This window comes from Lissotriton helveticus, chromosome 5_1 (assembly GCF_964261635.1).
Source record: "Lissotriton helveticus chromosome 5_1, aLisHel1.1, whole genome shotgun sequence".
Lineage (NCBI taxonomy): Eukaryota > Metazoa > Chordata > Amphibia > Caudata > Salamandridae > Lissotriton > Lissotriton helveticus.
Window position 1 is genome coordinate 1,484,591,616 of NC_136065.1, and position 288,358 is coordinate 1,484,879,973.

General features: G+C 45.2%; 1 protein-coding gene across 1 annotated transcript; it reads right to left on the reverse strand.

The window, feature by feature from the left end:
- Window positions 1-7,572: 7,572 nt before the first annotated feature.
- GUCA1B (guanylate cyclase activator 1B) lies at window positions 7,573-238,397 on the reverse strand. The gene is made up of 4 exons (XM_078644485.1): window positions 238,049-238,397; window positions 67,468-67,617; window positions 16,235-16,349; window positions 7,573-8,593 (listed from the first exon to the last, which is right to left on the reverse strand). Exons 1-4 carry the CDS (start codon window positions 238,247-238,249, stop codon window positions 8,466-8,468), a joined length of 594 nt encoding a protein of 197 aa, XP_078500611.1. The 5' UTR covers window positions 238,250-238,397; the 3' UTR covers window positions 7,573-8,465.
- Window positions 238,398-288,358: the final 49,961 nt, after the last annotated feature.

Consider the following 288,358-nt stretch of genomic DNA (forward strand, 5'->3'; position numbering starts at 1 on the left):
GATTCAGATGCTCCGTCCATCACCACCCCCTTTTGTACTGCTTTTGGCCACCATAAGTGTGGCAGGGTATGCTCAGACGTGAGTCCCTTGCTCGCTTTGCCACTGGATTCGGGTGAGCCGGGCTGGGGACGGCTGGAATGCCAGAAACTGGTCCTCAGAAGCTTGTTTCCGGTCCAGGGAAGACATGGCTTGGCAGTTCGGGCTGGATTGTTCCCATGGGGCACAGGGTCGGACTGATTTGCGTGTGGCCGTGTCTGAACTGGGGTGGCAGAGTGGGCTAAAGAACGGTGATGGATTAAACCCAGATCTTTTGACTGGGTGTGAGTGTTTGATTGATTCAGATGCTCCGTCCATCACCACCCCCTTTTGTACTGCTTTTGGCCACCATAAGTGTGGCAGGGTATGCTCAGACGTGAGTCCCTTGCTCGCTTTGCCATTGGATTTGGGCGAGCTGGGCTGGGGACGGCTGGAATGCCAGAAACCGGTCCTCGGAAGCTTGTTTCCGGTCCAGGGAAGACATGGTTTGGCAGTTCGGGCTGGATTGTTCCCATGGGGCACAGGGTCAGACTGATTTGCGTGTGGCCGTGTCTGAACTGGGGTGGCAGAGTGGGCTAAAGAACGGTGATGGATTAAACCCAGATCTTTTGACTGGGTGTGAGTGTTTGATTGATGAGATGCTCCGTCCATCACCACCCCCTTTTGTAATGAAACCATTGACCAGCGCCCCCTCCGGCCATGACAGATGCTGAATCAGCCGGTATTGTCCTGGTTCCTTCTTTGGCACCACTCCGATAAGGGAGATGATCAGGTCCTGAATAGGTTTATCCTGAAAGGGTCCCGCCATCTGCCCTTCCCAGACTTCTTTGCCCAACTTGTCCCTCACCACCACCCCGTGTGTCATGGCAGATTTCAAAATTTCAGCCCACCTGGCGGCCCTTGGACCCTCGTACCCCAGCCGGAAACCCTCCCGAAAGCGTTACCATAGCAGTCCAGCGTCTTCAGTCCGTGGATAAAATGCCAAGAAAGTTTCCAGCTGGTCCTGCTTAATTGGAGTATGAGCTTTGCCCAGATATGCCCCTGTGCCCCCCTGCCCCCTCCACCCCTGGCTGCTGCCCCGCCGGCTCAGACTGCTGACCCTGACCGCCATTTCCCGTCCCCCAGCATTGCACCACTGGGTGTCGCCCGAGCATTTGTGTCGGAACCTGCAATATTGCTGCGCTCAAGTGCCCTTGTTGAAATCCCAGCATGCTCCCACTATGCCTCCGGTGGTGTTCCCGCCTTGCCCCACCCCTCCGCGGGTGGGTGGGTCAGAAAGGGGCGAGGCGCAAGCGGTAGCCCGCTGGCCATGTATATCGTTTTCCCGAACTTGGCCCCTCCCATGGTTTGCTGGTATAAGTCAAGAGTCGATTTCCCCCATTTCGCCTCCGGGTCCCAGGCCAGTAGCGCACGAAACTCCTCATCATAGTGCGACCAAGCATACCCCCATATGTGACCTGCGCCCACCTGATCCCGTCCAGGTATTTAAACAGTGCAACGGACCTGTCAGGGTACTTTTCACAGTACATGCTGGCAAAAAATCAAAAATCCTGTCAACCAATTCTCAATGTTCAGGGGCACTCTCGGCCTCTTGGCCAGTTCTAGCTCCTCTTCCTTGGAGCCCTCTTTTGCTGTCTGTTCTCGATAGAGGAGCTTTAAGATATCCACGTAATCGCCCTTCCATATTTTCTCTTTGGTGGCCAACGACAAGTGGCCCCCAAGGGTTTCGTGATGCCCATATATGGCAACTTTCGCACAGGGATGTCATGGCTCTCCTTACCCTCCTTGGGCACCCCCACGTCTTCCTTCCCTCCCTCTGCAGCCTCGCTCTTGTTCTCCCCTGTACTCGCCTCCTCCGGCCCCACCCCTGTGTCCTTCACGTATGTGCCCTTACTCAAACGCCCTTCCTCGCATCAGTACCAGCCGAGACCCTGGCTGGCAGGGCACCGCCTGCCGGCCCTTCCACCCCGTTCCGTGCCTTACCTGGCATCAAGGTCGGCATCCGCTCTAGATCCCGCCGCCTAACCTGTCGTGCAGGTGGGGCCATCACTCTATTGGCTTTGCTCCATGCGGTCGCACTTCCCTGTAAAAGACTAGGCACAGCATTACTCCAAGCCCCCCCTTCCTGACTTTCTTCCCCCCGCCCCCCACTCCACTATTTCACCTTCTTCCATTCTCTCCTCATCGTAATCCAAAAGTAATGGGCCGTCCCCTTCGGACTCCAGCCCCTTCAGCCCTGTGCATTCTCCCACCGCCCGGCTTGGCCACAGTCTGCCTTCTGTGGGCTCCAGCCTGCTCAAGCTTGCCCGCTCCCTGCAAGTGCGTAACAAGTCTCTCAAGTCCACACTCCCTCTCCGCTGCCCTGCGCGTTGTTCCTCCGGGTCCCGCTCCATGCTATTGGACCTCTGACCCCGTCCCCCTGCAGCCGCATCGACCCATCGGGGTGAAGCCACCGGGGATCTATCGCCCCGCTTCCTGTATGCTGCCACTGTCAGATCCCTCGTGGAGGCGCGGCCGCCCGCATGAGGCAGAGCCAGCCCATCCTCTTGGTGGTTTGGAGCCACATGCCACTCTCCCGAGCACCTTGCCATACTTTCCTGTCAAAAAGAAGTGAAGTCCGACATGCCAGGGTTAATCCTGCCCCCCAAGCCGCCACACCCCCAAACCTCCCCCTGGGGCCCGCATCCCCGTCCCGCCCCCGACGCACCGGAGGAATGGCCCCCGCCACGATGGGGTAAACCGCCAGGCCCCTGGACCCACCTCCCCGTACAGGGTGGCCCCCCATGCCACCCCCTTTTCCCCCCTTCCCATCGCTCCATTCCAACAACTCCAGCTCAAGCCGGACCGCGCTGCCATCCCGGGACCTTCCCTTGGCCCCCGCGCACCCCCAGTACCCGCCGACTCTGCCGGCTTCCCCCAATCCCCTGCAGATGACCACCAATTTTGCAGGCCTTCTGGCACCCTCTCTATCCATCCCCCGGTATCCTGTGATGGCATGGGCCCCCAGCGATCCCTATCTCCCTCCCACCCGTGCCATCCCCCGCCTCCCTCCCCTTTCCTCCCCCCTGTACCTGTTGTTCGAGCCCCATGCCCCCCTACCTGCACCTGCCCCACCCTCCCCCAACCCTACCCTGGGACCCCCTGGTCCCCTCAGCCATACCCCAGGCCTCCCTCATCTGCCTTTCTTACTCCCCCTGTCCACCCCCAGACGTCCTGCTCCCTGCTCTTCATCCCCACTCTCAATTAAGAGCGGGGGGACCAACTGCTGTTCCTCAGCGCCATCACTCTGCTCCTGACACTGTGCCTCCGCATCTACGGCCTTCATGCGGCCCTGTCTCCTCCTCTGGGACTCCACCCCTACGGCCCTCTTCCTTCCCTGTGTCTTCTGCACTCCTTTGGTGCGCTCTGCCCCCCCCAAGCCCCCTTCTGGAACGTCAACGGAGGCCGTGGAGACACGCCTCGCCTCCCGCCCAGCGGGCGTTTTGAAGGAGCGGCCGCATTAGCTGTGCAGCCATGCTCCCCGCCTCCGCCGTCACATGTTTTTGAGCTCGCAGTGGCTAGCATGCCATAACCGCCGCCGCGACTCCACTCTCTGCCCGCCTGGGGGGCCTTACCTTGACATCGAGCCGGAGCATGTCCATGTGGCCCGCGCCCTCCAAGAGGCGGATCGCCTCCAAAACCTGGGGATCCTGTTCATGCACTATTTAAACCGGTCGCAACGCTCGTCAGACAAACAAAAGCTACCACCACAAAACCTTCCCCGCCGGCTGTTGTGTCACAAACCACAAAATGGTGGCCAGTGACCTAAGATGGCCAACTATATACTATCCCAGCCCAAAGAAAAAACCCAGCCCCAGCCCAACAAGCCCAAAAGTAATTCAGGGCAGCCCAACAAGCCCACTGGGCTCTGGCTGCCCCCCGGCCCAAAAACCCGCAGGAGGGGCAGGCCTCCCTATGGTTGGCTGCCTGTGGTGATCTGGCTGCACTGCATCATCACTCATGTCATGAGAATCTAGAATGTATTATGCAATGCCTGACTGAGGCATTCTTAGTCAGACAGTTACCTGGGATCTGCAACAGCTGTGACCAATAAATCTACATCTAGAAGTATCTCTTTTTCCTGACTATTACTTCTTTACAAATTGGCGACGAGGATGGGATCACTACAAAAGACCATACTCCAAGGATTGCACGTTTCAGTTCAAAATTATTACACTGCCCCCACCAAAGCCCTATTCTGTGACTTCAGGAGCTGAGACTCGATGCTTCGTAGCTCCCTTTCCCCAGAACTCGTCCATCAGCACTTGACATGGCGAGGGATGGTATATACGCAGATCTAAAGTTTCCTGGGGGGTCTCCATGCACCATTGGGCGGAGAGCAGCAGGTGGGCGATGTAAGTAGATATTTATTTGTAATTTTCATTAGGCGCTGCAAAGGTACATGGTACTGTGGGTTTACCTCCTAACCGCAATGTATGACGTCCTGTGCTACCCGAGATATTACTACTTAACTGGACGATTCCTCTGGCATAGTGTACATTTCTTGGTGACTGGTGATCTACAATACATGTACCGACATTTAAACTGATTTAACTAGATGTAGGTGCACTCCTAAGTTAGTTACCACAGTGATAGAGTTGGGACATCTGATATGGGGGTGTTTTGCTGCTACTGATGTCTTTGCAAGTGTGGACACATGGTGCAGAATCTGACACTACCTCTTGGCAAACAGAACTTTTTTTGGTTTGATAAAAAACACTCACGAAGCTGCATTTCAATCCGCCAATGATAATGCATGCTCCCTCGAGCCCAAATGACGCAATTTACTAATGATGTACCTCCAAGCCCTTGTACTAATGATGCTAAGCCCCAAGAATTGATTGTCAAATCTTGCCTAAAAATAAATTACACAACTATTTTTACATTTGGCAATTTGCAGGTGAGTCTGTCCTTGAATGCATTGGAATAATTTTGCGGGTGAATATGTGAGAGCCAGGTCACTTCAGACTACTTCAGTGAAGGGCAGTAACAATGCCATCTCTGGAGGCGCTCTAGCCAAGTGAGGGAATTAAGGGGCATGTGGTCAAGCCTATTATCGCCGCTTTAGCAGGAGTTTTCCTGCCACTAATGCGGCGATCTCTAGGTATCGCTTAAATGACTATCGCCATTACGAAATAGTTTTCGGGGCTTTCACCGCTGTTCCCTGGAACTATCGCCTGTTATCGATGTGTTGGTAATACGTCGTTAACAAGACGATAAATTGCAGGTATAGGTGTCAATAACAAAACTCCCGCTAACTGGCGTTGGCGATAGTTAGCGTCACACATTGATGATGTGCCCCATAGATTCCAAAACAAAGGTAAGTGCCATCTTGTCTCAACAGTGTGCAGGATGCCATAGAGTCTTATGAGTGTATATGTCATGTCCACGTCATTTGTCCTAATTGACAGATTCTCAGACTTCACAGCTCTATGTAAAATCTTTGCTGCTTGGCTTTCTGATAACAGACATGATTCTGCCCGCCTCGTTGGCCCTACAGAAAGACCTAGCATTCTAGCTGGCAACCCATGTACATGCCTCTTGCTTACAATCACAATATTGTTATATGTGTGGAACTTGACTGGAGAGAGGCAGCAGAGTTAAAATATACCCCTTCGATCCATTTGATTTTTTTTTCACGTGAGTCAATGAAATGCCCGATCATTATGCTTATAAAATGCACACTGGCTTGTTCTGAATTATACACAAATTAGTAAATGTTTATTACCAAATTACTGCACACTTAACTGTTTGACATGTGATTACCAAAGTGCAGCACATTTAACTGTTTGACACGTTAAAAGTTGTTCAATTAAAAAACACAACTTTTGGTGCAGTTTTACCGTGTCATTGATGTGGTAGAGCGAGGCACACATACTTTTTCAAATCCCATTATAGTAAAATAAGCATAGGGAGTTACTCGTGTTACGGATATATGTATATATATTAATCTGTACATTTAAATGTGTGCAGACTTAAAATGGAAAAGTTGTTAGATAGATAGGCATTACATTCTTTCCTATGAGCCACATACAGATATGTTCAAATGTTATCAGAACATGGAAACAAAGTGCTGCTTATTTCACAATTGACCAACTTAATTAATTTTGCTGGGTTCCAAGTTAACTCTAATATTGGAATAAGACAGGAAATGTGTATAAAAATGTGTCATCATTGAGTGGAATAGGGACACTTTAAAAGCTTACAAAATTAAAAGTCACATTTCTTAAAAGAAATGTGACTTTCAGCTTTCTTCACATCACTCTCCATCCACTTCCTTAGTAATTGTAGATTTGAATGTTCACTTTAACTCCATTTCCACACTCAGGCCTCTTGCCCCAAATCACAAGATAGTGTATTAATGCCGATATTACACTCTTCACTTCCGGGGCCATGTAGCTAAGTAGCAAAAATAAACTGATGCCCTCAATATCATATTTTACTTCCTGGTTTTGTTTACACAGAAAAAGTGCAAGAGTTCACGAATGAAGCCCTGAGCACCCTGCTGTAATCTGCACACATTTTTTTCAGACTACAAACAGTCTATTGTTTGTAAAGGCAGCAACCTCCTGTAGAACAAGCAAAAGCAGCATGTCCTGACGGCTCACTGAATAGACATAAGACAATCCCGCCAATACACACCTTTCGCCAGATCGCCGCCTGCCACACCGCACTTAGCAGTTCCTCTGATGCAGTCACAGATTTGGAGTTCAAAAAATAGGATTCAACAGTCTTGGAATGGGTTCATATTTAACAAAAAAAATGTGATCCCAAGGTGTGAGACTTAACTTACATCCACCGGGTCTTTGGGACAGGCTGAAAGTCAGACTGTGCCGCTGGACTAATACTAACATGTAATGAGTGAGACTGAAAGAGCCTTGCCTCTGACTCTCTCTCCCTTCCATCCAAAATATCCCGGGTTCCCTTTGCGTTGCTCGCATTTCCCTGCTTTGTGATGGCGGGGATAGATCTGTTTTTTGGAGGTAGGGGCGATAGCTAAGTAGCTTCCAAGAAAGACTATCTTAAATTGAGCAGAAGAAATATGGTTAACCGAGTTGTACTTTAAGTAATACATTAATCCTGTTACTGCCTCGAGGGCAGCTTACCACGAAGCTCAAAACTATGCCGAACCTGAACAGAAGAAGTGAAAAAGAAGACATAATGTCAAAGAGACATCTTTCTCCATTGTGCATGTTGAAGAGGTTATTACTGTGTAACCTATTATGTTGAAAAGTGTTCTGCTGGTTGACTTGTGACTTCTGCAGTTGATTACGGGTAAAGGTGCTCAGCAGAGGAAATCGAGCCCTAAATACAATATAGAGATTTGGAGGTTTGACCGGAGAACCCAAAGAAGGGCAGAACGTAAGGTGTGTGGGAAGAGGGATCCTAGGATGTTCGTGGGGGAGAGAATGATGCAACAAATGTAACTTCTGCCTCTAAAAGCCTGATGAGTTATTCCTAGTGCAATAAGTCACACAGGTTACTCTTGAGACCACTTAAACTATTTACTGTACAAAATATCAAACACAAAGCTCATGTTTCCAATTCTGAAAGGAACAGGTACAAGAAGCCCATATACTCGAGCTATTTATAACACATGTTGAGACATGCTGTCGCTTGACAATCAAAGACTTCAGACACTGCTGATTGCCAGACATCTGATGTAACCAGAGTCCTGGAGTAGAAGCATCAAGAATTTAATGTTGTCAGAATGTAAGAACACTGGAGCATGTTGAGTGCACCCATTAATGACCAGCATTGGCTGATGGCATAAACTGACCAACGAATCACGTGTCAGTCATCGTGTGCCATCTTATAAAGATGCAGCCTAGCAGAACGTGGTAAGCATGGTTGAAGCTGTGAAAGTAATGGCGAGCACATGTGGGATTTGATTTGATATGGTTTGATTTGGCATTACAAGGCAAAGGGCCAGGTCTTCATGACCTTAGTTCCTACATCGATACAAGGTGCTTGACCAAACTGCTTGACTTTCTGTTTTCACTTCAATTGTTAAATATATATACTGTACATATTTACATAAAACAGCCTTTTGACATCTTGTCGGCATTGACATTTAGTAGCATTTCTTGACCCCCCCCCTGTCTTATGTAGTATCTAGCTGCTCTAGCTCCGCCCTTTGGTGTGTCACGAGATAGCCTTCCTTGCCCTGTGGCAACAAGGGCCAGCAGCAGAAAAGCACTACATGGAACAGCAGGGAAGGGGATGAACATGGGTTTGTGGAGCTCCCCCAGCATTATTTAGTTGGGGGTCCCATGAATGCGCCCTCTCTCCAAAGATGCAAGGGTATGGATGATCCTGGAAAACCATTAGCCGGAGAAGAAAAGACCCCCACAAAATGTTCTGAAGTCCAAAGTCCCCCTTCGTTGGGGTTAAAACATAGCACTCTTTCGCCTCTGCTCGTTGATCCACCCTCCTGGGTTAACGTTCATGTGTAGCATCTTCATCACCCACTTGTCCTTCCGTGCTCCATCGACGAACTCATCTAAGGACAACTGGCCTGTCGGTGAAAAAGCAAAAACAGAGTGATTTAATATAATTTAAATTATCTGGAGGACATTGATTGTAGGGGGGACTTACAGAAGCAAATTTGTTTTTAAACTAAGTGTAGCAATGACTCAGAGACCTCTCAGACCTGTCTAGTAGCAGACGTGACTGAAGCTATGCAGATACTGACTTCTGAATGACATATGTTGAATACCTGCTTCAGATGAGCCTTCCGCTGTCGAACAAATATGATTTGGAGAAGAGGAGGGCTACTAGCATTCTATGGAAAGGCCGCCCACTTTGGCCTTTCCTAGGCAGGCTCAGCAGAGGCTGGGTTACACAAGGATACCATTGGGGGTGTTACAGACTATTAAGATGGCGACACCTAAGAGAATTTATAAACTTTATCACAATGTTTTTGAAAGTGAAAATAAATTAGTTCAAATTTCTCACTCATAATATTGAAAACAAATCGAGTTTGAGTGCCTGTTTACTTTTCCTGAATTTCACTAGTATATAGGAGGAAGCTGTGAAGCTCAAACTGGTGGACAGTGTGAGCAGTGGCGGCTCGCCTAGAGCGTGCTGTGGGGCGGTAGGGTGGGGCGGGGGAGGGGCAGGGTGGGGGGTAGTAAACTCGGACATACGACTGAACGGAGGAATGTAATAATTACGTTCCTCCGTTCCGTCATATGTCCGATTTTACTACCCCCACCCTACCCCCTCCCCTGCCCCGCCTCACCGCCCCGCAACACGCCCTAGGCAAGCCGCCATTGAGTTTGAGGAGTTAGTACTTGTAGGTTGTGTGAGGCACTGGAACCAGTGGACGGTGTGAGACAGTACCATTATTTACAGTAAGTGTACCTGTCACTAGAGGGCAATGTGAAAAGCAAGGACTGGTGAGCAAGATTAGAACCAAACCCTAGGGGAGCTGCGACTGGTGGCTACTTCTGGTTAGCTTGCAGTAGTAAAGAGTACGTGAAAGAGCGTAGGCATAAGTGGGCATTGTAATGAGGTGGTGCATTGCATAAAAGGTTAACACTGGAATGCAGTATGCGAAGGACACGTTGGAGGTGACATGATATAATACAGGTTGAGAGCTTGCGGTATCAACACCAAAGAGCAGTAACAGTACAAGGATGAGGCACTTGCAGTAATGTGAAGAGCTGGAACTGATGGAACAATGAAGACTCCGCTCAAGGGGGCAGTGTAAGGAATTGCAACTGACAGGATGCGTGGAGATCTGGGACTAGAGAGCAATGGGAGATCTGGCACTTTAGAGCAGCATGGGGAGCTGACGTAGATGGTTCAAATGCAGAGTCGACACTGGTGTGCACCGTGCACTGCTGGTATTGGTGCTAAGTATGAGCAAATGGTCTGGGTGGTAAGCATGAGGAATAGGGTCTAGTGTGCAGTGTAAGAGCACAGAATTGGTGAGCCTGTGAAGAACTAGAACTTTGTAGGCACTGTATGAGTTGCCGCTATTTGGCAGAGCGACAAGTGGATAACTAGTGGCTAATGTGAGGAGTGGGTATGGAAAGAGATTGGGAAGAGAGCCCCTGCTGCACTGTGTGAGGAGGTGACCTTGGAAGGCAGTGTGGATCTGGCACTGGTAGGCAGTATTAGGAAGCAGGCTTGGGATAGCCATGGAGAGCGGATTCTGCAGGCAGTGTGAAAAACTGGCAGTGGGCGGTGGTGTGAGGAGCTGTCACTGGCAGGCTGTGTGAGAGTTTGGCTGCGATTGATTTCACAGCCCTGCACTATCGAACAGGCTCCGTTGGCGTGCACCAATTAAACTGGTGGTCACGCATATAATATCTTGCACAATGCAGAAAGCCTGGGAGTGATCAAAAAGTGTGAATAGAATACTCAACACGCTTGATAGAAGATACAGAAAGCAAGGGCCATGGCCAGTCTTCGCCTTATGTTAGTGTGAATTAGTAAGCACTGTGGAGGAGGAGCACTTTAGGGTGGCAACTGGGAAGTGAAAAACTCTGGCACCAATGAGCATTGTCAGGAGCTGGTACTGGTACACAGAGAAGCTGAAACTGATTGGCAGTGTGTGGAGATAACTCTGGTGGGCAGTGCAAGAACTAAAGCACCGAAGGGCAATATGGGCATCTGTCACTGTTTGGAAAACTAAGAAGTCTAAGAGGAGCTGGCACTGGAGACAGTATAATCACAGTGCAGCAGTTAACAGTGGGCAGCGCCAGAAGATCACATTGGTAGAGATCAAACTGCGTGAACCTATGTCCAATGGTGCAATGTGTTCTCTTGAAAATGTGCTAAACGTTTGTCAGATAGGTGAAGAAGTCATAGCAGACTACCAGCATCTTTTTGAGGGAACTTGAAGTTACTTCTGTGCTTCGTAGAGTTTAAACTTCTGGTAGCTATTGCAATAGGTGGCTTCCCCCTCCAGTTTCCTGCTGATTATTTCTCCTTAATGGCCTAACTCCTTAAAAGTCCCCTTTTTTTTGTTTTGCGAGCTTTTTCTAAAAATAAAGAGCTCTGCTTTTATACTTTTGCCTGTATGTGTAGAAAAATAGGCATATGCAACATATCCTTTCCTAAAATATATTAGAGCTTCATGAATGACAGAAGACCCTCTTTTAAGTCTGGCATTAGCTAAGACATGATTTTTAGGTCTCTCCTGTGAAAGCGCAAGCGTTGAACAATTGCTTTCTTTATGTGATTGGATTTTTTGGGAAAATGTCATTTTTATTATATTTTCGTCCATGGGGAGATTAACTGGTTTGCTCAGAAGCACAGGGGTGTTGTGTCAAGACCAAACAAGCATTGGCACAGGCAACAGGCCTCACTTGTTTAGACATTTGGCTCTGCCACTGCCTTTTGTTCATGATGTACAGCATGGGCATTGCCGACTTTGCTATTGATTTGTATCTAAGCTGTATAGCAGCATGACTGCTGAGTAGCATGGCTAAAAATAATAATAAAAAGGACTATGATGCATCTAGCGCTAATGCACTTTCAAAAAACAAAGAACACTTTAGTCCTGGATGTATCATAGCATATTTTTAAATTAGTTTTAGCCACACTGCAAAGCATTAGCGCTTCTGTACAGCCTGGCTGCAAATCATTGGCAAAGCCAATAGCTCTCATAAGCAAGACCTATTGGCCTTACTAAAGCTTGTTAGATCTGGCGTTAGCCGAGACCTTTTGATTTTACTATAACTATATGAATAATCTACCTTCTGATAGGGGCTTCCAACCAGCCCTTTTCATCCATTGATCTGTTGATGTTTAAATCATATTTTTCGTCCATCCACTACATCATACTGCATGAGGCAATGGGTCAACTCACTTCAGGACCTGGTTAACTTCAGTGTGAGTGACATCATTCTGCCCTTTTACAAGGCTCACACACACAATGCAGCTGTCAGCAGTGCTGGTGTATATTTTATTACTTTAGTGTTTGCCTTTTCATCCTGTGATAGATTGTGAAGGGTACTTTCCACCAGGTATTATATCTTTTCCTTGTTTTTGATGTAAACAGCTGTAAATGTCTTTTTATAGCAGCCTTGTTTATTTGACTGCTGCTATTTGACAGGATGCCAGATTGTCCATTTAAAACGGAAGTTGTTGTCTTTTTAGAATGTACCATGGACGTCATTCAGTGGTAGCAGCTAGGAACCCTGGCTTGCCCCTTGCGATCCCTTACATTGCTTTTGGAACCACTGACCTCCAGGGTGGAAAACTCAGTGCCAGAAACACATGGATGGAACGCATTATAAGTGTCAGACTCCAACCTCCTTGTTTTTTGCTTATTTGTATTACATTAACAATTAATAATAGTCATTCACTGTTAGTGTAATAAAAAGTGGAGAAGCCGGAACTGGATCAGGACATTTACTAGCATCTTAAGTAAGTAAAATAAAATGCGTTTACATTTATATTGTGTGTATGCATGTGAGTGAGGTAGAGTTTGGGTGAGAGAGTGTATGTTTGTGTGAGCATGCATGTTTGTATTTGGAAATGTGGGCGTGTATGTGTGTGTGTGAATATGTAAAAGAGAGATAGTGAGTAAGAAAATATATGTGTAAAAATAAGGGTGTTACATGACTAGTATGAAAGACTGAGCCAGAGTAAGAGTGAGTGCAAGTGAGTGAACACAAATAAATGAGTGAGCAAAGTAAGTGTGAGTGTCAGTAAGTGAGAATAAGTGAGCATGTGTTATTATGCTTGCAAGTCTGCTGTGGGACCTGGCATGCCTCTTGGTTTCTAAAGACAACTATTGTAAAATGCCAGCACAGGCATATTGGAAGTAAACCTTGGCATGGGTCAACTGTGGAAAGAAATGCTGGCGCTGGCATTCTAAAAATAGTACTTGTACATTGGGATACCCAAGGCTAAAAGCTAGTGTTGTCACACTGGAGGTAAATGTTAGCATGTGGCACCAGGGGAAAAAATGCTAGCGGCATACTGGAGGAAAGTATTGGCCTCGGTGGCACCTGTGGCAAAATGCTGGTGTTGACTCATTGGATGAAATTCTTGGCATAAGGGAGGACAACAGTGGCATTTGTCAGAGAGGCATCCATAGCAAAATGTGGTCCCCAACATACTAGATGTAATATTTGACATAAGGGTCACCCATAGTACACGGATGCAGTATTGACAACGTTTTAACACTGGCATATTTTATGCTACATTTGGAAAAAGGGGCATCCATGACAAAAGTCTGGCCCTTGCAATGAAGGTAATGTTTGATCAATAGGGTCACTTATTTCATATTTTAAAAAGAAAATGGAGCCAACTCATGGGGCTATCAGGTTTCATTAGGTTGGCACACCATAAAAGGGCTTGAGTTTTTAATGAGTGTCTTTCCAGGCCCTATGGCTTTTTAGCGCGTCTATGTGAAAATGGTTCTTTTAAATGCCCTTTGTTTCCCAATTTTTCTCAGGGGGAGAACCCCTTCACTAACCTGTATCCCTAGAAGATGTCAGACTAACTCACTTTGCTCGCTTATTACAAAGTAGGTAAATCTCCCATTGACATAACATGTTGGCACCTTAATATAGATCAGATGTCTTCAATCAGTGGATCCAGGGCTACTAGCAGCTTGCAGAAACGTTCAGAGTAGCTCTCAGCCTTGAGTTCATTTTTAACTAAGAACTGTAATAAACAAGGGTTGTGTTTTCCTTTTAAAGTTAAGGAAAGACTTTGTTTATTTTACAATATTAGCAGGCTGCAGAGAGCAGAGTCTGATAATGATTTATGGCACATGTGGGCTCAGAACTGAAGCATTAAATAAAAGTGGTTCTTAACTTGATATTGGAGCATGAGAACAAAACTATTTTTCTGAATACTTTTAAATAAGAGAAAATTAAAATGAAGAGTTAAATTACTCTTTAAGTTAACTCTTCACCTTAATTTTCTCCCATATCAAAGTGTCACATTTGCAAACTGCAGGCAATTTGCTCCCAGTGGCTTGAAGACACAGTGTCATATTTTTAACTAAAAATACAATCATTTTCTTTTAAATAGGAGAAATTTGAAGTGAAGAAAAGCGTCTCTATTAAACATTGTCAAAGTTTTTCTCTACTTTAAATTAAGCCAATTAAGTCCTATTGTTTTATGAAGCATGTTTCTTCACTTTAAATTTCCCAGATTTAAAGAAATTGCTGCATTTTTTAATATGCCTGATGTTTGTAAAGACACAGGAGAAAATTAAAAGATAAGTTTTATGTAATGCATATAAACATAAAGTTAACTCTTCAGTTACATTTTCTCCCATTTCAAAGGGTTGCATCTACACATTGCTGGCATCTTGCTCCTAGTGTCTGGTATAAATGCTGCCATATTTATAACTGAAAAATATATGCATTGTTTTTAAATGGAAGAAATGTGAAGTGAGGAACAATGTTTCATCAAGTGCAGAAAAATGTTGCTAATTATGAACACTTTTGCACAACCTTTTTCTGCACTTTACATTTCTCCCATTTAAAAAAAATTGTTTTGTATGTTTGTGTTATACAGGTTATGGTGCCACATTCGGTGAAAGGTATGACCTGTGCCACATGTACGTACGACTCCCATTCATTCACACACATTTTCATACATCACCACAGACCATGCACTCACTGATGCACATTGTAGCCCTATCATAATAGCCCTATTCACATTGAGTATTTGTGCTCCTTGACAATTTGGTTGAAAGTCAATGAAGCTGGGCGATTTGTGTCTGGTAACACAACAATTTTCATTGATCAAAAGTAGTTCTCTTTACAGAAAAGGTTGGAGACCACTGATATGAATATCTAAAATAGACATTTTTCTGTGCTGTTAGATTAATCATGCAGTTATTATGTAACTTTATCAATCCTAATATTTGTGATATCCCCAAAGTTAAGGTCATATGATATCACGTCCTGTAATATCAATAAGGTCATAGGGTGTTTGTTGTCACTTCCGCTAACCCTGGCATTTTGGGGAATTGCCAGACCATGGAATGCACACAAATAAGAGCATTTATAATTGCTATTACACATGCCATTCTGGGATATATTTTAATTAAGAAATACAGTTGAGCTTATAAACTAATATAGTGTGGTGTCAGAGCTTCTGTTTGCCCTGCCTGTATGTCTTTCTAGTTGTCTTTCAGTGATCTTGTTTTTCATGGTTATTTAGACGTTTATCTATGCTGAGTCATTAATTTCAAATTCCCTTTGTTTGTGCTGGCTGAAGCACGAAAGAGTGAATTTATTTTCATTTGCTTGTTTAGGTGTGACTGAAATGATTTTCTTTTCTGCAGTAGCTATGATATTGATTGTATATTGTGCTTGAAAATTCCTCTGCACTCATCGAACACTGTGGCCTGTCTCTCTTTGTGCCACATGAAAAGTGAGGATAGAGAGATAGCCAATGCAGACACTGCTTCTTCTGTTACAGCAGCGCCTGGGTGGCTGTGGAAGAAAACCTCACTACTCCTTACTGAGATCGGGGGCTGTGGCTTTGAGTCACCCCGACTCCAGTATGCGCAAATGCAGAAACTCTGAGCAGCCTCTAGTGCGTATGTTGGCCGGAGAGTCCAACCCGACATGCACACTTGGGCCCCAGGTGCTGGCTACACTACTAACTCTGATGTTGTCTTGTCTGTCAATAACATTGCTAAGCCTCACTCCCTCAGGCCCTCATTGGCTGCTCCAGGACCCGCCTCAAGCCTCTCTATACTGAAACCGGTCAGCTGCAGAAGAATGACCACTTAAAATGTTTTACATTACTTACATTCGATTGTGGGGGGTGGCAAAATATGAGTGGGGCAACACCCAAACACCCTAAGGGAGGCACCGCTCCTGTAACTAACGCCAGCTCTAAATACAGGCTACTTCAGACATATTTAGGGAATTACATTCTACAATATCCTGTAACATATTGGGATGGTGGGGCCATGAGCTATTGAGCAGATCCTGGGGGAAACAACAATAGATTTGAGCATATTAGAGGCCTTTTGAAGCTCATCTCCAAATACAAATCAGTGAGTTAGTACAGTGATGTCTTTCTATCTTTTATCCGGGGTGCTGATCCCACCTGTATCATTCACTCATAAATAAATACTTTTGGGTCTTGAAACAAGATGCAACAGTTAGGATCTATTCAGCTGGTGGAAATATTTACAATAACAAGTAAAATTCAGTCTTACCGTCTCCATTCTCATCGACAAGTTGAAATATGCGTTCTACCACCTCCTCTGGGGTAAGCAACGGGGTACGGTCATCCTTTTCTTCACGACAGATTTTCTTCAAATTATAGATTGACTGAAATGAATAGCAAATTCTTTTTTTTTTAAATTACACCAATAATGACACGAGATGGTCCAGAACAGCAAGAAGATTGCAAAAAGCAACATGAACAAAGGAGTCAGGGGGAAATTTGAGGGGTGTTGAGGATCTGGGGTGTTCAGTGTATAGATAGGAAATAGGTAGACGCATAGCTAGCAGTTTTGCTCAATAACCAAAAATTAAGATCCTAGTCCTATCCTTGGTGGAATTTCCAGTGGAAATTCCAGTTCAATAACTAGTAATGGGTTTCACTGAATTTGTTTGCTTTTATATGGGGTTTACTTGTCCACATAGAGAAAAAATCAGTTGAATTGAGTTGCATCTTGGAACAGCTTTTTGGTGTCTAATGGTCTCTTTTGCTTTAATGTCTTTAATGTAGCTAGTTGTCTTCTATTTTTGTTGCTGAGCAAATATATCCTAGTGTCTAAAACCATATGTCCCAAACAAACCTGTAAGAAATCACTTGTAACCTCCTAAATGAAAATTCCAACTAGGAGTCAAATTGTACCAACTCTTTCTATCATAGCTGTCAGTGAATTTCAGAATCTGGCAGGTGAGGTAAAACAAAACATTTCAGATTTTAGTTGAAGCTTGCCTTGGCTTCTCCAATCAGGTTGGTTTCAGTTGAGATGTAATCTGCTCATGCCACATCCTTCTGTTCACACTTTAGTCCATATGAAAAGAGCGTTATGTCAGTTTCTCTTCACAAAATCCCCACAGGACTATTAATAGCCTAATGAGCCCAGAAGCATGTGAAGCATTTAGAATGTCCTTCGAAGATTTGATGCCTCTCCCCAAGTTTCCCCTTCCCTGCCAGCCTTTCTTTCTTCTGGATGCCTGCCTTTCCCTAAGAGTTCGCAGTATTGAACTCACAAGGATGTGAGTGCAGGCCACAGACCATGATAGTGCCTCCCTTCCTAAAAGACGCTGTCTCTGTTGTAGAGCTCTTGGTTTATTTGAATTCCTCTCGTAGAATTTAACTGCCATAGGGTTTGGATGAAGAAGATATGATTTTTGAGAACAGGGTTTTGCAAACCATACGAGAAATGCAGGATGAATGTTCATGGACTGGGGCAACGTTAGGCATACACTAATAAGATTCATAATTAGTTCAGTGGAAAATGGAACACTGTACTTTGGTATGACTTATAAAAAGACAATTTTAATTCACATTCTTAGTGTTTAAGCACAAGTTCTCTGCTGTTTTGATGAGCTTATAGCTTACCATTCATGTTTTATAATGCATTCTGTGATGGTCTTTGAATTTTCTTTTGCGCAGTTAAATATGTTTAAATGAAATTAAAAGGCATTTGTAGAGTGCGCGCCTAGTCCGAGGAGTGTTCCGGCGCTGCAGAGAGGTTTTCTGTATACTCGAGGATAGATGATTATATCACTTGCTGAAACAGCTTCGTTTTCAGCTTCCTCCTAAAAACTGAAAGTTCAGGGACAGCACGAAGTGCCAGTGAAAGTTGGTTCCAGGCCGTAGTCCCAAAGATAGGAAAAGGATCTTCCACCAATTCTGGCCCAGTGTAATTTAGAGTTAATGGCTAGATGGCCAAAAGTTAACCATATTGTCCTGTGAGGGGCATACGTAGAAAACCTCCACCTAAGGTACACTGCACCTTTTTTTGCAGGATTATTATCAGACCCTAAAATGAGCCAGTCAGCATCTTAAACACATTTTAATGAGTAGCCAGTGGAGTGGTTTTAGATGTGGGGACATATGGGTTCTAGAAGCGAGATTGAGGACTATTCTGGCCGCTGCATTCTGAACCACTTGCAACCAGGTCAAAAGATAATCAGGCAGATCTAAATACAGTATATTTCCATAGTGGTGCCTGGACATTATCAGGGCCTAACTCACTATTTTCCTAGTTTGGCTGACAAAAGAGGAAAAACAAAATCAAAGTGTGTAGCAGCCCAAAGCAGGTCCCCAGTAGAGCCTGAATTTGGGGTTGCAGGGACAGAGCACTTTCAATTTTGATTCCCAGATTTTTTACTGAGCTCTGACGAGTGGCAGGTGAGGGACATCCTGAGGCCACCAAGATCTCCAGACCTCCAATGAAGCGGTACCTAAAAAGACAATCTCCGTTTTGTGGGGATTAGATTTTAGTTGGTTAATGGACAACCAGCCGAATACCTTAATAAGGCAGGATGTAATCATTTCTCCCTCAAATGTTGCCCCTTTTCAGAAGTAAAGAGAAGCTGAGTATCATCAGCATATGACATTACTTTAGCTCCGAATGCTTCCGCAAGAGTGGCTAGAGGAGTAAGATAGGCATTGAATAGCATAGGGCTCAATGCCAAGCCCTGAGGAACTTCCACTTTTAAGTTGCAAAATGCCTCTAAACCCAATGGAATGTAGTTGAGCCAATCAAAGGCTGACGATAGAGCCAACAAAATCAAAACGCCTTGGCCCTGTTATCAAGCTTCTCTTTAATGTATTCTGTAACCTCTAACAGAGCTGTTTCAGTACAGCAATTTGCTCCAAAGCCTGGTTGACTAGAATGCAGAAAATTTCAACTTTCAAGGTAACCTGAAATGAGGGAATCCACATGTTTTTCTAACTCTTTTGAAAAATCCAGAAGAAGAGAGATTGGTCCATAGTTGGCAAGGACCTTGGGTCGGCCAATAGCTTTTTGAGTAGTGGTAGGATTTTAGCATGTTTCCATTTGGAAGGCACCCTAGTCTTAGTGATGCATTTAAGACTAGAGATTAAAGAAACTGATGTGGACATATCCATGAATAAGGGTCTGATTCACAAATTTAACCATACACTTTCGCATAAGATTACAATTGTTTGTTATTCAAAAGCTACCTTACGAGTAGTCTAGTAATCAATGAAGAGAGACAGAGACTAGAATAGCTAGATCGTTTCCCCTGGAGTATAATGAATAAACAAAGAGAACTAGCTAATGGGATAGTGTTTCCGTACTATGTGTCTGCATGGGAAACCATTTGTTTTTTTATGAAGGCCCTCACCCACCAACCTAGTTGGTGGCATTCTTCATCATCGTGCCCCACCCGAAGCACCGAGTGCGCCGCCAGGCTACTGCGGAGCCGAGTTTTTTGAAGCATGAGTGTGCTGTGCTGGTGTGTTGCGTGAGGTTTAAAATACTGTCCTTGGGGTCCCAAAAGGTTACTTTATTGGTGGGCCCCAGGCAGGGAATGAAAACAAAGGCTTAGGACGTGCAGGGGTAGACTTATGGTCTCCCACATCCAGTGTGGTCGACTAGTTTCAGCCGGGCCTTCTTATTATACTGGCTTTCATCAGGACCTTTTATGTGTGGGAGTATTACAGGGATATACGTGTTTGTCAGTGCCCTGTATGTGTAGCACGCACTAAGGTGCTTGTATGTATGAGAGGTGTTTCCTCTCAGGTTGTACCTGTAGGGAAATAAAATAAAGACAAGACAGGACAAACAAAAAGACACATAATGTTTAAAAACACGCAATATGTCAACCACATGGGTTCGTGGATCTGCGCCTGGTGCCTAAACGTGTGGACCGATAAGGCGGTAGTGTTAGGCACTCATAGCGAAACGTGGCATATGCCGGTTTTGTGATTTATGCGGTATAGGTGCTAGTACCTAATTGCGGTAATTCATTGCTGTGAAATTGCGGCGAGAAATATGCACATTATATACAATTGTGGTGCTTACTCCTATTTACAGAGGACAAATTCCAAAGATCTCCGCAGGAGAGGGGGAACTCTTGTGCACTCTAAGGATGTGGGGAGAAAAAGGTAAGGAAGTATCTAAGTAGGTGAGGCTAAACACTACCAGCGGTAAAAAGATGCACGCTCAGTTATGGCCAAAGGCAGCATGACTGGCGGCTGTACCGCGAGCGGGGGCCGGCCTCCACATTTACTTGGCAGGGTCTCCAGACCCATTGGAACACCTGTAATCCGGCCGCGAGCTCCGTAGGAACTGAAAGCTCGGAGCCGGCGTGTTTAAACACCTTCTCGTTGCCGCAGGTATTGCTCGTTGAGGACTAGCGGGCCTTCTGTGAGTAGTGTTTGCGTGTAGCGTTCAGCTTCAGTTGGTGCTACTCTCAGCAGGCGTGTCTTTCTCTGAGCAGCATCAGTAGGAATAGACAGAGAAGAAATACATACGCTCGAGTCCTGTGGACTTCCAATTGGTATCCATTAGAAGTGTGTGCACCAAGGGATCGTGTTAATTACTTACCAAGCTAGCGGGGAATAATATGGATATTATATAAATACACATGATCATGTCTTAAGAAAAGTGAGAGGGCGCAGTCTCGTACCTGCTAACTGTGGCAGGGACAAAACGTGTCTTATGATCATGATTACTGCCAAGTAGGTGCTATTCTTAGCGGGCGTGTCTTTATCTGAGCAGCGTCTGTAGGGATGGACAGAGATGAAGTACATACGCTCGAGTCCTGTGGACTTTCTACTGGTATCCATTAGCAGTGTGTGCACCAAGAGATCGTGTAATAATATGGATATTATGTAAATGCACATGGTCTTGTCTTGAGAGAAGTGAGCGGGGCGCTGTCTCGAACCTGCTAACTGTGGCAGAAACAGAATGTGTCACATGATCATGATTACTGCCAAGTGAGCCCCTACATGGTGGGTCGGTAGGCACTAAGTCGTATTTCACTAATGGGGTGTCTGAGCGTGGGTAGAGCCAGAGTGCAGGGGACAGTGTATGTACTAAGTCGGTGTGGTACTTAGGGGCCGATTAGGATGGCGGACGGACTTGCGTCCGTCCGCCATCCCAGAGGTGGAGGGACCGTCCGCATGGGCTGCGGCGGTCCCTCTGTGCAAATTAGGATGTGACCGCCACCCTGGCGGTCACATCCTGGATATTTAACATTGCGGCGGGTGCTGCTTCAAGCAGCACCCGCCGCAATGTTAAAAGGGCATGTTTTACATTTACATGCACAAAGCGGCAGGCACCGTGCGGTGCCTGCCGCTTTGTGCATGTAAATACTGGGGGGTACCATAGGTACCCCCCATGTGCACCCCCCACCCGCCTACACCCTGGGGGCCCGCAACGGGCCCCCAAAATCAAAAGTACACATGCTTTTCCACGGCGGAAAAACCGCAGCGGAAAAGCATGTTTACTAATGCATCCTAATTTGGCTGGCGGTGTCTGATAGACACTGCCAGCCAAATGAGAGCTTTTCCGCCGCGGTTGTAATCCGACCGCGGCGGAAAAGCAGCGGACAGAAACCAAGACCCACCAGCCATCGTAATGCGGCGGTGGGTCTTTGGTGACTCCGCAGAGGATTTTCCGCCTCCTCCGGACCGGCGGTGGCTTCCGCCGGCCCGGAGGAGGCGGAAAATCCTCCATCCTAATCGGCCCCTATGTGTGGCAATGTGCCAGAGGGACTCATACAATTGTCTTGTATCAATGTCAGGGACATCCGGTTATTTTCTAAGGCTATTCCACGGAATATTGTCATTGAGGCCCTGGATGTGGGTGGACAGTCTATAAATCCAGTGCTGTTCTTTCATTTGGAACTCATACACATTTTGTCACCTACCAACCCATTCAAAGACTCGATGGTTTTCTGGCGTCGCTACATCGACGACATCCTCATGATATGGACTGGCACTGAGGAGACACGAAACCACTTCCTAATCTGGCTCAACACACGAGACCCATTTCTGCACTTCACCAGCACAAGCAGCAGTAACCAATTACCATTCCTTGACCTAATGACCAATGCGAAAGGCGGCAAACTCGCTACTTTGACATATTACAAACCGACTGCAAGGAACTCATTACTCTAATTTGGAAGCTTTCACCCACACCCCTCAGGGAAAATCTGCCCTTTGGGCACTTTTTGCGCATCAGGCGCAATTGCAGCACCAAAGAGGACTACAACAAACAGGCAGCTGATCTGGCCCAGAAATTACATCAATGTGGTTACCCGAAAAGAATAATTGACAACATAAAGAAACACGCAAGGAACCAAAACCAAGAAGCCCTCCTAGAGGTTCCGGAACTAACTGAGGGCAGCCCGCCCTCACTTGTGTCACAACTTACAACTGTATTTCGAACCAAGTTGCCAAAAGCATGAAGAAACACTGGAGGATCCTGAACTTAGGTAACCGCGAATGGGCACAACCTTTATTCGCCTACAAGAAATCCAGCAGCCTAAAGGACCAACTAGTGTCGACGAGACCCAGGCAAGCACTACACTACACACTGTGTGGGGCCTACCTAGAGTTACGAGACACTACCCCTGTTGAGACTGTAGCATTTGTCACCTCACACAGCACTGCAAGACCTTAGACCTGGAATCAGGGAAAACATGGCATCAATTGAAGCACACTAATTGTAACTCCACGAACTTAATATGTCTGATTGAATGCCCATGCAAACTCAGATACGTGGGGATGACCACAAGAAAAGGGTGCACGCGGATCACAGAACACCGAAAGTACGATCCAATACAAAATAACCAATAGCAGACTCATGGATCATTTTCTCCAATCAGGATGCACCACTAATGACATGCGGTGGAAAGTAATCGAACAAATCCCTGTCCACCCCACTGACAATGAGAAAACTCTCTTAATGAAAGAACAGCGCAGGATTTATGGACTGTCCACCCACATCCAGGGCCTCAATGACAATATTCCGTGGAATAGCCTTAGAAAATAACGTATGTCCCTGACATTGATACATGACAACTGTATGAGTCCCTCTGGCATAGTGCCACACTAAGTACCACACCGACTTAGTACATACGCTGTCCCCTGCACTCTGGCTCTACCCACGCTCAGACACCCCATTAGTGAAATACAACTTAGTGCCTCCCGACTCACCATGTAGGGGCCCACTTGGCAGTAATCATGATCATATGACACATTCTGTCCCTGCCACAGTTAGCAGGTTCGGGAGAGCGCCCCGCTCACTTCTCTCAAGACAAGACCATGTGCATTTACATAATATCCATATTATTACACGATCTCTTGGTGCACACACTGCTAATGAATACCAATAGAAAGTCCATAGGACTCGAGCGTATGTACTTCTTCTCTGTCTATCCTACAGACGCTGCTCAGAAAAAGACACTCCCGCTGAGAGTAGCACCTACTTGGCAGTAATCATGATCATAAGACACATTTTGTCCCTGCCACAGTTAGTGGGTTCAAGACAGCACCCCGCTCACTGTTCTTAAGACATGATCATGTGTATTTATATAATATCCATATTATTCCCCGCTAGCTTGGTAACTAATTAACACGATCCCTTGGTGCACACACTGCTAATGGATACCAATAGGAAGTCCACAGGACCCGAGCGTATGTATTTCTTCTCTGTCTGCTCCTACAGATGCTGCTCAGAGAAAGACACGCCTGCTGAGAGTAGAACCAACTGAAGCTGAACGCTACACGCGAACGCTACTCACAGAAGCCCCGCCTGCCCTCCACGAGCAACACCTACAGCAATGAGAGGGTATTTAAACACGCCGGCTACAAGCTTTAAGTTCCTAAGGAGCTCCTGACCAAATTACAGGTGTTCCAATGGGTCTAGAGACCCTGCCAAGTAAGTGTGGAGGCTAGCCCCTACTCGCGGTACAGTCGCCAGTCATGCTGCATTTGGGCATAACTGAGCGTGCATCTTTTTACCGCTGGTAGCGTTTAGCCTCACCTACTTAGATACTTCCTTACCTTTTTCTCCCCACATCCTTAGAGTGCACAAGAGTCACGACCCTCCAGCGGAGATCCTTGGAATTGTTCTTCTGTAGATAGGAGTAACCACCTCAATTGTATATAATGTGCTTATTTCTCGCCGCAATTTCACAGCAATTAATTACCACAATTAGGTACTAGCACCTATGCCGCATAAATCACAAAACCGGCATATGCCAAGTTTCACCAAGCCGGCCTAACACTACCACCTTATCCGTCCACACGTTTAGGCACCAGGCGCAGACCCACGAACCTATGTGTTTGACATATTGCGTGTTTTTAAACATTATGTGTCTTTTTGTTTGTCCTGTCTTGTCTTTCTTTTATTTTCCTACAGGTACAACCTGAGAGGAAATACCTCTCACACATAAAAGCACCTTAGCGCGTGCTACACATACAGGGCACTGACAAACACGTATATCTCTGTAACACTCCCACACATAAAAAGTCCTGATGAAAGCCAGTATAAAAAGAAGGCCTGGCTGAAACTAGTCTAAGGGGAAAGAATTACCACGAGATATCGCAGACATGAAATAACATATTGGGTGGATGTCACTCGTGGATGACCCAAAGGGCATAATGCAGGAATTAGGCGTAGTTTGTGCGATACAGAACTAGTGGCAGTTGCGGAGCAATCAGGAGGTCAGGATATCCGATTGTTTGGAACGGAGGAGTTTCAAACGGCCTGGAATTTCACGGCGGTCCCCGGAGCTTCCGGCGGATTGCAGGCACCGGAGCAGATTACACGAGAGGGAGGCATCGGCCGGCAGCCGCAGAGAAGGGACCTGTTTCTCTGACTCGGCAGGGGATAGAAAGCCAGGGTGGCCGGTGCTTCTCTGTCATCCGCCCGGGTTAGCGAGAGCGCAATTCCACCAGAGAAGGGCTCACACAGACTGGCACGCACGGCGGGGGACGATGCCTGGGTGAGAGTCCGTGTGTGAGAAAGCCGCTGACGTGAAAGACTGCCCCGGGAAGTCAGCGAGCCTTGAGACAGCAGCAGGAGAGTTGCGGATCCCTAATTTTACAGGCTGGAGCAGATGGGCTGAATCTGCTAACATTAAGGATTCCTACCTAAGAGGAACAGGGCTGCTTTAAAGTGTTATCCTGCTGGAAATGTGAACGCTATTTCCCACCAAGACCTAGAGATTTATATTTGCATCGATCTACGTGGTGTATTACTGGAGCAGTAAATTCTGGATATTGTCAATAGGTGAACCGCGATATCTCCCGCAAAATGGCCGAACAATGAAAATAGAGACAGGACTACTCGTTCATCATTTACTTACAATTCTACTTAAAACATTCTCTGTGATTTGTGAATAGAAATAGACAGAGGGCTACACAACAGAGAAGCATGGGACAGTGAAAGAGGTATAGGACTACGCAACAAAGAAACATGGGACAGTGAAAGAGGTATAGGACTACTCCACAGTTTGGAGCTTCATGGCAGCCATCTTAGTTGGGGCAATGTTTTTCAAACACCCACATATGTTTCTGTATACACTGTAACTAGCCATCTAAATAACCTCAGAAGCAATTTAGCGCCTAGTTTCCTGTTTTAGCCTGATTTTCATAGATTCCTGTTTTAGCCAGGTTTACTACTACAAGATTCCCTGGCGGTGGGTAGTGATCTCACCTATGCCACCTAAAATAGCCGTAACCATGGTATCAACTACTTCACACCGGTGGAGAAAAAAAAACACAAAAAAAAACTGGTGGACGACTAGGATAGTGTTAATGCACAACCGAATATGGGGATCAGCTAAGTGCACTCGGCGAACTCCGAATAACAAACTCACTACCCAATCACTCAGCAGACAATGCAAGAAATAAGTGAGCCTGAGCCTCTCCCTCAAATTAAATATTTTACACGAACTCCTAAGTGCTAATAGACTGTTCAACAAGGTCGATGTCTGGTGGAGCTGCCTAGACAGTTATAGAGGAAATCGACTCTGGGTCACCCCCTCGGCCGTCACCTATCCAGCCGGACCTTGGACATTTTCTATTTGCTATTTGCTGTTTTTCCTTTGTGTATACTTCACTATGTTCCAGTAACTGTTTCTAACCATGCAACTCTTACTGAGTTCCTACCCCCTACCCCTCCCCACTCTACTCCTCTCCATTCTCTGGCTACTGATTTCTCCCCTTACCTGTCCTGGCCATACTCCTCACCCTGTTTACCTGTGTATTACCCACGTCTTTTGAGAGCTAGCTATTCTGTCTGATGCCCGATGGAGCTACCTGGTTTAGCTATAGGGGAGACAGGTCGGGATTCCCTCCTTTGACGTCACCTACCCAGTCGGTCTTTAGCCAAACTTCCTTTCGTCTCTCCTATCGTCTCTTCCCACTTCCTCCCTCTATTTATTATCTCCACTTCTCTCCTCTCTAAATGTATTGAGACTGAACTATTCTGTCTGATGCCCGATGGAGCTACCTAGTTTAGCTATAGGGGAGATTGGCCGTGGACTTCCTCCTTGGTCGTCACCTACCCAGTCGGCCTTTTGACAGATTTCACTTCGTCTCTCCTTGTTGTTTCTTCCCCCATCCTCCCTTTCTCACCTTCCCTGTCCCCTCCCCTCTACGCACCATATATTTTGCCATCCTTGTTCCTTAATGTTTCCTATTGAGACCTGGCTATTTGGCCTAAGCCCGATGGAGCTACATGATAGCTATAGAGGAGACTGGTTATCTCGTCACCTACCCAGTCGGTCTTTGGACAGACCCTCCTTCGTCTTTCTGCCGTATCTCCCTCCCATCCTGTTTTTCTGCGAACCTCTTCCCTTGACACTTGAAACCGAACTATTTTGTCTGATGCCCGATGGAGCTACCTGGTTTAGCTATAGGGGAGATGGACCGTGGATTCCCTCCTTGGTCGTCACCTACCCAGTTGGCCTTTAGACAGACTTCCTCTCGTTTCTACGGTTGTCTCTCCCCTTAACCTCACTTTCTCTCCTCACCTTCCCCCACTTCTCTTCTCTCTCCTTTCTCTCCTCTCCTAATGTTATGCTGACTGTTTGTTGTAAGGTGTAATTGTTGATTTTTTTCTGTTATACTGTTAAATCACATTGCTGCATTTCCTTTCACCCCTCCTGCAGTCTCCTCCCTCATCCTCCCCCTTTGTGTATCTCTCCCTCTCCCCTCTCTCAATGTATTGAGACTGAACTTTTCTGACGGATGCCTGATAGAGCTACCTGGTTTAGCTATAGGTGCGATGGGCCGTGGATTCCCTCCTTGGCCTTCACCTTTCCATGTTGGGCTGTAGACAGACTTCTTTTCATCTCCCCATACTGTCTCTTCCCTTATCCTCCCTTTCTCACCTCCCCTGCCACCTCCACTTCCTCTCTCTCTCCTTTCCCCACTCTCCTAATTGGATTGCCTATTTTTTTGGGGGGGGGGGATTCTTTGTGTAATTTGTTGAACTTTTTCTGTTTCATTGTTGATTCTTATGTACAGCGCTCTGATACCTCCGGGTCTAGCCAGCGCTATATAAAACTCTTTAAATAAAAAAATAAAAAAATAGTCAACTACACTGGACTTGGGAGACCATAAGTCTACCCCTACAAGTCCTAAGCTTTTGTTTTTAATCCCTGCCTGGGGCCCAGCAATAAAATAACCTTTTGGGACCCCAAGGACAGTATTTTAAAACTCATGCAACACACCAACACAGAGAACTCACGCTTCAAAAAAACCTGCTCCGCAGAAGCCTGTTGTCGCAGCACACCTGAGGCGCGCTCTGTGCCTTGGGTGTGGCCCGATGATGAAGCATGCCACCAACTAGCTTGGTGGGTGAGGGCCTTCATAAAAAACCAAATGGTTTCCCATGCAGACACGTAGTACGCAAACACTATCCCAATAGCTACTTCTCTTTGTTTATTCACCTTATGAGTAGTATCTTTACAACTGTGGAATCTCCACACATAAAAAGATAGGAACTTATTCTCTCCTGAAATGATCTATTTATCACAACGCTCTTTGTCAGTGATGGTATAATTTAATATGTTGGAGAAAGTTTTGAGAAAAATAAGTCAATAAGTAAACCTTCCCAAGTATTTTGATTGCTATGGGACAAACCAGCTCCCAAAGCATGCCAGGAAATAACATTTGCAATAAAAAAAATGATGCTCAGCCTTTTTTCGCTACAAAGCATTCCTTCTCAAAGACAAATAGCTGATCTTTCTCTATATAAAAAAACTACCTTTTTTTGTAATCTGTTAATGGGTGTTATTGTTTCTGAAAACTGATGAATTCCATGAAAGTTAACAAAGCCTAAAAATGATGTCTAGCTTTCACTGATGGTGATGTTGGCAACTTTTCAATTGCTGACACTTTCTTCTCATCCATCTTAATCTCTTTAGGTGTAATTATGTAACTCATACATTCTACTATAGTTGTATGAAAGAGACATTTATCCACTCATCCATCTTAGCAGAAAGATGGTGATCACTTAATAGTTCTATGACTGTCTTGATTTTTTGCACGAATGGCTCGAGAAAATATGAATAATTTAGGATATCATTCAGATAAACTATGCAGAATACATTCAAACTTCCTCTCAAACTGTTGTTGTTGAAGTAAAAAAGGCAGATGGAGCAATTACAGGTTCCAAATGACATGACCAGTTACACATACAACCCAAGGTTTGTGGAAAACACAGTTTTCCACTCATCATTCTCTCTGTTTCTTCCACTGTGGTATGCTCCCAAGATAAAGATCTTGGGATGTTTACTTAGATATGGCACATTTCTATGCTCTATCTGTGCTGGTGCACTGAGTGCTATCTTCAGTCAATGCAGGCAACTTGCGCCATGGTGCAAGGGTGCTTGCATTACAGGCAGGATTGTTTTTGTGCAGGAAGGGATATTCCTCTCTGTGTGCTGAGGATTGCAGGACATTTAGAAAGAGGAAATAAAGAGGAGAAATAAGCATGCGTCTCTTCATTATGGTTCTGTTGGGATGGCATACCATTTTGATGCATTCTCAGGTTTACTATTCTAAGTAAATCTGGTACTGCACCAAATTCCATGGGTGCATGCATGGGAATTACCACATTCCACCAATGGATTGCCTTCCAAATTGTGCAGCCATGCTTTACTGTAGAATTACTAAGCCATGCAGAGCCTTGCAAGGTGGATTTGTGTGGCAAAGTAAATTTGATTTATGGTCTTGCATTGCCTTGTGTTGTCTTGCATGATGCATGGCCAATGCAAGCCCTTAGTAAATATGAGCCCAAGTTGTTGAATAGGAGCTTCTGAATTTAATGCATTCCTATATAGCGCTGAGTGCTTAGTAAATACATAAAGCTATCTGTTTAGGAATCATGTGAAGAGAAGAATTCCTTTTTAGTTATGTATGGCATAATATAATTTTAAAAGGCTACACATAGTTAAAGAGAGGTTCTTACCTATGACAATAATCCCCTTACCACATCCGTTTCAAGCTATCCATATTTTCTGGTGTTTTATTGCTGTTGGACTTGGCCCTATGTGCAGGGTCATCCCCAAACAGTTTGCTTTCACCGCCCTGTATTCTGGCCTCCTGATCAGAGCCTCAGGGACCGAACAGGTTCCAATAACCTTGAACCCAGCACCTGGCCTCTGCCTGTTGTGAGTTCTGCCCCCTAAGTGGTGCCCACCTCAGTTTTGACCCCTTGAAGTGGGCCTGAAGGTGCTCTGCTGTGGCCCCCATCGGAAACGATGCAAAGCGACACGAAGTAGCCAGCTTCAACGGACCAACCCAGAGTGACTCAAAGCCCCTCAAAGCCTCACAGCAGAGCTGTCTGCTCCACTGAACCACCAAGTTATGCTGCGCAGCTCTCCAGAACTGACAAAAAGCGGCACAAAGCCCCACAAAAACTCACTGCACAGCTTTATCGAAACCGATATCGGAGGACTCAAAGTCTTGCAAAGCAACAAGGCGCAGACCATGCACCAGAATTTAAGATACTTTGTTCAGCAGACCTAACTGGGTCCCTGTAGCTGGCCCAATCCTTCATCGCAGGTCGCCTAAACATGTGCAAACAGATAACCACAGTTGGTGCTTTGTGCTTTTACGCACTACTTTTGCTTGAATCTTTAAAACTGCATTGTTCCATTTCTACTCATTAGATGTTGATTGTTTTGGTGTCAAATACTTTATTATATTTTACTCTTTTTCATGTTATTACTATTTGAAGTGTTGTACAAATACTTTACACATTGCCTTAAATTTAAGCCTCCCTGCTTTTGTGCCAAGCTAGCAGAGAGTTACGCTCAGGATAATTTCAATTTTGCTTGTACTTTACCCTGACAGAGACCTGATTCCAAACAATTCCTCTTTACATTTATAAACATAACATTTGGATAAACAATTTAGGGGTTATGTCTTTCATATACATGCCTAGGAGTTGTTGCAGGGATTCTGCTCCTACACAGAACTGTGCACAGAGACCCAGGACCTCAGTGAATTGTGGTGGACCAAAAAACTCACCTCAGTACCTAGAAACCCTAACCGACTGGCATCAGTGTCACATTAGCTCTTCGTCCTATAGCAAATGAACCAATGATTAGACAACCCAGAACATGCGACTTAGGTTATACTCAGGAATGGTGGAAAGCAAGAACACTCTTTCATTATGCTCTCATACCAGCCACAACAGGAGTAAAAAAGAGACACGGGAAAGGTTAAAATATTTATTTTAACGACGTGCTCTAAGATGCAATATCTTTGTTAACATAAGCAGACATATGTTTAGAAATAATATGATCAGCATTGTTACGATTCCATAAAACAAAAAAGGAGAAATCATATTACAATGATGGTGAAAACAGGTCTTATAGCGCCTAGTCTATCACCCTCCCTAGCTAGGAACTATGTTTTATAAAATATAGAAGGTCTCTTAGGTTTGTGTGGGGGACCCCATACCTCTAAGATCAGCAGGAGTGAATCACATCAGGATCTGCAAAAGCTCTCTGTCTCTCTGGAAAATGGAATTCTTCCAAGTGCCTCAAATCATGCCTACAGTGCAATATTAAAGGCGCCAGAATCTCCGTTGGCTTGCAGCTGCATGTATGTTACGTCTAAAACCTGAGCTAATCAGCCCGAACAACAGCTACCTTGTTATGATAACCTTGGAGGCTTTAGCACTCACTGTGAAGACTAGGGTTGCGATGTAAGTCTAGGGATGCCGAAAACAAGCCATTCTCATGTGAAGAAATTACACAGCCTAACTTACAACAACAGCTATATGCAGTGTTGTGTGCAAAAAGCAGCGAAAGGTAAAATGGTGTTTAAACTTCTAATAAGCCTATGCTAACATAGCAATGTGCGCAACAAGGCCCAGGCCTCACTACATCCTCTCTTGATGGGAGAACGCACAAGAATTGGTGGCAATTCTTAGAACGCAGAGTTCAAGTTCGAATGAGACAGAACCAAGTTCAAAATTTCGCCAAACTGGATAATTGGGAGTAAATTCTGAATTAGTAACCAAAAAAATTAAAATCCCTACAGGGGTATATTGTGTCAAACACATATAATGCGTTGGAAAAAAGGAAGCAAAAATTCATGAGTCCAGTACGTATCTATGAAGCCGGAAAAAAATCGTCACTTCAGTCCAACAGCGTATAGGCACAGTACGTTGCAACCGCCTCCAATAGGAAGTTGTTGTTATCGTCAGAGAACATTTCAGCCATCCCATTCAGTAATGGAAAAGAACACACATGTTCTTCAACAGCCGGAGCATCTAGCACCATCAGAGAACAACTCAGATGTTCTTCGAGATAACTGCGTGCCAGAAAGTCACGGGCTGCAGTCCATATATTCCAATTGCCTAGGACTCCATGCGCTGCTGCGCAGGCCATAATCCCGACACCAGAACTAAGGGACTCATTAGTAGATTATAATCCGGGTTACTAGACATCGTATTGCAGGGAAACAAATCCAGAGCCCATTCAAAACTGAAATCCAGGCAGTGGAAAACAGGCTGCATGCACGTAAAGTATGCAAATCGGAAAGATAAACCTTACGTCACACTCAAAGTAGCCAGAGGCAGCATCCATAGTATTCAAGCATCTGGTCACGAAGTTGGAGCAGCCGGGGCAGGCTGTCGTGGGGCACAGAATGTGCAACCATTTTGGAGTAAGCAAATTATCAGCAGTACACCGGCAGCCAAGGTGAGAATTAAAGGTAAACCGCCGAAGAGGCTGGAAAAAATAGAATAAAAAAATGCCGGTATAACACCAAATATAGGGGTCAATTAGGATGGTGGACGGATGAAGTCCGTCCGCCATCCTGACGGAGGACGGGACCGTCCGCCACAGGGGCGGAGGTCCCGTGCCTCGAATTAGGATGCACCCGCCACAGTGGCGGGTGCATCCGGCATTTTTAACATTGCGGCGGGCGGTGTTGAAGGCACCGCCCGCCGCAATGCTAAAAATGCATGTTCTGCGTTTCAAAGCACAACATGACAGGCACCGCGCGGTGCCTGCCATGTTGTATTTTGAAACGCAAGGGGGTAACATAGGTACCCCCTATGTGCACACCCCGTCCCCATTCACCATGGGGGCCCGCAACAGGCCCCCAAAGCAAAGACCGTATGCCTTTTCGTGGCGGCATTGTCCACAGCACATCCTAATATGGCTGGCGGTGTCTGATAGACCCCGCCACCATATTAGACCTTTTCCGCCGCGGTCGCCTTGCGACCGTGGCGGAAAAGCTGCGGACGGTCTTCCCGTCCGCCGCGGTCCCCCCGCCATTGTAATGTGGCGGGGGGGAAATAGGTGGCGGACGGGCACAGATGGCGGACGGATCGCCACCGCCTGCATGGCGGTGGCGATCCATCCGCCATCCTAATCGGCCCCATAGTTTGGAATGAAGTCACAAGGCCAGAACTTACACATTAAAAAAGTGCGCCAAGCCTGAGGTTGACGAGGCATTGAACATATTGTGAGACAATGCTCCAAAATGCAGGGTGAGATCCGTATTTAGTATGGCATGTACCTCGGTACGAGTATTAGCCACGTGAAGGGCGAATGTTTCACACGCAGATGTAAGGGCGACTTCTTTTTGAGACAAAAGAGCCCTTATTCGATTCATCTTGTTAAACTCTTTTTTCAAGGTCGGAATGGAAGGCCAGATGGATATATCGAGCATCCCATGCGGAGGAGGAAACAGCACATTCTTACAACAGACTACACATTGGGAGACAGTCACTATGTACGGTATCCCTGCCAGCATCCCACAGCAATCTTCATTATTTAATAATAAATAACTACTGTTTGTTAACAACGTGAAAGTAGGTGTGATAGCCGGGACGGGTGTACCCTTTAAAATACAGGCCAAATTCGGGGCTTCTGATTTACAGTAGCGTGCAATTGTATATTCCTACAGACAACGAGTGATCGGTGTGGAAGTGCAATCTTCACCTTTTAAGTAAACCTCTTTACCCTCCCTCAGGCACCTATAGTTGAACGGAAGAGATCAAACCTCATGGAGATATGCGCTACCTAATGGTTCACATCTGCCTAAGGCATAGTGCTTCATGCATGCTTTGAATTTAAACAGTGGCAAAGGTAGCGTTATTAACCCATGAATAAGCCAAACTGCAGAATTTGTTTCGGCTACAGAAAATGGTAAAGGTTCTAACTTTTCAATATGCAATAGTGAAAATGTAACATCTTTCATTGACATAAATTGTTGTTTAACAGTCAAATTAAAGGGCAGAAATAGCGAAGAAGTGTTCATATAGTCCCAAGGCACTTTCCCAGCCTTCAACGTTTGTAAAGTCCATGCAAACTGCATAATAGAACGCAATTGATTTTGGCCATGGTACAAAACTGAGACTTAATCTTGCACAATATCAACGACAGAAGAAACAATATTATCTAATGTGTAAATTCGGGAAGAAAGTGTGTTATTGCTATTATCTACAACTGAAAGCACTTTTTCTAAATTAGCTTGATAAATAGCCCTTAACCTAGAAGCAGCTTCATTTTGGGACAGTTTCCAAACTTTGTTGTAAACAGCATGAATCCATCTTTTGGATCTGCTTGATGCAGGACCTTTCACAAAGTCATTCAAATCAACATCATCAGTCAATTAAGACAAATGAAGCTTAACTGACGCTAAATTGGAGTGTATGAGCCAGTACTGACATAGCTTGCCTACAGAATAGGTAGTGACAGAATGGCCACTCTCAAAACATGTATGCACCCGAACCTGTGTATAGCCAGGGGCTAAACCCAGAAAACTATGCTGGCATGAATCTGCACTGTTTTGCCATAATAATCTGCCTTGGGGATCCAAACTGGAAATGTTAAAGGACAAATTTTGTAATAGAGTCTGTAAATCACTAAGGGACCTACTGGTGTAATTATTCCAACTGGAGTATTCTACCAAATCAGGAATAGAAGGAGCATTTAATAATTTTTTAGACGTAGCCAATCCAAAGCAGGTGGTTTGTAAAATAGTCAAATTCAGGATGAGACATGCATGATGCAAAGCCTCAGTGCCTTGCACTTGCCAACTTTTAGAACCCCAAACAGATTTAAGATCAATAGTATCTTTACGCAGCTCGTAGCCCCCTATAGCTAATTGGTCGATAAAGGACTTCTAAAACAATAATTTCGTGTGGGTGAGTCTAACTTTGGAAGGGGACTTCACAGTAATCTTAAAATAAAATGCATCAGGATTGGATTGATTAAAATCAGTAAAGTAAGAAAACTTTTTTCAAAAGAGTTTTGGAGCTGCCTTCAACAGGAGCGAGACAATGTTCCCATTGTGTGTAATTAACCACATTCCTAAATGTGTTTGCTTTGTGCAGAAAATGATTGCCATAGTGTTGGTAACAAAACAAGTCAGCATAATTGGCAGAATCTAAATACAAATCTTCAGCATCAAAGGCAGCATATTATTTCAAATCAGAAAACAGAGCCTCTACGGCTTGGAAATCCCAATCATCACAGCGTATATTCTGTTTAACCATATCTCCCAGTGAAACACGAAGTACATTAGAGACATTAATAACCTCTGTTGGTCAGTGGATTTGAAATTATACCATCCCATACAATCCCATCTAAGACAGGCCAAGCAGTGATATTCACGAAAGTCTGGTCCCTCTTCATTCTGTGTGATGAGGAGTGGGGTGCCAAAGTTCCATCAATTAGTCTAATCGTAGTTCTTTCTTTAACATAGTGTCCATTCACAAGACGGAAATAAACACCACAAATCCAATGGACATGAATAACAACATTTTAAAACGCACCAGCCAAATGTAAGTCCAAGGGGGAATTAAAAAATGTTTTTTGAAGCAAACAGCAAAAATCAAAACTTTTGAGGGGGACTTTGATGTAGTAGAGTCGGTATTAACAATATGAGAGAGAGGGAAAAAGGCACCCTCAGCCCCCCGAGCTAACTTTGTAAAACAACAAGAGAGTGTCGAAAAACAATGTAATTTTTAGCACATGATCAGAGATCGATATGGCCCCATCAACTCCACATTGGAAATTGTTAGGGATTTATATGGAAGCCCTCACTCACCACCCTGAGTGGTGACATGCTTCATCATCGGGCCCACCAGAAGAAGCCGAATGCCTCCCTGGTGTGCTGCAACGCCAGATTACTGCGGAGCTGGTTTTGTGACAGTGATGTGAAAAACGTGGTATTTAAAATTGTTAAGAGACTGTACCAGAAAGAAAAATTTATTCAGTGGTCAGTCTGACAAGGTTAAAATATGTGTCGGGAAATCTGCCAATTAATGTATTGGTTATTTCCACTTTTAAAGTGGGGTCGACATGTTTCAGCCCTTATGTGTAAAGTTTACCGGGCTTGCTTCAGGACCATGTAATGTGTACCTCGGCGGTGTGGGCGCGCTAAGGTCCACCCTACCAGAGGACGTGAAAGTTAAAAGCGGTCGTGTAAAAATTAGTGCAGAAAAAACAAACCACCAAGTAGTGGAATATACCTCTAATTTAGAGGGACCTGTGTGGTCTGGAATAAAGGACATACAAACAGAAAAGACAAACAAAAAATTAGAGAAGTCTCATCATTGATGTTGTCTGCAAGATAACTCTCTGAATATTTGTGCTTATGGCTAATCAAGATGGCGTGACCGTTGTGCCATACAAGCTATGTTTATTCAATCACAAGGATGTTTGATGCATGCACATTTGCTGGGGAAGCTGTTAATTGGTATTCGAAATATGTTAACAGGCAGGTTGGTTTATATCATCCCTATGGATGTTTGGAGCGTGCAAACTTGCGAGAGGGATTCTGACCGTGGTCGTGGCACTCGTGAGTAACGATCAATTGGCCAGACGGTAGGGCCAGTGGGAGTGTGTGAACCACAGGTGTATCTATTTATCAAGTAACAACATTTACTGGAAAAGAGAGAATTCTCGCTTGTATAAAAAACGATCCACTCCCCATAGGTCTCGGGAGGTGGGTGGGGCGACAATGGCACACCCTGAAACAGAGATATAGCGAATTTACAAATTATTCAAGAATGGTCCAGGTACTTAGCTCAATGAGGAATGTAGGAGCCGTCCTTACGCCCACAACGCCCTGCACCCGTTTGGCACCTAGCACTCCCTGCAACCGGACCTCGTGGATGGTCTCCGGCCGGCAGGGAGACGCTAAATGAGAGCAGTCGTTCGATGCGTGGGCGCGGTCTGGAAGAAGGGAGCCAATCCCGGTCTAGAGCCACATTGAGGCTTGAATTAAGCTGCCAATCACGCTCGCGCTCAACAAAGTGAGGCTTGGAACGCAAGCACGCTGGTGTGAGTTGGGTGAAGTCTCGAGAATTGCGAGGCTTGAATCTTGAGAACTTTATCAAGATTGACAACATGTATGGGCAAATAGAAACTGTTCTAGATGCAAGTTACGTTGTGCAGGATTTACAAGTAATGAATGGGGAAGTTATTTTTAATTATATTGGGGAGAATAAAAACGAACAAAATATGGGAACTAGATTGAGATCGAAATCGGCGTGTCAACCACTGTTTAATTTAAATTCATAGAGACCAGTAGTGGTCTAATGGCAATCATGTGAGCCACATTGAGAGATGAACATGGGTTGTATTTTGACATGCTCGGTGGTGGTGTACTGGCATGTAGTGTGAGCCACCTTGCAGATGTGACTATGCCCCGATTGTAATTTGACATGCTCATTAATTCTGAGGGAGGTGGAGAGACTAACGTTTCAGTACAGAGGACCATGGAATTTGGTCGTTGAGCCCCGTCAGGTGGGTCCCTAGTCTATATACCCAACGCTGTTCTTTTTCAAAGAGGACACTAGCAGTGTTTTTAATGGTAGTGACTTTTTCTATGACGGTCCAGCGTAGGTCATTTGGTGTGTGGTTTTCTTGTAAAAAGTGCTCGCTCATTTTGGTCACTGTTTTGCGACATCTAATATTGCTACGGTGCTCGCAAATGCGTGTTTTGACCTTGCGAGTTGTCATTCCCACGTATCTTTTGAGGCAAGGACATGTAATCAGATAGACCACATTGTTAGAATTACAGTTACTGTGTGTCCTTTGTACCCATATTTTGCCAGGTTCCAATGACAGTTGTTTGGAATGTGTAGTCAGATGACACACACTGCAATTTGAACATGGGTGATGTCCCGTGACTGGTGGTAGGCCCCAAACCTCTGTGATTGATCTTTCTATAGGTACAGTGGGCATTGTTGCATCTGGCCTCGTATGTACAAGTGAGTCTTTTAAACTCCTGCCTTTTTTGAAGGAGAACAGTGGTTTCTCCCACTTCCTCTTATTGCTGTTGATAATTCTCCAGTTTTTGTTTACTGATTTTTTCATGGCATCAGATAAACTGCTGTAGGTGGTTACACATGTCAGGGGTATATTAGATGGTTCTTTTATGGTTTCTTCCAGGAGTGCTGCCCTTGGTTGATTCCGTGCTCTTTTATTTCCTTTGTTGAGGATGGTAGTAGGATACCCTCTTGATTTTAGTTTCTCAGTGAGCTCGTTCGCTTGGATTTTATAGTCATTAGTGTCACTACAGTTTCGTCGCAACCTCAGGTACTGGCCATAAGGGAGATTTTCTCTGAGGGGCCTTGGGTGGAAACTGGAGAACTCGAGCAAGTTGTTCTTTGCTGTCGGTTTGTGATGCGTTCTGGTTTTGAAATTAGTTCCATTCACCATGATAACTAAATCCAAGAACACTACTTCCTGTTTGTTAAAGCAGTGGGTAAATTTAAGATAGGGATCTAGAGTGTTTACCCAGATGAAGAACTGTTCAAGAGACTGGACATCACCCTTCCAGATCAGGAAAATGTCATCAATGTACCTCATCCATAATCCTATGGAGGAGGAAAAAGGGTTGTTGCTTGACATGATAAATTTGCACTCAAAATCATGGACAATTTTAAATACCACGTTTTTCACATCACTGTCACAAAACCAGCTCCGCAGTAATCTGGCGTTGCAGCACACCAGGGAGGCATTCGGCTTCTCCTGGTGGGCCCGATGATGAAGCATGTCACCACCCAGGGTGGTGAGTGAGGGCTTCCATAAAAATCCCTAACGTAGTAGAGTCGGTGTCAAATGAAAAACGTGATTGGTTAGCCACACAGGTCTCTAAATCGGGCATAGATAAGTCTGTGGAATAAGTATACTCAGTATCATCAAGAGGAACACCACCCGGTGGATTCAATAAAGGATTCGTAACTGTATTCATCTCAATGGCAACATCAGGCCTGGTGGTAGGTGACAGAGCCAAAACAGTTTCTCAGCCTCGCTGGAGAAGAGACCGCAGGTGTCATACTAAGAAGAATCAGCCACTATGTGTAGTTTGACATTGTCAATGGAGATGTACCTGTTTTCCTTTCGACCAGGAAGTTGAGGTAAAATGACTGTTCTTGTACCCTGCATGCCAAGCACAGGAACTGGAGCACGATACGAGGGGACGAATTCCTTCTTGTTCTCGACCTTCTCTCTGACCAGTTCACGAACTCGGGGTAGCCAGCCAACTATCGGAATCTGCAACGCAGCATCAGATGTGGAGGGCAAGTGTTCCTTTGCAAGACTGTCCCAGGACTTTTGTAGATTCTGGAAACAGCACAATGTTCATCTACATCAAAGGAAGTGGCAGACACCACCTGGTCTAGACCCTCAAGGTCCAGAATAAACATTTTGATGCCAAAGAGCATTTTGTATGGGGTCTGCCCACCCAGAGACCTTCTAGGGAGATTATTTAATGCACGCTGAACGCTATTGAGGTGGGCTAGCCAGTTCCGGCCTGTACCTAAAACCCTAGCTGTCAAGGATTGCTTTAAGTCACGGTTCATCCGCTCCACAACACTATTGGCCGGTATGGAGACGAAAATTTGACTTGGACCCCCATTGTACGCATGGCATCCTTGTATGCCTTAGAGGCTAACGCTGGACCCTGGTCCGAGTGGAAGGTACCACATGCAAAAATTCCCACAAAGACACGCAAATCCCTTACGAAAGTTCGAGAAACAGCACTCCTTTGGGGCCAAACCCACACAAAGCTTGTGCAAGAATCAACTGCAACTAAGATGTACTTATAGGCAGTATCAGAGGAGAAAGGACCGCCGTGTTCTAAATAAACATAACCCAGTAGTTTATTAGATTTATACAACTGTGTCTGGGGCAGGCGTGCAGCAGTTGAAGGTTTAATCTGCTGACAAAAATACCGCATTTGTTTGTACAATCCGCACCACCAGTAATGCTGTTGTAAAAGTGATACAGTCGCAGAGATGCCGGCATCCACCAGTAATGCTGTTGTAAAAGTGATACAGTCGCAGAGATGCCGGCATGAGTGGATGCCATACCCTCGTGACCGGCTGTTATCAGTGTGGACCTGCTGTCCGCGTTGGGAATCAATCTGTCCCCAACATCATTAATCCTCACATAAGGAACTTTATCAGGACTTAAGTGATAAGAGTACTTTGAAGGGAAACCTCTAGGGTAATTATTTCCCTTCTCTGTTGCGGCAACAGCTGCCAAGATGTCATTATCAATCTTACTTTTGGAACATGTAACTGCTGCAACTACATATGTCGCTACTGCGGTCTTCGCTGCTTCATCAGTAAGACTATTGCCAACAGAGTGAACTCCGTCACGCTGGTGACCAAGAGTATGAATTACAAACACAAGTGGCAGCCGTTCTTTAAGCTCAGCCACTCGAACCCAGATAATTTTGTGTTTTATTGAGCTACCTTTGGAATCACAATAGTCTTTTTGAGTCCAAAAGAACAAATTGTCATTGTATGACTGAACACAGTAGTAAGAGTCACTTACGATAAGAGTAGACACACTAGGATCAGTGTACTCCAATGCAAGCATTAGAGCACGAAGCTCTGCCGATTGGGCGGTACAGTCCTCTAATATCTGTGTATGCACGACATCGGACTTGAATTCTCCATTCCCCATTGTACCAACCACTATTGCGCAGGCCGAAGAATAAGCGTGCTTTGAACCCGTCTCCGGTTGTGCCGAATCAGTGTAAATGATATAACCGAAAGCCTCCAGCGGGCGCATGGTCAGAGGAGCCGAATGAACAAATTCATACTGCAAATACTCCTGAGTCTGCAAAGAAGAGTCGAAAATGAACGTGACGTCCAGAGACGTCAAGAACGTAGCCCATTGCATCCACCGTGGGTGCAAAGCTTTTAAATTTGGTACACTGGCTTTCGTCACTGCCTCCAAGGCAGGACACGGAGTAACAACCAATATGCGTTTTCCCTGTGACAGTGCACGTTCTTTCAGAATCGTCATTTGCACTGCTGTCAAAACTTTTTCCACAGTGGAAAACCGCAGCTCAGCTGAAGTGTACACGTGTGACTTGTAAGCAATAGGGACTGTGTCACCCTCATTAAAAGTCAGGTATGTGAAATCCACAGCTCCTGGTACGATTCTTATCATCAGGTTGGTGTGGTTATCACAAGTCAATAAGAATTTAGATTCTAGAAGATCAGCCTGCAAAGATTGCAAGATGGCTGAATGAGCAGGCAGCCAGCAAGATTTGGAAAAAGTAGGTTGTACCAAAGCATAAATAGGCTTGATACGCTGGGCATAATCGAGAATGTAAGTATGCCTGAAATTCAAAAAGCCCAGTAAAGACTGTAGTTTCTTCAGAGTTGTAGGAGCGCGCAGCTGTGCGCATTTCTCCAAGAAGTGAGGTGCTAAACTTCGACCTTCATTGTTGAGCTCATAGCCCACGAACAACACTGTGTACTCCGCAATGTGAGATTTTGCAAAGTTGAATTTGTAACCAAAGTCCGCAAAACGACAAATTATGCAGTCAACGCGACACAGATGCGGCCATAATTAGTCGTCTGTGAGATAAATGTCATCCACATATGAACACGCATCTGGGTCGAGTCAGACTATGCGGTCGGCGAAGATGCCTGGACTGTTCTTATAGCCCATAGCCAATCTTCTGAACTGGCGTTGTTTGTCACCGCAAGTAAATGCTGTCCATTGACTACTAATAGAGGACAGGTTATGGCAGAAGAAGCTATTGGATATGTCCGGTGTGGTCTTTAACCGTTAACGCACAAGACTATCCACAAGGGCAGAACTGTGAATGTTTTGCACCGTGCACGTACGACAATGAGAGTTTAAGTGCCGGTCATCCAATACCAAATGGTACGAGCCATCAGGCTTGGTCACAGTAGATATTGGTATTCCAATTGTTCAAGTGTTTCTGCCATGGGAGCTCTCGCTTCACGCCGCATGGGGTATTGAGATTGAGCCTGTGGTATTGACCGCAACGGTATCTCATGTTGGGGGGCAAAATTTGTCCCAACCACATTGAGTACGGTACAAAGCCGGTGCAAGCACCTTAGCCCACTCTTCGCAAAATGCAGAGCCTGCTCCTTCGGCACTGTGTGCGCAAAACTAGGGAGGATTACCTCCTCCCTTTGTGGAGCGGCTAAAACAAAAGATGAGGGCCATTCGACCTCCGCCAACAAAATGTCATAGATAGTAGTTAGATTCTCCCAAAATACCCCTTTTATAGTACGTTGTATGTCACCTACAATTAAAAGGACAATTTCAAAAAGACTTTAAGGGGGAGCCACACTATTGTGAGCTGTCTCAACAACAACGAACGTGTCAGTTGCTGTCACCTTTAGAAGTGGACACAATGCTTCCCGCACTATGGTAATTTCCGCCACACTGTCTAGTAGCGTCAGCGCCCACGTCAGGTTCCGAAGCTGTGTTCTCACTATCCGTGGCATATCTCGCTGTTAAAGCGGCAACCTTCTTTTACTGAAACTGGGGTCTTGGACATGTAGAGTCGTCCTGCTTGCCTTTACCGTCTGCCTTGTGGGGTTGCTCTTGTTTTGCACCCCGTCCTCTGCCGCCGTCTCATCCACCGGTGGGTGAGACCGATGTTTCCTGCAAAGAGCGAGGAGAACATTAATCAGGAACCTGAAAACGATCAGGTGACTTAAGAGTAGCGCAGTCGCACAATTCATGTGTGCGCCCAGTAGACGCAGGCATTGGTAAGTGGGACGGGACCCCTGTTTCTGTTGCTGTTTCCCCTGTTTTTTATTCTTATTCCAATTCCGTTTCTGAACAAAGGGGCGATCATCTTTGTCAGACTTCACCATCTGAGTCTGCTTTTGCGTTACTTTAGCAAAAGGCTTAACACCCAAACTATTCCGGCCAATGGTTTTATAAGCCATAATAATTTTTGGTAACTGACGGGGTTTCTCAGCATCGGGGACATCGCGCAAAGCATTAGACACCTAGAAGCTTACCACATCTCCCTTAACATTGGCAAGGATGAGATCGAAAACTACGTCAAACACTCCTACGAGTCTCATATACAATTCAACCGCCGCCTCCGGTCTGCGCTCATCCTGAACACGCTTAATGACGGAGGGTAGGACAGCCATGGACGGAGTGCCGAAGCACTTAGCATAGACTTCCGCAAAAATCATACCCCATGTAGCACAATCAGTCACTTCTGGCACTAAGACTTTCTGTAAACTATTAGTAAGAATCCTGTGTCGTATTAGGAAATACTGTCAACACACAGCCACGCCATACTAGTCCTTGTTTCCTAACGTTTATCAATATTATCAATATGTTTTAATTATGATGTTCTCGTATTTCTCATTGTTTAAATCAAATTGTTCACCAAACCCTATAAACTAGACAAAGAATGTACCACATTTGGTTTGCAATATATCTTGTATTTTGAATCATTCTTAAAACGCATCCTTCTTTTAACAAAAATATGAATAAAATGAAATGTTGTATGTTTTAAAGAGTTGTTCCTCCTTTACACTGAGTTCAAAACTATTGGTTGAGTCATGATGAAAATATGTTGATGTAAACTGCACCATTTGAACTGCCTAGTAATTTTTTCTGCTATTGTATTAGGAAATACTGCCTCCTGTTGGTCAAATTTCTCGGCAAGCCAAAAAGGCATATCATCCTTATCCTGGGGACGCTTGCCCATAACCGCATTAACCATGACGGGACTAAGCTTCATCCCTCCCGGTCCAAATGGATGCGCCACAACACCAGGTTCCTGCCCTGGATGTGGCAGGATATGTATTGAACCAAGGCCATTATAACCCCTACAGCAGTGGTATACAGTGCCTCAATTCACCAATGGGAACCACCACGGCACAGTGGTGTGGGGTGAATCCAGCCAAAACAGGCCAAGAAGCACCTGGATGGACAAAGGACCCAATCGTACAGTCGTTAAAGAGTGGGGGAGGGCGCTATTAAACCAAACGCGGTGCTGTCAAGCTGAAATCGGAATCTCATGTGTCCTATAAGGAGTGTACTCCAAAGGCACGGCTAAACATGGAATGTATTGCTATTTGCATTCACTGCAAGGAACGTAAATCATGAATAGAAGAGCTCAAACGGGTAAGCCACGTCAGCACTCACCACAAAAACAACTGCCATGCCCTCTAGGGGGGCGACATAGGTCTGCAAAAGCCATCCGGCTATGCTGGTGTATTTCAACATCACCCATAATGACACAGTAGAGAAAAAGACAAACAAAGTATTGTAGCACAACTGGGTAGTAACTCAATAGAAACCGTTTTAAATTATCAAGCTTGAATAGACCTATTTAACTATAGGTAGGTTTATTCGTCACTCTTTTATATACTCTCATAACAGTCCACAACAGGAGTAAAAAAGAGACACGGGAAAGGTTAAAATATTTATTTTAACAACATGCTCTAAGATGCAGTATCTTTGCTAACATAAGCAGACATATGATTAGAAATAATATGATCATCATTGTTACAATTCTATAAAACACAACAGGAGAAATCATATTACAATGATGGTGAAAACAGGTCTTATAGCGCCTAGTCTATCACCCTCCCTAGCTAGGAACTATGTTTTAAAAAATATAGAAGGTCTCTTAGGCTCGTGTGGGGGGGCCCCATACCTCTAAGATCAGCAGGAGTTAATCAAATCAGGATCTGCAAAAGCTCTCTGTCTCTCTGGAAAACAGAATTCTCCCAAGTGCCTCAAATCATGCGTACGGTGCAATATTAAAGGCGCCAGAATCTCCGTTGGCTTCCAGCTGCATATATGTTATGTCTAAAACATGGGCAGATCAGCCCGAACAACAGCTACCATGTTATGATAACCTTTGAGGCATTAGCACTCACTGTGCAGACTAGGGTTGCGATGTAAGTCTAGGGATGCCGAAAACAAGCCATTCTCATGTGAAGAAATTCACACAGCCTAACGTACAAAAACAGCTATATGCAGTGTTGTGTGCAAAAAGCAACAAAAGGTAAAATGGCGTTTAAACTTCTAATAAGCCTATGCTAACATAGCAATGTGTGCAACAAGGCCCAGCCATCACTACAGAGTAAATTCTAAAAATGCCAGGAAGCTATTTTCGAAGAGGTCTCCAATTTAAAAAGAAAAGATTTGTGCTTCAATGGGTATTAAAACCACCAATGAGTTGCTATTTGAATATAGATTTTTTTTAGATCATGACTTAAGCTGTTCGTTCGCAATACCTTTTGTTTTCATTCATCACATATACTTAGGCTCTGATTAGTGGTGGCCCATTACATTCTTACCACTGTGCAAACCCCTGTTTGCACAGGAATTAAAATTATAAGTAGAGGAATCCACCAGGTGAAATAAAGTCTGCATCCTTGATTACACGTTGTCATGTCAAATATGCCAGAATTTAACAAGCATAAGCAAAGCCAATAGGTTTTACTTCAAACCATGTTGCACAGCACAGGCTGCTGTGCAACATGGTTTAAAGTATTAACAAAATGCAGAAGCCATGATGGATAAGAAGCATGGAAACAAGGGTGACGTTGAAGCTAACCAATGGTCGGTAGTAATCAGACCCTAAAACACTTTTCAGCTATTCATTTTCCTCATCCTTCGCAGGCAACAGTGCATGTGTGGTTTCGGGCTAAACCTAAAACGGGGCAAATAACAGGTGTTTACAAAGACATATAGATTTTGGTGCAGTAGACACCAAAATGCACGTTATATCCCAAAAAGTAGAAATAGGTGATAATTATTTCACATAATAAATTCAGAACACCTAAGTCTCTGATTTTAGCCTGTGCAGTAATTATCTCACCCAGCATGGTCCACTCATGATCAGGGCCTTTTGAATGGGCCTGGTGTCTGCCATGGGTCATGTTTGGGTTAATTTTTCTCTATCTAATTTCCCTGCAACTGATTCAATGGCTTTTCTCCCTTTTCATTTCAGTCTCACGGTGTTCTAATGTATTTTTCCCCTGCTGACATCAGGCCCAGCAGAAGCCCATTTAAAATGTTTTCTAACCAATTCAAGGGCGCCTCCATATGCATATGCTGCATTTGTAGCAGCATCTCCCAATGGTTTTGTTTTATTTTATCAAATGCCATTCAGCCAATATTTTCGTGCATTTTGTAATATTTAACATAATATAATTTCAAACTGACCATCATGGATGCACACAGATCCATGGTAGCCATCTTTGAAAGGTATTTGATTAAGAAAAGCATTCAAATGTGACCGCCATAGATGCATGTGCATACAGGGCAGCCACCTATTAGGTTTTTTCCAGTGTTTAACAAAATGTCATTCCAAGATGGCTGCCGTGGATGCATGCACATTTACACCAGCTATCTAGCATAGCAAAAAGCATAAGCAAAGCAAATAGGTTTCACAGCTGATCCCAGAGGCTTTACCAATGCTTGTTCTTTTCACTTCCTTTTGTCACCAGCTGCATCTCCCAGCATGAACATGCACAGGCTTTAAACATATGTTTATGAAATATAAATAAATGATTCAACAAATTTACAAAAATATATATTGGCAATAACTTTTTTTAAATATATTAAAGAGCAATGATCAACTATTTCAGAAACTGTAAAACCTCATAAACTACAAAATTAAATAAAGCACAAAATATTTATAGGCTAGGAGCACTTCAAATACCTAATATATACACAGTAAAACCAATTCGTTGGGCACTCTTTTAGTTCAAGAACTTGAAGCAAAAGAGATAAGCCCTATTTTCATGGAAGTGTTCAGCCTTTTACACAGGGAAGATAATTAATGTAAAGGTATCTGCTGCAGCACTATGTCTCCCAGTGCAGGCACATTCTCTGAGCTAGGGGAACTACTTTAATCACTATTAGAACTCTTTGATCTTCACAAGCAGTTGTTTTGGGAAAGTGGGTGAACTGACATGCTACTTAATACATTTGGCATGATGCTTATCTCAAGTACTAGCTATGAAACTTCTGAATAGCTAATGACCTGCCAGAAACTACTCAAAATGCATGTTTTTGTAGCTTAGAGTTGTCTAATTCACTACACATATTTTGGACTTCTGGAGACCCAGTTAGATATTGGCTTTAGACTCCCAATCACTTGTGTATAGTCTTTTACCTTAATTGTTAGAGCAGAAGAGGATCATTGTAATTTACACCATGCCCCTTCTGATAGGTACTATACAAAAATATATTATAACATGACATTTTATTGAGTATATTTCTTGCATCCTGCTGGGCCCATTACCCTCATATGAGTGACAAGAAAGCACCATCCATGAAACATTGCATAAAATAACATCTATGGCACTACATTCTATGACATCATATGGATTACAATAATATCAGTACAGAAGGAGAAACGAGACCCCACACTCATATATATGACAGCACACAACCTAAATTAATGGTTAACTCTAATTGCCATAAATGCATTCAGTAAACGAGTCTTAAATGCATCCAGTATGCATCCAGTAAATGTGTCTGAAATGAGTCTGAAATGCGGTTGTGATGCCATTATAAAATGGCAATAAATATTTGTATATTTTTATAATTGTATATTTTACATGTTTGTATTGTCTTCCCCTCCCTTTTGCTCCGCCACAGGCATTGGTCTGCACGGATGTGTACTGAAGCAAGCCCAATGATGAAGCATGTCACAGCCTTGTGAGTGAGGGCAGTATTTTTACACTGAGCACTTGCCACAACTCTCTACTCCTCTTTTTGTGTATTAGTCTGTGGTCAGGGGGACCGGAGTAGAGCAGTCAGCCTCTCTCCCCATCTTTATGTGTGAGAAATGTTTCCACAGATTCCCAGTGTGAACAGTACCCCATCCATGTGTGCTTTCACAGAGTCCCAAAGTTTAAAGCACTATATCCAGGCATTCTATCACAGATACCCATATCCATGCATGATTCCACAAAGTCCTAGCTTGAATAGCACCAAATCCATGTATGCTTCCACACACTCTCATGGGATAAAGCACCACAGCCATGCGTGCTTCCAGAGTCCCATTATGTAAAGCACCATAGCCATATATGCTTCCACAGACTAACTTTTGAAAAGCACCATAGTTATGCCTACTCCTGAGTTCCATTATGTAAAGTAACATAACCATGTATACCTCCATAGAGTTCTATATCCATGCGTGCTCCCAGAGTCCCATTGTGTAAAGCACAATAGCCATGTATGCTGCCACAGAATCCCACTGTGTAAAGCACCACATGCATTTATGCTTCTAGAGACTCCCATTGGGTAAAGCGCCACAGCCATGCATGTTCCCAGAGTCCCCTTATGTAAAGAACCATATCCATGCATGCTTCCACAGAGTCCCAATGTGTAAAGCCCCATATCCATGTATGCTTCCTCAAACTCCCATGGGGTACAGCACCATATCCAGGCATTCTTCCAAAGAGTCCCATACCCATGTGTGCTTTTACAGACTCCGATTGGGTAAAGCACTATAGCCAGGTGTGCTCCCATAGTCCCATTGTGTAAAGTCCCATATCTACGTATGCAGCCACAGAGTCCCCTATGCAAAGCACAATACCATGGGCAAAATCTACATTTCCTAAAGCAACATGCCCAGGCCATTATCTAAAATGCATATAATGTATTGTATATTTTTTTCATCTACTATTTGCTTTCCTAGTCAATAGACTGAACATAGCAGACCATTAAACAAGGGAACATTTAACTATCCTTTCCTGATAACCTTTTCGTCCACATTTTCCTGTATCCTTGCTGTCCCAGATATCCCTGTGTGGAAAGCCGATTGTCCAGAATGAGGTTGTAAATCCACTGTTTATCCTTCTCACACATTGATATATCATCTTTATTAGTGCAATGTTATGATGTGAGCATCTTGTCCAGACATGTAAGCCATAAGCTACCCTCTTGCCTAGGTCTGTCCCACGTGTGGCACTTTTGTGTAGAACAGCATTAAAGAACATCAATACGTTGCACTTGATTCTGCAAAGTGCACCTATATTGAAAAACGAAAAAACAGCCTAATGAATGTTCCAACATAGGAAACCAACAAAGCTGGGATACTCGGGGCAGAGACTAAATTGTACATGATGAGTTATTCATAGTATGTTGACATCGTTCGTCTCTACATATTGTGGATAGTTTCAAAATGATAATTTGCAGCCAACTGAGCCAGCTGTACTGAGGCATTTGCCTGACTCATGAGCTCCACATGAAAAAATTTGAATTATGTCTCACTAATTAATGGTTACTTAATTGTCAACAAGAGTAATCATGTTCTGAGCCACATGTTTTAACCAGTACTCACTTGTGACTGGGGACAATGGGAGAGACAAGAAGACTTATTTGGCATTAACGGATCACAGAAGTCCATGCTCTGGTGCCCTACAATTTCCTGGGGGTGAGGAAGTTGTGTTCCAATGTTAATGGGTCCTTATCATTCTCATCAATAGATGGATCTTCATTGGTGAACCAAGATGAAAAGTCGACTCTTGGACCTGATACCCTTGGTTTGGTTTTCTCCAACTATTTGCCTCCAATCCTGTTTTTGCAGACTGCGTTTTTGCTGGCCTTAGGACTCAGCACACGTCACCACTGCTAACCAGGGCTAAAGTGCTTGTGCTCTCTCCTCTAAACTTGTGAAAATGTCTTACACCAAATAGGCACATTTAAGTTACTAGAATGTCCCAAGTACTACACATAGCGGTGCCTGCCATGTTGTGCATGGAACTCCATGTGCACCCCACACCACCCAGAGTCCCTGGGGCCCGTTCAACGGGCGCCCGCAAGCACTTACCACATGCCTTTCCTTGGCGGTAATGCCACCATGGAAAGGCATGTTTCCGCACCCATGATAATACGGCTGGCGGTGTCTGACAGACACCGCCACCATATTAAACTATTTCCTGTCCGCCGCGGTCCCCTCCGCCATAGTAATATAACGGGGAAATGGGTGGGGGGCAGGGATGGATCTTAGGTGGATCGCCACCGCCATGCGGGCGGTGGCGATCCGCCCGAGATCCTGATGGGCCCCCAAGTTTTAAAAAAATTATAATTTTAAACCCTCTGTAAAGGTAACATTATATTTTTAGTCACAATTCTGAAAATGCCACTTGCGGAAAGTTCCCATGTTCTTGTCCCAAACATTTGGTGTCTGCAGCATGTATCCTGGCTCACATGACCAGGTGTAGCTGGCAGTTGGACTTTGTGTATTGCACCCAGACAGTGCGAATCAGTGTTGGCAGGATGGGTCATCTCTGTCAGGATGAGGCCTACGAGCTGTCACCTACCACATCAAAATATTCTGTGCCCCCAGGGGAGCTGGCGCCAGGGCAGAGAGGCTGGAAATTCCAGACACCTCTGTAGGGCGAGGACTCAAAAAGCTTTTCCCACCTCAAAGTGGAGACCAGCTATAAATAGTAGACACTCAGACCCTTCTCCTCAGTACACATCTGAACCAGTGAAAGGCTCAGAAGAAGGTCTATTGTGCTTCAATGCTGCAAGAAATACTGCTACTTGATGCACTGTCGCCCTGCTGCCTGAGTGAAAAGGAAAGGATTTGCATCTTGAACCCAGGACCACCACAGTGACTCCAAGGGCTAGTTGGCTGGCCTCCTGATCTGAGCCCCGGGGACAGAAAAGGCACTACCACCCTGAACCTTGCTCCTGGACTCTGTCTGTTGTAGGTCCTAACCCCCCACTTTCCTACATCGACATTTAGAATATTAAATGATGTTCTACATTTCTGCTTAGGTAAACAAGATTATATGAGAATTTAGTTTTAGTGCATGACAAACAATCTGGAACAACCTAAATCTTCTGCATATAAGATGATCACCTCACTCCATGTCATTATGCACACTGTCTTTCGTCCTGAAATTAGTACCTAAAAACTGTTGATTTCAGGGGTGTTCATCTAATTAGCTCAGTGAAAGCAAAACAAGATTACAACCTCCAGAATGCATTACACCATCACACAGAAGTCCAAGACTGGAAACAGCCCTGGAGGGAGGTGGTCTGCCTTTTACATACCTTATGCACTTGGTTACTATCCGATCCACACTGATGGAAACCATTCACATTAATTCTGTGAGCAAAACACTGCATCAGCGCAAATTCGAGCAGCATGCTTCTTACTGCTCATGTTCACATTGCAAGGTCTGGAATGCTAACTAATCACTGCATACTTCAAGCTAGGCTACAAATTGTGTACAGAAAAACAGGCTGCACAAATTCTTCATTGCACATTAGCACTGAATCCCCACTGGTCACACAAATGTTTACTTGCAGGCTGATTCGCTCACTCGACTCAGCGAATGAGTTACTGACTCATTGATTCACTCACGTACTCACAATCAATCCGTGAGTTACCTCCGTGAACTCTTGCTTCTCTGACAGACTCACTCACTCATGTTTCATCTTTTACAAGGACTAGAGGGTGGTTATTGAATGGGGGCTTATGGATTCATGTAAATAGGGGTTAAACTAGAGGATGCTAAGGCCTGTGCAACTGGGATCTAAGATTCTGAAATATTCACTCTCACAGAAAGGGCTGGGATATGGAAAAAATGTAAGAGATTAAGGCCTTGATTACGAGTGCTCTGTCCTGGTGTGTACATAATCGCACCCGATATATAACTGTACTCTGGGGGTCGTTATTTATTACTTGATAAATAACACCAATTTCAAGCTTCCCCATATAAATGGGGAGAACGTACAGATTTTGCTGCTTAGGTGCTTAATCTGCCTTCTTCACCAGAGAAATTTGGCAGGCCTGACCTGCTGGCATTGATCAAGCGGATAACTCCAACTCTGACTGTTGTAGTTTAACCGCAAACTTTAATTCTGAAACTCTGAGGATTTGCAAAGGGTCGGAATTTAATATGGGAACTCATAATCGACACATACTAGGGTTGGTTCAGAGTTTAAGGAGGGGAGGGATGGGTATGTAATCTCTATTTACTTGAATGTCAACTCAGTTCAGCTGGAGAGACACTAGGGCACACCGGTAATGGCAGAAGTAGCAGTTCCCATCCATGTCCCAAACTAACAAAGATGGGTCCTTATCTCCCTTGTTGCTGGCCAAACCTCTTTGCTCCCTAATTCCAGAGCTGGTTATCATACTATACGAGATCCTGATTTGCAGTTTTTCCATAATCCCAGCATAATATTATACTTCTGACTCTGCAAACGTTTCATCTATTTTCCAGGTGACGCTGGCCTTCAAAAATTATTTCACGCACAGGCAATTAATTGCACAGTGTGATATATATATATATATATATATATATATATTCACTGAAAAAAACATTGGTTTCAGCCACGTTATAGTTAGGAATTAGCATTTAAAAAACCTTAGAAATTCACTGAAAAAACCATAGGTTTTAGGGGCGTTTTGGTTTGCTTGAAATTCCCCCGTTATAGTTAGTTCAGCTAACTATACCTTGCGCGCCCGCAATGCACTGCGGATTACGTCACATGTTACATCACTCATGACATGGTCAGTGACATCACTCATGAACATCACTGATGACATCTCAAATGACATCACTCATGACATCATCCAGTGAATGTGTGTTAAATATGTTTTAAATATGTACATCTCAAGGTCGATGGAAGAATACATGGGTATATAAGTGTCTAAATGGATGATTGTTTTTGTAAAATTGATTGTATAATTGACTAAGTGTATCTTAGTGAATACATGGGTTAGTGAGTAATGTTTAAATATGTAAATATCTGTATCAATGTCTCACTTTATGTATAAGTGGCTGCATGGGTTGGTGAGTAGCTACATGAGTGTCTATATGGGTTATTAGTTGGTTTTTTGAGTATCAGTATGAGTATCTGAGTGTCTGTATGGTTTGGTGGGGGGTATTACTTAGTGCATAGATGCATGAATTAGTGACTCACTGTTTCTATGTGTTGAAGACAGCATGTATGCATGACTGTATGGGTGGATGAGTGTGTGTGTGGGTGTGTTAGTGAATGAATGGATGTCTCAATAGTGTCTTTATGAGGGACTACATATGTTTTAAACTAGTATATGTGCGTATTGGTGTATGCGAGAGTGAGAGACTGGTAGAGTTCCTGGATAAATAAGTATGTGTTTCCATAAGTGATTGTTTAAGAGAGTAAGTATGTGTAAGTTTCCGTAGAAGTAAGTGTGGTGGTGTGTGTATAACTGTATATACAAGTAAATGGATATTTTTTTTTTTTTTTTTTTGAAAACCTTTATTGTACAGAAAGAGCTCACAAATACGGGCCCACAACCCACTGGGCTGGCCACCACATAGCAAAACATCAAAAACAAAGTACTGAGCGTCACAGAATACAAAGGCAATGAAACAGGAGAAACAACAAACATCTTAGAGCAGTCACAGGAGCAAGCAATTAGAAAGGCAGTTTTCTCTTTTTTAAAGAGACGGGACAGGGAGTTACGGAGTTGTATGGGCCACAAAACAAGGTCACAGGGGTGGGGCCGCGGCGGGCAGCAACACAGCGATCATAAAAACAGGAGAGACAAATACAAAAAAAATATACCAATAAGCACCGGTCAAAACAACGGACATGAGGAAAGGTCATTGCTCGCACTGTCCAATGCCCGCTCACCGTAGCCACCACCCGTCCCATCGATAGCAAATAAAAGGACCCAAGTACAAAACAATACGAAACGCACCCCCAATAAAGGAAAACCCCCCACAAAAGGGGGGGAGGGGAAAGAGGAAGAGGGAAAAGGAAAAGGAAGGGACTCTGATCCAAACACTCGCCCCCGGGCGACAAAACAGGAAAACAAAAATCCGGCAGAAAATAGACAATAAAAAGAAGAAAGACATACCAAGCAAATCTCAATCATCGTAATACCGGAAAATACCCCAGAAAGACACCAGGGGGACAGACGACGAGACAGAGCCCCGAAAAAGGGGATACACATGGGCCATAGAACCAAAAAGGGAGAAAAAGTGGAGGAAAAAGACCCCCCGAAAACAACAACAGACCCCCCCACCCACCCCACAAGCCCACCCTGCACCCCTGCAGAAGGCTACGGCCTACCCCCCAGCAGCGTGCCTGTCGCCCTAAATAGAACCCGAAATATAGAAGAAAGGGAACAAGATAGAAACAAAGACAAAAAGGGGAAGGGCAAGAGGAGGGGAAGAACAGCACACACGGGAGAGGGCCAAAGAACAATATTATCTGCATCCATCCCACCACCTGTGAAGAGGGAGAGGTAGAGCCCACGGGAAGTTAACGATATCAGGATAAGTTTCAGGAGCCCCATGAAGTTACTCAACATCATACCAGCACATGTCGGTCACAGATCAAAAACAAGACTACCGCATATAACAAGTCAGTTCAGCCCTGTCCGCTTTTGTCCAAGGTTGTAATCGTCCGAACAAACAAAGACCAAACGGCGATGGACACAGGGCACAGGAGAAGGTCCAGCGGCAGTCCAGAGAAGAAGCGTGGAAGAAAATACAGAGGATCCAGGAAAGTTATGGTAGAACATTCGCACCGCAGGCACAATTCCAAGGACAGTTCCAGCGAGGTAAGCTCAGCCGGGACGGCATAGGCGCCCCGGCCGGGGAGCCAACGTGATGATAAACAGGAAGGATCAGCGAGGCCAGGCCAGGATGCAAGCAGACCGCAGACCAGCGGCCGAGGCAACAAAGCAGGACGATGAAGGGCGTCGGAGAGTCTCCGGTCCATGGATGAGGTCGCCGCCGGGGGCACAGAGTCCAGGATCACTCCAGCCGCACCCTGCGACAGGGAGGCCAAATCCGACGTCAGGGGCCCGTACAGTTCGTGAAGAGGGTCCGCCTTCACAGCGGAGACAGGCACAGCCACGGAAGCCCGCCAGGAGTATAATGCAACCAGGACAGCTTGAAGTGCAGGAAGCCCTTTACAAGATCCAGCATCCGGGCCATGTGGCGGGCCCCCAGTGCTCGCCCAGGCCCGGCAGAGACATCCAGGGTCGGCCGCCATCTTAGGAGCCCAGCAAGCCCTTGGCGGTCGGAAGCCCCGGTCGGGGCGACACCAAGGCAAAAGGAGATCAGCCGATCTGCGGCAGGGCGTCCCAATGCAGGAAGGAGACCCACCAGAAGAAGGAGTGTTGTCGGCCCCCTTGTGCCGCCGGCCCCGTTCTCCGAGCCCGGGCGGAAATTTCAAAATGGCCGGGCCGGGGAACAAAGGGGGGGACCAAGCCGGATAAATGAGTGGGCTCTCCAGCGAGAGGCAGCGCTCGCACCCCAAGGCCCAAGCCCATCGGGTCCGCCCGTGGGCACAGCCGGCCTATACGCACATCAGCCTCCGCAACAAGATCCACCGCGCCAGCAGGCCGACCATCGTGCTCCGTCTCGTCCCGGCGGTGCAGGGAGGTCCAGGCCAGCCCGCCCCGGAGGCTCCGAAGCGAGCGGGATCGCCGCACAGGATCGACAGCACCCAGGATCACCGGAGCAACGGGTAAGTGTCTGCAAAGTGTCCTCAATACCGAAACACAGCAAGGAGGGCTTCCCGGGGCAGGAGAAATACAGGATAAATGAAGAAAACAGGCGATAGAACGGAGCCGAGCTAAAACGCGGCCATCTCGGTCGCGAGCTAGGCTCCTCCCCCCAAGTAAATGGATATTTGATACTTTGTTTGCATGTGTGTGAGTAACTCTATGGATGAGTGTCCGTGTGTAACAGTGTGTGTAGGTGTATGAGTACATATGATGAGTGAGTACATGTATGAGTGACTGTATAGAACTGTTGGATGAATGAGTGGATGTGTGTGTAGATCTTGGAATTACTGAATAGGAGTGTTGTAACTGGTATTGGTTTCTCCATTCTTTTGAAAATGTTAGTTTCTATTTTTGAGTGTGGGTATCAAAGGTTATATAAGGGTGAGAGAAGGCCTGCCACTCTATCATAAGGATGATGTCATCAGTGATGTCATCAGTGATTTCATTTGAGATGTCATCAGTGATGTCATGAGTGGTGTCACTGACCATGTCATGAGTGATGTAATATGTGACGTCATCAGCAGTGCATTGCGGGCAAACGAGTTATAGTTAGCTGAACTAAGTATAACGGGGGAATTTCAATGGTTTTGTATGAGTGAAATGTCCAGCTAACTAGAACGCCCCTGAAACCTATGGTTTTTTCAGTGAATTTCTAAGGTTTTTTAAATGCTCATTCCTAACTATAACGTGCCTGAAACCTATGGTTTTTTCAGTGAATTTCAATGGTTTTTTAAATGATAATTTCTAACTTTAGCGTGACTGAAACCTATGGTTTTTAAGGGAATCTCAAAGGTTTTTTAAATGCTAGTTTCTAACTATGCCTACAGAATTAGGACATGTGAAGAAAGAAGAAAAACGCACAGAAAGAAAAAAAAGAAATGCAGAAAGAAGCAACAGAAGTCCTCAAAGACAAAGAAAAGTGCAGGAAGAAGGAAAACGTGCAGAAAGAACAAACAGAGGAGCAGAAAGAAGCCTGGTTGCAAAATCATCCTGTACCCTCAACTTTTTCAGACGGGTACTGGTGGTAACTGAGTCTGACTAACCAGTCCTAGAGCCAGTGCTATGTTAAAAGACACTTAGAATACAGTGAAAACACCTACATACACTAGGGAACACTATGCGTTGGGATATCCTTGTGATTAGCATGACCTCCTCTGTAAGCCCCTAGTACATAACAGGGAAGGGGGATTAAAACTACCTCTTAAAACACACCAAGGGGTGCGTTTGCATACTGATGAAGGGAGGTGGGGCGGCCTGAGGTGATATGTGTGCAAACACGCCCTGTGGGCGTTTTAAGTTGGGGATAAAGTCCCCTTGAATCCTGAGGGTCCCTGGTGGCCAACTCACCCACCAGGTATGTCCACTAAGTGCCACAGAGTTGCACTTTAGGGAGGTGTACAATGGGGCATGGCCTCGGACCACCTCTTTGCAATGCAGCTCTGTGGCCCTTACTGGAAGTACCCGGTGGGATAGTTGGCTCCCAGGAGCCCTCAGGATTAAAGGGGAATTATTTCCCCAACGTAAAAGGCGCCACAGGGCGTGTTTGCACAGTCATCTCAGGCCCCATCCTCTCCCTTCACCACTGTGTAAACGTGCCCTGTGGCCATTTTAAGTTGGGAGATTAAGTCCTCTTGAATCCAGAGGGTCCCTAGGGTCCAACTAGCCCACTAGGTACCTCCCGTAAGCACCACAGAGCTGCGCTGCAGAGAGTTGTAAAAAGGCTCACAGCCTGGGCCACCTCTCTGCAACGCTGCGCAGTGGCGCTTACTGGAAGCACCTGGTGGCCTAGTTAGCCCCCAGGGGCCCTAAGGATTGAAGGGAAAATATTTCCCCAACTTAAAATGCGCCACAGGGCGTGTTTGCACACATCACCTCAGGCCCCGTCCCCTCCCTTCCCCACTGTGTAAACACGCCCTGCAGCCATTTTAAGTTGGGAGATTAAGTCTCCTTGAATCCTGAGAGTCCCTAGGGTCAAACTAGCCCACTAGGTACCTCCAGTAAGCGCCGTTGCAGAGAGGTGTAAAAAGGGGCACAGCCTATACCATCTCTCTGCAACACAGCGCAGCAGCGCTTACTGGAAGCATCTGGTGGGGTAGTTGGCCCCCAAGGGCCCTCAGGATCCAAGGTACTTATTTCCCCAACTTAAAACACACCACAGGGCGTGTTTCCGCAAGTCACCTGAAGCCCCGTCACCTCCCTTCACCACTGTGTAAACGTGCCCCAGGGCGCGTTTTAAGTTGAGGGATTAACTCCCCTTGAATCCTGAGGGTCCCAGGGGTTCAACTAGCCCACCAGGTACCTCCATTAAGCGCCACAGAGCTGCATTGCAGAGAGGTGTAAAAAGGGGCGTGGCCTCAGAACACCTCTCTGCAACACAGCTCCCTGGTGCATACTAGAGGTTCCTGGTGGGCTAGTTGGCCCCCAGGGACCCCCAGTATTCAAGGAGAATTATTTCCCCCTCTTCAAACACGCCGGGGGGGCGCGTTTGCATAGTGCTGCAGCGAGGGGGCGGGGCATCCGCGCGATGTTGGTCTTTTTTTCCCAAACAAATTTAGGAAGGGGGCTGTGTGACCCCCCTTCTTTTCACATTTTTTGGGCCCTGGGGACCCCATCCCCCAGGGCCTCACCCCGTTTTAATTTTTTTTAATAAAAAAATTTGGAAGGGTGCCGCGTGGCCCCCCTCCCAAGACCATAATTGGCCCCAGGGACCCCATCCCCCGGGGCATGGCCATTTTTTAAATTATTTATTGGAAGGGGGCTGCATAGCCCCCCTCCTCTGGCCATTTATGGCCCCGGGGACCCCATCCCCCAGGGATGGCCTTTCCTTTATGTATTTAAAAAAAAATTATAATTGGGGAGGAGGGCTGCGTGGCCCCCCTCCCGGGCCACTAATAGCCCAAGGGACCCCATCCCCCGGGGCTGGCCCTCTCCGTTGGGGTCCTTGGGAGGGTCCCCAATACCCCCACGGTCCCGCCGGCTCCCCTCCTCCTGCGGGAGCTGGCATTGCTTTTCCACATCGGGAGCTGCTAAGACACAGCTTCCTGTGTGGAAAAGCAATTTGTTTTGGTTTTTTGAAGAGAGAGCAGGTTTCCTGCCCCGGAGAGGTGGCGGTCTCCGGGGCGTGGTTGAGGGTTCGAGCCCCCTCACACAGGTTATTCTATTTTATTTTTACAAACAACCCAAGCCCCGGGGGGTGGCGGTCCCCGGGGCTGCGGGTGGGCGGTGAGCCCCCCTGCATATATTGTCATAAAGCCCCAGGTGGGTGGTGGTCCCCGGGGCTTGGGGGGGCCTTTGAGCCCCCCTCCCATTTATTTACAAATCCCCAGGGGGTGGCGGTCCCCGGGGCGGGGGGGGCTGTGAGGCCCCCTCGCTCATAATTTTATAAAGCCCTGGGGGGTGGCCGTCTGGGGGGCCCCTCTGGGCCCCCATTACATTACTATATTGGCCCCGGTACTTGGCCACCCTTGTGCAGATTTTGCCGATTTAAAAAAAAAATTGGGGGAGCGGGCTGGGGTCCTTTTGGGACCCCATAAGCAGGCCTAGGGGGTCAGGGTGTTTCTACCCTGCCCCCTTTTTGCGTTTTGCGCCTTAGTTTGACTGACTTCTTGTGCCTCGGTTCTACAGAGGCACAAGATGGCTGCCAACACTTCCTGATTTGGAGTATTGACAGCCAATTAGCATAAAGCTTGTGATTGGGAGGGTGCACGCAGGGTGCGCACCGGGTGCGCGGGTCCACCGCGGCCATAGATATCACTATCTTTATTCCTTAATTTCTCAAAAACTACTGAACGGATTTACACCACTTTTAAAAAGGTCGCTTTCTGAGCCAAGCAGTACCTGTTTGCTAAATTTGTTGTAATTCCGTTTAGCAGTTTTTGCTATAACAGTGTCTAAAGTTTCCTATGGGAAAATGATTTTTTCACAACTATTTTTTAAATTTATCAGGAACTACTGAACGGATTTACACCATTTTAAAAAAAAGGGTGCTTTCTGAACAAAGGTTACCTTTTTGCAAAATTTGGTGTAATTCTGTTCAGCAGTTTGGGCTGTAGCCGTGTCTAAAATTTACTATGGAAAATAACATGGGGAAAACGTGTTTTGGGACCCCCCTTTTTTCTCAGTCTCTGCTTGACGAATCACCTCCAAACTTTCAGGATAGGAGCGGACCGGAGCGCCCCACGAGTTTTTAAAATTTCGCAAAGATTCGTCAATTGTGCCGAAGATATTGGGAAAAGAATTTTGCGGATTTCCTATGAAAAATAGGTCCTAACTATATCTACCTACTGGTGACCGCCAGTAGGTAAAATATATATATATATACTCACTGAAAAAATCATAGGTTTCAGGAGTTATATAGTTGGGAATTAGTTTTTAAAAAACCTTTGAAATTCACTCAAAAAACTAAAAGTTTTAGTGGTGTTATAGTTAGCTGGACATTTTACTCATACAAAACCAATGAAATTGCTCCTATATAGTTAGTTGTACTAACTATATTTCGCGCACCCACAATCCACTGCTGATGATGTCACATATTAGATCATTCATGACATGGTCAGTGGCATCACTGATGACATCTCAAATGACATCACTGATGACATCATCCAGTGAATGTGGTTTGCTTCGTTATTTAAATATGCATTATATATATAGCAATTTACATTGAAGAATGAGTGGATATATATAAATAAATATTTGGATGGAGGATTTGGTAGCAGTGTAATTGGCTGTTTACTTGACCAATTTATAATGTCTCACTAAATATAGTGGATAGTGACTAAACTGTGTGAATATCTGTATCACTTTGTCAGTTGTTGTGTAAACTGATTCTACAGTTGGTTACTAGCTATGGGAAAGTCTATATTAGTTATTGATTAGTTAACTGAGTATTTGTATGGGAGTGTGAAAGTGTGTGTGGTTCGGTGGGGGGGGTGTGACTGTCCAAAGATGTGTGAATAGTTGATTCAGTAGATATATGAAGTTAAAACTACATGTTCTAACAGTTTGGGTGAGGGAATCTCTTTATGGTTGTGGTGATGAGCAAATATATTTCTCAAAGGTACAGGTCCAACAAACTAGAAAAATAAAAGGCAGTGTATGTGTCAGTTGTTGTATATAAATACGTATACATAAGACACAATGATTGTGTGAGTGACTGTATGGATAACTGTATACTTGTAATAATGGTTTTATAATTCACTAAGTATGACTTACTATCTAAATGAATAGAAGAAGTGGTGTTTGTATAAGTGTTTTGCTAAGTAAATATGTAAGTATGATCCATTGTTTGCATAAGTGAGTAGGATGACTTCATATGTGAATAGGATGCGTGCTGTTGTTTAATGTCGATATAGATGTATAAGTATTTTTGATAGTGTTCTATTGTTCATTGACAGCATGTATGAGTGAATCCATAGGTAAGTGATTAGATGTGTGTATACATCTATGAATCACTGAGTGGATTTTTAGATACTTGTATTGCTGTGACAATGGATTTAAATATGATACTCTGTATTTTACAAACATTGATGAAAAATTGTAATAGTGTATGAAAAGGTGTATGTGATTGTCACGTGGATGATGTCATCAGTGATGTCATCAGTGATGTCATTTGAGATGTCATCAGTGATGTCACTGACCATGTCATGAATGATCTAATATGTGACATCATCAGCAGTGGATTGCGGGTGCGCGAAATATAGTTAGTACAACTAACTATATAGGAGCAATTTCATTGGTTTTGTACGAGTAAAATGTCCAGCTAACTATAACACCACTAAAACTTATAGTTTTTTGAGTGAATTTCAAAGGTTTTTTAAAAAAGAATTCCTAACGATATAACTCCTGAAACCTATGGTTTTTTCAGTGAATTTCAAAGTTTTTTTAAAATGCTAATTCCTAACTATATAAGGCCTGAAACCTATGGTTTTTTCAGTGAATTTCAAAGGTTTTTTAAATGCTGATTCCTAACTATATAAGGCCTGAAACCTATGGATTTTCAGTGAATTTCAAAGGTTTTTTAAATGCTAATTCCTAACTATATAAGGCCTGAAACCTATGGTTTTTTCAGTGAATTTCAAAGGTTTTTTAAATGCTAATTCCTAACTATATAAGGCCTGAAACCTATGGTTTTTTCAGTGTTTTTAAAAAAAAAATTGATTGGTTAACTGGCTTATTAAGAGTATCTTAGTGAATACATATATTAGCGAGTAATGTTTAAATATTTAAATATATGCTTGAGTGATGTAATATGTGACGTCATCAGCAGTGCATTGCAGACGTGGAAGTTATAGTGAGTCCAACTAACTATAACGTGGGAATTTCAATGGTTTTAGGCGAGTAAAATTTCCAGTTAACTATAACTGGTGTGAAACCTATGGTTTTTTCAATGAATTTCAAAGGTTTTTTTAAATGCTAATTCCTAACTATAACTGGTGTGTAACCTATGGTTTTTTCAGTGAATATATATATATATGAAATTTCTATGGCAAAATGAAACCCCTCATTTTGTTCCTTTTCAAATTAAATGTATTAAGTGTTACCACTGTATTCCAATCAAGATGACTTCAGGTGTGCCATACTTTTGTCATAAGTAAGACTGTTAGCGTTCTAGTTGTTCTTTAGAACACTCTGGGACATTCTGTCATTGGGCTATAGTTGGGCTACATGTGGCTGGTATTTGGGCTACATTTGAGCTCTTTTGTCTCTGGTGGCCATCTTGGGAGACTGCATATCAGAATTTTTTTAATGAAATATAAGACGATTTGAGAAGTCACTCAAAATGTGCCCTAATTTTTCTTTCTTCAGCACTAATCATAATTTCTATGGCAAAATGAACCCCCTCATTTTGTTCCTTTGCAAATGAAATGTTTTAAGTGTTAACACTTTATTCCAATCAAGATGACTTCAGGTGTGCCATACTTTTGTCATAAGTAAGACTGTTAGCGCTCTAGTTGTTCTTTAGAACACTCTGGGACATTCTGTCATTGGGCTATAGTTGGGCTACATCTGGCTGATATTTGGGCTACATTTGTTTTTTTTGTCTCTGGTGGCCATCTTTGGGCTACATTGGGCTACATTGAGCTACATTTGGGCTCTAACATATATATAGCCCAATGTAGCCCAATATATATTTTTTCAAAGTTAATTTTCGTAAAAACCACTGGAGGACATATCTTGAGACATAGCAAAGGCACATCGGGCTACCAGTCCCTACAATTTTGCCAAGTTTGGTGGAAAACCATTCAGCCGTTCGGGCTAAAAGTGAGTCCAACCGCCCTATGGAAATTAACATGGGGAAAACATGTTTTGGGACCCCCCTTTTATCTCGGCCCCCGCTTGACGAATCCCCCCTAAACTTTCAGGGAAGGAGCGGAGCGCCGCGAGGCAAAGTTAAGGAAAATTTCAGGAAGATTCCTCAACCGGCGCCAAAGGTATTCCCAATAGAATGTTGCGATTTCCCTATGGAAAACAATCCTAACTATATATACCTACTGGCTATCGCCAGTAGGTAATAAAATTTCAATGGCAAAATTAAACCCCTCATTTTGTTCCTTTTCAAATTAAATGTATTAAGTGTTACCACTTTATTCCAATCAAGATTACTTCAGGTGTGCCATACTTTTGTCATAAGTAAGACTGTTAGCGTTCTAGTTGTTCTTTAGAACACTCTGGGACATTCTGTCATTGGGCTATAGTTGGGCTACATCTGGTTGATATTTGGGCTACATTTGAGCTCTTTTGTCTCTGGTGGCCATCTTGGGAGACTGCATATCAGAATTTTTTTAATGAAATATAAGACGATTTGAGAAGTCACTCAAAATGTGCCCTAATTTTTCTTTCTTCAGCACTAATCATATTTTCTATGGCAAAATGAACCCCCTCATTTTGTTTCTTTGCAAATGAAATGTTTTAAGTGTTAACACTTTATTCCAATCAAGATGACTTCAGGTGTGCCATACTTTTGTCATAAGTAAGACTGTTAGCGCTCTAGTTGTTCTTTAGAACACTCTGGGACATTCTGTCATTGGGCTATAGTTGGGCTACATCTGGCTGATATTTGGGCTACATTTGTTTTTTTTGTCTCTGGTGGCCATCTTTGGGCTACATTGGGCTACATTGAGCTACATTTGGGCTCTAACATATATATAGCCCAATGTAGCCCAATATATATTTTTTCAAAGTTAATTTTCGTAAAAACCACTGGAGGACATATCTTGAGACATAGCAAAGGCACATCGGGCTACCAGTCCCTACAATTTTGCCAAGTTTGGTGGAAAACCATTCAGCCGTTCGGGCTAAAAGTGAGTCCAACCGCCCTATGGAAATTAACATGGGGAAAACATGTTTTGGGACCCCCCTTTTATCTCGGCCCCCGCTTGACGAATCCCCCCTAAACTTTCAGGGAAGGAGCGGAGCGCCGCGAGGCAAAGTTAAGGAAAATTTCAGGAAGATTCCTCAACCGGCGCCAAAGGTATTCCCAATAGAATGTTGCGATTTCCCTATGGAAAACAATCCTAACTATATATACCGACTGGCTATCGCCAGTAGGTAATAAAATTTCAATGGCAAAATGAAACCCCTCATTTTGTTCCTTTTCAAATTAAATGTATTAAGTGTTACCACTTTATTCCAATCAAGATGACTTCAGGTGTGCCATACTTTTGTCATAAGTAAGACTGTTTTTTTTTTTTTTTTTTTTTTTTTTAAAACCTTTATTGTACAGAAAGAGCTCACAAATACGGGCCCACAACCCACCGGGCTGGCCACCACATAGCAAAACATCAAAAACAAAGTACTGAGCGTCACAGAATACAAAGGCAATGAAACAGGAGAAACAACAAACATCTTAGAGCAGTCACAGGAGCAAGCAATTAGAAAGGCAGTTTTCTCTTTTTTAAAGAGACGGGACAGGGAGTTACGGAGTAGTATGGGCCGCAAAACAAGGTCACAGGGGTGGGGCCGCGGCGGGCAGCAACACAGCGATCATAAAAACAGGAGAGACAAATACAAAAAAAATATACCAATAAGCACCGGTCAAAACAACGGACATGAGGAAAGGTCATTGCGCGCACTGTCCAATGCCCGCTCACCGTAGCCACCACCCGTCCCATCGATAGCAAATAAAAGGACCCAAGTACAAAACAATACGAAACGCACCCCCAATAAAGGAAAAACCCCCACAAAAGGGGGGGGAGGGGAAAGAGGAAGAGGGAAAAGGAAAAGGAAGGGACTCTGATCCAAACACTCGCCCCCGGGCGACAAAACAGGAAAACAAAAATCCGGCAGAAAATAGACAATAAAAAGAAGAAAGACATACCAAGCAAATCTCAATCATCGTAATACCGGAAAATACCCCAGAAAGACACCAGGGGGACAGACGACGAGACAGAGCCCCGAAAAAGGGGATACACAAGGGCCATAGAACCAAAAAGGGAGAAAAAGTGGAGGAAAAAGACCCCCCGAAAACAACAACAGACCCCCCCACCCACCCCACAAGCCCACCCTGCACCCCTGCAGAAGGCTACGGCCTACCCCCCAGCAGCGTGCCTGTCGCCCTAAATAGAACCCGAAATATAGAAGAAAGGGAACAAGATAGAAACAAAGACAAAAAGGGGAAGGGCAAGAGGAGGGGAAGAACAGCACACACGGGAGAGGGCCAAAGAACAATATTATCTGCATCCATCCCACCACCTGTGAAGAGGGAGAGGTAGAGCCCACGGGAAGTTAACGATATCAGGATAAGTTTCAGGAGCCCCATGAAGTTACTCAACATCATACCAGCACATGTCGGTCACAGATCAAAAACAAGACTACCGCATATAACAAGTCAGTTCAGCCCTGTCCGCTTTTGTCCAAGGTTGTAATCGTCCGAACAAACAAAGACCAAACGGCGATGGACACAGGGCACAGGAGAAGGTCCAGCGGCAGTCCAGAGAAGAAGCGTGGAAGAAAATACAGAGGATCCAGGAAAGTTATGGTAGAACATTCGCACCGCAGGCACAATTCCAAGGACAGTTCCAGCGAGGTAAGCTCAGCTGGGACGGCATAGGCGCCCCGGCCGGGGAGCCAACGTGATGATAAACAGGAAGGATCAGCGAGGCCAGGCCAGGATGCAAGCAGACCGCAGACCAGCGGCCGAGGCAACAAAGCAGGACGATGAAGGGCGTCGGAGAGTCTCCGGTCCATGGATGAGGTCGCCGCCGGGGGCACAGAGTCCAGGATCACTCCAGCCGCACCCTGCGACAGGGAGGCCAAATCCGACGTCGGGGGCCCGTACAGTTCGTGAAGAGGGTCCGCCTTCACAGCGGAGACAGGCACAGCCACGGAAGCCCGCCAGGAGTATAATGCAACCAGGACAGCTTGAAGTGCAGGAAGCCCTTTACAAGATCCAGCATCCGGGCCATGTGGCGGGCCCCCAGTGCTCGCCCAGGCCCGGCAGAGACATCCAGGGTCGGCCGCCATCTTAGGAGCCCAGCAAGCCCTTGGCCGTCGGAAGCCCCGGTCGGGGCGACACCAAGGCAAAAGGAGATCAGCCGATCTGCGGCAGGGCGTCCCAATGCAGGAAGGAGACCCACCAGAAGAAGGAGTGTTGTCGGCCCCCTTGTGCCGCCGGCCCCGTTCTCCGAGCCCGGGCGGAAATTTCAAAATGGCCGGGCCGGGGAACAAAGGGGGGGACCAAGCCGGATAAATGAGTGGGCTCTCCAGCGAGAGGCAGCGCTCGCACCCCAAGGCCCAAGCCCATCGGGTCCGCCCGTGGGCCCAGCCGGCCTATACGCACATCAGCCTCCGCAACAAGATCCACCGCGCCAGCAGGCCGACCATCGTGCTCCGTCTCGTCCCGGCGGTGCAGGGAGGTCCAGGCCAGCCCGCCCCGGAGGCTCCGAAGCGAGCGGGATCGCCGCACAGGATCGACAGCACCCAGGATCACCGGAGCAACGGGTAAGTGTCTGCAAAGTGTCCTCAATACCGAAACACAGCAAGGAGGGCTTCCCGGGGCAGGAGAAATACAGGATAAATGAAGAAAACAGGCGATAGAACGGAGCCGAGCTAAAACGCGGCCATCTCGGTCGCGAGCTAGGCTCCTCCCCCCATAAGTAAGACTGTTAGCGTTCTAGTTGTTCTTTAGAACACTCTGGGACATTCTGTCATTGGGCTATAGTTGGGCTACATCTGGTTGATATTTGGGCTACATTTGGGCTCTTTTGTCTCTGGTGGCCATCTTGGGAGACTGCATATCAGAATGTTTTCAATGAAATATAAGAGGATTTGAGAAGTCACTCAAAATGTGCCCTAATTTTTCTTTCTTCAGCACTAATCATAATTTCTATGGCAAAATGAACACGCTCATTTTGTTCCTTTGCAAATGAAATGTTTTAAGTGTTAACACTTTATTCCAATCAAGATAACTTCAGGTGTGCCATACTTTTGTCATAAGTAAGACTGTTAGCGCTCTAGTTGTTCTTTAGAACACTCTGGGACATTCTGTCATTGGGCTATAGTTGGGCTACATCTGGCTGATATTTGGGCTACATTTGTTTTTTTTTGTCTCTGGTGGCCATCTTTGGGCTACATTGGGCTACATTGGGCTACATTTGGGCTCTAACATATATATAGCCCAATGTAGCCCAATATATATTTTTTCAAAGTTAATTTTCGTAAAAACCACTGGAGCACATATCTTGAGACATAGCAAAGGCACATCGGCCTACCAGTCCCTACAATTTTGCCAAGTTTGGTGGAAAACCATTCAGCCGTTCGGGCTAAAAGTGAGTCCAACCGCCCTATGGAAATTAACACGGGGAAAACACGTTTTGGGACCCTCCTTTTATCTCGGCCCCCGCTTGACGAATCCCCCCCAAACTTTCAGGGAAGGAGCGGAGCGGCGCGAGGCAAAGTTAAAGAAAATTTCAGGAAGATTCCTCAACCGGCGCCAAAGTTATTCCCAATAGAATGTTGCGATTTCCCTATGGAAAACAATCCTAATTATATATACCTACTGGCTATTGCCAGTAGGTAATATATATATATATATATATATATATCCCTTTTGGGTTCCGGAGTGTTGTGCTCCTTGCTGAAAAGTGATTCAAAGCCTTTTCAGGGGTAGTAAGCGCTATATAAATACACTTACAATTACAATACATGAAAAGATACTCATTCACTCAATAGTAGAAGAGAAGAGTGACTCACCTCAATTATTTCCAGCAGTTCGGCCTTGTCGATACAGCCGTTCCCGTCTTTGTCGTATACTTTGAACGTCCATTTTAGCTTATGCTCAAGCTTCCCTCTCAAAACGAGATTCAAAGCTGCCACATATTCTAGAAAGTCAATGGTATTATCCTACAGGAAAAAATGAAGAGAGAAAGATAAAAAGGGTGAGGAAAAGAAAAAATAAAGTATGTTATAGGAAGGCACCAGTTAATATTTAAGAGTGTACAATGAAGTTCACACTAGTATTCTGATCCTGTAACTAGGAGTAGATGTTATTTTATGCTGTGTTATGTTATATTATGCTGCATTGTTTTTATAGAATCTAAATGTTTCAGCCTGGATCAGAGACACCTTCAAGGTGTGTTGATGGATACAAATACCAACGTTAAGTCTTTTCCATAGTCTAAAACCTAGAAATCCTGCATCAGGCTCTGCACAAATACACCAACAATGTTAGAAAACACACAAAATCGCTACGAAATATGTTTCATATTTACGAACCAAAATTATGGCTCCCAGCAATCATCACAAGGTTATTTTTTTTTTTAAATGTGTGAACATTTTACCAGTACCCTCCAAATGCCTGTTCTACACATTCGATCCGTCAGAACTTTTGCACAAATATCTTATTCATTTTTGTTGTCAAAATCAACAAAATAACAGCAGGTACTGAGTCAGTCTGAACTACTTTCTCAAGCACTACAACTAGTAGTTACTTTTTTATGCGCAGAACCTTCCATCTTTCCCAAAAGAATATCTCCCAGGATGCTTATCTGTACCAAAGATGAAGTTGAATTGCTATCAAAAAGGGTTAGTCAGGGAGTTAGTCTAGTGTGGATAATATCCAATGTTTAAGAGCATGGGCCACATGTACAAATATTTTTGGGAGGTTGCAAACGGTCTGATTAGCAGAATTCTGCAATTTGAAACCGCAGAAAAGCATTTCGAAATGTAAAAAAGCCACATTACAACTCAGTAAAGTGTTACCAAGTCGCAATTTTTTGTGATTCCGCATTTCGAAGGAGCAAATATCGAATTGCAGTAGTTTGTGAATGTTTTGTGACCAAATTATAGCCAGAAAACATTAATTTTCTACCAACTACTGAAAGGTAGTGTTAATCATTCACAAATGGGAAGAGGTCCAGAGGGGATCCCTTGACCTTTGAGAATGTTAAACAAAATATTTTTTAAGAACAGGCATACTCATCTCTTAAAAAACTGAAATTTCTCAATTTTTGTTTTTCTCTAAGGAAAACTGCCAGTTTTTAACAAAAAAATCTCTTCATTTAAAAGCAATCACATACATGGTGGTCTGCTGACCCCAGCAGGCTACCATTCCTGTGATGGCTATCATTTGTAATGGGTCACAATCTGTGATCCACCTCATTAATATTCATTAGATAGGTAGATTTGCGACCCACTAGGAATCACTCATTAAAAGTGCAATGTTTTCTAACATTAAGAATGGAGATTTCCTAATTGTGATTCAGTAAAACTCGCTATCTGGAAATCCCAAGTCCTAATTATTTTACATCTTGCTCTAAATTTCTCAATCCCAAAGAGGGGGCACATTTATCAGAAATCTCTCTCATCAGAATAATGGACTCACTAGCTCCCATCTCTTAGCTCCAATTTGGAGGGTCCATAGATTCTATCATTGCAAATACAGAAGAAACTCAGTACTCACAGCGTTCTCTGGGTAATCAGTTCTATGCCCTTGGTCATGTAGGGGCTCAAGGCGTCTAAGGTCTAGGAGAGGCTATTTATTCTCTTTCTTGACAGTTGCACAATAATCTCTTCCTGTGTAACTTGCAGCCTGCCTAAAAGTTGGATCTGAGACTACTATGCTTTCCACTCATACACAAAACCAGCTGGAGCCTTGCCAAGGCATCTCCATCCAGGCACAAAACAACCCACTCTGAAGTTGTCAACTAGTGAGAATATCCACTGCTAAAAACGTAACTTTTTTGTAGTTAAAAACGGTGACGTCGTTTCATAACACTACTACTGAAGTGGTGTTTAAATCTTGACTTAGGTATTACCTACCACTGCCACTGAATTTTCAGAAGAATGTTCACTAAAATAAGCTTTGTGAATTTGGCCCTGGGATTTTACCCTTTATTTTATATTAAGTGCATCTAGAAAAGAGTTCCTCCTATTTTTCTTGAGCAACCCTTCACCGTACCTAATTCTTGGGTTGTCTAGCTCCTGCTAAATTGGGGTTCTAACCACTCAAGTTGGAGCAATTCATATACCAGCACATGCTGTATGAAGTTTCTAGGTACAGAGGCACAGGATATACCCCTTGAAAGTTACACAGATATAAATATGAAAAAATACAAATAGTACCATCCATCTGTCTGCTTTCCTGCATCCAGAAGCGCTTATTCTCCTTACTGTGGTGTTTGTTGGTAATGCACCCCTTTCTTCATCTATTAGTAGTAATTAATAGTAACCACCTCATCCCATATTTAATACTTCATTACTTAATAATTCTAATCTAATATAATATAAAAGAACAACATACAAATAGATTTCAACAGTCACAATAGCAGGAGATAACAAGCATTGGCAAAGCCAATAGTCCTTGTCTTGAAGTTGTGAGAGCATTTTTGATAAACAAAAGAATAATGATAATCCTTAATTTAGATCTGTTTAGGTTAGCCTGATTGAGCCCTCAAACATCTTCCATTACCATCAGTACCATCCAAATGCATGTGTACTTTTCCATTTCAGGAAAACAGCAGCAGCCTTGTTCATGGTGTTGTTATTGTATTAGTAAATTGTATTAATGAGCCTTCCTCACAGTGAATGTACATCCAAGATGTTTCTTTACATTGCTATTTTCAGGGTCCTTGAAAATAGCACAAGCACACACCTCTTTATTAATATGCAGCAAAGTATGTGTTTACTGGCTGTATCTTATTTGATGTAGTTTGTGTATTTGAAAAGTGATTGATTTAAATTAATGTATCTTGGTTAATCCGGCACTATTATGCTCACCATACTGAGTGTGTGGCTTTTCTGCCAAAAACCAATAAATATAATATTTCTTGGGATACATGCCAGACGTGTTCCTGCCTATTTAGCAGACTCAATGCTAGTCTGTCATTTCCTTTATACTTAGAACATTTTGTACTTGCTTAGCGAGCAAACTCTGTCAGTCTCTCTATTGTTTAATACTTAAACATTCTTGGTCACTCTCTAGAGATAAACTTTAGAGATAGACTCTGTGTTGTACCTCTTACTTAATGATACCTATGTTCTGGCTGGTACTTACCTTAGAGATTGACCTTATGGTAATTCTCTTGCATTATTTGATTTTAATTCATTATGATTGCTGATTCACCATGATTTAAGTGACAACTTTTTGTCGTCTGTAGTGATTTTAGTTTTGAATAAACTTTTATGGTTTGACTTGAAGTCTTGTCATATGGAGGTTTTATTTAATGGCACAAGGCTTAAACTTATGAACACATAAGCAGCCTTGATGTTATGCCTCAACCCTCTTAATTGTTTTAATTAAAGCATTGAGTGTACAGTGCTTATTTTTGGGGGGGTTTATTGATGAATGTTCCAACATGCTTTTATAAGTGATTTATTTTATATATAAACACCTTGTAGTTGTGCTGTGCATTTTATTATTTTTTGTGAAAGAGATAGGTATATATAACGAGATTACTAAGTACTGAACTTGCAGACAGCTACAATGTTACAATGTCACCTAAACACTTTAAAACCTAAAAAAGAAACCCAGAAATTTAGAGCCTGATTTATAGCATGGTGGTTTTACCTCTTTCTGATAGACAGAGGACCACAATATTTAGAGATCACATCCTTTGCCAATCAGTGATCTCTACATTTCTAAAGAAGCCCACCACTGCGAGCAAGATAAACTTGAAAAAATGTAGCTGCTAAAAACACATCCTCAACAGCATCACTATGAAACTATTTTTCTTTCTTGAATTTTACCAGTGGAAATGAAGCTCACTAATTCTTCTGGGTGTAAGACAGGATGCTGTACATAATAAGGGGTCCACCAGGTCAAATATTCAATGTCGGTGGCCCTGTAGAAGCCTCAAACTTTCCACCAAAACGATTCTAGCAGTAAAAAACAGCCAATCTTGGTTGCCAATGTAACATTTTCTTTCTGAGAATACTGGCACCTTATCCTGTCCACCAGAGGTCAACAAATGACTGACACACTGATTATGAGTGGACCATTGAATTTCAATTTATATACAAATCCCCGTTTGTGCCTGGATATTAATTTAGAGTTCTATCATCTCAACCACTTTCATGCTGTGAATTTTGGCACGTCAAACCTGCCAAAATATACTGGGTGAAAGTATACTTTAAATTCTAACATTTGTAGAATATGATTCAGGATATCCCAAATTCTACATGTAATTCCTCAATAACCCCAATCAAGCCTAGAAATTGGAGATGTTTACTACACCCAACAAATATGCACTTCACAGTGTTGAGTTTAAATGAGTGTGGTAAAACCTCACACCCATTTCATAATCAGGGCCAATGTCCAAATTTTGAAGATGCTTGAAAATGTATTTCTGATCGCAGAAACTACAGGGGTTGGTACCAGATCCAATACACCAATCCGTAGAGGGAGGTGGGCTCAACCACTTTCTACAGCTATGGCTGCAGCAGTTCTCAGTCCCAGATTTTTCATCAAAGATGCCTTTTCAGCCTTATAGCTCTCTGAGGAAAACGTCTGTGTTTCTTCTTTAGCTAAAGGAGGTGGGTGGTCATTGTAGTACATTAATTAACCCTAATGGTAACACCAATCAGGAAGTTTATACAAAACTAAAATGGTTGTCAACCTGTACTAAAGGACACTTAGGCCTGTCATTGAAAAGTGAAGATGGATTGTAACTTGTTGTAAATAGCTTTGTCTGTTTAGTCTGTTTTCCATGTTTCTTGTTTGGAACTTTGTGTGTTCCCAATGTTATGGTTCGATATGTAATTCTAATGGTGTCAGTTGGTGCTTGGCCAGATGGTGATCTGCTCGTTTATTCTGTGCTGCGAATAAACTTCACATCTACAAAGAAGTTCCTGCGTGATTCATCATTACTACTTACTACATTTTGGCGACAAGGACTTAAGTGTGTATCTGGCCAATATCTTGATGATCAGCGGCGCAGCAGCAAATGATTTGAATTATTTACGGAATAGACGGAGCAATCGCTACATGAAGAACTCTGTGTGCAGTTAGACGTTCCTACTTCATTCATTAGAAGGTTTAACGTCGTGTATGAACTTCTGGCAAGGTGAGCGTTTGGATATTTCAGCACAATTTAGGTGCTTTGAATTGAACGCATCACTCTTTTTGCTTGGTTACCGTTTAGTTACTGTCTTCCTACGTAACCAGCATCGTGAACGGTTGTCATAACAACGTGGCTAGCGTCTCGCCCTATTTGTTTTCGAGAGCGTCCACAACAACGTCAAGTACCTCGCATCAAGATCGACTTTTGACCTTTATGACGCTGCTCGTCAGACGTGTTCAGCCATCTTGGATCTTCAGTTTACATCGGAAATTCAACGCGTCCTTCGTGTGTTTCAGCCTGTATTTTGTAACGCTGTTCCTAACATTAAAAAAAGGACTTTGACAGCTGTTGGTGTGGAGAATTACTACTTCTTGTCAATATTTTCAACAAAGAAGATATATAAGTAAGACTTTAAGACTACAATTAGAATATTTTACTATCTTGCCTCTGACATTAACTTATTGTGTTTTAATATTGTAATCTTTTAGTCTTAATTTTTGAAGTTACATAATGTCACAACAAGTTAATGTAGCACTCCCACCTCAGTTCCTCAGTGAACCTGGAAATCCCTTTACTGCCTGGGAAGATTGGATTGTTATGTTTTACAATTATATTGAGGCATTAGATGGGGAGGATTTTTCTCCTAAAAGGAAAAAGGCACTCTTGATGACAACTTTAGGGAAAGAGGGACAGCGTGTTTTTAAGTACTTACCTCAGGTTCTACCTTCTGGCTCACAATCTCCTCTTGATGAATTCAAGGAGGCCATCGCTAGACTTGAGACTAGATTTGTGAAAGAGGAAAATCTTGTTTTACAAAGATTCAAATTTTATAAAAACAAGCAGCGTGAAGATGAATACATCGATGACTTTGTTGCACGTTTGCGGGAACTCTCAGTAAAATGTAATTTTGGTCAGATGACCGATGAACTTATTCGTGATCAACTGATTGTTCAGTGTAACAATCGCAAAATACAGGAACGCCTATGGGCTGCAAAGAACCCTACCTTGAAGGTTGCAATTGAACTTGCGAAGATTGTGGAAGAAAGTGAAAAATGCATGAAAGAATTACAAAAGAGTGGTTTAGAACTTAAAGTTGCTGAAATTTCTCATAAGTTTGTAGTCTCTAGCGATAAAAGTGATAGTGAAAGTGGTGCTGTTTCTCTAGTTAGGAAAAAAGGGTATGTTTTGGAAAAAAAAATATGAGTCAACAATACCGCAAATCACAATCTAAAGTGTGTTCCAGGTGTGGTAGCAATACTCATGCTTCGGATGCGAAATTCTGTTTTGCTTATAATAAGGAGTGCTTAAGATGTGGCAAACAAGGTCACTTTGCTAAAATGTGTAAAAACAGAGGGAATTCTAGAGTGACAGTTGTAAATGAGTATTGTTAGTTGAATCGTGATGTTAACAAATTACTTGTGCTACAGGATTCTGTTTGTGATTGTCCGGACAAAAGGGAAAGAATCCCTAAGGCTGATTTTATTATTGATAACAAGACTATTAGTCGTATGGTCGACACTGGCTCTAAATGGACCATTATTCCCATGTCTTTGGTGAAGCTCCTGTGGGGTCAAAAAACTCTTGTGGATTGTGATATATTTCCCTCTGGTTATCAGGGTGAAAAAATAGATCTTCTTGGGTATTTTGAGAGCAAAATCCTTTTTAAGGATAGATCTACTCAGGGGGGAAAAATGTATATTTCTGTTAATGGCCCAGCTATTTTAAGTCGTTTCCATCAGTATGATCTTCACATTGTTGTAAATCCTAGAGCAGAGGAACCTGTTATGGTTGTCGATGATTTTACCTTGAATTATATTCTTTTGAATTTCAAACGTGTTTTCAGAGAACAATTAGGAGAATTACAAGGCTATGCCTATAAAATTTTGTTGAAGGAAGGCAGTATCCCTGTTCAGCATAAGGCAAGAAGGGTACCATTTGCAGTGAGGAATGAAGTCAAGGCTGTTCTGGAAGAAATGCTTCAGGGCGGGATTATTGAGCCTGTGGAGGCATCCCCGTGGATTTCTCCTGTTGTCATTTCTCAGAAGCCTGATGACCAGATCAGATTCTGTGTGGACCTCAGGTCATTAAATAAGTGTGTGGTTGCAGATGTTTTTCCATTACCAAATATTGGGGAGCTAGTCTCTACTTTAAAGGGGGCTAAGTTCTTTAGTAAGCTTGACCTCAAACATGCCTATCACCAGATTCGACTTCAGGAGGGGTCTAAACATCTGACTGCTTTTATTACTGGCGAAGGGACATTTCAGTTTACTAGATTACCCTTCGGGCTGATTTCAGCCGCTAGTGTTTTTCAGAGGATGGTGTCGGAGGTGTTTAAAGGGATAGAGAAGGTCATCTATTTTCAAGATGATATATTAATTTTTGGTGACTCCATGGAGGAACATAATAATATTCTTCAATGTGTGTTGCGCAGGATTGATGAGGCTGGCCTTATTTTGCGGAAGAAAAAGTGGGCATTTTTGGTTAATGAGATTGAGTATTTGGGTTTTTCTCTCTCAGCTGATGGGGTTAAACCTAAAAGAAATTTATTGGAGGCTATTGAGCTGGCTCCTTGTCCGGTTGATAAGGATCAATTGCGGTCCTTTATGGGCTTAATTGAATTCTACTCCAAATTTGTGAGGGATTTTTCTAGTAAGACTGCTCCCTTGAGGGGTTTACTGAAAAAAGGAGGCACATTTTCATGGACCAGTGAACAAGAATCTTGTTTTAATTTGATTAAAAGTGAACTGTATTCTGCTAATGCTCTCACTCCATTTGATATTAAACGCTCTTCTATTTTAATGGTGGACGCTAGCGGCATCGGCTTGGGTGCTGTTCTTCTTCAGCGGCATGGAAGCGAAGAAAAAAACATTGCTTTTGCTTCTAGACCTTTAACTGTGTCAGAATGTAATTATTCTGTAATTGAGCGAGAAGCTCTTGCCGCTGTGTGGGGTACCTATTATTTCAGGACTTACTTATGGGGTACCAAGTTTTGTTGCGCTCTGACCACAAACCCTTAGTTAATATTTTGGCTCCTGGGGGTACTGGGATGGGTTCACCCAGATTGGCCAGATTGGCATCGCGTGTGCAGGATTTTCAGTTTGATGTGCAGTTTGTTCAGGGTTGGAAAAATATTCAGGCCGATTGCCTGTCCCGTCTTCCCATTCAGTCCATTGTTTGTGGGAATTCATTGGTGGAGTCTCAAGATGATTGTGCGATTGCTTTTACTGAGGATGTTTTGTTTCTTTGTTCTGGTTCGTTTTCATTTGATGAGTGGTCTAAAGGGATGGAGAGTGATGTTGTCTTAAAGCAGGTTGTAGATCTTATCATTAAGGGGTCTAGGAGGGAGAGTACTGTTGAGCCCTCTGTGAGACCTTTTATTACAATTTTGGATGAGTTATCTCTTTCTAATAACAATGTCTTAATGAGGGGCGACAGGTTCATTCCTCCTTGTTCGCTGAGAGGGAAAATACTTGATTTAGCTCATGAGGGACATCTGGGCCAGACTCTCACTCAACGCAGAGTGAAAGAGAATTTCTGGTGGCATTCTATTGATGCTGACGCTGTGGAGTGTGTTGTGCATTGCAGTTTTTGTAAGGAGGGTGAGAAACGTTTGAAGGTGGTTGGGTCTCAGAATGTGGGTAGCATTTCTTTTGAGAATCTACCTTGGCACACTATTTGTCTGGACTTTATTGGGCCGATAAATGAGTTGCCTTTTAATCAGCGTTTTGCGATTGTTATTATTGATTGTTTTTCTAAGTGGCTCACGGTTCGTTTTGTTAAGGAAATCACTACTGATTCTACAATCAGTTTTTTGAAAAGTGTTTTTCTTGATGAGGGGTTTCCTTCTGTTTTGATAACAGATAACGGTACACAATTGACGTCAGGAAAAATGGTTTTGTTTTTGAAGGAGTGTGGAATTGACCATCATCGGACTAGTCTATATAACCCACAGAACAATGGTATGTGTGAGAGGGTTAATAGGTTGGGGAAAGGCATTATTCAGATGTCTGTCGAATTTGGATGTTTTTCTAATGATAAGGTTCAAGAGCTTGTGTGGGCCTACCGTTCAACTCCCCATAAGCATGAGAGTAAATCTCCTTTTGAGTTGATGCATGGTCGTTCTCCTGTGACAAAGTTAACACCTTCTTGGTTGAGAAAACAAGATAAGGTTTCTTCCATGAAATCTTCTTTTGATAGCATTTCTTTACCGATTTCCGTTGGAGATCTTGTCAAAGTAAAGCCTGGCAGGTTATCTAAAGGACTTTCGAAATTTAGAGGTCCTTTTTGTGTGAAGCGAGTATTCCCTTATTTTGTTCTTCTCGATAATGGGGAGAAATGGAATTTCAGAAGGGTGGCACTGTATCGGAGACACTCTGATGTGTCTGTGAACGGTGCATTACCTATCTCTGATTCTTTCAACAATGGTTATATGTTATCTACCCAGTGTGATTCGAGTTCTTGTCTTCAGTCTACTGTAAGGGGGGAGGTGGGTAGTGGTGATGCTTCTACATCTACCTACTCTGGTGATGCTTCTACATCTACTTACTCTGGTGATGCTCCTACCTATAATAATGTTTTCAACAATGGTGTTTCTTCTGGGATCAGTTTGAGAAGTCCTCGATCTCGCCATCCACCAGTCTACTTAGATGATTACATTCATTAATTGTTCTTTTGTTTTCTTTCTCTGTTTTATTGATTTAAGGGAGGGAGATGTGTTGTAAATAGCTTTGTCTGTTTAGTCTGTTTTCCATGTTTCTTGTTTGGAACTTTTGTGTGTTCCCAATGTTATGGTTCGATATGGAATTCTAATGATGTCAGTTGGTGCTTGGCCAGATGGTGATCTGCTTGTTTATTCTGTGCTGCGAATAAACTTCACATCTACAAAGGAGTTCCTGCGTGATTCATCATTACTACTTACTACATAACTCTTACAGTAAAGTAAGCATTGTCATTTTCAATATGTTTGCCATTTAACGCTGTTTGCTATGCATGGATTATGTGATGTCATTTGATATCATACATTATCTAATAAAAAAAGAATTGTAATTTTAGACTTTTTTGTTAGATGTTCATTTGTTAACTCCCCACCAAGTACAATACAGTCTTTTCGGTGTTACAATGGAAATATAAAATTAAAATATTAGGAATGTACTTGGGTTATGTGAAGTAAAATAACATTTAATTAAAAACAATATACTAACAGTCACAAAATCATTAATTAACAAAATTTAAAAAATAGAAAGGTTGCAGGGGAGTTATGATTATGTAATGGGGTTGTGAAAATGGTGAAATCACACACATCTACTTTCATGAGCCACAAAGAATTGCTCATGAGGTTGTGTCCCATGATACAAGGAAATATGTTCATTCAGCGGTTGGGTTGTATGCCTCGGCGGTGGAAAAAGCCATGGTCTTTGACCACTAATCTGAAGGTTAAAACTGCATGTGCATCACACAAACTATAACCCTTTTTCCTCTGTCTTTATCTCTCTTTCTTTCTCTTTCTGGACCTGATTCACAAGGGTAATGTTAGACCAAAAGTCTACGTTTAGACCAAAACTCTAACTTTACTACTTTCGGAATTCACAAAGAGACTTCAATCGTATCTTTATGCCTGTGGAGGTTCCGCATTCGGGGCAAAGGTTCCACACTAGGGCAAAGGTTCTGCACTCGGGGTGAAATCTCCACCCTGAGTGTGGGAACTCCACACTAGGGGCGGAACCTCTGCACTCAGGGGGGTCAATGTAATTTCATACGCCTGCAGACAATTTATGTCACCTGCAACTCACGCACTGCAAACCACAGAACAGCAGCACATATCTAATGCTCTGGTCCACACCCATACTTCACTTGCCTTCTCTGGTCCTTTTCTTGCCATCTACCAATATTAAGCCTGTTAAATGTGAGGAGGGAGAAGAAACACTTCACAAAGATATGTAGATGAGTGTCAGAGTTTTTGTGGGGAACTACAAAAAACTACATGATCTTCCTCCTCAGCAGTGCAACACAAAAGACAGCCCTATGGCAGCATTTGACTAATGCAGTCAATGCATTGGGGGTGGATGTCCGGACCATCAAAGACATCAAAAAGACATGGCAGGAGAAAAGGATGTGGGTGAAGGAGAAGTTCACTGGGTTAGAGGTGGCCGGACCTCTCCCAGATGGACAAACTGGACCTCGTCTCCATCCCACACCACTTGAGAAGGATGTCCTCTCCACCATGCACCCCCACCTGCTGCATTGGCTACCTGTGAATGATGACCTTAATGTGGAGCCAGGTAATATGTGTTGATTAAACAATTTTTAATATTTATTTATTTTTTATGTTTTATATAGAGCGCACAAAACCCTTTTGGGTGACAGAGCGCTTTACAGTAGTGTACAAAAATAACAGATAGAACAGGAAGACATGTGGATGCAATCTAGAAGCTTAGAAAATTAAAATAAATGATATACAAATAATAGAATAGTAATAACAAAGTAATTAACAGAATAGGCAGTGATATGATTGCACAAAAGGGAAACAGAGAATATATATAAGCTATAAACATAGGAGTTTACAGACTGGCATGAGTCCAGGACCAAACATATGCTGGTGTGATAAAAGGCAACAAACAGATATTAGGGGAGATGGAGGAAGGCTCTCAGTGCGAGAGGAATTTGTTGGATAGTAAAATGTTTACTTCCTTCCTAAAGATGGTTGCATCTGATCTCAGTAGGGAGAGAGTTCCATATATTTGGTGCAATTCCGGAGAAGGATCTGTTGTATGTTTTTTTTATTTTTTATTTTTGTGGCTTAAGAAGTAAGGAGGTAGTACTTCTAGAAGGCCTTTTCCACCCAATAGGGGCAGTTTTTGGTCTGGCTGGAGGGGGATATTGTAGTGCATTACTTTTTGGGTCGTACAGCAATTTTTATATGAATTCTAGCCTTGAACCGTAGCCATCTTAGTGATTGAAGGTCGAGGTGATGCGGTCACTCCTTTTAGGCCCAGTGATGAACCTACCTGCTGCATTCAGTGTAGCCTTTAATGGTATAAGTGATGTATATTGGAGGCCCAACATGGGTAGTACTGCCATAATCTAATTTTGGTAGCACAAGGGCTTGAAATACCGTTGTTAGATCAGCTACAGGGAGGAAAGGTTTTAGCTTCCTAAGAATGCGGAACTGCTGGTTAGCTTCTCCAGTGATGGCGCTGATGAGTTTTTGCATGGAACGGTCTTTGTCGAAGTTACTAAGGTAATACCTAGGGATTTGACATAGTCAATGATGTGTGGGGTACAATTCAGGACAGGGAGAAGGGAAAGGCAGTCTTTGATGTTGGGGGTGGTGGTTGTGAATGGTGTGATCAGTAGGAATTCAGGGGCATATTACCAAGGGTGGCGATATTGAATTATCGCCGCTTTAGCGGACGTTTTTGACCGCTAAGTGATGATAACTCCATTGCCCTATTACCAAGCTGTCTCTAACAACAGTTAGCGACAGCTTGTAGGCGATAGCGAGCGGTTTTGGGCCCGTTTTGCATGTCATGAACGCGCAATCGCGTTTTCCAGGACACCGATGTCCATCTGGAAAGCTCTGTGTCACACAGTGCTTTCCAGATGGACATCGGCGTCCTGGAAAACGCACACACGATGTCCCAGCACACAGACATCGTCTTGGCTGAAGGACAGCTCATTGTCGGCACCGTCCGACCCTGATCAATCTCGACTCACCGAGAAGCTTATAACTACAGGCTATCACAGTCTGTTTACCACCACAGTGTACCCGGCTGGGCTCACTGTAAGTTGTTTTATACGTTCTTCTATCACGCATGGGTTGCGATAAGGAAATCTGCACCACCTGAGATGTCTCACAGCGAGAAGTCCTGACGAGACCCCCATCCTGACAGGTCGAAACGCCGTCGACTCCATAGGAAATGAACCGCGCAAAACAGTGCCTATAGATAGCCACTGCATAATCATTGTATATGCAAATGTTCTTGGTCATTTTCCTTTCTTGTAAATATCCCCAGCAGAAACCTGTATATATTCACTCATTGTCACTTAATTACTCCTTGGTGCTCACAAAAAAACATTTGGGACACTCTGCACTTTAAAATACTATGTGAACAACTGTATATTATTGATGAAAACCATTGTTTTGAAATACAAAAACTTTGATGACATAAAACTGGTATCTTGAGCGTTGTTTCTCCCTTTGCCATCCCTTGCCAACCCTCTACAATTTTAAATTGCTATTACGCTATGTGCTGACGTTGCATTGTACAATTATCATACCGCAGGAATCACATATGGGTGTGACATATGGTCAAGCACCACACGCTGGGCAGATGGTAGACGCTGGTAAGGTCACTGACAATAAACAAAATTAACGATCATAATCTATCACATTGGATGACATGTTACAGTATGTGGTGTGTGTCAAATATCCCTATTTTCACCCATCTCTATATGCTCAGATATGGCTCACAAGAGTTTTGTACTTCATAACATTTTGACTAATTAAAGAATCGTATGCTTCCACTGTATCTATATACAGTGCTATCATATAGGCATATTAAACCACTGGCAGAAATGGGGTCATAATTTGGGAGAGGGCATCTCTGCCACCTCAGTAAACCCTCTCTGGTTAGGTCAAAAGAACACAATTCTGAGGAAATCTCTGACCAACCCCTAGGATTTATGGCAAAAGCAGCAGGCAATCCCTATAGAAGTGCATTCTAAGTTCAAGCAGCACCAACAATTCTAAATTAAAGAATGCAACAAAATAACCTTCCTAAACTAGTTTAGCAAAAATATAGAAAACATAAATGAGAAAAAAACACCATCAAACTAGGTTAAGGGGAACCAGAGATATAAATCTTTAAAGTTTTAAGCCAAAAAGCATCTAGAAAAAATTAAGCGCTATGGAACAACAGCAACTCGTGGAGGACTTGGAACTAGGAGCAACTTCAGGTCAACCAGGCTGGAAAGGAGGTCATTGACACTAAGTGGATTGTCCCAGAATAGGGTTTTACCTTCAGATTCAGGGCCATAGTTAGAGTTTGATGGAAGAGACACTCCGTCACAAATGTTGCATGTGTTTCATCTGCCTCACTAGATGTAGGATTAAAGATGCCCTTTGTTCTGCCACCTGTTCCTGTCAACTCCCAGATAGCTAATCCCTTCTATGTGTTAATCAGTTAATACCCATTGGTCTTTCCTAGAGCAAACCGTTGTCCTCAGAGCCATTCGTGAACTCTCCCTCCCAAGTATATATATTCCAGTTCTGAAGGTGTGATGAGCGACAGAAGTGGTTTTGAGCCCGTTCTGGCTCAGGTAGGCTAAAGCCTTTTCTGCTTAAGTTATCAAAATCTGATTTCACCATTAAGTCTGATTTAAAAAAACTAAGCAGGAAATAACTTTGAAGTATTTTTCTAGCTGGCGTGGATGTGGGAAATGAAGAGTTTAAAGCCCATCTAAGCCTATTGAAGAAAAGTCTAGCCAAGCTAGCTTTGACTTTTGTTTTACTATGAGGGCACACTAACCTCAATATATAGTGTGCCCTATATTTATATGATAGCACCCTGACCCCTAGCACGTGTTACCGCCGTGCATTTAAACATTAGCCTATTCAAAGAAGAGTGATGCTCTTGGAATATGTTATTATCAAATATTTGAGAGGTGTAACGGTACATTGCAGCCCCCACATGACATTTAGCTTTCCAAACCATAGGTGCCCTCTATGTGCCATTTACAATGGACATATATGGGAATTAAATATGCCATATAAGGAGTTCCAATGTACAGCATATGCTTTAGAGAGGAAGCACAAGCACTTCATGACTGTTTAGCAGTGGCAAAGTGCCCAGACTCCTGAAAAAGGCAAACAATCTGGAGTGACCATGCAGAAAAAGCGGATTTTCTACACCCACCAAGCATATTTATTGGCACAAGAGCCTGCAACATGCCAGTTGCACACATAATAATGCAACCAACACTCAAATGTATGAGTGATCTCACTAGGATTGAAGTGTGTGACATGCAGTTGTCACATATTCTGTGGCACATAATTAACTCTCTAATATATTTATTAGGACGTTTCATCAAGGATGTTTTATATTGTTGTATAATGTCAGGAAATGTAATGGTTGGGTATATTTAAGGGGTAACATTTTTGCTTACATTTAAATAAATAATTTGGGCTTCCACATCCTTCCCGTCAATCCTCTAGCCTCAAATCACCCTTCTTCATTATCCACAACCCCTTCGTTGCTACAACTTTATTAGATGAGGACATCTCAGCATTTGTCAGGAGAACTCAAACCAACAGCGCAACCCTCTAACTGAGATACACATGAGCATAAAGTACATAGACGATTCCTTTCCCAGAGATGTTGTAGAAAAGTCAGCCCATAACGAACCGGATGCCCAGGCTGCTGGCGCAAGGCGCCTCTTAGTTTCCATCGTAAATAATTACCAAATGAAGAGACGGGCACTGGAAGCAGGAAGACAAGGAAAAAGGTTTATTTCTCATGAGGAGAGCATGTCATTTGGGACACTCGCATAGTGTCTTCGGGAGGTGCTCTAACAAGTTTCTCTGAGGCTTCGTCTTTTATACACAGGTTTGTGGCACACAGGCATCCTTTATTACAATCAAGACATTGTGAAGTACGAAGATATTCCAACACGTGGCTACAGTAGGGGCCCTTATCCTCCATACAATAGGAGGGGGCTGTCATGCAGCTGAGTGTTCTGCTGATTCCTTTGGAATGTGTGCTCCTGATCGAATCTCAGGGGGTGGGGAGGTCATGATCAATAGTGGCTCTTTTTAAGAGAGGCGAGTGCATACAGTAGTGGGCAATAAACTGTATCCTCAGGCTAAGGAGGTGACCAGCGGTCCATGTAGACATTTAGGTTCGGAGGAAGAGGTCATCAAAGGAGGGGTATTCATGGAGGAAAAGGAGGTGTTGGTCAGGTGCGGGGGTGCGATTTTCAGAGACAGAGTCATGCGGGAGGGGAGGGCTCATGACTTGTGCATGTGAGAGCGGGGGCAGTCAGGGTGCATGGGGGAAGCTTGCAGGGTCAGGGAAGGGGCTGATGATCGATCGTGAACAAGGAGACCATGATACCTAAAATGGCTGTCGTGTACGTGTGTGCATGGGTCTATGCTAGCGGGATAACACAGTCAGTGTTTTAGCGATATCCGTTCTGCTTACAACAAGGGGTACTGTGAACACAAATGAACGCCGCTTATGTACATACACATTGCTATTTTCAACAGTCGCCGCTTTTTTACATAAGCGAGTTCAATTTCTACATAGTCGATGCGATAGGCAGAATGCACTACATGTCAGTTTACATTTGTTGGGTTCTTCATACAAGCCTAGAGATCGGCATAATATTTAGTCGGAGTCAAGAAAAGAGGTTCCGAAACATTACAGAATCAAGTTCAGACTTTTTCTCCGATGACATTAATTAAGAGTAATCTGATACCTTCGGGTCTTATCAGTACTTTGGGAAGCTAGATACATGGGTGACCGACGAAACATTTTTATAAGCAATAAAAATTGAGGGAGGAATGCAATTCGATGTAAACAACTAGTCAAGGGGTGGGTAGAAAGTTCAGGAAGGGGGGGGTCTTAGTGAAAAATGTCTTTTTCAACGACGAGCCACCACTGGTAGACTCTGGTAGTCCGTTTTCTTTTCGTTGGCGCTTTTGAGCACCGGCGGTGGAGCTATAAGTCCAGCTCGGAATCATCCTTACGCGTTGCAGGGTGCGATCAGTCCTCTGCTGGTAGATCACAGTCCTGTTTCCTAACTCATTTTCTTAGGGGTGCCTCATGCTGGGCACCTGCGTGTCTTTCTTTTTCCGTGGCAAAATCCCATTCCATAGTCAAAAGTTTATATGAAAGAGTTTGTTGGTTAATCGAGGGAAGAGAGGGCGGAGTGGGGCCAGATCTTCGAACACACCAAGAGACCAAGGGAGCAAAGGACAATGAGCAGGCAGGCCCATCAGTCGGACTAAAAAGGGGACGGGGACTTCAGGCACGAGTGGGTCAGCAAGTCGAGGGCTTCAAGGTAGCCCTTCATTCTTTCATCTGCCGAGTTTGAGAGTTGTGCCTCGTCCCGCGTCTCGTTGCTCTGCGGCTCCACCTTTGGTTGCGGTCACATGTGCTTCATGATCTGTGGCCAGGCTGTGCGTCACGTCCAGCTCCTCTCCTCTGGTTATTATATCTTTAAATGAGTAAAAAAGCAAAGTTTTAGAAAGACTGGCAGGAGAAGACATTTATACATTTCAATACTGTCCCCACTCCTCTGTAGGTGGGGAATAAGTTCATCGGTCACAGTCAGAAGTCGTCACTTATGGAGTCTGTAGAAGGGCGTTGCTTATTGAGTTCATAGACCTGCTTAGCGTTCATTCGCGACATATGATGAGAGAAGTTGGACTTTTATACACAGTGTATTACATCAAATTCAAAATCGAGTCCTTATGTAGAGACTCGTCCTTCCCTTTAACCCAAGTATCGACCATCTTACATCTCCCTTCGGGGTCGGCTAACTCTTGCAAGCAGGGGCGTTATCGTCATGAAGAAGGGGGAGGGGGTGCACGTAAAACATGCTCTTCTTGGGGAGTGAACGTTAATCAAGGTCGTCAATTTCGCTTTCGAGGGTAGATGACATGAAGCTGGGGTTAATCGGGGGAAACGGGGACACTTTGGGCAGGGAGCTGGGGTCGATCGGGAGAAGTGGGGTACTCTGGACATCCACACTTAAGTGCAGAGGAGCGAAGTAATCTGTGCATTGGGAATTGCATTTTTAGTGAACTGAGAAACAGGAGGCCATTGACGTTATAGTCCCCCTATAAAGGCCAGATTAGGGGACGTTAGTCGTCTGACCCGTCCTTTCTTTCATGACCAACTCGGGTTCTATTGTTTTGCAGAAAGGAGAGGTAGTAACATGGCAAGTTACAGTCGTTTTAGTTCCTGTCAATTTTTCCAAACACCTTTGTGTTCGAGGAAACCCAATTAGGTGTTGTGCCGGGAGGGGCACAACGTTACCATTACAAGAAAAAGAGGGAACAGGGGGGTTTTAGAGAGAGAGAGAGAGAGGGAGAGAGAGAGAGAGAGAGAGAGAGAGAGGAGAGAGAGAGAGAGAGAGAGAGAGAGAGAGAGAGAGAGAGAGAGAGAGAGAGAGAGAGAGAGAGAGAGATCGCACTCTAAATGGTCCATTCTGTACACGCATGGCATGGAGCGAGCGAGAGAGAGACGTGTACAATAATGGGCCATCCAGTGCACACAGAACAACAGGGATTAAGTACTCCGGAAATACAGACAGAGGGATGACGTAGATCCATGCATCACGTATACACAAACTCAGGCGGAGAAGACAGTACATGTATTATGTACGAAAATCCAAGACAAAACATAAAACAGTTATTGGCCAAAATTATCCCTTTCTGTATGCTGTGCATTCTTAGCATCCTAAGCTCTTTTTACCTTTTTTCTTCTCTTTTAACCGTCGGCTGCCCTTACTGGTGGCTTTGATTGTACACACTTACGCCTTTGGCAATTGGTCATGAACTAACCTGGTCGGGCTAATGCTTACGGTGGTTTATTCGAGTCATTTTTAGCAAATGCGTTTCCAGGCTGAGACAACGGTTGGTGTCAGTTGGAGAACAATGGGGCAGCTTTGAGTTACATGTCTATGAGGATGCGAAAAAGGAGGTAGTAGGTTTTAAATATTGGCAATATCCCTAGTCCTCTCGGCGGAGGATGCTTGGGTCAACCTTACCTCGAAATACCCTAAACTTTTCCCTACTTAGTTAACCGTAGGAATGTATTTATTATTGTACGTCATTTTTGGTTGCATTATTCGGGGTTTGTCGTGGTTAGGTACCATAATCAAACGCCTTTTTCCCGTCTCTTCGTTCGTTAGATCACCATTTTCCTTTTCGTATCTTTAATCGATGTTCCAAAGTGACCTGCAGAAAGAGGGAAAAAGAAGGGGGCAGGGGCTACATTGATAGACACATTAGCGTGCATAAACCCAGAAAGGCTTTTACTTACTGCATACTCGGCCTATCTCCACGGGATGCAGTCCCTGCCAACTGGGCGTTTTAAGCCCCGGTGGACCGTTAGTGTGACTCTTTTTATACAGGTAGCACATAAAGTATAGGCTAAACACCAGGATTTTTAGCGGTTGCTTTTTGGCTGCACAAAAAGGAAAAACGCACACAACGAAAACTTGGACCCTTCATTTTTGCAATATTTCTACGTACTATACTTTTTAATCCTTAAAACAGTGGTCATTTATTCGAAAATTACCAATTCACACGTGACAACTACGTTTGCTTTTTCCAAAAATCTTTAATAAGAATGTTGGTGCATAAATATGGGCCTACAACCCCGTGGGCCGGCCACGGAGCAGGCTGGAACTGTAGATGTGGGGATACTTTATTAGAAAAAACTTTAGTGGAATCGGTGGTCGTTTATTTCATAATAAAAAGTGCGAAAGCGTAATAAAATCATGTCGAGACTTCAGTGTGAGCGAGTGTCATAAGTGTTGGGCTTCGGACTTTCAATAATCATGATGCGTCAAACTTAACAACAATTCATTGTCCGAATGTTCAATCAGTACCCATCTGATGTCAATTTACTGTCTGAACACATAATCAGTACCCATCCAATATCAATTCATTGTCCGAACATATAACCAGTACCCATCCCATATCAATTCATTTCCCGAACTGACAGTACACATCCTGAATCAATTAATTGTCCGAACATATAATCAGTACACATCCTATATCAATTCCTGTGGTTAAAAAAAACCCTTCATACGTATCTCATGACACCAGGGCTGAACAATCGGGGTACAACAAGGAGTTGAAAGTTTCATTTGCATCGGCGCCATTTTGGGTGCAGTCAGGCAGACCAGGCATAGTCTAAATCTCTACTAACTCGTGGTTGGCCCAGAGCTTCTTTTTGCAGTCCAAAAGTTCCATTAAAGGGTAAAAGAAGGGATCGGTGGTCTGAACCATCAATCAAAAGGGGAGGGAGGCAACAATGTTCCTACCGGGTCATACTGTGCTTTCACCGGAACTGATCCGAACTGTAGTCTGCAGGATTCTAGTCATTCAAACTGAGGCTGGCGACAGCATGGGAGCGCCGACGTCCTGCGGCTACATTTCCATCGTTCCGTGGGCAATCATGGCAGTCATTCCCCATCGGGGGTATCTGCGGGGGTCGGGGACTCCCGCTGCTCCTCTAGAATCTTCAAGGTCGTGGAGAACTATGATGGTGGAGTCAACAAGTGACCGGGCCATTCCTTCATGCTGGGCCCGCTCTTGCCAGGTCGATCGCCATTTTGAGAGTTCGGCAGCTACCGGCGATTGCGGGGTCAAATGAGCGGACGGGCTCCACCCTGCCGGGCGAGGCGTTGCAGCATCGCCACAGTGGAAGAACCCTTTTCCGGGCGCCTGGAGCGCTGAGGGTGCAGCTGGGAAGCCTCCACCTGGGGAGGTGGGAGAGACTTGTTTGCACCGTCTCTCCCTCCCAGTGCACCCCACGCCGTCTCGCTTGACATTTGTTATGGCCGAACCAGGCGATGAGGACGAGGGGGGGGGGTCGGAGGCATGTGCAAGACATCCCCCCCCCAGTGTTGTTGCTGCCATTATGGAAGAAAAAAGAAACGTCCCGTCCGTCTTTGGGACGGGCCTCTGGTTGATGGTGGCCGGACGCTCCTTGCCACGGCCCCAGGAACGGGTCCCTTGGTCCATCCTTGGGACAGACCTTGGCGCGTGGCGCCTCTCCTGGGCCTTTCGGGTAGTGGCCTTTCCACTCCCAGGCCCTCCATGGATGCTGGTCCAGACTGGGAGAGAGAGAGAGAGGTCAAGGACACGGATATTCCCCCCCCCTTGCAACTCTCCAGGGTTGTCGTAGCAGTCCCCTTGGCCGGGTCCCTTCGGCCTCGGCCTCTCCTCCGGCTGCACCCTATGTGATGATCTCCGGCCGACGGTTGGCAGCAGGACCCGCCCTATATGTGTTGCTTCCGGCTGGGCGTAGCCGTAAACCTGTTGCACTTTGGAAGTTTCCAGAATGGGGGCGGATGTCTGTTGCTTTGTATCTTTCTCAGGTTGCCGTTATTGGGCGTGGCAGGCGGTGGGACAGACATGTTTGGGGCAGTGAGGGGCGATGAAGCCTCGTTGCCTTGTGGCCGTTGCAATGCCACGCTTGGTTTCTCTTACTGTTTTCAGGTTTCTTATTACGGGCTTATTTCTAACGTTTCTTGTTTCTAGGACAATAATAGATTTTATCATTAAGTATTGTTATCGTTTCCTTGGTCGTTATTTAATAAAAAGTTCATCAGTGGCCTACTGATTTCGTTCTCCTATTCCTTTCTTTCCAGGTTGTTTCATGCTAAAGTTTCTGTTAACAGGATACAGTGATCACTTCGTTATTATTGTATATGTCCTTTTCACTAGGGGTGCTCTCTGGTCGGGCCAGATGACCTACCTCTAGTAAATGGTCCGGGTGAAACTGGCGTATCAATCAGTGGGGAGTAGATAGGCATGACAGATTACAACGGGGGACAAAGGTCCGCATTACCTACCCTTCACTACTTGCAAAAGATTTTTCCTACGTTATTTGCAAACAGGGAATACCTCCAAGAAAAGAACCAATTTCCAAACAGCCAAATGTTCGGACAAACAATCAATCAATGAGGAACGAAATAGGTACGACGGGTTAAAAGCTTGCGTTACCTACCCTTCACTATCGGCAAAGGGAGAGAGAATATTCCCGTTTGCAGGCAGAGAAGATCCTTAAGAGAACCAACTTCGAACAATTCAATGCTCGATTCAAACAATCAATCAATGGGGAGAAAAATAGGTATGACGGATTACAATGGGGACAAAAGTCTGCATTACCTATCCTTCACTATCTGCAAAGACTAAACAGAGTATGGCGACTCTGTGCTTGTTTGCAAATAGAGAATCTCTCAGAGACAATCAATAAGTAATACTAGTATTTTCAAACAATCAATCAATCAATTTCGCAATTTGTCGTGTGTCACGACCTTACCCGGACCGGACCATGTGGACAGTTCTTCGCCTTCCTTTTTCCAGCGCCCGATCGTTCTCTTTCTCCATGTTTTTACCGCAGCATTCCTGTGGGATTCCAGTCAGGACAACAGGTCATTTGAGAGAGGTCCGTTCGGAATCGGTGAAGTTCATTCAATCGGCAGCCGGACGAGGGCCCTCTCAAGGCAGGTATACTCCAATCATTTAGATGTTCACCTCATCGTCTGGACCTCTCTTACCGGACCTTATGTCGCTGATGGACCCCGCGTTGGGACGCCAATTGTAGAAAAGTCAGCCCATAACGAACCGGATGCCCAGGCTGCTGGCGCAAGGCGCCTCTTAGTTTCCATCGTAAATAATTACCAAATGAAGAGACGGGCACTGGAAGCAGGAAGACAAGGAAAAAGGTTTATTTCTCATGAGGAGAGCATGTCATTTGGGACACTCGCATAGTGTCTTCGGGAGGTGCTCTAACAAGTTTCTCTGAGGCTTCGTCTTTTATACACAGGTTTGTGGCACACAGGCATCCTTTATTACAATCAAGACATTGTGAAGTACGAAGATATTCCAACACGTGGCTACAGTAGGGGCCCTTATCCTCCATACAATAGGAGGGGGCTGTCATGCAGCTGAGTGTTCTGCTGATTCCTTTGGAATGTGTGCTCCTGATCGAATCTCAGGGGGTGGGGAGGTCATGATCAATAGTGGCTCTTTTTAAGAGAGGCGAGTGCATACAGTAGTGGGCAATAAACTGTATCCTCAGGCTAAGGAGGTGACCAGCGGTCCATGTAGACAATTAGGTTCGGAGGAAGAGGTCATCAAAGGAGGGGTATTCATGGAGGAAAAGGAGGTGTTGGTCAGGCGCGGGGGTGCAATTTTCAGAGACAGAGTCATGCGGGAGGGGAGGGCTCATGACTTGTGCATGTGAGAGCGGGGGCAGTCAGGGTGCATGGGGGAAGCTTGCAGGGTCAGGGAAGGGGCTGATGATCGATCGTGAACAAGGAGACCATGATACCTAAAATGGCTGTCGTGTACGTGTGTGCATGGGTCTATGCTAGCGGGATAACACAGTCAGTGTTTTAGCGATATCCGTTCTGCTTACAACAAGGGGTACTGTGAACACAAATGAACGCCGCTTATGTACATACACATTGCTATTTTCAACAATGTAACTGCCAAGGTGGTTGTGGACTAAGCGTAGTAAGAGGAGTTAATTTCATTAGACTAGTTTGTTGTGAAAGAGCACCTTATTGGCAGTAAGATGCTGTGGAGGTAAAGACCTTGATGGTGTAAGTACTAGTAAAAGATATATATGTAGCCTCGCCTGTTTACAGCAGCTAATTTTGCTCAGCATTTGTGTGACTTTACTAGTGAGAGGGCTCCAAGCTAAATCCTTTATTTAATTTTTTAAGTGTGTAAGAAGGTGTCTAGTTGTCCTCTTCAGCCCACTTTCATTTTATCGATTAGGCCAAGGAACAATACAAAGAAAGGTGCTGATTGCTGTGTGAGAGGCACATAAAAATACTTGCCCGCTGAGTACTAAAACGGCCCACTAGCAAACTTCATGTGATTCTGAGAAGAATCTCTTCAGCAAACGTGGCTACCACATGAATGTGATGATGCAGCCACCATCTTAGATGAAATGATTCTCCTCATAGTCCAATGGAGCATAGTGCATTATTATTTTCTTTTAATTTCTTTTTTCAGCCATGTGTATTCCTATTTTGTTCTCTCTCATCATGGCCTTGTGGGGGCCAATATTGCTTGCATTACCATGTTTGGTGCACCAGTTGATAATTCATCTTTAATGGCCACAACTCTTACATTTATATATATTTAAAATGTTCTCTTAAGAATCTGCCCTGTTGCATCACAAGGGCTCTTAGCAGATCATACAACCCCAAACTTTGAGTTCAAAGAAGTACACAAGAAACTAGTTCAAAGTTATTTTTCAAATGACACACTTCAAGATAATTTTCTGTCATCCAAAAGGTCCATAATCTTATCCTTTAGGAGCATGAGATTTCTCCACATAAAAACCAACATTCATGTAGTGTAGCATTCTCCAGCTACAACAACATTATAGCAATTGCCTTCCAAGGACGGCAAGTACTGTGGGGAAGTTGTGCCTGATGATCCAAAACAGTAACTATCTCACTAGACATGCAAGAGTCTGTGACCCACTGGCAAACTTGGTTCACTGACACTGCTCTACCAAGCAGCATATTTCCAATGTGCCTGTAGCCTGAATCCAGTCATTGCCAACTCTCTTTAATGACCACCATTCCTTCCTTCACTGAAAGGAGTTGATGAGCTCAAGGTACTGTGTCTCTTGTTCAAAGCAGGCTTGGCAGTAAGCGACATATCCTGCCCTGCTTCCTTACAATAGTCTAGTGATTGGAGAAACTACGTTTGAGAATGCATGTAAAATATTGTAAATCCTGTAAAACTATCTACTTTGTTTACAATCTTGGAATCTTACCTATTAGGAGTAGCTTTAATCTTAATAGGTATGTATGGGAAGCCTGGACAGTGCACAGTGCAGATGCATTGGCATGCACAGGTTCAATATAGTGATGATCAAGCACTGCTTCTTGACCTCCATGCTATTCTACTCCATGTGACAAACTAAGGGCCTTATTTAGACCAGAGGGTAGTCCGGTGCAAAGGCAGTGGAGTACCCTCTCCACCAAAGTGAAGATCCACTCACCTCATTTAGAGTCAGGTGGAAGATCAGTATGTAGATGGCATAGATTACTCCATCTCCCCTGCTTACATACACCTCTTGGTGACCTGACAAAGGAAGGGCCATCAGAAGAGGGCCATGTGTCCATGTTTGGCCATGTGTCCACTTGCCCTATTTAGAGTGAGTAAACACATGGCCACTTTTAGCTTTGACAAACTGCCATACAAAATATAGGATATTTGGAAGCAAAAATTACTCCCACATCATGAGAGAAAACTCCCATGCTGAGGGAATAATTAATTTTTTTATTATCGAAAACAAAATCCTGCTTTAGAATTTTGTTTTGGAAAATAAAACATGTTAAAAGCTTCATGTACAGTTCCATCATGCTGACGAAGCCGTCCATCAAACTTTCAATGCATTTACAGGAATCGAGATGACGGTGGATCCTGCAAATGCAAAAAAAGTCCACTGGGCCAGTGGACAACTCTAAATGTGGCAAGCTGAGTACCCTTGCCATAGCATAAGTAAGGTACTGCACCATGGATATGGCACGTGCTCTGTCTGCCAAACTCAAAGTCAGGTCCTAAGTCTTTGGTGCATTCATGTGAGTGGTCAAAAGATATTGATAATCCCGCACTGCTCCTCTTCCTAACCAATTTTGCAAATTTTTTATTAATTGTCATTAGACGATATTTTCCATTCATTAAGACATTCATTAAGACTAGAAGGCGTGCTGCAACATTTCAGTTTCTTTCACACTATATTGTTGATGTCCAAGTGTAAATCACTCACTGGGATCAAAACTAAGACACCCATGACTTAGGACTTTATATAAATGGCAACATATCAGTACATCTATAAAACAAAATTGGGATTGTTAGCTAGGGATAAATGCCAACCTCGGTTTGTCTTAAGTGCATGATTGTCCTCAACATATTTGGTATTCCTTTTTCACTTGAGAACTAGGTCTGCAAACTTTTTTTCACTTGTATTATTATGTATTGCCTCAATCATTCATTTAAACATTGATTTTGTATTTATAAACCATTAAGGGCCAGATGTAGGTAGTGAATTTGCGATTGCTAAAACTCCAGGTGAAATGTAGAGGCAGAAACAGCCAATCGCAAAATAAAGAATCGCTAAAACCAATGGAATAAACATAGCGATTCCTTATTTAGCGAATATGCCACACCGACTCACTATTTAGCGAATCGCTAAATAAGGAATCGCTAAATAAAGTCGCAAAACAATGTACATAAAATCGCTAATACCGATTCCATCAAAAATCGCTAAATAAGAGTTGCAAATTACCAATAACTCTAAGCAGGTGGTAACCAGGTGCACAGCATAAAAACAGTCCCAGAATTCATCTACGTGAACACAATGGCGGCTCTCTATGTCATTGCAAGGCGGATACGGATACAAGCTGCAGCTCACGGGATCTGGAGACGACAGGAACGCGTATACAGACCGCGCAATCTCACTATTCCCACTCACAGAGGCAGAAATCCATGAGAGGTACAGGCTTCACCCAACCACGGACCTGGACCCGATAAGTGACCTGCACCCACTCCTGGAGCACCAGACACCAAGGGCGCACGCAATACCTCCATATGTACAGGTCCCCTGTTGCCTGCACCTACTAGCATCCAGCAGTTTCCAGGGGGTAATAGCTGTGGCTGATGGTGTCTCACATAGTTGCCTGTCGCGCTTTTTCAACAAATTCCTGGATGCCATGATGCCAAGGATGCACCATTATATCCGGTTGGTTCCCCAGCACACAGGCAGAACTGCACAAGACAAAGATGGACTTTTATCAGAAGGCCCAGTTCCCATATGTAATAGGGTGCATTGAGGGGACACATATTCCAATCTGCCCCCCCTCTGCTACTGAGTACATCTACCGTAAACGCAATTTAACACATTCCAACATACAGGTCATATGTGATGGGTCTCACATCATTACCGACATCGTTGAGAAATTTCCAGGGAGCACGCATGATTCCTACATCTTCCGGAACAGTGGAATCTATACCCATCTTGTTGGGGGTGAATTTGGAGAATAATATCTGCTAGGTAAATCGGTGTGACACACCCTGATGTATACCTTTGATGTATCTATTGGCGACTGTGAATAATCTTTCTTCCTTTAACACCTAGATGACAGCGCATATGCGGTGCAAGCATTTATCCTGACTCCATACCTCAACCCATCTACCCCAAGTGAAAGGAGATTCAATGCTGCACATAAATCTACGCAGAATGTGGTGGAGCATACATTCAGACTCCTGAAAAGCAGGTTCCGCTGCCTCCACAAAAGTGGAGGTGCAAGGCAGTAGCAGCCTCTGACCTGCTGCAAAGTGATAGCAACATGTGCCATGCTGCGTAACCTGGCTACAAAGAAAGGAACAGCCGCGGAACTCACTGAATCAGAGGATGAGGGAGAGGATTGGCCTCAGCACAGCGCTGCAGGTTCAGCAGCACCAGATGGGAGACACAGATGGGCTGAGATCACACACAACTATTTCAGAGTAAGTATTGAGACAAAGCAAGTAACTGCAATAGTGTAACAGTGTTTTATTGACCTTAAGTCAGGCAATAGGACAGCACACCTCCACACCATGATGGCCTCACAGTGCCTCAACAACCCCAGCATGGCATAGATACTCCCCATGCAATATTCCATATCCCATCATTATGTCAAATGGGTTACTTCACCCATCTCCCAATGTCAGGGGATGCCTGGTTTTATTTTCTGGGCCCAAGTGCAGCACTGCTGCGTTCAGTAGGCACACTGTCCTCTCTAGAGGTCTCTCCTGCGGCTGCTCCATGCCTTCCACTGCGCCCCTGGACTCCTGTAATGGGGGAGTGATACTGCTGCGGCTTGTTGCCTCCTCACTTTCACCCCACCCCCGATCCGGTGGCAGCAATTTGCGTGGTCTGCAGCACCTCCAAGGCACTGGTGACTGTGACCAATCCCCTTGTGACGTCACGGCTGCACTTGGCCATCTCTAAATGCATGGCCACCGAGCGCCTGCTAAGGACATGGGTGGCATTGCATAGCCGGTTCACTGCCTTCGTGTACCCATCCATTCTCTGCCTGTCCCTGCGCCTTGCCCAACATTCGTTCCAACTTGCTGCATAACAGTCTAACAGCCTCTGACATATCCTGCATGCCCTCAGCCACGGTGTTGTTGAGGCAGTATATGGCCTCCTTCGTGTCACGCATGTCTTTTGTTGTTGGCCACCATCTGGCATTGCATTGCCCTAATTGTTTTGCCATGCAGAAGCTGCACCTTCAGCATCTTCCCCTCCACACCACCAAAAAAACTGGACTCCTCTACCTGTGCATCAGGACTGTGTGCCCTCAGTCTGCGTCTTCGGGCACCTGTGTTGCCAAGCTCCATGGGGGACTGTGTTCCTGCTGTGTGTCCATCCTCTTCCTGCAGGGTCTGTCGGGCTAACATGCTCTCTTCCTCTGAGCCCTCCATCTCCTGGAGGCTACCCACCGTATACCTCCTGGCTCTCGGTGGTGGTGATGGTGGTGGTGGTAATGCTGGTGTGACCTCAGCAGGTGACAGGACATTCTCATCCAGTGAGTTGGGCGCCCTGGGTGCCTCTTCTGTCTCCCCTTCTGCAGTCTTGCGCGATGGCCAGCCTGTGGATACAGAATGTCCATTTACTCACTCGTCTAGCAGCATTTGCCTTACAATAAATTTAATGACTGCCAATCTAACTGTCTGTCCCCCGCTTGCTTATTTACTGATGTGTGTGACATGCATTTGGGTTCAGTGGACTGACTGCTATGCTATTAGTTGACTGTGAATACATCTCCCATGATGCATTGCTGATTATTGGCAGACCATGGACTGGAGTGGGATTATTGCCGGGTAATTGGGGATTGGGGCTAGGGAGGGGGGCACAGTATGCTGTGCATAGATCTTACCTTGTCTTTTGGCTCCTGTGGTTGAACTGACCACGTCTCCCATGCCACTCACGCTCTCCGGTTGGAGGCGGGACTCCACCATTTGTGCCAAGGGAGTCAGTGCAGGCGCAGTTGATGTCCCCACCTGTCTTTCTGGCTTGTTTGAGCCTGTCAGCCACCCTCTCCTTGGCACGTTTGCGAAGGTCGCACCAGCGATTCTTAAGATCCTCTATTAAGCGCTGGGTGACGCCAATGGAATTTATTTTCTGTTGGATTACAAGCCATATTTTTCTTTTTTGCGATTCGGGAACGTGCAGTGATTTTTTTCCAAACAGCTGGTCAAGATCCATCACCACCTCCTCAATCAGTACCTCCAGCTCCCTCTCACTGAACTTGTGTTTTCTCTTCCTCTCTCCGCCATCCTTTCCCTTCTCCTGTGTGTCCATGGTATTTGTGGTGTGTCTGCAAGGTGGTTGCTGTGCAGCTCCTGGAGTTTTGCTTCTGCTCCCTGCCTCTCCCACAGCTTCAGGATCAGTGTATCTGCATGGGTGTGGCCACTTCCTGGTGTGAGGTCATCAGGAAGCACAGGATTGGCTGATTAAAAGATTTGCGATTGTCTGAAATACCGGATTCGCTAAATACCAATTTGGTAATGTGTATTGGCTAATGCTGATTCGGTAATAAGGAGTCTGTATTTATTTTAGCGGATATTACCGAATCGCTATCTTTTAGCAATTTTTTTGCTACATCGGGAATTCTGAGTTCTTAATAGCAATTCGGTAAAAATCACTATTAATGAATCACAATTTGGGTTTTACCTACATATGGCCCTATATTGTTTATTCTAACAGAAATTCCTAAAATGAGACATATCATTCAATGTGAAAGATAACTCAGCGGCATTCCTCAAGTAACTTTGATTCTCATTAGGTCGTTTGGTACTGAATTTAGTTACTCCAGAAAAATCTCTAGGCTCATCAATTGTTACTGAAGAACCATTGTTTTCTGTACCTATTTATAGCCAGGTCCGCAAGGTTTTTAAGTTTACCCCTATGTTATCTTACATTAATCTTATCAGGGACCGTAGCTACTCCCATGGGTGAAATGATCCAAAAACTCCCCAGCATGCTTGTTTCTGGTCCAGGGAAGACCTGGCTTGGCAGTTCGGGCTGGACTGTTCCCATGATAAACAGGGTCAAGACTGATTTGCATATGGCTGGGTCTAAACTGGCGTGGTGACGTGAGCTAAAGAACGATGATGGCTTCAACCCAGATCTAATAGTGACTGAGAGTGAGTGTCTAAAAAGATTCAGCGCTCTGTCCATCATCTCCTTGTGTTTCCTTTGTTTGCCCTAAGTTGGCAGGGTATGCCCAGATGTGGGTTGCTTGCTCACTTTGCCACTGGATTCAAGCTAGCCTGGCTGATGAGAGGTGTTACCTGAAACCGGTCCAAGGATGCTTGTTTCCGGTCCGGGGAAGACCTAGCTTGGTAGTTTGGGCTGGACTGTTCCCATGAGGAATAGGGTCACAAGTGATTTCCATATGACTGGGTCTGAACGGGGTGGCGAAGTAAGCTAAAGAACGATGATGGATTCAACCCAGATCTGTGACTGGGGGTGAGTGTCTGAAAAGTTTCAGTGTTCGATCCATCATCTCCTTGTGTTTGCTTTGTTTGCCCTAATTTGGCAGGGTATGCCCAGACATGGGTCCCTTGCTCACTTTGCCATTGGATTAAAGCTAGCCTAGCTGATGAGAAACAGGTACCAGTATGCTTGCTTCCGGTCCAGGAAAGATTTGACTTGGCAGTTCGGGCTGGACTGTTCGCATGAGGAACAGGATCAAGACTGATTTGCATATGTCTGAGTCTGAACTGTGGTGGCGAAGTGTGCTAAAGCACAATGATGGATTCAACCCAGATATAACAGTGGCTGGGGATGAGTATCTGAAATGTTTCAGTGCTCCGTTCATCATCTCATTGTGTTTGCTTTGTTCACCCTAAGTTGGCATGGTATGTCTGGGACATGGGTCCCTTGTTCACTTTGCTTCTGTATTCAAGCTTGCCTGGCTAATGAGGGTGTTACAGTGAAACCAGTCCCTTGATGCTTGTTTCTGGTCCAGGGAAGACCTGGCTTGGCAGCTCGGGCTGGACTGTTCATATGAGCAACACGGTTAAGACTGATTTGAATATGGTTGGGTCTGAACTGGGGTGGAAAAGTGAGCTAAAGAATGATGATAGATTAAGCCCAGATCTAATAGTGACGGGTGGTGAGTGCCTTAAAAGTGTCAGCGCTCCATCCATCATCTCCTTCTGGTTGCTCCATTTTCTAAAAATGGCATTTCCAAAATACTAGAGTACTACTAATACTACTAAAATTAAAGTAAAATCCAACTTTAACCCTAAAGAGGATTTATCATTACCATTCCAAAGATATGAAACATGATTTAGCTACTCCTTTTAAATCAGGAATTACAGCTTTAAAGTGTTTTAAGGAATCCCAATGCTAGCCTGTGGGAGAAGTAGGCCTCCCAGTAGTGAAAAACAAATTCAGCTGTTTGTCACAAACTTAAAAGTACATGTCCTATCTTTTAGTTAAACCGCATCTGGTCCATAGGGCTATCCAGGCCTACCTAGGGCCTACCTTAGGGTGACATTTGTGTAATAACAGGGGAGTTTGATGCTTGACAAGTGCTTTTAAATGGCAAGTCGAAGTGACTGTAAACTGCACACACAAGCCCTGCAATGGCAGGCCTGAGAAAGGTTTGAAAGGCTACTTGGGTGAGTGGCACAATGAGTGCTACATGCCCTCTAGTAGCACAAATATCACAAAAATCCACCATCCATGCACTTCATATTGCTTCATCCTACTCTCACCCACCCCCAGCTCATCTACTGCTTCCTCCAAACTTCACCTTGCTTTTTTAAATGTGCTCTTCCTTTATCCTTTCCAAATGGAGGTAAGCATTTAAAATAAAACCCAAGGAAATAATATCAAAGTAAATAAAAGTATTTAAAATTGATCAAAATATAAATAAATATAAATTAATGTTTAACATATATTAACATAGTACATATGTATAATTAATTATAAAATATTTAATGAGCTACAGGTTATTAAATTATATGATATGAAAATATTACAATTTAATTTCATTGAACATTATTCCCTAATAGTGTTGTTTTATTTTAAGTCCCTACTGCTGTTATTTTCCATGGAAGGGTGTTGTAGTACCAGAGGTTGGCCATGTGCAGTGGTGGCCGTCTGTTTATATCTTGCCTTACAAATTAGGTCACAAGAAATCTTAAAATAGTATGATCATTTTAATCACAATATGAAATAATCATCATGATACCTTGCTTTATCTGTGTTTAATGTTTTGACATGTATGTCTTTCATAGAGTATGATTGGGTGTGATTGTTCCTCCTAACATGCTATGTGGGTATGCCCCTTGTCTTGGTCTTGCTTATGTATGTTTTGAACTTCACAACATCTATCTACATATTTTTAAATAAATATTCTTTTCTAATGTAAAAAACAAATATTTATATTGATGAAAAATAAATCATGAATTGAACTGGTTTGACTTATGGTTCCTTAATGTTCTAAACATATTGTTCTTGTATTGATTAATTGAGAAGTCATTGTTCAGTTTCGCTGTTGGTATCCTTCCCTGGATTCTTCCTCATACGTATTCGATTTTTCAGGGACCCTTTTCTATTTTTGAACAGTGATCAACTTACTACAAAATTGTGAGTTACTACAAAACTGCAGTCAATTATCTCTCATGCTTCTGATACACTGTTCATAAATTCCATCTTAAACAAATCGTGTTCACTCAAGATCTGTTTAAAGACTGTGTATTGTCAATAACCAAGTGGATGCACAAATGCCGTTTTGAATTTAATTCTTCTAACAGTGAGATTTTAGTATTTTGGACAACTGACTCAATCTAGACTCAATCTTGGTGGTGATAGAGTCTGTATGTTATCATTCATCCGATCTCTATGAATTCTCCCTGGAAAAATGATTTGTGACAATAATTTATGGATATGAAAAATGTTTGACGAGTTATTATGCTTTAAGAACATGCACAAAATGAAGTTTGATTTAGGTACTGCATTGTAGAAGCATGCAGAATGTTAGACGTAGATTTCTGATGACACCCAACCACTGATAAAACAAATGAGAAGTTTAGTAAGCTATTGGTATATGCTTTCTTTATGCATAAATGAACATTAACAGGCAAACAATAACATAAATTTCCTTAATGCATTTATGAATAAAGTCATTTTAGGTATCAAGAAATGGACGCTAACATTAGAATGTGTGACGTGAGTACTGATACTAATGTGACAAATAAGTGTTATAATAACTTGTGCTTTGTGAAGTTTGAAGTTTAGCAACACTTCAAGTGTTGTAATAAGCTTACAACATGAAAAGAGTTTTGAAAAACTAGAATCTGACTTGACTATAAAGTGTTATAAATGTTTTGGTAAACAGACAGAATATCAAGCCCTTTATTTCGACTTGCTCGCATATTGAGTGCAGAAAATCGGGATACAGAAATATCGAAAGTCAGAATATCATTGTAAAGAATATCGAGTCTAAGGTAAGTAATATTGTTCTTAAGAATATCGAAGTTATTAATATGGTTTCCAAAAATATAGTTGTTAAAAATATAATTTTTTTAGTTAGTGTTATGTATTTTAGTATGTATTTAAAATGTATATGATCTATTTTTTGTCTTATTATTGCATTTGTTTTTTAATATATGTATTACATTTTTAGAAGTTAATAATTTTATTTTAAGTACATTTTGTGTTTTAGTTCTGAAGAGGGTTGGGGGTTTATAGGGGAATAGGGTGGGAAGTAATTTAATTATAATACATTTATTGATAATTTTTAGAAGTTTTGAATAGGGTGGGAAGTAATGTAAGTATAATTAATAATTAATATAGTTTATTAGTTAACATTTTTGTATTTAATATGCTGTATTATTCATTGTGGTAATTCATTGTTTATTAATTATTTATTAATTGGTTGTTAATTATAATTATTTAATTAGTAAATATGTTTATTGTGTCTTTTTTTAGGAACGGGTTGTAGATTGATAGGGGAGTAGGGTGGGAAGTAATTTAATTTGAATACATTCTTTAATGTTTTTATTATACAATGTAGTTAATGTTTGTTTATATTGTTAATTGTGTGAATTACATTTATTATAATTTTTTTATTTTGCTTGGTAATGTTATGGTTCCGCCCACTCAGCCCGTGCACTGCAGGAACGAAGAGAAGATTGCACCAATCCCCTCTCCCTGCCCAAGTGCCACCTCACAGATAAAACAACTGCGGGCGCGCAAATGGACCTGAAAAGAGGGTGGTATTGTAATGACACCCAGTCTTCCACCCTGTAGTAGGTAAAAGGACACTGCTCCCGTCTCCTCGCCTCTGCACCTATGTACACAAACAAGAGGAAGTATACATCACTGACTGTACAACAGACGAGAGAAACCCAAAACCCCCTCCAATGCCAGTGAACATGCCCTGCCACCACAGTCACCCGGCTTACCTATGTACAATGCAGGCTTTGCCTCGAAGAGCACACTTGGCAGTTGGTGGAATCGAGTTTGTTTAAATCCACAGTGACCCAAGGAAAAGACAGGTTTTGTTGTAAATATGGTGTCACCCTAATAAAAACGAAGACTGGGTCCTTAGGGGAAAAAAGGCAAGAAGTGCTCAAGATTTCATAAGAGCACACCTGAAAAAAACCCTTTCTTAAATGCCAAAACGAAGGCAAGGGACTGGGACAGGCCAAAGAATAGAAAATACAATCAGTTTCCTCAGCACTCGCGGAATGACCCGAAAAACGGGTCACTTCCGCATAACGATGTGGAGTGGTTACAGAACCAGGGGGTGTGTCACAAAGCCGAAGCCCCGCAATGTACCGCGTTTCCTCGCCTCTGTAAAACAAGCCAGACCACGAAAAACAAACGGAGGCAGATAGGAGCCCCTATCTTTTGTAATTAAATAATTAAACAATAGTTATTTAAATATGTTAATTGCGTCATGTGTTTCAACATTGGTGGTGTCATTTATAGGGGATTATGGTGGGAGGTAAATTATGTATATTTAAGTAATTATTTGTTAATTCATGCTAATTAATTAATTAAAATAAATATGCTAATTGTGGAATACTTTTGATGTCTGAGCTGTGGGGTTTATAGTTGTAATTATGGGAAGAAATTTAAAACAAAGTTATGATTTGATGTTGATTGTTATTAATTTATTAATGTAAAATTTGTAATGGAAATTGTGCAAAAACAAATAAGTGTGTGTTTTGGTGTTTATTTTGGTAGAGGGTTTAAATAAATTAAACATTAGTTGATCATTAATATTTATTTATTAATTGATAAATACTGTTGATAATTGTTTTGTTTTATTTTATTTTGGGATTTAGGTTCAATAGCTGTAATGTTTGGTTTTATCACCTCCGCTATCCAACACTTTCACTACTGTTGCATTAATTGGAGTGGGGATGGTAATTTATTCCCCTCTGCTATCCGACACTCTCCCTACTGTTGCACTTGAGGGAGTGGGAATAGTCATTTTTATCCCTCCGCTATCCAACACTTTCCCTACTGTTGCACTTGCTGGAGTGGGATTAGTAAATTATTCCTCTATGCTATTCAACACTTTCCCTACTGTTACACTTAATGTAGTGTAAAATTTAGTTTTAAAAAACGAATACATATTTTAATAATTTAATTTATGATATTTGTTTATTTTTTATTTTCAATGTTACAGGTTTATGTATATATATGTTTTATATTTTTTATCTATTTGCACCATTTTTTATTTATTAAAATAATTAATTATTAATTATTATTAAGTAAATATATATATTACATTTTATATGTGCATGTTTAATCTATTTTTACATTACATTTATTACTTATAACTGTTAACATTTTATAATAATTCTAAATATTTTTTTAAGCTATATGTATTATTTAATTTATTTTACATTCTTTTTTGTACATTAAAAAAAGATATTTTAACTTCAATATTTTTAACAACTATATATTTTTTTCGATATTTTAGTACTTACCATTTTCTATAGGTATTTCATGCTTACATAATGGAGATACAATTATTAATTGACATAATTGAAGAACTAACAGATTATGTTCAATAACGTGAAATTCATATTTTAGCACAACTCAGTGTGCACAAGCTGCAATTCAGACAGGTCTCAAAACTTATTTTCCTTCCTACCATGAACTAATTAACTGAATAGTCTAAATGCTATGAGAACTTTTCGTGAAGTTTCTACTTGTGCTCTAACACTCAATATTTTCTTTCATTCTTATGGCCTTTATTGACCGGACTTGCAATGAATTTGTTACTTCGTAGAGTGAATGCTTGGGAACTGACTGACAAAGGATGACAGCATGGACTCACCTACTTCCTAGATGTCATAATGAATTATTCGGAGGAATAAAAATCAGTGGTTTTATGGAAATGCAAAGTAATGGATTACTTAATCATCCGGATTTGTACCCTTTACCTACTACATCATATCATCCTATTGAAACTGTCCAATGAGACAAAATGGTCTGATCAAACTGGTGATGTCAAGAGGTGTCAACCAGAAATCAATTGAATATAATTGCATAAAGTACAGACAGGGGCAGGCCCTATCTTGCCCAACTTCTCGACCCACCATGTGGTACAGAGACTGATGATATTGGACTTCCAGAAACTAACACGAACTGAGACATATTACTGCGTTTGCTGCTGGCTGGTATGCTTGAATAAGTGGAACCTTTCTGGCTGTGAGGTTTTCGACATCAGCTGTGGCATTTGATACTGCAGTGCGGACAGGGACAGATGAACCTGTTCATGAACTGGAACTGGTTCTTTTGGTGATTACTGAACTTGCATCTATAGGGTTTGTATAAGGGTTATGTGCTTTAAAGTGTCAGGGACTGTCCGGGACTATGTCAGGAACACAGTCAGGGACTTGGGCAATGACTGGGAACTGAGTAGAACACCTACACAGAAAGAGGAGTACAGTGCTGCCGAGGATCATACAAGAAGTTAGAGGAGGAAAAGGGATCCAGAGGGGACGCCTGTACAAGTAAACAAGATGACTAAGAGCCAGAAAGGCCAGGCACTCATGAGGAAATTTAGCATTCAGAAAAACTACACCCAGGACGAATGTGCAAGACATATATATGAAACAACATTAACAATAAAGGGGAGTGTGGGGTAAAGCACTCAGGAGCTCCACATGGTGATAATGAAGCTCAGTAAGTTTCTCACCCACAATTGCTGTTACAGATACTGACTGCAAATACCCGCACATAGGATATGCATACAGAGGAAGGGTCGGTGGAGCTTATACCTATGGTGATGTTATAAATGTAACTCAAAGACAATACTCACATTGAACAAGAAACACCAACTAGGTAGTCAGTTGTGCCCACGGATCCTGGCGATCAAACAGGAACAGGCAAGGCAGTAACAGCAAGGGGGTAGAACTAAAAAAAAGCACAATAGACAAGGAGCTAGCAAGGAGGAGTGCTTAAAAGGAAAGCAAGGAAATCACAGGGCACATTTGGCAGAGGATATTGAACTGAAAAAGACTGGGATAACAAGAAACGTTTAGCCCGCTCTTATCAACTATTTGACAGCAAGAGCAGTAGGATGACCATTAACTGGTGGTAAGTTAGAACTGGTGGTCGGAGCAGACCCGGTATATACAAAGGAGGAGTTTTACTCTGGAATTGAACCAGAGGCTGCTCCTGAGGCAGGGATATTTACAAGGTATGTATAAACAGACCCTCTATACTAGTATGATTTTTTTTGTATATTGAAGTGCAATTGTCGTGTACTGAGCATTTAATATTGTTCCAAACTTCCACATGTAATATAGAAAGTACATTTAGTTCAGCTCACTAAGTCCAAACAGACTTGGGCTGTATTAGCTGTGTACAATCCAGAGCAAGATCATCTACTTTTAGTGTCTTGTGAGTAGGGCCTATGCAACACCTACACAAGCACAGGTAACAGCGGTTAATCCACAGATGATAAATGCAATTATGGTGCATTTTTCAGCTAAATAAAATGACACACAATTTTGTATTGCTAGGAAAACCTGCCACTTGGAAGTAAGGTTTCTTCCATCTACTATACAGGGTAACCACTAGGGGGCACATTAGGATATCGGGCGGATCGCCACTGCCTGTATGGCGGTGGCGATCCTCCTGCCAAAAACCTCCGCCCGCTACCAATTTCCCCCCGCCACATTACCATGGCGGGGGAGACCCCGGCGGACGGGAAGATCGTCCGCCGGATTTCCGCCGGTAGGCAATCTGCCCGATTGCCTACTGGGCGGAAAAGCAGTTTATATGGTGGCAGTGTCTTACTATGAGGGTGGAAGCATGCCTTTCCGTGGCGGCAGGCATGCGGGAATTGCTTGTGGGGGCCCGTTGCGTGCCCCTAGGGACTCTGAGGGGTGGGGGGTGCACATGGGGGATACCTATGGTACCCCCCTGAAGTTCCATGCACCGTGCGGTGCCTGCCATGTTGAGCATGGAACTGCACGACATGCCTTCCTGGTAATATGGCGGGCGGTGCTGAGTGCACCGCCCGCCACAATGTTAGGAATGCAGGATGCGCCCGCCACTGTGGCGGGTGCATCCTAATGGCACCCACGGGACCCCCGCCCTTATGGCGGGCAGTCCCTTTTTAAGACAGGATGGCGGGCGGACTTTGTCCGCCCCCCTCCTAATGTGCCCCCAGATTTCGAACATGTGCCGGCAGATAGGGACTGTATCAACTGTGTCATGGGAAAGCATGTTCACTTTCTTGTGTGTGACTACACATGGCATGCCTTCAAGTGCCGTATTGCCAGAAGTATTGAAACTGATACAGGAAGAACATGAAGTTTCACCTTCAATATATTAAGCCATGAAGCTAATAGATAACATAGATAGAGTAACCAAAATAGTTCTCTGTAATGTTAAACGAGACGCAGAACTATTGGCCATTCACCAGAAATATGCTGCAACTCCAAATGATCAGAAAGAAGCAGAACTACCAAAAGTAGTGTCTCAAGTTCATGACACCATGGGTGTGAGATCTTAGGGGTCAAAATGCAAAAGCCCCAGTTATATACTAGAGAATGGCCGGAACAGCAATGGTTCCAATTGAGCCTTTTGAAGTTCTAGAATGGATTAAAAAGAAACCAATAGTTTTATTGTAAAGATGTAGAGCAGGGAGGATATAGCCCCAGAGATGGGAAGGAAACAAGCACTCTAAAAATATTCTAGTTTTCTGAATTCTTATTCTTCACAGGACCCTGGAGCTAAAACAAAAAATTGGAGTCAAGCAAAAGTGGTCATTGTTACACAGGACCTTTCATGGGACAAACCTATCAGTACGGAAGAGAGGCTACTCATAAATTGGGACCACCAAAGCAACCTTTTTAGAAGGAAAGCATTGCTGTTACAAGAAAACAAGATACCTCCCAGAAAGGGTGTTCTACTGCAGAATGGAGTATGGATAGTGGTTGTACTAGGCTTTGAGATTGTATTAACTATAACCCAACAGAAACTCAAACTCTACCTGATAATGGAAGGACTAATGGCAATGGAACCACCTAATGGCCATCTGGATGAACCAGATTTAGTTTGTTAAGTCTGGATTCAGATTGAAGGGGAAATTGAACTACCAATTTTCAATTATTTTCTAGACTCACTTGACTGATTTCTGGTACATAATTCTTGTGGAAGGAGTTTGTCCCCCTCAGGTAAACTTGAGGGTTCATTAGGGGAGGATGTTATAACAGGAGCATTCACATCATTAGTGCCACAGCCACTTAAGGATCGGTATCCTGCAAAACGGGTATTACAACTGGTTCAAGTGCACAATAGCTAAGTGGGATGGTATAAAGGTGCAACTCACATATGATTCCTTTAAGGGATGCTTTGCAGATGCATATATATTGTGAGTGAATTATATTAATGGGGAATCATCCTCCCCTGCCCATAAACAACGATCAGCCATGTTATCTGGTTACATCTCAAGAAATGTTACTGGACTTTAGAAAATTGGACTTCTATTGCAAAACATATGCAGTACAAAATGTATATATGAAATGAAATGAGGAATTTATAAAGCGCTACAAAACTCAAAGGTGACTAGGCGCTAAATAGACAAGCAATCAGAGGTCGAATTATGGAGGCATGCTAGTAGAGCTAGGTTTTTAAGCACTTCCTGAATTGAAACAAGTTGAATTCATTTTTGTGAGGAGTAGCCTGGTAGTTCCAAAGTTTGGCAGTGGTGTAGGCACAACATTTACCTGCCCATTTTACTCTGTGTATCTTGGGGACGGACAGGATGCCGTTGTCTGATGACCTCAGTGATCTGGCAGGGATATAAGGTTTGAAAAATTGTGACAGTTGCCAAGGACCCTTGACCTGTATAGCACTGAATACAATACATAGTGCTTTGAAATGATTGCGTTTGCTGATGGCCAACTAATGTAGCTCTGTGAGAGCTTTGGAAGCCGAATCATTGCTTGCACTAGTAGAAGGGTGTTGCAATAGTCCAGCGTAGAACCAATTAAAGCTGTGACTACTGTTTTCCTTAGCTCAAATGGAATGAACGGAAGTGCTTTTTTCAGGATTTTAAGAATGAAAAAGCAAGCCGCTGTGGTGTGATTAATCTGGGATTCAAAAGAAAGCTTAGAGTTGAAGAGAACTCCAAGGTTCTTTACCTTGTTAGCTAGATTTGGGAGAGGACCCATGTGATTTGGCCACCAGCTATCTGACCAGATGATTGACGTGTTGCCAAAAAGCATAACCTCCGTTTTTGATGTGTTAAGTTTTAAACAGTTAACCTGCATCCACTTCAGGTAAACTTGAGGGTTCATTAGAGGAGGATGTTATAACAGGAGCATTCACATCATTAGTGCCACAGCCACTTAAGGATCGGTATCCTGCAAAACGGGTATTACAACTGGCTCAAGTGCACTTCCCTGTGTGGCCCATGCAGTCTTTAAATCGAGATGCAGTATCCGCGGACGAGCTGTTGATGGACACAATTATCTGTGTGTCATCCGCATAGGACACTAGTGTAAAACCGAAGCATCTTATCAGCTTGACCAGGGGGAAAACCTACAAGTTAAAAAGGGTTGTGCTCAATGATGAGCCCTGTGGGACTGCACAGGTTACTGAGAAATCCGGGAAAATTAATGCATCATGTGCCACTGATTGTGTCCTTTTAGACAGAAAGGATCTAAGTAGGAGGAGCGCTATATCCCTGATTCCCAGCGAAGCAGGACACTCAACCAACACATCATGGTTGACTGTGTCAAATGCCACTGAGGGGTCTAAAAGGAAAAGGGAAGAGCTCCCCCCCTCTGTCAAGAGCTTGCCTACGTTCTTCCGTGGCCATGATTAGCACAAGTTTAGTACTATGATTGGCTTGTAAGCCATATTCCGAGTGGTCCAAGATGTCACCTTCCACGAGAAAGGCAGACAGTTCTTCATTTAGGAATCTTTCTATGATCTTAGCTGGAAACGGTAGCCTGGAAATAGGTCTGTAGCTGGATGGGTCCGCAGGATCCAAATTTGTTTTCTTCAGGAGTGGCAAAATGGAGGGTTTTTTTCAATCAAGGAAATCATGAGGTTAAAAATGGGCCTAAGGGCGGATGCAACAGTTTCGGGGACCATGTGCAGCGTCAAGAACTGGACTAGTGCTTGGGTTCTTATGGCTGGGTGATAGGTTTGATTGGGGTACGAAAGCATCGAAGACTTGTTTGACTTTTTGTTGAAAAGCATCTGCTAACTTATTGCAGAATTGCTGGCTACTTTTCTGGTCTCGTATTTCTGGAAGCTTAGAGAGTTTATAACCATGGTGAATAACGTTTTACCACAGCCATTGGCTGCTTCTATTTTTCTTTGAAAATGTCTGATTTTCCCTTCAGAATAAGCTTTTTATAGGTTTGAATGGTCAATATGTGGTCTGACTTAGTCTAGGCATCATTTGCTAGCTTCCATTTCCTTTCAAGTCTTCTACAAATTAGTTTTTGTGCCTTCAATGACTCAGTGAGCCATGGTTCAGAGGGAGACTGCCTGACTGAGCTCCGCAAGGTCGGGAGAGCCAACTGCTGGCCAGCAAGGCCAATCCAGGAGTGATAATTCCTCACTGCCTCGTCCAAATCAACTGGGATGGACTGATGAGAACATATGAGTGTCTTGTTTAGCTCTTCTCCATCAACCTTGTGCCAAGGTTAAAAGCTAAGAACTTTCTTAGATACATTAGAGGTCCTGTTCGGTGGCAAGGTCATTTCAAACATTATTGCCTTGTGGTCATACCAAATAAGTGGCAGAATTCTATACCATAATAGATTAGGGTGGTCAGAGAAGATCCCATCCAGACAATGCCCAGCAGAGTGTGTGGCCTCCTTGACCAGCTGATTGAGTCCTGTACTGGCCATATGGTCTAAAAGGGCTTCGGTGTCTATGTCAGTAGTATTTTCGAGGTGAAAGTTGAAATCACCTAAAATAATGAAGTTGGATTGTTTACCTTAAGCTCCAGGAGCTGACCTATAGAATTTAAAAAGTTGGATTTGTGTGCCATTGAAGGTATTCTGACTATCAAGCCTGAATTTTAAAGGTAGCTACTTCGCTCTCTGTGTAATCTGAGATTGGTTTAAACTGTATATTAAAACCATTTCTGGCTATAAGCGCTATGCCTCCTCCCCTTTTCCCAACTCTGTCTTTGCTGTAAATTTTAAAGGCCTCATTTTGAGCCCCGAGGAAGTCTGGTTCGGAGGAGGAGTCCGCCCAGGTTTCGGTGACACTTTGCTTGGGGTTCTAGCGTCTAGCTGGAAATAGGGGAAGACAGTAAACCACAGTGGTACAGTAGGGGCAGTGTGTTTTTCCTGAGATTGAGTGAGGATCAAGGGGAGCGCCCGGGCAAAGGTTGCCTGTAGGTCTGAGACGCAATAAGGCTTCCCGAAAATACTGTTTTGAAAAGCTATTAGAGTTATCGGGGTTAAAACTGGCATATTGGCTGGTGCAGTGCTGTAACGCGGGCGGGAGGAATGGGCAAGAGGCGAGTTTTGGTAAGGGAAGGCTTTATTGAGGCGTACAGGTAGTCCGTGCAGGTTTTCCTATGGTGAAGAGTTCGCCTGGGAGATCGGCTACGGCAGGACCGCTTTGTCTTCCCTGGGGTGGACGCGCTCCTCCTTGAACCCCAGGGCTCCTCCTTGGCCTGGCGTCTTCGTCCTCCGTGGTGCCTCTCGACGGGTACCGAAAAGCAAGGAAACAGAATATCAGGGAAGGGTCCCGCAATATTCGACGCAATGGGGAAAGGGAGTGAGGAGTTCAACCCGTGATACACACAATTCTCGTAAGTGAGGGGGTCGTGCACAGGGTGGGGAAACAGCACCAGGTAAAGGGAAGGGGAAACTCAGGTTACGCGGAGGCACCTTACTTCCCAACCAACCCGCAACTCTCCCACGTACCTGGGAAAGCCACACACCTCCCCCGGGTGTGTGGCAGGGCGACTCGTGGGTACGTTGGTCTCCGGGCTTCTTCTCCTCTTCGGACATAGCTCGCCTCCGCTCCTCCTCCGCTCTCTTTCTCCACTGCTACGCTCCTCTCCACCTTCGATCTTCCTCTCCGGTCTCCTCCTACTCTTTGGGTGAACAAGCACACCCGGCTGTTCCCGGCTTCCGCATTTGACGTTGAGGCCTCATCATCAGGCTCCGCCCATTCGTCCAAGTGCAGTGAATTAAAGGGCCAGTGGATCACCTCACCATCGTAGGGGCGTGCATTAAATGTAAATTGTAAATTGATACTTGTATAGCACACTACTCACCCGCAAGGGTCTCAAGGCGCTTGTACGAATACTGCTGTGGAACCCATCCTGGCTTTCCCTGTGAGGTGTCCACTCCTGGGCACCCCCAAGGTGGAGGCCAGGCATCCTTATCGTTGTGGGGACCGTTGTGGAAATTAAGCAAGCTATTGCCCAGAGTTGCAGAGTGGGACTCCATGATTGGAATAGGCACCGAGGCGAGAATGATCAGGTCCGTGGAATTTTGAGCCCAAGACCCGCCGAGGCGTGGAATTGAACCCTGGTCCCGGGCTAGACCTCTGCATCAGGGTCTGCCGCTCTAACCATTGAGCCACACTTCACACTAAAGGGCCAGTGGATCACCTCACCATCGTAGGGGCGTGCACTGTAGTCCATCAAGGGTAGTTCTTGCAAACAAGAGGGGAGGGGTCTTGTAAGTACTCCGGGGGAGCAGCCGCTCCGTTACAAGTGCATTGCTAATCCAAGCTGGATTAGCGATGCAACTAACAAATGAAAAATATAGGATGACATAAAATATATCAGATCGAGTGCCACACAAAATATAGTGCCAAAATTATATTATATAATATCCTTCTGTTTAGGCAGAAACCAATTCAATTTACATGATACCCCTGCGAATTCTCAGCAAGAATACCTTAAGAGGTACAGTGTTATTTGAGTGTAGTTTCATAAACTTGATGACATATCCATAACAGATGTTGATCTAAATGAACATTTATAACATAGCTGGAAGGCAGGGTCTTAATGCAAGAGTCCAAACCCATTTAAGTAGGAGTAAGTTATTTATTTCATGTTAGACCCTTAGGCTGCAGTGATAGCAGCTAGCTCCATCCTCTCTCCAACTGTCTCTATCTCCTAGATTACACTCGACTTCAACATTCTATTACACCATTCATTTTCAGCCTTCCAGCGACCATCTCAGACATACAAAAATAGGAACACAAAGGATACTACACATCGCTCTTCCTTACAACCAAACAATGAACAGCCATCCCCTAGCATATAATGTAAAAGGGCAATCTTTCACAATCATTCAATCTCCAACATGTCTAGCATACACATTCACCCAACAGCAACCTGTTAAACTCTCCAATACTCATGCAGACACACAAAGGCAACAAATACCCCACACTTTGTTAAATAGGAAAATCAACTAAGTTGTGAATAACACTGCACACTGGTCCATGACCTGCATGTCTTGTGACTTTTTCACATATCAGGCCCTACTATCCCATGTCTCCACTCTCACAATAACACTAAACTACATTCATGCCCGTAGAGCGTGTAGTCACAAAAGCTCAGTCACACGACAGCTAGGGTAAGGGTCAAGATCTCACTCCTTGGAGACGTCTGGGGGGGAGACCACGTCAGGGCCTTCCCCGATCTGTAACAGCATCATTCCCTTCACACTACCCAATTTTACACGTATTTACAACTCCGCCACGCCCTTAATATGCATATCCCACCAGGCACTTTGCTTCCTGAGTTCAGCCCGCTAGAAGCCCAGGTCATGATGGGAAACTTAGGCAGAGTTGGGGTGTCACGGATATACTGCTCCCTCGTGAACAATTGCCCTATCACACTCGCTGCAAACCCGCTGGGAGGGATGGCTGGGTCCCCTAGAAGAGGCAGACTGGCGCAATACCCCTATGGCTCCCAAAACCTTGACGACTTCCTCCAAATTGCGCCTCATCCAACTCTACTACCTTCACATGGCTTATCTCAGCCCTGCGCGCCTACACAGGGCAGGACTGTGCCTCTCCCCAGAATGCACATGATGATGCAAAGCTCCGGCCAATTTCTATCACTTGGTCTGGTTATGCCCTAGTCTTGCTCCATTTTGGTTGGGTGTGGAGTCTGAACTTTCACAAACCTTGAAGTGGCAGGTCCCTCGTGATCCTCTACGCCTTCTTTTGGGAGTATTTGACGGGCTGGACGGCTCTAGAGCTGACAAACTCTTTTTGGGCACAACGGTGGTGGTGGCCAAGCGAGCTATCGCAGCGGTCTGGGCTCAGGCCAAACCTCCTACCATACGAAAGGGCAGCCGGGGGATGGATTGATGTGTGGCCCAGGAGGAACCCCTCTTAAAGGACCATGATGTCCTAGGAAATTTCAAAAGGTATGGGGCAAATGGCTCTTGGGAAGTGTGCTTGTTTTTCCTTCTCCCTTGTTACACTGCTTTTCCGGTGGGTTGGCTTTCTCGAAGGCACTAAATTATTGCAGGGATTTGTATTGTCTGTCAACAGTAGATTTTGCTTTACTATGCAATCACAAGCTGTCCTTTCTATGTTTAGTTTTTTCAAATGCAAATAAATTTGATTATCAAAAAAATACTACGCATTCAGCACACCACAACCATTATTATAAAATGCAGCTATCAAACAGCAGAAGTTACTTATAAGATGTAAAGGCATGTTTGCTCACGCTGCTGGAGGTGCAAGAGGCTATTCGCTCTTTAGCTACGGACAAAGTGCCGGGCCCTGATGGGTATCCAGCCAAATATTATAAGGCTTACCAGCAGACCCTGGCACCATGGCTACTTGGCATGTATCAGCACGCGCAGGAAGCAGGTGCCCTCCCGGACACGCTCTGTGAGTCCCTTTTGATGTCCCTACCGAAGCCCAACAGGGATACAGAACTGATAGGTTCCTATCGTCCGCTAGCGCACCTTAATTCTGACTATAAAGTATTGGCAAAACTCCTAGCAAATCAATTAGCCCCGTTAGTGCCACTCCTGGTGCACGCGGACCAAAATGTGTTTGTGCCTGCATGCAGCACGTCCATCAATCTGAGACTTTTTTTCGGGTGGCTCACTACTCCAGGACCGCTTGGGCACATGCTGGATGCCTTGTCCTGGACCTGGAGAAAGCGCTTGACACCCTGGAGTGGGGGGTTTTAATTGCTGTGTTGCGCCGGTATGGGTTGGGAGACGTGTTTTTGGGCCTTGTTAAGTTATTATACATATGCCCCGTGGCCAGGGTCAGGACAAGCCTATATTTATCAGAGCGCTTACCTATTGAACGCGGTACGAGACAGGGCTGCCCACTCTCCCTGTTGGTATTCGCCTTAGCCATCGAGCTTCTAGCCGTGGCACTTCCCAAGATGACTCGGGAATCCCACTAGGAGATGGTACACATGCGGTCTCATTCTACGCGGATGACTTGCTGATCTATCTCAGGGATGTTGTGCAGTCTTGTACGGCAATTGAGGAAACGCTGCTTGGATTTGCCTTGGTGTCTGGGCTAAGGGTGAATTGGGACAAGTTGTACCTGTACCCCTTTGCAGAGACTACTCCGAACCCATGCTTATTCATCAATGGTACCTCGGTGCAATGGCAATTAACAGCGCTCCCCTACCTTGGGATTCTTATCTACAGGGACTCACCTGACCTTCTTGAGGTCAACCTGGAGCGTGCTGTAACGGCAGTGAGAGCACAACTGACCTTCTGGAACACCTTGCCGTTTGCGGTTATGAGCAGGATAGCGCTGTTGAAAATGGTGGTCCTGCCACATCGTCTTTATTATATTACCAACTTGCCCCTGCACGTTAGACCGCCGTTTTTCAAAAGCCTGGAGTCCAATATGCGCCAGTTTATATGGAACGCAATGAGCAGTACAGTGTCCCTGACCAAAATGTATCCATCAACCGTCCGGGGGCGGCCTCTTGCTGCCCAATATGGAGCACTACTACTTGGCGGCTCAGCTTCAATGGGTGGCGCGATGGTTGGGTGCGCGCCAATTAGACGACACAGCAACACAATCGTGCGGGCTCACACAAGCCCAGATTGTGATGCTGTTCCATCCTCACAGGACTGGTAGCATGCCCACGCAATTATTGGTGGAGGTGGCATATCGCTGTTACAAGCGGAGTCTTCGCATTACGCACCTGGTGGCGCCTTATGCCCCATCTGTTCCAATACAAGGCACGCCCAGGAGGTATCGGGCAGTACTCACCAGCTGGGAGGAAGTGGGCGTACTCCCACTTGGTGAATTGTATAGTGATGGGCAGCTCATGCCATTTGAGGAGCTGGCTGACAGCAAGGGACTACCACAAGGTCAGTTCCTGGTGCACGCTGCAGTGATACGTACCCTGAGCTCACTGTGGGGCAATATGGCAAAGGAACCTGCCACTCATCTAACTATTCAGTACTTGTACGAATTGGGCTCGGGCCGTCATCTGACCAAGTGTTTTGCAGACTCCCTCAGAACCCACATGGCACCGAACCTGCATTCACTCGGTGCTCATTGGGATGCGGATTTGCAGAAACCCACTATGGAGCGTGAGTGGGAATATATACTTGGGTACCCATGAAAATACCCCAGAATGTTTGTTTTCGTCTCATTCAATAGTACATAGCACATAGGGCCGATCTGAGGCCGGAACATATAAAAAAAAGATTTTGATCGGGCGGATGCCAATGTCATGCCTCAAGCCCCCTCCCAGTGCGCTGTCCCTTTAATTGTGCACTATTTAGGTTTCCTTGACCCAGGGAGCGACGCTTCACGTTCTTGCGTCTAGCTCCGTTGGGTTCGTTTGCTGCCTGACTTCCTGTGCCTGACTTCCGTTTCCTACGTCCTGGCATTCTTCCGGATCGAGACTGTCCTCGGCTCCGTTGGTTCGTTTGTGAGCCTCCGCAGCCCGTCTCTCTTGTTTGCCAAGTGCATTACCACCGCACTTGTGTATTTTGACACGTTCCGTGTCGTTTCCCGATTTCACTGCCTTTCCAGTGTTCTGGTGTCCCGCCCGGCGGCCGGGTTTATCTCCGCCATCCGGCGGGATTCCTCTCCCTACCATTGGCCTCAGTACTGCTCCGTTTGTCAGCCGGGCTTGTGCTCCGCTGACGAGCCGGGCATCCTCTCTCTGCTGTTGGCCTCATTTCCGCTCCGCTTGTCAGCCGGGTTTGTCTCCGCTGACAGGCCGGGCAAACCTTCACCCCTCCTTTTTTCTCCTACACCGGGGTGCTCCGCTGCCAGCCGGGTTCTTCTCCGCTGGCGGCCGGGTTGTTACCAGTGCTCTTACCTTAGTCAGTTAGGGCCTTTCTTTACCCCTGCCCATCCCTTCTGACACCATTTCCTTGGGGTCATTCAGCTCTTGTGATATATTTCACCTATTTGGACTTGGTATCTTGCGTGGACCAGTGAGGATTGGGCTACAGCTACATGTTCCAGAATCACGGTAACAGCGCATTAATGCGCTGCACATTGTAATTGGTATCAGAAAGACTGTATTGAAGTGTTTGATTCCCTGTTTTGTTTATTGTAGATGTTGTTCCCACTATCAAGGATATTGGCAACCGAGTTCTGGTATTCAAACAAACCTTTGGGGTGTGCTTCGTGGCAGTTAAGACAGAAGATCAGAGTGAGCAGGATATATTGTTAGTTGCTCATAACACAAGTATACATAGAGTCATTAGACTTATGAGGGTTTTGTCTTCTTCACTGCAGCTCCAGTTATATCCATTTCCAGAGGTTCTCCCATATCCATTCAGGGACATTACCCTACAACCAGCTAGGTATGCAAGGTTATGTTGTGTAATTGGGAATGTGATTGTCCTCTTCAGATTTAAGAATATAACTCTTTGCATTACAGTCTCTCTTGATTGCCAAGCCCACAAGAAGGTTGAGACGACCAGTCTGAAGACCCTCAACACCCAATTGTTACCCCAACCTTTCCTTGTTTTGTCTCCCTGTTTTCCCCTGGCTTGCCTCCTGTGCTCTAGTGCTTGATAGAGTCGGAAGGCTGCAGGGGAGGGCTGTGGATTATACTTCGGATTCCTGACGCTCCTGCAGAATCGTCGTGTATCCTTTACAGCCAAGTGTGCATGGTGCAGCGAAGCAGGTGCATACCTACTTCATATGCTGTGGTTATGCACAACTCTGCGCACATACTGGGGCACGGTCACTAGCTGCTTGGCACAGAGCACAGAGCGCAACGTAGATTGGTCTTGGGAATTATGCATATTGGGATTATACCACAGTAACGTCCAGATATATTGACTTAGGTCTCATAGTGGCCAAGCACCCACTTACTCGCACCTGGACGTCCCTTGCCCTGCCTGCAGCGAAAGCCTGGTACCACTCCCTGTTGTGCTGGGTGTAGGCAGAAAGTGTAGCACTCTGCCGTGAGGATGCGATAGGTTTGCGCAAGCAACCAATATCAATCAATCAATCAAGCCACTTATAGAGTGCACTACATACCCATGAAGCTCTCAAGGCGCTTGGGGGATGGGGAGGGGTGCTGCTACTGATCGAAGAGCCAGGTCTTGAGGAGTCTTCTGAAGGCCAGTAGGTCTTGGGTCTGCCATAGGTTGGTGGGGAGGGTGTTCAAGGTCTTGGCGGGGAGGTGGGAGAAGGATCTGCCGACTTCGGTCGTTCTTGAGCGGCTTGGGATGCAATTCTGTTACATTCCCGCACAGCCTGGCAGAAGCGCTCAGAGACATCAGAAGACGCGTCTGAGAGAGGGGAGGGGTAGGTATGGATGGTGCATTGGGTGCAAGGACAAGGAAAGATGTCTCACCTCTAAATAACATCTTATTGTAACCTGTGGGCGCAATATTTACACTCACGTCCACGTGTAATCCCCAAAATCCCAGGAATGGGCCAGTGAAATATAAATTATGAACACTGACAGGCACGTAGGCCTGAATTTATATCTTGTGAAAGTAGGGTGGGCGGCTGGGCAATGTGGGAGTCTAAATTTATCCATAATTAGGTTGCCACCTTCTTTGAATCCGTTACTCACTGGTCCAGATATATTGGTGACATCTTTTTATCTGGACTGATGGGACAGATACAATATCTGATGTTGTACAATGGTTAAACATCGCAGACCCTAATCTGAAGTTTACCGCCAATAGCAGTACAACCCAGGTCGAGTTCCTAAATATCATCATTTTAAACCGTTTAGGACAACTAGAAGTGGACCTGCATATAAAACCTACTGCCATGAACACATTGTTACATTTCAATAGTTTTCATCCACACAGCCAAAACCAAAGCATTCCATTCTCACAATTTTTGCGAGATAGAAGGAACTGCTCTACTCAATTGAACTTTGACAGACAAACTGCTGTTATGAAAACTAAATTCCTAGAAAGAGGTTACCCCCATGGATTAATAAGAGAATCCTATAAAAGAGCCAGTTTTTACGATAGAGATTGTTTGCTAAGAACAGAGAAGCAAAAAGAACAAAAAACGCTAGTATGTGTCACGAGACACTCTACATTGAATGCTACAGTGAAACATGTCATCAACATAAACTTTAAATTAGAAACAATGGTCCTTAAAAGCCATTTATAACAAAGATGATAAATATAGACCAAGAATTAGTGCTATATTTTAGGATGTCCAGCCGGACACACAATTTAATAAATCAAAGGAATGTTTAACATATTCAAGAACAAGCAACAATAGAGTGGGACACAGTCCTGCATCCTACACATGAAAACAAAAGACAATTATATTCGAACATTTAGGGTTTTCTGGCAAAAAACGGCGGAGGATTGAAGTCAGTAACAATAAATGACAAGCTTTCCAAAACAATATTCACACTGGTTTTAACACAATGGTTTGATGTGTGAATATGTTACATAGGTTGACGACTTTTCGATCCCTTTCAGAAGGATAATGGGATCATCATCAGGACGGTATGATGACATGCCTGAGTGTGACAAACTGCTTGTGAGAGGAGGGGAAAACAAAAATAAGGAGGCAGTACAAAAATAAGGCGGCAGAGATAATTTTTACAAGAAAGGAGTAAGCCCAAAATCAGGGGGCTGTACTAGGCTTAAGACTACTGGAAGTAGTAGCACCATGCAAAGAAGTGCTGGTGGGGCTGTTGCAGAAGGTTTTATGCTGTGAACCATGCATGGTGGCATGGAGGGGTGAAGTAGCACTATGCCTGGAGGTGTGGAAGCTTCAGTGAGGAATAAAACGCTGATTTCCTTTATGTTAGTGATATGAGTCGTAGATACATATTGTGTTAGCATGATGTATCTATATATTCCTAGTATAGAGGTATGCATAGTGCTTAATCTATAACTTCTTTTGCTAGTTAGTAAGGGTATAGGCTGTTTGTGTGTTCTGCTTGCATCGAGTAGGCCGAAAACTGTACAGACGCCATCTTCTCTTGTCTGCGTCAGACACGAACAGTGATCACGTGTTACCTTACAATGGTTGTCAGGCCTTAGCTTAGTTGATTTGCTAGAGACAGCTGAATAAACGCTATTCTCTCCCTGTGCTCGAACTCAGATTTCGCATCTGGCTTTGAGTGTGATAAGCGCATTCCTGAAGGCACCGTGCTTGCACTCCTAGGCACCAAGACGAAAGGGACCTCCTGACCTTCCCAATAATAACTAAAGCAGAGCTTTGTACTAATCATGTGTGCCATATATGGTCCTTTCCGATGGCCAAGAGCCAAGTAGTGTTTTTCCATGTACGGTGACTCCGTGTACCAGCCTAAAGTATATATGTATCATTTTGAGTGTAAGCCAGCAGTCTTCTCCACGCACCGTGAGGGGTGAGGATGGGAGAGGGTCCTCTATAGAGTATTTTGTATAATAAACGATTGAACTTTCTACACTGCTAACTGACTGGTTATTTGGTAATTGGTATTGGGCTATTGGTAAGTATAGCCTTTATGTTATTTTATGGTATGTCAGTTGGCGACTCTGGTGGGACTCCGCGTTGGGGTCGTCCTCCCGTAACCGGGTAGAAAAGGACAAAGAAAAGGGGAGCTCTGGTCGAGTGGGTGGACTGACCAGTGATTCTGACTTACTCTGCTCTCGCGATCAGGGAGCCCCAGCTGCTAGTGACCCCTGGCCGGAGTCCTACGGGCTTAACCCAGGAACTAACCGTGTTGGTCTTCAGGAGTTGGCAGTGGTGAATACGCAATCATACCTGCGTGCACCAGGTGAGTGAATTGTTTTTGGTGTCTTTTGGAACGTGCTGGTGAGCAGTGCCTTTGGAAACAGTTAACTGTATTTGATTTGGTGGTTGGTGAACCCCGGGGAACTTTGGGGGTCTGACGGGGCAGTGTTGTGGCTGCATGGGTAGACGCTCCACGGACTTGTTCGGTGAAATAATAGAGATACCGATCTGATGCCTTGATTTGACAAGCGTGGTGTGCACCCGGCCGGACTGCTCTCGGAAAAGCCTGTGGTTGTACCTGGGTAGCCATCGGGACATATCTGGAGCGACGTTAAGGCAACGGGTTAACCAGAATAGTCCCGAGGGTGAAGCAGGAAGATTGCAGGATGTTCCGTAGGTCGGTCTGTGGTTAATCCCTGTCTAACGGTCTCTTGGTAGTCTTCGGACTGCCTGACTTTGGTACCTGTTGGTCTGAAATCTATGCTGATTGGTTCTTCATGAACGGGAGTCGACGGGCTCTGTTCTTTTGGTACTGAAAAGACATGTCACTTTTGAAAAATTTTCTTTTTGAATATGTTTTTGTTTGTATTGTCTTGTTTGAGGTTTTTGATTGGTGAATAGGATGTGAGAATATACGAACATGGCCATGTTTGAAAGACTGTTTCTTTGAATGAGATTGGATTATTAGTGAATAAGTATGTCGTGTTTTAGTAAACTGTGTTTTGGATGTTGTTGTCGCCGAAAGGGCGCACGATTGGATCAAAGTCAACCTACCCCGCCTGACGGTAGCCCAAGTTATGATATGTGTGTTAAACATGGTCTTTCGCCTATTTTGTTTAATACATTATGGCACAAGTATACTAAAGATAATGTAGAATTACAGTGGCCTTTGACCGGGTCTTTTGATGAGAAAAAAATAAATTACCTGCAGGATCGATTATTTTCAAAACGTAGTCGACAAATGATGTTCGACTCTTTGAATATGTGGCAGAAGGAAGCAAAACAAAGACGTATTAGGGAGGAGAAGTTAGGCAAAATAAAAGCAGGTCAAACGATTACCCAAAAAGCTATAGCGTATGATAAAGAACAGACTGAGAAAAAATTGAGTGTGTAGATAGACAACACAGGTTGCAGGGGGATAAAAGTTATGTAACTAGGATCGAACTAGAGGATGAGATAGAGGATTTGTTAGATGCACGTCCACCTCCCCCTTATGCCCCACAAAGCATATATCCTGCAGTTCCTTTAACTCCAGCTTCGGCTCCAGTGTCCTCGGTTTCAGTTGTGGCTCCTGTCTCTGCCCCTCTAGGAATTCTTCCGTTCTGTCCCCTCCGAGATTAGGACCAACTACTCTATTACCAAACACCTTGTCCCCTTCCCCCGTGCCTGCGGTAGTTTTGGCTTCCCCTTCTCCAATTTGGACTTCTCAGTCTTCGAGCATGACCCCCACCCTAGCTGATCAGACACCCTGTCGTGGGTCTGGGGGTGTAGATGTGCGGCGATTGTATACGCGATCAGCGGTAGCATTAGAAGAGAAACAGATGATTGCTAATCAAGCATCCCAATGGATGTGGAACCCTATGTATACTATTACCGATATATGGAGCACTCTTCGAGGGGGGGCGTGGCTAGCCAGCCAAGATGGTGGACGTAGCCCAATAGAGCTCCGTCCTATCCCGGGGGGGATTATCCTGAGATCGCGACCCCCGCGGTGTTCTACACATTGCCAAGGCTGGGTTGGGCAGCTGATACCCTTGTGCCCTCCGCGGTGTAAACGCAGGATCCCTGAGGACTGTCTGGTGCCGGCAAGGAGAGACGCGGCCTGCCAGCTGGGAGGTACAGGCCAAGGCCGGGAGCTGTGGTGCTGGAGGAGGCGGTGCTGCGAAGGGCCGCCCGTTGGAGGACGGCCGCGAGACCCCTTCTGGGCGAAAGCAGCAGCCCTGAGACGAGTGTTACCGCGGGCCGATCAGCCTCTGGGGTCGCGGCGTGTAACTGCTTCCTACCTGATGATCCTGCCTGTGACTGGTGACGTGGGCCTCCGGAGGGAGATCGCGGGATCCCCGAGGCTGTCTTGGAGGCTGCTGAGAGGTGCCGCGGCCTGCTGTCTCAGCGATCCGGGACGGGTCTGGGCGCTGTGAAGGAGACGAAGCCGCCGCAATTGTGGGAAGCCTGCTGGGGACGGCGGTTGAGGCCCTACCGTGGCACTGCGGCCGCCGTTTGCAGCGAGTGCCCGCAACCCTCTTCGACACTGCGGTCGCGGTGAGAACTTCCCTCTCCCCTCCCTTCCGTGTGAACACTGTGGCTGAGCCCCCCCCCCGTGCGGAGTCTGGCAGGCTCGGGGGTGTTGGAGACTGGGGCTGGGAATCGAGCAGCCCGGTTGCCGCGGACGTGCCTGGTCTTTGCTGGCACTGTGGAGGGGCCTGTTTGCGACCTCAACCGGGGCAGCCTGAAGGAGAGACGCTGCATATGAATCAGCGGGAGTGGCGGCACTCCGCCGATCATTAGGGGCAGACAACGGAGTCAGGTCAGCAGGGTTACCCACTGTGCCCCCCACTGGCGACATCTTGACTGGTAGGAACGGCTCATGAGACACTGTAAGCTGCCGAGTAATTGAGGTAGAAGTGCTTGGATGACAAGTTGATGCCCCGATTGTGAAGTACGACAAGTCTCCTATCTGGCAAAGGCTGACTGTGCAGGGCAGTGTGGAAGGAGCGGCTGTGATGGCAGTGACCGGCTGATGGCGGCGGTGGAGGGGGACGGCGGGACCTGTTGGCTGCTGTGGTGCGGCAGTGCATTTCATGTATACTGTAGCCTTGGGAGCTGGTGTGTGCCACTGATGGGCTGGGCCATGGATTGGACGGACATTTCTGGGCTACCTCTCACCTGGCTACTTCCACGCCCTCACTGCTAGGAGGGATCACCCCCTCCCCCAGTAGGTCTGCTGCTTCCTTTCCGAAAGGGCCCGCTTGTCGGGCTGAAATTAGACGGAGTTGGAGTCGCCGAGAACGGACCCCCCCCCGGGCCTTAGTGGAGGACTGCGGATTACTCACTCGGGAGCATAGTTACTGCTGACGGCTGGATCGGCCCTCCCTCGTGGACGGTCTCCCGCCTGCCTCCTGCCTCCCCCCTCCCATGGGTAGAAATCGAGGTAAGGGTCAGGAGGGACGAAGCTCCTCTGTTGCCCCTCATGCCATGTCGGGCAGCGGCAGCGGGAACTCTCCGCCGAGGGTCCCAGCGTTCAATCACGCCGATGGACAACCCCCAGACAAACTTGATCTGATCCTCCAGGAAATTCAGGACACCAGGGCGGCGATGGAGTTGCAGCTAGGCACCCTCACTACTGGCCTGACGCTACTGAAGGCGGACCACGGCAAACTGGCGGATTGAGTCAAGGAACAAAGCCTCACTCTGATGGACTTCGACGGTGGCGGAACACTCTACCTCCCTACGGCAGCTGACGCAGCAGGTTAACACGCTCCTGGAACGGGTGGAAGATGCGGAGGGGCGCAATCGGCGCAACAATATACGAGTCATAGGCCTTCCTGAGCGCTGTGAGGGGGCTAAGGTGGCCGTTTACGTGGAAAAATGGCTCAAAGAGCACGTGGCTCCTGAAGGCCTTTCCCCGTACTTTTACGTGGAGCGAGCGAGCGCATCGAATCCCAACTGGCCCATGCCATCCCAACCTTTGATAGTGCGGGTCCTTAATTAGAGGGACCGGGACCTTTTATTGCAGAAAGCTAGGGAGAAGGCACTCATTCAATTTGAAAACCACCGGATTTCTCTCTACCCTGATTATACACAGGTAGTACAAAGACAGCGTGCTTCTTATCTTGCAGTGAAGAAGAAGCTTCAACCGCACAACTCAAGTACGGTCTGTTATTCCCCGCTCGCTTGAAGGTCATCTATGACAAAAAGACGCACTTTTTTGACAGCCCAGCCGACGCGGAAGAATGGTTATACACTCATTGATATTATTTATGTGATGTGACCTTGCGGGTGGTGGAGGGATTGCACTTCTAGGTTCTGCACCCTAGGCCCACTGAGGACAGCTTTTCCTGACTTTGCATGGTGGGTTGGAGGGTTTGGTTGATCCCCCCCATGTCTCTACCTGATCTGTGGCCCTGGGGTTGATGTGATCCAGTATATTGCTTACGCGACTTCTCCCTACTGCAGGACTGAGTGCGGGTCTGGATCCGCGTCTCCATTACTCCTATATTTATAGTTCTTATTTCCCCCCCCCTGGATGGGTATTGTAGAGCCATCGGATGCCTCATGGAGGATGGTAGACTGGCTGTACAGGATGCTGGCCATTTCCCTCATAGCGTATGCACCATTCTTAGTTTTGGTTTCCACATGTTGTATTATTGTTGGGCTCTATGCAGTTTGGGCGCTGCGCCGGGGTTAGTTGTTGTTTTAGGGGAAGGGGATGCCTGGTCATACTTACCCGAATGCTTGCTGCTAGCGCTGACTCTCCACATCTGTAGGTGACATGGCTCGCTCAGTTACATCTCAAGGGTCTTATAATGTACTTACCTGGAATGTGAGAGGACTAGGTTCCGTTCAAAAACGTCTCCGCATACATGCATTCCTTCTCCGACATCAAACACACATCGGGTTCCTTCAGGAATCACATTTAACAGAGACTGAATCTCAGAAAATGCGGAGGAAGTGGAGGGGGACTCTTTATTCAACTAATTATTCTGCATTTGCAAGGGGGGCAGCCATTTGGATACGACACGGGGTTCCCTTTGTTGAAACTGATAGGCGGGTGGATGAGCAGGGACATTACGTGCTGGTAAGGGGCAGGCTAGACGGCACACTGATGGTGTTGGGGAGTATTTATGCCCCGAATTTTGATCAGGACAGATTTTTACAGGTATTGGGTGTGGCTTTGGTGGACTGAGATGGTATTCCTTGGGTTTTAGGGGGTGACTGGAATGCGATATTGGATATAGGTATGGATAGATCACACCCCCCGATACAGGCCTCAGGCACTATTAAACTGACTGACATGTTTGTTTCCTGGCCTGAAGGTTGGTCCCTAGCGGATGCCTGGCGTACAGTCCATCGTTTACATAGGGAATACTCCTTCTATTCTATTCTCTTCTTCTATTCTGATGTACATACTAGGATCAATCGCCTATTGGAGGGTTGGAATATTTAGCTAAAACATTCTCCGATCATAGACCCCTGACCTTAACACTGCTATGGGGTAGGATGCCGACCCCTGTACCCACCTGGAGGCTGAATCCGCAGCTGCTGGAGGATGCTCCGTTATGTCCCTTCTCATCCAATAAGATCTCGGACTACCTAAGGGAAAATTGGAATACGGCGTCATCCCACCTGATTGAATGGGATTCACTAAAAGTGGTTCTACGGGGTGCTGCAATAGGGTAATTACCCCTGTGATCTTTACCCCTGTCAGTGATGGGATGCATTGCCATTTCAAAGATGGTTGTGCTGCCTCGTCTACTATATTATTTTGTCAACATACCTGTGCTGTTCCCTCAACCTCTACTTGCGGTACTCAATACCATTTTGATTACCCTTATCTGGGGGACGGGCTGGAGAAGAATAAGCCTTAAGAAATTACAATTGGGCACCAGAGCAGGTAGCTTAGGAGCACCGGACCTCCGGGGGTATTATTACGCTACCCAACTACAGTGGCTGTCCTTCTGGACGGCGGGCAGAAACCTACACGAGATTGGCTTTACGCCCGAACGTATTGACCGTGGGGAACTCCACGCCCTGCTGCTGCCCCGGTCTGTATGCCACTGTTAAAATGTGCTTTAACTTGTTGGAGGAAGGCCCTCTCTTATACTTCAAATACCCCGCCCTACGCGGCAAACATAACATTACTGGGGATCTCCACGCCATACGGTAGACTCACTCGCCACAGGATCCGAGATTGGACAGATTGCGGGGTGGGATAGGGGGGCTCCTTTTTTGGGGACGATGTACTTTTAGATCAACATTCATTCGTGCAGACCACCGGTGCCCCTCCACGTCTCTACCTGTTACACGCCCCTTTAGCTCACTTCATACGGACCACCTGGGCGCCACAACGAACTGCACCGGCACAACATGAGCTAGTACACTTATTGTATTACATGGACCTGGGGGACACCTGGTCCATTGGTTATACACAGGGATCAGGACACACGCAGCGTTATCGCTCACGACCCTAAAGACATGCTGGGTTGATGACGCTGCTAAGAACATAACAGATAGGGAGTGGCAGTCGATACTGGATCACCCTAACAGAGTATCCCGCAATGTCCGGTTTTAATTCATTCAAACGATGGTGCTCCACAGAGTATGTCTCACCCCCAGGAGAATACATCTTATGTTCCCGGACTCATCTCACCGCTGCCCTCGCTGCAGGGAGGAAGAGGCTGGCTTCCTGCATATGTTATGGTCCTGCCCCCGATTGAGTGAATTTTGGAGGGAGGTGTGCCGTATCCTCAACACTTTGACGCAACTCCCAGCTCCTACTGAGGTATTCCCCTGTTTATTGGGTTTACAACACCGGTCTAAATCTCAGAAAGTTGGTCTCCAATTCTTAGACTTGGCATATGTCTTGGCTATCAGGGTCATTACTATGAAGTGGAAGTCACCTAGAGTGATGACGTGACATGTTATTGTGGGGTAAAGGGGAAGGAACGGCCCTCCGACGGGAGGAAGAAAGAGGGTTACGCAAGCATCCTATAGCACTGGAGTGGGACGCTATGTTGAATGCCCTAGAAGCAATGGATTTCTCCTCAATCGTATTGACTAGGTCCCAATAAGCTGCCCTAGCCCTCTGACACTTTGTGCTGTATGGCCCTTTCGTAGGAACACAAGCGAGGTATTTTAGATTCCAATGCCATGTCACGATGGTGGCGCTCAACGATAATACGGGTAGTTTAGGTTCGGGAGGGACTGAACAGGAACGGGTGGGAGGGTGGGAGTGGGCAGTATAGGTTAAGTTAATTTTGTTAGGCTTGTTTCTATAAATATAAGATACACGCTCATATAAAGATAACAATTGGAGGTTCCATGGTTTGATTCTGTATGGTGCGGGCGGGGGATGATTACAATGGGCTATTTCTTTTGACAATGATTACGTGATGTTATTCATATTTGCCCTTTGGGCACTTTCTTCACATTCGTTTGATGTGGGATCGGGGTATATAATGGAAAAGACTGTGGGCCAGATGTAGGTAAAAAATATTTACCGATTCTTAATTACCGAATTTTACCGATTCGGTAATTAAGAATCGGTAAATAGGAAGGGTGGACATGTAGGTCCATCCAGATGTAAATACCGACCGGTAATGCTCCATTCATTCCTATGGGCTTTGAAGCCCATAGGAATGAATGGGGCATTACCGGTCGGTATTTACCGATTCGGTAAATACCGATTTTGACAAGGGTGCAGGGGGTGTCACTTTGACACCCTCTAGCACCCCCAAAAAAAGATCGGGGGCCATGTGGCAGGCATACCTGCCCTAAGGGCAGGTCTGCCTGTCATATGGCACAGGTGTGCATGCACACATGTGCATGCACACCTGAATCGGTATTTTACCATCAAATTGATTTTGAGGGTAAAATACCGATTTTGTAGGCCTTGTGGGACTCAGAAGAGTCCCACCTACATATCAATTTTACCGATTCGGTAAATATACCGGTCGGTAAATTTACCGACCGGTATAATTACCGAATCGGTAAAATTCCCGATTTGCCCTGTTTTCGTTCCCCTACATCTCAATAGCCAAATACCGGTCGGTAACGGCCGATTTCGGCTACCTACATCTGGCCCTGTATCTTTATTTACGCTGAATCTGATCCTGTATACATGCGGTCATCAATAAAGTGTGTTAAAAAAAAAATGGAGCACCCTTCGAGATGATAAACCTGTTATACAACAATTCGCTCTGGAGCATATGGCTACATGCCTTATTTCCTTGTGGGAACAGTGCTTTCCGGATGGAAGAGGCCCACATGTAATATATGATATTTTGGACCGGGCTCATAAGTTTGAATTGGGTTTGGAAGATGTATATCGGAATGTAGAGATACTGATAAGATACAGAGAGCGGTTACATCTGAAATTTACTCATTTGGATTCCCAGTACCCTATGAGGGAGGTTCATCCCATTTAGCATCACGAAATACCAGAGTTACGGGATGATCAAAATCAGGTAACTAGAGCTCGTGTGGAGGCACGATTTCAGGAGCAATGGCTCGATACCCCGTGGAAAAGGATTGAGGTCCTTTCCTTAGAAGCGCAACCACCCGATCCTCGTAAAAACCCTACTGCCTATTATAAGGAATTCACAGAGGCTGCTTCTTCAGCTGTCAAGACCTTAGCTGACATTGAGTTATTTTTTGGCCTGCTGGTCCCTGTGGATGTATGGCGTCAGATGCATGATCAGGATCATTTAGCAGAATTAGAAGGGACGTGGGACAAGTTTAAGGATTGGGATAAGGAGCGAAAGCCTGGTGTTAAATCTAGACCTGAAGTATTGGCTTTGCCAGCCCAAATTATTACGTATATGCACACCTCGATTCCGCCTCGTAAGGTAGATTGGGATAAATTGACAGCATGCAAACAGAAAAAGGAAGAGAGCGTTTCGGATTTCTTTACCAGATTTGAGGGGGTTTTCACTGACTTTAGTGGACAGGATTTGTCGGTGGAAGGTGGTGTGCGATTATTTGTTAATCGTTTCGTGACCTTATTTGTTACCTGATATCTCTGCAAAGCTACAGGCCGCTGAGAGTACTTGGACCACTTCCACCCCCTCGATCATATTGAGCATGGCTCAGTATTATGAGCATAGGGAAAATGAGAGCAAGGAGAAGTCAGAAAAGAAAGCAAAGGATCTTAAGACATGAGTATTGTTACAACAAGTGATGAGGGGACGGGGCGGAGATCAAGGCGGGAGAGGGTTTGTTCCGAGAGGGGCGGGAATTGGACGAGGATGAGGTCCAGCTGTTGCTTTAGGAAAACCAGTGCTCTTACTGTAAACAGGAAGGGCATTGGCGAGCTCAGTGTCCATTGCTACTGGCTCGGAAAGGGGCAGCAACAGGAAGAGGTCGGGGTGGCGTGAATCGAAGTGATATGCGAAGAGAAGAAGCATCACATGGTGAGTCGGAAAATAATTACTTTGATAATCCAAGAGGAAGGCAGTACTATAACGAAGAATATGTGTTCGAGGGGGCTGATGGGTATGGTTACACATAGGACAGCCATGGACAGAGTAGGGGCCAGGTGTCAGTACCCGTCGATCAGCAGGGGCCCTATGTGAAAGAGCTGTTGATGGGGACTTCTGAAAACTTCCTAGTTGATACGGGTGCAATGAATAGTTCGATTTCCCGTTCACTGGTCCCAGGGCTGCTTTGTCTGGGCAAAACAACATTTCAGTGGGATTTTCTGGAATCCCGGCAGTGAGCCCCATCTCTAAACCTGTTCCGTTTACGATTGGCCGGATCACTGTGGACTCTCCATTTTTGTTAACTTCACATTGTGGGGAAAATTTGTTAGGATTGGATTTGCTAAATTCATTGTTCTCCTGACGGTGTTTATTTGACTATACAATCACCGGGTAAACATACCCAACAATGTTTCACTAAAAATGAGCCCTTTCATCCGGAGTTTGCTACTATATCATCAACTCTGTGGGCAATGGGGGATAAGGATGTCGGTTTATTAAAAATTCCGCCCGTTTCTGTTACGATAAAACCAAATGCTCGTTTACCCAGTATACCTCAGTACAAGATTTCACCGGCTGGTGAAAAGGCTCTGCTTGCTATCATTCAGGATCTGATTGATAAGGGTGTGGTGGAAGAAACAGCTGCAAACGTGTGTAATAGCCCGATATTACCTATTTTGAAAAAGACCCTGGTTGGGAATGATGTCGATCATGTTGATACCTATCGCTTTGTAATTGACCTACGAGAAATTAACAAGATAGTGGTGCCGCAGTATCCGGTGGTTTCTGATATCTCTACTATTCTCACCATGATCCCTCCCACTGCAAAGTATTTCTTGGTGATCGATCTGAAGAATGCTTTCTTCAGCATTCCGATCCATCCTGATAGCCGTCATATTTTTGGCTTCTCTTTATCTGGACGCAACTTTTGATGTTGCCGCGCACCCCAGGGGTACACTGAGAGTCCTAGCATTTATAGCCAGGCTTTGAAAGCAGTATTAGACGAATTGACCCTACCCCCTGGCAACGTACCCCTCCAGAATGCTGATGATCTGTTGGTGGCTTCCGATACTGAGAATGGCTGCAAGGAAGCCACCGTTAAATTATTATCTCATTTGGCAGCCAATGGTAATAAAGTGTCTCTCTCCAAATTTCAATATTGTCGACAGGAGGTGACCTACCTTGGTCATCTACTGTCGAAAGAGGGGAGGAGACTAACCCCTGAGCGTGTGACTACCATTTCTAACATGTCTGTACCTCGTACTCAGCGTGATGTTCGTGCATTTCTTGGCATAACCTCTTACTGTCAGCAATGGATTTCTAATTTTTCTCTTCTAACTAAACCTTTCTTGTACTTAACCACTAAAGATGTGCATTAACCTCTATCTTGGACTGATGAATGTCAGAAAGCTTTTGACTCTTTGAAATCTGCGCTTTGTTCTGCACCCGTCTTGGGTACTCCTGACTACCGAAAACCTTTTGTGCTCTAGGTACATGAGATGGACGGTTGTTCGCTTTCAGTGTTAACAGAAGGCTTTGGTGGTAAGCAAAGACCGTGTGACTATTTCTCGGCGGTGTTGGATAACGTCCCCAGAGAGCTTCCTAGTTGTCTGAGGGCAACTGCCGCTGTTGCAGTGGCTATTCGGCAGTCGGAGGGGCTTGTGTTGAATACTGACCTCACAGTGATGGTACCGCATGCTGTGGACACATTATTGAATAAAACAAAGACTCAGCACCTTACAAGTGCTCGTCTTACTGGATATGAATTGACTTTATTTGCACCCCATATTACAATTAAGCGGTGTGCCACTCTGAATCCTGCCACGTTGCTACCCCTCCCTTCGGATGAAACAACAAATGACATACATGATTGTATATTTCGGACTGAAGAAGAGACAAAGGGACGGGTAGATCTCTCAGGCATTCCTCTATCTGACTCCCAAGGGGATTTGTACGTTGATGGCTCTTGTTTCAAGTTACCAGATGGCACGACAAAAGCTGCATATGCGATTACGACCCTTTGCACAGTATTTGAGACTTCTCGAGTTCCCTATCAGTCAGCACAAGCCGCTGAGTTAGTGGCATTACTTTGAGCTTGTGAATTAGGTGAAGGATTGAGAGTAAATATTTACACAGATAGCCAATACGCCTTTGGCGTGGCTCATAGTTTCGGCCAACTATGGGCGGAGAGAGGTTTTCTCACTTATCATGGTCAAAGAATACAACATGGTCCCGTTGATTTTACGGTTACTCACAGCTTTAACATTACCAGAGAAAGTAGCTGTAGTTAAATGCAGCGCACATAAAGCAGTGGTGGATGCAGTAGGTGAAGGGAATGCTTTCGCAGATCAGGTAGCAAAAGAAACCGCCAAATCCAAAATGTCATCCATGTGTTTGACCACTTCTGCTAGGAATAGTTGATAACACTATGGAAAGTGTCTGAGAAATACAAAAGTAAGTTACCCCTGCCGAATTGGCTCGTTGGGGTAGGGAAGTGGGGAGATTAGACGAAAACGATTGCTGGGTTGATTTGACTGAAAAACAGAGATGGTTGTTACCTAATACACACATTGGTTCGAAAGGCATCTGCGCACTCTTAGACCCTGTGTGGAATAATCCTAATATTTCCAAAACTGATGCCCATTTGGTCCAATATTGCATGATTTGTTTGCAACACTATCCTAGGGGGAGGGAACCAGTCCGCAGTGGAAACTTTGCACCATCATCCTTGCCTTTTGAGGTGCTCCAAATGGATTATATCCAGTTGGACTGTGTTAATAATCTGAAATCTGTTTTGGTTGTGGTATGTGCCTTTAGTAAATGGGTGGAGGCCTATCCGACCAAGGAAAACACTGCCTTGGCAACAGCAAAAGCTTTGATAAAAGAGTTTTTCCCGCGCTACGGATTACCCCAGGTGATCTGGACAGATAACGGGGGACACTTTAATGCAGAGCTTATCAGTCATGTTTGTAATGGGTTGCAGATTAAGCAGAAGTTTCATGCAGCCCAACACCACCAATCAGCAGGATTGGTTGAAAAATACAATGGAATTTTGAAATTAATAATGGCCAAGATTCAAGAAGGTACCGGGCTGAAATGGCCCGATGCCCTACCATTAACTTTGATGTCCTTACTACTTACCCCCCATTCTCGGTCTGGTCTGTCCCCATATGAGGTGATCTTTGGGCGTGTCCCGATACCCAAATCCTTCTGCAATATATATTAACCTATGATGACGGATTATTTGTATGCTTTGACTAAAGATCTCCTTTCCATTCATCAACAGGTATCAGCAGTGTTGCAGCCCCTGCCGGAGGGTCCCGGACATCGCTTGGAACCAGGACAGTGGGTCCTGGTCCGAAATTATCAGCGGAAATCCAATTTGGACCCTCGCTGGTCGAAGTACCTACCAAATTCTCCTGGCTACGCAAACAGCGGTGAAGGTGGTTGGCAAGCGACATTGGATACATGCCTCACACCTGAAGAAGGTGCCCCTCCCGCTTCCTCAGGATCAGCGAGATAAGGAAGGAATCTTGACCCAGGAGAAGGATCGAGCCCCTTGCTTTGTCCCTTTTTCTGACGCGCAAGAAGAAGGAGTACCGGGCTCGCAAGGGGTTTTAGCATCTGAGTCAGCAATTGCCCCAGATTCTGTTACTCCTGTTGTTGATCAACAAATCTATGATATTCCTATTGCAGAGAATGCACCTTCCTCTGTTTTGTTTTCTGATCCGGAAACGCCTGGCCATGCTCGATACAACCTGCGGCCCAGAAAACAATGCGGTATGTTAGAAACCTTTCTGGGGTATTGAGCGGGACACTGGACTGAACACGTTGAGTGCTTGGAACATTTTCGGTTGATCTGTTCAGAAAGAAAGACTGAATTTCTTGAGGAACGGAGCCCAGGTTGTGTATTCTTCAAGAGCTGTGGGAAGACACAGCTCCAACGCGCGGATTTGTTGTTTAGTTTCTTTTGATGAACGATAGGAGCCTGCCTGTGAGGCTCTAGACGGACACAGGAAAGAAGAACCCTCTGGCAGGTTGGACTGCATTGCCCGAGTTTAGTTTTGGACTTTTAGCCAGTATGTATGCCTTTGCCCGTTTTGTCCCTGAGGAGGAACGACCTTTTGTACCCCGTCCTTACCCCGCTTATATATCAGTTTTTTCTAGTTGGACCCTTCGTGTGAAAATAGCTTTTGTAGTTACCATTACGATTTTGTTATAATAATGATGAGTGTTTTTGTATACTTAGAGTTTCGTCATCCTATGTCTACTATTCTAGCAACATCCCCGGAGCATTATTTCTATACCTTGGCCCCACACAAAGAAAGGCATCGTCAAACTTATACTAAAAATGTGTTTGTAGAAATGCTTCATCAAATGCACAGTGCAACGAATACCACCAATTGTTGGGTCTGTGGCCTTTTGCCCTCCGTAATGCATCGTCATGATTTGTTTATTTCTTTGCCATTGTCGTATTTAGGAAGTTGTGAGGCCTGTTTTAAATTGTTCTCCATGATGTAATGCACTATACTGTAGATACTACTCGTTATTCCGGAAGGGACTACGAGATGATTTTAGCATACATAGAAATGCCCCAAAGCTTTGACCCCGAGGGAAATAATGCAGAAGGGACATTAGACCCAAGTGCTTGCATGAATATGTACACAGAGTATGAAAATGTTACCTGGCTCATGAATGAGATCTTGGATTTTGCAGAATTTAATTTCACTCAGTATTTTCAACAATTTAAGGAAAGAAATGTCACAGATGACAAGGCAATCCCAGTACCCATACTGAATAGTACTTCAGCCTTTTGTATTCATGGAGCAGGACAAATATTAGTAGGAGAAAGCCAGTGTAACTATACACATCGACTACGAACCTTCAGTAGCCCTCCATTATTGACCCCTCCTAATGTATATTTTGTGTGTGGAGGAATTGCATACACATGGCTTCCTCGTAGTTATCTATTGTTTCTATATCCTCCAGTGTATATAGCGCCTGCTAATTATCATAAGGACCACCGATTAGAAAAACGAGGGCTGCCCATCATTAGGGAGTAAAGAGAATTAGACACCACTGATATAGATCAAACGGACACTGCGAGCAACATTTCATCGATATTATGAAGGGAGTATTTCCTATCTGGGGACCCATTATTACTAGTAAGGAAGTAAGGTGTCCGTCCAGAGTAGTTGAAAGGGTGATCAATACCACTGCAGGTATATTGACCAATTTAACTGTATTGCTTCAAGCTACGAGACTTGTCTCGCTTCAGAACAGAATGGTACTAGACGTTATCTTGGCTGATCGAGGAAGAGCATGCTGTGTGATCGGCAGTTCCTGTTGTGTATACATCCCTGAGTCCGCCCCTTCTGTTCATTTGGCTATTCAAAAGCTACATCGTTTAGCATCTGAAGTACATGCAGACACAGGGACCTGGTCTTTGTCTGGTTGGTTCTGGGGCCTGTTATCCACTTGGGGATGGAAAATTTTGATGATATTGGCAGGCATAGCCAGCGCCATATTTACTTGCTGTCTATGTATTCATTGTGGGCCGGCTTGTTGTTCTAATTGTGCTACTAAACTTGCCTCTTCCATACCCACTCCTTCCCCAGTGGCCGTAAAGGCACAATTAGTGGAACAAGAGATAAAAAATCGAATGCAGATCGATGAAGGAATATTTGAGGACTGATTTATCTTTAAGTTAGCTACATCATGCTAAAAGGTCGGTTGTGAGGGATAACAAGCTGGTTTCCTTTATGTTAGTGGTATGGGTCGTACATACATATTGTGTTAGCATGATGTATCTATATATTCCTAGTATAGAGGTATGCATGGTGCTTAATCTATAACTTCTTTTGCTAGTTAGTAAGGGTATATGCTGTTTGTGTGTTCTGCTTGCAACGAGTAGGCCGAAAACTGTACAGACGCCATCTTCTCTTGTCTGCGTTAGACACGAACAGTGATCACGTGTTACCTTCCAATGGTTGTCAGGCCTTAGCTTAGTTGATTTGCTGGAGACAGCTGAATACACGCTATTCTCTCCCTGTGCTCGAACTCAAGGTCGTATCTGGCTTTGAGTGTGATAAGTGCATTCCTGAAGGCACCGTGCTTGCACTCCTAGGCACCAAGACGAAAGGGAGTCACCACTCCTGACCTTCCCAATAATACCTAAAGCAGAGCTTTGTACTAATCATGTGTGCCATATATAGTCCTTTCCGATGACCAAGAGCCAAGTAGTGTTTTTCCATGTACGGTGACTCCGTGTACCAGCCTAAAGTATATATGCATCGTTTTGAGTGTAAGCCAGCAGTCTTCTCCACGCACCGTGAGAGGGGAGGATGGGAGAGGCTCCTCTATAGAGTATTTTGTATAATAAACAATTGAACTTTCTACACTGCCAACTGACTGGTTATTTGGTAATTGGTATTGGGCTATTGGTAAGTATAGTCTTTATGTTATTTTATGGTACGTCACCAGGAGAAGTGAGCTGTTGGTGTGGAAGGACTAAAGAAAAGGATCCAGTATATTGTGAGGAATATGGAAAATAATGCGATCACAAATTAACCGGTGACTATGAGATGGAAACGGATAGTAAGGTTAAGCCGAAGGTAGCGTCCGTGAGTGATGTGGATCGGCAGCATAACCGCATTGATGGTGTTTACAAGGTTATGGCGAACCTATATGGCCTTGATTAGGGATTAAGTTTGCCGGTTTCCGAAGTGTCTGTTCAGCATGTGATGTGAAAAATTGATAGAGCTGATGCTCCATAAGAACCGTGATTGAGAAAGTAGCATACCAACTGGGTTTAAGAATAGCGCCTAGCAGGCTGGGTGTCCGTTGCGAAATGAGTGCACTGTTACCAACTACGTATTGTAACACCCCCCCCTCCTATTTCCCACAGTATCCTCGCCCTTGCTCCACTGGCACTAATTTCGCAATGGACACCCAGCCTGCTAGGCGCTATTCTTAAACTCAAAGTCAGTTGGTATGCTGCTTTCTCAAGCACGGTTCTTATGGAGAATCAGCACTTTCAATTTTTCACATCGCCTGACGAACAGACACTTCGGAAACCGGCAAACTTAATCCCTAATCACGGCCATATAGGTTCGCCATATCCTTGTAAACACCATCAATGTAAATGTAAATGTAATTGAGCTTATATAGCGCACAGCTACCCGCAGTGGGTTTCCCGGCGCTTGCTTAGGGAACCCTTCCTGGTATTCCCCTGTGAGATAGCAGGGTATCCACAAGGTGAAAGTCAGGCATCCCGCCGCGAGGGGCCATTGTGGAGATTAAGCAAGCTATTGCCCAGAGTTGCAGAGTGTGAACCCGTGAGTCAAGGAGGCACCGGGGCGAGAATTATCGAGTCCGTGGAATTTTTTAGCCCAAGACCCTGCTGAGGCGGGGAATTGAACCCTGGTCCAGGACCGATCTCAGCTTCCGGGTCTGCTGCCTCTAACCCCTGAGCCACACTTCTCCAATGCGGTTATTCTGCCGATCCGCATCACTTCCGGACGCTACATCCGGCTTAACCTTACTATCCGTTTCCATCTCATAGTCACCGGTTAATTTGTGATCGCATTGTTTTCCATATTCCTCTCACTATACTGGATCCTTTTCTTTAGTCCTTCGACACCAACAGCTCACTTCTCTTGGAGCTTCCACACCTTCAAGCATATTGCTACTTCACCCTTCCATGCTACCACGCATGGTTCACAGCATAAAGCGTTCTGCAACAGTTCCACCAGCACTTCCTTGCATGGTGCTACTACTTCCAGTAGTCTTAAGCCTAGTACAGCCCCCTGATTTTGGGCTTACTCCTTTCTTGTAAAAATTATCTCTGCCTCCTTATTTTTGTACTGCCTCCTTATTTTTGTTTTCCCCTCCTTCTCTCACAGGCAGTTTGTCATACTCAGGCACGTAATCATACTGTCCTGATGATTATCCCATTATCCTTCTGAAAGGGATCGAAACGTCGTTGACCTATGTAACATATTCACACATCATACCATTGTGCTAAAACCAGTGTTTTGGAAAGCTTGTCATTTATTGTTACTGACTTCAAGCGTCCGTTGTTTTTTGCCTGAAAACCCTAAATGTTCGAATGCAATTGTCTTTTGTTTTTATGTGTAGGATGCAGGACTGTGTCCCACTCTATTGTTGCTTGTTCTTGAATATGTTAAACATTCCTTTGATTTATTAAATTGTGTGTCCGGCTGGACATCCTAAAATATTGTACTAATTCTTGGTCTATATTTATCATTTCTGTTATAAATGTCTTTTAAGGACCATTGTTTCTAATTTAAAGTTGACACCCAGGGTCCTTATTTACCTAGTGAGTTCCCTTGTTTTCTATAAAACAAATCAACACAAACTGGCACATCTTAAACTGTGACTCGTCTAATACCAACAAATTGGAGAAGCCTCTTTATGCCTATCGTAGGAATAAAAATTTGAAAGATATCATGGTACACTCTAGATTTGAAGATCATAACATGAATCATCCTTTCATTCAAAAATCCATTGACAGTAGCCTGCCAATTAAGGGAACAATTAAATGTACAAAATGTAAATCTTGTGATTCTATTATTTCAGGCGAAACACTCACCCACAATGGATTTAAGATCCAAGCCACTAATATGTGGAATTGCAAGACACAAAACGTAATATACCTTATTCTCTGCCCATGACAATTGAGATATGTAGGAGAAACTTCAAGAGCCATACACACAAGAATAGCAGAACATCGCTCAGCTACAAAAACAAAAAAATTACTCGCTCCTCTCGTGAAACACTTTCATGAATTGCGACATAAACCAGAGGATATTCGTTGGTGTATCCTAGAGAAAATCAACATCTCAGATGATAAACATGGTACGAAGATCCACAAAAAGTGTGAAGTCTTCTGGATTTTCTCATTAAATACCCTTAAAAATGGCCTCAACAGTGAATTACCATGGGAGAATGTAATTATATAGCTATATATTGTATCTACTTTTTATTATGTAGATATAAGGAAATAATTCTGTATCCCTAGTAGCAGTAGAATGAATATCTCTCTATATGATAATTCCACAATCAATATCTCTCTATCTGATAACTTCACAGTTAATGGACATTAGGTTAAGTAGCTGGTAACGTTCAAAGTAACCCTGCTTAATAGTTGATTAATTATTCAATTTTCATTGTTTTTATTATTTAGCATTTACAGTGGGATATTTTTTTTTACCACGTTACGAAATAAATGTTCACCAGCTAACAAACTAATTGATGTTGGAGATAATAGGTAATGTTACGGCGCCCGACTTTTTCTATGTCTATGAGGGACGCACGTAATACTCTATGTGAGCAGCGTCTTCACACTCTAGCCAAGACGTTATCTACATATGTCATTAGTAACGCGCCAATTGTCCCTGCCGGGTCTATTTAAACTTAGCGTTAATGCAGCAACCACTTTTCACTCGATAGCGAGAGACGCACCGCTATACAACGCAAGGAGATCTCTCGGTCCGAAGAATACTTTTATCTAGGTGAGCACTTTAAAATAGGAACTTGAAATATTCTGCCACCAACTTAGATACATAATTTCGTTTGCCACCAGTACATATTTCTATATTAGAAACTGACATGCCTTGTAAAATTATGCGTGAAAGTGTGAGCTAGCTGCCCGCTAACATTAACCGCTTCTGCCGCAAATAATACATATTATACATTGTAGTTTAGACATGTAACCTGTCGCTAAGTATAGCTTATATCCGATCGACATGGCTGATGACGTTGGATTATCAATCAAACTAGAGAGGGAGCATTAGAATAATGACAATAATAGAACATTAAGAGTTCTCATATAAGATACTCTATACCAGATTTATATTCATAAAGTATTTGTAAGAATATATATTCTATTTACAAACAAACAAGTTATATAGGGCCAGATGTAGGAACCCTAATACCGGTCGTTAACGGCTGAAATTACCGAATTTCCGCCTTTACCGACCGGTATTAGGCATTTGGGATGTAGGTGGCTACATTTCAGATTCGGTAATTTACCGAATCGGTATTTAAGAATTCGGTAAATTACGGAATTCTTAAATACCGATTCGGTAAATTACGAATCTGAAATGTAGGAAGCACTCAAGTGAGTGCTTTTCACCTGTAAGGATTCGTTATTTACCACCAACTACAAGTTGGTGGTAAATTAAGAAAACCCTAAAAAAAGCAGTTTTTTGCATTTAATAACTGCCATGTGGCACACATACATGCCCTTAGGGCATGTATGTGTGCCACATGTGCACCCATGCACAATTCAGGGGTGCAACAGGGTGTCAAAGTGACACCCTGCCACCCTTGAATGTTTCCCACCTTTTACCGAAATGGTAAATACCGATTCGGTGAATACCGAATCGCACCGATTCGGTAATACTTACCGAGTAATTACCTACATAGCATTTACCGATTCTAAAATACCGAATCAGTAAAATTCGGTATTTTAGAATCGGCAAATGTACTTTACCTACATCTGGCCCGTAGTCTCTATATTTTTTCTTACATGTATTAGGATATATTAAATCCTTCAGACGTTTGCCATCTATGCGATACATGTCTACAATTCATGCGGCACATTTTAAAGGACTTTATCTTGGACAAGTTCTTCTCATCTAATAGAGGTAATATCAGGTAATGGCAATTTAATCAGAATGGTAAATAAAATTATAGGTATACTATTAAAGCACTAAATAATATAAGTTCTTTTAACTTACGATCGGACAATCTAGTCCAGTAAGCCAAGCATACATCGTCAAAGAGAATTTTAATCTATTACCATACTGATCTACAATCAACATATCTTGGTTGAATTGACATATATCCAGTAAGGTATAGAATACATCAGCTAATAATGATTATCATTTAAATATATACATCGTAAATTAAAAATTAATATATTTATGCCACGATATTTATTGTTTTGCATTATCAGGTATCTACCTACCCCTTTGGGATATTTTTAAAAACAAATCTGAACTCCGGCAACCCTACTCTGAAGCACAGGTATATAAATAGTGAATTTACCTCAGATAATCACTTATCACTTAGGGATTAGCAAAACAGCTTGGGATTTGTCATTTTACTTCTTTTTTCATCTTCACTATGTATAATCACTTTGTCTGTTTTTTACAAATGTATTTTCAATCGCATATGCATGCCCGACCCAAGAGTATTTCTAGGAAATGTACTGCTCTAGGAAATGTACTGTTTTAAGAATGTTGCATGTTCTTTTAGAAATATGAAATGAAGACATACCAAAAATCAGTCTATAAATAATGTGTCAGTCCAAAAAGATGTGACGCAATTTGTAATCCAGATGAATATGCACCACTACTATATGTTTTAAGTATCGCTTAGCATTTTTCTTATTAATTACAGGAATTGTGACTTTTTCCTGACGAAGGCGTAACCCACGCCGAAACACGCGTCGAAAAGTATACAGTCTTACCACAGAATTGTCTGCTTTTTTTAAATACATTGGTTTTCATGAATGTGATGATTTTATTGCATATATGTATAGAATGACAGTATGTGTTAAGATTTATGCAAATCCACATGCAATGAGCGAATAAATTAATAAAAGATAAATATTTTTTATATTTGTTATCCTTTTGTGTTATTGTTAACTGGAGTTACACTGACTTAAGGAACATATTTAGGTATTGCATTTTATTGTTAGGATTGCCTAGGAAGTTATTCCTCATTGTGTTTACCTTGTTAGTTTTCCAGTATTTGTCAGATTACATGCTTTCAGGACATTTGTTGACATACTGTTCAATGCAACCCTTTATGCCCAGCCACCAATACTACTTTCTAAACAGTCACTTAGTGCCTGATATGTCTGAATGCCCTTAATGTGCTATTTGGATCAGTTTTTGTTTTAATATTGCGGGTGAATTTGGGTGAAATTTGTTGGTAAGGAACAAAATACTTAGGCAAATGTTTAATTGGTGGCCAACCATTCTTAACAATTCTTTTTACGTCACATAGCACAGTGTCCTGCTCATGTGCTTCCAACCATTCCTTCTCACTGATACTTTCTACAGTTAGTGCAGAAGCATCCACTATAGAAACCAAGCTTTCGACATATGACTTGTACTAGATTGCGACTCATCCCTCACAGGCAAACGTGAAAGACAATCTGCACTAAAATTCCTTCCTGCAATTTTGAAAGTAATCATAGAAGTCTAGAGGAAGCTAACCCAGTAACATTGCCATTCAAGAGATACAAAAACAGTTTATGGTCAGTAAACAAGTCGAAACGATTGCCCCAAAGGTACATTTTAAACTTTTCGACAGCCCATGTGCATGCCAGTGCCTCTCTACCACTTGTCAAAGCTGCAAATGGTTGTAATGCAGGAGCAGCTTTGATCATGTCCTTAATGATCTCCAATCCTTCATCTTGTTTTTTTTTCCAGACCAACTTCTCTTTTTTCTGATTAAACATCTTGATGGCTTCCCATACATGGCATATCCTTTAACAAATCTTGCATAATATTCACTTACACCCAAAAATGACCTGTTAGAGATGGAGGTCTCTTGTTGGCAGAGGTATGCACCTTTTTTCAAGTAGGGACCCTTGCTTCTAGTCAGGGTAAGGAAGTTACACACTTTAGATACCCCCTGCTCACCCCCTTGGTAGATTGGCACGAGCAGCCAGGCTTATCCCAAAGGCAATGTGTAAAGTATTTGTACTCAAAACACACAGTAACACAGTGAAAACTCTTGCACACCACACCAGTTTAGAAAAACAAAGTCTTTTTATCTAAAACAAACAAAACCAAAATGACAAAAATTCAACATACATGTATCAAGTTATCATTTTAGAATAGTTATTGCAAAAATAGAACTTGTAGAAACAAAATAGCTCCACCTGGGGGTATTACGACACTGTGACAGCCATAAATGCAAATTATGGCGCTGATCGTGAGTTGCATGGCGCTGGGTATGGAGTTAAACGGACCCCCAAACAACAGTACCTTAGGAAATTAAATCTATGTATGATACACGGCGTCATGGAGGTGGGGCATCGATGTCAAGGTCGAGGCCGGTTCCCTGGTTGCCACAGGGGAGGCGAGACACTGTGTCTGTGAGGAGGCGAGGCGTCGACTCCAGGACAGAGGAAGTAGGCGACAGAGGCTTCGGTTCCGGTGAGGCGATGCAAAGTCAAAGAGTTTGTGACGTCGCCCTCATCAGCTATCAGCTCTGTGATAACAGGATTCTGGTGCTGGCTGTGATGGCGTCTGTGTGAGCGCTGCTGTCGGGAAGGCCGATAACTGCAGGCATCTGCAGGCGTTGGAGCTGCGGTGCAGATGGGGTGGTGCATCCTGCACTTCACAAGTGGTGCCCCCGGCCTCCGTGCTGTTTGCGGCATCGCTGATGGTGCCAGAGTTGTTCTTCTTGCTTTGTAGCACCAACCACACAGATCTCAGGTTGCAGGAACTGTAATTGGCACCCTTTTGAATACAGGAGTCCACACAGGCATCCGGGTGCTGGTCAGTGGGTTGTAGGTGAAGTCTATGTGTCCCTGAGACTTCAGAACAGGAAGCCAGCACACAGAAGCCCTTGAACATTCTTCTTCAAGCGGGTTCACAGCAAAGTTACAGTCTTTGTCCTTGCCTTGGCAGAAGCAGCAAGTGCAGACCTTCCCAGCAAAGCACACAGCAAAGGGGCAGTACACCTCCTCATAGCTCTCCACCTCTTCTCCTTGACAAAGGTTCCTCTTGAGTCCCGAAGTGATCGAATCCTTTGGGGTTTAAGGTCCACTGCTCATTCCACATTTTTCTCTTTGTTCTCTTTGTGGTAAGGGTCTCTGAGCCCAGTCCAAACCAGTTCTTCACTCTCTGGCCCAGCTTCACTACAGGAGGTGGAGACAGAATTGTTCAGACGAGACACTGCCTATTCAGGTGCAAAGCTCCTCCCAACAATCTAAATACAGCCAAGGTCCAGCTATGAAACAACCAGGAAATGCAGGACACACCTCATCCTCCCCGGCGCCTGTCTCCAGTAAATGCACATCCCAAGCCCCTTTCAATCCAAAACCAGGCAGTCAATACACAAACAGGAAGAGTCACACAGAATGGATGCCCCAGACTTTGCTTCCCTTGCAGGTGGCTTTCTGCGATTTGTTTTGGAGATGCCTGGCTCCCGTACCAGAGTGGGAGACATCTTGAAGGGATCTTTTCGCTTTTTAATTGTTTTATGTGTTTGCTTCTTCACTGTTTTTTTATTACATTTATGTTACCAGCAGCTTCTTGTCATCAGGAGTGCCTGAGACAGGAAGTAGGGGTTGCTGGACCCTAGTTCATGTACTATTTTGATTTGTCCAACTGTTTTTAAAATCGCAATGAGACTCGTGCAGTGTGAACTAGCCACACCCTCTGCCACGCCTCCCGATTCATGGCATCCACGCAGTAGGAACGCCGCTGGCACGCCCAAGGCGCGCCAGAGGCAAGCCCGTCTGCACCCATCCACGTCCAGGCCACAGCCAGCACAAACCCACTATGCCCGTTTTGGACTCGAAGAGTCTCCAAGACTGGCCTATACACGAGAGGCTTGGATGGCCTTAAATCCCTTGTCCAAACCTTCAAGGGGCCCTGAATTGAACCGTTTGTCACGAAATTAGAAGATAAGACTGTCTATCAGTCTTGCGGCCGGCAGGGATTCCCTGCTGGTGCCAAAGTTCAGGTTATGCCAGTGACCGACAGGCATCGGACAGAAGGTAACGTAACACCCCAAACCAAAGCAGAACCCGGCATGTCTTGCATACTTTTAAACACGTGTTCCTTGATTAAGCATCATGTTGAATTTAATCTGCTGATTGACACATATTCTCCAGCCCTAGTCTTTGTCACGGAGACATGGGTTAACTTGCAATCAGATCTTGACCTTATGCGGGCATTCCGGAAGAATATGCCTTTCATAAACTTGACCGGGTGGACAAATGCAGCTGGGGCATTGCGCTTGTATACAATTCTCATTCATAGGTTTGTTGCAATTCCCTCTTTCCCTCATCCTTTGAAGTCTCTTTTGCGCGCACATAACAGATACATTTTCGTTTAATGGCATGTTTATTTATCGCTCACCGGGTCCCTGCACTAGTTTTATTTGCGAAATAAACAGCCTGCTAGAGACGAACATCTTACTTACTAATTTTACCATTCTAGGTGATTTTAATGTTCACGTGAACAAGTCCATAGATGCTGATACAGCCTCTTTATTTCAGAACATGGAGGCCCTAGGCCTTACTCAGAGGGTGGTAGGGCCTACGCATCTAGCGGGCCACATTCTGGACAGACTTTTTTCAAACTTTCCCACTCTGGGCACTGTCAGTACTCTGTTGCTTCTATGGTCAGATCATAGGGCAATTTTCTTTAACATTATCTACACTCCCATTGGCCATGCATTGGCAGGCCGACCTAATTGGATTTCATCTCGCCAGTGGTATAATTTTTGAGCAGATGAAATGGTCAGTTTGCTACAAAGTTCCATTCCTAATGTATCGGAAAACCTTGAACTTGAAGTGGCGCAATATACGTATTGGCTGGATGCAGCTGCTCACGCCTTGGCGCCGGTTAAGAGGTCACTAATAAAGACACAGAAACCATCTGCCCCATTGCTCTCCAATAAACTTCAAACAGCAAAACAGCGCTGTTGTAGACGGGAAAAAAAATGGAGAACCATTTTTTCTGAGGAGAAGATCATTTATAAAACAATGTATAGCACAGTACAAAAAATTAATTGTTCAGGAAAAGTCAGCCTTCCTTACCACTGAGGTGGACAAAACTTCAAATTCTGCAAAAGAGCTTTTTGTGACAATTCAGAAACTATCCACGGGTACCATAAACAATTGCACTGATTATAGCCAACCTTTTTGTGACTCAGTGGCGGGGGTACTCAGGGAGAAAGTTGAGCGTGTTTTTGATAATTTCTCAACCTCTCTGCCGACTTTGCCATTGAACCGACAGGCATCATTAGCTATTTCGTTCCACCCTCAATTGAGAAGGTTGTCAACTTGCTCAAATCAGCTAAATTCAGTTCTCTCTGCGAACCGTGCCCTTCAAAAATAGCAGCATTAGTGGCGGATACCATTGCACCCAAGCGCACTGCTATCTTCCACCACATTTGCTGCTCTGGGCAGTTTCCATCAGAACGGAAAAAGGCACTAGTTCTGCCTCTTATTGAAAAATCTTCCCTAGACCCCTCTGACATGAATAACTACTGGCTGATATCTTGCCTGCCCCTTCCAGCAAAGCTGATTGAAAATATACTGAATAAGCAACTGGTTAGCCATGTCCAGGATAATAACCTACTGGGTTCTACTCAATTTGGATTTAGTGCCCGACATAGTACAGAATCTGCCCGCATAAAAGCTGCTGAGGGAATTAGAAATTCTCTAGGTAATGGGGGCAGAGCGGCACTGATACTGCTTGACTTATCAGCAGCCTTTGATACGGTAAACCATGTGCTGCTGATGGAGAGATTAAGCAGGGTAGGGGTAACAAAGGCGGCATGGAAACTGCTAGACTTGTTTCTTAGCGGATGGGCACAGTTGGTCCGATTGGGTGGCTTCTCGTCTCATGAATTTTCTTGGCCTTGCGGTGTATGTACCCCAGAGATCGGCAATCAGCCCTACATTGTTTAATATCTACGTCACTCCTCTGGCAAACCTAATCAGATCCTTTGGCTTCACCCTTACTTCCTATGCAGACAACACAAAGATAGTTGTCTCATGGGACAGTGGGGTCAAGATTCCGAAAGTGCATGCAAGCTGTTAGCTTGTGGATAGCCAGGATCTGCCTGAAGTTAAACTCAGGGAAAATGGAAGTTCGTACCTTCGGCTCTCAGCCATCCTTCTGGTCTCCAAAATGGTGGCCCATGGAGTTAGGCTCACTCCCCTCACCGGTGAAGAAAACAGAAAATCTGGGAGTTATCATAAATGACTTGCCCTCTCTGCTAGATCAGGTAAAAACAGTCACTTCAGCTGCTTTCTACACTCTGAGATTAATCAAAAGTATCCTTCTGCATATACCCAATCATTTACAGAAAACAGTAGTCACCTTGCTGGTGCTGTCAAGGATTGACTATGCGAATGGACTGTATTTAAATGCCCATCAACAGGTGTTAAACAAAGTACAGAAATTGCATAATGTGGCGGCTCGTACTCTTTTAAAAATTCCTAAATATCACTCTTTTGCAGGTCCCATTAGAAAGCTTCAATGGATACCTGTGAAGCATAGAGTGGCAGAGAGTGCTTTTTAAGGCGCTCTGTATTGTCTATAAGACCTTGCACAACCAAGGTCCTGATTTTTTTAAGAACAGTTTTATTTAGTACTCACCTCCCAGATCATTAGATCCACCTCTGCTAAATTGGTATCAGTACCTAGGAATAAGCGCGTCTCCTGGAGCGGAAGAGGCTTCGTCGTGGGAGCCTCAAAACTTGGAACAATCTTCCCCTTCATATTAAATCAATGCAAAATCTGCTGGCATTCACGAAATTGATAAAGCCTGGCTTTTTAGGTCTGGCTAAAAGTGTCTGCGGGTTTTCATCTGCATCCTTTCAGCTTGTGCCAAGATGATCATGGGCTTTCGGGTGCTTAACAAAACTCCCTAACATAACATAACAAGAAAATGCCTACTTGTTAAAAATTGCATTTTCAAGCACACAATTTAAAAAACATCTTCCTAGAAAAATGTCAGAGAGCCTAAACTTTATTTTTCTATCATGTCTCAATGGAAAGTTGTGCTTGTAAGCTGTTACAAAGCATCTCCCATGTTAGCCTATTGGACAGATGCCTTTCAATAGTGAAAAACGGAATTAGCAGTATTTCACTATCAGGATATGTCACACACATACCAGCAAATGTCCTACCTTTTACCTACACTGCATTCTGCCCGTGGGGGTACTTTGGGTCTACCTGAGGGGTGCCTTACATGTAAGAAAAGTAAAGAAGGTGGAAGCCTGGCAAATTGGTGCACTTGCTAGGTCGACCTGGCAGTTTAAAACTGTGCAGAGACACAGCAGTGGCAGGTCTGAGATACCCTTGCAGGGCTACTCATGTGGGTGGTAAAACCAATGCTGCAGGCCCACTAGTAGCATTTGATTTACAGGCCCTGGCACACTCAGCACACTTTACTAGGTACTTACCATTAAATCAGATATGACAATCATGAATAACCAATTACAAAACAATTTATACAGGGGGAGCACTTGCACTTTGGCACTGATCAGCAGTGGCATAGTGCTCAAAGCATCAAAAATACAGGAGGTAGATACAATATATCAGGAGATACCACTCCAAGGATGCAAAGTCTATCACGAACTTAAAGAATCCTTGCCACCCGGAGGTGGTGCATTGTCAATAGCGTCAATTAGGCTTTTCATGGGTTTAATCAGCAGTGATGGTGTGGACCAAATATTTAACTTCTTGCACTAAAAAGTGACATTTCTCTTTTGACACAGTCATAATTCTATTTCACAGAATGCTAAGCAATCGTTCAGGTATCATATTGTGCTCTTCAAAACTCTTCCCAAAGATTAAATATTGTCTTGGAAAGCCTGAACACCTTTGATGTCTTTAAATAATGTGTCCAAAAGTTTCTGAAACACAATTGCGGCGGACTCTAATCCGAAAGGTCATCTTAAGTATTCAGAAGCACCAAAAAGGGATTCAAATATTGTTAAATCTTGTGATGTTTTAGACAATGAAACTTAATGATATAGCTATTTGAGGTCTATAATAGAAAAATATGTAGAACCTCCTACAGCCATTAACATTTCTTGCATGTTTGGCAAAGGATGGCAGTCAACTACATTGTTCTTATTTATAGAACACAAATCAGCACACAAACGCAAACTGCCTGATTTTTAAATCAGCCTTGACACTAAGTGGCACAGCCCTGACTATGTGTTTAACCAATACAGCACAAACTTTCAAATTTATGTCATACTGTACATCTCTCACACACCCTACTTTGCCTGAAAAAATCTGACATCTCCCATGGATTTGTCATTCATGACTTCAACTGCGGCAACCGGCATTTTGCCTAACACTATGGTGTTATCACTTCCTGGTTGCAACATGATGCCCAATCTGCATAAATCATGCCAGTCCATAATATCACGTCCATTGTGACCACATACATTTTGGTCACCACAGACCTGCCTAATAGGCTTAATGTGTCTTGAAAATGTCCTAACATACCGATGGCTTAAGCACCGAATGCCTTAGGATGGATATCTGTTTCACTTAACTCCTTACCAAATTTCTTTGGTAAAAGGTGGCATCAGACAAAATGGTTAAGGATAAACCAGAGTCAGCCATAACTTCTAGAGAAACCTCACCTATTTGTGCTATACCTACAGGTGCTCTAAATGGTGTAACACACTCTCACTATCAACAGTCAAAACCAAATTATTGAACATGTCATCTTGCAATTCATCCACAGTGTTCACCCTGATGGACAAACTGTGGGGTCGATTATGAATGCGGTGAATATGCATCCTCTGGGCCGGTGGAAGCCACCGCCGGCCCAGAGGATGCGGATTCACCGCCGCGGTCAGAGAAAACACCCACCGCCAGATTATGATGGCAGTGGGAACAGCGGCGGATGGCAGGTCTGTCCGCCGCTGATCCGTGGGGTGTTGACCGTTATTTGGTGGCGGTGACTGCAAGACACCGTCAGCCAAATTAGGATGTGTGTGTAAACATGCTTTTCCGCTGCGGCTTTTCCGCCGTGGAAAAGCATGTGGACCTTTGCTTCTGGGGCCCCTTGCGGGCCCACAGGGTGAAGGGGGGGGGGTGCACAAAGCGGCAGGCACCTCACGGTGCCTGCCGCTTTGTGCATGTAAATGCAAAGCATGCATTTTTAACCTTGCGGCGGGTGCTGCTTCAAGCAGCACCCGCCGCAATGTTAAAGATACGGGATGTGACTGCCAGGGTGGCGGTCACATCCTAATTGGTATAGAGGGAACGCCGCTGCCCCTGCGGACGGTCCCTCCACCTCGGGGATGGCGGACGGACGCAGGTCCGTCCGCCATCATAATCGACCACTATGTTGGTTGCCCTTGATGAATCTACAGACACTTGAAAATGACCTAGCTTTTTACTTGCTTCATTTCTTGCCCATAGCTGGATGGCTTGGAATATTTCCTAAATGCAATTTTGGACCACATCTAAAACATGTGAGTTTCCTATTCAACAAGAACAAATTCCTCAACTTCGCAGTCTTGAAAGCCTTCCCTCTGCTGGAACTCTTGGAAACCTTCCCTGTGCTGGAAACAGTTCAAACCGCTTTCGTATTTTAATATGCGCCAGTAACGGCTTTAGTTGGCATTGAAGATAGTTCAGTGCTTTTAGCGATGTCCATCACTTTGTTAAGTGTAAGATCCCTGCAAGGCAGAAAGCAATCGTGGATTTTTTGCAGTGACAGCTAAAAACAAGCTGATCTCTCAGGTAAGTGTCTATATTTTCCCCAAATTCACATTTTGAAGGCAAAATTCGGCAATTTGATATGTAATCCTCCACTCTCTCATCTGCTTAGTTTCATTTGAAAGCATTATGCTTCAAATATATTGTTCCGTAAATCTCTTTTCTAGATGCTTAAGTGCCTTTGTGTAAAAGTCCCATGGAATGAACTGTCCCCTGGTGTATCAATTTTGGACAGATTATCAAATATTTTTTGTCCAGCATCTGCAAGCATGCTAAATAGTAATGCTTTTTTCTTTCTGCTGAGTAATCCTTCCCATCATTCGCTGTGAAGTCATTGTCTAGAGCTCTTAACCATTGCTGTCACTTTACCTTTGGCTTACCAGGATTCTGTAAAATGGAGTAATCTGGTACTAATAGGATTGATTAGCCATGGCAATGAAACAGCTTACAAATTACTGAAATTAACATGTATCAAGGTTGAGAACAAAATCTATAAATAAACTAAATCTCCGTTCTCTTGAAAAAGTGAGTGCCACAGGCAGAGTCCTTGTTTGAGACTTTCCGTAGTGCTTAGGAAATAAGCATGGAGATAAACAATCACCCTGAGTATGCAGCGGTGAGATTGATATGAATGTTCATGATGTGCAGAGCTCAGAGGTCTCACAAGAATCTTAATGCGGATGTCATGCCGCTAACTCCCACAATTCTCCTGCATACAGAAGAGCTGCGTGCCAGCCCTGGGATTTTGAAAAGGAGTACCTCTTTCAAAAGCAGCGCACGCTATATGTAACGGGACCCTTTTATGGGTGAGAGGTAACTTTAAAATATTTTAAAAATTCCAAAGTACAGAATTTGTAAAAATATACCAAGAGTGATGATCCTGAAACAACTTGTCACCATAGTAGTTTAATTCCTTCGGTGGGCTTGAGTAAAGGGTGGTTTTCTCCTCTTCACCAATAAATGCTGCAACGGTGGCAGATTTGGAACTTGTAGTAAGTTCAAACAATTGCTTTATTGAAGAATAAATTACAGCAACCGAAAGCCCACGAAGGGAAAAGCAACCAGGCATGAGAAATGCTGCTGCCCAGCCTGGAATACACAAGGGAACACCTTGCTCAGCAACAGTTGAAACTGAATGAAAAGAATGCAATGACACATAAGTGTAAAAAAAAAACAGACCTGCATCATTAATGCAACACAATACAACACCCACCCTCTTCCCCGGGCCCCCTTGCCCAGTAGCATGAATTGACACCACTTACTGGTAGATTCGCGGGTGGATGGCACTAAACTATTCTTCCATGGTCACAGAGCCATCTACCTTCTCACAAGAGGCCTCCCACAGCCAGATATGGCTCCCAAATCCCACCAGAATCTTGCTGAATTTTCATGCATGTTCGTAACCACTCATCACTAAAATGCTGTAGCTGGAGTCCGGAGCCCTTCAAGTAGGAAGCAAGTTCTTTCTTACATTTTAGGCCTTTGGGCTACAGTAACAGCAGCTAGGTCCTCTCAGGGATCCACCCTCACTCCAATTATCCCTCTCTCCTAACTACCACTACAGACCACACACCAACATTCTATATGACATTATTCACTCCCAGCATTCTAGACCCCAGCTCAGACACACAGGAAATGGGGACTCAAAGGCTACTACACATATATAGACAGAATAATCACAGTTCTTGCTGAAGCAGGCAACACGCTGACTTTCATGAAATCTATATATACGCCTTTTAAAGGCAATCTTTTAGGATATGAAATATCCAGTGACGGTAATGGACTCACAACTGGGATCTTGGAAAAATGAGTAATGATTGAGCCTCCTAGTTCACTTACAATATTATAGGCATTAATGGAATTCCTGAATATGGGCAGAACATAATTACCACGCTATGCAGAAAGGGTGAATCCCCTCTTTCAATTTATCACTCCTATATTTACTAGGAAGGAGTTGAAAAATTAACATGCAACAAACCTTGTAGAGTTACACAGAAACAGCACACTTATAAACACAGAATAATACACTTGATTTAATAATCAGAATATTACCTAGTCAGTGGGGACACACATGTCATATGCACTAAAGGACAGACATTCCATTGCCTACAAATCACTTTTGTATACAGCAGTGGAGGGTAGATTTTCCCCGAAAGAGAAAATATTCACTGCTGTGCAAACTGCAATTATTAGACAACAACCCACAGCCCAAGGACAGAAAATAACTGTGGTAACACCTTCATCTTCCTTGGAAATTGCAACTAAAGTAAACATACCATTTACAACTTGAATATGACCCTACATTAAGAACACATGAATGTTTACAGTATCAATAAGTAATACCTGTAACCCCGCCTATACAACAATAGAATGACTATCTTAATGGTTTTATACTGATGGACCACATCGGCCAGCAATGGACACACAACTGCAAAACTGTGGTGCTCCTTATGTGATGTTGTTCAATGTTAAAACATATGTACTGGACCTTTCAGGGTGGAAGGATTCTAATGATCACTTACTTTGATGCAGGATTTGCAGCATCACTGGCTACATGGTCCAACCTTTTGTATGCAGTGACTGGCTGGATACGAAAGGTTGGTGAACGTTTAATAGAGGGAATGGGATTGATGAGACAGTTCAGAGATCCCATATTGAATGCATTGTTTTGCACAAGGACACAGAAATCACTGGATTTTTAGAAACAATAAAGAATGGTTCATATGTTATGAGGATCACAGAACGTTGCTAGCCGCTCAAGAGAGTTTATACATAGTTAGTTGGAGAATTGGTGGAATTTGATGACCGTGTTAATCTTGTACCACAGAGTTCAGGGCAAATTCCGCCAACCGCAGAGTGGCTCCAGATATGTGAGCAAGATCTGGCATCCCCTAGTCCCATTTTCCAATGCAGGCAGTGGCGTCTGTTATGAACGGTCGAGGTGAGAAGGCTGGTTCTCGAGTAGATTTGCTGCCACTCAAGTAGATTTTCTACTCTAACAGGAGCAAAATCAACTGGAATGGCTGAGTGCTCTTGCGCTCCGCACGTTGTTGTTCGCGCTAATTTTTCAACACTGCTTGCACTAAATTGCCACGAGAGCAGCGCCACATGCATATTTCCACCCATTGGCTGAACTCCGGGGAGTGAAACTCTGCATATTCCAACCAGGAGATGTTTGAGGGCAATGTGATTCAACTCTCCTATTGAACATGATATTGTCAAGGAGAAATCGAAGCTCCCAAACGACAAAGTGGGACATCAAGGGCACCAGTGGGGCTCTGTTAACAGTGGAAAATGTGATTTTGTTGCAGCCACAGTAATTATTAGTCTTGTTAAACTATAAATTAAGATTGATTTCAGTTTTATACCTTGCTCTGGGAGATGAGCAAGATAAGCTGCATGTTGAGACTCTTAGGGGACAGGGGCCGCAATTGTAAGAAAATGGCTTGCTTTAAGGGTATAACAATTTATTTTGTTCATGATGCAGCTATCAAATGTTGTAAACTGGGTCGGTGCTGTATGCAATGGTTTATTGTGCTGATGGAGATCCAGGTGTTTTCAGACTATGTGAGCCCCCTGAATCTATTACAAGGAAACACCCTCCTCCAATTTCTTCCATTTGAAGGAGTGCTGCCTGGAGCTCAACCCATCTCAGTTAAGAAGCCCAGAGAAATGTCCAGCATGATTATCAGAGAGAAGGCAAAGCATGCTAGACTTGAGCAGTGAGCCATTAACAGGCAAAGAGATTCAAACTGATCCAATGGGTTATACACTGCTATGTGGGTTTTTTGCCACACAGTCTCCATAACCAGGATAATAATACCACGGCTCACTAGTTTGCAGAACCAATTTTTTAGTGCTATTAGGTGTAGTGTGTTACATATAGGGCATAATTAGTTGGAATTGTGTTTTTACTTGGGGTCTAGTCTGGTCTTGGTTAGTAGGGTGTGTGGATGTAGCCGAATGGCTAAACTGTTGTGGTTACCTGTTAACTCCAACTGTTCAGAAGGTGGGGCAACATCCGGGGGATCGGGGTGGAGGATTCCCGACCAAATCTCAGCGCACAGTTTTTGGGTAAAATATGCTGCATGTTGAGTTGAGGGCAAGTATGAATGATTTGATTGACACCGCCAAGTGATTGAAGGAGGAGTTTCTGATTTTTTCAACCATGAACACCTGTTTATGAATGTCTGTGGTATACAAATTTTACCAATTTAAACCCAAAAGATCAATTAATTAGCATGTACTGTTAGGATATATAATCCCTGATGCAGCTGGTATCATCCCAATTTTGAGTCTTTGGTTCTTTCCTCTGTCATGTCAAGATATTTGTTGGACTAGTATATGCACGGGTGTTTCCTCTCTTTTTTTTTTTTTTTTGGGTTAAAAACTTTTATTGAGCAATCAGATAAAAAGTACAGAGATGGGCCTACAACCACACGGGCTGGCCGCTAATTCGCAAAGCACGTACCATGTAGTAAACATTAATCTCCGTGGCCAGGCCCAAATCAAGATTAAATATTGCACAAAGCATATGACAGGACACAACAGTTTTTTGTCCTAAACATTAAAATAACAAACCAAAACAAGGCGAATGTAGCAATCACGTCAGCCCAAATGACAGAGGGGAAGTACACTAATCAGGAAGATAAAGGTAAATCAATGAGACTCGGCAAGGCCGGGGGGGGGGGGGGGGGCAGCAGGGAGGACAGGAAAATCCTAAAAAGAGAATGAAAAATTTCGGGAACGTCAGCCTAGGGAGACAGGGTAACATCGGATGTGTGAACCAAGGGAGGGGTACAAATGTCTCCACGATATGCATTCCACTGACCCCAAATTTTAGTCCACGCCCTGGGTCTGCCCCTAGCCACATAGACGGTCTTCTCTCGAAACATGGACCAGTCCATGTTATCCTCCCACACCGAAACGTCCGGAGGTCTGGATGCGCCCCAAAGTTGCGCAATGTCCCGCTTCGCGACCATGTACCCCAAGGTCGCCCATCTGGTCTGGGCCACAGAATAATCGGTGGGTTCCCACACGTTCAACAGGCATCGTCGGGCCTCAGGCCGCAGGGCAACACCAGTCACGACAGTCATCACATCAAGTACATCAATCCAGTAGGCCGCCACCAACGGGCATTCCCAAAGTATATGCATAAAGGTAGCACTCATCCCACAGCCACGCTTACATAAGCCATCCGGGGAAAAACCCATTACAACCAGGCGCGGACCAGTTACATACACGCGGTGGAGGATCTTAAGTTGCACCAAACGAAGATGGGCGGGAATGGCTACCTCCTTAGGAGAAGAGAGTGCTGACTGCCAATCCTCGTCATCTAATTCCAATCCGTCACCGACCCACAGCTCCCTAAGGCGGACCAACAGGTCGGCGCGACTATGAATCAATTTGTTATAAATAAGGGAGATAGTACTATCAGGCAGGTGTCCATCTAATATACGATCTTCAAGGGGGGAAGACTCGGGCAGGGTCACATCAGGAGTTAGAACTGAGGCCAGGGCATGCCGGACCTGCAGATACCGAAAAAACTCTCTATCACTCAAGTCGTATTCTGCCTTAAGGGTCTGGAATGATTTCACGCTACCTTTCGCACAGACATCACCCACCTTACATATCCCAATCATATCCCAGCGGTCGAATCCCTTAGTAGACCAGAGACACCCCAAACGTTCAGAGGCATAAAGCGGCGTCGCCAGTGTCAATCGATTCTCCCAGCCCAAACTCACATGCGCGGCGCGCCACACAGTGACTGCGATCCTGGTCGGGCCCACAAGATGGCGCCCGGCCGATCTAGAATAAAGCGCTCTATTAAAGTCCCCTCCCGGCAGCTGGAGTCTATCCATCTCAAAGGCCGGATCCCGACCCGGTGAATACATCGCGTGGTTGATGGCAGACAGCTGGGCAGCCCAGTAATATCTCTTGATGTCGGGGAGCGCCATGCCCCCGTCATACCAAGGGATGGTGAGTTTCGCAAGGGCAATACGTGGACGCCCGTCCCAGATCAGTTGTCTTTGAAGACTCTCGATCTCTCGGAAATAGGTAGCGGGAACGTCGTCAGAAGAATTCTGAAGTGCGTAGAGGAACCGCGGCAAGGACATCATTTTAAAAAGGGCTGCCCTGCCCAGAGGAGACAGGGGCAGCTTACGCCAACGGGCCACATCTAGCCGCAGTCTAAGAAGCGGGGGGAGGAGATTGCGCTCGAATCGGAGTGAGGAGTCCAGCGTAATAAAGATCCCCAAATACTGGAAGCCAGACTGGACCACCTGGATAGGAAATCTGTCCGGCAATGGGGGCAAGACACCCGAAAGAACATACACGCAGGACTTAGCCCAATTAATAACTAGGCCCGAGTTAGCACCAAACGAGGTAAGAACATCAAATAAAACATTTAGAGATTTACGCGGGGAAGTAAGATATAATAGAATGTCATCCGCGTAAAGTGAGACGCGGTCCTCAAAGTCCGGTGACCAACGGATCCCTTTGAGTGAAGGCTCCCATAGAAGCCACGCAGCTAACAGTTCCAGGGCGAGCGCAAAAAGCAACGGAGACAAGGGGCAACCCTGACGGGTCCCCCTACCAAGGCAGAAGGGGACAGAAACTCTACCATTCACCACTACCTGCGCTAAGGGTTCAGCGTATAACAACTTCACCCAACCGATAAACTCAGGGCCAAAACCAAATTTTTCAAGAGCAGCCCAAAGATAGGGCCACTCCACAGTGTCAAAAGCCATCGAGGCATCCAACAAGGCCAAAATGGCCGGTTCCGTCAGAAGCCCCGCCCTCGCAACAGCACCGTGGAGACGACGTAGGTTAAGAGCCGTGTTGCGATGTGGGATAAATCCGGATTGATCCGGATGAACCAAGTCACTAATGACCATCAAGAGGCGGGTCGCCAGGAGCTTAGCCAGGACCTTGGGCTCAACGTTTAACAAGGAAATGGGCCTATAAGACGAACAAAGGTCCCGCGGTTTACCGTCCTTGGGAATTACGACTATCGTAGCCAGACGCTGATCATACGGGAGAACACCCCGTTCCCGGGACTCCAAAAACATGTCGCGAAGATAGGGCGCCACCATATCAGGACGTAGCTTGTACAGTTCAATTGGCAACCCGTTCGGGCCCAAGGCTTTGCCCGAACGGAGTGAACGAATGGCAGTAGCTATCTCGTCAGTAGTAAAAGGGGACTCCAACGATTTACAGTCTAAATCGGAGACACTGGGCAAAGCTATATCGCGCAACAGAAGGCGAGAGTCAGCAACATCCCGTCCAGACACAGGGGTATAAACCACACGAAAATACTCAGCAAAACATGCAACTATTCCAATCGGGTCCGTCACTCTCACACCATTCAATGATTGAATCACGGGCACCACACGATTCGCCCTCTCCTTCTTATCCAACCACGCCAATAATTTGCCCGCTTTGTCCCCCACATCATACAGATGACCCTGTTGCTCCCGGAACATCTGTTTGGCCGCATCCGTGACCAAAGACTTATAAGCAAATTGTTTCAGACCCAGGGCATGGAGTTTATCAGATGTGACTTCCGACTCTAAGGCAGCCTCCCTTTCAGCAATCTCCCTCTCGAGGCCCACCACCTCCCGATCCCTCGCCCTCTTGGATTCAACAATAAGGGAAAGGGCCTGTCCACGAATCACTGTCTTAAAGGCCTCCCACAGGGATACCGCAGAGGAAACGGATCCCTCGTTGTCTAAAAAATAGGCGTCCAAAGACTTAGTCAAAAGGTTGCGGGTCTCGGGGGAGGTAAGGTACCATGGGTTGATAGGAGCAACCCGGCCCGCCGCCTCCACCCCCATCTCAAAACAAAGCCAGAGCGGAGAATGATCGGAAATGCCCCGGGGGAGGTGTCTAATCTCACGCACCGCCGGCGACTGGGCCGCAGGCATCAGGAAATAGTCCAGTCGAGACAAACTCCCATGGGCCCCAGAGTGGAAAGTGTATTGAAGCTGAGTAGGATGCATAAGCCTCCAGCAATCCACCAAGCCAAACGTGTCCAGAAACCCACCCAGCCACTGTTGGGCCGAAGGAGTATCCCTAGGGGGGTGGCGATCGTGTAGACCGGAGAACACAGAATTAAAGTCACCTGCAATGAAGAGAGTACTATTAGGGAGGTCCAACAAAACACGGCCCAAATCGAAAAAGGTAGAAGTCTGCAGGCCGGGAGGCACATAAACAGCAAATAAGGAGAGGGTACGACCCTCATAATGACCCACGAGGACAGCATATCGCCCCCGATCATCAAGGATCACATCATCAATAGCTAGGGGGAGGGAAGCCCGAACAAGGATACCCACCCCCCTGGAACCCGTGGTAAACCCCGAATGTGCGGCAAGGCGATAGCCCCACCTATTCATCGCACGACAAGTATTGCCCACCAAATGAGTCTCCTGCAGAAAAACAACATCTGGAGATAAACGTCGTAAACATTTCAACACCACACTCCGCTTAATACGATCCCCCAGACCATTAACATTCCACGAAACAAACCTCAACCCGCTACCCCCCATCCCACACAGCAACGCCGAAACCCCTCCTCCATGAGCATGACATAAAAACCATCAGTAGCAAGATAAAGTCGCCTTGAGAACATAACACACAAACATCGAACTTCCCAACCACCCACCCCCCAACAATCAAGAAAACACCCCCCACCCTGCACCCCTGCAAAATGCTAAAAAGCCACCCCAACATGCAGTGTGCCTGTCGCCCAAGAACCCCCATTCTACAAAAAGACCCCGGAGGAGGAAAGGCTCTGGCCCACCCGCCACCCCGATCAAGACAGATAACGAGGAAAACACACAAACAGTAGAGGCACTTAGGCATAGAATCCCGGAAGAGTTTACTCTATACGAGGGCCCAGGCGTAGACGAATTGTTCAGCTCTCCACACCACCCTCAGCACCACCCGGGTGGGCGTCTGACTCAGTCGCAGGAGGTCGGCCAGGCAGAGAGTCCAGCCAGTCGTTCACAGAATCTGGCCGATCAAAGAAAAAGGTTCGGTCATTGTACTCCACTCGCAGTCTGGTCAGAAACAGCATAGCGTAGCGTAACTCCATGTCCCGAAGACGCTTCTTGACACCACGGAAGCCCATACGCTGTTTCTGGACCTGTTGAGAAAAGTCCGGATAAAAGTTCACAGTGGCGTTCTCAAAGGCCACCGGGCCCTTCACACGTGATGCTTGCAGGATAGCGTCCCGATCCCTATAATGGAAGAGTTTCGCAACAATAGGCCTCGGCGGGGCACCTGGCTTACCCTGGCCCCCCGGAACTCGATGGGCACGCTCTACTGCGAAAAATTTACTTAGTCCAGACGGAGAGAGATAGTTTAGGATCAGGTCCTCAACCAGGAGATCTACAGAGTGAGGTTCTGGATTCTCCGGAACGCCAACCACGCGCACATTACAGCGACGTGCCCTGTTCTCAAAGTCCTCCAAGCGCCGGGTCATGAAATCGTTCACCCTACGGAGATTACCAATCTCCGTCTGTATCTCCGAGACGTCCGCCGTGAGGCTAGATGACTTGAGATCCAATGATTTCACCTTCTCATTGGTTTTCGATAGGTCGGCTCGAATCAAGTTCACATCAATGGCCACGGTGTCGATTTTGTGGGCCAAGGCCTCATATTGTTGGCCTATCGTCTCCCTCATGCCAGAAATGGCGCCCATGATGTCCTGCAAGGACGGCTCCGTTGACGCGTCCACGATGTGGTCAGCAGCACTTGGACCGGGCAGGGCGGCTCCGGGGGACCCCTTCGAGTGGGTGTAACGGTCCATAACGTTACACTGGACCGGGCCCCCGCGCAGGGGTGTCTTGGTCTTCCGTGTCTCTCGGTCCCCTCTGCCCGCCATGTTGGAAACTGCGTCACAAAGAGATTCACCAGGCTCGATGGAATGGGCACAGGAAAATAAGGCTTCGGGATCAAAGAGCCGCCAAAAGGGTACCACTAGGATAGAGCCAATCAGATAGGAGAATAAGCCAGCCAAAGGCCCGACTGCCGTCTCGTGCCCCGGACCCAGCCCAGGCCAGACTCCCCTGCCAGATGTCTCAGTCTGAGGCAGAATCGAAACCGAAACTTAAGAGGGGGACCCACAAGTCCAATCCCCTTGCCGCTGTTGTTCAACTCCAAGACGGCCACAGAGCCTCACCCAGTCCCGGGCGTACCTCAAGGGCGGATCCCAAAAGTTCGAATCACCGTAACTCCGGCACCCCGGGTCAGAATCAAATTCCAAAAGTTCCAGGAAGATCAGCCCAGCGTCCTCTACACAAATCCTCGTGAAAAGTCAGGATATGTTCAGGATATCATGCCGGGAGTGGCGGGGGTCCGGAGAGCGCTGTGCTCACGCGGCCATCTCGGATGCCCGCCAAGCTCCTCCTCCTGTTTCCTCTCTTTTAACTGCATGAACGAAGGAGATCCCTCCACTCTCCCTGGCATGTCACAAGTGATTTATTTACAACAGTTCTCTGACTTCATTAACAATGGTCCTTTCTACTCTACTGATTAGGCTCTGCTTCGATGAGCTAAAACTCATTCCAGTCAGCATCAGAACCATTGCTGCCCCAGAGGATTTTTCAAAAATAGGATACATGACATCAAACATTACAACAAGCGAGGTCAGAGGTTAGTGAGGTCATGCCACCAAGCAAATGCATATAAAACTATCTCCAAAAGAACTGTGACACAATTCTCCATTCTCCCAAACCAATCAGTTTCTCCTATGGGGCAATATGAGAACTGTCAGACACATCTCTTACCATGAAAATCTTGAGCACTGATATTTGCCTTTCCTGAAAAAATTAGCATAATTTCTAAAAACATTGGCAAAATCAATAGGGTATTTGGTATTTTTTTTTTGCAAGTATATGCAAGAAAAATAAAACAAAATGCCATTCGAATATGACCACTGTATGCTTGTTTAAAAACATTCACTGATGCAGCTATTTAATTAGTGGTGTTTTTATACATCTAGAATTTCAGTTGTGTCATGCGTTGTATTTTTTTCTTATTTTTTAATTAAACAAAATTAAATAACCACCTAACCAAGCACTCAATCATCAAGCAAATACAATGTTACTCAAACACGCACATACACTTTAAAAAGGAGTGTTGGCAAAATAAAAAAAAGTTTTTTAAAGTTGATAAACAATGCACACTATGAACAAGCTTTGTCACTTAAAAGAAAGGAACTAGTGGGGGCGTGGTTTCGGCACAACACAAGATGGCGGCTTAAGAGCGTTCCTCCGCCGAACCGGACCCTTTTGTGGCATTTTCTGCCTGTCTCACAGCATGCCCTCAACTCCAGCAACGACGTTTCTTCCTCGGAATGTGAACGATGCAGAGTGAGGTTATTATTTCCTCCTGCCGCGCAACGCTTTCCCGGTTTTGGTGCTGTCGCATCATCCAGCTGTGCTGGCCGCCATATCCTTCATGACCGGTTCTCCTCATGGACTGATGCGCGTTTCTGCCATGTCGTGTACAGAGTACTGGTAAATTCTGAGTCTGTTTTCTCTTTGCTGCCATACGTTTGCCACATGCATGGAGTTCTTTGTGGCTTTTCCAACGCTTTTCTGCTCGTTTTTTCCATCACTTCATGCTCCCTCATAGCGCTCTGATATATGCTGTACCCTGAAGTGTACCTTCAATTTGCTGCATTAACTGCATTTCTCATCCATATGGCATATTCCTCTGTCATTTCTTTTTGGCATGTTCATGTGGCACATATCTCTGGCACTGCTGTTCGTTTCACATACCGACCTGCATCTTGTTTGTTCTCGATTTGCCTCGCCATCCATTTATGCCTCCTGCCATCTTAATGCCTACATATTCAAACTACAACGCTGTGAATTATGATGACCTATGACTCCCTTTCTCTACTATTTCTGCAGGTTGCATGTAGATAGTGCTTCTCTGTTGTCTTTTGATATTTGAGTACTGTGCCTTTTAATATCTTGCTGTGTTGTGACATCTTCTATGCCTTGAAGCTCTACTACTTTTGCCTACAGTTCTTTTTAAGGTGTTTACAGATATCGCAATATACAACCCTTCAATTTTCACTGTATTTAAGCGCTGTGCTTTAGACTTCTGGCTCACATTTTTGCATCAAGTGGTGCTATATGGGCAAACTGCGCAAGCCGAAATTTGTCTTTGCACCTTCTCGTCGCTGTGTTGAGGATTTGGCTTCTCCAATTACTTCTACCCCTACTCCTTTGACCCAAATGGCTGGCGCGCCTCCTAATCGTTCTTCTGCGTCACAGTCCACGTCATCCAAATCCTCGCCTCCTGTCACCTCGTCCAAGCGACTGAAGCAAGATCCCCCTTCTCCAGATAAACCATCCTCTCCTATCTCCATGGAACTTCTTTTGGAGGAGATTCGTGCTCCACGTCCCTTTGTTGAGGATACTAAGGATGACTTGAAATTTCTGAAAGAGAAATGGTCAACTATGGAGGACAGAATTAGGTCGGTGGAACAACAAGTATCGGAGATACCAACACATACTCAACGCATCTCTTCTCTTGAGAAATCGGTTCTTGCTCTTCAACAGCACACGGAGGATTTGGAAAATAGAAATAGGAGGAATAATCTCCGTATTTATGGTTTACCTGAAACTTTGGAAGGTGATGACCCTGTTACTTTCTTTACCTCTTTTCTTCCAAAATTATTGGATATGCCACCCACTACTTCTCTTACCATCCAAAGAGCACATAGACTTGGTGCTCGTCCTTCCACTTTATCGAAACCACGAGGAGTCATCATCCTCTTCTTGAAATTCACAGATCTTCTTTCAGTCATTTCTGCATCTAGGTCCAAGCGTCAAGTTTCATGGTTGGGCCAGAGAGTGTTCCTCTCTCAAGATGTTTCCAACGCCACAGCACCAGGAGAAAAGAATTTCTCAGTCTTTGTCCGTCATTACGCTCTCTAGGTGCAAGATATGGCTTGTTTCATCCATGCATCTTTAAGGTCACGCATCAGAATCGAACATGGACTTTTCAAGATCCTGCAGAACTTAAGAACTTTATTCACATTCAGTCTAATAGTGGCATGGATACCTCCACATCTCCAAGTGGCTGATTTGGTTGTCATTAATATTTGTTGATTAGTCTCTTATGGTACTTTTTGTACGGTTTTGATAATGTTTCTATTATTTACTTTCTGTTGCTGGTTCCTTTTGAATATGTTATGATATAACTCTCTTTGTTCTATTTTATATGTTATACATTTTATTTTATTGTATTATTATAGTGTATTTAGAGTTACTTATACTCCCTTCCTTTATTTTTCACACAAGTTCCTGGTATTTGTTTTCTCATTCCGTGTGTTTTTTTGTCTTGGACTTCCTTGTCTTGGTTCGGTTGGATCCCCGCTCTCCGAGTGTTCCGTCTTGTTGAGTGTCGACATTGCCCCACTTCCCTCTTGTTTATCCCCCTCAGGTATGTTCTTCTCAGTCATCCTTCTGATATGTACTGTCTACTCTCTTATTTAATTTCCCTCTTCCTTTCCTGCTTTCCCCTCTACTTCTCCTCTTGATCCTCTCTGTTTTCCTCTCTTCTCTCTCCTTATCCTCTTTCTCTTAGGCTACATTTGGCATGTATCCCTCTTTGTCTTACTTGTTTGTATTTCTTGTCTGCAACTTCAAATCGTCCCCTAACATGTATTCATTATCATCTTATGACTTTCTACTCACTCTCCTTCCTTTCTTTCTCTTTTTCCCATTTTTTGATGTTTCCTATGATGTTTGTTACCTTTTATTCTTCCTATTCTTCCATTTTGGTCTTATCGTTAGTACAATTTGCTGGCTCCTTTTTATAACCTGTTCTGCTTCTTTTATTACTGTATCACTTTTTTCTCTCTTCTATTTCCCTCTTCTTTTCTTCTTTGGCTATCTGTTATGTCTTAATTTGATTGCAATTTATTTTTCATATAAATGTTATTCTTTTTACATATTCAGAGTCATCTCCTGGAATGTAAAGGGTTTTAATAATCCAATTAAAAGGCAGAGAGTCCTTTCCCATTTAGCGTCTTACAACCCTGATATAGTCCTCCTACAAGAAACCCACCTTAATGATATCGAATCCCTTAAATTAAAAAAACAATGGGTTGGTACAGTTTTATTTTCTCCTTCTACTAACAAGAAAAACGGTGTTGCTATTTTATGTCATAAAAAATTGAAATCTAAAGTGTTATCACAGGAAAATGATGATGATGGTAGCTGGATATTGTCTAAGTTGATCATTAACTCTATTCCTTTAACTGTTTTTAATGTTTATGGTCCTACCCAACCTGATTCCTCTTTTTGGCCCATGATTACAAACAAATGTATTCAATATAAAGATGCCTCTTTCATTCTAGGTGGAGATTGTAACCAGTTTGTAGACCCATTTCTTGATCGCAAATCCTCAGTACGATTCATCCCTCATAAACCTCATAAACAATTTCTTGACACCATCTTACAATCACGACTTATTGACTCTTGGAGACTTTCCCTCCCTGACTCTCCTCCTCACTCATCTTTTTCCTGATTGGATTATATTTTTCTCTCTCAATCTCCCTCTCAAACTTTACTTTCTTCTTCTATTGAACCAATTGTTATCTCGGACCATGCTCCTATTGTGACAGACCTTGATTTGCTCCCACCGTATCCCAAGCCATCTCGTTGGCGATTTAATAGCACGCTTCTTACTGACCCTAACTTCTCTTCTGCATTCCATTCCTTTACTGAATAATTTTTTCTTCTTAATGGTGATCCTAGTACCCCACCTTATATCCTCTGGGACTCTTTTAAAGTCACTGCTAGGGGATTCATTATTGATTTTGTTTCTCGGAAAAAGAAACAATATCTTCAGAAATGTAAGTCCTCTCTCGCTCATATAAAATCCGTGGAACATAAATTCTATACTTCATCAGATAAACAGATGGCACCGGAGCTTTTGCGTGTGAAGCTACAATTTAACAAACTTACAACTGATAATGTTTCTTCCATTCTTCTCCGTTCTAGTGCTCGTTACTATGGGGGCCATAACAGATCTGGAAAACTTCTGGCTCTTTATCTAAAATCGTGTAAGGAACGCACTCTCATAGAAGCTGTTTATTCTCCTATTAACTCTCTTTTACATAGAGATAAACATATATTGGATCAATTCCAACAGTTTTATCAACAACTTTATACTCTAGAATCACCTCCTTCTCCTGCTCTTATTCAATCTTATTTTGGGAAGCTTTCTGCACCCTCCCATTCTCATCTTAATTTCCAGACCCTTAACCGTGATCTCTCATTACAGGAACTTTCATCGGCTCACTAAAGGAAAGACACCTGGTCCGGATGGTTTTCCTGTCGAATTTTATTTACATTTCTCTGATCTTCTTTTGCCCCAACTTCTTATTCTTTTTCAATCCTTTTACTCTTCAGGTAAAGCTGAAGGTACTTTTCAAGACGCTACCATCTGTCTTATTCCAAAAGAGGGCCGTGATCCCAAATTTTGTAAAAATTATCGCCCAATCTCTTTAGTAAAAGTAGATTATAAATTGTTTGCCAAGTTAAATGCATTACATTTGGATCCTCTCATGCCACATCTTATTGGCAAAGAACAATATGTTTTTGTGAAGGGTTGGCTCACTTCTGATGCCCGTCTCTTCCTTAATGTTCTGAATAAGGCCCACTTCTTTCTACCCCTCTTGCCGCCATCTCTGTTGACGCAGAGAAAGCCTTCCATAGGGTTGATTGGTCTTTTTTATTTGCATCTTTACGTTGGCATGGTTTTGGTTCCAAATTCAGTCAGTCAAAAAGTACTTTATTCGGTTCATTTACAAAAACCACAAAAGTATACAAGAAACATGCAAAGAGGTCTGTTGGACAGGCCTCGTAGCCGGGCCGTCACCCCCTACGCACAACAGGGCCCGGACCCCGGCTCTCCCTGAATCCCCAGCAAGAGCCACCCCGGCAACCCCCCGAAGGGCGAGACGCCCTGCTGCAACTCCCGGACCATCTGATGACATCCTACGACCACATGAAAGCCGCCCTCCTCACTCGATACGGACTCACACCCGAGATGTACCGCCAGCGGTTCCGCGACTGCAAACGGATCCCGGGTACAACTTGGGTGGAATACGTGAACTTCTTTAGCCGGGCCTTCGAGGGGTGGATCAAGGGCAGCAACGTGACCACCTACGAACAGCTCTTTGACCTTGTTGTGTGGGAGCACCTTTCTAACAACTGCTTTATTGAACTCAGGCAGCACCTCCTGGACAGTAAACTAACGGAACCTCGGCAACTCGCCGCCGAAGCTGACCGATGGGAAAGCACCCGAGTTGGCCGAAACGGACCCAGCGAAGCGCACAGAACTGCCCAAGGGCCCCATCGCCCCCGTGGAGGAGGAGGCCAGGGTCGGGGTAGGGACACCGGCCCGGTGACTCCCGCCAGCAACACCCCGCCCCCGGCCGGCAGGGGAAACCCCCCGATGCGACCCGGCTTCCGAGCCAACATCACTTGCCACCGATGCCAGCGACCCGGCCACTACGCAAATGATCCCAATTGCCCAAAGAACCCGAACCCTTTACCCCGCCAGGTCGCTGCTGCAGCCCTGGGGGAAGAGCAAACACCAGAAGACCAGGAAGAGTACGGAACCGACCAGCCTGAGTGGGAACCGGCCGCCATGTCCCTGGTTTGCTTAGGGGAACGAGACCTGATCCCTCGGGCCCCCCTTCCCGCCAACACGCAGAAGTACAGCCAGTGGGTGAACATTAATGGCCGCCGGGCTGAAGCCCTCCGCGACACCGGGGCCAGTGTGACCGCGGTCCGCTGTCGTCTGGTGGCCCCGGACCAGATCTTGCCGAACATTCTTTGCCCTGTCCGGTCGGCCGACAACTCAGAAAGTCTATGTCAAATGGCCTACGTCCCCTTCGAATGGGGCGGAGTATCAGGGATACTGAAAGTGACTGTCCGCGATGATGCCCCCGTGGATTGCCTCCTGGGGAGCGATCTCGAAAGCTCTCCCTGGGCAGCAGTCGAACGGAGAGAGCACCTGGGGATGCTGGGCCTCCCCGAATGGGTCTGTGCCACGACCCGGTCCATGACCGTCCGTGCCGTCCCCAGTCCAGAAGAACCCGAGTGGCCGGAGCCTCCTCCCGCGATTGTCCCAGAGGAGGCCACCCCAGAAGCAAGTCCCGCGGCCCAAACCGAAGAAGGACCCGGTCGGCTCCCGGACCTCCACGACCTGGCCCAGTGGCGTCAAGAGGGGGGTCCCACCCAGGAACAATTCCAACAAGAACAAAGAACCTGTCCCTCCCTCGAGGGACTCCGGCAGCAAGCCCTTGCCCAGAGCACAGGGGACACCTCGGGGGCCCACTGGATCTACTGGGACAATGACCTGCTCTACAGTGAGCAAATGATTGCAGAACTGGGGGCCAGCCGGGTGCTGGTGGTACCCCTCCGCTTCAGAGATTTCCTCTTGAACTTAGCACACGATATACCCCTTGCCGGACACCTGGGACAGGACAAAACGTACGACCGCCTGGTGACCCACTTTTACTGGCCCCGAATGCGAAAAGATGTCACCAACCACTGCAAGGCCTGCCCCACCTGCCAGGCCAGTGGAAAAAGTGGCCGAAAAACCAAAGCACCCTTGCAGCCTTTTCCAGTCGTCACCACCCCGTTCGAACGGGTGGGAATAGACATTGTGGGGCCCCTGGACCCCCGAACCGCCCAAGGACACCGGTTCATCCTGGTCCTGGTGGACCACGCCACCCGCTATCCCGAGGCTATCCCTCTTCGAACCGTGACGGCGCCTGTGGTAGGCCGAGCCCTGATGGGGATCTTCTCCCGGGTGGGCTTTCCCCGGGAGGTCGTCAGCGACAGGGGCACGAACTTCATCTCGAAATACATGAAGTCTCTCTGGCAACAGTGCGGGGTCACCTACAAATTCACGACCCCCTATCACCCACAAGGAAATGGATTGGTCGAGCGGTTTAACCGCACTCTCAAAGGAATGATCATGGGCCTAGAAGAGCCCCTCCGTCGCCAGTGGGACGTGCTACTCCCGTGCCTCCTGTTCGCCTACTGAGAGGTCCCTCAAAAATCCCTAGGCTTCAGCCCATTTGAACTCCTGTACGGGCACCCCGTCCGGGGTCCCCTCAGCCTAGTCAAAGAAGGTTGGGAGAGGCCCCCCCAGAAAACTCCCCCGGATGTATACAAATACCTCTTGGCCCTTCGCAACCAGACCCGGCGATTCAGGGAGATCGCCAAAGTCAACCTTGAAGCCAGTCAGGAAGACATGAAGAAATGGTATGATCAGCACGCCTCCTCCCTCGAGTTCGAGCCGGGACAGCAGGTCTGGGTGATGTCCCCGGTTGAACCCTGTGCCCTACAGGACAAATGGTCCGGACCCTTCAAGGTGATCGAACGCAAGGGGCCCGTCACCTACTTAGTCGACCTGGAAACTTCCCGGAACCCCCTACGGGTCCTCCACGCCAACAGACTCAAGCCCCATTTTGTACGCTCCGAACTCAGTCTCCTGATGGCTACCGATAATGGGACGGAAGAAGACTCCGAGCCCCTCCCGGACCTGCTGAGGACCCTCGAGCAGGATGGCTCCGTGGAAGGGGTCAGACTCTCCGAGGCCTTGTCCCCGGAGCAACGCCAAGACTGTCAAGCTCTCCTGACACGATTCGCATCCTTGTTCTCCCTCACCCCTGGGGTCACCCCCTGGTGCCTTCACGATGTGGACACCGGGGACAGCCCCCCGATTCGCCACAGGGCATACCGCGTACCAGATCGGGTGCGCGCCTGCATCCAGACCGAGGTGTCCAAGATGCTGACACTGGGAGTGATCGAACCCTCGGACAGCCCCTGGGCCAGCCCCGTCATCCTGGTCCCCAAGGCCGCCGCCCCGGGCGTTGCCCCTGAGCTCCGGTTCTGTGTGGACTACCGGGGACTGAATGCCGTTACCAGGACCGACGCTCACCCTATCCCCCGGGCAGATGAGCTAATTGACCTTATGGGGGCCGCCCGCTACCTGAGCATCTTCGATTTAACAGCGGGCTACTGGCAAATCGGCCTCACCCCCAGGGCCCAAGAACGATCCGCCTTCTCTACCCCGGACGGTCACTACCACTTCAGGGTGATGCCATTCGGCATGAAAAACGCTCCGGCAACATTTCAGCGACTCGTGAACCAGGTACTGGCGGGCCTCGAAGGATTCAGCGCCGCCTACCTGGACGACATCGCTGTGTACAGTCACCACTGGACCGACCACCTCCGCCACCTGCGGGAAGTTCTACACGCCCTCCAGCAGGCCGGGCTCACCCTCAAGGCCAGCAAATGTCAGGTGGGCCAAGGGTCCGTGACCTACCTAGGACACCAAGTGGGGAGCGGTCTGGTGGCCCCCCTCCAGCTCAAGATCGCTGCCATCCAGGCCTGGCAACCCCCTACGACCCAAACTGAGGTCCGGGCCTTCCTGGGGCTCACCGGGTACTACCGGCGGTTCGTGAAAGACTATGGCAGCATCGTGGGGCCCCTCCCGGAGCTCACATCCAAGAAGAGCCCCAAAACGATCAACTGGACTCCGGACTGCCAATCGGCCTTCGAGAAACTGAAGGCCGCCATGTGCACTGCCCCCGTGCTCCAGGCTCCCAACTACGGCCGGGAATTCATCGTACAGACGGACGCCTCCGATCATGGCGTGGGGGCCGTCCTCTCCCAACTCAACACCGAGGGGGTCGATCAGCCAGTGGCATTCATCAGCCGACGCCTGCTGGCCCGGGAACAGCGCTGGAGCACCATCGAGAGGGAGGCCTTCGCCGTAGTGTGGGCCCTCAAGAAGCTCCGGCCCTACCTCTTCGGCACCCCCTTTCGGGTGCAGACAGACCACCGACCCCTGCAATGGCTGATGCAGATGCGGGGGGAGAACCCGAAACTGCTGCGCTGGTCCATCTCCTTACAGGGGATGGACTTCACTGTGGAGCATCGTCCAGGCCAGGACCACGCCAACGCAGACGGCCTGTCACGCTTTTTCCGCCTCGGCGAGGAGAGTCCCCAAGAGGATGGCTGACTCTCCCTGCCTTCAGCTGGGGGGGGACGCATGTTGGACAGGCCTCGTAGCCGGGCCGTCACCCCCTACGCACAACAGGGCCCGGACCCCGGCTCTCCCTGAATCCCCAGCAAGAGCCACCCCGGCAACCCCCCGAGGTAATCCACAGCCCGGCCACACCGGGACTCCAGCTCCTGAACCCTCCCGTACCGGCTGGCCGGGTCCCCGTCAGCCCCATGGCCCCAGCCTGGCAGCCATCTTTGGACACTGCAACACGAGGCCACGTGGCCTCGACTCGACCCCAACCCTGGGCCTGGCCTGGCCCCGACATCGAGGCACCAACCTCCACCCAGGAGGTAAAGAGACCACTTGGCAGGTCAATGGAAGAAGAGGGCGTCAACGGCTCTCCTCCGCCGGGTGTCGATCACCCCCGGCCTCCCTGGGCGCTGGCTCCAACCCCCTGCTGGGTGTCGGGACCCCCTCATTCCGGACCTCCCGACCTCAAGGCGCGAGGGTCCGGACATCAAAGGGAACCAGACCTATAACTGGGGAAGCCCAAGACCAGGAGGGCAGTTGTATCCTGGAGTCGAGAGACACCGAGAAGAACTCACCCTTGGCGGACTGCTGGCGCTGCCGCAGCCCTGCTCTGTGAACCCTTCGTCTTGGCCTGCTGGCGCTGCCGCGGCCCTCTGCAACGTGAACCATCATCTTGGCCTGCTGGCGCTGCCGCGGCCCTCTGCAACGTGAACCATCATCTTGGCCTGCTGGCGCTGCCGCGGCCCTCTGCAACGTGAACCATCATCTTGGCCTGCTGGCGCTGCCGCGGCCCCCCTGCTACGTGAACCCTCATCTTGGCCTGCTGGCGCTGCCGTGGCCCTCTGCAACGTGAGCCATCATCTTGGCCTGCTGGCGCTGCCGCGGCCCTCTGTAACTTGAACCATCACCTTGGCCTGCCGGCGCTGCCGCGGCCCTACGCCAATTGAACCATCGCCTCGGCCTGCTGGCGCTGCCGCGGCCCGACCCCGCAGACTCCTAAGCTCGAGGATTGTGAGCTTCCCTCCTGCCACCTCCTGTACCGATCCGGTACCAAGACTGTCCCGCTACCCCCTTTCCCTACAGAGACTAGAATTGAGAGGACCCTCGAGTCCTGAATCTCCTGTACCGCTGATAACCTTGCCGCAGGAACTATATATAAAGAGTGTTGATCTCATCCTTGTGTGGTGTCTATCTGTGGGGAGGGAAGTGACTTGTCTGTACGATCGCCGGAGACGGCCCTCATCGGAGGCCTCTCCCCCAGTATTCGGCCGACCCCCTGGGTCCCCCGTCTAACAAGGTCCAAAATAGAAAAATACATAAAAGTACAAGTACATGGTGTCCATTTTAGAGAAAAGTTATGAACAGCAATCCATAGTTAAAAAAGAGGAATAAAAACATTATACACTTATGTTTAAAAGTGATAAAATATATTGTAATTCATCTAAGTCCAATTGATCTTTTTGCTAAGTCTCATTGCTATGGTTAAAAATTTGGCAACATTGCAGATTTCCCAAATGTTTGACAGTAATTGAAGGTACAATAAAGCGGGCTTCACTTGGCTAAAACCTTTCCCCTTTAATAAGGGTATGATAAACTTTTTCCTTATTTGAGTGAAGTAACCACAGAAAAACAGAAAATGGACAGTATCCATAAGGGAACAACCATCACATTTGCACAAGTCCAGATCAAGGGATTTAGTCCAACAGGGGCGGCCAGAAATCAAGAAGTGGATTTTCTTTAACCGAAACTTAGTTAAAAGATATCTATGGTTTGAGATGTTGACGACCTTTAGATACAGTTCCAGTTCACACCCAGAGGATACAATCAATTGATGCGTTCTCACAGTAGGCTTTGCCAATTCCAGGCCCTCTCTGTCCGACCCTCTAATTAACATAAAGGTGTTTTTCACCCAGTTTAGGTCGCCCTTGACCAAGTGAGATGGCTTTTTAAACAGTTCTGGCCGTCCCAGCTTTATGGATAGTTGTTGGACATATTTCAACCATGGAATATAGTCCCAATGATCAAGTGCGAGGCAATCATTTAAAACTTCGTGGTTCACCTTCAATTCCGGGTTCAGCCAGACTGAGATCCACTTCAGTAGTGGGGCCATAGCAATTCGATCCTCCAAGTAATCTATGCCACATTCCTGGTGTACAATAAAACCGGCCGTAGATCTTGGTAGGGAAAAAATTGTTTTGAGAAAATTGTCCTCCGCTACCTGTAGCATCTTAACGGATCTGAAGCCCCACAAGTCTGCACCATACATTGCGATAGCAATGCATTTTGCAGTATAAACCTTCAGTACCACCTCCAAGGGTTTCACCCCTAATTTGCGGGAGAAACCCAGAACTGCCGAGATAGAACGAGCAAAGGCATTCTTTTTCTCCAACAGTTGGGGGTGCCAAGTTGAACGGTCATCAAAAACAACCCCCAAATAGGGAAATCTCGACACTCTTGTCAATTTATGCCCATTGCAATGCAACGCCTTAACATTTTTCTGGGCCATACCTTTCTGCCCCACAACCATTACATGAGATTTACCATAATTGACACTTAGATCAAGAGATGACATAAAAACATAAAACGAGTTTAGTAGGCACTGGAGACCCACTGCAGTGCGGGCTAAGAGGGCGGCATCATCCGCATAGGTATATCTTTACATGATAGTTCTAAAACACTTCCTAGATCGTTAATATATAGCGTAAAAAGCAACGGGGCTAAAATGCATCCTTGCCTTACACCATTGGAGATGCTAATCTTCCCCGTACTGTTACCTTTTCGATCATACCTCACAGAGGCTGTAAGGTCCCTATGGAGGTCTGCCAGGAAGTACACAATATCGGGGTCAATGCCAATCCTTAAGAGCAAACCCCATAACTTGGACCTATTTACTCGATCAAATGCCGAGGATAGGTCCATAAATGCAATGTATAGGTTTCCTTGCTTCGCTATTGTGTACTTCCCTATGAGCAGTTGCAAATTGAGGCTTTGGTCTATTGTGCTTCGCCCTTTTCTAAAGCCATACTGTAGGGCGGAAAGAGTGTCAGTTTCTTCAAGCCAATCATTTAGTTTGCATAAGACCACTCTCCCTAGGACCTTTACCGCTGAATCAATAAGAGAAATTGGGCGGTAATTACCCGGGTCACCTCTATCACCTTTTTTTATAAATAGGGACAATCACCGACTGGAACCATGTCTCCGGAATGCCTATACTGGAAATTCTGTTAAAAACATTCGTTAAGATTTTGGACCAAAATGCTATGTTAGCTTTAATAAGGTTGGAGGGGACACCGTCCGGCCCTGGAGCCTTATTACTAGTAATTTTACCAATTGCGTCGGCCACCTCCCCTTCGTTTACTACTAAGATATAGGGGAGCCTGATGAAGGTGGTTGACGCCTCATCCCCAGAATTCTCATCCTCATAAACTGACTTAAAGTGCAGCAGCCATTTATCTTCTTCTTCTTCTTCTTCTTCTTCTGTGGAGAAGCGTGGCTCAGTGGTTAGAGGCGGCAGACCCGGAAGCTGAGATCAACCGTAGACCAGGGTTCGATTCCCCGCCTCGGCGGGTCTCGGGCTCAAAAAAATTCCACGGACTCGACAACTCTCGCTCCGGTGCCTACTCGAATCACAGGGTCACACTCTGCAACTCTGGGCAATAGCTTGCTTAATCTCCACGACGGCCCCTCGCGGCGGGATGCCTGGCTTTCACCTTGTGGACACCCTGCCGGAATTTCTCACAGGGGAATACCAGGACGGGTTCCCTAAGCAAGTGCCAGGATGCCCTTTGGGTGACAGGTTTGCGCTATATAAGTACACCTACATTTACATTTACATTCTTGTATTCCACAGTCCAGTTCGTTGTTACAAGAGTCAGCAAAATAAGATTGGTTTACCACTGCCCAGAACTTGGCGCTATTTTTCAACACGTCAATTGACGTTAACTCTGCCCAGGCGTCCTCTCTAATCTCACGTCGCCTCCTTTCAACGGCTACCTTATAATCTTTCCTGAGGGTGGCTACAAGCAGTCTGTCCACTGGTTTGCTTTTAAGGGCCGTTTTTAATTTTTTATTTGCCATTAAACAATTTTCATCAAACCAGCCTGCCCTCCCAATACTTTTACCTTTACAATGTCGTGTCAAGTTGGAGGCAATTTCATGACAGACTTTTTGATACGCCTCCACTACTTCTTTGTCCCCAGCATCTACATTCATACAGAGGTCCAGTTCCTCCCGGCTACCATTACAGAGATTTGAGAAAAACTCCTTTGGGACTATCTTGCACCACTTAATTCTACGGGCTTGGTCAGTTGACTTAATATCGCATTTGTTCATCATATTCGGCCTACTCTTGCTTATTATAATGACATCTCTTATCCTTAACAGGACTGGATTATGGTCACTAAAATGAGACCTCACTACGGAATAGCTGATGATATGACTGCCACAGGTACTACTTAAAAAAATAAAATCTATTGTTGACCCACTGCCTTGTCCTTTAAATGTGGGAATATCTTCACCTCCCCTGCTTGGTAACATCAGCCCATATTCGGCCAACATGGTTTCCAGTAAAACACCCTGGTCTGTATGCTCGAAGTGAATGTCAACTTGATCAGGGGGACCCAAAAAAGCGTTTGGTGGACATTTGTCCGGACACTCATGAATATTAAAGTCCCCCAACAATAAAATAGTGCATTCAACCTCAAGTGACTCTTTAAATCTTAAGAAGAAAGAGTTTAGCATCATTAAATTGCTCGTAGGTTGAGCCCTGTCAAAGGAATTATAAAAGTTTACCACAAGAACATTGTGGTAACCCTTACGTGTTATTTGTACTGCCAGACAATAGGGGCATCCAGTGGCTATTTCTCTGTACGTACCAGGGATTTTGGCAGAGATCAGCGTCACCAAACCACCCCGCGCCCGTCCCCGAGTAGAGGGGACAGCTGGGAGATAGAAAGTGGTGAAACCATCTACAGTCAAAACGTTTTTTGTGTCCCAGGTTTCCTGCATGCCAATAATGTCCATAGTACTTAGGAAATCCCTCCAAATGGGATCATCGACTTTATTCCCAAGACCGGCAATATTCCACGTGGCCACAGATAATTCCCCCTTTCCTCTTACTTTTTTGTTTTCAATTATGGGTTCTTGTTCACCACCGCCATTACATGAGTCTGTAACTAAGGCTGGTAGGCCCAAGGCTGTATTCAACTCCTGAAAGGTCTGGGTGATTTTTACCTGCTGAGGTGGGATTTGGGGGATGTTTTCCAACTCATTTACCAATAGGCCCTGTGTTTGTCAATCTACCCAGCCTAGGTTAGACAAGCAGTCGTAACGGTTAGCCATGGGGATATTAAAGTATGGTTCTTGGCAGTTAACAGACTGGGGGTAACTGTTAAAATGGCCATTAAAAGACCCTGCCCCGAATCCCCCATGTGTGGAACTACCACCTCTTCCATAAACCATGCTCCAGCTTTCATCACCTCCACCACCCCATGTGTGGGCATTAGCATTCCATGGGAAGTTAGACCTCCTCCTTCCCTTTTGGTCATTTGGAGCTCTCAACCAACTCCATCTTTTGTCCGTCTGCTCGATTGGCAGATAGAAATAAGAGAGTGGCCTAGCAGTGACTGTACTGGCTTGATAGCGAGGGGTCCTACTGCAGATATGTTGCACCACCTGCGGGTTTTCAAAGGTTACCACTATGCAATCCCCTTGTAGTCTTTTCTTGTTTCCACCCACCCAGGGGGTTCTTTCCACCATTAAAATGTTACTGGGGGTATTCACTGGTAGGGGATGGTTATTTGATAGCCAGTGTCATACCTTATTCTTTAGTGCTTGAAAGGGGTTCACATAGGGTGGTGTTAGTTATGTTACCCCAGTCAGAACCACAACATAAGGCCAGCATCTGGAGGAAGGTGAATATTTCTTTGGGGCTCAGCCTTTTCAAGTGGGGCTGAGTCCAAATTTGGGGTCAGAGGGGTCTGTGGTATCTGGTCTTTAAATTTAACCTGGCTAGTAGGCTTGACCTTAACAGGAATAGGAGTTTTATTTGATTCAGATGTCTTAACATTTGATCCTGCCAAGTTTGCGGTCCTGGTCGGGTTCTTTGGCACGATTGTTTTACCCATGGCTGCATTGTCATTAGCCAGAGGTTGTTTACGGGCGTTAGTTGTTGCACTGGGGGCCATGTTATTCTTAGCGGGGATAGGGGCACTTATATCCATATGGATATTTTTCAACACAAGTTCGATGCCCCGGAGCCTTGCCTCAAGGGGTGCAAGTAGAGTCTTCAAGATTTCAATGACATTGTTGCTCATCAGGTTTGCCTCTCTTTCTTCCCTACGAGTATCCCCCGGGTTGTCATCTTCCCGACTTACTTCCAGGATATCATCCAAACTGTCATCTGCGAGCGTATTATCAAGTAAACTCAATGATAGGCCACCAGCTACCATCCGGACGTCCCCTGGATCTTCGACTCTTACGGCCGAATCCCCACTAACAGCTACAATCTCTTTGTCAACTGTCATCTGGTTAGAGATGGTTTCTACTTTCCTAGTTTTATTGACAATCGACTTAGTGGACCTATTTTTGGGGATCGCCCCCTCTCTCTGCCCCCTCTGGTCAATATCGGCAGCGATGGATTGGATGTTCACATGCAAAGCTACAGAGTCGTTTCCCAATGTGCCCTCTAACAAAGAATTAGCGTCAGGGGGTACACCAGGGCATTGTTGGGGACTGGACCTAGCTGGCATGGTAATGCATACTGAGGTGTCAGGTGTTCGTGTCTGGGCAATATGGCCTAATGAAGATCTTTTGGCCGATGCCAAATCTTGTGACACCCTTCTGCCCATTAAGACTATCCCCTCATCAATTAGTGAGTTGGTACGAACTATAAAATCATCTAGGGTGCCAGTCAACTTTTTAACCCCTGCAGTCATACTTCTGGTCTCTCGGCACTCCATATCAACTCCAGTTAATGCTTGAGTTACAGTATTATCAAATCCCACCAACAGAAACAAATACTAAGCAAATGTACACACTCCCTATGTGTCTAAGTGGGAAGGAGTTCAAATTATAGCGTCCGTGCTTACAGTTCAGATGTCCATGTGTGGGTAGGTTGATACGATTGAGGCAGGGTGCGTGGCCCAGCCCAGGCTCCTCAGGCCTCTGAGGGCCACAGAGGGCCCGCCCTTTGCCCGGGCTTCGCCCGGCGCTCTCGCGCAGCGAGCGACTGGCGCAGTTATATTACAATTCTTAGGTGACCAGGCGACCAGGGGGCGGGGCTAACAGGGGGCGCGACCCAGCTGGAAGAGGTCAGGCAGGGACTCCTGGGAGAGCGAGTCCCTGCAGCGCAGCACACCTGTGATGATACGAAGCCTCTTCGCCCCAGCACACTCCTTAGCACAGGGTAGGTTCTCCCGGCAGCGTCTCAACCCGCGCAGCGGCACCCGCGAAGCGGGTGGGGCCAGTCGTGACAGCGGGACTCAGGTAGATGGCAAACAAAGTCTCACGATGGTCTCCTTGAATGAATACAAAAGGTTCCCACTTGCACCAGGGAGGAAGGTCGTTTTTAAACAAAGTGTGTCGTCCAGGGGGCGGGGCTAACAGGGGGCGCGACCCAGCTGGAAGAGGTCAGGCAGGGACTCCTGGGAGAGCGAGTCCCTGCAGCGCAGCACACCTGTGATGATACGAAGCCTCTCCGCCCCAGCACACTCCTTAGCACAGGGTAGGTTCTCCCGGCAGCGTCTCAACCCGCGCAGCGGCACCCGCGAAGCGGGTGCGGCCAGTCGTGACAGCGGGACTCGGGTAGATGGCAAACAAAGTCTCATGATGGTCTCCTTGAATGAATACAAAAGGTTCCAAATTCATTTCCCTTGTATCTCTCCTTTATTCTGCACCTAAGGCATCTGTGCTTGTAAATGGTCAACTTTCTTCCTCCTTTACTCTTCAACGTGGAGTTCGGCAGGGCTGTCCTTTATCACCTCTCCTTTTTGTTCTAGCTCTTGAACCTTTTCTTTCCTCCATTCACAACAACTCCTCTATTTCTGGTTTTTCCTACGGCGATAAGCAACTGAAACTTTCTGCTTATGCAGATGATATTCTTCTATTCATTTCTAATCCTGAGGTCTCCATTCCCCCTTTACTTTCTGAATTTGCATCATTCTCTCTAGTATCCGGCTATAAGATTAATTCAGATAAAACGGAAATTCTTCCCTTAACCAAGACTTATCTTCCTCACCTTTCCTCCACTACTGGTTTTGTTTGGAACAGCTCAAAGATTAAATGTCTGGGCATTTGGCTCTCAAATTCCATTTCTTCTTCGGTTAAATTGAATATGTCTGCGGTTTTATCCTGCATTGATCAGCTTTTTTCCTCTTGGAACCCTCTTTTTCTTTCCTGGTGGGGCCGTTTGGACTCAATTAAAATGATGATAGCTCCCATTCTAATTTATACTTTTTCTATGTTACCTGTTCATATTCCTGCCCTTTATTTTAAACGTATTGATTACTCTCTTTCGAAATTTCTATGGAAAAATAAAAAAGCTAGAATTTCTCTTCTTGCGCTCCGCAAATCTAAACTGAATGGTGGAGTTAAATTCCCTGATTTTCGTCTTTACCATAAATCCTTTTCTCTTAGTCAAGCGTCACGTTGGCTTTCTTCAGGTCCCTCTCCTTTCACTCCTCTTTGGCTTCTTATTGAACAAACTCTCTTGTTACCCTTCTCTTTTAATGAGGTGATACGTTTTTCTACTAAATCTCCCTTTAAATTATCTCCTTTATTCAAACATACCTCTTCTCTTTTAAAACCTTTGGTTCTCCCTTAGGAAGTCACACAGGCCTCTTTTTTTATCTACACCCATTTGGTATAATTCTCTTATTCTTTTAAATAATAGACCCATCTCTTGGATTTCATGGAGATTAAAAGGTATCATTTGGGTTCATCATTTATTTGATGGTTTGAGCCCTCGCACTTTTCCTCAATTTCAACTTTTATTCAAGTGTCCACGTTCTTTTCTACATAAGTTCAACATCCTTATGGGAATTATTCTTGATCTCTATTATTCTCTTCCTTCTTCATCTCCAGCAATCTCGCTGCCATCCTCTCTTCTTTCTATTCTTACTACTCTCCCTAAAGCTTCTCTTATCTATACCTTTTTCTCCTCACCTAATCCTGAATGTCCTAAGACTAAGGTGGAGTTGGCTTGGGAGACAGATTTCGGATGCACTTGGTCTGTTGCTCTTTGGGATAAGATCTGGTTCAGGTCCCTGAAAATTTCTCGTTCTGCTTCTCTTACCCAATCTGTATTCTATTTCTATCACAGACTCTTTCTTTCTCCTCTTGCTTGGTCTTGCTTTCTTCCTTCCTCTGACTCTAAATGCTGGACTTGTAATGCTTTAGATGCGGACCTTCTCCAAAGCTTGTTTCCTTTCCAGTAAAGAATTGGCTTGGTAGTTTGGTCTGCCCTGTTCCCATGATGCACTGGGCCAGGGACAGACTAATTTGCATGTAGCCAGGTTCTGAACTTTATTTATTAATTTGCTCTAATTTAGCCATATATCATAGACTTTACATTGTTATTTCTTTCTTCCCCTCCCTTCTTTCTTTCCTTACTTCTCTCTTAAAATCCCTATAAAATGCTTTCTTTTGCATTTCATGCATTGACATTAGTATTCATTACTTTTTTGACATCTTTATAACATTTTAATGTTTTATGCTGATGTCTTTGCTTGTTTATCATATTTCTTTAATAAAGCTTTTCAAACATAAAAAAAGAAAGGAACTAATTTTATCAGATGTGAACAATGTGCACAGACTTTGTGCTGTTACTCAAAGTGAAGGGAGCCAATAAGTAAAGTGGACTAATCAGTGCCTCATTCTGTATGCTTTGGTGGGTGGAAGCAAATTGTGAATGCTAATTTAACAGACTAATGAATGCCCCTCTCTGAATGTATCTTATGTATAAATTTTCTATGGAAAAGCAATAGCTGGTGAGACAGCTAAAGCTGTCTCTCGAAGGCGGGACCTACAAATGAGGAGTTATTTGAAATCAAATGCTTGTAGACCACGAGCCCTTGTCACCTGATTTTACATTTTAATTGTGTGGTTTTCATCTATTACATTAGAACCTTTGATTGCCTTCTCCTGCATTTACAGAACATGTATGTGTGTTGTGTATATGCACCCATTTTTGCATACATAACAGAAATCTGCAAATATGCAGACACAGCAGGATAGCTACAAATATCAACACGCATCTACAGCCACCAATTCACAAAGGCCAGCAACAAGGCATCATTGCACACAGACATGCAGGCACCAATACACTTTGACATGTAATCCCTCATACACAAAAACCCTAAGAAATGTGTTATGTTATGTTGGTTCCTTGTGAAGCGCTTCATGCTTGGCATGTACAAGTATGGGCAGTACTCTAATAGAACAGATGGTGTTTGGGTACAGTAATGTAGATATTCATGAGCTATGGATCACTCAACCCCACTTGGTCTCTGTCAGACATTGCGGTATTAGTTAATTAGGTGATAGCACAGCTCAACTGGAACTTCCTCCGGTGCCATGGCTGCTGTGGTACAAGCAGCAGGCAACTTCTAAAAGAGTGTGTTATATTCATTCAGTAACAAACAATGTTACATTTAGGAATACAACACAATATAATTTCAATACCAGTTTAGAAAAATCAAGAACAATTTAAGTCAAAATATCCCTAAAAAGGTTCAAAATGAATTAAGGAACAAAAGATATGGATTTTTAAAGTTTTACAAATAAAATCTCAAAACATGTTCATAGGAATAATTGGGGTGTAAAAGTCACTGTTAGTCACAAAGAAGGTCACTTGATGTTGTTCTTGCACCAAAAATTAAAACAAGCAAAAGTTACCAACCACTGTTCCGCATCACAGAGGCAACAGTTTCAGTGACAGAGAAGATAATCTTCCATTTTGGGACCTTCTAATACTTCCAATCTATCTGGTGCTGTTCTAGAGGACTCCATCCATAGCTCTAAGGAAGCAACAGTCATCTATCCCTGATTCCTGCTACAACCAAGAGCCCAAGTTGTTTGGAGAGGATGGGACAAAAACCACTCCTGGTATTTCCTACAGCTATCCAGGGCTCTACTGACCACTAATTCTCCAACACTGTCCACCATAATCACCCCAACAGCAGTTGATCCTACTAGAAGGCCACTAGAAATGGACATATGAGGCCAATGATGACTATGAGAATATAAGATATATTCCCTATCATCTCAATTTTGACTCCTCTAGACATCCTGTAAATCTAAAGAACTCATCATAACCACCGACACCTTGGAAATCTGTCGTCCAAGTTTTGAATTTGTACAATATTTTGTTGTATCTAACAAACTATTTCACCTCCATTGCCCAACAAGGAAGGTGGCCCCCATCTTGCTAGTTTCAACATTGTCCTGACAGCCAACTTGGGGGCCGATTAGGATCGCGGAGAATCTGCATCCTCCGGGCCGGCGGAAGCCACCGCCGGCCCAGAGGATGCAGATTCACCGCTGCGGAGACTCCGAAGACCCACCCCCAGATTAGGATGGCTGGTGGGTCAGGAAGACCGTCCACCGCTTTTCCGCCGCGGTCGCATTCCGACCGCAGCGGAAAAGCTCTGATATGGTGGCGGTGTCTATCAGACACCACCAGCCATATTAGGATGGGGCAGAAGACATGCTTTTCCGCGGCGCCTTTTCCGCGTGGAAAAGCATGTGGTCTTTTGTTTTTGTGGGCTCGTTGCGAGCCCCCAGGGTATTGGGGGGGAGGGTGCAAATGGGGGGTACCTATGGTACCCCTCTGCATATGCATGCACAAAGCGGCAGGCACCGCGCGGTGCCTGCCGCTTTGTGCATGCATATGCAAAGCATGCACTTTTAACCTTGCGGCGGGCGCTGCTTCAAGCAGCACCCGCCGCCATGTTAAACATAGGGTATGTGACCGCCAGGGTGGCGGTCACATCCTAATCTGCATGGAGGGAACGCCGCAGCCCCTGCGGACGTTCCCTCCACCTCGGGGGTGGCGGACGGACGCAGGTCCGTCCGCCATCCTAATAGGCCCCTTGGTTTGGATAATAGTGCCTCCATCATTTTTCCTTCCAATGCATAAAAGTGACCTAGCCGAAAGTGCCCATCATTAAAATAACTGATGTTCCCTCCACGAGTGCCGAGTATGAAGTCAGAATTACCATGGCATGCTGTAATGCCATGAAGATCCTGCTGTCCTGATAAGCAACTCCTGCTTCAGCAACACATACAAAGACTGGATGACAGAAAACAATATCAGAGATAACAACCATAAACTTGTCTTTTTCAAAGAGAGCATCACTCTTAAAGATGCCATAGAGATAGGGAAAAGACAAAATTAGGTCTTTGCAGATACCTGCAGATTTCTCCTCACCCTTCTGCATCCTAAACCTACTAACTGCTTGTCCCATACTCCCCTTACGTATGCCTCATGTGTCATCGTAACAGCCTTGAACCCTCACACCTGTGTATCCTATCTGACCCCAAGAGTGCATTCTGTACTTATGCAACATGTAGTTCACACAGAGTCATACTACTTACTGTACAAATAAAAGTAAGAAAAAGAAAAAAAACCTTATTAGTTGACAATAAACCTGATAATCGCACACTCTTGTGCATGTGCGTTTCATTTTCAGCTCCCCCATTGGCCTTTGCGTGCGTTTTATTATAAAAGACTGCACGCAATTGGCCAGAGGCGCACGCATAGCTCCTCCCACAGCCTATTGGTGTCTATTAAGCGTGAAATAGACACCAATAGGCTGTGGGAGGAGCAATGATCGTGCCCAGACGCAGGCGTGATGCACGCGCCACTGGTTTTTTCTTTACTTTTGGTATAAGCGTGGCACCCACACTTTACTTTTGAAGATATAAGTAAGCGCGGGTGCCGCATTATACCAAAGGTAAAGAAATAGCAAAAAACATCTATTTCTTTACTTTTACTATAATCGCGGCACCCGCGCTTTACGTCTAACATTAAAAGTAAAGCGCGGGTGCCGCGATTATACCAAAGGTGTGTAAATAAAAAAAAAATTCTATTTCTTTACTTTTGGTATAATCGCGGCACCCGTGTTTTACTTTTAATATTATAAGTAAAGAGTGGGTGCCGCGATTATACCAAAAGTAAAGGAATAGAAAAAAACATCTATTTCTTTACTTTTGTTATAATCGCGGCACAGGCGGTTTACTTTTAAAATTAAAGTAAAGCGTGGGTGCCGCGATTATATCAAAGGTAAAGAAATAGATTTTTTTTCTATGTCTTTACTTGTTTTTTTATGTTCTTGAAATAGGCATAAAATAGTCCTTGGTCCCACTTTGTGTGAATTTTGATTCTAGCTCTGTTTGGTTGAGCAAGTTTTTCCCCAGTGAGCTTGCTTGCTCAAGGCACCAGGTGCTCCGTGTGCTTTGCTGAACAGTGGATTGATCATCTGATTTATTAACTTATAAAGCGCTACGTTCACCACCCAGTGGCTTTTGGCCACTAGTACTTAAAAACTCGGAACTGAGCAAATGTTTGCAAGAGCCAGGATAGATCTTCATCGCATCTGTTATTTAAATAAAACGTTTTTATAGTTGGAAAGCCTGAGTGCAATGGAATTTCGGATTCCTTTGAAAATGTGCATTTTTTCAGACAAGACTGGATGCAAGTACAGTGGAAAAACGCAAAAGCCGGGTTCTCTGCCATGCAGATTTAGGAACAAGCATTTGCAATGCAATAGGTCTCGCATTACTAAATGTTTGAGTTACTGGCATTGCATTATTATTAGCAACGCTAATAGCTCAAACTTTTACCAATGCGAGGCTTATTGCATTGCAAATGCTTGTTGAAGTTCTTGCTTTCATACGAATTAAATCGTGTGATATTTGGCAGCACGAATAGCAATTGCTGTGCAACTTGCTTAATGCCTTAGGATCTGTAACACAGAGTCCTGTTTCAAAACAGGGACATGTTACCATCAGCACGTACTGATCTAAATCACGTAGCAATGAAAAGAAATGTTTGTCTGAAGGCAGCTCCTCTTTAAACAAGTGCACCTTGTTCTGCTAGCTAGCTCGAAGGAAAACAACAGGCATAGAACCTGCTTTTGAGATAAAAACTCCACTCTTGCGTCACAAAGACTGCATACCTCTGTCTCGTAATCAGTCGCAAAGTGGTTCTTCAGGCATACCTTCAGTCCCTAGCTGATTGAATGCACTTTTTTGGGCAAGAACAGGGGAGTACCCTGAGGACAAATGAACCCTAAATAGTCTGTATTTTACCACCCAACCCGAGTGAGGGGACCCATTTTCCTTGCTTGCACTGAAGGCATTGGCACTATTGTAAACCTCTGGAATGAGCACCATTAGGTTGGATCTAAAAAACATTCTTGCACAGTTTTCCGGCTCTGTTTTAAATGGGACCTACAATTTTGTTTTTAAATCGCCTGGAGCCATTCCCTGCCCACACTCACTCTTCGTTCCTTTTATGGAAGGGAACTAGCTGACCACCAGTCTTTGTAATGCATCTAAATGTAACGAGCTATTGCTGCTGCTGGGGCTTCATTTGCAATTTAAAATGCGTACAGTCGGAAACTGAGATATACTACCTGAATATAGAGTCTAAAATGTCATCCTATAAAAATATTGTTTTTCAGCCAGACAATCTGATACAAAAATATTGGGTAAAAAAATCTTATCCTGAATGTCTACTCCAAAATATCGTAAAGATAGGCATAACTATGTAAGTATTGGCTTACTATGTTAACTTCACAAGCATATATGTTGACGATATGTATATCGCAAATGTATATAACTGTGGAATTATGAATAGTACATTTATACTTGCCTAGTTATACCTACCCTTACAATATTTTGGTAGTCAATATTCTGGCTACCGTATTTTTGTAGCATTATTTTTTTATGCTTGATGTTGTGACATGCAACCGGAAACTGTGCTAAAGTGTTTTTCATACATATATTTCCTTATACTGCACTGGGATCTTTTCCCAAGCCTGCGTGAGAAATACATTTTATAATCAAATTTCGACTTGCACTCAGTATTAGAATTTCACCTTAGAAATGCATTTAAACATTTGCAGAAATAATATTGAAAAGTAAAAATTAACATGTAGGAAAATGTGCCTTCCTTTAACCCCTCCCATGCTGGTGACGGAAACGCTCTGTCACCAGCCTCGGTCGAGCTGTGCTGGTGACGGAGCGGTTCCGTCACGGCCCGCTCAGCGCACCTGCGCAGCGATGTTTTCGCGCCTGCGCGGCGCGTTCCATTGAGCGGGCGGGGCCGTGACGGAACCGCTCCGTCACAAGCACAGCGCGCCCGAGGCTCGTGGCGGAGCGGTTCTGTCACGAGCATGGGAGCGCCGCGCAGCCCCCCTCCCCCTAGTGCTGCGGCGGAATTGCCGCCGCAGCCAAGGGGTTAAACGTGTTCGAACCACTTTTGAATGCATTTAAACTCTGCTAAAAGAATTTATAGGTAAATCACACATAAGGGATATGTGATTGCTGTAAACATGTAGGAAAAATAATGTGAAGACAAAGTATATAGTAGGTTATCATTTCTAATGTGCTTCTGTTACTTGGCCCAAACTATTTTTATTTAGACTCTTGCGCACAGCTAAATAGACATTTATTTAGAATATTTTGCCTAGCACCAGCGTCCTACTAAAGAATGTGCTGACTTCAATATTATGTTATTTTGCTTCATCAAACCATATAAGAACGTCATGCTTTAATAATGAACTTTGCTGTGGATTCATAATGAATAGACAGTTAGAATAAATAATAATTTAGATATATTTTATGTATGCTTAAGCAGGACATTGTCAAAAGATTTGTTTCTTAGCATTTGACTAGCCCTTTGTATTTACAATGGGACATTGAACGCAGCTAATAACTTAGGTATGAAGGTTCTCAGTAGAACATTTCTCCATGTTATCATATTTGCAACATTTAATTTACTATATACCGGCGTGACTGTTTACTGTGGGAATTGGGAGGAGAAGCAGTCGATGTCAATGACAACATCAGATGAGCAGTTTCCATTGGCTGAAAGCATCATACAACTACTTATTTTCCTTACTTTATTGTGCATTTTTATACTATAATTGAGGGTTCCTAGTTAGAGAGGGAGAGAACTTTTTACTGAGATCCCTTTTGACTCTTCTTCGAGAGAGTCCAATCTTTAACCATCCTAAACCCCATGTCTTGTTCCTTGTTGCTGAATGCTACTACTAACTGTAACTTTACGCTCTTCTTGATTAATCCTCTATCACAGATTTATTTTAATGGTTGCTACTGCAGCTTTTGGGAACTCAGCCGAGTTTCCAGATCAACTCCTTATGGGAAGATTGGCCAAAATGGCAGACGCGCTCTAGCAAGCCTCCACTTCTAACTCTGGTAATCCATCCAAAATCCTGCTGTGAACTAATCATCCAGCATAACCGGACCACCCCCCACAGCCCTAACTAAGGGTCTCACGCATTGGGAATCCTGAAACTTACTTCCAGCATCATCTGTTGGGTGCCAGAGCCTGGGGTGCATGGCTGGGCCTGCGGAGATGTGAGCCCCGCCCTGATCAGATATCACTGCCCTTATAGCAGATGGAGTGGCGGTGGCAGAAATGGCCTGCAAAGTCCCTGGGAGATCAGGACCCAGCCGACAGACCCATCCATCATCCTGGAAGACTCTGGGCGCAGGTGGAGGTGTGCCCTACCCTGTGGAACTGAACCTGGGGCTTCCTGCCCTGGCTCTGTCTGTCCCAGGTGGCCCGGGTGGCCTGGGGAGTGGTAGTCGGCCACACGGCCTGCTGTTGTTTTGCAGCCTGTGTTATGGCTCACTGAAAAAGCAGAAGCGGCAGTGGGCTGCCGCCGGACCCCCAGCTGGCCCCTGGATGCTGCGATGAAGCTGTGTGGCATCTGGGAACTGTGGTAGGCGCTGCACCCAGCTCAAGAAGAAAAGGAGGCCTGCCAGATGTGTGGTGGAGTGGCTGGAGCCGACTGCGGTTCATGTGCCCGAGACTGCTCTGGGACTGAAAGCCCTGGCTGGAGGTGGCAGAGCAGCCGGGCAGGACAATACCTGCTGGGCTTGACGGGGATCCAGGAATGCTGCGGGGAGCCATTTTCCCCTCCCCGAAAACTGCTTGTTGACCGGCATGGCTGTCTCCCTAACACACAGAAGGCCAGAGCAGCGGTGCACTGGCCCTCTGACTGGAGGAAGGATACATAGGCTGACTGTCCTGCTGCTCTGGAGGATCGGTAGCAGTACGTGGCAAAGCGCTGTGCCCTGCGGGTGACTGCCCTGCGGCTGCCCCAAACTGGTTGCGGGTGTCCCTGGCTGCCTGTGGACCGCTGCTGCATAGCCGCCGGTGTTGGCGCTTCCTCGGAGACCTGTGACACGGCCTACTGCCAGATGAGGTCCGAATGGCTGCTCTCCTGAACAACTGATGTTGAGATGGTGGAGTGAGGGGCACCACTGCAATGCAGTGCCCTAGATTTGTGGAGTTGCCCCTTGGTGTGCCTGCTCATACGGGCAGAGGCTGAAGGCTGTGGAGGGCAGCAGCAATAGCAACTGGCTTGCACGGTGGACGTGGCACTATCCCTGTCTCATCTATTGTACTTTACTGTCCACATTGGCTGAGTGGAACTGTGTGCCAACCTCTCATCCCCGAGGACTGGCTGGTGGTGGTGGTCCTGGTAACTGGAGGCCCTGGTAACGGGTTGTGTGCTCTGGACACTGCAGGGTGGCACTGAACCTTGACATAGAGATAGCAGCCTGAGCCAAACCATCATTACAAGTGTGGGGCAACAGTATGCTACAGTTACGCATGGGTGATGGCTGCCACAGAACTGGCTAGCCTTGGAACTTGCCTTTGGCCATGAGCTGTAGGGAGCACCGGAGCCCAGCTCACACTACCCATTCATCTGTGACCCTACCAGTGGCCCTGTGCCTAGGGGTGGCTTTGGGCTGCCTATGCTAAGGTACTGAGGAGGAGGACCAAGGCGTACACAAATGGGCCCTGATTACTTTCTGATGCAAGGGGATCTCCGGTGGCAACCACCATGGGGAAAGATAAAGCTCCTAAACCAACACAAACAAATACAATTTACAATTACACTCACTCAGTTACTCCAACAGGGCACTCGAATAAAGCACATGCAGGACCTACTGAGCAGCCTCCTGCAGATGGCCAAACAAAGGAACCCATATTATCTGACCTCCTGGCAGCCACGCAGAGTACGAGATCGGAATTGGTCACCAAGATAGGTTCAGCTGCCATAGCTGTAACTCTACTATGGGCAGATCTACGAAGTGTAGGGGACCGTGAACCACCACGGAGGGCAACATGGCGGGATTACAATCAGAGGTTGTGACTCTAAGAGAGACAGTAACCTCACTCCAAAAGCTAAATATCTGACTTGAAAACCGAGTTGAAGATGCCAAATTCTGATCTCTGAGAAATAATCTGCGTTTCGTGGGATTCCCTGAAAAGGCGGAGGGGCTGTCGGCGGAACTGTTCCTATCAGACTCGGTTTGTAAGATCATGCACCCTCAGCAGTTGTCAATGTTGTTCACAATAGAGGGCACTGGCTCAGCCTCCTCGTCCAGGCACGATGCCGTGCACCCTTTTTGCCCAGCTGATTACCTACAGGGACAGGGACGCAATACTACAGCAGGTGCGAGTGAAGGCCCCATTGAACTTTGAATGCCACCCAGTATCCTTATTTCCGGACTACACCCTAAAGGTCCAAGAAAAGCGATGGACATTCTTAGTAGTTAGGAAAAGACTTACAGACCGCAATCTGTGAAACAGCCTGATGTTCCCTGTGAAACTCCGGGTGGTATACCTTGAGAGGATGCACTTCTTCTTTTTGGCATCTGAGGCTTCGGACTGGGTGGACACACTGCCAGATGTGCCTTCGCCAGAGTTCGGGGAGAACTGGCACTCTGACTCTGCTGCCTAAATGCGAATCGTTGCGTCCATGAAGACAAACTGTACGGCACACACAGAGAGGAACAAATATAGGTGTGCTGGATGGAACGAAGCGGGATATGGAGGCCTTGCTAGCAACACAAAAGCCACATCCAGACAGACGGAGTAAGATGCTTAATAGCTGAAGGGAGGATGTGGGGTGGTGTCCCTCTGGGGTCCTTGATGGAGAATAGTAACATTGAACTTCACTCACGTGGGACCTGCCCATCTCTTTTCTCCTGATACCAGTCACAGAGGGGAAAGTAGTGCATGCTTGTGCCAGTTGTATTTTTAATTTTTGTATTATTATTTATTTATTTATATATGTGGCAACATTATGGGGGGTCTAAATATGGTTAATGCTATACAAGTCTCATTTTACACTCCTTTACTAGTTAGAATGAGGTTCACAGCCTTAATGTAAACTGGCAGTGGTGGGCTTGCGAGAGCATTTCTCTCTGTGCCTGTTGTGAGGCACATACTCCTAGCCTAGCATATTAGTTCTTTCGATTTTCGTTTGATTTAATCACAAGCACATTTTTGGGTGTGGGATGGAACCTGCAGGTTATAATGGCGCTCGTTGTATGGCGGGACGTGTTAGCGGTACTGCCCAATTGAAGGAGGGAGTTGAGGGAAGGGGTAGTTCAAGTTAATGGGACAGATCAGGTATGTGAATGAAAGGGATGTGACGGGATAACGCTTGTTGTGTTGTCTAGATACTGGGTCGGCCTTAATGGATGGGTGGGATGTCTGAGAGGACATTTAAATTCCTGAGATGTAGGGTCAGGGAACTAGCCCAACCTGAGAAACCCCGGAGGGAACAGGTTTACCTTAGGAGATACCACACTTCAATTGCCTTCCTACAAGAGAGACATGTTTGGGGCGACTGTCTTCCTACCCTGCGTAAACGCTGGAGGGGTCAACTATATGCTATATCAATCGTGGTGTTGCAAGGGGAGCCTTGATTCGGGTGGCGTCTGGGGTACCATTTTAACAGAGGGGGCCTGTAGCGGACCCAGAGGGCTGATTTGTGGTTCTGTCTGGAGTCCTTGATGGTCGAGGCATTTGTCTTATAAACATGTATACACCTCACACAGTTAGTCCACAATTCTTCACTGAAGTAGCACCGGCAGTGGCCCCGCTTCTTACTACCGACATGTTATTGGCTAGTGACTGTAACTGAGTACTAGACACAAATATAGACTGTGAGCCTCCAAAAGCACATACAAAAGCCCAGATGCAGACACTGATACTGAACTTCAGGTTTTTGGACGTATAGAGAGAACGATATCCAAGCTGTAGAACATTCTCATGCTTTACACCTAAAGCGGGTACATATTGCAGACTAGACTACTGTTTCCTGACTTCAGGTCTGGCAGTACAGACTCGAGAAGTAACATACCTGGCAAGATACATATCAGACCGCTCCCCACTGTTTATCTCCATGGCGAGGAAATGACAGTGCCCTGCAGTGTCGCTGTGGTGGCTTCGAGCGGAGGCGCTACCGGACCCACCCTTTGCGGCTATGGTCCGGGAAGCCCTTGACCATTACTTCCTGAAGAACTGGGGTAGTTCAAGTTGTAGGGCCCATGATTGGGGTGCGATGAAGGTGGTGATCAGGGGAGTGTGCATGAAGACTTGGTGAGGCAACAACTGACGTGGGACTTAGAACAAAATGAGTCCAGACTGCTGGACGTGGAAAGAAAACTCCTGACACAGACCCTTAGGCTGGAGAAATGGCGCCAAACCTACTGCTTGGCACTTGATGACTGGCACAGATCCTATACAGCCTACAGACAAAGACTCCATGCTGGTGAGGCTGGCAAGAAGCAAGACTCCCGGGAGCCTATCTTAATGTTGCAGGACTTGAGGGGCCATTCTGTCACTTCCCAGGCAGCTATTAATGAGGTCAAACGACCCCATTTGAAAACATGTACGCTTCAAGGGAGATGATGTCAGGCCACGATGGACCATACTTTCTGGCAGGATTGGAGCTCGCCCTCCTAGGACAGGAGGAATGCGCCATGCTTGAGGCGAACTTGACTAGGGAAGAGATCCTAGTATTGCTAAACTGCCAGAATACTGCGATGGCCTTCTGGCAGAAATTTATCACAAATATTGGTGGTCGATAAGTTATTGGAGGTGTACAATGAGGCTTCCTAGTTAGGACACCTCCCAGACACTATGGGGCCCATTATGATGTCGGGCGGATTGCCCCCGCCAGGCTGGCGGTAGCCACAGCCGGCCTGGCGGGGGCAATCCGCCCGACATCCTCTCCAGAATTCCCCCCGCCATATTAGAATGGCGGGGAGGACCGCGGCGGACGGAAAGACCGTCCACAGCTTTTCCGCCCCGGTCGCTTTGCGGCCATGGCGGAAAAGGTTTAATATGGTGGCGGTGTCTATTAGACACCGCCATCCATATTAGCATATGCTTTCAGACATGCCTTTCCGAAAGGCATGCGGTCTTCACTCTGGGGGCCCCCTGCGGACCCCCAGAGCGAAGGAGGGGTGGGGGTTGCACCCCTTCATTTGCATAAACAAAGCGGCAGGCACCGTGTGGTGCCCTGCCGCTTTGTTTATGCAAATGCAGTAATGCATTTTTAGCATTGTGGCAGGCGGTGCTCCCAGCACCGCCCGCCACAATGCTAAAAATCAGGATGTGCCCGCCACTGTGGCGGGCACATCCTAATACCCCCCACGGGACCCCCGCCCCTATGGCGGGCGGTCCCGAAGTCTGCCCGTCCTCCTAATGACCCCCTAGGCGTGAGGTATTGGTGGTGCCAGTTCCCAAACTAGGCAAAGTGGTGGATGAGTTAAAGTCTTATAGACCTCTTTTGATGTTGAATTAAGACGCTAAAATACTGAGCGTTCTGATGGCAACCCGACTGCTCCGCTGCTTGCCTACTCTTATACGTGAGCAGCATTGTGGGTTTATTCTCATGCAAAGCACCATGCACAACAGACGTAGGCTATTTCATGTCCTCCATGCACCTTAGTTACGGGAGGGCTCCTACACATTAGTATTCCTTGATGTAGAACAGGCGTTCAATTCTGTCATATGGAGATACGTCTGGCAGTTTTTGGAAACAATGGGCTTTGGGTCTTGGTTCATCTCATGGCTTCAGTTATTGTTTACAGCACAGAGTGCCAGGGTCCACACAGGTGGCTACATGTCAACGGCCTTCCCGCTACAACATGGTACGAGGCAGGGATGCCCTCTATCGCCACTGCTATTTGCCGTGGAGCCACTGGCAGAGCTTCTGCGGTGCAGACTAGCGACCTGAGGTTTCACGCTGGGAGGCACCATGCACACAATCTCCCCATATGCTGACGATGTCCTGGTGTACTAATGAGAACTGACTGAAACACTACCGGTGCTGTTGATGGCCTAGTTAGAATTCGCAGAGGTGTCTGGATATTCTCTGAAAGCCCAGAAGTCACAGCTCTTACTGCTTGGGTATATGGCAGCGATGGACTACTCCTGAGGCTGCTGCTGCCTTGGAGTCCAGAGGGGTTGCACTATCTGGGAATCAGGATTGACACGGACAAGCAGAGATTTCTGGATATGAACATTGGTAGGGTGATTACTGGACTCCAAGCATCAGTTCACTTCTGGAGAGATCTCCCCTTTACATTGATGGGGAAAATGGCCCAAGTAGAAAATATAGTACTACCCCGCTGCCCCAACACCCTACAGAGAACACTTTACGAGATCCCTCGATGATACTTCAGGGAACTGGACAATATCCTCATTGACTTCCTGTGGTCCGGAAAACAGAAAAAGATAGGGCTGCACATGCTGAGACAAACGTGCGAGCAGGGGGACATCAAACTCCCTAACCTGGAACCACATTATATGGCAGCCCACCTCCAACATGTGGTTCACTAGTTCGATGAAGAAGACAATTTGAAAAGGAGGCTGCTCAGTGACCCGGACAGGCGGTGAAATCTTCGAGAGCTCCTCATGCGTGGGGCCCGAATCCTGCACATGCATTCTTACCTGATTAGATAAATGGCAGAGTATGCGAGCAGGTGGTCAAGACGGTCATAGGTAGGGCCCCATATGTATGAGACATGCCAATATGGGTGCTTAAACCATTTCGGTTCATTGAAACCATTATGTTGATGCAAAAATTGAGGGAAGGGGGACGCGATGTGGAGGGAGAGCTATATCTGGGGGGTCAATTTATTATCCGAGACAATGCAAAAGATTTCTTTGCAGTGGGTGCCGGAAGATATTTACAATATAATAAAATGCCGGCTACAGCATGTGAGCTGTGTCCTAGTTTCCCAGAAGAGCCCATACCCTCTAAAACATTGAGCAGGGTATTGGATGTGACCGGAGACTCATAACACACATATACATAGCGCTGTGGGAGGACTCCCCTGTGCTAAGTTCGAAATCACATACTCGATGGACCGAAAGGGTAGACGAGGAACTGACCCCACGTGATTGGGGCAAGATACATGAGACGACTCGTACAGTGAACCCCAATGTACACTTTAAACTTATATAGTACAATTAAATACACAGATTATGCCTCAACCCTAGAACCCTTCACACCATCTACCCTTCATGATCAGATCAATGCCCGCGCTGTGGAGCACCGGATGCTGGTTTTTGCACATGGTATGGTGCTGTACAGAAATTATACCTTTTTGGAGGGAGGTCCTCCAGAACGTAAAACAGACCACTGGCTGGGAGATAGGGATCAGTGACTAAATATCTAGGGATAGAATATCGACTGTCCAGAATATCGATGCCAAAATATCGAGGGACAGAATATCGAGTCCCTATCTACAAACAGGTAAGTACTAAAATATCGTGTACAAAATATCGATGTTTAAAATATAGCCAACTAAAATATCGAATTTTTTAAGTATATTAAATATAATATAAAAATAATTAAATAATAAGCACAATTAAAAAAAACATAGTTAAAATAATGTAAAAAAGCTTAAAATGTAAAAATAATAAATGTAATGTAAAAAAACTAAACTTTAACATATCTATTTACTTAAAAATATTATAAAATATTTAAAACATTATTAAAAATATATTTACATATATATATATATATATATATATTACCTACTGGCGGTCGCCAGTAGGTATATATAGTTAGGATTTTTTCCCTATGGGATTTTTGAAAATTCTATGTCTAATAACTTTGGCGTTTGTGGACGGAATTGGCTGAAATTTTCAGGAAAATGGCACATTTTGTTTCTGAGCAGCCCCTGAAAATTTTGGGGGGGTTCGTCAAGGGGGGGCCGAGAAAAAAGGGGGGTCCCAAAACGCGTTTTTCCCATGTTAATTTCCATAGGGCGGTTGGCCTCACTTTTAGCCCGAACGGCTGAATGGATTTGCACGAAACTTGGCAAAATTGTAGGGACTGGTAGCCCGATGTGCCTTTTGTAGGTCTCAATATATGTGCTCCAGTGGATTTTGAGAAATTAACGTTTAAAAAAAGATATATATCTGTAACAGCGGACTGGGCAGCGGCCCAGGACGCGTACTTTTCGCGCAACGGAGCTTTGTGAAGCGAAGCTGATTGGTTCTCCGGCGTCTGTCAACATTCCAAACAGTCCGTAGCGGCCGCCATCTTGTCTCTCGGTAGGATCGAGAGACAAGAGGAGGTCAAAACAAAGGGGGAAATAACTATAAGGGGGCATAGTAGATCCTCGCTGACCCCCTAGGTTTGATGTGGAGGTTTTAAAAGGGCCCCGCGGGGCAAAAAATAATAATAATAATAATAATCGAACGGCTGAATGGATTTGCACGAAACTTGGCAAAATATTAGGGACTGGTAGCCCGATGTGCCTTTGCTAGGTCTCAATATATGTGCTCCAGTGGATTTTGAGAAATTAACGTTCAAAAAAAGATATATATCTGTAACAGCGCTCCGCTTCGCGTAACGGAGGTTTGCGAAGCTGATTGGTCATTCTGTCACTGGGCTATAGTTGGGCTACATCTGGCTGATATTTGGGCTACATTTGTTTTTTTGTGTGTCTGGCGGCCATCTTTGGGCTACATTGGGCTACATTGGGCTACATTTGGGCTCCAACATATATATAGGCCAATGTAGCCCAATATATATTTTTCAAAGTTAATTTTCGTAAAAACCACTGGAGCATATATCTTGAGACATAGCAAAGGCACATCGGGCTACCAGTCCCTACAATTTTGCCAAGTTTCGTGGAAATCCATTCAGCCGTTCGAGCTAAAAGTGAGTCCAACCGCCCTATGGAAATGAAGGAAATGAATGGGTAATTTGTAATTAGCAAATAGCTCATCGCAAACTAGGAATGGTAAAGAATCGCTATTTATTCCTTAAAGTTAGCTATTTAGGAAATGCAAAAAACTTTGATGATACATATGGCGGTTCATCTCTAACAAGATAAGAAGCATAGGGATACATTTATGATGACTGGCGCATCACCAGGGATGTGTTAGTCATTCTGTGCCGCTGTTCCGTCACCTATGGTGTGCTGCATTTACAATGCGGCGCATCATGGGGCAAAAACAGCACAGATGCGTGATGTATCTGTGCCGTAAAGGTGGCGCATTGCTGGAGTTGTATCGCAAGTGTGATGAAGCTCCAGCAAGGGTCGGGGGTGCCCCTGTCGCAGAGTTTCTGTTCTCACACAGAACTGTGGACAGAGGATTGGAACCTCGGCGAATTAGGGTGTCCCAAAACTCACGTTAGTAATCAAAAACTCCTTAGCAAGCTAGGTACAGTGTCACATTGGATATAACAAACTCTCAATGTTTAGACAATCCAGAATATGAACTTATAGTACCTCAGGATACGTGGAACTCATGAACAGTCGGTCGTTATATATTTCTTAGAAACCAGAACATGGAGTTAAGAAGAACACATGTGTATTTGAAATGTTTATTTACTAATGCCGTCTTCACAGGCGTAGTATCTTAGATAATACAAGTATACATATTATCAGTAGCAAAATTACCAACATAGTTACTAGTACATAAAAAGCGAATGGTGATAGTATGTTAACATGCTGTAAATGAATAAGAGTTAGCAACACTTATAAGCAGCCGCGGGCCGTGGAGGGAGTTACGGTGGGGCAGGGAGGCGGGGAGGGGGAGGGGCAAGGTAGAGAGGGCTCCACCCTGCTTCTCCCCCTCCCCGCCTCCCTGCCTCACCGTAACTCCCTCCACGGCCCGCGGCTGCTTATATCTCACCCTCCCTAATACACATATTATATTATTTGCTAAGAAGGTCTCTTTGTGTTGGTTTAGGGCGTGCCCATACTTTAGTGTCTTAGATTTGAAGGAATCACATCAGCATACACCAGCTCTCTCTTCATGTGAGCCGCATCAACTGTTATGTATGTGTGTTCGGCAAAGCAATATAAAACCCGCCTCATGCCCAGAATTGGCAGAAGTTGCACTTATGTTATGAGTATGAAGTCGTGGAGATCAGACCTCATAACAATTCTGTATCGTGTTGTTCTTGAAACTTTAGCACTCGCTGTACAGATATAGTTTAACAAGCAAAGCAGATAGTAGAGCAATAACATATTATTCTCATGTAAACCACGATGAACTACTAGGTGGAAAGCTAAAGCAACAACTAAGTGTCGTGTGCAGAAGTTGCAAAAAAGGAAAAATGGCGTTTAAACCGGTAATGAGCCCATGCTAACTTAACACGGTGTAAAGATATCCAGGACCTAGATGACACCTCCCCATGATCCGGAAACGAACTGAATAAGATAATAGAAGTGCCATCTCATGAGAGCAGATTGCAAGTTTATATGTGGACGGTCCGCAAGGTAAAGCATTAAAAACTAGGAAAATTTAATGCTAAAGAAAAATAAAACAGCCAAGTACTTTATCGAGTCTTAAGCCAATAGGCAAGGTAAATAATAAAAACTTGACAAATAAGTCAATGAATTGTCAATGAAATGCTAGTACTCAGCATATCAAACATGAAAAAGGTCTATGACATAACTGTGTATGCAAAATAAGCTGCAACAGCCTCCAATAGGAAGTCACCGTCTTCATCCGAAAACAGTTCAGCCATCCAATTTAAAAGCGGAAAAGAACATACGTGCTCTCCCAGCACCGGATCCTCTATCACCATCAGAGGACAGCTCGGTGGGTTTTCAAGAAAGCTCTGTTCCAAAAAAGACTGTGCTGCCGCCAGTAAATTCCAGGGACCAAGTAGTCCATGCATCAATGCCACAGCCATAATCCTTTCGCCAGGACAAACCAACTCGTGAGTAATGATAGGAGTCATCAGCTGATTAAAGTTGACGTCAGGAGAAACCGGTCCGCAGAGACACAAATCAATGGCCCAATCGAAATCACAGGTCAGGCAGTGAAATACAGGCTGGACACAGGTGAAGTAGGAGAATCGAAAAGATCATCCATATGCCGTGCTTAATATCGCCAACGGCATTGTGCCATAATATTCTAGCATGCGATTGCAGAACAGTGTCAGCAGCTGCAGGGTGGGAGGTTGCATAGGAGGGACATCCATATTTAAAAATGTAAAAAAGCACAAGAGCGTCCGCTGGTAATGCAAGTAAAAATGCCAATCCACGAACCAGAGTGGAGAAAATAGAATGAAAGGAAGCAGGGATGAGTCCAAAGATTTTCTCAAATGAAGTCACGAGACCACTGGTAACAACTTTAAAAAAGTGCGCCAGGGACTTTGCGGAGGATGCGTTAAAGATAGTCGGAACCATCTTGCTGAATTTGAAAGGCAAATCTGAATTGAAAAGTGTGTGCACCTCTGTACGGGTGTTCGCTATGTGAAGCACGAAAGTTCCACGGGCCGAACTCAAGGCCACCTCTCTCTGAGACAAAAGAGCTCTTATTCTTGCCATGCCGTTGAAATCTGTCCCAAGGTTGGTATTTGTGGCCAGATTGAAAACTCCCTATGTTCATGTGTGGGAGGAAATAGAACATTTCTGCAGCAAATAACCCGTTCACTTCCTGTTACGATAAAAGGAATACTTTTAATTAACTCAGAACAATCTTCATTATTGAGCATCAAATAACTACCATTTTCCAACAACTTGAACGTGGGGATGATAGCAGGAACTGGCGTGCCTTGCAACACGCAAGCCATATTTGGTCGGTGTTTGTTGCATGAACCGTGTAACTGTATGTGCCTACACATTAGTGAATGATCTGGCGTCTCAGTGCATTCCTCTCCATTCAGATAAACTTCTTGATCATCTTTGAAACATCTGTATGTGTATGGAAGCGACCAGACCTCATGAAGAAAAGCACTACCTAAAGGTTCATAACGACCTATTGGTATATATTTCATACAATTTGAAAACTTATATAAAGCAAAAGGCAGCGTTATTAAACCGTGGATAAGGCACGTTGCCAAAAAACCCGCAATCCTCTGCTGATGATGTCACTGAGCATGTCATGAATGATGTAATATGTGACATCATCAGCAGTGGATTACGGGTAATAGTATCTCTAGTTTACTCCCCTATAGCTGTCTTTCTTTTAACATAAGTGTCTGTTTCCTTCCCTTATACTTACTGTTTTTGGTTCGCTTCCGGTTCGCGTACCGGGGAGCGAACTGGGAAGCGAACTAAGAGAAATAGAGGTTGGCACAGTTCCAAATATTGTACCAATTTTTTAATAACGGGGAGGTAGTTCTGAAAAGAACTTTTTTTTTTATTTTTCAGAACATTTTTTTACTTTTTTTGAATTTTTCTGAACAGTTTTATATTTTTTGGGGTTTTTCTTGGAGGGGGCAATGAAAACGATTCATTGTAAAGGGCTCAACAGGAGCAACAAAACAAAAAAAAGAAGTATTTATTATTTTGGGCGTTTCGTACAAACTTGCATATGATAGTCAATAGCTCTGTTGATCAGAGTGATGCTTTTTTCTCCGTAGGAAATGAATCCATCGCAAAATACGCAGATGTGTTTTACATCACCAAATCTCATTTGTATATTTGGCACCATCTCCCTGCCCTCTGGTCCCGTTACTTCCGGTACAACAGATCTTCTGGCCATAATAGGGAGATTATCTAGGTCGTTCCGAAACTGTGCAGCACTGTAGTTGTTAGGATGCCACCTAGTCATATGGCGATGCATTGTGTAGTTTCCGAAACTGTATTTTTTGTCGGTCCCTCTGGACAGTCTATCTTGACATATAAGGCAAGTTACGTATCTTGCATTTACTTTTTTCTGACCTTTGGGAATTTTAAAAAATTGCCAAATGAAGTTTTCTTTCCGGTGAGACGTCCTGGGCTGCTCAGGCAAAAACTGCCTCTCTTCGTGCTCGTCCTCCTGTTCCTCTTCTTCCTCTTCTTGTTGAATTATAACTTGAACAGGTGGTCCACTCTTCCTTGGATGTGGTGGAGGTGGTGGGGAAGCACCAGCTGAAGCTACTAAAGAAGCCATTGCTCAGTGATCACAAAGGGTCTTTCTCTCACAATGATGAAAGTCAGAGTGAGGAAAGAAGGAGGGATTTTCATCATTTGGGAAAAACAAGAGTTCTCAACCAATCAAAAGTGTTCATTTTAGATTATATGACCTAGTCTTACATCATTAGGAAACCAAAAGTGAAATGAACCAATGAAAAGTGTTATTACCAAGTCACATGACTTGCTGTGTTTACGTTAAGCGCTTTGCAGGGCCTCCCGGTTTGCTTCCAGAAACCTGCGCTTTGCGACTCGCTTCGCGTGCCAGTTCGCTAACGTTGTACGTCATATGACGTATCACGCGACAACGTGAAACGTCATGCGGACGGGAGGCGTCACGATGTTGTTTTCTAACGCGGCACTTGCGGTAAAGAAACGTTTACCGGCTCGCGGTCTATTTCGCGGCATCAAGGTCAGCTAACGGGAAGCTTCCCGATTCGCGAAGCGGGAACGAAGAAAAAAAAATATTTAAAAAAAAAATTATTCATAAACATATAAAATATATTTTTGGATTTAAAGAAGAATACATTTTACAGCTACAGATATTAGCTGTTAAAAAACCAATGAAATTCACAGAAAAAACCATAGGTTATAGACCATATATAGTTAGGAATTAGCATTTACAAAACCTTGAAAATTCACTGAAAAAAACATAGGTTATAGACCATATATAGTTAGGAATTAGCATTTAGAAAACCTTATTTTACTCACACAAAACCATTGAAATTCCATATATAGTTAGTTGCACTAACTATATATCGCGCACCCGCAATCCACTGCTGATGATGTCACATATTACATCATTCATGACATGGTCAGTGACATCACTGATGACATCACTGATGACATCTCAAATGACATCACTGATGACATCACTGATGACATCTCAAATGACATCACTGATGACATCATGACACACCAATACCAGTTACTACATAAGCACTCACTGATTCCTACGTCTACACACACATTCACTCATTCACCCATACATACAGTCACTTATTATTACAACACTATCATATGCACTCATACACCTATGCAGACAGTCACACACTGCCACTCATCCATGGAGTTACTCACACACCAAGCCAGTCCTGTAAAGAATCAATCACACTTCCATTTCTTCATCTATACAGTTAAACACAGAACACCATACTTCAGTGACATCACTGATGACATCACTAATGACATCTGAAATGACATCACTGATGACATCCCAAATGACATCACTGATGACATCATGACACACCAATACCAGTTACTACATACACAATCACTGATTCGTACGGTGTAGCACGGTTACAACGAATTTTTTACAACGCACTACCATTACATCGCAACTTTTACCACGCAAACCATTACAACGCATTGCGCTGGGGGGCGCTCTAGGATAGGGAATAGGTTAATTTACTATCCAATAACCTTCCCTAGTGTCCACGGGGACTGGAGTTGGAATAGTAAATTAAACTATTCACTATCCAGCACCCCAAAGCGCTATGCGTTGTAATGGTATGCGTGGTAAAAACCGCGTTGTAAAGGCATGCGATGTAAAAGCATGCGTTGTAGTGACACCAATCCATTCGTACGTCTACACACACATTCACTCATTCACCCATACAATTACTCATACATACAGTCACTTATTATTAGAACACTATCATATGCACTCATACACCTAGTCAGTCCTGTGAAGAATCAATCACACTTCGATTTCCTCATCTATAGTTAAACACAGAACACCATACTTTTCACACATATACTAACACATACTTACTCTCTTATACAATCACTGATACAAGTACACATTGATATGCACAGAGTCACACACCTCCCAGCCAGCCACACACACACTCAGTCTTCCATACATCCAGTCATTCTTCAATATGTAAAACGTATTTAAACTTTACAAAAACACACAGACACTAGATGATGTCATCAGTGATGTCATTTGAGATGTCATCAGTGATGTCATCAGTGATGTCACTGACCATGTCATGAATGATGTAATATGTGACATCATCAGCAGTGGATTGCGGGTGCGCGATATATAGTTAGTGCAACTAACTATATATGGAATTTCAATGGTTTTGTGTGAGTAAAATAAGGTTTTCTAAATGCTAATTCCTAACTATATATGGTCTATAACCTATGTTTTTTTCAGTGAATTTTCAAGGTTTTGTAAATGCTAATTCCTAACTATATATGGTCTATAACCTATGGTTTTTTCTGTGAATATATATATATATATATATACCTATTATCATTTACACTACACATTAAATATAACAAAATTAAAAACATTGCAAAGATAATAAAATAAAATTAGTATTCACCCTCCAACAAGTGCAAAAGTAGAGAATTTGTTGGATAGCGGGTGGGTACAAATTACTATTCCCACTCCATTAAGTGGAACAGTAGGGAAAGTATTGAGTAGCGGGTGGGTAAAAATGACTTTTCTCACTTCAGTGAGTGCAACAGTAGGGAAAGTGTTGGATCGCGGGTAGGTAAAAATTACTATTCCCACTCCAGCGAGTGGAACAGTAGGGAAAGTGTTGGATAGCCAGAGAGTAAAAATTACTATTCCAACTCCGGTGAGTGCAACAGTAGGGAAAGCGTTGGATAGCGTAGGGGTACAAATTACTAATTCCACTCCACTGAGTGCAGCAGTAGGGAAAGTGTTGGATAGCGTAGGGGTACAAATTACTATTCCCACTCCAGAGAGTGCAACAGTAGGGAAAGCATTGGATAGCGTATGGGTAAAAATTACTATTCCAACTCCAGTGAGTAAAACAGTAGGGAAAGGGTTGGATGGCGGGTAGGTAAAAATTACTATTCCAGCTCCAGCGAGTGGAACAGTAGGGAAAGTGTTGGATAGCAGGAGGGTAAAAATTACTATTCCCACTACAGAGAGTGCAACAGTAGGTAAAGTGTTGGATAGGTTAGGGGTCAAAATTACTATTCCCACTCCAGTGAGTGCAACAGTAGGGAAAGCGTTGGATAGCGTAGGGGTAAAAATTACTATTCCCACTGCAGTGAGTGCAACAGTAGGAAAAGAGTTGGATAGCGTAGGGGTAAAAATGACTATTCCCACTCCAGAGAGTGCAACAGTAGGGAACAGTTGGGAAAGTGTTGGATAGCGTAGAGGAATAATTTAATAGACCCAGTCCCACAATTTAATTAAAATTAATTAAAAAAAAATAATTATTTAAATTTAATTTTCCTCCCACTATTTTCCACTATAAACGTCACCTCTAATAGTCTAAAATATTAATATATTAACATAATTAATTAACATTTAATAATTAGCTAATCACAATTAACCAAAAAATAAAAACAATGATATCTAAATTAATTAACACAATTAACAGTATAAAATAACTTTGATTACATCTTATATAAATATTTTTTTTTAAATATTTTCAAATAATTAAATACACACCATACTCCCCTATAAACACTCAACACACTCCTCAAAAAATGAACATAGACATATTAATACATTATTTATGAATAATTAATATTTATTTAATTACTAATTAATAAAAAATTACACAATTTACATATTTATCAATTAATTAGAAACTTTGTAAATAACTTTTTAAATATTTATTAATAAATTATTTAACTTAATTACCAATATTAATTATTAACCATAACATTATTAATTCATACATTTCTTTTTATTTAAATTAAATTACTTCCCACCCTATTCCCCTATAAACCCATAACCCGCTACGGAACAAATATATGCTAATATATGCAAACATAAATTACCAATATTAATTATTAACCATAAAATTATTAATACATAATTTTTGTATTCATTATTTAAATTACATTACTTCCCACCCTATTCCCCTGTAAACTCACAACCCGCTACGAAACTAATATATGCAAAAATTAATTAACATAAAATTCATTATCTTGTCCTCTCAATATTTTTGATTCGATATTATGTACCCTCGATATTTTTTATCCTATATTTTGGGTGTTTACCGGGAGATAGAGAGTATGCTTCGAGAAGTACTATTAGGCCTTCTCCATGCCCCCACAAGGAAAAAACACAGTCACAGATTCCTAATGTTCGGGATGGTATTAGCCAAACGTCTAATAGCTATTAAATGGATGAATGTACGCCCACCCAGGTATAGAGAATGGCTGGGAGATATGTCTGAACGGGCAGTGGCTGAAGAGGTTCAGATGAAAAATGGCCGCCGAGATGAACAGGAGGAGGATGACCTTCTGGCATGGAGGTGAATACTTCTAGAGCTATGTGCAGGTGAGGCATGGTCAAATGTGGAAACTTGGATGCATGAATAATGGGGAAAGGTGCACAAAGTTTACACTGATGCTCAGGTCCATACAGGGATATATCTTTCCCACCTAAGATATAGACTGCTGGGCTGTGAAGACAGTTCATTGAATAATGAGATGTTGAATTGCTACCTATGCTCCTGTAGTTAAGACAGAAGGATTGTATGTACCCATGCCTGAGCTGCACAGGCGGGGTGGGAGAACAAGGAAACAAGTTTGTATAAAATGTTAATGATTACTCAATGACCCTACAATACGAGATGTGTAGGAAATGATCCTTGATGATACTGTATTATCAATAAAAGATATTTAAAAAAAACACTTTATGGGAAGTTCCAGAATTCATCTATGCTCCGAAAATCTTGCTCTTATCTAGAAGGGCCTCTTCGTGGTTTCTCTTTCAGGGTAGGTTAGGCTCCTTCAGATAGTGACAACATTCCTTTATGGAACACTTTGTTTGATTTATGCTGTCACTAATCACCCTCTCGATATTTCTGTATTTGGACTAACTAGAACAAAGATGAGAAAACCATATTAATTCCTTAAATGAAAAATAAAAGTTTTGGAAACTCCTCCACTTTTTGTCATTGACTAAAATGATAGAACCTTACAGTTCAAGATATTTATGACTTGTACTATTTATCTTTTCTCAATTTCGCAATACGGTGGCAAAAGTCCATCCAACCTGTGAAGTGCCATCAGGATTTCGAGGCAAATAGCAAACCAGATAATTCCTGGCCTGGAGACTCCAGGCCTAGACATGATAGAGGAGCTTCTGGAACAGAAGGCAGGTCCTGAGCCTATTCTTCAACCTCTTATTGCAGCAAATATTTCCTCTATTCCATCCCTTCAATCTGCCACTCAGCATCTTTCCACCCACACAATGACCCAAAACAAAGCCCCAACATCCATATCCACCTGCCCAAAGCAGGTGGTAAATGGATGGGCCTATTATATTCCCCAGAATGTGGAAAAACAAAATAGAATTGGAACTAGTATTCCTGAAACAGATAAATGCATTACTTTGATACAAAATTATTGGCCAGAATCGGTGAGTACAGCACCAAGCTATAGAGTACTCATAATAGGTCTTTGAGTGGAATATGTCTGTCAGTAAAAAGGCGATATTTCTATTATGACAAATAACTACAACAGTTCACAACGCCAATTTAAGTGAGTGCTTTCTTGATGTGTAAATATAGTTTTCCCTGATTATTCGCCTCTATCTGGACCCTTTTTTTGCTGGTATTATGACTCTATGCCCGGAAACACTGCAATTCAGTGCCACTGCGCTCTGTTCACTGTCCCATAAATGCTACTGTGAAGTTATTTCACCTAACTGCTTTGTTTAACTGTCCAGTAAGGTTATTGTAAGTTGGTGCAGAAGGAGCACCAGTGGCGTGAAAGCTGAATGTCATATGGGGCTGCCGAGGGTATATGCATCATCCATATATCAGTCTCAAATTCATAGCAACAGACATCATCACTGTGTTCAGGTCATGCCACATTATGAAAACACTGTAGTGACATATGGCAAGGAAAATGGATTTACAGTGCAGGGAAACCTATTGTATATATCAGACAACTCACTGTCTGAGGAGTGCTTCATGAAAACATGTGGAATGATACACATTGGCAATAGAATGCCCTGATTCAACAGGGATAACTGTAAATAAAATCATTATTTCATGACTTGCCCTTGGAAACTACTATAGCTATGATTAAAAGTTCTATTGTACTGCAGAAATTGAATTGAAGGTTTAAGTAGATTTCTGGTCTTTTTGATAACTAGTGGGAAATTTCCTTTAGGAAGGTGTGCTTTGTTCTTCCGAGAGAACCCCAGTGTAGAAATGGTTTGCTTCTCAACCATACTCCTTGTGGTTAGCTGCCAACAGTCCTGCAGAAACATTATCCTGGCCTCTGAGTCCAGGAAGGCGTTAGTAGAGATTGCCCATCTGACAGGGAACAGAAACAGTTGGCAAAGCAAATGGCAGTCCTAACAATTCTTTTTTTCAATTGAAGGCGCAAAATGGTTTTGGTAAGAAATACTACCAGATTTTCCAGCTCCAACCCCTGCATGAGGGAATGCCAATTTTTAGCTCTGACAAAAGAAGGATACCTAGACTCCATATGGGAGTTGCTAGGGGAAGCACCAGAACTACCTGATATTGAGGATGGTGAGAGTCACCATGTTTTAGGGCTCACTGGAGATTCGCAGTAAACCAAGAGAGGAAGTGCTACAACAGGAGGTGAGGATGTTTCAAGAAAATAGCTAGGATTAGGGGGTGGGAATTCTTCAATGAGTGGCTAATGCACAGCGCAAATCTGACACCTCAACAACAACTCCTCTGAACAGTTTTGCAAATGGCAAGAGAACATCGTGAAGAAAGAAGATGGTTTGGATACTGGAAAAAGCAATACCTCTTAACTGCTGTAGGTATCCAAACGCTGGATGCGCTCTCTTTTTTTTTCTTGAAAATATTTTTATTGAGCATTGCAAATATTATACAGGTGTACACAGTAAATCATAAGCATTTTGAAAATATTGCAAAAGAGCAATTCGGCATGAATCTTGTCCGCATGCTGAAACATAGCTTACATGGAACGCAAGTACTTTACAGAAAATATAGCATTACTTGCAGCATAAATGTACATAAATGTACAAACTGTATAGTCAGACAGGTAATAACGACTCTAATAAGTGGTATCATGTGCAGTACCCATAACATCCCCCACCCAAAATAACCCTCCCCAAACAATACCCCAGCAAAACAAGTAACTTAAGTGCCGCTACATAGACTATACACCACGCTGATGTTCCTGCGTCCGGTGCGTGTCAGGTCTGAGAACCCCAGGAAGGGGCGTGCACCGAGAGGGAGGGGGGGACGAGGGGGGAGGGAAACAAGAAGGGGAGCAAGAGGAAGGAGAGACCAAAGGTGGGAAAGGATAAAGTATCAGAATCGGGGATAAGGGAGGCATTCAGGTAGAGCGCTGGCAGGCATAAGTCCGCTATCTCCCAGACAACTACACCACTTTCCCGCATACCGTATTGCGAAACCACGGGATCAACTTCCTCCATAGCCTTGAATTGTTCCAATAGGTGTGCCCAGTCCAGCGAAATCGGTCGCTTTCGCAGTCCCCTGTATTCTTCACGGTGTAAAGCCTCCCTTTCAGCAACCGCCCATCTGCCCACTTCTTTGCGCTAAGCGCCCACTCGCGGTGCTAGAGTAGATTTCCAGCGTTGTGTTATCATACGTTTTACAAAACAACACTCCACAGGGGAGTAGGGGTCATAGGGAGACTATTTAAAGACCTAACCAGATTCAATCCCCAAATCCTATCATAATCAACAAATAAATAATCTGGAAACATGTATGACTCAATGGCAGAAGAAACCCTTTGGATAACTAGGCTGTCAATCTCTGTTTCTTGTCTTATTGGTCTCTTATCACGCCTAGTTCACCAGCTTTTGGCTTGCTGCTAGAACAGCTGAGGTGACAGGGGTAACTTTGGAGTTCCAAATGATGATACTGGCCATGTAGGGCAGTTAATGGAAATCCTCACTTTTTTCCTCCCCCCTCAGGGTTTCTTCTGCCATGGAGTCGCACATGTTTCAGAGACTATAGTTATCACCAACTGTAGTTTTGGCGAGTGATCACTTTGGATCCTGCCCCTCTAGCCTCTGTAGTTTTCTATTCTTTTATGTCTTCACCAGACCACCAGGTTATTTATTTGTTGATTATCATACGTTTTGCCAACATCAGAGCCAACCCTGCAAATCTGCGTAGCAATTTTGCCTTCTTAGGGAGGGGGAATAGTCCCAGAAGGCAGGCCTCAATTGTGTCCCATGGAGTGAACTCCGTCAACACCTCCAACCCCCGAACAACCTCTGACCAGAACCCCCGCAGCACCTGACAGTACCATATCATATGAAGGAAATCAGGTTCAGCCGTCTTGCACCGCGGACATACCACTGACGTCGTGGAAAACATTTTTCGTATCGTTGCTGGCGCAAGGTGTGCTTTATGTGGTATAAATAACTGGATCGTTTTTAAACGGCAATTCTGAGAGACACGCCGGGGATGTTCTAGCATTTGAGCCCATTCCCTATCTTCCAACAGCCGCCCCAAGATCAAGTCCCACTTCTGCCTAATGTGTATCAGTGGAACATGCAAATGTTCTCTAAAGCCTCAGTAAAGCCAGCACACCAAGTGTCGGCCATGTCCCATAATGTGTAGTGATCTCAGCAATTGGAAAGTTGAGGGTTCTGCTTGATCCGTATACCAATAAGTTCAAATGAAACGCACTACAGCCGCATGAGTGAGAAACAAGTACCCCACACCTAGTAGGCAATCCACATAGGGGGATATTCAGGGCGTACGGAAATGGCAACATAGCCAACCTTTTCGCCTGCACCCAATAATGTAATGCAACATGCAACAAGTAAGGAGGATCACGCAACTTCTGTGCACCCGGACACATCTGCGACCGAAGAAGCCCACGTTTTAAAAATTCCTAGGAGTACCCAATTTCGAATAAATTCTTACCCGCCAACCAATATGCCATCCACTGCAATTGTCCCACTATACAATATGTCTTAAAATCAGGCGCCCCCATGCCACCTTCTGCACTAGGTAGCAGCAGCTTAGACAGCGCCAACTGATGCCTGCCCGCCCCCCATATCAAAGATGTTAATAGCGTATCGAGCACTTTAAATATCCAAGCCAGCAGGACCACCGGTAAATTCACAAAGTAATAAAGGAAGCGGGGTAGCATAACCATTTTCGACACCGCCACGCTGCCCGCCACACTCAATGGCAACGAATTCCAAAAGGCAATCTGGGAGGGTAGCGAATTAATAGTGCGAACTACATTACCGTCTATGGTACCAGCGTTTGATCTATAGATATTAATCCCCAAGTACTTAAAAGTGACAGGCTCAACTCGGAAGTGCATTTGACCGAATTGTAGAGTAGGAAACGCATAAGTATTATAGAAGGTGAAGGCAACCGATTTAGAAGCATTAAGGGCTAGATGTAGGTAAATAGGATTTACCGATTCTAAAATACCGAATCATACCGATTTGGTATTTTAGAATCGGTAAATGCTATGTAGATAATCATTCGGTAAAAAATACCGAATCGTTAAGATTCGGTATTTACCGAATCGGTAATTACCGATTCGGTAATTGCCATTCATTCCTATGGGCCTGGTGGCCCATAGGAATAAATGTCAATTACCGAATCGGTAAATACCGATTCGGTAAAAGGGTGAATACATTGAAGGGTGGCAGGGTGTCACTTTGACACCCTGTTGCACCCCTCAATTGTGTATGGGTGCACATGTTGCAGACATACATGCCCTAAGGGCTTGTATGTCTGCAACATGGCACTGAAGCAATTTGCATAAAATTGCTTTTTGGGAGGTTTTCTTTATTTACCACCAACTTGTAGTTGGTGGTAAATAACGAATCCCAAAAAGGGGAAAGCACTCATTTGAGTGCTCCCTACATTGCTAATTCGGTAATTTACCGATTCGGTATTTTAAGGAATCAGTAATTTACCGATTCCTTAAAATACCGAATTGGTAAATTACCGAATTAGCAATTTGGGCACCTACATCTCAGTTGCCTAATTCCGGTCGGTAACGGCCGAAATTCGGTAATTTCGTCCGTTACCGACCGGAATTGGGCTTCCTACATTTGGCCCTAAGACCCAACCCAGAAATTTCCCCCAAATCTAGAAAGGCAGCAGCTATCATTTGTTTATCAACATCCAAATCACGAAAATATAACAGCATGTCATCCGCGTATAAGGATACTGAATGTATCACCCCACGCAAAGGGATGCCATAAGGGATCATAATCTGACGCAGGCACTGTGCAAGAGGCTCAAGGGCCAACACAAAAAGCATGGGGGATAAGGGACAGACCTGGCGTGTACCCCGGGATATTAAATATGAGGAAGAGGTGGTCCTACCCATCTTAGCACGTGCTGTGGGACAAGTATACAGCAATTTAATCCATGCACAATAGGACTGGGGCAGGCCACAAAACAACACCGCTAGCATATACGGCCAGCTGAGAGCATCAAAAGCCTGGTGCATGTCTAAAGACAAGCAACCTGCAAGAGGGGAAGATTCGGACGCCACATATATTAAGGCATGGAGCCAGCGGATATTCAAAGAGGTACTGCGTTGGGGTACGAATTCACATTGGTCCGCATGGATCAAACGGGGAAGGAGTGGAAGGAGTTGTGACGCCAAGACGTTACTAAGTATCTTATATTCTGTATTCAGAATAGAAAGTGGCCTATAAGATAGAAGATCAGTTGGTACCTTGTCCGGTTTCAATAAGGACATGACTATCGCCTCCCTGGTAGTAGGAGGCAAGACCCCGCTCTCCAGGGAAGTAGTATAGAGTTGCAACAACCTCGGAATCAACTTATCGGCAAATGTGGAGTAAAACTCCACAGGGAGGCCATCGGAGCCTGGTGTCTTGTTGCGGGCCAACGCCTTTATTGCCACCCGAATTTCTGCAGCAGTAATTGCAGCAGCCAACTCCTTGGCCATCGAATCAGAAACTGTGGGAAGCTGGACATCGGACAAGAAGGAAAGTGTGGGAGCCAAGGCCTCTGAACATGGGGCGGCATACAAACGAGCATAATATTCCTGAAACTCAGCATTAATCTCACCCTGAGATGTAACCTATACATTATTACCCGTATTCACAGCTAAAACAGGAGTAGGACTCACCGTAGGTTGGATCAGTCTCGCCAATAGTGTACCCGCCCTTTCCGCCTCAGAGTGTGATCGCAGTTTGTAAGCATCAAAATCCAACAGACGTAAATGCTCTAACAACTCCACATACCTAATCCTAGCAGACTGCAGCGGCTCTGCGCCGTCTACACTCCTCTGAGCTGCCACCTCCAGGGCCTGCAATTTCCCCCTCTAGGTCAGTAAAGTCCCTGATCGTTTCCCTCCATGATCCTGCCAAAGTCCCCATGGCAACCCCTCATACAGTCACTTGGAAGGCCTCCCACTCTGTAGCCCTGTACAAGGAAGTACCTTCGTTCTCCGCAAAAAAATGTGTCAATAGCTGTATTCAATGCCGCCCGATAGATCTGGTCTTCCAATTGGCTGCATCCTCCACGTTGGAATTGGAGCAGGGTAATGGCCCCAAGTCAATTGCAGTTCTATGGGATTATGTTCAGATATAGTCTTGCCCAGAAACTCACAATGTGTAATAGAAGAGGAGAAACCCAGCGAGCAGAGAAATTGGTCCGGACGTGTGTGCAATTTATGGGGGTAAGAGTAAAAGGAATATTCCCTCATGTTCATATGCATTGCCCTCCAGTTGTCCAATAAAGACCAACCTTGTGGCCAACGAGTTAAGGTTACGGCCTGTGCCCTCGCCGCCGTATTGAATAAAGGAGAATGGGAACAATGAAGGCCAAGGTCGAATACTGTATTTAGGTCACCCCCCAGAAGCCACGGGACATGGGACCAGCCAGCAAGTGCACGGGATACCCTGGTAAAGAATGCCTCTTGGTCCGTATTTGGTGCATAGAGGAACCACAGCACAACCTGTCTTCCATCCAACGTTCCCAACAGAAGAACAAACCGGCCCAGATCATCTATCTTGCACTCATTAAGAGAGAAGGGGATGCTCTCCCGAACCCAAATGGCAGCCCCCCTGGAAAAGGCCAAAACCCCCAGACCATGCGGCATAGTTACAACAAATTCAACAGAGTCCCAATACTGGGTCCAACGCCCAAACATCGTTCGACCAAACCGTGTAATAAAAGTTAACATACTTCATATTCAACCAGTGCTACTGCCTTTGGGGGATGGTCGCTAACACCATCAACAGCCGCAAAAGAGCAGTAAGGCACTTATGAAAGCGCCCAGAACGTGGGCCGGGCCTTGGAACTTACTCATCCGTTTCCACCTGTCGTAACGGCATACAACTTCCACGATGCTCTGCCTGTCCGGCAAAGGTGAATGCAGTGAATTATAGATCTTCAATCCGGACAGGAAAACAACAAGAGGCTGAGCATATCCTACAAGGCATAAGACAATAAACTAAGAGTCTGCCGAGGCTAGAGGATCATTGTTGAGTCGCGAGGTCGCAGAAGGAAACAGTGCAACACTACCATCAAAATCAGTGTCAGTGTTCAATCCTTCAGACGGGCTAGAGCTGATATCTGGGCGAGTGGTGCGAAAAGTGGAGGCAGTGTGTAGAGCCCTTCGCCTGGCCTCCAGTACTTGCTGACGACCCAAGGAACTTGAGATCGAACTTTGAGAGAGGAGTCCATGCGTCTCATAGGTTGGACATCGGGGAACGTCTTGTCTAGCCATTCCCATGCGCTGTCAGGGGTATCAAAAAACAGGGAATGCTGGTCATAGAGATTTTTCAGTTGTGGGGGGTACAATAAGGCAAATGACAGGCCCGCTGCTCGAGCACGTGCCTTCACCTCCATAAAAGAAAATCTTCTGCGCTGGACTGCCAAAGTGTACTCCGGAAATATTGAAATCTTGGCATTATCAATCTGTAGAGTACATTATCTCTTGCCGTCTACAGTAGATAATCCCTATCCCTGTAATTTAAAATCCTGGCCAGGGTGGGACGTGGGTTAGCACCTGGAATTGAATGTCGTGTGGGAACCCGATGCGCCCTCTCGACCGTGAAATGAGCGGACAGTCCGGTGGAGGCCACAGTAGTCTTTAACCAGTTCTCGATATATTCCGTAGGCGTGGAACCGTCCGCCCCCTCCGGCAGACCCACGATTCGGAGGTTTGCTCCAGCGTGCCCGGCCTTCTGCATCATCAGCTCGCGCCAGGAGGGAGTCAATCTGTTGACGCATGTGTTGTAATTGCTCTTCATGGGCCTGTACCTGGGGTACCATGGTGTCTACCTTCTGCTCAGTCGTTCTAGCCCTCTCAGCCAATTTCTTATGATCATCTTTCAGAAAGTTGAGATCCACCAAGATTATGCCCAGCTGCGCTTCCAATACAGAACAGGAATCTCGAATCACTTGCAAAATCATGTCCAGCATGTCCTCCAAAGTATTGGTCTCCACAGCCTCCTCTGTCTGGAGGGACAGGGCGGAAGAATGACCCGAAGTCAGAGAGAGAGATCCTGCTCTCCCAGACCTTGTTGGCACCCTAGGCCTTCCCTTGCCCATAGTCAGCGGCCAACACTATTTAAAGACCTAACCAGATTCAATCCCCAAATCCTATCATAATCAACAAATAAATAATCTGGAAACATGTATGACTCCATGGCAGAAGAAACCCTTTGGATAACTAGGCTGTCAATCTCTGTTTCTTGTCTTATTGGTCTCTTATCACGCCTAGTTCACCAGCTTTTGGCTTGCTGCCAGAACAGCTGAGGTGACAGGGGTAACTTTGGAGTTCCAAATGATGATACTGGCCATGTAGGGCAGTTAATGGAAATCCTCACTTTTTTCCTCCCCCCTCAGGGTTTCTTCTGCCATGGAGTCGCACATGTTTCGGAGACTATAGTTATCACCAACTGTAGTTTTGGCGAGTGATCACTTTGGATCCTGCCCCTCTAGCCTCTGTAGTTTTCTATTCTTTTATGTCTTCACCAGACCACCAGGTTATTTATTTGTTGATTATCATACGTTTTGCCAACATCAGAGCCAACCCTGCAAATCTGCGTAGCAATTTTGCCTTCTTAGGGAGGGGGAATAGTCCCAGAAGGCAGGCCTCAATTGTGTCCCATGGAGTGAGCTCCGTCAACACCTCCAACCCCCGAACAACCTCAGACCAGAACCCCCGCAGCACCTGACAGTACCATATCATATGAAGGAAATCAGGTTCAGCCGTCTTGCACCGCGGACATACCACTGACGTCGTGGGAAACATTTTTCGTATCGTTGCTGGGGCAAGGTATGCTTTATGTGGTATAAATAACTGGATCGTTTTTAAACGGCAATTCTGAGAGACACGCCGGGGATGTTCTAGCATTTGAGCCCATTCCCTATCTTCCAACAGCCGCCCCAAGATCAAGTCCCACTTCTGCCTAATGTGTATCAGTGGAACATGCAAATGTTCTCTAAAGCCTCAGTAAAGCCAGCGCACCAAGTGTCGGACATGTCCCATAATGTGTAGTGATCTCAGCAATTGGAAAGTTGAGGGTTCTGCTTGATCCGTATACCAATAAGTTCAAATGAAACGCACTACAGCCGCATGAGTGAGAAACAAGTAACCCACACCTAGTAGGCAATCCACATAGGGGGATATTCAGGGCGTACGGAAATGGCAACATAGCCAACCTTTTCGCCTGCACCCAATAATGTAATGCAACATGCAACAAGTAAGGAGGATCACGCAACTTCTGTGCACCCGGACACATCTGCGACCGAAGAAGCCCACGTTTTAAAAATTCCAAGGAGTACCCAATTTCGAATAAATTCTTACCCGCCAACCAATATGCCATCCACTGCAATTGTCCCACTATACAATACATCTTAAAATCAGGCGCCCCCATGCCACCTTCTGCACTAGGTAGCAGCAGCTTAGACAGCGCCAACTGATGCCTGCCCGCCCCCCATATCAAAGATGTTATTAGCGTATCGAGCACTTTAAATATCCAAGCCAGCAGGACCACCGGTAAATTCACAAAGTAATAAAGGAAGCGGGGTAGCATAACCATTTTCGACACCGCCACGCTGCCCGCCACACTCAATGGCAACGAATTCCAAAAGGCAATCTGGGAGGGTAGCGAATTAGTAGTGCAAACTACATTACCGTCTATGGTACCAGCGTTTGATCTATAGATATTAATCCCCAAGTACTTAAAAGTGACAGGCTCAACTCGGAAGTGCATTTGACCGAATTGTAGAGTAGGAAACGCATAAGTATTATAGAAGGTGAAGGCAACCGATTTAGAAGCATTAAGGGCTAGATGTAGGTAAATAGGATTTACCGATTCTAAGATACCGAATCATACCGATTCGGTATTTTAGAATCGGTAAATGCTATGTAGCTAATCATTCGGTAAAAAATACCGAATCGTTAAGATTTGGTATTTACCGAATCGGTAATTACCGATTCGGTAATTGCCATTCATTCCTATGGGCCTGGTGGCCCATAGGAATGAATGTCAATTACCGAATCGGTAAATACCGATTCGGTAAAAGGGTGAATACATTGAAGGGTGGCAGGGTGTCACTTTGATACCCTGTTGCACCCCTCAATTGTGTATGGGTGCACATGTTGCAGACATACATGCCCTAAGGGCTTGTATGTCAGCAACATGGCACTGAAGCAATTTGCATAAAATTGCTTTTTGGGAGGTTTTCTTTATTTACCACCAACTTGTAGTTGGTGGTAAATAACGAATCCCAAAAAGGGGAAAGCACTCATTTGAGTGCTCCCTACATTGCTAATTCGGTAATTTACCGATTCGGTATTTTAAGGAATCAGTAATTTACCGATTCCTTAAAATACCGAATTGGTAAATTACCGAATTAGCAATTTGGGCACCTACATCTCAGTAGCCTAATTCCGGTCGGTAACGGCCGAAATTCGGTAATTTCGTCCGTTACCGACCGGAATTAGGCTTCCTACATTTGGCCCTAAGACCCAACCCAGAAATTTCCCCCAAATCTAGAAAGGCAGCAGCTATCATTTGTTTATCAACATCCAAATCACGAAAATATAACAGCATGTCATCCGCGTATAAGGATACTGAATGTATCACCCCACGCAAAGGGAATCCATAAGGGATCATAATCTGAGGCAGGCACTGTGCAAGAGGCTCAAGGGCCAACACAAAAAGCATGGGGGATAAGGGACAGACCTGGCGTGTACCCCGGGATATTAAATATGAGGAAGAGGTGGTCCTACCCATCTTAGCACGTGCTGTGGGACAAGTATACAGCAATTTAATCCATGCACAATAGGACTGGGGCAGGCCACATTTAAACAACACCGCTAGCATATACGGCCAGCTGAGAGCATCAAAAGCCTGGTGCATGTCTAAAGACAAGCAACCTGCAAGAGGGGAAGATTCGGACTCCACATATATTAAGGCATGGAGCCGGCGGATATTCAAAGAGGTACTGCGTTGGGGTACGAATTCACATTGGTCCGCATGGATCAAACGGGGAAGGAGTGGAAGGAGTTGTGACGCCAAGACGTTACTAAGTATCTTATATTCTGTATTCAGAATAGAAAGTGGCCTATAAGATAGAAGATCAGTTGGTACCTTGTCCGGTTTCAATAAGGACGTGACTATCGCCTCCCTGGTAGTAGGAGGCAAGACCCCGCTCTCCAGGGAAGTAGTATAGAGTTGCAACAACCTCGGAATCAACTTATCGGCAAATGTGGAGTAAAACTCCACAGGGAGGCCATCGGAGCCTGGTGTCTTGTTGCGGGCCAACGCCTTTATTGCCACCCGAATTTCTGCAGCAGTAATTGCAGCAGCCAACTCCTTGGCCATCGAATCAGAAACTGTGGGAAGCTGGACATCGGACAAGAAGGAAAGTGTGGGAGCCAAGGCCTCTGAACATGGGGCGGCATACAAACGAGCATAATATTCCTGAAACTCAGCATTAATCTCACCCTGAGATGTAACCTATACATTATTACCCGTATTCACAGCTAAAACAGGAGTAGGACTCACCGTAGGTTGGATCAGTCGCGCCAATAGTGTACCCGCCCTATCCGCCTCAGAGTGTGATTGCAGTTTGTAAGCATCAAAATCCAACAGACGTAAATGCTCTAACAACTCCACATACTTAATCCTAGCAGACTGCAGCGGCTCTGCGCCGTCTACACTCCTCTGAGCTGCCACCTTCAGGGCCTGCAATTTCCCCCTCTAGGTCAGTAAAGTCCCTGATCGTTTCCCTCCATGATCCTGCCAAAGTCCCCATGGCAACCCCTCATACAGTCACTTGGAAGGCCTCCCACTCGGTAGCCCTGTACAAGGAAGTACCTTCGTTCTCCGCAAAAAATGTGTCAATAGCTGTATTCAATGCCGCCCGATAGATCTGGTCTTCCAATTGGCTGCATCCTCCATGTTGGAATTGGAGCAGGGTAATGGCCCCAAGTCAATTGCAGTTCTTTGGGATTATGTTCAGATATAGTCTTGCCTAGAAACTCACAATGTGTAATAGAAGAGGAGAAACCCAGCGAGCAGAGAAATTGGTCCGGACGTGTGTGCAATTTATGGGGGTAAGAGTAAAAGGAATATTCCCTCATGTTCATATGCATTGCCCTCCAGTTGTCCAATAAAGACCAACCTTGTGCCCAACGAGTTAAGGTTACGGCCTGTGCCCTCGCCGCCGTATTGAATAAAGGAGAATGGGAACAATGCAGGCCAATGTCGAATACTTTGTTTAGGTCACCCCCCAGAAGCCACGGGACATGGGACCAGCCAGCAAGTGCACGGGATACCCTGGTAAAGAATGCCTCTTGGTCCGTATTTGGTGCATAGAGGAACCACAGCACAACCTGTATTCCATCCAACGTTCCCAACAGAAGAACAAACTGGCCCTGATCATCTATCTTGCACTCATTAAGAGAGAAGGGGATGCCCTCCCGAACCCAAATGGCAGCCCCCCTGGAAAAGGCCAAAACCCCCAGACCATGCGACATAGTTACAACAAATTCAACAGAGTCCCAATACTGGGTCCAACGCCCAAACATCGTTCGACCAAACCGTGTAATAAAAGTTAACATACTTCATATTCAACCAGTGCTACTGCCTTTGGGGGATGGTCGCTAACACCACCAACAGCCGCAAAAGAGCAGTAAGGCACTTATGAAGGTGCCCAGAACGTGGGCCGGGCCTTGGAACTTACTCATCCGTTTCCACCTGTCGTAACGGCATACAAGTTCCACGATGCTCTGCCTGTCCGGCAAAGGTGCATGCAGTGAATTATAGATCTTCAATCCGGACAGGAAAACAACAAGAGGCTGAGCATATCCTACAAGGCATAAGACAATAAACTAAGAGTCTGCCGAGGCTAGAGATTCATTGTTGAGTCACGAGGTCGCAGAAGGAAACAGTGCAACACTACCATCAAAATCAGTGTCAGTGTTCAATCCTTCAGACGGGCTAGAGCTGATATCTGGGCGAGTGGTGCGAAAAGTGGAGGCAGTGTGTAGAGCCCTTCGCCTGTCCTCCAGTACTTGCTGACGACCCAAGGAACTTGAGATCGAACTTTGAGAGAGGAGTCCATGCGTCTCATAGGTTGGACATCGGGGAACGTCTTGTCTAGCCATTCCCATGCGCTGTCAGGGGTATCAAAAAACAGGGAATGCTGGTCATAGAGATTTTTCAGTTGTGGGGGGTACAATAAGGCAAATGACAGGCCCGCTGCTCGAGCACGTGCCTTCACCTCCATAAAAGAAAATCTTCTGCGCTGGACTGCCAAAGTGTACTCCGGAAATATTGAAATCTTGGCATTATCAATCTGTAGAGTACATTATCTCTTGCCGTCTACAGTAGATAATCCCTATCCCTGTAATTTAAAATCCTGGCCAGGGTGGGACGTGGGTTAGCGCCTGGAATTGAATGTCGTGTGGGAACCCGATGCGCCCTCTCGACCATGAAATGAGGGGACAGTCCGGTGGAGGCCACAGTAGTCTTTAACCAGTTCTCGATATATTCCGTAGGCGTGGAACCGTCCGCCCCCTCCGGCAGACCCACGATTCGGAGGTTTGCTCCAGCGTGCCCGGCTTTCTGCATCATCAGCTCGCGCCAGGAGGGAGTCAATCTGTTGACGCATGTGTTGTAATTGCTCTTCATGGGCCTGTACCTGGGGTACCATGGTGTCTACCTTCTGCTCAGTCGTTCTAGCCCTCTCAGCCAATTTCTTATGATCATCTTTCAGAAAGTTGAGATCCACCAAGATTATGCCCAGCTGCGCTTCCAATACAGAACAGGAATCTCGAATCACTTGCAAAATCATGTCCAGCATGTCCTCCAAAGTATTGGTCTCCACAGCCTCCTCTGTCTGGAGGGACAGGGCGGAAGAATGACCCGAAGTCAGAGAGAGAGATCCTGCTCTCCCAGACCTTGTTGGCACCCTAGGCCTTCCCTTGCCCATAGTCAGCGGCCAACACCCAGCAACAGCAATTGGATAGCAATGACTAGACCACAGTCAGCGGAGAGCCGCACCAGAAAACAAGCGACCACCACGAGTCAACAGCACAAGGCAGTAGTAAGGAATCCACTCAGTTCAATCGCAAGGGCAACCCACGTACCCTGGCAGGTTATGGCAGCCGCTATCCTGTGGAAAAGCGATCCCCTCCAGCTCACCGGATTGAAAATAGAGGAAATGGCGTCAATAAGGTTTTCATGCAGCTCCCGTGTCACCAAGTCCAAGTAGCTCAGTTAGGCCTCTGCGCAGCCAGATGTTCCCACCATCCATACACCAATGCAGGGCACCAAATGCAGGCTCATGCCAGTCCCAGCGCACCTCTGATACCAACTCTGTGCCAGGTACCACGGGTCCATGCAAGGCACGGCAACGGCCACGTGGCGTAATAGGGCTCCCTTAGGTATACAGTCGCCGTCTTTCCATAACACCCAGCTCATGAGACAGGATAAGGGAGGCCACACCAACCAACTTGGACAGTCCGCACCTCCGCAGCCCCACCAGTAGCCCAGGAAGGATCTCTAGGCAACACATTTCGCAGGGGGGGGGGGCGCTTACCTATTGCGCTCTCCACAATATCACCACAGCAATAGGGGGCACCACTCCAACACTCCTGGCCACTCCTCTGATCTGCGCACCGGCATGTCACCCACCTCTTCAGGCGGTAGAAGGAACCCAGCACGTCGGGGCAGAAAACCTCTCAAGGGACTCAGCTGCCGTGATGAATTCTGGGCCCAGAGCGAGGGTCTTGCATGGGTGCCGCCGCCAGGATCAGGCGCCCGCAGTCCCGCCATACCACAGGATAGCTGCGGCTCCCGACTCACAGCAGGCCTCAGGAAGGCCAGAAATCACCGCTGCCTATATGACCGTTCCAGGGGGCACCAGATGTCCAGAAAACACCGTTGAGGCAGCCCTGCTGTCTGGGTATGCTAGCCACTCCCTTTCTACCATCTGACAAGGTAGGGAGAGTCAGATAAATGCTCGGATTTGAAGCCCCGTTCCGGAGCTCGTCGCTTATGCGGCCACCATCTTGGGCTGCAGACCACGTCCCCCGACTGGACGTGCTCTCTGATGTTAAAGTAGTTGACCTTCAAAATCAAGCGCATTCAATTATGAACTTTAAGGTGTGAATGAACCCATGATAAAAGTATCCAGCTTCATGGAGCCTGACTATTATATCCAGCACTGTTCTACTGGTGGATTTTGAAAACCAAAAGTGACTACATCAGCTGGTAAAACAGAGGTGAGGCAGCAAGACCGATGCAGCAGCTACAAAATCTAGCTTTGTCCTCCACTGAGTTTAGCTCCAAAACCAACAGCCTCAGTGGAAGCTCAATGACAATGTATCTAAATCTGGCCAGATTCCTCTTTGGATCGGTAACCAGTATGATCTGCTTATTGGGATCTGACTCTTGCTTGATTGCGGTCAGGCTAAAATGTCACCTAGGTCTCAGTTAACCCCAAAGCGATATTCTCTACTGGCACTTTACTATTTCTAGTCGTCTTTTGTCTTAATACTTTCAAAATTAATCTTTCCAGTTGACCTTGTTCGTTTTTTATCATTTTGGTGTATTTTTGGTCATTACATTGCTCTCTCAATTTATAAATTGGCTTGGCAATTATACTTTTTTGTTTGCTTGACATTAAAATTGCTGTTACTTCTTAGCCTTAACAGAGAGTTCTTTAGGGAATTGTCTGACAGAGCCAGCTACCAAATTGTTCATCATAGATTCTCAAAAACCTGTGTTTTAGCCTAGCTAGTTGGTGTTTAACAAGTTGGTAAGGGTTACATTTCTAACATAAAAAATGTCTAATTATTTCAGTATTACCGTCCATCATCCCCTTTGTTATTGCTTTGTTCACCATAAGTCGGCAGGGTATGCCCAGGATTCAAGGTAGCCTGGCTGATGAGGATTATGAATCCAAAACCGGTCCCAGGATGCTTGTTTCCGGTCCAGGGAAGACATGGCTTGGCAGTTAGGGCTAGACTGTTCTCATGAGGCACAGGGTCAGACTGATTTGCATCTGGCCATGTCTGAACTGGGGTGGTGGCGTGAGCTATAGAATGGTGATGGAGTAAACCCAGATCAGTTGTCTGGGGTGAGTGTTTGATTTGCTCAAACGCTCCGTCCATCATCCCCTTTGGTATCGCTTTGTTCGCCCTAAGTTGGCAGGGTATGCCCAGAAGTAGGTCCCTTGCTCACCCTACCAGTGGATTCAAGGTAGCCTGGCTGATGAGGATTATGAATCCGAAACCGGTCCTAGGATGCTTGTTTCCGGTCCAGGGAAGACATGGCTTGGCAGTTCGGGATGGACTGTTCCCATGATGCACTGCGTCAGACTGATTTGCATCTAACCATGTCTGAACTGGGGTGGTGGAGTGAGCTAAAGAATGGTGATGGACTAAACCCAGATCAGTTGACTGAGGGTGAGTGTTTGATTTGATCAAACGATCCGTCCATCATCCCCTTTGGTATCTAATTATTTCAGTAGACACTGGATTAAGCGATTTTTCAGAATTTATACCGCTTTAAATATTTAGGGCCAGATGTAGGAAGGGTATTACCGGTCGATAACGGACGAAATCGGCCGTAACCGACCGGTAATAGGCTTTTTTGATGTAGGGGGGCAATTTACAGATTCAGTAAATACTGAATCGGTATTTACCGATTCGGTATTTACTGAATCATCATTTACTGATTCGGTATTTACCGAATCAGTAAATGACATGCAGGAAGCACTTTAAACAGTGCTCATGTGCTTTAAGGAGTCGTTATTTACCTATTAGTTGGTGGTAAATAAAGAATACCTTTGAAAATGCAAATCAATGCATTTTCAACTGTGCCATGTAGCAGACATACATGCCCTTAGGGCATGTTTGTGTGCAACATGTGCACACAAGCCACTATTCAGGGGTGCAACAGGGTGTCAATGTGACACCCTGCCACCCTTGAAGCTTTCCAGGCCCATAGGAATGAATGGCAATTACCGAATCTGTAAATACCGATTCGGTAATTACCGAATCTTAACAATTCGGTAATTATTACCGATTTTTTATCTACATAGCATTTACCGATTCGAAAATACCGAATCGGTAAATTCGGTATTTTCAAATCGCTAAATTTCAATTACCTACATCTAGCTCTTAGTCCTTTGTGGACATTCCATTTAACCCGTTGTAAGTGGTTCCTACTGTATCCAGTTGTGGCACTAGGGTGTTTGGACATTAGACTATATGTAAGAAACTGAAAATAGGAAACTTCTACTGGTAAAAATACCAACTGAAGCCAACATGCACTCTTTTTGGGCTGTAAGTAGACAATTTTTCAAGTGGCTTATCATCCAGTCCATATGTCGGCGATTGGATTCCTTTGAAACCACTTGCAAATGGTCAACAAACACTTCCACAATGTAAAACTCTCAGAAGACAAGTGTTTAAAGTATTTAATCACCTCCCAAACTCATACAAGACTTTTAGCAAAGAAGTCCTTGGGCCTCATGCTACATTATTTTGTTACAGATCGAATATTTTTGGTGACTGAACAGTAGCTTTTCAAATTAATGTGACACAAAGAAAACAAACGTACCAACATTCTTGTTGTCATCCAAATATGTTCACTTCCTAATATGTAAAAAAACATATTGATAAAAGAATCAAACACTAGATCACTTTGGTCAGACAACATTTTTTTTTTATATGCTGGTTGATTGCACAATGCTTCACACGCGCACTGTTTTTAACCTGCAGTCAATGGCTTCCACCCCTGCAAATCTTACTAAGCTCTAGACCTTTCCAAAGTTAAGAAATGGAGCTCTGTTGAGTTTCATGATTTTAACACCAGTTATTTCAAGTTTTTGGGATTAACACACCCGTCTAGCTGGAACAAGATATCATAATGCTTCTGCTACAGATCTTCAAACTCCATAGTAGTGAAGGTTATTGTATCCTAAAAGAATGTAACTAATTCCATCAACATTTAAAGAATGAAAGCATGAATTGCCCTCATCAGAATTCAGACCCCATTGTGTACAATACAAATACTTGGGGTCCCATTAGGATGACGGGCGGATCGCCCCCGCTGGGCTGGCGATAGTCACCGCTGGCCTGGCGGGGGCGATCCGCCGGTCATCAATGCAGCAAAGACCCCCCCCCCCCCGCCATGTTATGATGGCTGGGGGTTCTGCGGCGGATGTAAAGACAGTCTGCCGCTTTTCCGCCCGGTCAACTTGTCGACCGGGCGGAAAAGGGTTCAATATGATAATGTTGTCTGTTAGACACTGCCAGCCATATTAGAATGTGGACAGAAACATGCCTTTCCGTGGCAGCATTGCCGCAATGGAAAGGAATGCGGAGCTTGCTTGCGGGGGCCCGTGTGGGCCCCCAGGGACTCTGGGGTGTGGGGGGTGCACAGGGGGGTACCATAGGCCTTTCAATGTACAACGTAGCAGGCACCACGCGGTGCCTGTCACGTTGTGCACTGAAAGGCACAACTTGCCTTTGTGGCATTGCGGCGGGCGGTACTTTCAGCACTGCCCAACGCAATGTTGTAAATGCGCAATGTGCCCGCCAGTGTGGTGGGCGCATCCTAATTGAGGGTGTGGGTCCGCCACAAGCATTGGGGCAGTCCCGATTCCCGGGGGTGTGGCGGGCGGCCGCAATACTAATGACCCCCTTAGAGAGGACTTTGGGTCAGCCCATTGCTTATGGATGGTTAGATTTATTGTCAATCTCATTTGCTTGCTTCCTATTGAAAGGCTTTCCTTGCTCTTCTTGTGTGTATTCCTTGTCTTGAGCATAGCTTCTTTACCATCCCTTTGGTTGGAAGGCTTGTATCATTCCACAGCTCAATCAGTTAACTACATTTTTCTTTTTCTTTTACTGGCCCATGTGCGTGCATGTGTTTTCTAGGTTTCTGGCCAGTGTGCTGCTTCCTCATCGCACATCCCACCCCCACCAACGCTCTCCATACTGCTCAGCTTCAAATTCCCCCCTCAGCTTGCATGTTAAGATCCCAGCCCCTCTCCATCTGCTTTTTTCAGTTTTTTTAACCACTCCCAAGATCCTCTGTTGTTCCTCCACAAGCTCATCTTCACTCACCAGTGCTTACTTGCTTCTCCTCACTCTTCCTCTGCTCACTCTCACTACACAGTCCCATTTTCTTTTTTTTTTTTAAATAGCAAAAACAGAATGCATATTACATCATCAGAATATAGTCGGAAATTACAATAAATTGTACAAAAAGAAACCAGAAAAAGACAGGTTATAGCAGAACAATATATCTTTGTCAACCGTATCAGAGGAAAACAACCAAGGGCAGAGACAGGGAAGGCAGTAGTATAAATAGAAGAAAGTTTCAAGTACCAGAAGAAACACATATATGATCATTCCAACTCTCCTTGAATCCATAGTCGAACAGGTGCCCAAATCTTCTGTCCCAGAACCCTTTTTTTCCTACTCTTCGTTTTATATATAGCAGCTTCTATGTTGTATGACGCCAAAAGACGTGCTCTCCATGCATCAAAAGAAGGAGGGAGGGGATTAATCCATTCTTGAGAAATGCATGCCCTTATTAATGCCATGCAAATAAATAATAGATTTTTTTTCCCGGGTGGTAATGAATCGGCAGTTACCCCTATTAGGACTAATTCCCCAGTAAGAGTAACTGTAGAGCCAAACAAGAGTGTCAAAAATGACTGGATTGCAGCAAAGAATGATGATAACTGAGGACAAGTAAAGAACAAATGTAGTGCGTCCACTGCAAATAGCCCACATCTACTGCACGATGTACCCGCAGTAGATCCCCATTTGGAAATTTTTAAGGGTGTATAATATAAATCAAATAAAGCTATGTAATGCTGTGTGCGTGATCTTCCAGTAATCAAAATCGAGTTTGCCAGTGCAATTGATTCTTGAATCTGAATTTCGCTACACCCGAGTTTTTCTGCCCACCTAATGGATTTAAACTCCATCTGAGCATGCAGCGATGAGCAGATTATAATAAAATCCTATTGATTTTTTTGAGAACATGCTGTCAATAGGAGGAATCCGTCACAGCCCAGTACGGGCATATGATTGAAGAGTATTAAAAAAACTATGTATCTGAAAATACTTAAAGTAATCCTGGTGTGTTAAATTATACTTATCTCTCAGCTCTGAAAAGGTAAGTAGTTGATTATTCTGCCACAGATCGCACACAGAGTAAATTCCATAATTACGCCATCTGGATTCAAGCAAGCCGGGCCGACGACGCCTGAAATGGCAGAAACCGGTCCCCGGAAGCTTGTTTCCTTCCCAGTGTAAGAATTGGCTTGGTAGTTTGGTTTGCCCTGTTCCCATCATGCACTGGGACAGGAACAGACAAATTTGCATATAGCCAGGTTCTGAACTGGGATGGTGCAGTGAGCTAAAAAACGGTGTTGGATCTAGCCCTGATCTCTTGACTGGGTGAGAGTATTCTGCTTAATTCAGAAACTCTGTCCATCACCACCCCTTGTTGTTAAATATTAAGAGAGAGAATGGCTGTCTCTAATTCATCCCATGTGATTTCTGAATTAAGTGCCACCGCTTGTGCAGTCGTTAGTTTAGAAATGTTACCAGGGCTGCAAAAATTTAAGAGAGATTCAGGTGAATAGGATGAGATTTCTTCAGAATACAATTTGCTATAATATAGACGAAAGACCTCTAAAATGCCTTCTGGATGTTGATGGATTTGTCCCGTCTCATCCTGGATCTCATTGACCGAGTTAAGTACTTCCTTTTGCCTAATTTTTTTTGCAAGGATCCGGCCTGACATTTCCCCAACTTCATATACTTGCGAGCGAAAAATTGCCACCTGTTCAGCTAGCCTCGTGGCGAAGATCTCATAGAGCCTAGATTTGTGTATTGCAAGGGTAGATTTAATATGCTCAGTATCTTGTGAAGAATTAATGGCTATGGCTAATTTGATTTCCCACTCCTGCACTGCCTTATAATGGGTGGCAAGTTTATCACGCAAAGTTTTTTGTTTGTTAATCGAGAAAGATAGGGTCTCCCCGTGTACCGCAGCCTTAAAAGCGTCCCATACCGTATGGATTGAAGCAGATCCTCGGTTGAATAAAAAAAATTCCTTTATCCAATTACCCATATATTCAATATATTGAGGGTCTGCCAGCAACTTGCGCTCAAACGTCCATAAGGTCAAATTAGGTATGGCACCTATCTCTGTCTTTATCTCTCTCAATATTGGATTGTGATCCGATATTATTCTAGGGAAAACCTCGTACCTAATGTTAGAGATAAGTCTAGAGGTGACAAAAAAATTGTCTAAGCGTACAACTTTCTAATGAGGGGCTGAAATGAAAGTATAACCCAATGAAGTAGAATGTTTTGCATGACCAATGTCGCATAGCCCAAATTCTGTTACTAGGCCTCTTAATGCTTTATAAATCTTTTTCTTTAGCCCACCACAGTCCCATTTTCTAATACATTTGAATTGCATTTAATTGCAAAGTACCTGGAACTTGAACTTTGCAAATGCGTAGTGATGCATACATGTGTATATTTCATCACCCTAGGGTCTGCCATAATTTTTGATGATGCTGTTCGACGTCGAAAAAAGCATTTGCAAGTACAAAAGGTTGGCTAAAGCTTTTCAAAGATGACACATTTTGACTGGAAAACAATTGGCTGTTAACAGTTAAAGTTTTTTTCGGATGATTCTTCCAAGTTGTTTTTAGTAAGGCTATGGGAGAAGATGATCCCCAAATATTTATATTTAGGAATTTGACTCCAATTTACTGCTAATATACCACCAGGAACAATACACCTTGTCTCCTCAACAAAAAAGTCTTGCTGGTATTATAATAAGGTTATTTAAAATAACATAGAACCTTGATCTTTCTTTGAAAAGCCACTGGTTTATAATGAAGTAATACCATATGATTGGCATACCGCAAACATCCCACCCTTCAAAACTCAACCTTAGATGAGAAGAAGTATAATTTGGTAGCCTGGCTTTGAGCCACGTTGTTCCTGACAACATCCATTTCATTGGCTGTACTGCAGTTATTAACTAAACAGATCTGCAGTTGTAAGTGAGAAAGTGCCTGTCCGCAGGTAGTGAGGGGAGCAGGAATACAGGGGGTACCCCTGTGAAAACAACAAAAGTGGCAATCACCGCAAGGCAAACATCATCAAGAGTGGGTTGTGTTTGCCCCGTGGTGAAATGTACGCAAATGGAACATTGTACTACCTCATAAAAATAACCAACAAAAAGCACTAACTAGGGAGTTGGTCAGAACCCACGCCCTATTCAAGGCCATTGTTAATTGGAAAATTTAAAATCCAATGACCGTACCAATGTGTTACTATTTGAGTCAAATTATTATGTTATATTTTAGAGATGGACAGCAAACCTTTGGGTATTTTGCATTTTTCTGGTTTGCCCAAAGACTTTCCCTAGCCAATCAAGTAGTCACGTGAAAATCGACAAAGCAGTAACATAACCGTCCACTACATTTTGTCGATCTCAGTCCACTACATTTTAGCAATCTCTGTGCAACTTCCCACAAAAAAAACATTTGTCAATTGCATTGTGACCCTAAATGAATCCTACCTGTTCCAAAGGAATAGACTTACAACCATTCCATTAAATGGGCTACAACTAGTTTGGCATAAACTTTAGCATCACATCACAGAGAGTACCCTCCAACACTTGACATAGTTTGGTGAATTGTAATTCACATAACACCTCTCCTATCTCTTAAGCTTCTAGCACTTCTTCTAACAACTAGTCTACCACATCTATTTCTAGCTTTAAACTGAACTCCCCTGCCAGTACTTGCCCTACTTTTAAAAGGTATTCAATTACATAATTAAAGTCATACCCAAGTGCATCAAGTTGTGTCTGGGCGGATTCTGTTGATTTGAAATTCATATATTTATCAGAGCCAGCATTTTGTGCCCAATAGTGCCAATATAGCGAATATACCGGCCATTAAAGGGCTGCACCAGTGTTAAAGGCCCGAGCCAAAGACGAGGCCAGAATGTTCTAATTTGTATTTCAATCACTGTTGCAATTGTCCATTCGCATTCACAATTTCCACAAAAACTTAAATTAAAAAGCCACTAGATGAGATTTACGGTAGATGTAATTTTATCTATTATAAAAACATCAAAACTAATGGAGTGGTGAGTCATGTCATACTGATTGTGGAACTTAGAATTAAAAATGGAAACATTTCATTGGTATATGGGGCAAAACAATGCAATTAACAGGAGATAGCAAAATACAATGCTTAATGCTCCGTCTGTGGGACAGGTCTGAGCTCAGAAAGTTTGCTACATTGTTTCCTGCCTTACAAAATTGTTAATTCATTCATGAAAATTGTCAACCCTGCCACCTTCCATAAATTAACACTCTCTGGACCTAACATCCCCCCATGCCTTTCCAAAAGGCTGCTTCTCTTAATCACTATTTCCCTTTTCAGGTCTGGCTACAGACTTAGGGCCAGATGTAGGAGCCCAAATACCGGTCGGTAACGGCCAATTTCGGCCGGTATTTAGGAATTGGCATGTAGGGGCTCTATTTTACCGATTCGGTAAATTTACCGAATCGGTAAAATACCGAATCGGTATATTTTTACCGACTCGGTAACTTGCAGATGTAGGTGGGACTCTTCTGAGTCCCAAAGGCCTTTCAGATTCGGTATTTTACCACCCAATCCAATTGGGTGGTAAAATACTGAATCCAGGTGTGCATGCACATGTGTGCATGCACACCTATGCCATGTGACAGACAGACATGCCCTTAGGGCATGTCTGTGTGCCACATGTCACACGTGCCTGAATTCGGGGTGCTAGAGGGTGTCAAAGTGACACCCCCTGCACCCTTGCAGGATTCGGTATTTACCGAATTGGTAAATACCGAATCGGTATTGCCCATTGATTCCTATGGGCTTCAAGGCCCATAGGAATCAATGGGTATTACCGAATCGGTATTTACCAATTCGGTAAATATCGATTTTTACAGATTCGGTAATTCAATAACCGAATTTACCTAAATCTCCCTCCTTCTATTTTACCGATTCATAAATACCGAATCGGTAAAATTGGGTATTTATGAATCGGTAAAATAGAATTACCTACATCTGGCCCTTATTTCTCAGACTGTTTACCTCATGTCAGCTCTACATGGAACATACAACAGACAAAAGCGTTTATTACAAGTTATGCGTAGTGAAATTAATGCATCTGTTCCTGTTTTAATCTCCATTCTTCATAATTATGAAATGTGTGGTATTTCCTCAGCTAGGTTTACCGGGTGTGGGAGAACCATACACAATTTTTCATCCGGATAGAAAAAAATCTCATGAGGCTTTAGCTGCGGCAGCAAAGTCTCATTCCGAGTTTAAACTTTATAACCTGGGGGAGAAGAGGCATACACTGCTACCCAAGCTAGAGAAAAACTTTCCCTTTACTCCCTATTTACTCCACCCCTTTCGCACACTTCCCGCACCATCCACAGGTGTATGCAAACAGTTACCACCTGCTCTGAGAAGGTGGTATATGTATGGGGGTTGACCATATGGAATAGGGAAGTCCGTGTGGTTTTATCAAGGAGTCCAACCCGGTCATTCCCCACTCCACGGGGGTCTTGCTCATAACTGCACAATACTGGAGTGATTTACCAAGTGGTAATGGTAAAATCGTGCATAATTTTACTGCCTGCCCAGTGCCATGCAGCTCAAATCATTGCCAAAGAGGATCTTTGGATTAGCCCAAATTAGCCAATCGACTTTTTGGGAGGGGACTTGGCTTTCAGTTTATCATTCATGTTTTGGCTCAGATCATAGTATTTCACAGGGGAATACGTTGTCTGGCTCTATCCTGGTTCACTGGAATAAAGTAGCCCCTTCAATCCACGTAGAGCCAAAGTTATTGGGCAAATTTAAGAGAGTGTCTCTTCAGCCATGCAACACAACATGCTCAAGTGTTTTACTTGGGGGCTATGCGGAGACTGCGGGGTCCTTTATTTCTGTCGCATTATCAGGGTGCGGCATGTATGCAGCGCCCCCAAAGTCTGGTGGGCAAACCGTTTTGTTTCCTTGTCTCTGCGGTTCAGGCATGGTGTCAACATTTCTGTCAAAGAAGCTCAAGTGTAAGTAAGAAATATGGATGTCAGTTGATGGGGGTAGGGGGATTCGTGCAGAGAAGATACAGAGGTTATGAGGGAGGTATTCAGCATTGTAGACACAATATTGTAGGTGGTCCACCCACATAAATGTCCCAAAGCAGGAAGCCAATTTCACTAATAGAATTAACTTTTCCTATACTGACATGGAGTCCTTCTTTTGGTGGAAATTTTTGCTGTCTACCTTGATACTGGATGCACAATGAACAGTTGATGGGCAGAATGCAGAACAATGTCATACATTCACCCCCAGTACAGTGATCTAGTCCTAAATCGATCCATTTTTTTGCTCGCCGTGCCATTCCAGTTTGGACCCAGCCATATGCAAATCAGTCTTGACCCTGCGCCCAATGGGAACAGTCCAGCCAAACTGCCAGGCCAGGTCCTCCCTGGACTGGAAAAAAGCATCCTAGGACCGGTTTCGGGGTTTCACCCTTCATCTGCCAGGATAGCTTGACTCCCGTGGCATGGAGAGCACGGGACCCACGTCTGAGCATACTCGGGGTGACAAATGCAAAAAGAAGAATTGATGGACAGAATTCAATCTGGGGCTAAATCCATAGTTGTTTTGCTCACCATGCCATTCTAGTTTGGACGCAGCCCTATGCAAATCAGTCTTGACCCTGCACCCAATGGGGATCCTTGTGACTGGGGGTGAATGTTTGCATTGTCCAGCATTCCGTCCATCAATTGTTTCTTTTGCATATGTCGTCCTAAGTGGGAAGGGTATGCCCAGATGTGGGACCCATACTCACTACATCACTGGATTCAAGCTAGCCTGGCTGGTGATGGGTGATGCTCTGAAACCAGTCCCATAATGCTCGTTTCCGGTCCAGAGAGGACCTGGCATGGCAATTCGGGCTGGACTGTTCCCACAAGAAACAGGGTCAAGACTGATTTGCATATAGCTGGATCCAAACTGGGGTCATGTGGTGAGCAAAAGAATGATGGATTTAACCCAGATCCTTGTGACTCGGGGTGAATTTTTGCATTGTCCAGCATTCCATCGATCAATTGTTTCTTTTGCATATTGATACTGTATGCACCATCCAGCTGAGAACCAAGGTGCAGCATGCCTGGTTTATTTTTGCCAGTGGAATCCTCTCTTTGACTTGTATTTTGAGAACTTTGACCTTTCCCCCTTTTTTCCTCATCCATTATATTGAATGGTGTCCATATCTAATTTTTCTGTTTGGACATATTGTGTCTGCCCCTCACCAGGGCCGGACTGGCCGTAGTGGGCACTGGGAATTTCCCTGGTGTGTCGCTAGGGTGGGGGTAGCCGGTTTTTTGCCCCTGGGGGATGTTTTTGTTACCAGGAGCCTGCAATATCAGCCCCTCGTAACAAAATCGTCCGAAACCGGCCTTTGCAAACAGCTCAGCCGCACCTCCTCAGCTCCCCATGGGGGCCAGCCAAGCAGTTTGCCAGGGCTGGTTTGGGTTTCCAGTCAGGCCCTGCCCCTTACTTGTCAGTTACTTCTTGAACCTGAATCTTCTTGTATATTTATTGGTTTGGAACTTTTTCATATTAGTTGATTCATTTATGGGACTCTTCTCAGCTGTTTAATCTTGTATCATTAACTGGGATAGTAGCCACTGCAAAAAACACCCTTGCTTCAAATCCAGGAGACAAGGATTCAGTAGTGGCTGCAATCGAACAGGGGTGAGGAGGCAGAGGGGACGGAGGGAGGAGTTGGGCAATAATACAATTAAAACAATAGCACTTACCTTTTTACCGCTGACTGCTGGCTGTTGCCTCTTCTTCCTTCGTCATCCTGTCTGAACTAGACAAGAAGCACACAGCCCCCCAGAATCCCTTGACCAATCACAACGCTGCCTTACAACAGTGTTTCTTTGGTCTGAGCACCGTGGTTTGGCACTCAGACAGGAGCTGGCAGACTGTGCATGTTCTCAACCCAGGCTGTAATGCAGCCCGGATGGAGAACATGCACAGTGCGCATGGCGTCATGCGCACTTTAGGTGCTGCCACCACTCATCCCCCTGTGACGCTGGGTGACCAGCCTCACCCACCTGGCTTCAGCTACAAGCTGAATACAAAAAACAAAATGATAATAATGAACATTATTATCATTTTATTTTTTGTATTCAGCTTGCAGTTGAAGCAGTGGGATGACACTCCTCGGCCTTAGCGGAGGAGCTGCCACTGCAAGGATTAAGGAGTGTCCTTTGCATTCTGCACTTGACAGTACCTGGAACTGAGACAAAACTTGCTCACATATGGGTCAACTACACCAACCCAGGAAGCCTAATAACTGATGCACCACACACACATCCCAATACTTTTCAGCTTTAATGTGCAGATTTGTCACTGAGCTCCGCCATTCTCCATCTATAGAGGGTTGAAGCAGTGTCCCCATACCTGTACATGCATTGTGAGCTTTGGCTTTGCCTCTAGCTTTCAATGAAAGTAGCTGGCATGTTCTGTGCTTGCTCAATGAGTTGTCACTTGGTCTCTACATGCAGGTCTCATCTCACCAAGTACACGCAGAACAGTGCTACTGGGGAGACCTGCATATAGAGGCCATGACACAGCTTGTTGAGCATGCTCAATGCAAGAATATTGCTGTGACCTTTAGATAAAGATCAGTTCTCAGCTCTCTGATCATGGCAGAGCAGGGACACTACTACGACTGCAGACAGACAGAGGCTAATTACAGCACAGATGTGCATGAATGAATCAGGCATAAGTTGTGACCTCATGCAGTGCTAGGCCACATTACAGTTCAATGACCATATGCATATCCAGATATAAGCTAGATCCCAGATCACTTGCCTCTTACCCTCCCATAACTAGCTTTTTACTACCCTACACCCAAACTCTCTTTCTTTCTCCTTTCTGCCTTTACTGGGCTTTGACATATGTGGCAGAGCTTTCCTGTTAATACATACATTTTATATCCAAATTCAGCAAACACTCAAAACGTGATTGGAGGATGCTTTCAATAAGTATAACCACTGGTAATCACTTGGGGTCGCATTCAAACCCATCATTCTTTTACCCACCATGCCATCCCAGATTAGACAAAGCCATATTCAAATCAGTCTTGACCCTTCACCGATAGGAACAGTCCAGTCCGAGATGACAATCAGGTATTCAATGAACCGGAACACAAGCAACCCAGGACCGGTTTCTCCCTGATTGGTTTCTTTAGTCGGTTTAACTTGACTCTAATGGCACAGTGAAGGACCCACATCTGTGCATACCCTTGGCCACTTAGAGGACGGTACATCAAATACACAAAAGGTGATGGGAAGATGCTTGCAATAATTCTAACCACTACCAATCGCTCAGCATACCATTCCAAACCATTGTTCTTTTGCCCACCATAGTAATTATTAGTATTGTGATAGATAAGGTTTATATAGTGGTAGTACTTAATAAATTGCCTTCTTTGGTAAAATACAGCTGTGCGTGTCTTCTATTTCCAGGTTCCCGGGTGAGAGTTCACACATCTACAAATAACCTATGTGAATAAGAGTTTCTTTGGTAGGGTGGTCAGACTCATAACACTCTGAATCTGGATGAGCCTAACTCGTCATAGGGAAGAGTGAGAGACACCTGTCTGACCCTATTTTCTCCAAAGTGGATGCAACATCCATTACTTCTTGTGGCTAAGGAGATCTAACCTGGTGTGCCACTTGAAATGGGGAGGTACATGACAGGTTCCTGAGTGGGCACAAACTTTCACCTCTTCATCCATTGGTTCATAACCTCCCTCAGGGTCGGCTTGGTGTAAACTTGGCTCTCAACCTAATCCAGTGGACCCCAGCACTTTTAACCCACTTATCAAACTAATATTAGGGGACAAATGCAAAAAGTATGAAACAAGGAGCAAATGTGAATATGTACAGTTTGTAGGTAGCTGAGAAAATGGTTAGTGTTGTTACTTCTTAGGCTACCATGTGAAATTGTAATACAATCAGTGTTTGCTACTGTACCTGGTGTAAATCACATTTAAACCCTCTGCGGAAACGCATTTGCAACTTGTTTCACACATCACACAATTTATTTTGTAACTTGTAGAGCGTGCAGCTACTTCCGACTGAGGTGTCCGGGTGCTAAGGCAGTCGAATAACACAGGGCACACGCAAGTTTAGTAACGGTTGAAGAGCCAGGTTATTAGAAGGCAGGTTTAGGTTCAGCCAGGCGGAGAGGGAGCGGCATGGCATTCCACAGTTTTGCGGTCCTAACCGCATAGGCTCTACCGCCTACCCTCGATTTGCGAAAGCGGGGAGTGGTGAGGAGCTTCAGGTGGTTAGATCTCAATGCCCAGTCATGCTGGTAGTGTTGGAGTCTGAGTCTCCAGTAGGCCGGGCCTTGGCCCCTGGTTGCTCTGTAAGCCAGGGTGAGTGCCTTGAATTCTTTTCTCCTTTTGACAGGTAGCCAATGGAGGCTTCTTGGATGGGGAGTGATGGGGTGACGGTAAGGCACCTTGCAAATGAGTCTAGCCTACTGTAGAGTTTGATGACAAAAAAGTACAAAAATGAGAGGGAATGCTCCTTTGTTTTGTTTTTGGCTTTTGTTTAGCAGCCGCGGCTGGCAGTGGGAGTAAATGCAGGGCGGTGATGTGGGGAGGGGGAGGGGCAGGGTGGGGGGTAGTAATGTATGGATTACGGAGTTTTACAGGTAATTAAACATTTAAATAAATAAAACGAATTTCATTGCGCACACTGCATCGCATTTTGGGATGCAGTGTACTCAACAAAATTTGTTTTATTTATTTAAATGTTCACTTACCTGTAAAACTCCGTAATCCATACATTACTACCCCCTACCCTGACCCTCCCCCTCCCCACGTCACTGCCCTGCATTTACTTCCACTGCCGGCCCCGGCTGTTGTTTAGTGTACATTCTTCCACTGATACGACATGTGTGCACCTTCCATGGTACATGATCACTTTCCAATTATTCTATCACAGTCCAGAGGTCAGATTCGGCTAGTGAGGACGGGCTATGAGTAGTGCTAGTGGTCATTTTCTGATGTGGGGGACTCATCCAAGTAACCGTGAGTTAGATACCTGAGAAACCACGGAAATGTGGGGAGCAATAGAGTTTTCTTGGTACAGTATGGATTATAATGAGTCCTTCACATTATTTCAGATCGTCCTATTGTGCCAGATGGAACCCTCCAAAACGTAAAAGGTTCATGAGGCACTATATCATTGTATATTGAGTAAGACCTTTCTCCTTATCTCTCCTGCACCAGCAGTAGGAATGAACTTGTTACCAACACGTGTGCACTATATGTTTTATGTGTGTCCTTGTCTAGTCTTTGACATTTTTTTACAGGTTGCATGGATAATTAACACATGATCTATATGTGGTACATAGCAACACCCCACTTTTTCCTGAAGGTCACCATTACCTGGAGGATGATAGTAATAAATAGTGAGAAAAAGAATTAATATGTGTTTTTCTCCCTCTAGGTCTTCACCACACGCCGATTTGTCGAAGAAAGACTACGCTAATGATTTAGTAACTAGGTACATTACACCTATAGTTCACTTTTTCTGTAATTTTTGTATAATACACTTTGATACGTATATACATGTGAGTAAGGTGGATCTCTGTGCAATTCCAGTCCTGAAGAAGGAGGCTTTGAACTCCTAAACATGTCCATGTAGACGCACAAACGAGGTTGTTGTACTTAACTATACACTCACAACCTCACATTGCACCCCTTTTAACAATACTAGCCGGTGGCTTAATAAAAAAAAATAATTCCTACCCCACGAGCCAGGTATTTTTTATCTCTCACTCACTTTAAACTCACCACTCACATACGTCCTCTTACCCACACACATTCACACATAGTCCAATAGAAAGTGCTCCCACGTAGCCGTCGGTCGCAGCACGCCGCATCCCGTAGGGGGGTGCGAAGACCCCGATGATGAAGCATGACACCAAGGGGCCTGTTGGTGTGTGAGGGGTATTTAAACACCACTGACTGTTCCCCACCACTATAGGGATTAACTCAAACTGAAAACTGAATGCACATGAACTCTGCTGCAAGTGTTTAAAATCGTAAGTTATTGCTAATCACAGCGCCCCTTCTCTGAGGTCAGCGACCCGTGTGGCCACACCAGTCGCACTGCCCTAAAGCCCTGGCTGCATCAATTACGTTTTCATCATTCCACAACCAATCACACTGCACCTCACCTCTGTCTGCCCTGCAAAAATGCATTCCAATCTAAATCTTCAAATTAAATTAACTTCTCTCAATTTAAGCACCAGTAGGATCTGATAGTCATGAAGATACACAAGTCTGATCATGTCTAGTTAGAGCTGAGGTAAGCTACAAATACAATAAACCCGATTATTGTCCTAAATTTGTACACACATTTCTCTGTAATAGAAATCCTCGCTAAATGTGCACACTGTTGTGAGATCACAAGGATATTACTTTACTTTTAAATAACGTTGTGTTGTTCTTGTGAGTAACTGATGTAAATTCTACTAATCTCATTATTTAAATTATTAAGTACGTATGTGCTATGCTATGAATGTAAACGATACAATAGCTGCAAATATTCAATTTCAGATTATAGTAGTAGATTTCATGCCTGAGGTGGTTAGGCTATGCATAGAATATAGTGTACGATATACCATTCCATATCCATTATTGTTTATGAAGAAATATAATATTCACAGAAAAAAATGCATTCATCAGCTATATCCCAAAGCTTTTACTCATCAAAATATTTGCCACAGTAACGTAGTTGTAAATTAATTTTAGGGAGGTAAGGGGAAAGAAAGAAAGAAAGAGAGAGAGAAAGAAAGAAAGAAAGAAAGAAAGAAAGAAAGAAAGAAAATATAAACAAAGAAGGAAGGATGCAAAAGAAAAGGAAAAGGGAATGGAGGATGGAAAGGAAGAAAAAAATGAATGAGAAAACAAAAAAAAAGAATGTAACAAAGTAGAAAGAAAGTTAGAAAGAAAGAAAGAAAGAAAGAAAGAAAATATTAACAGTAAGGAAGGCAAGAACTAAGGATGGAAAGTACAAAAAACAGAAAAGACAGCTGTGAATGATGAAATACAGTTGAAAAAATACACAAATGCAGTGAAGAAAAAAGGAAAATTACAGGACGATGGTAAGCTGTAAATACAAAAAATTTGATTACTGTCCTAAATTTGAACACACATTTCTCTGAAATAGAAATCTTTTCTAAATGTGCACACTGTTGTGAGATCACAAGGATATTACTTTACTTTTAAATAACGTTTTGTTGTTCTTGTGAGTAACTGATGTCAAATCTACTAAACTCATTATTTAAATTATTATGTACGTATGTGCTTTGCTATGAATGTAAACGATACAATGGCTGCAAATATTCAGTTTCAGATTATAGTAGTGGATTTCATGCCTGAGGTGGTTAGGCTATGCGTAGACTATAGTGTACGATGTACCATTCCATTTCCATTATTGCTTATGAAGAAATATTATATTCACAGAAAAAAATGCATTAATCAGCTATATCCCAAAGCTTTTACTCATCAAAATATTTGCCACAGTAACGTAGTTGTAAACTTAATTTAGAGAGGTAAGGGGAAAGAAAGAAAGAAAGAAAGAAAGAAAGAAAGAAAGAAAGAAAGAAAGAAAGAAAGAAAGAAAGAAAGGAAGTAAGAAAGAAAGAAAGAAAGAAAGAATAAACAAAGAAGGAAGGATGCAAAGGAAAAGGGAAAGGAGGATGGAAAGGAAGAAAAAAATAAATGTGAAAACCAAAGAAAAGAATGTAAGAAAGAAAGAAAGAAAATATTAACAGTGAGGAAGGGAAGAACTAAGGATGGAAAGTAAAAAAAAACAGAAGAGACAGCTATGAATGATGACATACAGTTAAAAAATACACAAATGCAGTGAAGAAAAAAGGGAAATTATAGGAAGATGATAGGAATTGAAAGGAAACATTAAACAAAGACAAGAGGGAAAAGGTTACAATAGAGAACGCTTGATCCACGGGTCTGGAGTTGCTTTGCTCCCCACCTACCCCGTTTTTGTCGAAGGCCCTGAACATGTGCTCCACGTAGTCGGCCGCTTCTTGGTTGTCCGCGACCCCGAAGAAACGTTTGAACTCGTGCATGAAGAGGGTCCCGCTCGGACACTCCACCACGAACTTCTTGTACCATTCCTGAAGCTCGGCGACGTCTATTTCAACGGTGCTGTCTTCATCGCTGAACTCTTGTCCCATATTCCGCTCGAGGTAAGAGGGGCGGCCTTTCCAGCCCTGGCCGCTTTTGTCCCTGCCACGTAGGTGATTCTACCTTCCAAAGGACCCTCTGCACTCGAAAGAAGTCTTCCTACCTCCCAATTTCCGTGGCCCTGTGTACTATTTCTGGAGTTTCTTTTCTCGCTGTAGCACTGCTGCCTGAGTTATTAGCTCGTGCAGCCTGCATTACAGCCCGCCTCGGCCCAGGCGGCTCCTGTTAAACCCGCCCCACATGTGGTGCAGTAATAAATTGAGCTAAGCCGATCTAATACTATTAGGAGGTTCTTAGCGAGACCTCCATTTGAACTAAATCCACTTCCCTCCTTAGGATGCTCGAGGTGTGGCCAGAGCACCGCGAGGGCTTCCTGCAGGCTTGAACTGGCTGCTTATCTAGCACAGCCTTATGAAATTACTCCAGATGGTCTCCACTGCTTGTAAGAGAAGAAGAAGGGGGGCCCAGAGCACAGATTCCAGAACAGCGAAGCCCATGGCGCCTCAAAGATCAGGGTATAGTCTAGAAAAGGATAAAAGTTAAACTCCAGTAGAAAAGCAACCACGGGCCGCAGTTCTGGTCACAAATCATTGAACAGTTAGCGGCACATCAAAGGAAGTGGTAACTGATTTGCAAAGGGGAAGAGTTATTTTTTGTGTAGGAGGGAGGAGTAGACAGTGGTTCAGGGACTCACTGCCCTCCTCCTCTGATGTTTTCACAAAAGGACAACTTTTATTAGGTCTCAGCAGCGAGACCTATTGTTGTATAAATGCCTCCCAAGGGAGACAGACAGGTGCACGAGCCGCTTAGGGTATGTGGACGCGCTTTGCGCTTTGCGCACACACACAGCGTTACTGAAGGCCGAAGGCACTCACAAACGCGAATACACACAGCATACACACACAGGCGCACACACACACACACACACCGCTGCCGCCCCCCCACGCACGCGCACACACACACACACACACACACGCCGCCGCCCCCCCCACAATTAAGCCCCACTTACCGCATCAGTGGCCTCAGTCGCCACTCCTGACGTCTGCTGCCACCGCGGGGGCTTCTCGCATAAGAATGCAGAACTGGATGAGATTCCTCGACTCCGGAAGCACCCTGCAGATCCGAAGCGTCCAACATCCATGAGGTCGCTGTAACTGCGGCCTGCATCGGTCCCTGGCCGGTCCACACCGCGGGGGCTCCTCGTCCTCTCAGGCAGGGGCTGTGCACTGCTGTGCACGTGTGCACGCCCCTGATGACGTGCGCGCCCCTGGCGACCCTCACGCCCGACCCCAGGTCTGCCCAGTAGAACGGCGCTCACTTCATCCCTCTGTGAGGCAGAGGGTGAGTGTGAGTGCAGAGTGCCGAGTGTGTAGTAGTGAGTGGAGAGTGAGTGTGCAGAGTGTGAGTGCAGAGTTGTGAGTGCAGAGTGTGAGTGCAGAATGAGTGTGCAGAGTGCAGAGTATTGAGTGCAGAGTGTGAGTGCAGAGTGATTGTGCAGAGTGCATAGTGAGTGTGCAGAGTGCAGAGCAGTGAGTGAAGAGTAGTGAGTGCAGAGTGAGTGTGCAGAGTAGTGAGTGCAGAGTAGTGAGTGCAGAGTGCAGAGTAGTGAGTGCAGAGTAGTGAGTGCAGACTGAGTGTGCAGAGCAGTGAGTGCAGAGTGAGTGTGCAGAGTGAGTGTGCAGAGTAGTGAGTGCAGAGTAGTGAGTGCAGAGTAGTGAGTGCAGAGTGCAGAGCAGTGAGTGCAGAGTAGAGAGTGCAGAGTAGTGAGTGCAGAGTAGTGAGTGCAGAGTAGAGAGTGCAGAGTAGTGAGTGCAGAGTACTGAGTGCAGGGTAGTGAGTGCAGAGTAGTGAGTGCAGAGTAGTGAGTGCAGAGTGCAGAGTAGTGAGTGCAGAGTAGTGAGTGCAGAGTAGTGAGTGCAGAGTGCAGAGTAGTGAGTGCAGAGTAGTGAGTGCAGAGTAGTGAGTGCAGAGTGCAGAGTAGTGAGTGCAGAGTGCAGAGTAGTGAGTGCAGAGTAGTGAGTGCAGAGTGCAGAGTAGTGAGTGCAGAGTGCAGAGTAGTGAGTGCAGAGTAGTGAGTGCAGAGTGCAGAGTAGTGAGTGCAGAGTAGTGAGTGCAGAGTAGTGAGTGCAGAGTGTGAGTGCAGAGTGCAGAGTAGTGAGTGCAGAGTAGTGAGTGCAGAGTAGTGAGTGCAGAGTAGTGAGTACAGAGTGCAGAGTAGTGAGTGCAGAGTAGTGAGTGCAGAGTAGTGAGTGCAGAGTGCAGAGTAGTGAGTGCAGAGTAGTGAGTGCAGAGTAGTGAGTGCAGAGTGTGAGTGCAGAGTGTGAGTGCAGAGTGTAGGTGCAGAGTGTGAGTGCAGAGTAGTGAGTGCAGAGTAGTGAGTGCAGAGTAGAGAGTGCAGAGTTGTGAGTGCAGAGTAGTGAGTGCAGAGTGTGAGTGCAGAGTGTAAGTGCAGAGTGTGAGTGCAGAGTGTGAGTGCAGAGTGTGAGTGCAGAGTAGTGAGTGCAGAGTAGTGAGTGCAGAGTAGTGAGTGCAGAGTAGTGAGTGCAGAGTGCAGAGTAGTGAGTGCAGAGTAGTGAGTGCAGAGTAGTGAGTGCAGAGTAGTGTGTGCAGAGTAGTGAGTGTGCAGAGTAGTGAGTGTGCAGAGTAGTGAGTGCAGAGTAGTGAGTGCAGAGTAGAGAGTTCAGATTAGTGAGTGCGAGTAGTGAGTGCAGAGTGCAGAGTAGTGAGTGCAGAGTAGTGAGTGCAGAGTAGTGAGTGCAGAGCAGTGAGTGCAGAGTAGTGAGTGCAGAGTAGTGATTGCAGAGTAGTGATTGCAGAGTAGTGAGTGCAGAGTAGTGAGTGCAGAGTGCAGAGTGCAGAGTAGTGAGTGCAGAGTAGTGAGTGCAGAGTAGTGAGTGCAGAGTGCAGAGTAGTGAGTGCAGAGTAGTGAGTGCAGAGTAGTAAGTGCAGAGTAGTGAGTGCAGAGTAGTGAGTGCAGAGTAGTGAGTGCAGAGTAGTGAGTGCAGAGTTGTGAGTACAGAGTAGTGAGTGCAGAGTAGTGAGTGTGTAGAGTAGTGAGTGTAGAGTGCAGAGTGCAGAGTAGTGAGTGCAGAGTAGTGAGTGCAGAGTAGTGAGTGCAGAGTGCAGAGTAGTGAGTGCAGAGTAGTGAGTGCAGAGTAGTGAGTGCAGAGTGCAGAGTAGTGAGTGCAGAGTAGTGAGTGCAGAGTAGTGAGTACAGAGTAGTGAGTGCAGAGTAGTGAGTGCAGAGTAGTGAGTGCAGAGTAGTGAGTGCAGAGTAGTGAGTGCAGAGTAGTGAGTGCAGAGTAGTGAGTGCAGAGTAGTGAGTGCAGAGTAGTGAGTGCAGAGTTGTGAGTGCAGAGTGTGAGTGCAGAGTGCAGAGTAGTGAGTGCAGAGTAGTGAGTACAGAGTAGTGAGTACAGAGTGCAGAGTAGTGAGTGCAGAGTAGTGAGTGCAGAGTAGTGAGTGCAGAGTAGTGAGTGCAGAGTAGAGAGTGCAGAGTAGTGAGTGCAGAGTTGTGAGTGCAGAGTAGTGAGTGCAGAGTAGTGAGTGCAGAGTGTGAATGCAGATTGTGAGTGCAGAGTGTGAGTGCAGAGTGTGAGTGCAGAGTGCAGAGTAGTGAGTGCAGAGTGCAGAGTAGTGAGTGCAGAGTGCAGAGTAGTGAGTGCAGAGTAGTGGGTGCAGAGTAGTGAGTGCAGAGTAGTGAGTGCAGAGTGCAGAGTAGTGATTGCAGAGTAGTGATTGCAGAGTAGTGAGTGCAGAGTATTGAGTGCAGAGCGCAGAGTAGTGAGTGCAGAGTAGTGAGTGCAGAGTAGTGAGTGCAGAGTAGTGAGTACAGAGTACAGAGTAGTGATTGCAGAGTAGTGGCTGCAGAGTAGTGAGTGCAGAGTAGTGAGTGCAGAGTGCAGAGTAGTGAGTGCAGAGTAGTGAGTGCAGAGTGTAGAGTAGTGAGTGCAGAGTAGTGAGTGCAGAGTAGTGAGTGCAGAGTAGTGAGTGCAGAGTGTGAGTGCAGAGTAGTGAGTGCAGAGTAGTGAGTGCAGAGTAGTGAGTGCAGAGCATTGAGTGCAGAGTTGTGAGTGCAGAGTTGTGAGTGCAGAGTAGTGAGTGCAGAGTGCAGAGTAGTGAGTGCTGAGTAGTGAGTGCAGAGTAGTGAGTGCAGAGTAATGAGTGCAGAGTGCAGAGTAGTGATTGCAGAGTAGTGATTGCAGAGTAGTGAGTGCAGAGTAGTGAGTGCAGAGTGCAGAGTAGTGAGTGCGGAGTAGTGAGTGCAGAGTAGTGAGTGCAGAGTAGTGAGTGCAGAGTAGTGAGTGCAGAGTGCAGAGTAGTGAGTGCAGAGTAGTGAGTGCAGAGTAGTGAGTGCAGAGTGCAGAGTGCAGAGTAGTGAGTGCAGAGTGGTGAGTGCAGAGTAGTGAGTGCAGAGTGCAGAGTAGTGAGTGCGGAGTAGTGAGTGCAGAGTAGTGAGTGCAGAGTAGTGAGTGCAGAGTGCAGAGTGCAGAGTGCAGAGTAGTGAGTGCAGAGTGGTGAGTGCAGAGTAGTGAGTGCAGAGTGCAGAGTAGTGAGTGCGGAGTAGTGAGTGCAGAGTAGAGAGTGCAGAGTAGTGAGTGCAGAGTAGTGAGTGCAGAGTGCAGAGTGCAGAGTAGTGAGTGCAGAGTAGTGAGTGCAGAGTAGTGAGTGCAGAGTGCAGAGTGCAGAGTAGTGAGTGCAGAGTGGTGAGTGCAGAGTAGTGAGTGCAGAGTAGTGAGTGCAGAGTGCAGAGTAGTGAGTGCAGAGTAGTAAGTGCAGAGTGTAGAGTAGTGAGTGCAGAGTAGTGAGTGCAGAGTAGTGAGTGCAGAGTGTGAGTGCAGAGTAGTGAGTGCAGAGTGTGAGTGCAGAGTAGTGAGTGCAGAGTAGTGATTGCAGAGTGCAGAGTAGTGAGTGCAGAGTAGTGAGTGCAGAGTGCAGAGTAGTGAGTGCAGAGTAGTGAGTGCAGAGTAGTGAGTGCAGAGTAGTGAGTGCAGAGTAGTGAGTGTGCAGAGTAGTGAGTGTGCAGAGTAGTGAGTGCAGAGTAGTGAGTGCAGAGTAGTGAGTGCAGAGTAGTGAGTGCAGATTAGTGAGTGCAGAGTAGTGAGTGCAGAGTAGTGAGTGCAGAGTGCAGAGTAGTGAGTGCAGAGTAGTGAGTGCTGAGTAGTGAGTGCAGAGTAGTGAGTGCAGAGTAGTGAGTGCAGAGTGCAGAGTAGTGATTCCAGAGTAGTGATTGCAGAGTAGTGAGTGCAGAGTAGTGAGTGCAGAGTGCAGAGTAGTGAGTGCGGAGTAGTGAGTGCAGAGTAGTGAGTGCAGAGTAGTGAGTGCAGAGTAGTGAGTGCAGAGTGCAGAGTAGTGAGTGCAGAGTAGTGAGTGCAGAGTAGTGAGTGCAGAGTGCAGAGTGCAGAGTAGTGCGTGCAGAGTAGTGAGTGCAGAGTAGTGAGTGCAGAGTAGTGATTGCAGAGTAGTGAGTGCAGAGAAGTGAGTGCAGAGTAGTGAGTGCAGAGTTGTGAGTGCAGAGTAGTGAGTGTGTAGAGTAGAGAGTGTAGAGTGCAGAGGGCAGAGTAGTGAGTGCAGAGTAGTGAGTGCAGAGTAGTGAGTGCAGAGTGCAGAGTAGTGAGTGCAGAGTGCAGAGTAGTGAGTGCAGAGTGCAGAGTAGTGAGTGCAGAGTAGTGAGTGCAGAGTAGTGAGTGCAGAGTGCAGAGAAGTGAGTGCAGAGTAGTGAGTGCAGAGTAGTGAGTGCAGAGTAGTGAGTGCACAGTGCTGAGTAGTGAGTGCAGAGTAGTGAGTGCAGAGTGCAGAGTAGTGAGTGCAGAGTAGTGAGTGCAGAGTGCAGAGTAGTGAGTGCAGAGTAGTGAGTGCAGAGTAGTGAGTGCAGAGTAGTGAGTGCAGAGTGCAGAGTGCAGAGTAGTGATTGCAGAGTAGTGAGTGCAGGGTAGTGAGTGCAGAGTGCAGAGTAGTGAGTGCAGAGTGCAGAGTGCAGAGTAGTGAGTGCAGAGTAGTGAGTGCAGAGTAGTGAGTGCAGAGTGCAGAATAGTGAGTGCAGTGTAGTGAGTGCAGATTAGTGAGTGCAGAGTAGTGAGTGCGAGTAGTGAGTGCAGAGTGCAGAGTAGTGAGTGCAGAGTAGTGAGTGCAGAGTAGTGAGTGCAGAGTTGTGAGTGCAGAGTTGTGAGTGCAGAGTAGTGAGTGTGTAGAGTAGTGAGTGTAGAGTGCAGAGTGCAGAGTAGTGAGTGCAGAGTGCAGAGTAGTGAGTGCAGAGTAGTGAGTGCAGAGTGCAGAGTAGTGAGTGCAGATTAGTGAGTGCAGAGTAGTGAGTGCAGAGTAGTGAGTGCAGAGTAGTGAGTGCAGAGTAGTGAGTGCAGAGTAGTGAGTGCAGAGTGCAGAGTAGTGAGTGCAGAGTAGTGAGTGCAGAGTGTAGAGTAGTGAGTGCAGAGTAGTGAGTGCAGAGTAGTGAGTGCAGAGTAGTGAGTGCAGAGTGTGAGTGCAGAGTAGTGAGTGCAGAGTGTGAGTGCAGAGTAGTGAGTGCAGAGTAGTGAGTGCAGAGTGCAGAGTAGTGAGTTCAGAGTAGTGAGTGCAGAGTGCAGAGTAGTGAGTGCTGAGTGCAGAGTAGTGAGTGCAGAGTAGTGAGTGCAGAGTGCAGAGTAGTGAGTGCAGAGTAGTGAGTGCAAAGTGCATAGTAGTGAGTGCAGAGTAATGAGTGCAGAGTGGTGAGTGCAGAGTAGTGAGTGCAGAGTAGTGAGTGCAGAGTAGTGAATGCAGAGTAGTGAGTGCAGAGTGTGAGTGCAGAGTAGTGAGAGCAGAGTGCAGAGTAGTGAGTGCAGAGTAGTGATTGCAGAGTAGTGAGTGCAGAGTAGTGAGTGCAGAGTGCAGAGTAGTGAGTGCAGAGTGCGGAGTAGTGAGTGCAGAGTAGTGAGTGCAGAGTAGTGAGTGCAGAGTAGTGAGTGCAGAGTAGTGAGTGCAGAGTGCAGAGTAGTGAGTGCAGAGTAGTGAGTGCAGAGTAGTGAGTGCAGAGTGCAGAGTAGTGAGTGCAGAGTAGTGAGTGCAGAGTAGTGAGTGCAGAGTAGTGAGTGCAGAGTACAGAGTAGTGAGTGCAGGGTAGTGAGTGCAGAGTAGTGAGTGCAGAGTAGTGAGTGCAGAGTGCAGAGTAGTGAGTGCAGAGTAGTGAGTGCAGAGTGTAGAGTAGTGAGTGCAGAGTAGTGAGTGCAGAGTAGTGAGTGCAGAGTGTGAGTGCAGAGTAGTGAGTGCAGAGTAGTGAGTGCAAAGTAGTGAGTGCAGAGCAGTGAGTGCAGAGTTGTGAGTGCAGAGTTGTGAGTGCAGAGTAGTGTGTGCAGAGTAGTGAGTGTGCAGAGTAGTGAGTGTGTAGAGTAGTGAGTGCAGAGTAGTGAGTGCAGAGTAGTGAGTGCAGAGTAGTGAGTGCAGAGTAGTGAGTGCAGATTAGTGAGTGCAGAGTAGTGAGTGCAGAGTGCAGAGTAGTGAGTGCAGAGTGCAGAGTAGTGAGTGCAGAGTAGTGAGTGCTGAGTAGTGAGTGCAGAGTAGTGAGTGCAGAGTAGTGAGTGCAGAGTGCAGAGTAGTGAGTGCAGAGTAGTGAGTGCAGAGTGTGAGTGCAGAGTAGTGAGTGCAGAGTAGTGAGTGCAGAGTGCAGAGTAGTGAGTTCAGAGTAGTGAGTGCAGAGTGCAGAGTAGTGAGTGCTGAGTGCAGAGTAGTGAGTGCAGAGTAGTGAGTGCAGAGTGCAGAGTAGTGAGTGCAAAGTGCATAGTAGTGAGTGCAGAGTAATGAGTGCAGAGTGGTGAGTGCAGAGTAGTGAGTGCAGAGTAGTGAGTGCAGAGTAGTGAATGCAGAGTAGTGAGTGCAGAGTGTGAGTGCAGAGTAGTGAGAGCAGAGTGCAGAGTAGTGAGTGCAGAGTAGTGATTGCAGAGTAGTGAGTGCAGAGTAGTGAGTGCAGAGTGCAGAGTAGTGAGTGCAGAGTGCGGAGTAGTGAGTGCAGAGTAGTGAGTGCAGAGTAGTGAGTGCAGAGTAGTGAGTGCAGAGTAGTGAGTGCAGAGTGCAGAGTAGTGAGTGCAGAGTAGTGAGTGCAGAGTAGTGAGTGCAGAGTGCAGAGTAGTGAGTGCAGAGTAGTGAGTGCAGAGTAGTGAGTGCAGAGTAGTGAGTGCAGAGTACAGAGTAGTGAGTGCAGAGTAGTGAGTGCAGAGTAGTGAGTGCAGAGTAGTGAGTGCAGAGTGCAGAGTAGTGAGTGCAGAGTAGTGAGTGCAGAGTGTAGAGTAGTGAGTGCAGAGTAGTGAGTGCAGAGTAGTGAGTGCAGAGTGTGAGTGCAGAGTAGTGAGTGCAGAGTAGTGAGTGCAAAGTAGTGAGTGCAGAGCAGTGAGTGCAGAGTTGTGAGTGCAGAGTTGTGAGTGCAGAGTAGTGTGTGCAGAGTAGTGAGTGTGCAGAGTAGTGAGTGTGCAGAGTAGTGAGTGCAGAGTAGTGAGTGCAGAGTAGTGAGTGCAGAGTAGTGAGTGCAGAGTAGTGAGTGCAGATTAGTGAGTGCAGAGTAGTGAGTGCAGAGTGCAGAGTAGTGAGTGCAGAGTGCAGAGTAGTGAGTGCAGAGTAGTGAGTGCTGAGTAGTAAGTGCAGAGTAGTGAGTGCAGAGTAGTGAGTGCAGAGTAGTGAGTGCAGAGTAGTGAGTGCAGAGTGCAGAGTAGTGAGTGCAGAGTAGTGAGTGCAGAGTAGTGAGTGCAGAGTGCAGAGTAGTGAGTGCAGAGTAGTGAGTGCAGAGTAGTGAGTGCAGAGTAGTGAGTGCAGAGTACAGAGTAGTGAGTGCAGAGTAGTGAGTGCAGAGTAGTGAGTGCAGAGTAGTGAGTGCAGAGTGCAGAGTAGTGAGTGCAGAGTAGTGAGTGCTGAGTGTAGAGTAGTGAGTGCAGAGTAGTGAGTGCAGAGTAGTGAGTGCAGAGTGTGAGTGCAGAGTAGTGAGTGCAGAGTAGTGAGTGCAAAGTAGTGAGTGCAGAGCAGTGAGTGCAGAGTTGTGAGTGCAGAGTTGTGAGTGCAGAGTAGTGTGTGCAGAGTAGTGAGTGTGCAGAGTAGTGAGTGTGCAGAGTAGTGAGTGCAGAGTAGTGAGTGCAGAGTAGTGAGTGCAGAGTAGTGAGTGCAGAGTAGTGAGTGCAGATTAGTGAGTGCAGAGTAGTGAGTGCAGAGTGCAGAGTAGTGAGTGCAGAGTGCAGAGTAGTGAGTGCAGAGTAGTGAGTGCTGAGTAGTGAGTGCAGAGTAGTGAGTGCAGAGTAGTGAGTGCAGAGTGCAGAGTAGTGAGTGCGGAGTAGTGAGTGCAGAGTAGTGAGTGCAGAGTAGTGAGTTCAGAGTAGTGAGTGCAGAGTAGTGAGTGCAGAGTGCAGAGTAGTTAGTGCAGAGTAGTGAGTGCAGAGTGCAGAGTAGTGAGTGCAGAGTAGTGATTGCAGAGTAGTGAGTGCAGAGTACAGAGTGCAGAGTAGTGATTGCAGAGTAGTGAGTGCAGAGTAGTGAGTGCAGAGTGCAGAGTGCAGAGTAGTGAGTGCAGAGTGCAGAGTGCAGAGTAGTGAGTGCAGAGTAGTGAGTGCAGAGTAGTGAGTGCAGAGTGCAGAGTAGTGAGTGCAGTGTAGTGAGTGCAGAGTGCAGAGTAGTGAGTACAGAGTAGTGAGTGCAGAGTGCAGAGTAGTGAGTGCAGAGTAGTGAGTGCAGAGTAGTGTGTGCAGAGTAGTGAGTGCAGAGTGCAGAGTAGTGAGTGCAGAGTAGTGAGTGCAGAGTGCTGAGTAGTGATTGCAGAGTGCAGAGTTGTGAGTACAGAGTAGTGAGTGCAGAGTAGTGAGTGTGTAGAGTAGAGAGTGTAGAGTGCAGAGTGCAGAGTAGTGAGTGCAGAGTAGTGAGCGCAGAGTGCAAAGTAGTGAGTGCAGAGTGCAGAGTAGTGAGTGCAGAGTGCAGAGTAGTGAGTGCAGAGTAGTGAGTGCAGAGTAGTGAGTGCAGAGTGTAGAGTAGTGAGTGCAGAGTAGTGAGTGCAGAGTGCAGAGAAGTGAGTGCAGAGTAGTGAGTGCAGAGTAGTGAGTGCAGAGTAGTGAGTGCACAGTGCTGAGTAGTGAGTGCAGAGTAGTGATTGCAGAGTGCAGAGTAGTGAGTGCAGAGTAGTGAGTGCAGAGTGCAGAGTAGTGAGTGCAGAATAGTGAGTGCAGAGTAGTGAGTGCAGAGTAGTGAGTGCAGAGCACAGAGTGCAGAGTAGTGATTGCAGAGTAGTGAGTGCAGAGTAGTGAGTGCAGAGTGCAGAGTAGTGAATGCAGAGTGCAGAGTGCAGAGTAGTGAGTGCAGAGTAGTGAGTGCAGAGTGCAGAGTAGTGAGTGCAGTGTAGTGAGTGCAGAGTAGTGAGTGCAGAGTAGTGAGTGCAGAGTAGTGAGTGCAGAGTGCAGAGTAGTGAGTGCAGAGTAGTGAGTGCAGAGTAGTGAGTGCAGAGTTGTGAGTGCAGAGTTGTGAGTGCAGAGTAGTGAGTGTGTAGAGTAGTGAGTGTAGAGTGCAGAGTGCAGAGTAGTGAGTGCAGAGTAGTGAGTGCAGAGTGCAGAGTAGTGAGTACAGAGTAGTGAGTGCAGAGTGTAGAGTAGTGAGTGCAGAGTAGTGAGTGCAGAGTAGTAAGTGCAGAGTAGTGAGTGCAGAGTGTGAGTGCAGAGTAGTGAGTGCAGAGTGTGAGTGCAGAGTAGTGAGTGCAGAGTAGTGAGTGCAGAGTAGTGAGTGCAGAGTGCAGAGTAGTGAGTGCAGAGTGCAGAGTAGTGAGTGCAGAGAAGTGAGTGCAGAGTGCAGAGTAGTGAGTGCAGAGTGATGAGTGCAGAGTGGTGAGTGCAGAGTAGTGAATGCAGAGTAGTGAGTGCAGAGTGTGAGTGCAGAGTAGTGAGAGCAGAGTGCAGAGTAGTGAGTGCAGAGTAGTGAGTGCAGAGTAGTGAGTGCAGAGTGCAGTAGTAGTGAGTGCAGAGTGCAGAGTAGTGAGTGCAGAGTAGTGAGTGCAGAGTAGTGAGTGCAGAGTAGTGAGTGCAGAGTAGTGAGTGCAGAGTAGTGAGTGCAGAGTGCAGAGTAGTGAGTGCAGAGTAGTGAGTGCAGAGTAGTGAGTGTGAGTGCAGAGTGTGAGTGCAGAGTGTGAGTGCAGAGTGTGAGTGCAGAGTGCAGAGTAGTGAGTGCAGAGTGCAGAGTAGTGAGTGCAGAGCAGTGAGTGCAGAGTGCAGAGTGGTGAGTGCAGAGTGCAGAGCAGTGAGTGCAGAGTGCAGAGTAGTGAGTGCAGAGTAGTGAGTGCAGAGTGCAGAGTAGTGAGTGCAGAGTAGTGAGTGCAGAGTGCAGAGTAGTGAGTGCAGAGTAGTGAGTGCGGAGTAGTGAGTTCAGAGTGTGAGTGCAGAGTGCAGAGTAGTGAGTGCAGAGTGCAGAGTAGTGAGTGCAGAGTGCAGAGCAGTGAGTGCAGAGTGCAGAGTAGTGAGTGCAGAGTAGTGAGTGCAGAGTGCAGAGTAGTGAGTGCAGAGTAGTGAGTGCAGAGTAGTGAGTGAAGAGTAGTGAGTGCAGAGTAGTGAGTGCAGAGTGCAGAGTAGTGAGTGGAGAGTGCAGAGTAGTGAGTGCAGAGTGCAGAGTAGTGAGTGCAGAGTAGTGAGTGCAGAGTGCAGAGCAGTGAGTGCAGAGTAGTGAGTGCAGAGTAGTGAGTGCAGAGTAGTGAGTGCAGAGTTGTGAGTGTAGAGTTGTGAGTGCAGAGTTGTGAGTGCAGAGTAGTGAGTGTGTAGAGTAGTGAGTGCAGAGTAGTGAGTGCAGAGTAGTAAGTGCAGAGTTGTGAGTGCAGAGTAGTGAGTGCAGAGTAGTGAGTGCAGAGTAGTGAGTGCAGAGTTGTGAGTGCAGAGTTGTGAGTGTGTAGAGTAGTGAGTGTAGAGTAGTGAGTGCAGAGTGCAGAGTAGTGAGTGCAGAGTAGTGAGTGCAGAGTGCAGAGTAGTGAGTGCAGAGTGCAGAGTAGTGAGTGCAGAGTGCAGAGTAGTGCAGAGTGCAGAGTAGTGAGTGCAGAGTAGTGAGTGCAGAGTACCGAGTGCAGAGTAGTGAGTGCAGAGTAGTGAGTGCAGCGTAGTGAGTGCAGCGTAGTGAGTGCAGAGTAGTGAGTGCAGAGTGCAGAGTAGTGAGTGCAGAGTGCAGAGTAGTGAGTGCAGAGTAGTGAGTGCAGAGTGCAGAGTAGTGAGTACAGAGTGCAGAGTAGTGAGTGCAGAGTAGTGAGTGCAGAGTAGTGAGTGCAGAGTGCAGAGTAGTGAGTGCAGAGTGCAGAGTAGTGAGTGCAGAGTAGTGAGTGCAGAGTGCAGAGTAGTGAGTGCAGAGTGCAGAGTAGTGAGTGCAGAGTTTTGAGTGCAGAGTTGTGAGTGCAGAGTGCAGAGTAGTGACTGCAGAGTAGTGAGTGCAGAGTGCAGAGTAGTGAGTGCAGAGTAGTGAGTGCAGAGTGCAGAGTAGTGAGTGCAGAGTAGTGAGTGCAGAGTAGTGAGTGCAGAGTTGTGTGTGCAGAGTGCAGAGTAGTGAGTGCAGAGTAGTGAGGGCAGAGTGCAGAGTAGTGAGTGCAGAGTGAAGAGTAGTGAGTGCAGAGTAGTGAGTGCAGAGTGCAGAGTTGTGAGTGCAGAGTTGTGAGTGCAGAGTTGTGATTGGAGAGTGCAGAGTAGTGAGTGCAGAGTAGTGAGTGCAGAGTAGTGAGTGCAGAGTAGTGAGTGCAGAGTTGTGAGTGCAGAGTAGTGAGTGCAGAGTAGTGAGTGCAGAGTATTGAGTGCAGAGTATTGAGTGCAGAGTAGTGAGTGCAGAGTAGTGAGTGCAGAGTAGTGAGTACAGAGTAGTGAATGCGTAGAGTAGTGAGTGCAGAGTAGTGAGTGCAGAGTAGTGAGTGCAGAGTAGTGACTGCAGAGTTGTTAGTGCAGAGTGCAGAGTAGTGAGTGCAGAGTAGTGAGTGCAGAGTAGTGAGTGCAGAGTAGTGAGTGCAGAGTTGTGAGTGCAGAGTGCAGAGTAGTGAGTGCAGAGTAGTGAGTGCAGAGTGCAGAGTAGTGAGTGCAGAGTGCAGAGTAGTGAGTGCAGAGTAGTGAGTGCAGAGTAGTGAGTGCAGAGTAGTGAGTGCAGAATGCAGAGTGAGAGTGCAGAGCAGTGAGTGCAGTTGCAGAGTGGTGTGTGCTGTTGAGTGCAGAGTGATGTGTATTGGCAATGTAAATGACAATGTCATTTATTTATGATTTAAAGAAAAAAAAAGAAATGTCATGAGCAATGCCAATAGGTCTACCTTTAATGATGCCGAGACCATTGCATTGTAAATGCTTGTGTTTTATAGCAGCACTGGTTCCTTTAAGGTTTACAGGCTATTCTTTTCCCCTTTATTTACAGAAAAAGTTTTCCATTTGGGAAAGCAGTCACAGGGATGGTGATCTGCTGCCTCTTGCAGTCTACCATCCCTATTTTTTGAGCCAATCACATGTGGTCGCACATTGCAACCTGCCTAATTAATATTCAGAAGGCTGGTCATTATGTGACCCCATGCAAATGGTAATTTTACACCGTGACCAATTAGTACGTAGGTCACTTTCCAAAATTATAGCAAGGTCGCAAAAAGTAAGTGCACAATTTGTGGACACTTTTTTACGAAGACTCTTATTACATCTGGTCTTTGATAAGACCATTAGACGGGGTGAGAATTCAGTACAGATCATAGTCACATCTCTGTGAGGGTTGCTAAGAGGGTTGCTGCCCTAGTCTCAACCAGCACCTTTCTTCGTATTCTCCTATTTCTAGCAGTTTCTTCCAGTGTCTGGTACAGTCCTTGCCCTTTGTTCAATCTGTGGCTCGACTTAATGTTCCCAACTTTCAAATGCATCAGGGCACCCTGTTATTAGGTCTGCTGTTAGCCAACACCTTTTGATTTTTACTAAAATAATATGTAATCTACTGTGAGGGGCTTTCAGGTAAGCTGTCTTCATTAATCGGTCTGTTATGACATTCACATTTTTCTTTCATCCACTACAGTATAAATCATGAGGCAACAAATCAACCTTTTTGAGCTACTAACTTGATTGCAAGTGACAGCATTCTGGCCTTTCACAAAGAGCACATCCAACACAAAGTACTTCCCTTTAGTGCCAGTGTTGGTTGTTGCTTAATCTTAGAGTTGACTTTTCATTCTGTGTTTAGGTCTAGATATGATAGCAGGGCACTTTCTATCAGATATTCATGTACTTTTCATGCAGCATTGGGTATATTCCAGTTTTATCACTTCCTGACTACTACAAGTGCTGTTGAAAGTTTCTTTCAGAGAGGCCTCTGTTTACATGACGACTGGTACTTTAGAGTATACCAGATTGTGTCCATTAAACTCTTATGAAGTTGTCATCTTTTTAGTATGCATGCAATGAAGTGCAGCCCTCTCTATTCATTTATCTTTACAAATCTATCTATCTATCTATCTATCTATCTATCTATCTATCTATCTATCTATCTATCTATCTATCTATCTTACGTTCTTTGCCACCCTCTCTCTCTCTTTGCAACCCTCTATATCTCTCTATCTTTTCAATCTGCTCTACATGTCTTTCTCTTTTTTCAACTATCTCTACGTATCTGTCCTCCCTAGTTATTTGTAATAAAATCATTACCAAATAAAGTACTGGCAAAGGAAAGAACCTGTCAGGCAACACAAAGCCTATTGTCTTCGATAATCCTTGGGTTTTTTTTATTGTTGAAATAGGACCACACCCCGTCCACATGAGCTTAAGCCCACAACCAATTCAGTGTATTTTTGGGAGGTAGTTCATGGTTGTGTCTAGAAAAACATTCATGTGGTGCTCAGTTCACAACCATTCTGTCTTAGCTTGTTTGATATCTCTCAGGGGTTTTGTGATATTCATAGGGTTCGGAATGAGACAGCCAAAATATGGTTTCATGCTAAAAAACAACCTTACTGCCAATAGATTGTGAGATGTACATCCAATTTGACATCTTTACTTTTGCAACTCTGCTATATCCCGATAATTCAATGCTGCATTTCATGAGTTTAAATTTGTTCTAATGGAACATGAGGATACACTTGTGTTGTAATATGGCTGTAGGTTTCGCTGGTGCTCAGGGATGGATTTTTCAAAATGTTATTGTTTTGGAATATGTTTGGCCTTCATCAATGTAAAAAATCATTGACTAAAGGCAAAAGTATTTTGGTCTCCAAAAGGCACCATTTCCTCATGATGAATGCTGGAGTGGGTGGAAGAAAATATGAACAATACAACAACAGACTAATGAATGAAGTCTGGCCAAAATCCTATATAACTATAACTATTTATGAATATATATTCATTCATTCATTCAATATGCTTTATTTCGACAATATGTCTCATAAAAGCTATACAAAAACACATCCAATGTAATGAATAAAAACAATGATTAAAATATACATACATCGCAACATACGAGTATGAAAACAGTTGAAAACAGTTGTATAAAAAGTATGTCATCAACAATTTTGATATCAAAGTCACTAAAGAACACCATAGAAAAGGGTATATCTGTGTTCAAAGCCTATTGGAAGATTTGGGCCTATAGTCGAGTGAAGACTAAAGACTATCAGAGCCGCAGTGCAAAACGCTACACTAGTCCAAGGGGATACTGACTAAAAATTGATCATTGGATGCTCTTGGAAGTAGAGTCAGTAGCTTCTTGCATCTTATAGCCCACATCAAACCTAAGAATTTAGCAACGGAACATGCAAAGAGTGAGCAGGAATCAGTTGTTAAGATTCTCAATGCAGTGGAGCTACGTCTTGTCCCCAGAGACTTACATATCAGTCATCAGGGATCAATCATTTCTTACAAGGGGCTGCATATGCAGGATAAGCAAACAGAACGCGGAAGACAGTTTCCCTAAAGATGGGGCATATAGCGCACCAATCATCTGCATTCAAGGACCATTTACTTTTGAAGGTTTTTAGAGGAAAGACCCTACCCAGAATTGAAAGGAATGTTTTCTGTCAGATGGTATAAATATGATACCTCAATAAGATACCAAGGAACAGCAGAATTTTCAGTTCAGTTCAACAAAGCTTTATTTCGATATAAAATATCTTAAAAAGCACAACACATTAAAAAAATCCATGTCCTTCAAACAGTAAAAAAGTTTAGAATTAACAATCAATTATACAGTACAATAGTTAAAAGGGATATTAAACCGTAAATCAGCTTTGAGTAATGTTTCTGTGCGACAAACGTTAAAATTCAAGGGCTAAAAAAGTAATAAAAAATCTAGAACCACTGACAGCTTTACTGAGGAATAGCAATACAGAGTCATCGTAAGGCTTTTAATCTTATCAGCCAAGCCCAGCTTAAATATTTGGCCACCCCGCAGGCTAGTAGTGTTTGCCTCCGCTTGAAGGATTCTAAGGGCAGTTGAATGGTTCCTTGTATCTAGCAATCGACAAACAGGTCTTAACCATTTTTCCCTCGGTTTGGAATAAGTTGTACAAACAAAGAACAAGTGTGGAATGGTTTCAACTATCCCTGTACAAAATTGGCAATCGGCAGTAGTTTGGTTAGGAGGTTTCCACTTGTGGGTACGCTCGTGAACTGGAAGAGTTCCCATTCTAAACTGGATAAAGAGGGCCCTGTCTCTGGGTTTCTGGATAAAATCCAGGTAGGGCTCAAGGCGAGGCACTGTCTTATGCTGACGAAACTCATCAGTCAGCCTGCCCTAGTTGAGATCTCTATGAGCTTGGTTATCAACCCATGCCCAATATAGTCTCTTGATTGCCATTTTGGACACCGGGGCCCCTATCTCCCATGCAGGAGCAAGGCCAATGGCCAAAAGAAGTCTTTTGATGTTAACTAGCCAGGCGATCTTGTAGGATCCCTGGAGATTCATTACTTCCTTTAGGCCATCGGCGTAGCAAGATAACTCTGGGGTACGCCAAAGGCGACTCCAGTATAAAAGGGGGCGTGGGCCAATCAAGTCCTTAATTGAGCGTCGGCCCAAGTCACTCAGGAGGGGTTTGCTAGGGGATCCCCTAGGAAGTGAGACAAGCTCTCTGAAAAACTTGTTTTCTGCTGTCACGAGGGCATCTATATTATTGAAGCCCCAGAGCTCGGCTCCATATAATGCACTGCCTATTGCCAGCATAGATCTCCAAGGCAGGAGCAATAGGTCTAGAGGTTGAAGCTCGGTGTTCTCTCCCAATGACACCCGTAACCCGCTTATGGCTTAAGGCCATTTTTTCAATATGCGGCTGCCATTTAAGATTATCCGAAATTCTGATCCCCAGATAATCGAAAACTTTAACACGCTCCAGGGGCTCACCATCAAGCGTAAGGGTGGATTTGGCAGCCCTACTTGGATTAAAATAGAGAAGCTTCGTTTTGGAGGTGTTGATGACTAGGCCCCTCAAATTGCAGAACAGACAGAACCGATCAAGCAGCTTCTGTAAGCCTGCTGGAGTTTTCGAAACCAGCAGCGTATCGTCCGCGAAAAGTAGTGTGGGGACCTTAACACCAGCCAAGACGGGGGCATCGGCGTTAATTTCAGATAAAAAGGAGACCACCCCATTTACAAACAACGTAGGGGCCAGAACGCATCCCTGGCGGACGCCTCTATTTACAGGGATCTTGTCTGTTTTTTTAGCCTGATAACCCCACCTGATTCGTGCATAATTCCCTTCATGCATGCGGGCTAAGAGGTTCAGAATAGGGAGTGGGAGCCCCATATCCCGCAGGACCGACCAAAGACGCTCACGGGGAACCAGGTCGAAGGCGGTTTTCAAATCTATGAAAGCGAGGTAGAGACCACCCTTGCCAATGGTTACAACCTTCCAGTGCAATAGCACCAGCCTAAAGGCCTGGTCGATTGTGCTCGTACATGGCCTGAACCCCGCCTGATACTGTGATAGGATGTTATTATCTTCCCCCCACAAAAGGATTCACTCCAATAGAACCCTGCCAACCACCTTCTGACCAGCATCAATAAGACTTATTGGGCAGTAGTTGGCAGGGCTCTCCCTGGCCCCTTTCTTGTAAATAGGGATCACCTCTGCCCCTTTCCAGGAACTAGGTACCGGTGAGCCCTCAAGGAGTGCATTGATCAGAAGTACAAAATAGGTAGCCCATTGATCAGGTTTGGCCCGGAACAGATCGCCCGGTATTCCATCCTGACCTGGAGCCTTAGCGGGCACTATTTTGTTTATGGCCGCCACCACCTAATTTTTCCCTACAGGGTCAAAAGAGCCAGATGGGCTCAGCATAGATGCCAATAATTGGCCACAGTGCCCGTTACCCTCCACAGCCTCGTCCCCTGCATACAGTATACTAAAGTGGTCGAACCACTCTCTATTGGTGATATGATTGGGAAGTTGGTCTGAACCACAACCATTTGATTGCCTTACCAAAGCCCAAAAATATTCACTTTTTTTAGACTGACTGGCTATTTTCAGGTTGGCCCAATGATTATCCTCCCATTCCCTTTTCGCTACAAATATGGCTTGCCTGTACTGATGTCTTGCGTGGCGTACCTCTGAGGGGTTTCGAGTTTTAATGGCAAGCATCAGGATAGACTTTTTCCTCTTACAATTATTGTTATACCAGTGCTCGACTAGTTTCCTGCCCATGGGGTACTTTTTTGGGGCCATAGTTTCCGTAAAAAGAGATCCTATCAGATCAGTTGTTTCGGTATAGATTATCTCTGCCTCAGGGGATCCCACCTCATTCGTGCAGGCTACTAGAAGTTTGGAGGTCTGTTTTCTTATAATTACATCCAAGGTCATTCAGAGAGAATTTTTGCCATTTAATGAATCTTTTACAATTGGAAGGAATTATTGCCTTAGTTAACATGTGGGGCCTAGTGCTAGTCCGATGCTCCGTATGGTACAACAGTTCCCGCATGCTAAGAGACAAGGGATTATGATAGCTATGGATAGATGGAATAACTGACATGTCAATCAAATATTTCCATAGCCTTTTGTCCACCAAAATATAGTCAATTCTGCTTGGGCAGGAGACCCTGTTATATGTATTAGCTCCCGAAAAATCCAAAGGGGTACGCCCATTAACAGCTTTTAAACCATGCCCAAGCGTTAGTGCATTCAGTTGTAAAACAATCAGTGACCATTTTTTCACAGGCGGGATCTGCAAGAGCGGTATGCCCCATCTAAAATCATCATCCTCTATTCCAGCATCATCATTTACTGCCAAGGGTTCAAAAGTACAATTAAAATCACCAGCAATCAATAATAAAGAGTCAGAGGGGCAGGATGTAAGGATTTCTGAAAGAGTGGAAATAGATGGGGATTTTGCCCCCCTTGCAAGCCTCTGACATAAATGTTAAAAAGTTCCAAGGTGACATTGTTTCTTAAGGTCCTTAATAGTCAATCTCAATAGGTCTGGTGAAAATGTGGGTGTTGGACAATTTTGCAGTTAAGTGCAGCTTTGACCCAAATTATCAGCCCACCATACAGTCGGCCGCGCCCAGAGGAGATAGCTGGAACATGAAAGCAACAAAAACCTGGCTTATACAAGGGCTTTAGACTCCATGTTTCCTGGAATATACACAAATCATAGTCATCAATAAAAATATTCCAGTCCGGTAGGGATAGGTTTTTGTGCAGGCCCGCTATATTCCACGAAACAATTTTAAGGTTCCTTGGGGAATCACTGGAAGAGGATAATCCATAGCTAGGGGAGATGGGGCCTAAATTGTTATCAAACAAGGCACCCTGTCTATTTGGAGCTATAGTTGGTAATTCCAGGGCTGGAAGCTGACAAGGCCTGGGGGGACTGATGCAGCTGGATCTTAGTGGGACAATTGGAGTAGAGGGAGCCATTGATTTAGCTTGGAGTCAATCCACAGACTCTAGACCCCTGAACCGGTTGTAACTTGGGGTTAGGTTAGGGGATGGTAAAGGCTCGAGCCCCCATTAGTCAAACTCCTCCCATTCCGCTGAATTAATGACCAGCCGTCACCCGTGGGTGGGATATAGCCGGGGGGATAAAAATAGGCCAAAGGTAGGGATACTATGGAAGCACCAGGAGTAGATTGTCTCCAATTACAAATGTGCCCCACTGTCCTAGGATCTTTAAAATTAACTAGGATACAGTCCCCCTAATATGCTTGACCGATTGGCCCACCCACGAGACCCTTCGCACCATAAGTATTTTGCTAGAGATAGATCCCGGTAAGGTTCTATATTTGTTTAGCCAGTCGATGACCTTGTTCCTTAGGGACGAGAAAGATTCTTGCTCGTCCTTTCTTAGAGCCAGGACCCCGGCTAAAACTACCAGGTAAGGGCTTACTTCTGGTGGTAGGTCGATGTTAATCCCCCCCACATCAGCAGACCCCTTGGGAGCCCCATCCCCATCCTTCGAATGTACTAGAGTACTTCGGCTAGGTGATACGATTGAGCCTAATACGGGTGCCTTCACTGGGGGAGCTGTTGCAGCCTGCTTCGCTAGATTCAAATCTGAAGGAATTGTTGTGACAACTGCATTCCCCCCAGATCGGATAGCCTTCGGGGGAGATGCAGCCCTGGGAGCGACCGCCTTGTCCAGGCTATCGGCGATTCCCAATAACATAGACTCGATCTTACTTAGTTTTTGTTCTATCCTGGATAACCTGTCATCTACAGGGCGAAGAAGGAGATTAAATAAATCGCCTATCTTGGCCAATAGGGAGTCCTCCGTTACCATCCCACTCTCTGGACCACTAGCTCCTCCTACAATCTGTGATACCACCCCCAGAGGAGCCTCATTATATGAGTGTACAATTGCCCGAGTGGACTCGGACGACTGCCCCTTTTCTGCCATTAGGGTTCCCTTACGTTTGGGTTGCTTCTCTTTTTTCCCTTTCGAGGCAATGGCCGGCCCCTGCTTGTACTTTGGGACAGCCCCTTGCCGTCTTTCCCGGAGTTGCCTGGTGCTATGCTCCCTAGGAGGGCTAGGTTCTCCTAAGGCCTTGGGAGAAGGTAACAAAAGCAGATCGGATACCGTGGACTGATTCCCTATAGAAGAATTGTCCAGGTCACACTCTGCCAGACCATTTGACGAAGATTCTGGAATCACAGATGCACCAATATTAGACGAAAGGGCATGATGGTTTGGTGAGCGTACATTAGCAATATGCCCCATGGAAGATCTCGTAGCAAGTTCCAGTTCCTGGGAGACCCGCCTCTCCATCAGGGAAATACTCTGGTCTATCGCAGTATTGACCTTGGTTAAGAATTTGTCCATGGATCCAATTAAGGTTGTATTTAGCGCCTTGGGCTTGCCATCCTTCTGAGCCATTATGGTAATACCGAGGAGGGGGTGATGTCATGTAGACGTTGAAGAGGGTCAGGCTGAGGGATGATCCCTGGGGTACGCCGCCAGTGATCTTGGTGGCTTTGGATCGGAATGGAGGGAGGCGGACTCTCTGGGTTCTGTCGGTGAGGAAGTAGGTAATCCAGTCCAGGACTTTGTCGCAGATCCCTGCGTTGTGGAGGCGTGTGCATAGGGTGTGGTGGCAGACAGTGTTGAAGGCGGCCGAGAGGTCTAGTAGTAAGAGGCCCACCGTTTCGCCATTGTCCAGCAGGGTTCTGGTGCTGTGGTTGTGCGGAATCGGACTGGGATGAGTCCAAGGTGTTGGTGTTGTTCTATTCGAGGAATGGAGTCAGTTGTCCGTTGACGATCTTCTCAGTGACTTTCGCCGGGAGCGGTAGCAGGGAGATGGGCCAGAAGTTCTTGAGGTCCTTTCGGTCTGCCTTGGGTTTCTTGAGTAGGTTGTTGATCTCTGCGTGTTTCCAGCTTTCTGGGAAGGTGGCGGTCTTGAATGAGCTTTTGAGGATCTTTCGGAGTTGGGGTGCGATGATGGAGCTTGCTTTGTTGAAGATGTGGTCGTGGCAGGAGACTGACGGTGAGCCGGACTGGATGGTGTTCATGGTTTTGAGGGTGTCTTCGTCGTTGACGTGATTCCAGGAGGTCAGGAGGCCGGTGTGACTGGGGCCCGGTGAGTCTAAGGTGTCTGCGGCTGTCGGGGAGGGTCTGAGTGTTGAAGCTGCTGTGGATGTCTATGATCTTGTGGTGGAAGAAGGTGGCTAGAGAGTCGCAGAGGTCTTGTGACGGCGGGATGTCGTTGGAGCTCGGGTTGGTGAGTTCCTTCACGATGTTGAAGAGCTCTTTGCTGTTGTGCGCATTGTTGTCACTGCGTTCCTTGAAGGAGGTTCTTTTGGTGGTTTGAATCAGTTGGTGGTGCCTGCGGCCGGCGTTCTTGAGAGCTGTGTCGTTGTCCGTTGATTGCTCGAGGCGCCATTTCTTCTCGAGTCTTCTGCAGGTTCGCTTAGATGTCTGGAGGTCGGTGGTAAACCAGATGGCCCTTCTATCGGTGCGTCTGTTTGAGGGTTTCTTGATCGGGGGCATAGTGTTGGCGCAGTCGTCGATCCATTGCCTGAGGTTGCGGGTGGCTGTGCCGGTGTCGGTGTGGTCAGTTGGTAGGTCTCGGGCGAGGGTGGTGATTAGCTGGTCTTCGTTGACCTTGCTCCAGATGCGGTGGGGTATTCGTTGCGGATGGTTGTGTGTGGTGTTTTTCTCGAAGGAGAAGTGGATGCAGCGGTGGTCAGTCCAGTGGAGTTCAGAGGTGTGGCTGAAGGTGAAGTGGCTGCTGGCGGAGAAGATGGGGTCAAGAGTGTGTCAGGTGGAGTGGGTGGGTGTAGTGACGAGCTGTTTGAGTCCGAGGTTGGTGAGGAGCTTGTTGATCAGCGTGGCTGAATTGCTGTTGTTGGCGTTCTCGAGGTGGAAGTTCAGGTCTCCGAGGAGGATGTAGTCTGTGGAGGCCAAGGTGTGCGAGCTGTGGACGTCTGTGATGGAGTCGCTGAGCTGTGGCCGAGGTCCGGGGGGTCTGAAGACAAGGGTTCCTTTGAGGGTGGTGTTGGGATCGATGTGGATCTGGAAGTGCAGGTGTTTGGCGGTGCTGAGGGTGTCTTCGGTGTTGGTCGAGATTCTGAGTGTATTTCTGTGGATGATGGCGATTCCTCCTCCTGGTCTGTTGGTGCGGTACCTGCGGGTGATCTTGTAGCCATCCGGGATGGCTATGGCAACGTCAGGTGCCTTTGAGGTATTCATCCAGGTCTCCGCCTGGGGAGGATGAGTCGAGCAGGTCCCAGAGTTTGATGGCGTGCCTGTGGACCGAGCGAGTATTGAGCAGTATGCACCTGAGATGATTGTGGCCAGCCCTGGTGGGAGGGGCAGGACATGCTGAAGCTGCCAGGGTGGCCTGGAAGCAGGAGGTTAATCGGCTGGCATTGAGTGGATGTTGGCGTCGTAGCGGCATCTGATGTTGTGGCGCTCGCGGGGGCCAGGGAGTCTGGCGCTGGGTACGGTCCAGGCATGGATGGGCGCTGACGGGCTTGCCTTAAGCACACCTTCGGCGCGCCAGCGGCGCGACGGCACAGCGGTCGCCATTAAGAAGGGGAGGAGCAGCTGGGAGGGCGAATGGGCGAGTGAGGGGGCGGGGCTGCAGGGGATGCAGCGGCAGGAAAAACACTCAGCGGGCAACGGGGGGAAAAGGAACCAGGGATCTACTGGGGAGGGGGGCAGGACGACAGAAAAGAGTAAGAAGGCAGGCAGGAAGGTTGACACTGTAGCCCAGAGGAGCAGGCCACAAGCAGTGAAGCAGTGAAAAATAAACGCTGACAAATGAAAAAAGATGCAGGAGCAGGCACATGAGTCTCGAACTCTCGCTCATGGCAACAGCACTGGCAGGAAGGACATGAGAACAAACAGGTGGTGCTAGCTGTGCGGTGTGGGGAGGTACCTGCCTGAACGCAGGGTCAAGGGTTGCTTTGAAAATATTGCTGTCTACAATTTCGTGGGACAGAATATAGTAGGTAGGAATATCAATTCTAGGTACTTTATGTCTTTATAGTTTTGTATACTATCATCTTAAAAAAAATATTTTGTTGTGTTTAATTAGTTTTGGTTTTGTAAGGTATTATTTTAATCTGAAGTGTGTGTAATATTTTTAGCATAGTTTTTCTATTTGGTAGTAAATGTAAAGACTTAGTTTGAATTTTCTTATTTGTTGGTGGGGTTTTGGATTTTGAGCAAGATAGATAGTGTTTGATAAATGTTTTTATCTTTTTCATTTGTTAATTTGATCATTATTAAATAAATCACTTTATGTGTACATTATTTAAAAGACAATTTTAGTTGATGTGGTAGCTAAGTATTTTAATTGTTAATTGGTTAAATGGATTATTGAATTTGTTGATTAATGAACTGAATTTAATGATTTGTGTATTAATTGACCATAATATGTATTTTATATTTATTTGTATTATTTAGTAAATTAATTCAGTGTTTTGTGGATGTTGGGCTTTTGTGGTATTATGTTGCAGCTGGGGTCCGTGCAGGTAACAGTAGTGAGGCGGTGGGGCCATATAAGGGGGGATGCCGAGGGACAATGCAGAAGGAAAATGAAATAAATAATTAATTTTGCCTCTGCATCGTTCCTCGTAATCTCCCCTTAAACAGCCCCACTGCCCAACCGCTGTTACCTGCACGGATCGCTGCTGTTATGTTGGGAAGTCTTTGAAATTTGTATACATTTTAATGGTTTTAATTAGTAAATATTTTCAGTTTTTTTATATATTCATTTTAAATGTGATATTCTTTTTATGACTTCTGTTATGTTTAAACACATATGTACAAAAATGTTTGTTGAAATATATTTTATGTTAATGTTTTTAAATATATATTGTTTTAATTTGGGACAGAATAGTAAAAGTATTTTTTTTATTCTTTTAACAATTCCCCTACTGTTTATGTTGGAGTGGAAATAATAAATGTGAGCCCTCCGAAGTCCAACACTTTCTGTACTGGTGCCTATTGTGGAGTGGAAATAGTACATCTGACCCATCCAAAGTCTAATACTTTCCCTACTTTTGCTCATTTTTTTCGAATGCAGAAAGTGAATTTAATCCCTCCAAAGTCCAACACTTTCCCTATTTTTGTTTATGTTGTTGTGGGAATAGTAACTCTGACCTCTCCAAAGTCCAATACTTTCCCAACTGGTGCTGAGTTGGGCTGGGTATAGGAAATTTGGTTTTCAATATTGTTTGGCGATATTTTTACATTTCAATATTTTTGCTTCAATATTTCACAACACAACCAGTGATAAAACATTGCGGTTCAACAGTTGAGATCCTGATGTTAGTGGTAGTCCGTTTTAGGAAAGGAAGAAGTGGTCAACTAAGAGTACTGTGATTTTTGTTTCCCAAAACATTTACCAATCCCTGAGTATCTATTAGGGCATACACTCTGAGCCCATGATGTTGACTCTGCAACATTACGTTGTTCGGCGAGGCTGTGTATGTTGGCTCTACAGTTACATTAGGAATAGTTTGCCATTATTCTTCCTGTCCTCCCAGTGGAGTGTTGCCAATGTTGAGATCTTTCCATAGTTACAATTGTCATGGCTTTATGAGGTAGTTTGTGATCAGGGTTTGCAGGCTGTTGGCAGTGACATACACTGGAGAAATTACTGAGGTTTTCACATTCTGAACATGTTTTTTCAGTGCATGGAACTCATTTCATCAGGGCATTTCATTGCCACAGTGTACGCGTGTTTGAGTGGGCAACTCTTTCAAATGTCCTTTGGCATTGTTTCCTACTTCAAGGGCTATTCTGCACTGACGTTTATGCTATTAGCTTGAGCACAAACATCTAACTAGGGCCCTAGTTTCTCTGTCATGCATGCTGATTCAGACTTCATTTTAGCAGCCTGTGCATTTGAACATTTTTGTGACTGCCTAAGTCCATGTGTATAAATCATGTTCAAGATTAGAGGGGGCTCTCAGAATACAAACCTAGGCAGGTCTGGCGATCAATAATACCCTTGGATGATTTCTGCACATACACCTTTTATTGGATTACAGTTTTTTGTAACTCTTATGTTTTATTAGCATTTTGATAAGCACAGTAATATAGAATACACATAACAGTTGCATTTGACAGTAGGAGTGATAATACAACAGCATGGATGGTGATCCCGGCAGGATTTATGGAGTTTCCGCTTTCCATATTTGTTCTCATGGTGTATTCTGGATCAGAGACTCTTTTGTGGGGTCAGGGGTGTTACTGCAGTGCCAGGAGAGCCCTACTCAATGAAAAATAGTTAGAAAACATGGAATGCATAGGATGATGGTACATGCACACCTGTTTTAAGGATGATATGATTGTGAATGTTAATCATATTCAACAGTGTGTTGCGTGCAGATTGGGTATCGCTTACTGATCCACGAGCGTTAATGAAATATGTCATAAGGATTACCATCAGTGCACAGCAGTATATTCATTAAAAGGAGTGCTCCAATTCAAAACATTCAATCAAGTAAGCTGTGTAAATTGAATTTATTCTTCTTCATAAATTCTTTTTGGTGAATTGAATTTCATATGATTCCACAAGAAACGTGCATTTCCCATTGATAGCAGATGTTGGGTTTCGGTTTATTGCACTTCAGGCTCAGAAGGGCCCTTCATCAATATAAAATTCAACATCTAAATAATTGAAGCAGGAAAGGAGCTGGGTTACAACATGAATGGGGATGTGCCACTAATTGCCACTAACATTTCATGTTAGTGGCAATTCTACAATCATAATGACTGCTGAGGAATACTTGACCAAAAGGGACCCTTTGAAAACCTGAAGCGAGTGTGAAAAAGATAACCACGACGCTGACTGGAATGAAGTAGTACATGCTCCGCAGCGTTGTTATTCATGCTCTCGGAGTGTAAGCAAATGGATGTGCCATTGTGCGTTAAGATTAAGATAAAAACATGCGGTATTCGCAAAGTTATGGTTATAGGTGAATTTTAGCCCAGAACGTGCCAAGGTGGTGCTCGTATGTTAATGAGATATGCGACTTGGTAATATTTCAAAGAAAATGTACTGTGAACCCGTAAATAAAGTGGTGCTTGTGATTTCAATGCCTTAGCATACTACAAAGCATCTCTTACAGTATACAATGTGATTGTGGGTTCCCTAAGGTAGAGTGCGATGAATTGTTCAACCGGACCAGATGGCGAGTCATTTTATATAACTCATGTTAGTGTGGGGATATCGCGGCTCAACAACAATAACAGACTTTTGTGAAACTACGTGTTTAAAACAAAGTAACCGAGGACGCCATTTTGGAGTGGTGATTGGTTTTTGAAACCTAATGAAAGGTTGGTGCAGAATGGTGAAAATTAAAAAAATGAAAATAGAAAAAAAAAATAAAAAGGTTAAAGTTCTGACGCAAAATATGAGAATGAAATGACAAAATAAATGGCATGTGCTCCAGCAGGGTGTAATGAGTCACGGTTAACAACAGTTCCAAGGTATCTCAAAGGTTCATTTTTATGTTCTGGTAGATTCCTGTTGATTCTGCCTATTCAATGTCGTAGACACGGATCATCATAGCTCATAGTGAGAGGTGTGTCTGGTGGCCCATGTTATAAATGTTTCAAACTTAAGTTGAGTGAAAAAGGCAATTGAAAAGGAGTTAAATTACAAAAAACAGCTGTATTCCATTCAGTCATTTAATCCGTTCGGATTTAAAGTGTCTAGTAGTCTGATCCAATAAATCTCTCTCTGTAACAGTGATTTGGTAATGTTCATACCATGACCAGGTGTTATTGACTCCATAACCAAGAAACGAAGTTGGCTGATATTATCATTACACAACTGAAAGTGCAAGGCTACACAGGATTTTTAATTTTGCATACAAATGTTGTTCTTGTTTTCATTCATTCTCACTTAGATCTTGCGTTCAGTCTTATCAATGTAGGCCAAGCCACAAGGGCATTTCAACATGTAAATTACATTCATGCTGTTGCACGTTGCTGTGGTATGTAGTTCGATGATGTTACCCTTGTTTGAATGTGTAATTTGATGGCCTTGGATAATGTTGTTGCAAAAACATGGGAGGCAACATACAAACTGTAACTGTGTTCATGCATGTCTTATTGTCCAGGTGGAGTGTCCGGATAATGTCAGCAATGGAAAAGAAGGGGTCATGGCTTAGGATGGGCGAGGCACACCTGTTTTAAGGGGGGCAGTGAGGGGGGCCACCAGAGCCAGTACACAACACCCAGGGTCACTTCAGGAGGTCCCAGCCCATCCACCCCCATTGTCCCACCAAGTCCCGGTCTCAAGTCCTCAGCAGGGTCGTAGATCCTCAGCCTGCCCCTTGCCCTCATCCTCCATAAGCTTGTCTGCAGTTGTGGAAGATTCCCATTCGTTCACCACTTCTGTGGTGCTATGGGGCTGCGGCAGATCCCCTGTGTCTCCTCCCAGGCCACAACCCTCTACTCAGCCCAGACCCAAAGGGTGACATCCTTCGCCCAGGTCTCCATTCTGGGAATCCCACCACCTCTGGTGACTTCCAAGCCATAACACTGCATCATTGGGCAAGTGACAGTGCAAAGTGAATAAAACTGTTCCCTAACTTATTATTGGCTGGTCGTGGGAACAGACCCAGGGGTCAAACTTTTGGGAGTGTTGGTAATAGTTCTTTTCAGGGTCTTGTTGAGTCTCATGACAACCTCATCCCAAAACCTAGAGAACCTTTGAGAACTACATGAGCTTTTGGCAATAAGGTGGTGGAGCACAGGGGCTGCGGCGCTCTGCCAACCTGACAGTGGTGAAGTGGTGGCTGGCTCGGTCTCATCCCGGAGCCCTGAAAGGAGACTGGCCTGAGATGAAATTGGAGTCGGCGCCTGAACCAGAGGCACCCGACTGGGCACCTAAAGAGGGATACCGGAGGAATCAAAGTGGAAACTCCCGTAACTGCTTGCAACTACGGCCCCTGGGGGGAGCGCTTACACCCTGGGGAGCATGAAGACGTGAGGGGGAGCGGTGATGATCTTCCAGGCTGCCCAGATGAGCTAGCCTGGCTGATATGGGGTAATGCCCCGAAGCGGACTCAGGATGCTTCGTTCCAGTCAGGACCTGGTTTTGCAGTTCGGGCTGGACTGTTTCAATGAGGAACAGGGTCAAGACCGATTTGCATTGGGCTGGGTCCAAACTGGGGTGGCGTGGTGAGCAAAAGAACAATGGATTAAACCCAAATCTTTGTGAAAGGGGTGAATGTTTACTTTGTTTAGCATTCCATCCATCATTTGTTCCTTTTGCTTTTGTCGACCTAAGTGGGAAGGGTGTGCCCAGACGTGGGTCCCATGCTCACTGCACCACTGGATTCAAGAAAGCCTGGCTGATGAGGGGTGATACCCCAAACCCGATCCCGGTATGCTTGTTTCCGGTCCAGGGAGGACCTGGCTTGGCAGTCCGGGCTAGACTGTTTCCATGAGGAACACGGTCAAGACTGATTTGCATATGGCTGGGTCCAAATTGGGGTGGCGTGGTGAACAAAAGAGCGTTAAACCCAGATCTGTGACGTGGGGAGAATGTTTGCATTGGTCAGCATTCCATCCATCCTTTGTTTCTTTTGCACTTTTGGAGTGGTGGCTGGCACATCGCCGGAGTCCTGGTGGGAGCCCAGGCCGTGTTTGGCGTAGGTACCTGGGGGCAGAGAGCCCTCGACTCGAGGGTGGAGGCTGGACTCCAGGGGGTTGCTTTGGAGACCTCAGAGACAATTATAAAAAGGTGGAGCTGCACTGGGAGAGGAGGGTGGCTTCTGAAACAGTAGAACCCTGAATTTGAGATCTGGGAACAGGCCTGCGCCAGTGGCCCATGGAGGAAGGGGAGAGTGGGCCACGGGTGTGCATTGAGGGCCCAGAGGAAAAGAGAGGGACCTTCGGAGAGCCCCCTTTGGACAGTGGTGAAAAAGGGGGCAGGACCCCAAGACAGTGATCCGGTGGACAAAGCGGAAAATGCCCAGCCGGGGAGTCCGGATTGGCCCTAGCCTTGGCACAGAGGTGTATAGCGCTAGTGTGGAAATTTAAGGTGGCTCCTGAGTGGAAGGGTGGGTGCGAGATGTTACGACATGGGCCAGGGCAGAAGAGAAGGTACTCATTAGGGAGGATAACAGGGAATTGCATAGGTGTCCGATTGCAGGCATGTGGACAGAAATACTAGGGAATTGGGAAATGCTGATGGTCGACCTGGACGAACTTCATGCAGCTGACAGTGAGAGTGGAGGAGATGGTTCTGGTAAGTCCACCTAGCGCATAGGTCTTCAAACTGTGGGGAGCGCCCCCCTAGGGGGGTGCATCATCCCCTTGGGGGGCGCACTCAACCCCACCACTTCACCTTCCATTGTTGCTTTAAGGAATGCAACGTCCATTAGGCTAAAAGGGCTTCAACCCCCGCCGTCGTGTCTCAGCCCGGGCTGATGCTGCAGCTGGTGCTGCTGGGGGCTCGGCTGGGCTGTATCTAGAGTCATCTCCGGCACGTCTGAGTTTTTCACAGGTCTTTAAAGACCATGTGCATATTTACATACCTTTGCAAACTGGTTATAGAGGCTGTTTGTTTTCTGGTTCCAGTACCCCCTGGGCCCCCACTCTGCCTATACCTCTGGCCCTGCTCGCAGGCAAGTCGCTCCTCACGCTGCTGCACGGCTCTGCCTGCATTGTTTTTTACTAACCTTGTATTTTTCCCCTGTTCCTAACTTGCTTTCTTGCCCAGACTTGTTTTTATTCCTCTGTGCCTGTACTTGTTTTCTTGCCTAAACTTGTTTTACCTTCCTGTGCCCAGTTCTCCCGCAGCCCGCCTGTTTTTACCACCGCTGCGTGCATGCGGCCCACCCCCCTGTAATCCCATTCGCCGCCCTGCACACGCCACCCAGCTGCTCCTCCCTCCCAAATCCCCTCATATGGAGGCCGTGCAGCGGACGTGCGCAATGGACACGCCGAAGTTCCCAGCGCCAGGACCCCTGGACCCCGCGACCTTCATGACGCCCGACACTGCTACGATGTCAGAACCCTTCATGCACTCAACACTGGACAATCACACACCTGCTACCTGGGTGTCCCTAAGTACACCCACGGAGCTTTCACCTGCCGGAACTGCAGCTTCACAAGCATCGGCCCCACCATGCTGCTGACCAGCAAAGAACCCAACCACCTCAGATGCATCCTTCTCAACACCCGCTCCACCCCGAACTCTGGGGCCTACTTGACTCAACCTTCCCAGACGCCGCCTTCCTGACGGAGCCCTGGCTGAACCCCGCCTCGGCACCCGACATATCCATAGCCATCCCTGAAGGCTACAAGATCACCTGCAGGAACCTCACCAACGAAGCAGGAGGAGGAATCACCATCGTCCACAGGAACACTCTCAGAGTCTCAACCAACACCGACGACACCCTGAGCACCACTGAACATCTGCACTTCCAGACCCACACCGACCCCCAACACCACCCTCAGAGGAACCCTCATCTACAGACCCCCCCGGACCACAACCAAAGTTCAGCGACTCCATCGCCGACTTCGTCAGCACGCATGCACTCGCCTCCACGGACTAAATCCACCTCGGGGACCTGAAATTCCACCTCGAGAACAACAACGACACCAACTCCACCACCCTAAACGACAACCTAGCCAACCTCAGACTCAGACAACACGTCACAACACCCACCCACTCTGCCGGTCACACGCTTGACCCCATCTTCTCCGCAAGCCCCCATGTCTCCTTCAACCACACCACCGAACTCCACTGGACCGACCATCGCTGCATTCACTTCACCTTCAAGAAACCCACCACGCACCACCGCACCCAACAGATGCCTCGCCGCTGCTGGAGCAAAGTCACTGAAGACCAGCTAACCACCACCCTAGCCCAGAGCCCACCCGCCGACCCCAACACCACCGCCCGCAACCTCAGACAGTGGCTCAACGACTGCGCCAACACCCTCACCCCGATCAAGAAACTCTCCAACAGTCACACCAACAAGAAAGCCAGCTGGTTCACTGAAGACCTCCGGGCCTCACCCGCAGACACCATCACCTCATCAGATCCGCCAAAAGGGCCTCCTTCAAAGACCACCTAGACAACAACGAGCACAACAGCAAAGAACTCTTCAACATCGTGAAGGAACTCTCAAAGCCCAGCTCCAACACCAACAACTTCCCACCCTTGCAAGGCCTGTGCGACTCACTGGCCACCTTATTCCACCGCAAGATCGCAGACATCCACGACAGCTTCAACGCCACAACCGTCCCGACAACCACTGAGACCTCCACCCCCACGCCCACCATCCGCACCAACCGCCTGCTCTCCTGGACCAACATCAACGACGACGACACCATCAAGATCATGAACACCATCCACTCCGGATCTCCGTCAGACCCATGCCCACACCACATCTTCAACAAAGCCAGCACAGCCATCGCACCCCATCTCTGGAAAGTCATCAACACCTCCTTCGAGACAGCAACGTTACGGGAGAGCTGGAAGCACGCCGAGATCCACGCCTTAATCAAGAAACCCAAGGCGGACCTCAAGAACTTCCAGCCCATCTCCCTGCTCCCGTTCCCGGCAAAGGTCATCGAGAAGACCGTCAACGAACAACTGACCCGCTACCTCGAGGAGAACAACATGCTGGACCCTTTCCAGTCCAGGTTCCGCACCAACCACAGCACCGAGACTGCCCTCATCGCTGCCACCGATGACATCAAGTCCCTGCTGGACTACGGAGAAACGGCAGCCCTCATCCTCCTGCACCTGTCAGCCACCTTCGTCACGGTCTGCCACCACACACTATGAACATGCCTCCACAACGCCGGGATCCAAGAGAAGGCCCTGGACTGGACCACCCCCTTCCTCTCCGGCAGAACACAGAGCGTCCGCCTTCCCCCCTTCCCCCTTCCACTCCGAAGCCACCGAGATCATCTGCGGCGTCCCCAGGGCTCATCCCTCAACCCAACTCTGTTAAACATCTACATGGCACCACTCGCCCATGTCGCCCGTCGGCATGACCTCAACATCATCTCCTATGCCAGTGACACCCAGCTGATCCTTTCCCTCACCATGGACCCCCACACCATCAAAACCAACCTTCACAAAGGAATGAAGGCCATCGCTGAATAGATGAGGAACAGCCGACAGAAGCTGAACTCGGACAAGACGGAGGTCCTCATCCTCAGATCCACCCCTTCAGCCTGGGATGACTCCTGGTGGCGACCATACTGGGAACTGCCCCAACACCCACCGACCATGCACGCAACGTAGGGGTCATCCTCGACTCCACCCTCTCCATGACTAAACAGGTCAATGCCGTCTCCTCCTCCTGCTTCAAAACCCTCCACATGTTCCGCCGGATCTACAAGTGGATCCCCACTGAAACGAGAAGAACGGTCAGCAAGGCCCTCGTCAACAGCAGGTTGGACTACAGAAACGCCCTCTATGCAGGAGCCTTGGCCAAACTCCTGAGACAGCTCCAACGCATCCAGAACGTCTCTGCACGCCTGATCCTTGACGTCCCTCGCCGCAGCCACATCACACCCCACCTGAGAGACCTGCACTGGCTCCCGGTCAACAAGAGGATAACCTTCAAGCTCCTCACCCACGCACACAAGACACTCCACAACACTGAACCAACGTACCTCAACAGACGACTCAGCTTCTACACCCCCACTCGCTCACCCTCGCCACAGTCCCCCGCTTCCAAAGAGCGACCTCCGGCAGCAGATTGTTCTCCCACCTCCCTGCCAAGACCAGGAACACCCTCCCCATCCACCTAAGGCAGACCCAAGACCTGCTGACCTTCAGAAAACTCCTCAAGACCTGGCTTTTCAAGCAGTAGCAGCATTCTTCACCCCAGCGCCTTGAGACCCTCACGGGTGAGTTGTGCGCTTTACAAATGATATGATTGATTGATTGATTGATTCTTTATATCTGGATTTTACTGCCTTAGTGTGAGAATGCATTTCTTGAAAAGGAATATAAAGTAGGGTTACCAAAAGAAAAATGCCAGCCATGTGTTGTTTTAAGATCCTGCAAAGGTCTTGTCTTGAAACTAAATAGGGTTATAAATAAAATAGCATGTGTTCATTTGTAATGTGACTTTTTAATCTTTGATCCCTTTAATTATCAGTCATGGATCATTCAGGCAGCCCTAGAACACAATTAAAAATGCTTTCTATTTATTTTTGCTGTTCCAAGTATGTAAAGATAAGTGCTGAAAATAGGCTTTAGGGGACTGCTTATTTTTGTACCGTCTGGGACATCAATATGATGAGCTGGCAACCCTAATCACAAGACTGAAAGTTTGTTGTAGGATGAGCATAATATTTATTTAATCCACCCTCAATCCCTGGGCCCTGAATAATGCCATAAAAGCAATAGTTGAACTTATATCTGAAACCCTATGCCAGCCCTCAATTGCATGCTGAGTAACTTCAGCTGTGTCTGGGAATGTACCCTGCATTCAGAAAACTCACACCTCATTCTCGCCCTTCACTTTCACACTCACCCTGCACTCATAGGGATCACAGTGTACTCAGACTGATCACCATGCACTCACATCACCCGCTCGCCCAGCACTCACAGTGACCACACTGCACTTATGACACTCGCCATTAACATCACACTGTTCTCCCTCCACTTACCATGCAGTCACATGAGCACACTGCTTACTCTGCACTCACAGTGATAACTCTGCACTCACAATGCTCTTGCGCTGTTCACCCTCTCCCTCACACTGCAGTCTCACAAACTACTCACCCTGCTCATGTGACACTTCACTCAACTGTCCCCCTCACTGCTCACTCTGCATTTTCACTCAAACAATCCCATCACTAGCCATTCATTCATTTGTCCCACTCTGCACTTAAATTCACACCCAAATTTACATGATCACCTCACTCATCCTACAGTCACTCCTCTCACTCTACTCTCACACTGTCGCATCACTCACCGTGCACTCAAATGGGCACTCCTGTCACCCACACAGCGCCGAGGGCTAATGTGCCTGCTACAGAGAACGTGTACCATGCAGTTCACAGAACTGGCCACTACAATAGTACCTATTATGAGCTACAGGATAGCACTGGGAATTGATAGGTGACATAGAGTATACCCTGTGTACCAGTTAATACACCTGGGGGACCATACAAGCAAGTGTTTGGACTGCTGGAGGCTATGGTTTCTAGGAGGGCGGTTTAAAAACCAGTAGATTTAAGCAAATTATATTCAAACAATAAATACATGTATTAACATCTCGTGATAAAAGCAGGCGGTATTGTGTGAGTCGAGAGTTAGGTCATGAAACGGACGAGTTTTCAGGCAGAGGTATGAATTAAGTGATTAGGGTGCTAAAACGAACGAAAGAGATGAAAAAACAGTTGCATTTGTCCAGGTGAAAGCGGTCAGTAGTACTCCGAAACGTGCATGCTTGTATTTGTAAAATTCGGGGTGGATCCGTACTATGAGCATACAGGTTAGGAGGACGCTAGTTGAGGCTAACGCACTCTTTCACTGCATGTTCATATGAAAGACGTTTCACGATCCCACTCGGGCACCTTTTGACACCATGGTTCACCCCGAACACAATACCGCCTGCTTTTATCACGAGATGTTAATACATGTATTTAATGTTTGAATATAATTTGCTTAATATGTGCCATACTTGGTTGCTTTCAGAAATAAGTCCCCTGATGAAGGGCAGATGCCCGAAATGCATTGGGCAGACATGAAGAAAATGTCTTAAAATATCATGAAGAAAATATTATGAAGTATATAACACGGATGTATGACGTTACAACGCATACCTTTACAACGCCTACCTTTACATCGTAAGTTTTACAAAGCATACCATTACAACGCATAATGATTTTGGGCGCTGGAGAGTGAATAGTTTAATTTACTATTCCAACTCCAGTCCCCGTGGATAGTAGGGAAGGTTATTGGATAGTAAATTAACCTATTCCCTATCCTAGAGCGCCCCCCAGACCAATGCGTTGTAATAGTTTGCGTTGTAAAAGTTGTGTTGTAATGGTAGTTCGTTGTAAAAGTTTCGTTGTAAAGGTTGTATACCATATAACACAACTGACAAAGAATAAAGACAACTACTCTCAAACTACATATATTAACTTTTTATTGAAAAAATGGAAGAAATTTTCTTTCTGAGTGCTTCGAGGAGATGTTACTCCTAAGGGATCTAGCGCTATTTCAGACTTATACACCCTCAGCACAGGGTGTTCACCTCGAAGGCACCACCTACTTTAGGAATCACACGTGGACCAACCAACCTCCCAAACTTGTGTGCCATTTCCACACTCCATTTATTGGACTTCATATGAAAAACCAGTAGAACATGGACAGTGGAGAAATGGGTAGACCCCCTTAGTGCGGGAGCCACTCCAAGAAGTTAAACATTGTTCAGTCGTAGCCTGGGTATGGGGACTGTGCCTAATGAGATGAATAGGGAGGAGACTGTGAATAGATCCTCTCTCACCATGGAGATTACTGTTGATACTGGTTGCTGTTATCCTGATCCAGTGCTGGAAGTATGCCATATTGTCAAGTATTATTATAACATGCCAATAAAAATATGTTTTCAAAAAAAGTGGAATTTGCTAATGGTAAAAAGCTTATCTTGATGTGGTTGGAAGCACGTAGTGCTATTCCTTTTCTGTGCAAGTTTCTGTCCCGTATCCTGGTAGGCTGACAAAGGCAGCAGCAGCCCGTCCGTACAGTCTGAGGGGGCCACGCCCCCACCTTTTTCAAGGCAAGAAGAGTGTCTGTCATTCCGAACAAAGGTCAGCCTGACAGACAGACACTCTTGTGGTTCAGGTCAGGCAGCCAGGAGCTAGACATGCCCTAAATGTGCAGATTCCTGGCTGCCTGAGCTCAACTTTGCCAGGCTGAGGATTTTACAGCCCTGTAGGCGTGACCTTTTCAGCCTGGCAAAAGTGTCTCGAGGCCCCCCCACCACACTTGACGAAGGGGAGCATCATCGATTGCGTCGGACCTGGGCGCTTCAGTTTTAAGTCCTGAAGGGAACCCAGTATAGCAACACGTCCGCTAAGCTTTGGGATAGGTGAGGTCCATCACAGCCACATCAGAAAGAAAAACATGTGGGAAAGATGGGGTCAGTGGTGGTGCGTCCATTAGGGCGCTGGGGCGTTGACCCACAAGCCGCGTCCGCCGCGCCAACTACCGGGGGGGTGCACAGTCAAAATATCGACTACAAAATATCGACTGGACACAATATCGAGTTTTAAATATCGAATGGACAAAATATTGACAGGACAGAATATAGACATCAAAAATATCGTTATTAAGGTAAGTAATGTAATATTGATTGTAAAAAATATAGACATTTAAAATATCGAAGTATATAATATAGTTTAATAAAATTATCGATTTTTTTATAATATTGATATTTTTATAGTGATGTTTATGTTATTATGTGTGTTAAAAGTGTGTATTAATGTTATAAATAATTTTAATTAATGAAATTTGTATTTGTTAATTTTTGCGTAATTTAATTCTGTAGCGGGTTGTGGGTTTATAGGGGAATAGGGTGGGAAGTAATTTAATTATAATTAATTAAATTTGTAAATTAATCTAATGTTATTCATTTTTAATTATTTGTTAAAAAATTTATATTTGGTAATTAATTAACTTTTAATTGGCAATTAATTTAAATTAATTGATTAATTGCTAATTATGTTAATTTTACTAATTTATTTTCTGTAGCGGGTTGTGGGTTTATAGGGGAATAGTGTGGGAAGTAATTTAATTTTAAATAATTAAATATGTACATTTATTTATTGTTATTCATTTTTAATTATTAGTAAATTAATTTATATTTGGTAATTAATTAACATTTAATTGGCAATTAATTTTAATTAATTGATTAATTGCTAATTATGTTAATTTTACTAATTTATTTTCTGTAGCGGGTTGTGGGTTTATAGGGGAATTGGGTGGCAAGTAATTTATTTATAATTAATTAAATATGCTAACATATTTATTGATATTGTAATATAATTAACTGTTAATTAATTTGTTATGGCTAAATAATTAAATTAGAATTGCTAATTAATTGTATTAAATTAAATATTTGCTAAATAAGTAAATTTAATAACAATTTTTAATTGTATTTAATTAGAATTTATTGTAAATTAATTTTTAAAAGTGAAATTATTAATTGTTAATTTGTAATTAATTTGTATTAATAGTTAAATAATTGTAATAATTAATTTTAATTAGTAATTTTAATTGATTAATTATTATATTATATTAAATTCGTAATTACTTTTAAATAATATTTGATAGACATTAATTTATATTTATTGAAATAATATATGAAGTATTTATTTTCCCTACTGTTGCACCTACTTGAGTGGGAATAGTAATTTTAACCCTTACGCTATCCAACGCTTTCCCTACTGTTGTACCCACTGGAGTGGGAATAGTAAATTTTATCTCTACGCTATCCAATGCTTTCCCTACTGTTGCACTCTTTGGAGTGGGAATAGTAATTGAAACCCCTACGCTATCCAATGCTTTCCCTACTGTTGCACTCTTTGGAGTGGGAATAGTAATTTTTACCCCAACGCTATTCAACGCTTTCCCTACTGTTGCATCCACTGGAGTGGGAATAGTATTTTTACCCCTACGCTATCCAACACTTTCCTTACTGTTGCACCCACTGGAGTGGGAATAGTAATTTTAACCCCTACGCTATCCAACGCTTTCCCTACTGTTGCACCCACTGGAGTGGGAATAGTAATTTTTACCTCTACGCTATCCAACGCTTTCTCTACTGTTGCACTCATTGGAGTGGGAATAGTAATTTAAACTCCTACGCTATCCAACGCTTTCCCTACTGTTGCACTCTTTGGAGTGGGAATAGTAATTTTTACCCCTACGCTATCCAACGCTTTCCCTACTGTTGCACCCACTGGAGTGGGAATAGTATTTTCACCCTATGCTATCCAACAATTTTCTTACTGTTGCACCCACTGGAGTGGGAATAGTAATTTTTACCCCTACGCTATCCAACACTTTCCCTACTGTTGCACCCACTGGAGTGGGAATAGTAATTTTTACCCCTACGCTATCCAACACTTTCCCTACTGTTGCACTCACTGGAGTGGGAATAGTAATTTAAACCCCTACGCTATCTAACGCTTTCCCTACTGTTGCACTCTTTGGAGTGGGAATAGTAATGTTTACCCCTACGCTATCCAACGCTTTCCCTACTGTTGCACTCTTTGGAGTGGGAATAGTAATTTTTACCCCTACGCTATCCAACGCTTTCCCTACTGTTGCACCCACTGGAGTGGGAATAGTATTTTTTACCCCTACGCTATCCAACACTTTCCTTACTGTTGCAACCACTGGAGTGGGAATAGTAATTTTTACCCCTACGCTATCCAACACTTTCCCTACTGTTGCACTCACTGGAGTGGGAATAGTAATTTTAACCCCTACGCTATCCAACGCTTTCCCTACTGTTGCACCCACTGGAGTGGGAATAGTAATTTTTACCTCTACGCTATCCACCGCTTTCTCTACTGTTGCACTCTTTGGAGTGGGAATAGTAATTTAAACCCCTACGCTATCCAACGCTTTCCCTGCTGTTGCACTCTTTGGAGTGGGAATAGTAATTTTTACCCCTACGCTATCCAACGCTTTCCCTACTGTTGCACCCACTGGAGTGGGAATAGTATTTTTTACCCCTACGCTATCCAACACTTTCCTTACTGTTGCACCCAGTGGAGTGGAAATAGTAATTTTTACCCCTACGCTATCCAACACTTTCCCTACTGTTGCACTCACTGGAGTGGGAATAATAATTTTAACCCCTACGCTATCCAACGCTTTCCCTACTGTTGCACCCACTGGAGTGGGAATAGTAATTTTTACCCCTACGCTATCCAACGCTTTCCTCACTGTTGCACCCACTGGAGTGGGAATAGTAATTTTTACCCCTACGCTATCCAACGCTTTCCCTACAGTTGACTCTGTGTATTGGGAATAGTATTTTTTAGACTTATGCTATCGTACGGTAAAAATATTGGATATTATTTAATTATATTATGTTAATATATATATATGTTTTAACAAATATGATTGTAAAAAATATTTTTTTAACTTTCATTAATTATTTAAATATTATAAGTTAATTTAAGTATTTTTAAGTATATTTTAGTAATTAATTTTTAATTTTAATTTAATTTAACACTGTTTTTAATAAAGTCGATATTTTTTAAAACTATATTTTTGTAAACGATATTTTGTACTCGATATTTTTGTACTTACCTGTTTGCAGATACAAACTCGATATTTTGTCTGTCAATATTTTTTCCTCGATATTTTTGCAAGTCGATATTCTGGCAGTCGATATTATTTCAGTGATCCTCCCGAGGGAAGGCATTCATTTAGCAGAGGCTCAGCTGAGCTCCCTCAGCGGCTCTGTCTGAAGGGGGTGGGCGGGGCAGCCAGCAGGTTGACTCCCGGCGTCATGCTGACTGACATGTCATTGTCAGACTCAGCATGCCAGGGGGTGGCGCGGAGGGCAAAGCAGGCAGCAGTGCTGGAGCAGCGTTTTAATTGGCTGAGAGGAGTTGCCACACTTGCGCCAGCGCCAGCAGCATCAGGATTGGTGTATAGTTGCTGCCGGCGGGCGACACTATGACAAAGTTCTGGGCCGAGACCGCAGCAGGCATTATGGCAGCAGGCAGCGCTGGGGCATAATGATTAAACCAAGATGTCAGAGGAGAAGAAAGGAGAGTGTGTGTCAAGGAGAAGAAAAAGGGACAGACTGCGAGCTGGACTAGGTGGTTACGAGGTTGTGTGTCGTGCCTTCTCTCTTTGTGTTTTTGGCAGGGCTGCTGCTGCTGCGTCTAAACTATTTTGTGGCTCTATTTCAAAGGCAGCATTGCCAATATAGATAAATGCACCGTTTACGGTTTCTGTTGTCTTTCCCTCGACCTTCAGCGGTCATAACTTTCGTATCAAAAGTTGGAGAAAGGAGCAATGTGTTAGGCATCAGGCTTCCTGCCTAGTCTCTTGGAGGCATGGAGAGAGCTGAGTGATTGCTTTACGGTAGATACGCTCTTTTGAGCAGGTCCATTGCTGTTCTAGCGGAGGTGGAGTTTGCTGACACTCCCTTCCTTTTAAATACTTTGACTTGCCGAGGAACCGGTGCTTGGCATCCTGTTCCCTGAATCCACACCCCTTCCTTCTGTTACCAGCATTTCCCTGTTGTGGTAACTAAGATTCCAGCCCTTCCTGCCTCTCCTGCAAGTTTTCCTCCCTTTTCCCCTCCTATTCTAGTCGGGTCTTTGTTCTTGCCCGCTTCAGTCCCGAGGCTACTTTCCTGGTGCCTGACGTCGCAGCCGCGTTCTAACGCCCGCGCTGTAATTTTTACCCGTTATTGTGGTCGCGTCCTTTTTTTGTTGTTAGACGCATCCGCGTCAATTTCCCCCAGGGTTACTGTGAAATTAGCAAGAACTCATGGCAGACACAGTAGGATGAAAGGTAAGCCGTAGTTTATTTGCTCTGACAAGCGTAGGTATAAAACGACCCCAGCCACAACAGGTGACAGCTTCACTGTCCTCCTCGGCGCTCGCCTTGGAACCCTGGTCGCGGTGACATTCTAAGTGATGTCACCATGAGCAGCTCCATTGTAATCCGAGCTGCCAAGGAGGGGGGAGGACAGCAGTGGAAGATACCACACATCCCCCTTCCCTACAGAATGAAACATCAGAAATGAAACCTAAGAAAACAGGTGTACAACAGAAAGCTACATTATCACATATTGCTCTAAATGTCTGGGCGGTCTGGTCACTCTCCGGCCTATCCTACCACTTGGGTGAGGGACCGTCCCCTGTTCCCTGGGAGGGAAACCCTTGCTCTTCTCGGAATTGTTTACACGCCCTCCTTCCCTACAGGAATCCTGCCCGGGGGGGGTGATACCTCACAACTCTTCCCATGTTCCAGATCTTTCCTTCCTGGGTCTTTACAGCATTCCTAAACAATTTAGTAATCTTAGTGGGCCTACTGTATTCAGACCAACTTGCCCTGCCAGTAGGTGTCCTGATCTTAATATCGTCTCCGACTTTGAACCCTGCCTCATTTATTTATTTATTTATTTGCGGGTTTATAACGCGCTTGAATAAACTCCCGAAGGAGTATCTCCGCGCTCCAGAGACACCAGTAGCAAAAACCAAAGGGCAATAATCCAGAACAAAGAATCATATGTGACTAAATCATGACCCAGCTAATTTAGGCCTGAAACATAAAAGTTTTCAGTTTTTTCCTAAAGGCAAAGTGATCCGAACACTGCCTGAGTTGGAGGGGAAGATTATTCCACAATATTGGACCCACCACTGACAGTGCCTTGCCACCCTGTCTAGTCCTACTAATCTTGGGCACCCTCAGAAGCAACTGATCACTTGACCTGAGAGCGCGTGTGGGAACATAGGGAACACATTTTTTTGCCAGATAGGAAGGTCCTAGGTAAAGTAGTCCTTGATGTACTATACAACATGTCTTAAATTTCACTCTTTGGCGGACAGATAACCAGTGAAGTTTTTCCAGCAGAGGTTTAGATGGAGATCTAGGGGGAGCATTAAGGACCAACCTGGCCGCGGTGTTCTGTATCACCTGAAGTCGGTCCAATACCTCTTCATTAGCAGACGCCAGGAGGCCATTACAGTAATCAAGCCGGCTGATCACTAGAGCCTGGACCAAAGTCTTTCTAATGGAGTCCGGAAGGAGCGGGAATACCTTACGGAGGAGTCCTATCATATGAAAACAGGACCCCACTGTGTTATTTCAATGTTGTTTCAAGGTCAGCTCCGGCTCCAGGCGAACCCCAAGGTTCTTGATTACTTGTTTTGGTTCGGAAACTGGCCCCAGGTCTAATGGCCACCAATCAGGGGACCATAGTATCTTGGCCTCACCGAAAAGCATAACCTCAGTCTTACCAACGTTACACTGAAGAAAATTGGAAGACATCCACTGGGATACTGCTTTCATCCCCTCGGAGAAAGATTGTTTAACCTCCGGGTTCAAAGATTTAAATGGAAAAAGCAGCTGGGTATCATCAGCATAAGACACTGGACAAAAACCAAAGGCTCTCGTAATATTTGCCAGGGGGGCCACATAGATGTTAAAAAGAGTTGGGCTCAAACAGGAGCCCTGTGGCACCCCCTAGGTGATCTTAACCTCATCCAACCGGAATTCACCCATGGTGACACATTGAGTGCGGTCGGAGAGAAAGCTCTGTAGCCAAGCCAGTGCCTTGCCATCCAGTCCACTCTCAGTCAGTCGTTCGATCAAGATCTTATGAGAAATGGTATCGAACGCTGCCGATAAATCCAGTAGTACCAGGACAACTGAGATACCCTTGTCCTGGTACATACGGAGATCATCAGTTATCGACAGCAGGGCCGTTTCAGTACTATATTTCGGCCTGAAACCGGACTGTGAGGGATCAAGACTTCCTGATTGTTCCAGGAAGTTAGACAGATGCTTATTAGTATGCTTTTCGATGATTTTACCCAAAAATGGCAGCTGGGAAATAGGTCTAAGATTGGACAAATTAGTCCATGGAACGGAGATGTTCTTCCCGATAGGTCTTACTAGAGCCTTTTTCCACTCTTGTGGGACACATCCCGTGTTAAGCGAGAGGTTCACAAGGTTCTGAATTTCAGGACCAAGCACCCTGCCCACAACTCCCATTGTTCTCGCTGGTAGTTGATCTGAAGGGCTCATGCGTTGAGTGGAGTCTGTCAAACCTTCCTTTCCTCTCAACCACTGCTTCCCTCTGTCTCTCTAGTCCTTTCACTTCTTTGGAGTGGTCTGACCATCCCTTGTGCCACCCCATCCAGCAAGCGACAGTTTAGTGTTGGATATTCTCGCTCGGAGCAACTCAAAAGGGGTGATGCCCGTTGTTTGGTGGGGGCTAAACCTGTATGCTTCTACCCGTCTCCATACTTCTTCCTTCCAGTTCATGCCGCTGGTTTTGGCCAACTGAATGCTCTCTTTGAGAGTCTTATTGAAGCGCTCGACCATGCCATTGGTCTCCGGGTGGTACAAAGCACAACGTTTGTGTGTGATTCCCCTCTCCTCAAGGAAGTCCTCCATTTCTTTCGAACACAGTTGCACCCCATTGTCCGTGAGTAGACTTCTAGGTTGTCCCTCTCTACTGAATAACTCTTTTAGGAACTCAATGACGGTCTTCGTTGTAATTTCGCTTACAACCTTACAACCAACAGATCCATGAGCACCAGAATGTACGGCGTGCGCACTTCACCCGTCAGCGGGCCAACAATGTCCAACGCCAACTCTTCCCAAGGTCCTGATGGGGGTGGCCTGCACACCATTGGAGGCGTGAGTTGTTTCAGCACTTTGTCGCTGATGCTGCACGGGATGCAGTCTCTTACTTTTCTTTCAATGGCGAGGTCCATGCGCGGCCACCAGTAGTCTTCTCTCAATCTTTGTTTGGTCTTGGTGATGCCTAGGTGGCCATCATGAGCCATATCTTCTCTCACGCCCGTGGGAGGTACCAACCTTGTCCCCCTGAACAGACAATTGTCGACCACAGACAGCTCATCTTTGACAATCCAGAATGGCCGTAGAGCGTTGTCCCGCTTATCTTCAGGTTTCCATTTGCTTTTTTTACTCTTTTGCACACAACATCCAAGACCTCGTCAGACCTCAGTGCTTCTTTCCACGTTTCTTCTCCGATGGCTCTCTGAATTATAGCACACACATTTTCCTCTTGGTAGTCTTCAATTTCCTCTTCCACTATTCCCTTCGGTTCGTTCTCATCATTATCCCTTACCAGTCATGACAAACAGTCTGCTGCAAGATTTTGCGTTCCAGGGACATATTCAGCACGGAATGTGTATTCTTGGAGACTTACAACCCAGCATCTGATCCTGCTGGAGATCGCATCCAGGCCCTTCTTGCTGAAAACCTCCACCAATGGCTTGTGGTCCGTTCGCAGAATGAACTTTGTGCCCCATAGATAGTCTCTGAATTTGCCCAAAGCCCAGAACACCGCCAAGGCCTCTCTTTCGATCACGGAGTAATTGCTCTCTGACTTCTGTAGAGATCTTGAGGTGAAAGCTATCGTTTCTTCTCCGCCTGTTCCTACTTGGGTGAGGACCGCCCCTAGCCCCTTGGCACTTGCGTCGGTGGTGACTACAGTCACACGACTGGGTAGGAAAGATTTAAGGCTGGGTGCTTCTGCGAGTGCCTTCTTCACGTACTCAAACTCTCTTTGGCACTCGTCACACCATATGAACACTGCGTCCTTTTTTAGTAGCCGTCGCATCGCAAATGTCCTTCCTGCAAAGTTCCGTATGAATTTGCTGTAGAATTCCAGCATTCCCATGAAGGACTTGATTTCGTCCTTGCTCGTCCGAGGCACCAAGTTTGTAATGGTGTTCTGGAGCTCTGCTTTCAGACGGATTCCCTCTGCTGTTACTTTATGTCCCAAAAAGTTTAGTTCTTTGCAGCCAAACACACACTTTTCTCTTCTCACAGTTAATCCTTGCGACCTAAGCCTGGACAGCACTTGTCTCAACCTCTTGTCGTGTTCCTCATGGTCTTTGGCGAACACCAGTACATCATCCTGGTAACATAGGACGCCAGGGATCTCTCTCAAGATGTTCCCCATGATTCTCTGGAACAAGGCTGCCGCCGATACCAAGCCGAAAGGCATCCTCCTGAACTTGAATGCGCCCATGGGCGTGACAAACGCTGTGAGTTCTTGCGACTCCTCGTGCAGCTTGATCTGAAAATAAGCAGAGGTACGGTCAAGTGTGGAGAAGACCCTTGCGCCCTCTAGCATGCTCATTATCTGGGTGATGTTGGGCAGTGGAAACCGGTCGACCACAACCTTCTTGTTCAAGGCTCTAAGGTCGATGCACAACCGAACCGACCCATCCTTTTTCTGGGCTGGTACAATAGGCGCAAGCCACTCTGTCGCTTCCACCGGTTCGATGACTCCTGCCTTGCACAGTTTCTCCAATTCAGCCTTCACCGCTTCTTGGATGCCAATGGGTAGCTTCCTTACCTTGGCTACCACTGGCTTTGCATTTTCCTTCAGTTTGATCTTGTGGCAGTAATTCCTCAAGCACCCAAGTTCTTCACTAAATACTTCTTTGAACTCCGTCACCAAATCTTCCTTTGACTCTTGTACTTCTTGTATCAAGATTTGGGGATTGCTATTTGGATTGAGATAGACCCCCAACTCCTTCTGTGCCTGCCAGCCCAGGATGTTGTCTCCGACTGTAGATAGATAGACCTTGGACACTGTTGTGCTGTCCCTGTATTCAACTGTGTCCCAGAAATAACCCTTCATAGAGATGGGGCGACCAGCATACCCCCCGGGCCTTACATCCATCCTTCTCAAACTAATCTTCCCATTAGACACCCGTGAAAATTCCTTTCCACTGATGATTGTTATTCTCGAACAGGAATCAAACAATGCCTCTACTTCAGTACCCTTTACTTTTATGGTGTCTTTGGGGCTGCAGACCTGACCTTCACCTACGTGCACAACAATCTCGTCACATACTGTGTCTTTGGGGTTACAGATCTGACCTTCACCCACTTACACGACTATTTCGTCACATACTGCGTTTGTCCTGTTCTTACTCAGTTTGCTAAATCCCTGTCCGCTCCTGCAGTATTGCCTGAAATGACCTTTCTTGTCGCACTTGTTACATGTAAATTTGAGGGCCGGGCACTCCTTGTCATTGGCCATGTGCCCCTGTTTTCCGTCTTCCATCTATAACAGGTACCCTTGAACGACCATCCCATTCTGCTGTCTTTCTGCTCTTTCCCTACAATTGTCTGTCCTTTGACCACAGACACCGCCTCACATTCAGTCACGACTTCGCTCACTTTGGGTTTTTCTTCGTTTTTTTGCTCACCACTGTCCTGTTTGATTTCACTGATGCACTGCAACATGTGTTCTACCTGTTTTGCAACTATTATGACTTCCCTCAGTGGTGGGTCATCTTTCAACCATAACTCCTCACGTACGCGCTTTGTCCTACACGCTAACACAAACTGGTCCCTGATCCTTTCTTCATTAGCGCCTCTAAACTTACATGTCGCTGCAAGTTTCCGTAGGTCAGACACAAAATCTTCTACAGACTCCCCTTCCTTCTGTACCCTTTTTCCGAAATGGTACCTCTCTATTATTGTGCTAGTCTTGGGAAGGTATGGCAAATCTAATTTCCTAAGACTGATTTCTAACTCATTCAGGCCTCTCGCACCCTGTGCCCCCAGTTCTGGTAGATGATCCAACACCTCTTCCCCCTCCGCCCCTAGGTAATATGCCAATAGGGCTACCTTCCTTTCCAAACCTAGATTTGGGCCACACACCGTTGCATAGTTCAAAAACACTTTCTTCCACTTTGTCCATTGTATTGTAGGCTCCCCTGGGTTAGTCAGAAAAAATGGTGGTGGTGTCACACTTTGCATGATGATATATTACCAAAAGCCCACCCTTAATAAGTGGAAAGTATTTTCCTTGGGATACAAAAGGGATTATGAATGGGTCCAGGTCACAGTTCCATAGTGGGTTTGTACAATTTCTGGTGAGATGCACAGCGCAGTTCTATCCTTTCTGTAAAATACCAACAAATTTCACATATGCTGCAACCAAACTCCCAACCCACTAGGTGGCACTGTTGCGCTAGAGTCAGTTCCCCATACAGTAAGATGTACTTGGTGGTTGCCCTGAAGTATTCGTTTTGAAAAGACATCATACAGTCTCTCTCTTCCTGACAACGCGATTTCCTCCCTGTCCAGGAGTCAGCAGTGGTTTCCCTTGGAAGTCCCTTCCAGCATCAATATGATATGCAACCAACTTCACAAAAGGAAATAACACGGGGTTTGTGGAAAGGATGAGTTTTTGCCCACTCGACACGGAGAAGATGGAGATACTCCGCAGTTGCACCTGGTTAATTTTTTCCACACGCTACTGTCCTTATCTCTCTTTCGCTCAAGAAATCCTTCGACGATACAGTCACATTTCGCCGCTCCCACGCCGTTCACCTCCTCGATTACCTCGCACCATGACACCGACAGAGTTTATCACAAGTCTGTCATCAGTCACCGGGATTCGTGCCGGACAGTTTTTTCCTCATTCACACCACAAAGGGGGCGCGCTGCGACTCACCGCTGATATTCTATGCCTTAATGAGCCCTCTGTTGTACAACGATGCACCGCTAGCTAGGATTGCCGCTCTCCTTGATTTATGCCGCCAACCTTCCACAACTTGGGCTTCTCTATTCGGCTGTTAATCAAAGGTGACAGCTGCTTCCATTAAACTACGCAAACTGGCGCGGCACAGATACACTTCAGAATAATCACCGCGTTGGGATCGTGACCCTTCCTTCTTCAACACTTCAGTTTACATTCTCTCTGTACACGATCCGTTCTTCTTTTTTTTTTATTCCCAGAAGTCTTCAAATAAATTCTATTCCTTGCGTGTTGAGGTCGCTCACCCTCTAGGACCCTCGTCGCCAGTGTGAAATTAGCAAGAACTCATGGCAGACACAGTAGGATGAAAGGTAAGCCGTAGTTTATTTGCTCTGACAAGCGTAGGTATAAAGCGACCCCAGCCACAACAGGTGACAGCTTCACTGTCCTCCACGGCGCTCGCCTTGGAACCCTGGTCGCGGTGACATTCTAAGTGATGTCACCGCGAGCAGTTCCATTGTAATCCGAGCTGCCAAGGAGGGGGGAGGACGGCAGTGGAAGATACCACAGTTACCCTGTTGCCTTCCGTGTAGCCCTATTCCTGTGTACTTAGCATTGTTGTGTTATACGCGCGGTGCACTTTTCTCCTTCCTTCCTTTAAATAGAGCGCAGCGGTGCATTTTGTAAACTCGCAGTGCGCAAAAGTTTGCTTTCTTCCTGCCTTCAAGCCTGAAAGGTCTGGAAAGATACTTTTGTTGATTGATCGCTGGAAACCCCCTTTAATCCTTGCCCTTCAAGTGTTAGAGTAAGCGCATGAGATTTAACTCTGTTTAGGAGCTGTTGTCTGAGTTTGATTTTCCTCATTTTTTTTGCCGGTATTATCATACCATCCGGGAATTCCCTTTGGCAAAATTAACTTTTTTTGCCTGACTTGACTAAACAACAGAAAGTTGTTTCTGCACTGCTGATCATTCAGACGTTCCTTTTTTATACCAGGAGATGTCCAGCCGGTAAGGGACCGTGTGTTTTCCATAAATCGTGCGGGCGGTGTCTTCAGTGCTGACCGGGGTCCAGTTGCAGACGGAGGTGGTCGGGGGCGCTGGTTCGGTGGTTGGGTGCGTGGTCTGTGCGCCGAAGCTGTTGTGTATGTCGGCGATCTTGCGGTGGAAGAACGAGGCGAGTGAGTCGCAGAGGTCTTGCGAGGGTGTGATGTCGTTGTTGCAGGCGCTGGGGTTGGAGAGCTCTTTGACGATGAAATGAAATGAAATGAATGAAATGAAATGAAAATGAGTTTTATAGAGTGCAGATAGAGTTCCTTGCAGTTGTGGGTGTTGTTGTCCAGTCGTTCTTTGAATGTTGCCCTTTTGGTGGTGCGGATCAGCTGGTGGTGTGTGCGGGTGGCATTCTTGAGGGCTGTCATGTTTTCTGTAGTCTGGTCGTGGCGCCAGGCTTTCTCGAGGGTGCGGCAGTTTTTCTTGGAGATTTTGAGTTCGTTGGTGATCCACGAGGTTCAGCAGGCCAACCTTAATGCGACTTCCGAGGCTAGGGACTGCTGCTTTCCCTCACTGGCTGACCTATGGTCAGCCAGTGAGGGAAGGCAGCCGTCCCAATCCTCCTGGGACCTCTGAGGCTACCCTGTCGGAGAGCTGTTGATGAGCCAAGTTGTATACGTGTTTTGTTGTTGTGTGCATGTTTGTATGAATGTATGTGTATTTGTTAGTGAGTATTGTGAATCGATGTGTGTGCGTATGTGAATGCATGAGTGAGTGAGGTGTATGTGTGCGTGTGGGCCCCCATCCCTGGTAAAATTATTGGCCGCCACTGGACAAAGGTTTATTTAATTGGTTTTATGTATTGCATTTCAAGACTAATTTTGAAATCGGAGTCGGAAATTCATGAATGGTGAGCTAGTTTGAGATTACAATGGGTGCACTTTTGAATAAGTCTTCTATTCCTGCTGAGGAAGTCCCTACTCAATCCCCAATTGGTTCCGAAAGCCACAAAACGATCTTGGGCC

Excerpts from the sequence above, each read along its gene's own strand:
- GUCA1B (XM_078644485.1), bottom strand. The coding sequence starts at position 238,249 with ATGGGACAAGAGTTCAGCGATGAAGACAGCACCGTTGAAATAGACGTC. Across the intron at positions 67,618-238,048 it reads GGGCCTTCGACAAAAACGGG|GATAATACCATTGACTTTCT; the intron begins GTAGGTGGGGAG and ends TTTTTCCTGTAG. Across the intron at positions 16,350-67,467 it reads AACTGCTGGAAATAATTGAG|TCAATCTATAATTTGAAGAA; the intron begins GTGAGTCACTCT and ends TATTCATTTCAG.